Source organism: Sciurus carolinensis, chromosome 3 (genome assembly GCF_902686445.1).
Source record: "Sciurus carolinensis chromosome 3, mSciCar1.2, whole genome shotgun sequence".
Lineage (NCBI taxonomy): Eukaryota > Metazoa > Chordata > Mammalia > Rodentia > Sciuridae > Sciurus > Sciurus carolinensis.
The window spans coordinates 43542138-43750951 of NC_062215.1; the positions used below are offsets into that span (position 1 = coordinate 43542138).

The 208814-nt window shown below is 36.0% G+C and overlaps 3 protein-coding genes, 1 long non-coding RNA gene and 1 other non-coding gene across 24 annotated transcripts; 2 read left to right on the forward strand and 3 right to left on the reverse strand.

Moving 5' to 3' along the window:
• Positions 1–205: 205 nt before the first annotated feature.
• On the reverse strand, positions 206–14052 carry Zswim7 (zinc finger SWIM-type containing 7). Its single transcript, XM_047546889.1, has 5 exons — positions 13785–14052; positions 10210–10231; positions 8031–8133; positions 2057–2161; positions 206–627 (listed from the first exon to the last, which is right to left on the reverse strand). Exons 1-5 carry the CDS (start codon positions 13858–13860, stop codon positions 511–513), a joined length of 423 nt encoding a protein of 140 aa, XP_047402845.1. The 5' UTR covers positions 13861–14052; the 3' UTR covers positions 206–510.
• A 4-nt stretch (positions 14053–14056) lies between these two features.
• Positions 14057–37731, forward strand: Ttc19 (tetratricopeptide repeat domain 19). 2 transcript variants are annotated; one of them, XM_047546886.1, is made up of 10 exons: positions 14058–14297; positions 14383–14510; positions 16316–16426; positions 16890–16928; positions 17630–17686; positions 17995–18056; positions 20841–20935; positions 34322–34476; positions 35525–35687; positions 36403–37731. In XM_047546886.1, exons 1-10 carry the CDS (start codon positions 14114–14116, stop codon positions 36534–36536), a joined length of 1128 nt encoding a protein of 375 aa, XP_047402842.1. In that variant the 5' UTR covers positions 14058–14113; the 3' UTR covers positions 36537–37731. The 2 variants fall into 2 exon arrangements, with proteins under 2 accessions (XP_047402843.1, XP_047402842.1); XM_047546887.1 differs by lacking the exon at positions 16316–16426 and having other exon boundaries at positions 14057–14297.
• Positions 37732–38882: 1151 nt separating this feature from the next.
• Positions 38883–207516, reverse strand: Ncor1 (nuclear receptor corepressor 1). 18 transcript variants are annotated; one of them, XM_047546868.1, is made up of 49 exons: positions 207320–207516; positions 187192–187369; positions 178189–178322; positions 169943–170135; positions 160211–160393; positions 152682–152795; positions 140957–141013; positions 140321–140373; positions 139963–139989; positions 137850–137916; positions 135179–135351; positions 134159–134249; positions 131242–131420; positions 130675–130729; positions 129929–130030; positions 120712–120836; positions 117467–117684; positions 115648–115710; positions 113599–113738; positions 107634–107760; positions 101061–101613; positions 98127–98256; positions 94710–94905; positions 89771–89944; positions 88847–89007; positions 84390–84510; positions 84188–84289; positions 83559–83659; positions 80940–81108; positions 78618–78758; positions 77109–77192; positions 76456–76712; positions 75601–75961; positions 73429–73656; positions 70435–70644; positions 69834–69983; positions 69376–69501; positions 67664–67829; positions 66926–67419; positions 64130–64258; positions 63531–63688; positions 55533–55756; positions 52795–52938; positions 49961–50103; positions 48976–49029; positions 45771–45824; positions 45081–45302; positions 42728–42904; positions 38883–40930 (listed from the first exon to the last, which is right to left on the reverse strand). In XM_047546868.1, the coding sequence occupies exons 2-49, from the start codon at positions 187297–187299 to the stop codon at positions 40743–40745; spliced, it is 7626 nt and encodes a 2541-aa protein (XP_047402824.1). In that variant the 5' UTR covers positions 187300–187369; positions 207320–207516; the 3' UTR covers positions 38883–40742. The 18 variants fall into 18 exon arrangements, with proteins under 18 accessions (XP_047402824.1, XP_047402829.1, XP_047402825.1 ...); XM_047546873.1 differs by having other exon boundaries at positions 101061–101565; positions 120712–120839; XM_047546869.1 differs by having other exon boundaries at positions 70435–70641; positions 120712–120839.
• Positions 44001–54632, forward strand: LOC124980875 (uncharacterized). Of its 2 annotated transcripts, none has more exons than XR_007107887.1 (3): positions 44001–44174; positions 48181–48350; positions 53117–54632. It is a non-coding gene; the product is annotated as an uncharacterized LOC124980875 (long non-coding RNA). The 2 variants fall into 2 exon arrangements; XR_007107886.1 differs by lacking the exon at positions 44001–44174 and adding an exon at positions 44740–45689.
• Positions 86560–86633, reverse strand: Trnam-cau (transfer RNA methionine (anticodon CAU)). The gene has a single exon. It is a non-coding gene; the product is annotated as a tRNA-Met (tRNA).
• Positions 207517–208814: the final 1298 nt, after the last annotated feature.

Genomic DNA, 208814 nt, shown 5'->3' on the forward strand with positions numbered 1-208814 from the left:
AGAAGCTTAATGAAACTAGAACCTGAGAGTCTTTTCACACTTACTGTTGTTTAGCCATCTCTCTGCTGTTGCTGAGTGATTTTCTGGACCTCAAGAAAAGAACCAATACCTGTTCATCTAAACTTGTTCTTACTCAATTTAACCAGCCATCCCAACCTTTTAAGAATTACTACTATTTCAGTCACTTAAGAAGCTAATTGTGGACACAGCATGGTATTAGACTTTATTTCAGGCTACAGTGCTTGATTCCATCCAAGGACATTTTTTGCCCAAGTGGTTCAGAGGCTGGTCCAGGTTTTTCATGAGAAGACATCACAGGGCTCCAAACCATATGCATACCCTCCCTCGCCCTTGGCTCCAACCCAGAGTTCCTCCCATAATCCAGGAGGAAAAGGAAGGGTAACAAGTTTCTGGAAGATGCATTTCATCTCTTTTCCTTGAGAATCATGACACGATGAAAGTATTTCTCAATGGGACTTTTGAAAGATGATGATATTCCATCTGTACTTGTTATGCTTCTTGTTTCTTCTCTATCAATAACAAGTCCGTCAATTGCTTGTCAGAGACACTTAACTGCTGACAGGTCCTCATAATCTGACTAAGATAAATTGCCAAGAGATGCTTACACTGGAACACAAAACATACAGACATATTAGGATAAGTAGGGCCACCACTGGCCAGTCTACCTGTGATTTGCTATGATTTCAGTTAGGTCCTTCCTTGCTTTAGAGAGCTGTCAAGGCAATGGCTAACATTCTTTGAGCTACTCAGTGAGTACTTAGAAATACTGTTCCTCAGTGCTTCTCACACATTATCTCACTTATCTGACAGCCACCCATGAGGACAGGTATTAACTCCATTTTAACCATATACTCAGAACGTATAGTCTATTCACTTAATCACTGTTATACTTCAGGGGCAGGGCTGAGCATCAGAGAGGAGCAAAACTCTGGCATATACTAGCCTATCTGCTACTCTGGGGAGATGATGCAATTGGACCTTATGTCACAGAACACAGCTTCAGATCTTGAAGAGGCCCTCATTCAATCTTGTTGTTTTATAAGTGACAAATACTTACGGCACATGAGCTATGAATGTGGCCTCTTGCACAACGGGATACCCAACTTGGCATCCAGTTCCCAAGATGTTTAAGAAATTATCAGTGTAAAAGAAAGGCAAGAATGGGGTGGACTCCATTATCTTCTTCTTTGGCAAGACTTGAGAAATAGTGACCTCCTCTCAGGAGGGCATGAGTATGTGGATATGTCCTGTTCTTGCTTGATGCTCCGGCTGCCGATGAAATCAGCAAAGACAGGAGGGACAGACTAAAGCATTCCTGCCCCATGTGAAGGTTGAGTGTAGCACCACGCTTTTTTTTTTTTAAATATTGTTTAGTTGTAGGTGGACACAATACCTTTATTTTTACATGGTGCTGAGGATCGAACCCAGGGCCTCATGCGTGCTAAGCAAGCACTCTACCACTGAGCCACAACCCCAGCCCACCAGGCTGTCTTAGGTAGGAGGAAGATATATACCTCATGGCTAGAGCTGGGTATATACAAGTTGCCAATATCCAATTTATCTTCAATTTTTATTGGACCTTCTACTTCCTGAGTGCCAACTTCCAGGGTTACCTTTCTATCCGCCCCAAAGCCGCATCCATGCCCTTTCAAATAAAAAAGAAGGAAACCAATGTAGTTCTATAAAGGACATTCGGAGAGGCTAAATCCAAAAGAATCACTGAAATCAAGGCAATAAATTATTTGTTTCGATACAATAAAATGGGCATTTTGTAGCTGGGCATGGTGGCACATACCAGTAATCCCAGCTACTTGTGAGACTAAGGTAGTAGGATTGCAAATTCATGGTCTGGGCAACTTAGCAAGACCCTATCTCAAAATAAAAAGGGCTTGGACTGTAGCTCAGTGGTAAAGCACCTTTGGGTTCAATTCCCAGAAAAAAATTCCCATTTTGTGCAGCTCTTAGAACATGAAATAAGGGCTAGCAATTTCTCCCCTAACATAAATACGGTGGCAAGAGCCTTCCCCAGCCTTACCAGTAGGCTATCACCCTTCCGTAGCACCGAGAATGCAAACGCAGGACACGAACAGTAATGACAAGAAGCCAAACACGTGTACGTTTTACCAGAACTTCCAAGTACCTAGGAAGAAAAGGACAAATGGATCAGCTCTCAGAAGGTATGCTTCTGGGTACCACCTCTTTCCCTTTATCCATTTAATGACTCAAAGTCTCCGCAAACTGCACTGGAAAGAAATGCAGTAATGCTTTACGTAGAAGGGGAAACTCAATTTCTCTTCCTGGAGCAATGCAAACTCTTCCTTGCCTCTCGGTGCTTACCCTTTAGGACAATGGGAACTGAAGAGTTTCAGGCTAGTTCAACCATCCACACAGACCATTTTGTTCCTATGCTTAGTGAATCAGAGAACTTACTCCATGTGCTGACTATCAAGATGTGGAGGGAAAATCTTCCCTCATCTACATTTTATTGTGTTTTTTTCTTAACCTTTGGTATTTCACAGCATGTGCATGTTTCTGAAGCTTTTACCACACACCTAAAAAGAGTGTGAAAACAGGTATAGGGTGAGTGGTCAGGCAGGAGTAAGACAGGTCTCAGAAGAAAGTAGAGAAGGGCTTTTGAAAAGCATTTGAGGGTGGGGAGAATAAATAAAGAATCCTGCAAAAGGGATGACTCAGCTGCTCAGGATGGAGGTCTCCGGAAAAGAGGCAAGCCCAGATCTGCCCACTCATTTAGCAGGATGGAAGGAGGATGTAGATATATGTGGGGTTATTAAGAGGCTCAGTCTAAGAACAAAAAACTTCGTGGCAGTCAAAAGAACACAAAGGACAGGTAAACGGACGGTAAGATCTAATAAGATCTGTTGGTTATATGACTGGACAAATTTGGTGTCATGTCCCCTCCCACCCTCTGTTATTGGGGATTGAACCAGAGCTAAGATGAGCTACAGCCTCGCTCCTTATTGGACAAATCTGTTGGAGGTATCTTTTCCACCAAGTAGTCAAAACCTTTTGGTTGGAAGCTTACTATAGTTTGGATCTTGAATGTGCCAGAAAGGCCCATGTGTTAAAGGCTTTGTTGCCAGTCTGTGGCACTACTGGGAGGTGGCAGAACCTTTAGGACACAGGCCTAGTGGGAGTAAGTTAGGTCCCTAGGACTGTGCCCTTGAAGGGGATGTTGGGACCCTGTGCCTCTCTTCTCTCTGCTCTGTTTGCTATGAGGTTAATAGGCCTCATTCACCACATATTCTTGCCATGTACATAATTTGCTGCCATAGGCCCAAAAGAATAGGACCAAGGATTGAAACCTCTGAAACAAACAAAATAAACCTTCTTTTCAAGTTGATTTATCTCAGATATTTGTTACAGGGTGGGAAGCTGACTAACACAGTGTTTCATTTCTTGAGTTAATTTCCAAACTAGAAGATTATTTGTCACAGGGCCTTCAGGTTATATTTAGGCTTGAAGGTAATCTAAATGAAAAAGCACAGGACCGTTAAAAATTTTTTTTCTTAAAATTTTTTTGGTACCAGGGACTGAACCTGGGGGCACTCAACTAATGAGTCACTTCCCCAGCCCTTTTCATTTTGTATTTTGTGAAAGGGTCTCACTTAATTTATACTGTCATATAATGTCAGCACTCCAAGGATCTTTTCTTTCTCCCTCACAGAGAATAAAGCAACAGGTAAGACTAACCTGAAATAGCAGATTCAAGTGTGTGCTTCTGTGTCATATGTTCCCTGGACATGATGTAGCCATCTCTTTTAGGGGGTGGTGGTACTGGGGACTGAACCCAGGGGGGCTCTACCACTGAGATACATCTCCAGCCCTTTTTTTAAATTTGATTTTGACATAGGATCTCACTATATTGCCCAAGTTGGCATCAAACTTGCAATTCTCTTGCTTTAGCCTCCTGAGCAGCTGGGATTACAGGCTTGTGCCACCTCCATAGCCATTCTGGTAAAGTTTTATGACAAAACCAGCAGAATTCCTTGGGGGTTCCTAGATTTCCAGGAATGACCAATGACTGGGTAAGATGCCTGCTGTAACCATTAAAGATTTTAGTCCCAGTTTAAATTAGGTATTAAAACCACATCTTATGTATTTCCTATATGAACATATCACCTACACCACTAAGTATGAATAGAGAAACTGACCTAGTACATCTGGAAGACTTAACTGAAGGGAGAACATTAAAGCAGATTATTTCCCACTTCATCCTAAAGAAAACTCACCAACATCTAACAGAGAAATTAATAATTCTTGGGTTTCCAAACTACCAATGAATAAACCTTTAGAATTTTTCTTTCTTTAGTTATCTCCTTTATCTTTTCTCTCTAGAAATAAACTTAGGCATAAGCCTCTGGGATTCTGCACCAACTTGAATGATTCAGTGTTTCCTTCTCTTTGCAGGGCCCTTTATCTATCAGAATGCTTCCTGAACTACGCTGAACAAATGCCCGGTGACTTAAGGATGGGGATAAATTCTACGGAGGTTCCCTTGCCTGATCCTTTTACAGGCTGGCTAAGACTCAAAGTAAAATGTTCAACTGCTAAAGGCAGTATGTACCATCAAAAGAGTAAATTCTGCATTTGCTTCCTCCTTATCTAGCAGTGGACAACTAGTGAACCCAATAATCAGGCAAAAATCTGAGTTACAAATGTTTAGAACTGGAAATTGACCTTAGGGAAAATTTAATTCAGTTTCTTCACCCTTCAATGGAAAAATGATATCCTCTTACGGGAATTGCTCCTAGTTCATCCACTCATAGTTTGGAATGCTTACTCTCAGAAGTATGATTTTAAAAATGTACATGCAAAGAAGAGGACACTCAGATTGGATTTGTAGGAACTTCACTTAGAGGAAGTTCACAGTTAACTTTGACTTCAGTTAGGTTCTAAGGAAGTGACCCATCTAGATGGTCATACATTCATGGGTAACAGCTTTATTTTATGACTACTACAAGCCTCTTATGACACTTTGCAGCAGTAAGTTGTATTATTTCTTTCTGGAAAAAGGATTATACATTCCTATTCCAAATGAATATAGGCTGGCTATGTGACTTGCTTTTTAGCCAGCAAAATATGAATAGGTAGGCAGAAATGTTAAAAGTTGTAGCACACCAGGCCTTCTTAACTTTGAGTTCCACATAGGGGTGGCTTTACTAACTAGGATCCCTAAACTGAAGGTGCTTGGGAGCAGAGCTGCAGTTGAGTCCTGATGGATGTGTGGCATGAAGGAGATGGAGAACTTTATTTCTGTAAGCCTTTCAGATTTGGAGATCATGGTTACCACAGCATAATTTAGCCACTCCTTCTCAAATTGAGCCAAAGTTTCTAAAAAGCAGCTCAGGTGTAACAACAAAATGGTGACTTTAGAATAAGTACACATTACATCTGGTGACAGTAAGACTATTAGGGTTGACTTATGGAATAAAGGTGTCTTGTGGAAAGACAAGGCAGTGTTTGATTTATCTTTTATCTTTCTTTGAATATATTTTTTAGTTGTTGATGTACCTTATTTTATTAATTTATTTATATGTGGTGCTGAGGATTGAACCCAGTGCCTCACACATGTGAGGCAAGCACTCTACCACTGAGCCCCAGCCCCAGCCCTCAGCTTCTATCTTTTTACACAACTCCTGACTTAAACCAAAGTCTTACTGTATTACCATACAATGCGACCATTAATGTTAACTTGAGTGTGTATAAAGATTTCTTCAGTCTCATTTAAATCAAAGTCCAAGCTGACAGTCACAATTGTAGAAAGTCAGAGTTTTTATGGCTAACAAAACAATGGAATATAATACAGGATGTGAATGACAAAAACTAAACAAGTCACACTGAACACTGGGAGGAATAAGAAGTCAACAATAATTAAAATATGTTAAACAAGAACTTTAAGATTTGAATTAATGATGAGATCCAGAACTAGAGGTCAACCAGACACCTGCTTGTGCAGGTCAAGAGTTATGCTGATAATGGAACTGAGACCAAAATTCCAAAACTAAAAGACATGGGGAAAATGTGATGGGCTCCTCTAGCTTTAGGTGTTTAGGTGACATAAAAAACAAACACAGGGGCTGGGGTTGTGACTCTGGGGTAGAGAGCTTCCCTCACATGTGTGGAGTCACTGGGTTTCATCCTCACACCACATAAAAATAAATAAATAAAATAAAGATTAAAAAAACCCAAAAACTCCAAACATGAAATACCAGAAAAGATTATAGAAGTACCTACTCATGTGTAAACAATAAATTCAGTGACTGATTATTCATCTGTAAGTTCATCTGTAAGTAGGAAAATACTGTTCAAAGTTTTAACTGTAGCATCCAACATTATTCTCCTTAATGAGGAAACAGGATGACTCTGCCAGGTCTATGCTGTAATGTGGAATGGCAAGTGAATTCACTGAGCAAAGGCACTTGTTTGTCCAGGCAGGCTTTGCTCAAGTCATTTATTTCCTAAGAATTAACTGATGTGATCTCTCAATGAGTTCACTGACTGGTCTCGGCTCTGAGAAGTTCACTGTAAAAAAAAACCAAATTCAAACAATGAAAAAATTCCCATGTCCTGGTCTTCAGCAAAGCCTGGACAGTAGACAAAGGCTGATGGCTTCTAAGCCAGAACACCACTGCCAATATTTTCATTTCATAAGACTGTCTTCCAGCTGCACTTACCTTTGTCTCATATAGCCTGGGGGAGTAGCAGTTAGTTTGGCTGGCTGTTTAAATAGTCTTTATTCTAGCCTCAGATTTTAGAACAGGCAGTGTGAGGTAACCAGATGCAACTGTTACTTTATTTTTCTTCATTTAAGTATCCTGCAAAATATACTTTGCAGACTTTTGGTGGGAATAATCAATAACACATAAAAGTAATTCAGAGTCTGATAAGAGTCTGTTACTTCACAAATCTATCTAACCCTATCATAAGATTGAAGAGGGCAAAACTCAGGTCCAAGTAGACTGCATTCAGCAGTTTGATCCTTAGTTATTTATTGACAACAGTTTTGAAAGATCATTTTTGATAGAGCATTCTGATATGTGGAAGGGTCTCAAAATACATTTTGGCTTTTGCCTATAAGCAAGATTATCAACAAGATGTAAATGTCAATAAACTTATTGGGGGTGGGTGCCTCTATTATCGACAATAAGAAAGCAAAAGTTGACTGTACTCCATTAGACCTGACAAACAGCCTTTTTACATTATTGCTGGTTCTATACAATCCTACCAAAAATATTTCTTGAAAATATTTCTCTTAATTACTAAAATGCCTGGGTAGTATATTACATGAAACAAGACAGGCACAAAAAGAAGGAATACTGCATGATCTCATTATATGTGAAATCGAAAACAGTCAAAACTCCAGGCTCAAAAAGGAAAACGGTGGTTATCAAGAGATTGGGGATTATAGGAGACGGCGGTCCAAGGGTATAAGATTTCAATTAGGCAGAATAAGTTCAGGAGACCTACTGTACAATATCATAGTAATAGTTAACAACGATGTATTATATACTTGAAATTTTCTAAGAGTAGATTTTAATTTGGTCTTACTACAAAAAAATAAGTATGTGAGGTAACGGACATGTTAATGGCCTGAATTAGCCATCCCACAAGGTATACATATATGAAAACACCATTTTGTATACCATAAATATGCAGTTTTTGTCAATTTTGAATAAATACATACAAATGTAAAAATTTTTAGTTGCAGATGGACACAATACCTTTATTTTATTTATTTATGTGGTGCTGAGGATCAAACGCAGTGCCTCATGCATGCTAGACAAGTGCTCTACCACTAAGCTATAACCCCAGACCCAACACATAAAAATTTAAAACATTACAAATATGTTAACTTTACTAAGTTGGGTCAAAACCTTTTCAACAGTTAGGAAATACTTCAAGCTGGTCATCAGTTTCCATAGAGATACAAGAAAACATTTTGTCCTAAGGGTTTGTGTTGAGATTATCCCCACTTCTAGACTTATTACCTGGTAAACATGCCTTCCACTGGGTGATGAGATTAAAGTGATGGACTGTCGATCAACTAGGTCCAAGGCCTGAATGGCTGATGAGCCAAAGATAAACTTCAGTCTGGGAAATAAAAAGGTTTCAGATTAGAAGGGCTGATTGCCACTCACCTTAGTTACTTGACCCAAAGGTTTACCATCCTCAGAACTCTTTTCTTTTTGACAGTTTTGGGGATGGAACCCACTTATGCATGCTAGGCAAGCATTCTACCACTGAGCTACCCCACCCCACGCCATTCCATCCTTAGCATTTAAAAAAAATTCACTTTAATTTGGAAAAAAAGAAAATATAGCAAAATCCATGGACTTATTCACTTCCCAGAATTAATGTGCATTAATATTCTTGTTCATTTATTTCAGATGTTCTTGGTTTTTTAAATAAAAGGAGTAACTTATACTGATAAAGAAACCCTCTTTTATTCTTTTGTGTAGTGCTACCTTGTATTTCTTCCAATATTTCTTTCATCCTTTTGGAGTCACATTCCTTTCTTTCTTTCTCTCTCTGGCTTTTTTTTTTTTTTTTTTTTTTTTTTTTTTTTTTTTTTGGTGTGTATGTGTTGGGAATTGAATCAAGGGCCTCAAACATGCTAAGCACATTCTATACCACTGAGCATTATCTAGCTCTAGCTCCAAACATTTGTTTCCTTCCTACTATTGTTTTTGTAATTATTATACACAGAATGTATGTGCACATGTATATATATATACACACGTGTACATGTAGATATGTATAGACAGACATATATATGATAGTGTTTTAGAAATTAAAAATTACTTCATTTTCCTATACTCTAATGTGCAAAACTACTGAAGGGGCGGGAAAGAGGTCTTTAGAATTTTTATATTAAACATGTTGAAGATTTAGTTAATAAAAAAGTAAAAAAAAAACATGGTGAAAATCTTATGAATTAAAGATAATCACAGTTGACTTTAGAAATTTTTTAAACCTGCTTTGTCTTCTTTAGGACCTATTGTGAGCATCTCTTGAACAAAGAATGGCTACAAAGAGTTTTATTCTCCCCAACTATTTTGGATAGATTGCTTCCAGCATTTTTGTTTTACTACCATAAACAATACTGGATGAATATGCTCATTGCAAAAGCTTTATGAATATCTATGATTACTCCCTTGGAATATACTTATAAGTAGAATATCTAGGTCAAAAACTGTGTTTTAAAGGCTATTATTTCCTGTTGCCAGGTTACTTTTCAATTTACATTCCTCCCAGCAAGGTATCAGTTATGCCCCTCTCTAAATTTCTGCCAAAATTTTTCTGTGGTTGCCAGTTTTACAGATGAACAGTTATCTAATTATTTTGTATTTTTCTGCAGTTTTTGGCTAGATGCATTTTTTAATGATTTGCCTATTTTCTTTGTTTTTAAAGTACTAATTAATTTTTGTTATAATGTGCAATTCTTATAAAAAAATCAAGAATTTGAGAAAAAGTTAAAGCATTTTCCTAAATTCTACTTCCTTACCATTAAGCTAATTACTGGGCATGACTATAATCTTAGCTGAGAGGCTGAGGCAGGAGGATCTCAAGTTTGAGACCAGCATGGGCAACTTTTGAGATCCTTTCTCAAAAAAAAAAAAAAAAAAAAGCAGGGGGCAGGGCTGGGGATATAGCTCAGTGGTAGAGTGCTCCTGGGTTCAATCCCCAGTACCACCAAAAACCAAAACAAAAACAACTGAGTATCACTTATTCCTAGGTAGCTTTTACTTTTTTGTTGCTATTGAGATTGTAATTGTATTCTTGGATTTTGTGACATGAAGGAAAATTATTTTTGATTTTGTAAAATAATTGGCCATATTTTATTCTCTTTTCTTTAAATAGTGATATCATTTGCAAATAATATTTGTCTTTTTTTGAAGACAGGTATACTTCTAATTTTTTTATGTGTAAGTGTAACAGATATAATTTCTAGAACAATGTTAAAGAAGAGTTGTAAATAGGGCAATACAGGAATGCCTTGTATTATGGTGTTGGCTATTCATTTGAGATTTTTTAAAATTATGTAAAAAATATGTAGTAGCTAACTAGTTTAGTAAGACTAGTTTTAAAAGCTAAGAATCAATATTGAAAGATTTGGCCCTTAATGTTTAAAAAAAGAAATCAAAACACAACAGTGTATGTACTTACGATAATAGATGCTCATCAGGAACTGTAAAATTGGAATGGAAAAAAAGTTTATCATGTTAAACTAGTGACCACAGACACAAAAATGTCTTAAAAAGATTATCACCAAAAAGACTTACAAATTACAAACTGAACCTATGCATATAATTTTGTTCCTTCCCTAAATCTGCCTGAAACAGTAAAAAAATCATAAGCTCTCAAGAATGAGAAAGACAGGGAGAAACAACAGCTAAGACAAACTGAAAGCTGATAGAAAAGTGAAAAATAATTTACAAGATCTGAAAAAATTAAATCCTAGGCTAGCAGTGGGACAGTTAAGCACCAACCTGATTTAATTACAGAATCCAATACTTCTCCCCTATTTTCCTCCCCTCAACACTGCCCTCCCCCCCCCAAAAAAAAGAAACACTCAAAAATTGGTGGTACCAGATTGTTCTGGAGGTGGGTATCAAGCAGGGACACTAAGATAAGAAAGATTCTAAGTTTAAGAAGTAACAGGACTCTAGTTCCCCTGCCTAGCTGTAGATGACTCCTGATCCCACACTTTGGCAAAAGACTAGGCTTATTTTCTGGAGAGACTCAAACACAGGATATCTGGACTAGAGGAAAATTCTAGGCATGGTGGAGCTAAGGTGTCACATGAAAAACAGGGAGACCTCCTGCTCTCTTCCCCAGTATGGCTCTTGTAATACAATCAGGCCTTCACCCTCTTGGTAGAAGACTGGAAGTCTTTCCTGGGGAATCTGACCAAGCCAAGAGGAATGACACTGGAATGGATTCCCCAACTAGCCTAGTAAAAACAATTATAAGGATATTAACCATCCCTAAGCTCTTCTACTTCCAGAATCTTCACTCTTAAACATACTTGACAACTAAGGATTACTGGCCAACAAAGGAAAGATGACAAAAAACAAAACAGAGGCAAGCTAATTAGAGAAAACTGCAGAGAGAAAATATTTCAAACACCTATTAATCTTATCAGAGAAAAAACAAGCTAAGCAACTGTAAAACAGGCACAAGATATAATAAAGGGATCTTCAGGGGAAATGTAAATTAAATATAACAGCAGAAATTAAAAAACAAAACAAAACAAAAAACAAACCAACCATGAATCTGGAAGATGCAGTTGAAGGAAGTTCCCAGGAAGTGGAGAAAATTTAAAAAATGAAATATAGGAGAAATTATGTTACTCAAGAGGAACAATAAAGTGCATTCAGTAACTGAATAATGGAAATACTAGAAAGAACAGAGGAAAACAGATGTAGGGAACTCATCAATCCAGTAAGTCAAGAAAATTTCCCAGAATTAAGGATATGAATTTCTAGTTTGAAAGAGGTTACTGACTGCCCACATGGGAGAGTGAAAAAACAAAAATAATCCTCATCAGAAGATTCTAAAATACTGGTTAGGAAGAGAAGATACAGTTCGCCCTTCAAATCCATGGGTTTTACATCTGTGATTCAACCAGCCTTGGAGTAAAAACAAAAACAAAACAAACAAATTTGGGAAAGTATTCTTTGTGCCTGTACCTGAACAGGTACAGATTTTTTTCTTACCATTATTCCCTAAGCAATACAGCATAACAGCTACTTATGTAGTATTTACATTGTATCAAATATTATGAGTAGTTGAGAGACGATTTTAAAGTTTTTGGGAGGAAGTGTATAGATTATAGGCCATTTTAAATAAAGAACTTGAGCATCGTGGTATCCATGGGAGGTCCTACTTGTAAGGATACTGAGGGACAAGTGTGATTCAAATTTCCAGAAAAATAAGTCACATAAAAAATCAGGAGGAACACCAGAAGATAGAAGGTAGCGTAATAATGCTTTCAGATGTCTCAAGAAATATTATTTCCAACATATAATTTAATACTTAGCCAACCTATCAATTAAGTGTGAGGATAGAAAAACTTTTTCAGACATGCTAAGCCTTAAAAAGTACATCTCACACCCTTTTCATTCCCTTCTTCACGAAACTACAAGAGCTTATGCTTCATAAAATAAAGTAGGAAACCAAGAAAAGAAAATTGTAGGATATACTAAACATAAGGCCCAACACAGGTAAAGAGAATTCCCAGGATAATAATGGTGAAGGGAGATCTCAGGAGACAGATGAGATCAGCCAGTTCATATTAGGCAAGTCAGAACGCTCTAGGAGAGATTTCTTCAGAAAAATGAAATTGATGAACACCTTGTTCATCTGAACATGTTGAGTAGAGATTTAGAACACTGGTAGAATGTGAGGTTGAATGGATAAATACAAAAAACTAAACAAACCAAGACAACTTTAACTCCAGGGAAACCTAAAAGTAACACAGGAAATGTAACCTTAATTTCCTATATGGCTCGGTTACAACTAGTTAACATATCATTACACAAGTGTAAACTTGGAATCTTGATTTAAAAAGAATACCACTATGGGGTTAGGAAGGTTCTATGACTAAAAAACAGTTCCGCTAAAAATAAACATGATTAAATGGCAGGGATCCTTGTGTTGGAGCCACGGGTATCAACAGCACTTACTGTGCCCCTTCAAGATTGTCAGGCTAAGGTTTAATCCATTCTGAAGGACTTCAGTTAAAGTTAGCATTCTGAACTCTCAGGTTACCCAAGCTTAGACAAGAAACACTGAACTGAAAACACACTGGCTTTCCACCCATCCTTTCTGGAATCAGAACATGTTTAAATACCTGGTTGGCCTAATCTTTTAAGCACATATACTTAACCCCCAGTAAATTCTGATTGAAATGAGAGAACAAAAGTTGCTTTTCTCAGTCCTTTAAAAACAGTAATGCAAAATAACCCATTTCAAAGGAGTCATTCAAGAGAATAAGCAATGGCAGTTTTGAGACCTAATTTGGCTTTTATTTATAGAGTGGTCATCTTTACACTGCAAGAGTAGTTCGAATTAGTCCACACATTCTGATTTCAAACATCCTTTTTCATTGATATACTGAGATCGTTCTGGCTCCGTGATTTTAGTGACATGGGCACAAAGCACCCTCTGCTGGTCCCTGGAAAAAAGGTACTTTTAAAACATCCAGATTTACTTCAGCAATTGCGTATGCATTTGGCTTTGTGACCCTGAAATATTTACTTTCTGAACAAAGTGTATGCAGAATACTTAATGTTATCAGGACTTGAGAAAAACTGTTTAAAAATTCAAGTTTTGAATAAAATAATTTAAAAGCTAGCTTTTCCATAACTCACTGGTTTCAGTCCTTTTCAACCTCCACAGGCCCTTGGATCCCCTCTCACGTGTACCCAACGCTTGTCCCAGCGCCTCGGTTCCCATTGGCCTGTCCGCCTCCCGAGGGAGTGGTGCCAGCAACTGCACAGTTCCTCATTTGTTAAATGGATTTGACTTTTATGACCCAAAGGTCTCTTTTTAATTTTATTTTTTTCACGAGCCTGGGGTTTAGGGATAGGGCCATAAAGGAATACAGCTCCGACAGGCCACAGCGCCGAGCGGGATGGGGCCTGGAACCCCGCGCCCGCCCTTCCCAGCGAACCCGACTCCAGCCTGGACGTGGTCTGCGGCTCAAGACGCGGCCACGCACGGCCAACGACCCGTACTTCGCGCGCTTTCCTTCACTGCCGTGGCCATCTCGCTCAAGAGCTCCTCTACGACCGCCGGTAACGCGACGGCCATGATGCCACAGGTTGCACGCTCCTTTACAAGATCCTTGGCCGCCAAGCTCCGATCAGCCACGATCACCTGCGGAGGATTCCCGCCGCCGGTGGGACGAGACAGTGACGTAGTTGTGCGTCATCGCGCATGCGGATAGCAACGATGACGCCTTCTTGGACGTAATGACCCGACCAATCCGGCCAACCCTCTGCGCAGGGGGCGGGACGATCCGGGATCCGACCGGCCTGCAGTGCGTAGAGGACGCTGTGGCAGCATGTATCGGCTCCTGAGCTGGAGCCTGGGTCGAGGCCTTCTGCGGGCCGCGGAGCGGAGGTACCGGGGCTACTCGGCGCGCCTGCTCCCGGGGCCGGCAGGAGGCCCAGGACCCGAGATGGAGGTGCCGCCACCCCGAGTCGCGCCTCACGGCCGCGGCCCGGGCCTGCTGCCGCTGCTGGCAGGTGAGGGGCGCGGGCCGGGCGGGGCCGGCCGGGCGGGGACCGGGGCGCAGGCCGGGCCCGGTGACCTCAGAGCCCCTTCCCGCAGCGCTCGCCTGGTTCTCGAGGCCTGCTGCAGCAGATGAGGAGGAGCAGCAGGGAGCGGGCGGGGCCGCCGCCGAGGATGCGGCGGATGAGGTAGAGGCCGAGATCATCCAGCTGCTGAAGCGAGCCAAGGTGAGGCTTTGTGAGTCCTTGTGAGCGAGTCCCTCCCTATAGTTTGCCGGAGCGTGGATGGATGCTCCGAGGATAAAATTGCCCCGAATTAGATGGATCATTAGAGGGGGGTTGGGATCCATTCGGTCTGATCCGTCTCTAAAACCTGCAGTAAAATTGCTGCAGTCTCAAGTGCAAGTGAAGATGGCAATCCTGTCATATTTCTTTTGTTGACACAGGATGTTTTATGGTTGTTTTTAATCAATTAACCAGCCAAGCTGAAGTAGGCATCATTTGCAATGCTACATACAGCGTCCTTAAAATGCAGTTCTTCCTTTTTTCCACATTTTTTTTTTTTTTTTTTTTAATAGTCTCTTCTCTCCACCCCGGGCTCTTTCATCTCTTCCTTTGGTCCAAATACCGATTTGATACCAACAACATCCAAATTTGTATTTGCAGAGTGCAGTGTGCTATTGACATTTCATCTCTACTATGAGAACCCATCTACCTCTCAGACTTAAAAATGCCCCAAACTAAACTCTTCATCTTGAATGCCTTCCGAACACATTTCTTTATCTTCTCTTTAGGACGATCAGGTTCTCAGCATCATTCCTAAAACTCTTGGTACCTTTCCATTACCTCCCAAATACACAGCCATAATTCCTGTTGCCACCAAATGTAAAATATTTCTCAAATATGCCCCCATTTCACTATTTCCCTTGCTGTTGTCATCCTAGTGCAGTCACAAACACCACCTACAATTAATAGTCTGTCCTCTTCTGACTTCCTACAATCCATTTTCCATACATCAGTCTTAGTGATACCTACAATGCATTTTTCATACAGTAGCCTTAGTGATATTTTTAAAAATGCAAATCAGATCACATCACCTCTTGCTTGAAAACTTTTGAGTAACTCCCCACTGTACTTAAGTTAAAATTCAAATTCTTTGCCATGGTCTGCTAGACCATAAAATCTAAACCAGCCTACCTCACCCATCTATTTGCAATAATCCTCTGGCTCACCATTCTTCACATTTCTTTCCTGCAGTTCTGCAGAATCATTCTCTTCAAGCTGTATGGGCTTCACTTGTTCTCTGTGGGTAATTCTTCTTCCCAGTTCCATATTTAGTTGACTTACTGTCATTCTTCCCGCCTCAGTTTAATTCTCACTTCTTTGGAAGACTTTGCTGATTTCCACTGGAGGAGATACCTTGTCACTTCTTTCCATTGTCTTTCTTCATAGCTCTTAATTAATGAATTGTAATTAAACCTATTTCTCCTGAATGGTCCACCCAAGACTAAGGGAAGGAAGAGAAAAAGAGGATGAGGTGGGCATGCTGGTGCTTGGCTATAATCCCAGTGGCTTGGGAGGCTGAGGCAAGAGTATCACAATTTGGAGACCAGCCTTGGCAAATTAGTGAGACCCTGTCTCAATATAAAACAAAAATGGATAGGGAAGTGGCTCAGTGGTTAAGTGCCTCTGGGTTCAATCCTTGGTATTAAAAAAAAAAGAGGGGGGGAGAAAAAGATAAAGACAGATTCGTTATAAAATATGATGTTAAGATTGCTCACATTCCTTCTGCCTGCACCTATTGGCCAAAACGTCATTATATATAGTCACACCTAGCTGCAAGGGAGGATGACTTCCCTGTCATCTGTAGACATAATGCTTGTTACATAATAGGATTCAGTAGATATCTGATGAATAAATAATTTCTTTCTATGCATTGGGATGTGTAGCCATAAGTACTTCTGTCTGATAGCACATGCATCTGCTTTCCTTATACTTCATTTAATGTTATTTTCTTTCTCTTCTCTTTTTAGTTGAGCATCATGAAAGATGAACCAGAAGAGGCTGAGCTAATTTTGCATGATGCTCTTCGCCTTGCCTATCAAAGCGATAATCGGAAAGCTATCACTTATACTTACGATTTGGTAACTTTTCTAATCAGAGCTCCTGATGAGGAAGGGTGGATGCTGGGAAAGGATTGTTCTTCCTGATTTCTATTCCTGACCTTTGGGATGTTTGGAAGCTCTATTTTTGTTGTCATTTTCTTTCTTTCTTTCTTTCTTTTTTTTTTTATTTTAAACCATTGGAAGAGTCACTTATGAGACAATTCCAGACCAAAAAGAAACAAATAGCTTTTGTTTCTTCAATGATGAGTAAATCTAGATTTCCTTTGTTACTAACAGTATATGCAACAAAGTATTTGCTTCTCACACCATTGCTGTACTGTGCTTCTAACAGATTAACTGGTGACATACTTTATCCACTTCATACTTTTTTTTTTTTTTTTTAATTCAGAGGGTGACTGCCAAAGGGATTCTTTAGCTTAAAGTTTTTTGGATAAGTAGGAACACAGTGCTCTAAACTGAACAATTTGTAATTTGCTTTCAGATGGCCAATTTAGCATTTATACGAGGTCAACTAGAAAATGTAAGTAAATCATTTTGTAATATTTTGAATTTGTGAAGTACTAGCCTCTAGGAACTACAATAGTAAGGATATAGACTAAGCTACTGTGACCCAGAATATAGTGACTTAGAGAGGATGAAGTGTATTTCTCTAATGAGTGAGTCTGCATGTATGTTAAAAACTAAGGGCAAGATAGACATTTCTGCTGTCTGGTTCTTTCTAAGATATGTTCTCATCTGCATGGGTGAGCTGACTCATTTCCAACCTACAGGAAGGGAGAAAGAGAAGATGAAGGGCAAGCAGCATCCTTATAAATTATGGTTAAAAAAAGTTCACATTCTTCCTGCATGCAGCTGCTGGCCACAACTTCATCATATGATTGTACCTAGCTTTAAGAAAGGCTGATTAAAGATTGAAGGGATATTTATAACTCTAATGATAGGAGAGTGAATATTGGGGACAATTTGCAAACTCTGCCACAGTGATTTGGATGAGAAGTTGATTTCTACTCATCACAGAGTAGATAAAGGTACATAGGATGTGGAGCCCTTATTTTGGTCTGTTTTTCTTTCAGAAAAGTACTTTTCTCTGTGTTTGTTTCATGGTGTGTGTGTGTGTGTGTGTACGTGTACACAGGAATGGTACATCAGACTGGTACTTAGAATCCAAGGGTCATATAGATAGTGAGGCCCAAGTAAAAAATCTTTTCTTTTTGCTTTTAGGCAGAACAACTTTTTAAAGCAACAATGAGTTACCTGCTTGGAGGGGGCATGAAGCAGGTAAGGATATTGCCTAATTGGCCCCTCATTGAAGCACTTTTTAAAACAGTCGTGCTTCCTGAAAACTTCTCCCTTAGTCCCCAGTGTGTGCTCTCACCAAAAAAGGTGGATTTTTTGCCCCCAGATCTGTATAAAAATGGTCAATCTTTCACTAATTTAAAAGTGTGGTTGCTGAGAACTTCACTAATTGCTGTAAAACAATAAAGACTATGGGTTTTGAGGCCAAAGTCAGTCAAGAAGTTGGTCTGAAATAATCTGTGAGGAAGTTTTAACAGTCATGAGTTTCCTTTATTTCTCTCTCCCCATAGGAAGACAATGCAATAATTGAAATCTCCCTAAAGCTCGCGAGTATCTATGCTGCTCAGAATAGGTAAGTGTGATTAGAATCTAAGTGTGGTAGCAGCCAGGGAATAGGCCTGTGGGCAGGAAACTCTGACCCTGGTGTGTTATATAATCCTTATTTACCTACAAGTCATCAGGTTCTATAAAAAATTGGGTGTCAACTTCCAAGTGTCCCATCCCTTGTCTTTGCAGTCTTCAGGCTTTTCTAGTTCTGCCCTGCTTTTTTTGTTAGCTTGCTGAGGGGAAACACACAGCCCTCACACCTGGCTGTGTGATAAATCTAATCAAGTTTTTTGTTCCTGTTTGAAGCAAGAAGGGAAGTTAAAATGGGAACTGTAATTAGCTCTCCCTAGAAGTAGAGGGAGCAACATATAAGCTGCTGGGATAATACACTTTGAAGAAGCCACTTTGTTGATACAGGTATCAGCAAAAGAAGTTGTTAGATATGAAAGTGCATGGTGAGAGTCACTTTGGGAGAATCTTTTTTTTTTTTAAGTTGTTGATGGACCTTTATTTATTTATATGTGGTACTGAGAATCGAACCCAGTGCCTCACACATGCCAGGCAAGCACTCTTACCCCTGAGCCACAACCCCAGCCCCACTGTGGGACTATCTTGTGGTTCATTTTCATTATCTATTCTGAGAAAACAAGTGGCTTTTTTTTCCTTTTCTTTCTTTCATTTTGGTACTGGGGATTGAACCTAGGGGTGCTTTACCACTGAGCTATGGTTCCCAGCCCTTTTTTAAATTTTTTATTTTGAGATGGACTTGCTAAGTTTTGCTGAGGCTAACCTCGAATTTGCCATCTTCCTGCCTTAACCTCCTGAGCCACTGGTATCACAGACATGTGCCACCATGCTTGACAATAATTGGCTATTTTTAAGGCTTTAGCAGAGGGTTTTGAATAAGATAAATGTTTAAAATAAGATAAAAGTTTAAATGATTGACCACTGTCTTTAGAGCATGTAGAGTTGATTATAGCTAGGTTTCTGGAAGGGGAACTAGCCGAGAATAGAGGGAAGACCTTTAGATAAGTAAGTCATTTCTTTTAAAGAGAAAAATCTGCCAGCTACATGGGATGGTTTAGAAAACATTTTAGATACACACTAAAGGCCAAGAGCACTGGTAAGTGAGGGCCTTTCATTTCCATCAGTTTCTAGGTGGAGTTCGAAGATGAAACATGTAGGATGTAAGCAGAGAACTTTAGAGAGTTTTATTTGGGGTGATTTTAGGGGGGGAACTAAAACTAGAATCCCTTAGGTTTTTAGTTACTGCAGAATTTGGTGCTAGAGGTTTGCAGTGACATCAAGCCAGATACTGTACAAAGAATTCTCATTGAGGCCTTGGTACTGGTTCCTGCTGCCCTAGTCACAGCTCGTTCATTCTCATCAGGTCCTGCTTAGTCACTTTGCATTTTGATTGCACAGTAGGTAGGCTAGGACTTCTGAGGACCTTTGACTTCAAGTCATCTGAGGAGCTTTAAGTTTGGTGCCAGGGAATGTTGTGTTCCTCTTCCTAGGAAGAATATGAAACAAGAGTAGATGTTGGTGGGAAGAAGAGGCCAATAAAAGCCAACAAAACACTGGAAAGTAAGACAAATTTATAATCTTATAGATGTGACAGCTTTTATAGTATCTGTTAATAATTAACCTCTAAGTTACTCTGCACTTTTCATTCTGTTTTATTGAGAGAACCATGAGATAGAAGACATGGCCAGATCCTGAGGCTTAGAAAACATGTTATAGTTGGGAGAGGAGTTTTTTTTAGACCTCTTGCCATTTTGTGGCAGCCTCTTCCTGCCCCATGTCTTGACTGGAGGGCATCCCTGCTCCTAAGGTTTGGGTCTAGAGAAGGAAGGGAGAGGATACTTCTAAGAACAGAGTAGACAGCAGGGTCATGAGCTCTTCCCTGAGAAGGCACTAGAGGAAGAGTTGAGCTTTGTAATGCCACTTCTGGTAAGAAAAGTAGAGGCAACGTGAAAGATCAAAAACCAAAACTGAGCTCCTAAATGGAGGAGGAATTTCTTTTTTTTTTGAAATCCAGCACTTAACCACTGAGCCACATAACCAGCCCTTTTTTATTTTTTATTTTGAGATGGTGTTCCACAGAGTTGCTTAGGGCCTTGCTAAGTTGCTGAGGCTGGCTTTGAACTTGAATTTTCCTCCCTCAGCCTCATGAGCCGCTGGGATTACAGGTGTGTGCCACCTTGCTCAACCTGGAGGAGAAATTTCTGTCATGTTTCTCTGCATCTCTTTATGGAAAACAGTCTGCATGCTTGAGTACCATCTTTAGTTGACTGAGGGTCCAGAGCTAGAGTAGTTTAAATGTTGCCATGGCTAAAAGTTTTATTACTTTGAAAAACTTTTATCAAAGACTTATAGCTTGAGAGAAGTTTTACACAACCAAAACTTCCCAGAAGCTGCATGAATATAGCAGTTTGAATCCCCAGTGCAAGGGGAGCTGAGCTTCCCTTTGTTAGGTCACATTTCATATTACTTTGGCCAGGTATGAGGCTTTCCCATGGGCAGAAAGTTACACTTGAGACTCCGATAGTGGGAGTTGCTAAAAAAACCACTGGTTATGTTGGTTGTGAAAGTGCTGACAGCATCCCTTGCTTTAATGTTTTAATTTACCTTATGTAGATTACTTTAGAAAATATTCTGAGAAATGGCAGATTGATAACCTAGAGATCCTTCAGTCATAATTCTCCCTTCCCTTTATTGATAATGCTGAAACCTGAGCTGGAAACATGGAGGTAAAAGAAGAATTTGAGAAAAGGGAAATGGTTGATTATTGTTCTTTGCTTCACAGACAAGAATTTGCTCTCGCTGGCTATGAATTCTGCATTTCAACTCTAGAGGAAAAAATTGAACGAGAAAAGGAATTAGCAGAAGACGTTATGTCAGGTAGGAAACCTGACTCTTCTGGATGTTGTTTTTTCTCCTCAAAGGGCTTCATGCCTTGCTATACTTTGATGAAGGGAAAGTCACCTATATTGGGGGAGGGAAAGATATTCATTGTTTACAGTAAGTGACTATTATAAAGTCTGAATGGAATAAGATGGGATATTTTGTTTAAATGACTTGATGGCTTGTTTGTTTTGAACTGTTCCTTGGTGATGTGTTCATAATTTATCAGTCAATTTTTTATCTATATGTAACCTCTAGGAAATTGGGGAGCAGAAAGGGAAGGCCTTTCTCTTATCTCTTAGTTCAACTGGTAAGTCAGAATGCAAAAATTACCTATTTTAATGACAGCAGGTTAAGGAACAACAGACATAAGCTCACATTGTGGTTCTCCTGCACTCTGTAGAAGCTAGAAATGGAATACGGTTGGCTGGAAGCCCTCGAGTGTGTGACCATTTTGGGTTTCTTAATTTGGTTTGAAGTGTTGGGAGTTTTCAGATTTGACATTTGTTCAGTAATTTGTTTCATACTTGCTCTATGCCAAGAGCTAATGTGATATTAGGGATCTTGTGGTCAAGTCTGTAATCCATGAAGTAAGACACCTTAAAAGAGTTGTCTTCCAATTCTCTCTTTAACATGCATCAGTTTTTCTTCTCCATCACTCCACTGAAGCCACCTTTCTCAAAGTCACCAAATCCAGTAGTCATTGCTCAATCCTTAACTTCCTTATTCATTAGCAGTTTTGACTTGGAATCACTGTCTTCTGGAAATATTTTCCTTTAGATTCTGGGGCACCTCACTGGTGTCATCCCTTTCCCTTACTGACCTGAAGTGGTGGTGGGCCTCAGAGCTGTCTACAACTCTCCACTTTCCCTCTGCCCTCATGCCCTAGGAGAGGCCATGTACTCACATACCTTCTGAGCAGCAGATTTATGGGTGTGATTGCTTACCCGATAGCTTGACTTGAATGATGAATGGTCATCTCACACTTAACATGTCTAGAATGGATCTCTTTAATTCTGCCACTCACAAATTTGTTTCTCTGCAAGTCAGGTTAGTAAATGGCACTAAAAGTCACCCAGCTGCTTGGTTATAAGACTTTGGCCCAATAAGGTCCTATTTGCTTTGGACCTATAAAGCCCTCTGTGATCTGGCCCCCACAAACCTCTCCTACATCATCCACTGCACTCCCCTTACTCATTCCATTCTTACTTACCCCTGTTGTTCTTGCACATCCGAAGCTCATGCCATCTTAAGGGCTTTTTGCTTAATATTTTTATTTTCTCTGCCTAGATTGTTCTCCCATATGGCTTCCATGGCTGGCTGCCTCACTTTATTCAGGTCTTTGCTCAAATATCTCTTCTTCAGAGGCTTATCCTGACTTAAATAATCATCTCTTCCGACCTAGCATTACTTTACCTCTTTAACTTTTCTTCATTGTGCTTGAAAGTAGAGATCTGTGTTTTGTGCTTGTCTGAATTATCAATAAAAGTGTATTTTTGTTCAAGTGTTTTTAGTATTTGTCTTCCCTATCAAAGAGGAATGAAGACATCATCTGTTTGCTCATTACTAAATCCTCAGAACCTAGAGCAGTGCCTGGCGTGTAATAGAGACTCAGAAGACTCAAGAAAAATGAACAAGTAAATACAGTTTTAGTGTAGTGTGGAAGTACTATAAGGAAACTAACAAAAGGTGTGAAAACTAAGTTATGTCAAGTGTGTGAACTACTATTCATATGCTTGACCCTAGTGTAGGAGTGTAAATCTATCTTTTCCAATTCCAAAAGCCCAGTTATTATTTTTAAAAATGAAGAAAAGCCTTAAGAAAAAAGTGAAGATCATCCTAAATCCTGCTACTAAGAAGGTACAGCTATTTTTTAGAGTATGTCTGTTTTGGCTTTCCCTCTCATGCTATTTACATTTAAAAAAAATAAATTAGGGATTATATGTAAACTGATTTTTAATAGCTACTAAATATAATATGGAAATGCTTTTTTTCCTAGACAAAGGAATTCTTGTTGGATAGAGCAGGCTAATTTCTATTATAAATATTAATCTAATTTCTAGGGAAATAAATTCTTAGTTTATTTTGAACAAAGTAAATCATTTATTAAAGAAAATGTTAAACGTTAATAACATGGTCTGGCTGGGTGCAAGCCTGTAATTCCTGCGCCTTGGGAGGCTGAGGCGGAGGATCGCAAGTTCAAAGCCAGCCTCAGTGAAAAAGTGAGGTGCTAAGCAACTCAGTGAGTCCCTGCCTCTAAATAAAATTTAAAAAAGGGCTGGGGATGTGGCTCAGTGGTTGATTGTCCTTGAGGTCAATTCCCAGTATGGGGGTGGGGGGATGGGGGAAGGTCTGGAGTATTTGCTTCCCTGTGTTATGGATACATATGTGATTACTGAGGAAATGCTACTTTTATTAGCCTTGTATAGTTATATCTTTTTCATCCCTTACAGAATGGCATATCTACATTGTAGTATAGTCCTTATTGGACAACAGTGTATTTCTTCTGAATACATTCTTAGCACTGAACTTCTGAGTCAAAAGTAATACATTTTAAGGTTGTTGATGAATATTGCCAAAATTTGAAAAGAACTGCTAATTTACATGTCCAGTTTTACTCTTTGTTTACTTTGTGAGTTGGTCAAATTAATTTCTCTGTGCTTTGATCTTTAGTGTGAGATTAAGAAAGTGGACCTTTAGGATGATTGAATAGGTCAGTGTATATAAAGCATTATAATGATGCCTAATAATAGTTGCTCAAAAGTGTTAACTATTACTGGTTTTTATTATTGTGATAAAGCTGTGTGCTCCTTTTCCCCCAAATTCATTAATTTTTTATAAACTTTGTAAGCCTCATGATATGACATTGTTGTATAACCTAGCTTTTTTTTCTTCTCTTTCTCTCTCCATAAGCAGTGAGGTGTATATCATTTGTTGGTTTTTAAAAAAAAGACTATTAACCCTTGGTTTTTGAGTTCCCGCTCCTTATTTGTACTTTTAAAGTGTTTGATTTTTTTCTCCCAGCTAGGAAATGTGAAACTAACTTTTGATAGTTTAAAGAATTACAAGAAAAAGAAACAAAGCTGTATCACCAGTATCTTGGATCGTGAGCGCTCTCCCTCCTGGCAAGCTTCAGTCCCATTCTCCTTGTTACCAAAAGCTCAGTTTCCTTGTCCGATGCCAATTTGATAAGGAGGACATGGTTTTGAGAAAAAGGGAAAAAAAGATTTATTGCTTTGCTAGCAAAGGAGAAATACAGGGGACTCCAGTCCCAGAGGCTGTGGTTCTGCTCATTAGGGAGAACAGAGGACTTTTAAAGCTCTCCAAAGACTGTGGTCCAGGTGTTTCCTGACAGGGGGTCCCAGGTGCACCCTGATGATGTGTTGAAATTCACTTGTTAATTTGGGAGATAGTCACTTCCTAGTTCTTCTGGTGACATCTCCTTCCTGTGGTGGGTATGTGCTCAAGGACGGGAAAAGGTAATTTCTTCTTCCCTGCCCCAGGTTAGGGAAGGGAAGAGGGAGAACCAGAAAAGGAAAAACGTGTCCCTTTTAAAATAAGCCTCAGAGCAGTGAGGGCTATATTCAAAAGGTGAAGTGGCCCACTGTTACACCCTTCCTGTTATTAGGCAGACTTAATTATTAATGGGAACAAGAGGCTAGTCTCCACTGCACCTTTTGCCCCAGAAATATTCAAGAGTCAAATTGATAGGAAAATAGGTTTTATTCAAAGGCAGCTTTGAAGGAAGACAGAAGAAATTTTCATCTCTAGAGGCTCTAGGGCAAGGAAATCTTTCAAAAAAGAGGCAAAGAGGCAAAAAAAAAAAAAAAAAAAAAAGGGACAAAAAGCAGGAAATACACATATGCAGATTTTAGTATCCTGTGCTAGACAGGCCACTCTTAGCTTCCTTGGTATTCCCCAGGGCCTTTACTCTTAATATGAGGAAATAATGGTTACAGAAAAATGATTATTTAGAAAGTTGTCCTTTATTTCAGTCTGTTTCATTCCTACCCAAGATACTGCTCTCTTTAGTCTTGCTATAACATTCATTTGCTTTTCTTTAGTTTTACTGCTGAATTCCTTTAGAAGATGCTTTGTTTTATGGTTCCTTATTAAAACTTACATAATGAATCACATAGTATATATTCAATTTAGGGATTTTTATGACTTACATGAGACTAATCTTTTGGAATTCAATCTAAATTTATGTTTATTTTCATTGCTTTTATTAATTGTTAATCACTATCAATTGAATAGCTATTCTGTACTGGGTATTGTTCTAGGATTCCAGTAGCAGCAAGTAAAGCAAATGTCCCTGGCTCTTCTGGAACTTAATGCTTAGAAAGGTGTTTTCCACCTTTAAAATAAGATGAATATTTCCCCCATCCTTCTTTTTCTTTTTAAACTTTTTAATTTATTTTAGTGTGAAATTGATAATTGCTTTTCTTTTTTGTTTCTCTTTCGGTATTGGAGATGGAACCCAGGGTCTCACCCATGCCAGGCAATCACTCTACCACTAACCTATGCCCCTAATCTTTTCTATTTTCATTTTGAAAGAGTCTTGCTAAGTTGCTCAGGCCCTCAAACTTGGGATCCTCCTGTCTTAACCTTTCAAGTAACTGGGATTACAGATGTATGTCTCCACTCCCAGTTGATAACAAGTATACTTTCTTCGAGAGAATAGTCACCTTTAAGAAATGTGGTGTTTTTTTTTCCCCCTCCCCTTAGGGCTTTCTATTCTGATTTATTCATCTGATGAGTTTTGTATCAGTAAAAATTGTTGAGTGTTATGAGTTATATATTTGAGATATATTATAAAAGAGCTCACACATGCTTCTCTTTTAAAATTTCTTCCCATTTTCACATTAATTTTAGATATAATGAATTTCAGAATTGTTTTGTCAAGTTCCTAAAGTACTTTGAGACCAAAGTATTAGATTTGTATTACATTGATATAAATTACTTGGGGAGATTGCCATCTGAATAGTTAGAAAACCTTTACTACAGATAGTAGCAGAAAATGTCAAATAAATTAAACTATACACACACTTATTTTCTCATGTAACTGGCAGTTCAGTGATGGGCCAGGCTGTTGAGTAAACCCTGAAGGATCACAATCCTCTATCATAATAACTTCTGGTTGATAACTTATTCATAGTAACATGTATTTGAGATCATCATATTTCTTTTCCAGTTCTTAATTTTATGGATTTCTTTTCTTTAAATTAGTAAGATTTTTTTGCTCATACCCTTGAGAGTTTTTTTCCCCATTTTCATGTTTTAAGTAATCAAAATATTTCTGAACAGTTGAATTGCTTTTGGTGGCATCATATTTGGTTTCAGGAGTGCTTGAAATCTGGAGCTTGAGTTTGAATCCTGGATTTACCAGTGATTAGCCTTGTAAGGATATTTCTCAGTTTCTTCATTGATAAAATAAGAGTAATAATAGAAGCTACTGCAGAGAATTGTCATAAGAATTAAATGCCCTAAGACTGGTAAACATTATTTAAAAGTTTTATTGAATGGGATATATTTATCAACCTAATTATTAAATGGCCCCTCACCTTCAACTGAGGTAGGATCTTTCTAGCTAGTATATTCATTGTTTCTTCTTGATTTTGTCATTTTTGTCCATATTTTCAAAGAGCCAATTTTTTGTTTCATTGTTTTTCTGTTTCACTTATTTCCACTCTAATCTTTATTACATCTTTACTGTTTTGGCTTTATTTTGCCCCACCCCCTCTTTTTTTCCTCCTAGTTTCCTAGGTGAAAAACTAGGCTAGTAATTTCTTTTTTCTAACATAGGCCTTTGTAACTATAAAATTTACCTGCATCTTACAAATTTTGGTAAGTTATAGTTCATTTTCATGTATCTCAAAGTACTTTCTAATTCTTAAAATTTACTTGAGCCTTTGGATATTTAGGAATGTGTCGATTAATTTACAAATATATGTGAATTTCCCACATCTCCTTCTGTTGTTGATTCTCATTTCATACCATTGTGATCAGACAGTACACTATGTGAGTCCAGTCCTTTTAAGTTTATTGAGACTTGTTTTATGGCTTCACAGTTTATTCTGAAGAATGTTGCATGTGCATTTGAGACAAATGTGTGCTATCTTGTTGGTTGGAGTGTTTTATATATGTCTGTTAGGTCTCGTTGGTTGATAGTGTTAAGTTTTCCATATCCTTACTCATTTTGTGTAGTTTTTCAAAAGGAAATTCTATTGTGCTCTTTTTTCTTTATACATATTTCTATGATCTCTCATATATGTATATACATATATGAATATATATACATTATCTTTATTGCAGATTATCCCTTCATCAGATAAATGATCTTTTCCCTACTTTTAAGATTTTTTGACAAATTTTAGTTTTATGATTTCTACTATATCATATTCTTACATTTTTCTGAGTCATTTTTTTTAGTCTTTTGTAGAAAGTGATGATTTTTTAAAAATCCTGAGTCTCAATTGTCTTATGCTAGAGAATCTTAATTAAAATTATTAAAATTAATTAAAATTATTAAATTAGTCTAATTTTTGCATTTAAAAAAACGATTTCCATTTTTGTTATTTCCTTCATTTTCAGTCCCTTCTTTAGGGTTTTTTCCCTCAACCACCTCCATTTATAGTTTGGAGGAAAGGTATACATATGATTTTCAGTTCTGTAAGGAGTGATCTAAATTTTTTTAATATTTATTTATATTTACTTAGACATATTCAGCTCATTTCCAGGAAAAAAAGTCTATTTTCTGTGTCTTTGAGCTGAATACACTTAGACTTAGTGGAACTTATCACAGAAGAGCATTTCAAGTTGGCTTACTGGCTGGATGCATTGTAGGAGTTGACATTCACATTTGCGTGAGGTTAGGGAGCTGTCTCCATGAGAATTGCCTGGTGCATGGCAAACATTTTCAACATGAGGTCTCTTGAGTCTTGTAGTTCATTTACCTTTCCCTTGACTTTGTCAAATTTTACCATATTTGTTGCTTATTTAGGTGAGTTTAAAATCCACACATAACACCCTCCCTGCCAACGTGTAACTACTATCCTGAATTTGGTCTTGTTTGCTTATTTATTATACTTGCATATGTCAGTAATCAGTATATAGTAGTGCTAATTAATGTTTTGAAACTTTGTATGAATGGCATCTGCAATTTGTTTTCTTCACTCAACTTTATGTTATTGAGATATATCTATGTTGATACTAAAAGCAGGGATTTTTTTAGCTTGGAGCTGTTTACTTGTGTAAGTGCATGTGTGCTGAATTGAATCTGTCCAGAAGGGGCAACGTCCTCTCATTAGTCCACTGTCGTGGGTGAGGGGGGAGCCTTTTTTCCATTCTGACAAGGAGTGATACATGCTAGAGGTGGCCCTCACTTGTTCATTCACTAAAACTGCAGTGTGGAAATCTGTGTTGTGAATATTTCACAGTTCTGCTGCTGGACACAGATGGTTGTTGTATGTTTTGCTGTGAAAAATAATTCTTCACTGAATTTCTTGGAACTGTATCTCTGTATATACATGTAAGATATCTCTCAGTGGATGCACCTCAGAGTGGAATTGCTGGGGTGTGTCTACTAGACATAATCACATCACTTATCAAAGTGGTTTTACCAGTTTACAGTTTTCATTAGCAGTGTGTTAGTGTTCATTCTTGTTGAAATGTATACTCATTACTCTTAGATTTAAATTTTTTGATGATCTGATGGGTATGAAAAATAATTTCATTGTGGCTTCAGTATGTTTCTTATCACTAGTAAAGCAGAACTTCTTTTCCTGTATTTATTGGCTGTTGAGATTTCCTGCGCTGGAAACTCTTTGTATCTTTTTAAAAAATTAGACTTCTATTTATAAATGATATTTGGGTTCCTTTTGACGTAATCATACATATAAGGAATTTGATTTCAATCCCCATTCCCTCTCTGCTTTCCTCCCCCCTCTACTGATCTTCTTTTCACTCCTTTATTTTTGATTGGTACTTTCTACATATACATAAAGGAGATATTCCCTTTGGTTCATTTATATATGTATATGACCTGATTCTGTTAGATTCAGTCCATATTTCTTTTCCTTTCCTCCTCTTTCCCTCCACCTCAGTCTCCTTATACTCCACTGATCTTCCCAGTATCTTTATGATACTTAATCCCCTTCCGCACTGCCCTCTTATTTTGCTTTAGCTTCCACATATGAAAGAAAACATTTGACCTTGATTTTCTGAGTCTGGTTTATTTCTCTTAGCATGATTTTCCCCATTTCCATCCATTTACTGGCAGATGCTATTATATCATTCTTTTTTATGGCTGAGTAAACTCCATTGTGTATATACACCACATTTTCTTAGTTCATTCATCCATTAATGGGCATCTGGGTTGATTCTATAATTTGACTATTGTGCTGCTATAAACACTGTAGTGGCTGTTTTCACTATATAGTATGCTGATTTTAGTTCTTTTGGATAAATAATGACGAGTGGGTTAGTTGGGTCATATGCTGATTTCATTCTTAGTTTTTTGAGGAATCTCCATACTACTTTCCAAAGTGGTTGTACTAATTTGCTGTACCACCGACAACTTATGAGTGTGCCTTTTTCTCTCCGCAACCTCTCCAGCATTTATTGTTAATTTATATTCTTGGTAATTGCTATTCTGACTGGAGTGAGATGAAATTTTAGTGTAGTTTTGATTTGCATTTCCCTGATTGCTGTAGTTGTTGAACATTTTTTCATGTATTTGTTGACCACTTGTGTTTCTTGAGAAATTTGTTTAATTCTTTTGCCTATTTACTGATTGGGTTATTTGGTGGATTTGCTTATTTATTTTTGGTGGTACTAGGGATTGAACCCCCCAGGTTAATTTTCCTTAGAGCTTATTTATTTGTTCATTTTTAGAATAATGAAAACTTTTACTAAAACATAAGATCTACGGAAGTTTTCACTTAAGCCATGCAAAATGGTCACAAGTTGTTTTTGAAGGGGGCAATCTATACAGCAAAGTCACATTAGTAAGGGATGATATTTGTTTAATGTTCCCATTTTGTTTTGGTCAAGCTTGCTGATCAACAGCATTCTGAATAAGTTTGACTTGGCTAAAGAGTACATTTTCAAGAACTAGTTTGGCTGCTTTTAACCAATGCATCAGATTACCATAAAAAGCAGGGCGGGGGGAAGCCCACAAAATTAAAACAAAACTACCTCCCCCTTAAAAGTAACATAAAAACACCAATACCCTTATAGCTTACTGACAGCTACCTTCATTCACAGTGCTTTATATTTAAACCATGGTGGGGAAAATAAATAAAAGCAGAGAGCCACTGCTTATGTTTTATAATAGGGAATCAGGACGAGACAGATTTGCTAATGTGTATTTAATAACCAAAGCATCTGGGGTTTTATTCTGTAATGTTTCTGAGACTGTGAACATTAAATGCCAACAAAAGGTAAGAAATCTTGGTAGAATGGAAGTGATGCACGCTTGATGTTTGGACCAATTTAAATATTATTGATGGACTACAACCTAGTTTGTGGTCTGGCTGTTTATAGGTCTTGGGCTTCATTGGTCTTCCACTACTCCACTACATTGTTAATGGACCCTCAGAATGAGGGACACTTAATGAAGCCTGAATCCCTAGCAGAACCGTTTGGATCTGCAGAGCTGGCGACTATTTATCTTTCAAAATATCCAAACATTGTCTTCCAAAATTATCTACATAAGGATGATAAATTTTGGTTGTGAAATATCATTTAGGTACTGTGATTGGGTATTTTCTGGAATGAATAGTTCAAGTTTTAAAGTCCTTCTCTTCAAAGGGAGAATCCTGGGGGATAGCAGTGACCCCATGAAAACAACAGGTGCTGCTCTTATCTGATTCCGCTGTAACATCAGGAACTAGTTCTGCCAGCAAAGGCTAGGTTTTCCTTGATGATCCTGCAGGGCAGATATCCTGAAGGCCATCTTGCAGGTTCCAAAGTTTGGCCTCTGGCCAGGTCTCCATCTCTGCTCCCCACATGCAGGAGTCTAGAGTTAATTTTTTAAAAATATGCCATGAGATAGGGATAAAATTTCTATCACCACCACAAGGATAGCTAGTTGCCCAGGTCTTTTATTAGTCCATCCTTTTCTTACTGATTTTAATGATTTCTATATTGTTTTTGTAGATTTATGAGATGCTAATGTTGTTTAATTCTGTAATTATAATTTTCACTTTCATTATATTTTTTTCCATATTTAGTTAAGTACTCATGTTTTTTAATTCATTTGTTCATTCATTGAACCATTCAATGAGGAGAAAACAAAGAGCCTATTACATGCTAGATACTCCACCAGGCACTGAGCTATAGCTATAAATGAAGTCATTGCCTCAGCAAGCTAAATTTCTAATAAAGGAAAGACATGTAATAAAGACTTTCCAGTAAGGTGATAGTTTGTCCAATGAGAGTGGCATGTAGGCATGCTAATGAGGGGATATGCATATAGGGAATATATTTTAAGCAAGGACTTCAGCTCTGTTTCTCCATCTTACACAGGTTAAAGGTCTTAATTCCTGGATTACAGAAACACCCAGGTAACCCTATAAAACCAGCAAAAAATGTGCTTTTGCTGTATCAGCTTATATGCTTTCTTCTCAGGGTTTTAACTTACTTCTACTTTAACATTTCTAGGTATCTGAAGCAGAAGGGTTTCTGACTGTCAGTCATTTTACTGGGACCAAAAACCTTAGGTTAGTTTCTATTTTCCTCCTCTATTAAAACCATTTGTGTCCTCAGGAAGTGCTGATGGTTGATTAACAAGCGGTATGGTTTAGCAGAAATTCCAGGATGTTCCTGGAAGTTGGGCAGCAGATATTTTTAGTTCTTAAAACCTTTATAGATTTTCCTTTATTGTTATTGGTGTTTGTGGGGAGATGTGACGGGGTGGATAGAGGTCTGTGCTTGATTTCCTAAAGATAAGGAGAAACTTTTTTTTTAATTAATGAAACATCAGTACTATTTTTATAAATGCAAATAATTATTCAAATACTTCATCAAATTTGTGGTATTTGTGTAGGCCTAATTTGATATGCTAATGCATTAAGTATATTGTCATTCTTGCATTCTTGGAATAAAGGCTGCTTGATCATCTCAGTATATTTGAGAATACTGTATTTTGAATCTAAGTTTCTATAATGAATCCTGGTTTCTTCATGCTTTAAGATGCATATCTTTTTCCATGATTAAAAATAATGAAAATATAAAGTTTGAATAAATAAATATGCCCTTTCCCTCAGGTTCAAATGATCCTCTGGGGGATTTATATAATCACCTCAATTTATGACTAAGTTGATTTTTTCTTATATAACCTGGTTCTGTATTAATTTTTGAAGAACCACATTTCAATAAGGTATTTCTTAGAAACTTTTAATGGGGTGTGTGTGATACTAGGGATTGAATCTCAGGGTGGGGTGCTCTACTACTGAGCTACATCCCCAACCTTTTTTTATTTTCTATTTCTTGACATGGTCTCCTGAGTTGCAGAGGCTGGCCTCTATCTTGCAGTCCTCCTGCCTTGCCTCCTGAGTAGTTGGGATTACAGGTGTGCACCACCCAGTACTCTTTTTTACCTTATCAAATCTATGAAATTTTCTGTTTCTAAAAGTTCTCTTTGAAGCCTTATTTTCTGAAAATTGTATTATATGCTTTTATTTTTCTCTTGGTCATACTTTTAGAACAGGTTTCTTAAAAGATATTTCCATTTTTATTCTGGTCTGAAAGTGCAATGAATTTAAGATGTACTTTTAAAATACTTCTTTGAAAATTAACTGGAGTTGAACCTCAGTAATTATGCTTTCTTCCTTTTTCTCTAGTTAATTGTCATTACTGATAAAAAGGAGTAGTAATTTTCCATTAGAATTTCTTGCCACTTTATTTTTGTGCTTTTGTGTTTTTTCGTTTTATTTCTTTGGTTTTTCTGAGATGCTGGGATGGAACCCAGGGCCCTGTGCATGCTATGCTGGGCACTATACTGCTGAGCTGCACCTCTAGCCCTTCATTCTTGTACTTTTGAAGTTATACTGTTGAATATATATTCTCATTATAAAATGTAAAAAGACCATATTGGTTGTATTCTAAATCATCTCAAATTTTTACAAATTGCTCCCCTTTATAATCTTACTTAAAGGGGCACAGAGATCTCATTCTTTTCATTTTAAACTGCCTTTCTTTGTTGTGTAATCATTTATTCACAATTTAATCATCTCTTCATATTGGCTACAGTTTAATGAATCTTTAAATTCTGTGTGACAGTTGTAAATTTTCTGAAAACTTTGAAGACGTGGAAGGAGAAGTGTATGCTATGAATGACTGCTTTGTTGGTTAAAAAAAGCAAATGCAACTGCTTCAGTTAAATGTCTGCTAATTTTGCTGAGGTAACTTCCTTCTAGTCCTTTATGGGAATATTTACTTTCTAATGTGTTGTTTGCAGAATTTCCATTTAATCTTGCTTATTCCCTTTTCTACATTATTTGGATCATCTCTCAGAAGTCTTTACTTGTACATGTTACTGTATTGGTTACTGCTCTGTAGGTCTGCTTTCTCCAGTTCCTTTTTTATGGTATAAGGTGTTTAAGTTTCTTTTTCAGATAATACAATATGTTGAGAGGTGCTACATCATTCCAGCCTTTATTATTATCCCAAAATTGGATCAACTATTCTTTAACTTGAGACTCTCCATTCATTTCAGAATTCTTAGTGTTCTCTGAATTCTTAATGCATCATGGGTCTCCCCCGGCCCCTCATCTTAAAGATTTTTCACTGGACCTAGACTTTGCATTAATTCATTCTCCAATGGGTTTATTTTCATCTGTTTCTTCTAAATATTACTAGCTTCAAATTAAAAAATACTCCACATTTTAACCAATCTAGAGCTTTTAGTTTTTTAAAGGATTTAATCTTGTTTTTATTTTTTTTATGTGGTGCCAAGGATTGAACCCAGTGCCTCACCTGTGCTAGGCAAGCACTCTACCACTGAGCTACAAACCCAGCCCTTTAAAAGGGGAAAAGTCCCATAATTTCAGCTAGTCCCGGAAGTCATTTAAATGGACATTAATCCACCTAAATTGTCTCCTTTCAGCATAAGGTCAAGAGTGCTTCCAAGTGACCTGAGGTATTCATTGGGTCCTGTATTATTAACCCATATGTGTATCACCATCCCTGATACAAATATATTATTGTAACTATGAAATAGTGTTTTAATGTTTATTATGTTAGCAGAATTACACACTTGGGACTTGGTGAATTATAAGTCCTAGTATAACCCAAGATGCTGAGGCAAGTTGGTTAACTCAGTCTTGCCTTCCATAGCATACTTGTTATATCCCCACAATGCTCTTATTTCCTTCTTAGTGGAAGAAAAAGCTAATACCCACCTCCTTCTGGGCATGTGCTTAGACTCCTGTGCACGCTACCTTCTGTTCTCCAAGCAGCCATCACAGGCACAAAGGATGTATGAAAAAGCTCTGCAGATTTCTGAAGAAATACAAGGAGAAAGACACCCACAGGTAAAGAAGGAAAACACACAGTGTCTTCAGAAATGATGGGTGTGAAAGCCACACACTGGGAACAGAATCAGGGAGATATAAGCAGGCACTGTGTGCTTCTGTGGCTTCAGAGTACACAGTATGGTATTTTGAAATGGAGTCTGCAGACCCCTCTACTAGAATCTTGTGGAAGAATTCAGTTAATACATTTGTATCCTTGCCTCCCTTGCCCCACAGTGAAAGGGGAAAGTGAGGAAGGACAGTCTGCATTAAGAAAACTTTTAAACCACTGACATGTTAAAGAATTTTAAGCACAACCATGTTAGAATACTAAATAAATTCTTAAAGAGCTAATGAGTTGAGCTTTATTTGAAAGCTTATGGCTCCCACCCTAAGACCCACTGGACTGAACATGAAATATTTGGAAAGGGAATTTGAGGTACGAATTATCTCCAAGAAAGGGATTTTGGACTTACTAGAGTGCCTTCTGGGAATACCACTGAGGACTAATACAAGCATGGGATTCATATCACCAAATACTAGAATCAGAGGGTTTAGAGCATGGGTTCAGTGGGGAACAGGGGATGAAAAAGTCTTTCTTAGTGTCAACAGTTTAAATACTCTTAATGTGAATATTCCTAAAAACGATGATATATTTCTTCTTTGTGAGGAGTCTCAGCATCACCAGCAGGAATTGCATACAAAACAGTGAGGCTCCCAGAGGTAGTCAGATCATAGGAGGCTGCTTCTCAAAACTGCTGAACCTTCAGTGGGATCATATTATATCTTGCTGATGCTTTTCACTTGGTGCTTCTAATTTCAGTTAGATTAATAAGTACTATTCATCTTATTCCTAATTTTAAAAATTTGTGTCACTTGCCATAGGTTGAACTACAATTTGTTATACAATTTGAGTAACAAACACCCACAATGTTAAAGGCTGACATTCCTCACCTTTTGTGGAATGCTAGGAAAGATGAAATCTTGACTGTACTCATAATTTAACAAATTTGAAGTTAACATTATGGTGTATTTTTAAAGAAAAATCTGTTTTTTCTTTTACCTATAGACCATTGTGCTCATGAGTGACCTGGCTACTACTCTGGATGCACAGGGCCACTTTGATGAGGCGTATATTTATATGCAAAGGGCGTCAGATCTGGCAAGACAGATAAATCATCCTGAGCTGCACATGGTACTCAGTAATCTAGCTGCAATTTTGATACACAGAGGTAGGTAGCCTTGGAAACTTGACTTACTTGCTTTAGGAGGGGATGACCCGGGCTTACAAGTTTGTGAAATGATATTTAGAGGAAGGTAAAGGGAAATGAGGAAACTCCTGAAATTATAAGGCTGGTTGAATAAGGGCAAAACATGTCTGTTAGGTTGAAGAACTATTTTGTTTAATTCTGATAACTTCTATATTTCTGCATTAGCCTAATGAACTATTATCAAGCTAGGGAAAACTTTGCAATATTACTTTATTGTTGTAGTCCTTTAAAGATTGCTGTTCTCACAGCTATAGTTCATTTCTATATTGGCAAAACTAGTGTGATCAGGAGTATCAGTGTAACATACATCTCTCCCCACACTATGCCACATACTGCTTAGTGTTTCACCTGTAATTTTCAGAAATCTGAGATGACATGTCTCTGTTACACAGATCACCATTGTGAAGTCCTTGGCCAGTCCAGTGAGAGCCCCAGGTTATACCAGAAAGGGCGCAGTTAGGAATCCCACAACACTCAGTGGCTTGGAGTTTTACACATGGGCCATGTTTCAGGCAAAATCACCTTGTCATTTACAGAAGAAATGAGGCAGTACCAGCCTTGGCACTTACTAACAAACACACAGTAAATTAGACCTGTATCCTCATTAATGCTTTCTCTTCAGAGTCACTTTGAAAACATTTTCTTCTTCTTCTTCCTTTTCTCTGGGTTATTTTAGAACGATATACACAAGCAGAAGAGATCTACCAGGAAGCACTGAAGCAAGCAGAGCTGAAAAGAGATGAGGTTTCTGTACAGCACATCAGGGAAGAATTGGCTGAGCTGTCAAGAAAAAGTAGATCTTTGACTTAATATTATCAAGTACTAAACCCATTTTTGTTGTAGGGAGGGTAGTTTCTAGTAACCCAAAGGAATAACTATTATTCCAGTGTCTTTGGCACCCAAATCAATGGTGTAAATCCTCTGTTCATCATTCAGGTTTCCTCAACTTAGCCTTGGTGAAGGACAAGTTGTATATACTGCCACATGTGTTTTTAAAGAAAAAACAACTTTCACCTCTACTAATTATGACCTCTAAGGATTGATGTCAAGTGATGCTTTCCATTGTAACATATGGTTAGGTGCTGTCCATGTGGTCTAAGTGTAATTATAGATTAAGAAGGGCCACTTTTCCTCTGGGTTATGGGTGTGGGGTGTGGTAATTATGCCTACCATCTCTACCAGAAGATTTTGGTCCACTGATTTGCTGCCCTTTCTTTTCTTACTTCAATATCTGGCAGACCAGAGCTACTTGTCTCATGGCAAAGGGGAATCATGGTGAGTTGTTTCTCTTACCTATTTCATGAAGCACAGTGGGATTTAACACATAGAGGAGGAAAAGTGTTATCTTAGTTTGTTTGCACCCAACATGAAGTTTTAAAGTGGGAATTAGGCAGTTGAAAGTGTAGTAGCCTTTTGATTATAAATAAAAGTGAACCCTGTATCTGGTTATATGTAACTGTTAATGGTTGGGGGAAGAATAATGGAACCTCTTGCTTGTCAGTGCTAACCTGCAGCATTCAACTTCCTTTGCAACTGAGGTCACACAACCGAGTCATCTGAGATCCTCCTTAAAACAATGCCCGGGCTATACCCTGATGTGTGCCACTGGTGTAGTAACACTGACCTGGATTCTACTTAGTCCTGGCTTTTTGATTTTGGGATCTCAGTATCCTCCTCTGTAAAATGGGGAACAAATGAGATTCTTAGCCATGGGAGAAAGTATCTGGTTAGATGACTTTAAATGAATAGGCTGCTGTTTTGAAAGAGCTTTATTGCCCTGCCTCAAAGTATGTAAATATAAGATATGTGGATGGATTTTCTTACCTCAGTAGTCTTGCAAATAGCCATTTGTCTAGGGGGAAAGACAGTTTTTCTAGGTGCCATGAAGGAAAACTGACATTGATATGCCTTTGGGAGTGGGATGTGAGTGGGATTGGTAAACTGATATTTTTGGTTCATATGTATGCATTGGAAGAATCTTTTCATAATAAACTATACAACAATATTGTATGTATTCTAGTAATCTTTTAGTTTCTCAGAAAAATAACTTGAAGAATTAATAAAAATATATTCCTAGAAACCCTGAGGTCCAAATTCTTAGGGATTAGACTAAAACTAGAATTTTATATTCAGATATAACTTTCTTCCCACTTTGTACCTAGACTCATCTATGTATCACCCAGATAACTGCACTAATCAAGTGCTAACCCTGAGAGAAGATTATAGATTTTAAGTACAATGAAGCCTTTATTTATTGATGATTTAAAAAAAAATTTAGTATCAACCACTCACCACCTATATTGAGAATGTTTTTACCTTTTCACAATTGCAAGCATTACCAAAAGTTAGGTTTTTCACTCCAAGTTTTATTTAAGAATTTTTAATCTTCCACAATGATTTGGTTCTGGTCCCTCTGCTGGAGAAATTGAGTTTTCAAAAAGTCTGCATGCGGGTGTTCTCATAAAAGTTCATTTGCACTGTTGTAAAACAAGGTAGTGAGGCAAGAAAAGGACTGACCTCATTTACTGATCGGTTTGAATTTAAATGTAAATGTTTAAAATAGTGTAGTTTAAATTTTTGAACTGTACTGTGCCTTATGTCACTGGAGTTTTCACGGCATAACTATATTTAAAATATAATCAACATACCAAAATTAAAGCATTGTGAAATTTCCAGCTATAAACATGCAATGGAAAATTGTGAGAATACTTCTACCAACAGTATTGGAAGACCTTAATTATGTTCTGAGTGCTAAAAATTATGTGTAAGGATGATTTTGAATCTTAGTCTACAAAGATGTTCTCTGTCTTGGTTTGTAACTGATTTCAGCAAGTTAACAGTCATTCTCAAATGTCAAATTCACATGATGGTAAGGTGTACCTCTGCCCCTGTTAAATGATTTGCTTTGTAGGTAAGCTGTATGAGAATTCTGTCTTTTTGTTGTTTTTGAACTAAAAAATGATTTGGGGGATTTTTATCTCCCATTCTGAAATCTCTTCTCCAGGTGATGGTAGATGGAGCAGTACATAAACATTCTGCAGTAAGGATGGTGAGTGTTAATGGCAGCTCACCTTGGGTCCTCAAGTCGAACTGCAATAATAACAAGTTAGGCTCTGATATGTTCTCAGAAACTAACCTGACTTGGGATAGCTTTTAAGACCCTCAGGATCATAGAAAAATATGATCTCTTTGGGTCAGTTGGCAACAGAAATGATAAGTCTGAAAAAAATATTACCAGTACCTGAAAAAAAAGACTTTAAGCAGAAAACATTCATTACAACATTCAGTTATTGTTTTTCATTCATGTTAAAATTATGTTTATGAATATTATTGTAAAGGCATCAACTTGCCATGTAATTGGAACTCAGACCACTAAACCTGATCTAAAATTTATTTTGAGGATGAAGAAGAGTGGACTGACAGGCATAAAGGTTGATTCTAGACATATATGAGCTAGAGCCTGTTTGTTGCTTATTGAATTATATGGGCAAAATACTAAGTCTGTGTCTTTATCTGTAAAACAGGGATTAGCAGTGCTATGGTGATGGGAGGGTCTCAGCTGTTAATCATAGACCTGTTTACTTAAGAGGCTTGAAAACTTGGTTTTAAAAGTGTAGGTTTACTTGAAAGTCTATAAAATGCAAATTTACTCATCCTGAGACTTCCAGTTATCAGTAGCATTTTCCCCAAACCATTAATATTTATATGCTATGGAAGGGTGCTTAAATGCTGTGATTAAATTGTATGAAAAAAAAATCTAAAAATTCAGCAAGCAGTTCTTAATGAAGGATAAAACTGGCCCTTCAGTACAATTAGAATTCAATCTTTTTAAAATTACTTGCACCTTGAGAATCTGAAATGAAAAACAACAGTAAACTCTTTCCCAAGGAAATAGAGTGTAGGTGGTGACATGTAGAGATGGAAAAGGACTCTGTTCACCATGACACTTGTTCAGGATGCAGCACAAAGCAACTCTAAAAGAATGAGATAATACACAGATGATCGTACATAGATCATTATCTAATTTTAACTCAACCAATCATATATATCAAACTAAGAAAAATGTTTAAGTTTTTCCTTTGAAACCTGAGACGACAGAGCCTTAAATAACAAATAATCTACTGTAGCTATGGACAGGGTAGTCAAATTTATTTCAAAACAAAAGCTTTGTTGGGCTGCATCAAATGCAGAAGAAAGGGAATACTTAGGGGCATGGTTAAATTACCAGTGTGCATAACAGTGAGGTATGCCTCAAATAAGCCTTTAAAACTTTAAAAACTGAACTATAACATATCCATGCAGTAATTTTTTTTTCAGTGCTACTAGTGGAAAAAAATTTAAAGCCTGCATTGGAAATTTACAGTATGGCAGAATTCTGTTGCTCCTACCTTTTGACCCTAATGTACAGATTTTATGACAGGGTCTGTGTTAAAAATCTAAACATTTTCACAAGATTTTAAACATCACTGGGAAGCTGAATTTAGAGGAAACAAAATCAGATAAAAGTACAATGCCCGTGACAGCCAACATTATAACTGGGCTGTATGAGGTTGTTTAGAAGGCTAGGGTTAAAAAGATAGACAAAAAGATTTTTAAAAATTACCCCCAACGTTGATGCGCTGATTTGAACATAAGTACACCAGATACTACAGCAAGGGGATACACTGCAAAAAGGTCATCTATTTACATAAGAGTGATTTAAAGACATTATGATTTTCTTTATAAACAGATGTAAGAACAGAAATTGTCCACTTTTGAAACTACATTTCAACCCTCCACTATTATTATAATCCACTGAATAGCCTGTATCAAAGGCAGTTTTTTTCCCCCCATTTGACTTTCCAAATGAATTTCCATCATTTCTTCATCATTTGTGGCCCTGGCTCTCCTGAAGTCTCTGGGCACAAGTTAAGGGAGGGCAGGTTTTTGACCTGCAACTGAAAATAAAATCACCAAAAAACTAAAGCTCCCTCCCCTGTGCCCCTGTCTCTGCTTCCCATCCCTTCCCTGTGCAGTTCAGTCATCACTGTCGGACAGTGTCTCATACTGTGCAGAGAGCAGCGGGGCAGGCTCCCGCTCCCAGATCCGGTTCTGTTGGTGAGGAGCTGCTTGGTTCACAGCAGAGGGAGCACATGCAATGGGTGTCGGTGGTGTGCTACTGAGCATCCGCATGGTCAGAGGGTTATAAGGAAACTGAGTTGAGCCTGGCAAAAGAAAAATGAGGTTTCAATGTCATAAGCATACTTCCTGTTTCATCCAATCCAACCTTGGTTAGGAATGGCAGATTACTTTGCTAAAATGGTCTTGTGACACAACAATTAATACAACATGGAAAGGCCAGCTTTTCATCACTTGAGAGTCTAGTCAATGATATGCAATCAGTGCAAGTATAAAAAGGATGAATAATGTGAGTAAGCACAAGGTTTGCTGAGCCCAGAAAAGAAAGCCCAGGGCTAGACTTTTAGTTAAGTCTATTACTACTACTGTGTTTCCAGAGAGAATCGACGTGAAATCACTGAGTATTTACCCATTAAGTCCCAAATTTTCAATTCTCTGATTATTACAATGAAAGTGATGCAGGTACATTAAAACAGTTGGAAATTGCAACCCAGAGCTGATATATTCTCTCTCTATATTATACATATATATTTTTTCCCAAATGCTCTCTAATCATTCACCTATTTTTCTCAAAAGAACAGATCTCCAAAAACAATTATTTCAAAGTTACCGTAAGTAGTGTATTTGCTGCTCAATATAAGTTTTTATAGGTATTCCATGTGGAACAATGAGACAAAATGGATTGAGCTATAACTGAAAGAGCCTAGTTACACCAAAAACTTTGATTCTTCAAGAGAAATGCAGTACTATAATGCTCAGAAGATGAGGGGACAAGTATCCAGGAACTTGAGCAGGCTAAGGGGCAGAAAACTGTGTGTTATCTACAGAATCTCACTGGGCAGATTTAGAAGATAACTTTTGTCCCCAGAACACTTCCTACAGCTTAAGAAACTGAAATCATAAAACATACCATTTTATCAAGTAATCTCACATATGATCTAATAATAATTTCTTCTTAAAAGAGATAGGAGAAGCACCTATTTTGTCTAGGCTCTAAGTTTCAAACTAATACAAAACTATTCCACATGTGGCATGAGAATTTTATAAGACAAAAGCCTTAAACTGAACTGGTCTAAATATAAAAATTTTATATCTCAAGGGGAGGGCTCATTTAAAAATTAGGTGACATATAATATGTTTTTAACCCCTAAGTAAAGAACAGTGTATAATTCTTTGAAATCCACAGCAAGTATCCCAGATTTATGTAAAAAGAAAGCAAGTCAGGCTGGGGTTGTGGCTCAGTGGTAGAGTGCTTGCCTATCAAGTGTGAGGCACTGGGTTTGATCCTCAGTACCACATAAAAATAAATAAGCGAGCAAGTCTTCCTATCATAGTTATTACATTTAATAAATTTATGAAAAGGTATAAAATAACACTAAGATATTTCTTAATGTTTTATCAGCTTATGGAGATGTAATGAACCTACAGGTTGATTACTGAAAAACCACTATTCTTCCCATTTCTGCTTTTGATTTCTTTTATTTCCTTAAAAATTTATAAGAATTTCTGTATAAAGGGCTAACAAGGTGAAGTCACCTTTATGAGTAGCATTTTGCATTTAGGTACAGTTCATCAAAGAACTGAAACCATAGAGTTACTTGCTTTGCAAAGAGCAAATATTGGCTACCAACCAGGATAATACAGATGGAGAATGGATGAGGAGAATGGAGAATGGATAGCTCTTCTTTGTTTATAGTATCAGACCCTGCATTAAAACTTTTGAAGATTATATGCATTCATTTTTTATGCTGAAAAGTGGAACTTATTAGTGATACAGAAATGGGAATATAGTTTTCCAAACTACAAATGTTTCTGATTTTTGAAGAAGTAAGGACAAAGCATTGATATAAGTTGCTTTCTAGTAGTTAAACCAGGCTCCTCACCTGTTGACGAGGGCCTGTCTTCCCAGGCCCAGCCTGGTGTCTGTCTATGGTAATCACCTTCTGAATGTACAGAGGAGACTGATGAGGGCCGTTCAGTTCCTAAGTATCCTTGCCCAGGGATAGGAGATTTAGACTTCCTGCTGTTTGACTTGCTCATCAGCTTTGGTTTGCAAACTCCTAAAAGTGAAATTCAAGTTAAATTATTAAATTATAAATTAGTGATACAGATTTTTAAATTGAGGACTTAAATGTTGATTATTACATAATGCTAAGTGAAAAAATCAGAATGGTAGCTTGATAAATACAGATTCTAGTACCCAGTGAAATAGCACCATTTAAAAGAAAGCCAGAATTTCACTTGCAGCAAACAAAACAAAGGGGTACGTCTTTGTGCCATAAACTTAAAAATGTGGCAACTAAGGAAATGAAAATTTTTAAACATCAAAGCTGGCCTTACTAAATGAATAAAAAAGGTCCATCAGCATCTTAAAAAAAAATCTTGAAAGCTATGCAAAGAAACAGAAAAGGTTGGCAAAATCTTAAATTCTCACTACCTACCTACTCCCTCTGCCCCTCAATTTAAGAGAAGTAAGCAGGGGGTTTAATACACCACTGAAAGAAGTACATCAAGGGAAAACTGACTCTTCATGCCACATGGGACCTCAGCAGACGTATATTTTCTCAGACTCTGTTTAGTTCACAGGAGTGAGATAGCCTTGACTAGGCTCTAGAATAACACATGTATATGTAAGGAATTCATGTGTGTGTATGTGCATTAAACTAAAGTCCTCAATGTATGCTGTGCAAACATTTTACCACTAAACTATATCCCAAGCCCTAGGACAAAATATCAAAGATCTCAAGAGAGATCAGAGCCCAGGTCACCAGCACAATATCTCAGTCCTAGCAGAACAATTTCACCCTATCCTAAATCCTATACAACCAGAGTCCTTGTAATTCCATACCAGTCACCAAGATTATAACCTTCACATAGACTTTTTTTTGGGGGTGGGGGTGGCGAGGAGGGTACTGGGAATTGAACTCAGACACTCAACCATTGAGCCACATCCCCAGCCCTATTTTGTATTTTATTTAGAGACAGGGTCTCACTGAGTTGCTTAGTGCTTAGTGTTGCTGAGGCTGACTTTGAACTCTCCATCCTCCTGCCTCAGCCTCCCAAGCCGCTGGGATTACAGGCATGCGGATTACAGGCGTTCACCACCACACCTGGCCACATATCTTATTATCAGTACAAACTAAAAGGTAAGCAGAAAGGAAAAGACAAAATGCATTTTTTAAGAGCAATCAGTAACATTTTCACCTTAATTATGTGTAGGTTTAAAAAAATGTCTAATTTCTTTAATTTTTCCTGAAACATAGTGAGGGCTTTTGCTTGAAGATAACAGAAGAAAATAAACTAAAAAACTGAAATACTGCTGATCTTCAGGTAATTTTCTAAGTATAAAAGATATTCTGAAATGATTAAGAAAAAGGTTGTATATAAATATCAAAAGTAGAGTTAATGGGGCTGGGGAGATAGCTCAATCGGTAGAGTGAGCTTGCCTTACAATCACAAGGCCCTGGGTTCGATCCCCAGCACCGCAAAAAAAAAAAAAAAAAAAAAAAGTAGAGTTAATAAAGTTCTTGTTATAACAGGAGGTAAAAATGATCTCACTCTGATATCCATCGTTTTATGTGTCTACAATGAGATGTGTCTGGAATAATGCTTATCCAGCAGCAGCACTACTTTCTGGGTGATGTCATCTATATAGCTTATGCTTACACTGAGGCTGTTATTTTTGTTATAATTGGAAGTCACTTTTATTAAAAAACTATTATACTTTTGTCATTATAATGTCAGGTAAGTACTAGATAACAAATAGATATAAAAACTGTGATGTACTGGGTGTAGTGGCACATAACTATAATCTCAGCAACTTGGGAGGCTGAAGCAAGAGGACCACAAATTCAAAGCCAGCCTTAGCAACTAGGCCCTGTGTCTCCAAATAAATAAAAACTAGGGATGTTGCTCTGTGGTAAAGCGCCCCTGGGTTCAAATCCCAGTACCCCTTCCCCTACCTTGCAAAAACAAAAACAAAAAACACCACCACCACACACACACATATAAACACTGATGCCAGGAGGGTAACACTCAGGGTTTAAACAGCAACCACAAAAATTTGTTTTTGTTCATGTTGCTATATCACCTGGGCAGATGAAACATTTTTAGACTCTCGAAGAGGAGACTGAGCCCATAAAGACAAATGAAATTACTTGGTAATACATCAGAACTTGACAAATAAATTGGTTCCTTGGGAAAGGCAGTAGCAGGTCACTAAACTGAAAACTTTACCTGAATGAGGTGATGGGTCTCCTTCATCCCTCCGGGTCTCATTGGTGGTCACAACTGAGGTGCTGGCACTACCAGGCACTACTCCCACAGACTGGGGCATGACAACTCCATGATCCTCAACTTTGTCGTCAAAGCTTCCCATGAGAGCCTTCCTAATAATATCTTCTAGACCAAGATTACTAGCAGGATCAGCAAAAGAATGACTTCTAGAGCTGACGGAGCCTGGAAGAGACAAGCCATTTGTTTCTGAGAGGCAGATAAGGACACAGGGAAATGAACACATCACATACAGTCCTCCAGCTCATTCAACTTTCACAGCACTCAGGAAGGCGCTTAAGAACACCAATGAGGGTTCATCTTGTAACTGTCTCGATCTGCAAATACTTCAAGGAATCTTATTACCCAGGGAATCGGTCACCCAAACTTTTCTTAATCAATTAAAGGTTTTCTTTTTGTCAGTTCCCTGGTGTCTACACTGTTACTTAGTAGATTTGAATTTCTTTGCTCATTTATCTTTTCAGGAAGTATTGAATCCGTTCTCTTCTGTGCTTTTTGACTAACTAAATTCTTATTTCATTTTTGCACACTGGAGCAGTTCCCTGGCTTGCGGTCAGTACCCAATGTGTATTTGTTGGATTGCCTGCTATTGTACCAAATGCATACTGGTAAATAATGTATTCTGAATCTTACCTGATGTAGTAACTGCTGGCAGATTGAAGATCTCAGTTCCTGGCTGAGCAGCCGCTGTATTTAAAAAACAAGTTAATTGAGATGAGACAATCATGAATGCTGATTTAAAAAACAAACACAACTAAACTAAAAAGGCAAATCCTACAGTAAAATTAACCTTTTTATTTTTCCACGATCTCAACCTTTATTTTTCATCTGTTAACATGTAGATAAAATGAAATAGTTTATAAAAAAAGAAGAAAAACAAGGAAATCAGGACAAAACAGGTGAGGCAGGAAACTCAAAATAGAAGTAATAGAACTTACAAAGGGGAAAGAAACTTTGTACTGCTGGAGAAAAACAAATAGGGAAAAGTCATTCTCAGAACAGGAATCCAGGCTTCCTAGTGAAGAAGAAATCTTGGACTTTTAAGATGACTCCTGAAAATACCAATGGGTTTGAGGTAGCCTGAGATTAGATCAAGGAGAGGGTCACCTCAGTAGGTATGAAGTTGACTATTGTCAACTAACTGGAAACATTCTCAGGACATTCCCTGGATAAGACAAAAGATTCTGTCTATTGATTCTTTCATTCCTGCTAATTGCAATTTATAATTTGCAGTTTAAATGAAAATAGCAGATAACCTGGGAACTACCTGTAAATCATTTTGTGCCAGAAGGAGAAGGAGTTTGGGGACATAAATGGTGTCTCTGCTACTTCTTTCAATTTGATGCTGAGAACTTTAAAAGGAAAAAAGAATGCAGGGGTGGCTACACAAATGATAGAATGAAGAATTTTTACCTAGGGATGAAAGCCATCAGTGAAGATGGAAGACTGTGCCTAGAAAGTAATTTTCCTGATCAGAGAGGCTTGAAACTGTTAAGAGAAAGAGGAGAAAAATCTCCAGGAAGAACTAGAACAATGGCTATGGATAATGGTCTTACTTTTGGGCCAAGTAACACAGTAATTAAACTAAATCTCAATAACACAACTTTAGTTACCACAGGTCTGTGAAATAGAGCTCATTTCTTTTTTTTTTTTTTTTTTTTTCTTCGTGGTGCTGGGGATTTAAACCCAGGGCCTTGTGCTTGCGAGGCAAGCACTCTACCAACTGAGCTATAGCCCCAGCCCTGGAGCTCATTTCTTCATGTGACAAATATTTAATGAGTTATTGGCTGAATCACAATAAAATTACCTGCTTTTTGATCAAAAATGGTCAGCTAAAGATAATTTCATAAAGTTCAACCAATGATAACACTTATTTACTTAGAATGTGCCCCTTCCTTTACTTATAATTCAGTGTGGTACTTTCTGAGGCCATACAAATCAGAATCACCTGGGTAACTTGGTAAAACTGAAACATTTTCTACATTCCTGGAGCACCATAATTCATATATTTAATAACCACTCCAGTGACAGTGGTGCACATTAAAGTATGAGAACCCCTTGTTTAAGAGAGAATACAGTAACTGCTCAGGAGGGGAAAGACAGGTAGATATCTGAGCTTTGTGGAAAGCAAACTTGAAATGAGGTCTACAAAGATCAATAAGTAGAGTGATATAGGAAAACCCTCACAGTGGATGAGAGAGAGATTAGTGCATGAGGAGAAAAGCCCTGAACAATCTCAAGGGCCAACAAAGCAAAATTGAACTTCCACAAAGACAAGAAACTGCCTAAGAAGTAGAGAAGAATAAAAAAAAAACACCAAAAACAAACAAACAAACAAAAAACCCCAGAAGACTGTAGCATCTGAGAGATAGTGAACAGAAGGAAAGAGCAGAAAAAGGAAAAGGCCCACTGTCAGAAGCTGCAGAGACCTTTTGCAGTACTGGTAATTGAACCCAAGGTGCTCTATCACTGAATTCTATCTCCAGCCCTTATTATTTTGAGACAGAGTCTAAGTTACCCAGGCTGGCTCTGGACTTGGGATCCTCTGGACTCAACCTCCCAAGTTCCTGGGAGCAATAAATTTTAGTACAATAAGATTTTTAAAGAATGAAGTCATTGCTATCCTTGGTGGGAAAATGGAACTGAGATAGAGCTTAAGCAAAGCTCTGCTGGTTGCTGATGGCTTTGATGTTGCAGTTCTGTTTCCCAATAAGAAATGAATAGTGCTCTGGAGTCCAGAGCCCACTGTTTCTTTAGTATGAATTCCCCTTTCCACAGAGTTCTGTATTCAAAAATATTCCAGACTCTAGAGCAATTTTATTAGTCTTTGCCTGAAGACATTAATGCACTTTTATTTCCTGTTAAAGTTGGTACTTGTTTCATTACATATTTAAGAGAGTAGAGACCATCTGTTAACATGAACTCTGCTCAATAAACAATTGTACAAACAATGAGTGCTTCTGCCAAGGACAAAACAAAACACTAAGTAAGAGAAGAAAACAAAAGTAGGCTTCTTGAACTCCATGTGGCATTTCTCCATCAGGAATTTCTTTCCCACATGGGGCAAGACAAAGACTAAAGGGACAAGCACAGACTACACCAAGGTGGAACAGTTCCCAACTGGCTGCTCTGAGATCTACATCTCCATGGTTTGACATCTTTGAGTTCTGACAGGATTTCAACATGAAGGTTGTTGGTGACATTTGAGAAACTGTAAGTAATGAAACTATTGAAGCTTTGAGATAGAAAACTGTAATGATAATACTAAAAGGGGGATAGGATATCTATAAGGCTGACAGTAGTTGTGGTTGGCATTATCTTTAAGATGATTTGTTGCCACTTAAAAAAAGAATCTAGTAATTAAGAACTAGGATACATTCACATATAAGTGACATTGGGCTCATCCTTTTTTCTCTTTGACAGTTAATCACAAAGTGAGAGAGATCCAAACACACATACACCTGGCAGTTCACAGATCAGAGCCCACAATTTCCTTTCTTTTGGCAGTGTCAGGAGACTAGTAGATGGTAGATCACAGAAACAGCAGATGGAGGTCTAAACAGATTCTATATCATAGGATGTAACTGATGGATAAGTAAGACTGGGGTGATAATACAAGTGAGCGTGCTGCGTAACCAAGTGCAGGAGAGTTCTGACGAATGCATGCATATCAGCCCAAAGGAAAAGTTCTGCCATAGAGCTTCATTGGATATTTAACCAACAATCTGGCTAAGGATGCTGTGAGTACAGAACTGTTAGAAGCCTGTTAGTACATCACTGGAAGCATAGACTCTGGAGTTGGAATGCCTGGGTTTAAAACCACAGCCCCATTACTTACTAGTTATGTAACCTGCGCCCGTTATTAAACCTCTCTGAGTCTCAGTTTTCTCATCTACAAAATGGAGATAGTTATATGTAGCATGTGGGTTTGTGAGGATTAACTGAATTTATATATACATACATATGTAGAATAGTGCCTAGCACACATTGCTAGTGAACCTTTTGTTACCATTATTGATGATGTTATATTTTTAGACAGTAAGTCTATCAAAGTTGCATATAAATGCTGAATGACTTGAGGTCCAGACAGACTCTGGTAGGACAGAAAAAGTAGCTGGAATGGAATAAGCACAGATTGCCTTGAGCAGGGGAAAGGTGTGATTTAAAAGTAGCCCACTAAGAGAATTTGACATCTATATTCATACTTTGTGCACAAACAACTTAAGTGTTTAGGTTGCCAACAAAAATGGTAATAAAGTCTTAGGCTACCTTAATAATGATGAATTTATAATGGATCATATCACACTATTTTGTATTATTCAGAACCTACTTAAAAGCTAAACTAAATTTTTTTTTTTTTTTGGTGGAGAGCAAATGAAGATAGCAGGGTACTCAGAACAAGGATGTGAAGAACAATCAATGAAACCAGGAACATTTATAGAGCTAAAAAGACTCATGAAGTTCATGACTTCAGATAGTCTTCAACTATCTGAAGACATGTCATGTGGAGATGGCCCAAATAGAAAAACTAAAATCAATAACTTAAAAACAACAACAAAACCCCCAAACTGTGGAGAGTTAATCCAAACCCATGTAAAAGTGTCCTAGACATAGCATAAGTTCCCAAAGAAAATGGACAACTTCAGAAAGGAGCAGGTTCTGGCCAAGTAGGAACTCTTGTGAACTGGCAGATATTTGGGAAGGAACTTAGGATCAGCTGACCCATAAAAGCTTCAAACTTAAGGGTTACAGGAGAGGCAATGTTGGCAATACCATTACTAATGCATGTTTTATTTGGGGTTAATGAAAGAAATCCCACTTACCCATATCAGAGTCACCTCCACCAGAAGAGTTCAACTTACGAAAAATCTCCTGCTTCTTTGATTTAACCATGGGTGATGTATTTTCAAGCTTGGTGAAGAATGAAGGCAAGTAGCTTATACTCCCTGGTGAGCGGGAATCATTTCTGTTAGGAACACAGTTCAGTTTATTATAATCATGTACTCCTAACCCTGGGACCATTCCTATCAATAATGGTAATAGTCATAGAGTACTTGGAAAACCACAGCTTCCCATCCTGTTTTGTGGTTAAGAAACTTATGTGACTATAAGCCTGTCAGTACACCATTTAACCCATTAAGTGCCAAAATTTCAATTTTGAAACTATTTCCACAAAAATGACACAGGTTAGGTTGTAAATCATAATCTAGAGCTTGTACATGTCATATTAGTATATAATTATATTATTACATAATTATGCTACCTAATTATGTACTACTTAACTTTTCATATGTTCTTCATTTGGGATGATAAGATAAAATGGGCTAAGGGCATGGAATACTTTAGCTCTCAAAGATGAAACTGTAAAATTTGGATAAAAATCATAAATCTAGAGTAGGCACTCCTAAGAAGTCAACATGCAACAAATGAATATTAGTGGGAAAACTTGGAATAGTCTTTTTTTTTTTTTTTTTTTTTTTGTGGTGGTGGTGAGAGTACTGGGGATTGGAACCAGGGGTACTTAACTACTGCCACATCCCCAGCCTTTTTAAAATTTTTTATAATTTGAGACAGGGTCTCGCTAAATTGTTGAGGTTGGCTTTGAACTTGTGATCCACCTGCCTGAGCCTTCCAAGTTGCTGGGATTACAGGGGTATGCCACTGTGTCTGGCAGAAACAGCTTATTATGGTGCTTTCTGTCTAAGGCATGAGCTGTTTATGATTACCATATAAATTGGGGAGCTATTAACTAGTTTACAGAGTTACCTTTTGTGAGGGAGAGGGTTTGCAGTACTGGAGTGTGAACCCAGGGGTCCTGCTTCCTGCTAGGCAAGTGCTCTACCACTGAACTACATTCCCAGTTTTGTTTTTTTTTAAATTTTGACATAGGGTCTCATTAAATTGCCCAGGCTGGCCTTGAACTTGCAGTTCTCCTGTCTCAGCCTTTGTAGCTGGGATTATAGGTGTGCAGTACTGTGCCCAGCAGAATTACTTTTTTTTCTTTAAATTGTTACCTTCATTTTATTTATTTATTTATATGCGGTGCTGAGAACACCCATGGCCTCACACATGCCAGGCAAGCACTCCACCATTAAGCCACAACCCCAGCTCCCAGAATTATTTTTAATAACACTAAAATTCTATCAGCACACCTGCCTGTAAAGTAGCAAGAGTTCATACGTAAGCAATCATCAGTTGGATTTGAACGGACTAGTTATACAGTAAAAATTAAACTGCCTATTTTTTACAGTCATTTCAGTCCAACTAATGCATAAACTGAGTTTAATGGAAAGGGATTCATAGTTCATTGGTAACTTCCTATACTAATACACTTTAAAAACAAAATTTTTCTAACAGCTCTAGACCACCAAAGATCTAGCTGTGCCAGAGATGATAAGAGAGAATGTATAGAAGGAAAGCTGTTGGTAACCTCATCTGGTCATGCATCATACAAACACAAGAACCCTTATTATCTGTCAAGAAAGATAAGGTGATAGAAAAAAAGAGTTAAGACATGGTCCCTGTCCTTAAAACAATATACACTCAGGGAAAAACATGTATAATTATATTTAATATCATTCCCTCTTCAAAAATGAATTTTCTTCATTTCATTGAAAGATACCAATATCTATTCAGTTGCCTGCAAGTATATGCAAGAAACAAATTATAACACATTCTAAGAAATATACTTGGAGTTAAACAGACTTTGGTTTAAAACTAGACTTTCCCCTGCCTATAAGTCTAACAAGAGGTGAATCATGCATTTACCTTTCAGCATCAGGGAGGGTGGAAACCAAGGAAACAGCATGAGTATAGATGGAAAGGAATTCAGAAAACAGAACCCAGTGTAAGGGTGAAGGAGCAGGAAATAAAGCTGTGTAAACCAGGTCCTGAGGGAATTCAAATTCCATGCTAGCCATTTAGCACTTGACTGGATGGGAGTTTTGGACAGATTGCTCTGGTAAGGTATGAAGAGTGGCTGGATAGGGCCAAATCAAAGACATCTAATCATTCAGAGGGTTGGAGTTAGGTTTAGAAAAAAATAAAATACGTAAAGCAGTTTGGTCAGTGTATAGCCTGCAATGCTTGGTACACAGTAGTGTAATGGTCATATGGTCATATTGAATGAATTGTAATGTTGGTGAATCAGTCAGGGAGCCCCACCCAAAAAAAAAAAAATTATTTATTTATTTATTTTGTGGTGCTGGGGATTGAACCCAGGGCCTTATGCTTGCAAGGCAAGCATTCTATCAACTGAGCTATATCCCCAGCCCTAATTTTATTTTTTAAAAAAATACATGAGAATTTAATTTCAAGAGTAATAATGAGAGGCTGAGGTTGTGGCTCAGTGGTAGAGTGTTTGCCTAGCACGTGTAAGGCAATGAGTGATCCCCAGCACCACATAAAACTTAATATACCAAATAAAGGAAAAAAAAAAAAAAAAGTAATAATGAACACTTTTTTCCTATTCTATTTAAATATGATGATATTTTTGCTATAATCCACTATTCATTAGCTCACTGGGAAAGCAGACTAAGTGATCCTCTTAACAGTTCCATCCTGATATATAAGCCAAAGAGAAAAAAGGCACTGACTTATGTTTTAAGGCAATAAGTCTGTCCCCTGCAGAGGAGCTATGGTTAGGAAGTGCACTCACCTCTGCTCTGTAGGCTCCGTGCCCCTCTGAGGTAACAGCAACATGCTGTCCTGTTTGTCGTGCACAGCTGGAACCTGGGGTGGAGAGATGGGCTCGTAGGGCTCTGAAGGGACGTGACTCCTCTCTGGAGATTTCCCAGGTCTGCTGTTGTAACATGGAAAAGGTTAGACTACCCTCTAAAGGCTGAATGATCCTTCTAAACAGAAACTGTTAACTCATGTCTTCATTCTGGAGAAGTAAAGATTGCTGATTTCTATCAGAAAAAAATTGCTGTGGATATTTGTCATATACCTAATTATTGAAAATGCCTTTTCCTCCACAGACTCAGGAATCATATACCACATAGCACCACCAGGACAGCAACAGAGGAAGCAGCAGCAGTTCCATCCTGAGGCTCTGCATGTACTTCAACATCAGACTCCAACCTTCTCTTTGGCCAGTTAGTTCAATTGTGACCTCAATGGTTTTATTGTTTATTTCAGTCATAAGTTATCAAGTCTGTCCCCACTAAGGACTTCAATAATAAACTGAAACCTAAGAGTTTTGTCCAGTGAACCCACACTAGTTACACCATTTTAGGGCTGAGAGGTTCTCTGCAATTTAATGTTTTTCCTCTAGATACCACATGGGAAGGATGTGAGGTAAATACACTGTTTAGAGTCTTTTAAAAGCTTTTTACATAGAGATTATGCACACACCAAGCACCCCCTGTGACTTTCAATATCTGCATATTACTATTAAACTTTTCCTTTCACTATTAATCTCATCTAGTTCTGAATTTTTAGGAATATTTAGTTCCTTTGGTGTCTTCCTCCCAAACTCTCTTTATTTTTTTATTTTTATCAACTATTTTCCATGAGTTTGACTTACCTTCTCCATGTTTTTAACTATTGTAATCTTTGTCTTTAATGTGTATCTTTAACCATATATAGCATATGTCAACCTATGCTTTCTTTTTTAAAATGAATTAGCATGTATACCCATCTACCTCTTTTCTGTGTCTACCCTTCTCTTTCTAGTGTCTATCAGCCATATTTATGTGATTTACAGTACTGATATTCTATATTAGAACTACAGAGAATTTTTTCTTCATTTTGCTTACAAATTAAAAATCAGTTGTTAGTGTTGCACGACAACATGAATTTCGAGAACAGTTTAAAATGTAAAACCACGTAATTTTACTAAGATCAATGAAAGAAATGTAACATGCTTCACTCAGAGGCACAGGCACAGTGATGTAGAAATTACAAGTGAAAAAGCCAGATGGACTATCTTTACATAAATGCCTTTGTTCATAATCTGCTACATAGTGCTCTATGTCAGGAATGGATGGTGACTTTGCTATATAGGTTATCATTTTAATAACTGCACTTAATTTTCTTTTTTGGTTAAAATAATAAACATGCTTTATTCTTTAAGATCATCCAGCTTCTTAAATTATGTCCAAGACTTGATTCAAAATAATCCAGTAAATCCAGGTGCAGTTGCTCATGCCTGTAATTCCAGGAAGGGCTGAAGCAAGAGGATCCTGAGTTCAAATCCAGCCTTAGCAACTTAGCAAGGCCCTAAATATGTAAATTAGTGAGATTCTGTCTCTAAATAAAATATAAAAAGGGCCAGGGATGTGGCTCAGTGGTTAAGCACTCCTGGGTTCAATCCTTGGTACCAAAGGTGGGGTGGATTCAGTGTGGGGGTGAGGCAAGGAAGGAAAAAAATGAAACCAAACTGGCTAATCATTGAGGATTACAAAAGCTGGGTAATAGGAGCATGGAGATGTACAGTACTGTTTATGCTATTTTGTATATGTTTGAAAACTTCTGCAATAAAGTTTTTTTAAAAAGACCACCCAGCTTCTTAAATATATTATTCTTCCTTCTTTCTATTCTTTGCTAATTCTGAGGGACTGGTAGGCAGGCTGAAGAATCATCTCTGCTACAGATTTCTCTTCATTCTTCCAGCTATGGTTTCCCCTACTCTGGCTCATCAACCCTGTGTGTCTTCCAAGAATTTGCCAGAGTGTTTGCTCTGTTGATATCTCATTCTTATTCTCAGAATTCTTCTTGATTCCCTTTGTGCTATTTAGCTATAAACATGCTACTCTGTAGTATATCACTTTGAACAAAAAAACTGCCTCCTTTTTTTGTAAATCCAGACAGAACATCAGGTAAGAAAATATGCTCTTTACCAGATACAGTCCTCCACATTAAATGCTTCCTCCCATTACACCTCTACTGGCCTCACTTTCCTTTTTGTAATGTCACCTTTTGAAGTGTCTATTTCTGCTGTCCCAATAGAAAACAATAAGTGAGATAAACACTGATTTTTGTTTGTTTGTTTGTTTTCAGAGAGGGTCTTACTATTGCTCAGGCTATTTTCAAACTTGTGATCTTCCTGTCTCAGACTCCTTAGTATCTGGGATTACAGACCTGTGCCAACAAGCTAGGCTTGACAGATGTTTCGGAAGGAGCACTTAAGTGTCCCTAAATGACAACTAAACTTTACTTTTTCATAACCAACAAAAAAATATAACATATGGCTTTTGAATATACATTAAAAAGACACAGTATCAAATGCCCAGATAGTGGAGATTAAAAGAATAACATATGGAGGAAAAATCCCAATTTAAACTCCAGAAACAAAGGCAAATGAACTTTTGAAGTGAGAAATAAGTACCCTTTCTTTTAGATATATTCAAATTGGTTTACTGTTGGGAAATTTACATATGGTTTGCAATTTACCTTCCCCGGGATTTGTCCACAAGATTTTCTGGAGAGACTCTAGAACCTGGTCTTTGATGAAGGACAGACTGAGACTGGGATTCTGGGCTGTAGCGACTTGAGGTTTTAGTCCTCACAGGTGTAACCGCCAAAGCAGATGGTGAATTCTGGAATGTAGAAGTTGGAGGCTGCTGGGGAGGCTGTGAGGAAACTTGATTTCTAGCAAAATCTTGTGTGATAATTTGCTGTGAACAAGAAAAGGAGGAAGTGGTTAAACTCATTAAGCACTTACACCAAAAAAGAAAAGACAGCATAAAAGTCTTTAACAAGCCTGGCACAGTGACACATGCCTATAATCACAAATTTAACTCACTGAAAATAAGAGGTCTAGGTCTGATCTACAGAACTGGAAAAAAAAAAAGATGGTTGCTTTCTTTGAATTGGGAATACAGCTGAGTGGTAGAGCACTTGAGTGATCATGTTTTATTCATGAACTGGAGCAATTTTCCATGCAAAGATTCTGAGTTTGATCCCCAGGATTATATAGATAAATAAATAAATAAAACATTAAAATAAAATATATTAGAAAAAGAAATGTCAGGGCTGGGGTATAGCTTGGTGGTAGAGAGCTTGCCTAGGTTTACATGTTAACACTGAAACAGATCATCATTGAGGAAATTTGGGAGATTAGGAATGGGGATATAGGTAGAGTGCTTGGCTAGCACAGTCCTAGGTTTGATCTTAGGCACCACCAAAAAAGAAAAAAATAAAAATAAAAAAAAAGGGGGAAGAAGAAGAAGCCTGGAGAGTGGCAGACTTTTTTTTTTTTTTTTTTTTTGAGAGTGGCAGACTTTACAAAGTCAGCCTGCAAACCCATAAAGTGTAAAGGAAAACAGACATTTCACAGTGAAGTCTTGTTTTTTCTTTGTGGTGCTAGGAAGCATATCCATTTCCTTGCACAATCTACATTGTCTGCCACTGAGACAATGAATGTTTTTGCAATGTTGTAATGTGTATTATACCTGTGCTAATATTCTTAATCAACATCACCCCCCCAAAGTAGATTAAGGCTGGGTGAGGTGCTGTCTGTAACCCCAGCTACTGAGGGTGAGGCAGGCAGATCATAAGTTCAGGTCAGCTGGGGCAGTTTACTAAGACCTTGTCTTCAAATAAAAGATCGACCCTGGGGGTTAATCACCAGTACCATTAAAAAATAAAAATAAAAATAAAAGCTATAAAAAGAAAAACAAAAAAAGAATAATAATAAAGAGAGATCCAAGATGGAGGACTAGAGAGAGGCTGCATTCCTTGTCACTCTGTAACAGGGGATTCAAGCAGAGGAAATACTGTTTCTCTGTAAGGCAGTTGTTGCTGCCCACTGATCCTGTGCTGTAATCACCCACTGTCTGCCAGCATTTCACCTGCTTTTTGAGGGCAGATAATTGACTGTCACCTATCATCTGCCATTTGCCCATTTGCTTGCTCTTGTCTGCCCATCACCCACCTTTCCCCCACCCATTGCCCACTGCCCAACATCCAACAGCTGATTATCCTCCACTAGCCTGCAGACCGCCCACAGATTGCCAGTGGATCGCCTGTTACCCGCTGTTGCCTGGAAGTCCATTGTCACAGTACCCACAGGTTTGGTTACAAGCAGCTGCCACCATTTTGGGACAACAGCTGGAACCTGCAGGTTTGCCACTATGGCTGCAGTCATCTCAGGGCCTAGCCACCTCAGTCTGGGGACTCAGACCAGGGCCTGGAGGTATACTGTGGTATCTGCAGGTCTGGTTGCACCTGAGGTCTTTCTGCTCAGTATGGCAGTGGCTGCCACTTGGATGCCTCTTTGTAGGGTCGCTCTTTTGTGTGAGCACATGCCTGGTGGTCTCTCTGCAAATTGAAAGGGCATTGAAATCTTGGGACTACAGCAAGACAGGGTGTGGGAAAGCTAAAGGCCAGGTCCATCAGATTGCTGGCTTTGTTTGGGCCAGACTGGGTCTGGTAAGCCTGTGGAAAGCCAGAGACTAGGGGCAGTTCCTTCGGGGAGCGCACAGGTTGAAGAAAGTGGAGAAAACTGGGCTCTGTCCAGCTCAGTGAGTTCTGAAGTGTTCAGGGACAGAAGGGGCCAGATACAACGGGTGGGAATACTGTAAGAGGGTGTGAGGGCATCTTGCTATTGGTTCACCCACCCAACCAGGCCAGCACCCACTGGACTAGAGCTAACATCAGACTTCAGACAACTCCACCTAACAGTGGAGAAGGGAAGTTTAGTACGTTTTTGAAGTCAATGGAAGCAATCATTCAATTTTCAATTGAGACTTTTCTCCTTTCTTTTTTATATCTTTTTCCACCCTCTGTCCCATATCTCTTATCAACTCTGAATACAAATATTTTTCATGCATCAATTTATTGAGGAATGGGATGACTGAATAGTATATGCCAGTCTTGTTGGGTATTCCTATATTTTTACTTTTTAAATGAAATTGTACATATTTTTTTCTCTTACCTATTTGTCCCCCTAGATTCTTTCTCACGTCTCTCATACTAAAGTCAACCTCTACTAATTCCTCCCTCCCTCTTACTATAAAATTTTTACCTCTATCTTTTCTCCCTTTCCCTCATAAACATCACATCTTGCACTACTTTTCCCTCATTGTCCATCCTTTGAAATGGTAAACCTTTTTAGCAAACTTACTGTTTATACTGTAGACAATCATTGAACACTTCATTTCTGTCTATAGTGATAAAACTGTAAATGCCTTAATAAGAGGTATTTGGTTTAAGGTGGTATACTGTTTGCATTGGGTGCCTTTAATATTGGTCTCCCTCTTACAGGTGAGGTATTGGAAGCCTTCAGGGACACTAAAAAAGACTACAGGGTAGAAAATGTACTGCCTCCTACCACTAGATGAGAACACATACAAACAACATGAAACAACAAGGGAATAAAGTGCCTCAAACAAACCAAGATGTTCCAACAACAGAATCCATAGATAACACAGTAGAAGAAATGTCAGAGATGGAGTTCAGAAAATACATAGTTAGATTGATCTTCTAAATAAAGGATGGTGCTGGAGAGAAAATACAGGAAGTGAAAGATCACTTCAATAAAGGGGCAGAGATTATAAAAAGGAATCAAGCAGAAACCCTTGAAATGAAGGAAACAATAAATCAAATTAAAAATTCAATGGAAAGTATCACCAACACACTAGACCACTTGGAAGACAGAACCTCAGACAATAAAGACAAAATATATATTCTTGAAAATAAAGTTGACTGCACAGAGAATATGGTTAGAAACCACGGACAGAACTTCCAAGAAATATGGGATAACATGAGAGGACCAAATTTAAGATTTATTGAAATAGACCAAGGTGTGGAGATACAAACCAAAGGAACGCACAACCTTTTCAATGACATAGTATCAGAAAACTTCCCAAATCTTAAGAATGAAATTGAAAAACAAGTGTAAGAGGTTTACAGGACCCCAAATGTACAAAATTACAGCTGACCCACACCAAGGCACATTATAATGAGAATGACTAACATAAAGAATAAGGGTAGAATTTTAAAGACTGTGAGAGAGAAAAACCAAATTACATATAGGGGAAACCAATTTGGATCTCAGCTGATTTCTCAACCCAGACCCTCAATGCCAGGAGGTCCTGGAATAACATATATCAAGCTCTGAAAAAAATGGATGCCAACTAAGAATTTTATATCCAGCAAAATTAAGCTTCAGATCTGAAGATGAAATAAAAACCTTCCATGATAAACGAAAGCTAAAATAATTCACAACTATAAAGAAAGAACTACAGAACATTCTCAGCAAAATATTCCATGAGGAGGAAATAGAAAAAAGCAATGAAAACCAGCAAAGATAGGAACTACACTAAAGGAAAAGATCAATCAAAGGAGAACCTAAGTCAAGTTAAAAACCAAAAATAAACCAAAATGACTGGGAATACAAATCATATCTCAATAATAACCCTGAATATTAATGGCCTAAACTCATCAATCAAGACATAGACTGGCAGACTGGATTTAAAAAAAGACCCAACAATATGCTGTCTTCAAGAGACTCATCTCCTAGGAAAAGACATCCACAGGCTGAAGGTAAAAGGTTGGGAAAAAACATATCACTCACATGGACTGTGTAAACATGCAGGTGTTTCCATCCTCATATCACATGAAGTGGACTTCAAACCAAAGTTAGTCAGAAGGGATAAAGAAGGATATTTCATATGGCTTAAGGGAATCATACACCAATAAGACATAACAATCATAAATATGTATGCCCCAAACAAGGGATCATCTACATACATCAAACAAACCTTTCTCAATTTCAAGTATCAGACCACAACATCATAATACTGGGTAACTTTAACACACCCCTCTCACCACCGGATAGCTCTTCCAAACAAAAACTAAACAAAGAAACTGTAGAATTAAATGATACAATCAATGATTTAGACTTAACCGACATAGAGTATTTCATCCATTATTGAATGAATACATTTTCTTCTCAGCAGCACACAAATCCTTCTCTAACATGGACCATATGTTATGCCACAAAGCAACTCTCGGAAAATACAAAAAAATAGAAATACTACCTTGCATTCTATCAGATCATAATGGAATGAAACTAGAAATCAATGATAAAATAAAAAAATAGAAGCTACTCCAACACCTGGAGACTAAATAGCATGCTACTGAATGATGAAATCAAGAAGAAATCAAGGAGGAAATAAAAAAAATACTTAGAGGCAAATAAGAACACTGATACAACATATCAAAATCTCTGGGACACTATGAAGGCAGTGCTAAGAGGAAAGTTCATTGCACTGATCTCATACTTTCGTATGTGTTTGTGGTGCTGGGGATTAAATGCAGGGCCTTGTGCATGCAAGGCAAGAACTCTACCAGCTGAGTTATATCCCTAGCCCCGAGCTCATATATTAAAAGATAAAAAGTCAACAAATTAATGACCTAACATTACATCTCAAAGCCCTAGAAAAAGAAGACCAAGTCAACACCAAAAGCAGAAGAAGACAGGAAATAATTAAAATCAGAGCTGAAATCAATGAAATTGAAATGAAGGAAACAATTCAAAAAGTTGACAAAACAAAAAGTTATTTCTTTGGAAAAAAATCAATAAAATTGATAAATCCTTAGCCACCCTAACAGAGAAAAATCAAATTACTAAAATGCGTTATGAAAAAGGAAATATTACAACAGATACTACTGAAATACAGAAGATAATTAGAAACTATTTTGAAAAATTTATACTCAAAATAAAAAACTTGAAGACACTGATGAATTTTTAGAGACATAGAATCTACTCAAACTGACGCAAGAGGACATACACAATTCAAACAGATCAATTTCAAAAAATGAAACATAAGATGCCATTAAAAACCTACCAACCAAGAAAAGCCCAGGATCAGACAGATTCTCAGCAGTTCTACAAGACCTTCAAAGAAGAATTAACACCAATACTCCTCAAATTGTTCCATAAAATAGAAAAGGAGGGAACCCTTCCAAACTCATTCTATGAGACTAGTATCACCCTTATACCAAAACCAGACAAAGACACATCAAGGAAAGAAAACTTCAGACCAATATCCATTATGAACACAGATGCAAAAATTCTCAATAAAATTCTGGCAAATCACATACAAAAATATATTAAAAAGATAGTACACCATGATCAAGTGGAGTTCATCCCTGGAATGCAAGGCTGGTTCAGCATATGGAAATCAATAAATGTAATACATCATATCAACAAAGACAAGAATCATATGATCATCTCAATAGGCATCTGTCAGATTCTCTAAAGCATCTGACAAAATATAGCACCTCTTCATGTTCAAAGCACTAGAAAAACTAGGGATAGTAGGAACATACCTCTGCATTGTAAAAGCTATTTATGCTAAGCCCATGGCCAACAGTATTCTAAGTGGAGAAACTGAAAGCATTCCCCTTAAAACGTGGAACAAGACAGGGATGCCCTCTTTCACCACTTCTATTCAACTCCATCCTGGAAATTTAGCCAGAGCAATTAGACAGGAGAAGGAAATTAAAGGGATACAAATAAGAAAGGAAGAACTCAAACTATCCCTAATTTGCTGATATGATTCTATATTTAGAAGAACCAAAAACCTCTACCAGAAAACTTCTAGAACTCATAAATGAATTCAGCAAAGTAGCAGGATATAAAACAAATACCCATAAATCAAATGCATTTCTATACATAAGAGATGAATTTACTGTAAGAGAAATTAGGAATAACCTCAACAAAAATAAAATACTTGGGAATCAATCTAATAAAAGAGGTGAAAGACCTCTACAATCAAAACTATAGAACACTGAAGAAATTGAAGACCTTAGAAGATGGAAAAAATCTCCTATGCTCTTGGATAGGCAGAATTAATACTCAAAATGGCCACAGTAACAAAAGTGTTATACAGATTCAATGCAATTCCTATTAAAATCCCAAAGACATTCTTCATACAAATAGAAAAAACGATCATGAAATTTATTTGGAAAAATAAGAGACCCAGAATAGACAAAGCAATCCTTAGCAGGAAGAGTGAAGCAGGACATATTACAATACTAGACCTTAAACTGTACTACAGAACAACAGTAACAAAAATGGCTTGATATTGGCACCAACAGACAGGTAGACCAATGATACAAAATAGAAGACTCAGATACAAACCCACATAAATACAGTTATCTCATGCTAGACAAAGGTGCCAAAAACATAAATTGGAGAAAAAAATAGTTTATTCAAAAGATGTTGCTGGGAAAACTGGAAATCTATATGTAACAAAATGAAATTAAACCTCTATCTCGCACCTTGCACAAAAATCAACTCAAAGTGGATCAAAGATTTAGACACTAAAACAGAGATGCTGAGCCTAATAGAAGAAAAAGTAGGCCCAAATCTTCATCATGTCAGCTTAGGACCTGAATTCCTTAACAAGACTCCTAAAGCACAAAAAGCAAAATTAAGAATCAATAGATGGGATAGATTCAAACTAAAAAGCTTCTTCTTAGCAAAGGAAACAATAATTTGAAGAGAGAGCCTATAGAATGGGAAAAAAATCTTTGTCATACACACCTCAGATAGAGCAAGATATATAAAGAACTCAAAAAACTTAACACCAAAAAAACCCCAAATAACCCAATCAATAAATGAGCTAAGGAACTAAACAGACACTTCACAGAAGAAATACAATTGATCAACAAATATATGAAAAAATGGTCAACATCTCAACAGTAATTAAAGAAATGCAAATCAAAACTACCGCTAAGAGTTCATCTCATCCCAGTAAGAATGGCAATTATCCAAAATACAAGCATAATAAGTGTTGGTGAAGATGCAGGGGAAAAGGTACACTCATATATTGTTGGTGGGACTGCAGATTGGTGCAACCACTTTGGAAAGCAGTATGGAGATTCCTAAGAAAACTGAGAATGGAACCACCATTTGATTCACCTCCTCAGTTTATACCCAAAGGACTTAAAATCAGCCACATCAATGTTTATAGCAGCTCAATTCATGACAATGAAACTATGGAACAAACCTAGATGCCCTTCAACAGATGAATGGTTAAAGAAAATGTACTACATATGCACAGTGGAATATTACTCAGCCTTAAAGACAAATGCAATTATGACATTTGCAGGTAAATGGAGGGAACTGGAGAGTATCATGCTAAGTGAAATAAGCCAATCCCAAAAAACCAAAGGCCAACTGTTTCCCCTGATAAGCAGATGCTGAACCATAGCAGGGGGGTAGGTAGGGAAGAATGAAGGAACTTTGGATTTTATAGGTGTCTGGGAGAGAGGGGAGGGGTGGGGCAGGTGGGGATGAGAAGGACGATAGATTGAGACAGACATTATTACCTATATACATGTATAAAATTTTAAAAATACATTTATCACCACCCAAAAAAAGAGATAATGAAAAAAAATAAATAAAAGTTAAAAAAAAAATAATGAAAAACTTACACAGATGTGATCAGCAAGTGTGATCAGCCGATGGGTCCTAGGCACTTGGCCTATCCCATCTCCCTGTGAAGAAGGGGGCAGCTGCTGTTGTGGAGATGGTGATTCCTGCTGGGTTCGATAGTGATGCAGTGGTCCTTCATACTGTCTGGTAGGATCAGCTAATATAGAACACATACATGTCTTAATCCAGGGATGCCCCTGTCTTTTACTCATTATCAAAGATCAAACATAATTCCAAAGAACACATGAAAAAGGTGTGGTATAAATCTCTAACACAGAATTTACGTATCCTAATTCTGATGCAGAAAGTATTTATTTACCAATAGAAGTCTGAGGACTCAGAATAAAATGGGAATGTATAAGTGGGCAAACAAAATATTTTCTATACCATTAAACAATAAACAAAAGAGTAATTAGCAATAACTCAATAGGTGATTTTCCTTAGTGCAGTCCTAAACTTTTTAAAAGCAGACTCACATAAGATGACCCTGAAACAAACAAAACAAGTTATTTCTTAGCATGGCATAGACAGATAATTTTGAAGCAAACGATAAATGCAAATATGATAACATGTCAATGGTGGCTAAAAAAAGACTTACGTTCTGCTTGATTTGCCTTAACAATCTCTGGTTGATAGGCCTGCAGTTTTTCCTGGGGCGGTGCAGGTGAGCTGGCAGGACTTATGACTTCTATAGCATCACTAGGTGTTTCATACCTGTGAGAAGATACTTTAAGAAAACAATCTTATTTTAAAATGAATCCCTGAAAAGTTTCAAAAGTCCAAGTACTTCAAACCTATTTGCTTATTTTAGTTTTTTCACTCTGCTCAGAGATGTCCAATGACATTCTTAGTTAATGATGAAACTTATCCAACCCAATGGACTGTACCAAAGGTGCCTTGGTGTTCCTAATCTTTGTAAGGCATAGGGTTTTCTGAAATTGTGTGAGACTCTAAGATCTCTTTTAAAAGTCCACAACAAACAGTGAATTGGGACAAAATAGAAAACAGATTTGTGATAATCTCCTGGGAGCTGGCAAAGAAATCACCAGGGAAACACTCATCAGAGGAGATTAATAAAAATAGCGAGAGTACATCTTAGCAGTTAATGGATACCAACAATTCCACTTCATGGGACAATCTGTTCTTAGAAAAGGTTTGAGGCTATAAAGTTGATTCATTACCACGATGGTTTTAAAACTTTAGATGACATAACATTGTACAATGATTTTCTCAAATAAATGGAGTTGTTGACAAAAATTACTCCAAATAATTTTTCCAGCACCATGTTACATTATGAAAATAAACAGGATGGTGGGGAATATCTGGAGGGAATTAAATTCACAGAAAGGAAGGATGCCAACCAACTTTTGAGGATGCCCACGTGAGAGAAGAGCGCCCTCCAGGATGCAACTCCAAAGAAAACAGGCTATGTAAAGGGGATACAGGCAGCTTTTCACAGTCCTGCCATGGCCTCAGAGTTGAGAAATCAAACAGGCAGGTTTCTGCTTAGGAACCTTCTAACTTTAGAGGACTCTTTACACCTACAGGCAACATCAGAATTTTCTCAAGTCTGAAAAAAGAGTATCATAACCCTAGCTGGACATGGTGGTAATGAACTCTTAGACTTGACCACCTCCTGCTCCTCTGGTTCTCAGTTGAACTACCCTCAACCAGGATATGGAAATTACAATTATACAGGTTCGGGGAGAAGAGAAAGGCTGAAAATTAAATAGGCTGAAAATTATCATTAAGGAACTAAAATAAACCACTATATTCTAAGTTTATACTAATTTGTAATTTCCATATCCACCGTAACAAACCAACATCCTAAATCCACTGAATACTAACACTAATGCTAATACTAATACTATTCTGTCAATAGAAAGTCTAATCCGAACCTTGTTCATATTGCTCTTGAAAACTTAGGGGTAAAATGAGGGCATGTGCTTCACTCCAGGGTGAAGGAGGCTCTCAAAAGTCACTGAAAACTAGACCAAGTGACTGTCACTAGACTTGAACTTCAAGCAAACCAGGGCCCAGTGATAAAAAATATAAACTACTCAGAAACACGAACACTCAGAAAAGAACGAACCAGGATTTTCTATTTTCAGACCTGCTAAAAATCAAAACTCCTACAGCAAGGTATGTTTTGTGATACAAACTGAAAAGAAGTATTTAGTCCAGTGATTACACAACTCAGTGATGATACTACCCTGGTCCAGAAGCCTGGGGGAGGGGGGGGCAGGTATCACCATGTGTGTTGATGACTCCCCTCCAAAACACCCATTTATAAAACTACCTCTCTTCCTTAGCTAGCAATTTTCTGCATGTTGAAAACCTATGTTGTAGATTTTCCTAATCCCAGGTTAAAAGGATGTCTTTTTTCTACACAAATACACTACCAAGTTGTCCCCTTAAAACCTCAGCAATAGGGTAGATCTAGACACAAACAAGTTTTAAAGGAGGCAAGTGGATATTTGGAGATAAAAAGAACTGCACATTGCATTCTGCTACACAAGAAATCTTTTTTTTTTAAATTATCTCCAATACTACTCAGTTCCTTTAATGAAGATAACATATAGATGACTATATGATTAAGTTACTTCATTTATTAGCAGTTGCTTATTTAAATACTGCTTGTTTTTTCTGGAATTCTATACAGAATTTAGGCAACAGTTAAAAATAAAATTTTTAAAAGTAACTTTTCTAGCATTTTAGCATACATCTGTGAATTCTTACTTGCAGACATCGGTGTGACAAACCAGACTGGATCAAAATACAATTTTCAAGAAAGGTGCAAAAGAAGTATCAATCACCAACAATAAGGTAACCTCACTTTTCAAAAATTAAAATTAAAAATCAATGTTTTATTTTATTTCCTATTTTTTAGTACTGAGGATTGAACCCAGAGGTGCTTTACCACTGAGCAATATTCCACTCACTTTTATTTTTATTTTTTTGAGACAGAGTCTTACTAAGTTGCTGAGGGCCTTGTGAAGTTGCCGAGGCTGGTTTTGAACTTGTGATCCTCTTGCCTCTACCTCCCAAGTCACTGGGATTACGGGTGTGCACCACCACATCCAGCAAAAAAAAAATATTTTAGAACATGTTAATAAGCTCTGCCCTCTCTCTATCCATTTCCCAATTTTAGTTCTTTTGAAGGTATAGTTTTCTCCTGAAAAATACATTGATAGGCTTATACTTAGGAAAAAGGGATATTTAAATCATCATAACACTAGAAGACACATTTTGCTGTACTAATTCACAAAATCTTTTCTCTTACATTTATCATCAAGCATTAGGATTCTTTTATGTCATATAGTTCTGCTTTACCTAAAGAATAAAGTAATTCTTTACTCAGATATCATTGTGAAACTCATATTGAGATACATACAGCTACTAGAAGAGTCTGAACTTTGAGAGCCACGTTCCCTTGCATCCTTGTCCGAGGCAATTTGCCGGGTGATGATCACGTCTATGAAGTTAGCTGCAGTAATGGTAGTCTTCCCTCGGGTTCTTAGCTCTTCCTCATATCTGGATTTTGGAGGAGGCCCTTTATCTTTCCCAGCCTCAGAATACACTACTGAAGCATGAGGCTGGGGCTTGCCACTTGGAAAGGCTGAAGAAGTGTACAGACACTGAACAGATCTCTTCTCCACCTCCAGGGTTTTCTGCTCTAGCTGCTGCTGTTCACTAACTGCTGCTGACCTGCTTCTCAAATTTTCTTCTAACCTGGCAGCTTCATGCTTACTCTCTTTTGTTTTGGAAACATCCATCTGGGGTGCAGAAGCTGCAGCATCCACAAGAGCAGCCAGGGCATCCGCAGCAGTGTTGTAGCGGGAGGCTGGCAAGCCTTGGCTTATTGAAGGGCCCCCAGCAGGCAGTGGCCTGTAAATAAAACCAAATTACAGGTCTATGAAGAGAAGACCATTTACTGTGTGTGTGTGTGTGTGTGTGTGTGTGTGTGTGTGTGCATGCATGATAGGGAGATGAGCAAATTGCAAAAAGCAAACCAAAAAAAGGAATAAAAAATTTTAGTGGCTACAAAATCTTGACTATTAACTATTGCAGTCACAAATATATATGTAAGAGACTAGTATTCTTTTAGTCAAAATGTATACAAGAGACTGACATGATTCGTAGCTGAGCAGTTGGATCCAAAGGTGTGATTACACTGGTTCCATTGGTTCCCTGGAAAACACTGGGTCTTTGCTGCAACATGGGCTCCTGAGTTCTTACTGAAGGGGAAGGGGAGCGAACATATCCATGACTGCCAGGTCTGCCAGGCTGTTCTGAGCCTATAGGGGCAAAAAAGAAAAAGGAAGAAAGATAAGCTATTAGGAAGAAGCTAGTGATAAAAGGTAGTGATATTTATGGATTGTTAATTTCTTAATATTACTAAATAAAAGAGGAAAATGAGACAAGAAACTTGATATTCTACTTTTTGGCTTTCTCAATAAAAATGCAATAAAGCCCACAGGTAGCTTGAATCAAAACATTAGTTTATGATTTACTGTCTTCCATTTTTGTAACTAGTTTCAATCTTAACTCTAGAGAGAAACAAATAGCACCAATAATGAAGCACTAATATAAATCACACAGGTTCATCTCTCAAACTCTGGTGTGTTTTCGATTTCCAAAATCAAACTGGGTAAAACTTTCTAAGTATCATAATGAAAATAATATGCAACCAACTGCTACACTAGGGTTTGGGGCTTTTTCATTTGACAGTAATTTTTTTGACTTCACTTCTTCACTGCCCTTTGCAGGTAACCGTTTCTCTCAGCAAGCTTTCTCTTGCATTACCATCCACAATGTCCTCCTCAAAAGCTTGGCTCTAATAACTATACTTCTTCAAGGTTTGAGATAATTTATGGTGTTGGTATTTCCTATGGTTAGACTCCTAGTGACTTTGATTGGATACAGATAATGGATTACATCTAAATGTATTCAGGCTTTGCAACCACTGAAGTGTTTAAGATAATTTCTCAGGAATAATATGATAGCATCAAATATGACAACTAGCTTTGGGATTTCTTCCACATATGCCATCTACATTGATTTCAAAGGCTATGTCCCCCATGAAAACATGATTGTGACACCTTCCTGTCACTGTGCCTTCAGCTCTGCACTTACCTCTCTCTGCTTCCTGTTCTTTCCACCTATATTAGTACTTCCAGAAACATCTAAAAAAGATTGACCTACTTCTCTTTTCACACTATTGAATTTGGAAGTCTCATTCAAGTCACAGTTTCAACTCTTACAGATCTGTCCCCACCTCCAAGCTCTTTTTTCTCCTGAGTACTAGGTCATATATAATTTCAGACAACACAGATAGGGTAAATAATCTGATTTAAACAAGTATATTGTGGGTAAGAAAAGATGCCCAAAATATGTGTCAGATTTAGTATGTCTAAAATAAAAGTCATTCTCTCTTTGCTTTCACTAATTGTGTTTCATTTGTTTATTTTTTGTGGTGCTAGGGATTGAACCCAGGGCCTCATGCATGCTGGGGAGTAGTTACAGTTTCCTATCTAGAAACTTTGCTTGGGCTACTCTTTTGGCTTTAAGAGCTCTGGGTCTAGTATCTTCAGGCCTACCTGAGGCCAGCTGTTTGGGCCAATAAAAATGATCTTTGCCATGCAAAGTTTACTTTTCTGTGTCAAATTCATCTTTCCCCCATGTCAACTTCTATACTACTTTTATCTGCATTTCACTTGAGCTGTGTAATGACTTTTTACCTTCAAATTCTTATTTACCCCTCAGAGCCCTAAGCACAAGGCACCATAACACAAGATTACCAAGACCTGTCCCTAGGAGGGAGGAGCAAAGGCTTTCACCGACCTGGTCGCAGGTAGAGGTCTGAAGAAGCTACAGTGATCCGCTCCCGTTCACGCTCCCTTTCCTTCTCCCGCTCCCGCTCCCTCTCCCTCTCAGCACTTGCTGCTGCTGCAAGGTGTGTTGGATGTCCTGGAAAACATAAGAATCTGCAACTTAAAGACAAAAATGTCAATCCAATCAGGTGTAATTTTTAAAATTTATAAATGAAAGAAATTCATCAAAAAGTTCCAAAATTGGGATGTAGGAAGTTTGTTTTGTTAACAATCCTGGATAATGACTGGAGCATAACAGAAGTTTTCAGGGTATTTCTAGGATATCTAGTGACAGATGGCACCTAGGAACTATTATTACATGAAACAAACAAACCAAATGGGAAAAAACTGCCCAAATATTAAAAAGCTATGTTGTAAAAACTTAAGCACTTTGGTCTATTAGAGAAGTGTGTGAGTGCAGTATCTTACCTGGAGACATAGAAGCAGAATTGTATGGCCTGGGAGGGAAAGTAATCTGTGTACCAGGAATATAAGTGATTCTGTCCATGGGAGGAGTGCTTGTTCCCCCTGGATGAGGCACTAAAATTGTTGGAGGCATATTGGTCAGGTCAATGATTCCTATCAAAAAGACAAACACAATTTATGTAAGCATTTATTCTAAAGATATATAACTATACATGGCTTTTAGATTTTGTCTGTGTATATAATCCAATGATAATTTGTATACAGCATACATAAAAAGGTTTAGGATCATCATTACTTTTTAATCTTCTTTAAATCTAGAGGATATACTCTTACAACAATAATCTTAAGGTAAGTTCAAATTTAAAAGAGACAGCAAAGTGGTAAAACATGGATTTCAAACACCTAGCACAATGATCTTGGCTTAGTTATTTCAGTTTTCACCAAAACACCTCATCTTGATACACTGAAACATTACTATGTTCACTTGTAAGGGCTAGTCTATGGAGAAGATATAGTCTTCATTTCTTTCTTTCCATCATTCATTCAACATGTATCTATTAATTACTGATTAAAATAAATTATATGAAAACTAAAAAACACATGCCTCTTGTTGCTGGATATGGGAGACCCAGTGGTTGCTCTCTTGGGGAAAGTCCTCTGGCTACATCTGGGCGCAAGTTCACTTGCATCTGTTGTGAGGTAATGTAATCATTTAGGATTGTCTGTCTTGTGTTCTCCATTGCATAAAGCTGATACTGACTTGGGTAGCCTGGAGTTGGTGAAAGCTGTCTCTGAAACAGGTAAGCAGCAGCTGCTGAGTGAAGAACAAGAGAAAGGCATTAAGTTTTGTCCTGGGTGAAATTCATTTGCCAAACATCTCATAGAAAGAGTGAGAAAAAAAAAAAAAAATCATCTGCTGAAGCTCAATTCATAATAGCTAGATGCCCTTCAATTGACGAATGGATAAAGAAACTGGTATATATACACAATGGATTACTCAGTCAAAAAGAAGAATAAAATTATGGCATTTGCTGGTAAATGGATGAAGTTGGAAAATATCATGGTAAGTGAAACAGGCTAAGCCCAAAAAACCAAAGGTCAAATGTTTTCTCTGATAAGTGGATGACGATATATAACGAGGGGGGTGACGGGGGGGAAGAGAAGAATGAAGGAACTTTGGATGGTGTAGAGGAAAAATGGGTGCGAGGCAGTGGGGATAGAAAAACAGTAGAATGAAACAGACGGTATTAATGTATATGTATGATTATATGAATGGTGTGAATCTACATTGTGTACAACCAAAGAAATGAAAAATTGTACCCCATTTGTGTACAATGAATCAAAATGTATCTGTAAAAATAAAAAACATTTTAATTAAAAAAAATCATCTGCTGAGTTAGAGCACAGACAACTATCACTTGGCATAGGGATTAAGGTGAATTCATTTTAGACCCTGATGTATCAGCAATATAAATTTTAATGTATTCTAATGTCTGTGGTGTAATGGGAAAGGGAAGAACAGTAGCCAAAAATTTCTCAAATAGTTTCACTTTCAATGTTTGACACAAAACTCATGTTTTCACTTGAGGTCTCTAAGAGCTGTGTTTGAAAATAAAATTTTTGTTGATTCCTTTTCTTCTTTTTCAGGGCTGAGAATTAAACCAAGAGCCTCAAGCATGCTAGGGTCCAACATTAAGTCCCTAGTTTGAAAATAAAATTAGTTTTGTAGTACTGATTTTTCTATACAAACAAATGGAAATGTATATGAAAACACTTTGTGACACAGAAACTTTACTTTTTTTAGAAGTAAAAATAATTAAACTGGGGCTGGGGATGTAGCTCTGTTGATAGAGTGCTTGCCTCACATGCACAAGGCCCTGATATCCTCAAAACAATTATAATCCAGCTCAGGCTGAAAATGAAAAGCAAAGAAAACTGCTATAAAATAAAGGTCTATGATAGAAACTAAACAGAAATTATGTACAATTTTGTCTAAGAAAAAAATGTACATGTTCTCCCTCGAAAAACCACCGATACATTTTCTGCAATGTTTGCTTTTCCTTCATTTGGAACGCCAAGTCAGGTAAGTATGTCAACTGACTGTCCCACTTCAGTCTGGGAGACAGTTTTCCAAGCTCAGGTGTTCCTCAACTTACTATGAAGTTACATTCCTGATAAACCTACTGTGAAGTTGAAAATATCATAAATTGAAAATACATTTATACACCTAACCTCCTGAACATCATAGCAAGACAGTACATCAAACAGTCCTGGATGCTTCCCCTTACAATTGTGGGACTGACTGGGAGCTGCAGGTCATGAGAGAGATTCATACTAAATATTGCTAACCGGGAAAAGATTCACATTCCCACTTTGAAGGATGGTTTCAACTCACTACCTATCATTTTCTCACCACAGCAAAGTCAAAAAAATGGTAAGTGGCACAAACCATAGTGGGAGACTCTGTACCAGGCTTCAACTTCTCTGAAACTTAATGTTCTAAAGAGTCAGATAATTTGATAATATTGACACAGCTTTCAGCTAAAATATTTTCTACAAGTTCTTTGCTACTATAAAATGTAAGTAACTCTTAGAGATTCTGTCCCCAACTGCAGCGTGACAGCTCCTCTCTTTCAGCTGCATAAGGCATGCTGCCTTAGGCCCAGCACACACTGCTCTCTGGTAACATGCACACTTCTGCACCTACCAGAACAATATTTTGTACCTTACTGAATTATGTCTTCCAACATCAGTGATATATGCTCACAAGTTTCTTACAGCTACACATTACTAAAGTATGTAACTTAATGAAATAATCTGGAAATTGATGAAAGAAGAATGAAAAGACTTGTTTCTCTGAAAAGTAAGTTGGCTGCTATCGAAAGACTCAATAAAGAAGCTGAATCAAGTATGAACTATACAACTGTAAAGAACTGGGAAAAATATCTAGAATGATTCTGTATTTGGATTACTTGAAACTGTCTTTAAATTTTACCTTTGCTTAAAACAAAACAAAACAAAACAAAACAAAAACTTGGAACTATGTTAGAAAGGCAAGGTTTAATTGATATTCAAAGAAAAGGCCTTAGGCCTCAGATCAACACACCGGTAAATGAATGTCTATTTATGTTGAAATTAACATTTTTATGGTATTCCTCTGTCATTATAAAGTATTTCTTCACACTAACTCACTTTTCCAATCAGCTTCACCAATTGCCATCAAACAAGTTTTTTCAGATACCTATTATTTTTAGTTTCCTAAGGAGTGATGGCAATATTTTCTTTTTCTTTCTTTTAATATTTTTAGTTGTAGATGGACACAATAACTTTGTTTTTTAATATGGTGTTGAGGATCAAACCCAGTGCCTCATAAGTGTTAGGCAATCACTCCACCATGAGCCAGAACCCCAGTCCAGTATTTTATTTCTTGATTTGTGTATTGGTAACATGGGATGTTCAGCTGGCAAAAATTCACTGAGCTGTATGTACACTAGTGATATGTACAATTATCTGCCTTTTATACTATAATAGGAAGCTTAAAAAGTCACAAAGTTATTTCTTTGTCATTAACTGTCACTTCACTGTATGTCATGCTTACCAGGATCCAGAGCCCTGTGAAAGGGCATGGCCGGATCCAAGTGTGTGGGAAGATGGCTCCGATAAACTTCCCCTGCAGCACTGCCCCTGTGGTGGGGATCAAATGGGCTGTGGCTCACAACAGGATCTACCCCAGGCACTGGAGATTTAGCTGGTATACTTTCCCTTTGGGTAGGGGTCAGTGTTGACTTCCTTTCATGATTGGTAGACTTGCTAGAAGAGATCGTAACTGGAAAAAAAGAGCCAATGCCACAAAACCTTAAAAAAACTTGCAAAGTATGATCATATTTATCCATCTCTTAAGACTATATTCATATATTTTGAGCTCTTTCCCCTTAAACAGTTAATATTCCATCTTACAAAATATTCAAGCGTAAAGAACTAGTAGAAGCCTTGAGATTTGGAGAAGACTGCTACCTTTGAGTAGCAACAGCACCAATATTGTAACACCTTATGTTAAGATTATCAACATTCTATTATAAATGATTTTGTTTTCTGTATGACATTAATATTCTAAATTATTTTTTACCCACATGTAGCAAATCTCAAATTTTTTCTTTTTTTGGACCATGCTAGGGGTAGAACTCAGGGCCTCATGTTAAGCAAGCACTTTACTAATAAGCTAAACCCCCAGCTTTTTACATAAAGTTTTTTTTTTTTTTTTAAACTCTTTAGTTGTCAATGGACCTTTATTTTATTTATATGTGGTGCTGAGAATTGAATGCAGGGCCTTACACATGCTAGGCAAGCATTCCACCACTAAGCCACAACTCCAGCCTACATAAAGTTTATTTTGAAACAGGGTCTTGCTAAGCTGCCCTGGTTGGCCTTGCTTGTAGGTGTGACCCCTACACCTGGCTTCAATTTCCTCTCTTTGCCTATGTAACCCAACTTCCTGGCTACCTGTCAATTTTAAGTTACATTTTTTTCCTTGCTCTGCTCTTCAGTGACTTTTTCACTGCCTCACCAACATCCATTCTCCTTCCTATTCCAGCTTTTCCTTGTCTAAATGATATTATACAGAATGGTAAGATTGTCTTATCAATGCCTATGATATGCAAGCATTTTGGAGCCATCACCTCGTGGTAAAAAATATGTAACATAAAATATACAATTTTAGCCACTTTAAATGGTATAATTCAGTGGCATTAAGTACACACAATGTTTTGCAACATCATCACCTTCTAATTACTAAAATTATGATAGTAAAAATTCATCATGATCAAACAAATCTACATGTCAAAACCAAGGAATCATACTGGTTTATCACTCCCCCTTCCAAGTCCCAAACTGCTCAATTGTGGGGAGCCTTTTCCCTTTGCAGGGCAATTCACCTTCCAAACTAGAGCCAAAGGTTTGGTTTTGTTCCCCTATCCATAACTAGGCAGTTCCCTCCTGCTCCTACTTCCTTTGCCTTCTGCCCCACCTCTACCATTCATCTTTACATTTCATGTTCCAGGCCAGTACCATGCATGTGAGCCCCCAAAATCTGTATTACAATAAAATTTAAAATACGTGGATACATTTTTCAGGGTCTCAGGCTGTTTCAGACACCACCTAGTAATAAATCAACACTTCTTATCTAGTGATGTAGCTGCCAGCAGCATGGAGTTATGATAACATGAATACTTAAAATTTATTCAGTTGTTCACATACACTGGGTACTATTCTAAGTTCTTTAAATGTACTACCTCATTTTATCATCACAAAAATCCAGGTAGGCCTTAGTAGTACGTTACCACTTTAGAGATGAGGAAACTAAGGCACAGACAAGTTGAGTAATTTGTCTAAGTTTATAAGTAAGAACTTTACTTCAAGCCTAGCAGTCTTGTTCTGGAGACCGAACTTTTAACTATAATACCACACTACCACTGGAAAAACTACTGCTAAAATTGACTTTCAGAAAACCTTACCCAATGAACTAAAAATCTACTCAAAAACATACCTACTCTAGGTCATTTCTGGACTTCATTATACCCTGTATTTGAATAAGTATTAGGTGCTTCACCTAAAATTAAGCCTGTTTTCAAACTGGCAGCCTTCCATAGCCCTAGCATCAAGCATAACCTGTGGCTCTTGGGATAATCTGAAGCTAACAGTTTGATAGTTCCTATTTTCCAGAGGTGAAAAACTACAACAAAAATGATTAGATCAGGCAACAAAAGTAATATACCTTCAGAAGTTCTGTTCATCATTGGTGAGCCTCTGGACATGGTGTTCTGATAACTCACAGGGGTCCTCCGAGCACTGGAGTCATCATAAATTCCCGGGCTCAGCTGTGCTTTTGGAGCTTCATGAAGCGTGGACCTGAGAACAGAGGGGCCGGAGCTCACCACCGATGTGTGTCGGGAACGCACTGGCTCGCCTGCTTTCACATCCTCATATTTTCCCCGTTCCACCACTTTTATGTTCTCTGGTACGATTTCTAGTGGAGGTATTACACGGGGTAGTTTGCTAGGACCCGTGATTAAGGATTTGACATTGTGTTTGATGGCAGATTGACCTGAGTTGCTATCAAACTTTATTGGTGTGCCCTAAAGGGAAAGAAACAAACATTATAGGTAGCCAAGTTATCTGGATAATGTTCCATCTTAGGTCTAGGTCTGACCTATGACTTAAAATTTTCTATGGTAACACTGTCTGTGTAGATGCCTCAGTCATAACCCACTGACCCTGACTGCACACTTTCTCACATTACTCACTCCATCCTATGGATAAAACAAAAACTAATAATAAGGAGTACTTAAAATTTCCACATTTACTTCTTTGATATTTAAAATTTTTAATTGTAGATGGACATAATACTTTTATTTTATTTATTTATGTGGTGGTAAGGATCAAACTCAGTGCTCCACACATGAGAGGTAAGCACTCTACCACTGAGCCACAACCCCAATCCTCCACATTTACTTCTGAGATGCCTAACATGATAAGGACTGTTTATAGGTATTAAGTCACAGTTTTTTAAATATTTCATTAATGTCAGTCTGAAGTGAAACTGCTGACAAAAAGAGAATGACCTAATTACCTGGGAAATAGAACCCTCAATTATTGGCCTCGTGCTCTGGACCACTTCTGGAGTTTTTCGGCTTTCCTGAGTTAGAATATCTTGCCGTGGAATCTCATGAATGGAACGTCCCATTTCTTTGATGGTGGTGATGCCATCATATGGTTTTCCTTTGGTAATGGCACCCTCAAATGCTCGTATGGGAGGACTTTCCCTTTTAATCTGTTTGGGATATTTAAGGCCATCTTCGAAACTTTCAGTTGGTGCTCTTGGTGTGCCTTCAAAAAGAATTAAGAAACATTAGAATAAGGCCACTGGTGGCACCACAATGCCATTAATCATATACTTAAAAATGGTTAAAATGATAAATTCTAATATTTTTCCATAATTTTAATCAATTTTGTTTATAGGAGAGTCTCAAATAAGTATTTATTAATCATAATTTTTAAGGGTTCTTCAAGACATATTATTATATCATTCATCATAGTCACAGATTTGGCAACTATCATCTTCCAAAAGACTACAGAGTGCAGAGTCAGAAGACTGAAAAGTTAAAAACCAAAACAGTATTTCGAAAGGGAAAATATCTTGAAAAACAGGCTTCATGCTCTGCAAATTAATGTCAAACTACTTTGCCAGCAATAAATAAAAAGCAAAATAAGCAGAAAATTTACCTTGCATTATAGAGCCAGACAACACAGTTCTTTCTTTGAGGTCAGAATGAGGGCTCCCCCTGGGTAATGCCCGGCATATCAGTCCTTTCAAAACAAGTAAAACATCCACTTATGAAACATAATGTGTATGTCTATTTGCATATACTTAGTACTGTCCTTAGATTACATATTTTTGATAAAAGCTCTATGGAGGAAGAGACATCATTTTAAATTTGTGAACTATCCAGAAGAATATGGAAAAAGAACTCAGAAATACCCAATATGACACATACAGATCTTTGCACACATTTTCCAAAATTTACAAAATGGCCACAGATATCTCAGTATAAGTCAAAAAAGAATCAAAGACACTTCAAAGTGAAATCTAAAATCCCAAAGCTTCTTTATCAAGAGCAGAGACTTATGGGATTGGAAATCATTGTTAACTCTGAAATATACCTGAGAAAAAGGAAAAACATCAAATGACTGTCATAAAAAGAAAACATATCAAATATGCAAATCTAAATGAAAGAGTTGTGAAGCTGGTAGTATAATGTGAAACCTCCTAACAAATTTCACATTATACTATGAATAAATATGAATCAAAGATTGGAATAAATCTTACATATATACCTACAGTAAGGGTAACTTGAGTTGTTGTAGTTGTTTTAGAAAATTCTGCTTTTAGAAAATAATTTATCCTGCTTTTAGTACTTCACCTATATTAAAATTCATTGAGAGCAGGTTATGATTTAAAGAAGGTGAGTCATTAACAAAACAAAACCAAAGTAATAATTTACTGAACATCACATAATCAGCACCAGTTCAGACACTCATTAGGCAATGGTGGGTATAATCCCTTGAATTCCAGAAGAAATATTTCCAGAGGAATCCATTAGGAAAGGGTGAAGTTAGGATTTAAATTCATGTCTTTGCTGTATCTACCACTCATCACTTTATTTACTTCACTTTAAAAAAAAATTCTCATAATAAATTTTACATTCTTTTTATAAATATTTTTAGTTGTAGATGGACACAATACCTTTATATTGTTTATTTAGTTTTTCTTTCTTTTTTTTTTTTTTAATGAGATGCTGGGGAAGGAACCCAGTACCTCACATGTGCTAGCTTTTACTTATTTTTTGCGGTGCTGGGGATTGAACCCAGGGCCTTGTGCTTGCGAGGCAGGCACTCTACCAACGGAGCTATCTCCCCAGCCCTCACATGTGCTAGATAGGCCACAACCCCAGCCCCAAATTTTACATTCTTAAACTCAAATCGGAGGCAATCTACAAATGGTATGAATAATTCGAACATGAGCATTCTAATAGGTACCATTACAATTAATTATATTCATTTTTAATCTTCCTCCACTCTCACGTGCCATGGTTTATTCATTGATGTAATAATATAAAATTTAAGTTGTATTAATATAAATTTCAGGTAGAAATCAGAGATTGAACATGATTCAACAATGCAAACAATATACAAAATTAAATATATCTAAATAATGTTCTAAAAACATTTTACCCTCTAATGGTGCTGATACAGGAGACTCCCTCATTGACATTCCTTGCTTTATATTTCCTTCCACTGATTCATAGCTTCTTTTTAAACTGACTTCATGTGCTGTTCTGGGACTCCTAGTCCCTTCTCTGGCATTCTTAATATCTGCAGAATACACAAACAAGAATTACTCAGACAGCTCAAGGCCTACAATATACAGAAAATAATTCATCTTAATGTCACAGCCTTTTTGTTTTTCCACAGTCTATCTTACAAAAACTTGTCCTAGTCTACAATATACTTCTGTGTAGATAACATTCATAAAAATATTTTCATTCATTCTAATATGTTTATTGAATGCCTACTGTGTGCCAGGCATAAGTTAGGCTTGTAGATAAGGTTAAGAAATTAAGTTCTTTCCCTCATGAAACTTAATAGTGGTGGGTACAGATAAATTAATAGGCCCTTACCATCCAGTGATAAGTACTATGAAAGGAGAAGCACAATGCTGTAAGAATGCTGACATCCCCAGGTTCAGATAAGGATGCCTAGAAAAAATAATGTATGAACTGAAAACTGAAGGATCAGTAAGAGTTGCTTAATTCAAAGGCAAAAGGAGGAAAAAGTACAGGCAGAGGATGATGAGCACAAAGACCTCAAAACAAGAATTTCAGTTCAGTGTATAGCCAATGTGGACAGCAGAGATAGGATGAGTGTGGAGGAGTAAATACAGAAAGGCTAAGGGAAAATGTGGGAAGGAATCAATTGGCAGTGATAAGCCTGAAGCAGACCATGGAGGGGTGATGAAGTCAAGGAATGGTGCTTGCAGTTATCTTTGAGACAAGAAGGAAATAATATGATACATAACTCTGAATATGGATAAGACTGAAGGCAGGGAGATAAGTCAGGCAGCCATTGGACTACAGTAGCAGAGAGAAATATACAGTAATATTCCAGAGACAATAATGACTTAATGAATTACTGGATGTGGAAAAAAAAGAAGCAGACAAGAAAGATGCTCGGATTTCTGACTTTGGAAATGTATGTTAATTTCTTCCCCCTAAAAAATAAAATGTTAACCAAAACATATTGCACTTGTTAAAATGAGGAAGGAAATAAAAAAAGCTATAATACATTCTGCAGAATCAAGTACTATGTGCAAATTTCTATTTATTTGAAGAGAAAGATAATGACTACTGCAAGGTCTCAAAGATAGTTGGTTGCAAATAACTAAATCTCAGTCCTTTGGCTAATATTTATTCACATTTGAGTCACTCTCATAAAATACTATGGGGAAAATATAACTTAAGAATGCATCTTCAGGGCACAGTGGCACTCCTGTAATCGTAGTTACTTGGAAGGCAGAGGCAGGAGGATCACAAGTTCAATCTAGTTTGGGCAACTTAGTGAGACTCTATCTCAAAAAAAAATTTTTTTAAAGGGCTAGAAATGAATCGTTGCAGTAGAACACCTCAAGCTCAATTCCCAGCACACATACACACACACACACACACACACACACACACACACACACAGACTCGCACTAAGCCACGTGTGGTTGGTTGTGCACACCTGTAATCCCAGCTATCTGGGAGGTTAAAGCAGGAAGATCATGAATTTGAGCCCTGCCTGGGTAACATAGTGAGTAAGTTAAAATTAAATAAATAGATAGATACAGCTGGGCGTAGTGGCGCATGCCTATGATCTCAGCAGCTCAGGAGGCTGAGACAGGAGGATCCTGAGTTCAAAGCCAGCCTTGGCAAAAGTGAGGCTAAGCAACTCAGTGAGACCCTGTCTCTAAATAAAATACAAAACAGGGCTGGGGATGTGGCTCAGTGGTTGAGTGCCCCTAAATTCAATCCCTGCTATCCCCCCCAAAAAAATCTAAAATAAACAGAGAGATGCATCTGAAGAAAATGTTTACATAGAGAGACACAGACAGTAAAATGGTTTTGCTAAAGAGAATCTAAATTCAATATTCTTTCCAAGATTATCTGACTATCTACTTCCTAATTCTTAACTCACAAAATATGAATCCCAATGAAATAAAATTTATTCCATTTAATTTAAATGGAGATTCTTTTTATAACATGACCAGTCACAGATGATGTTAGCTATCACTTATAGGATACTTCATACAGACTCCCACTTTTCACTTACCATTCCAATTGATTTTTCAATAACCTTTCAAGAGACAGGAATTATTATCAACCCATTTCACCAAGAGAAAACATGGTTTCAGGAAGGGTAAACCAACTTCCTCATAACAAGAATGTGAAAAAACCAGAGTCTGTGTTTTCAGTCATACCTTATAAGACTGCTTTTAAGCACACACACCATACTTACTATCATATGATAAAATGTGTCCACTTTTGCCTTCATAAATAACATGGCCTTTGGATGAAGCTTCTTCTCTGCCTTTCTCAGGACTGCTCTCTTCAATGGGTAGCCTAGAAATGGACCCCTTCACCAAAGCTTCAGTTGGTATGCCAGCCTGGGACAGAGCTGGGGTCCCCTGTCATCAAATCAAACACAAGCATCAGGAGAGTCACTCAATCATAGAGGAAGTGTAAGATGCTCAGAAAATTTAAACCACCACATGATTGAAAGTCGAATCAATCCATATCATCAAAGAAAGTACATGCATATGAAAGGAAAACAGACATTAAATGTTTATAAACAAAGAAGTTCTGTTCCTTCAGTCTTAAATCCTGTCACAGAACTTCTTAAAATAATGACAGGTGTATTAGGTAAACCAGCTTTGTTCCCCAACTTGAAGTCAAACCTCCATTAAGGGACTTAATTCTTGGAAGTTTGTCTGAAGGCCTAAAATCATGCAATTGTAATAAAATTTTTATAAAATTTCATATTAAGAGGAAAAAAGAACTTTCAAGTATCAAACTGCCTGCTGGGTTAGGTTTTTGTCTTTAATAAGAGAAGAGGAAGAAAACTCACAGATGTCTAGATGCCTGTTTTGTAGTAATGACAGTTTAGATCACATAATCTCAATTTTCTGCATGATTAGTAGCATTTTTGTTGTTGTTGTTGTCTTTGTTTTTTTTTTGTTGTTGTTGTTGTTGCTGGGACTGGGGATTTAAACCAGGGGTGCTTTACCACTTAGCTATCTCCCCAGCCCTTTTTATTTTTTATTTTGAGACAAGGTCTCACTAAGTTGCTGAGGCTGGTCTTGAACTTGCAATCCTCCACCTCAGCCTCCTGAGTCACTGGGATTATAGACGTGTGCCACTGCGCCTGTTTTCTATATTGCCAGTGGCTGTGGTTCTTTTCACCATTCCTTTAAGCAGCAAGCCCTTCCCTAGAGGGAAATTTTTCAAGGAACCAAATATATAGAGAACTCTTTGTAAAAGCAAGCTGCTAGAGCTGAAATGGAAGTACAGGCCCAGACTTAGCCCATTCACACATGCACAGAGTTCCTAATATACTCTGAGGACCCCTAACACTTTAGTGAGAATGCTCTGAAACCACATGCATACATCAGGAAGAGGGGTGACTAAAATACACTGAACACATTTCATCAAGAAGTGAGTTCAAAAGTAAACATCTAGAAATCCTTAATTCCCACTTCAGAAGCACCTGTCAAATGGACAGGCAGATTTAAAAATAAACAGATAAAACTTAGTCTCAGCTGATCTAGTTCTTACTAACTAGATACTAAAGTGACAAGAAAAATGAAGAGAAATACATTTAGGCCCACTTATTTTCCTTCTGCCCATATACTTTGGCCAAATATGGAAAAAGATTTGAAGAATTATTATGCAACTTTATAGGTTAATATGTAACTTTTCAGGTCACTGTATTCCATACACTATATAAACCATGTCTCAGGGAGGAATCACTTAAGAATTCTATTAAAATGGAGATTCTGATTCACAGGTCTGGAGGTAAGGGCTACATTTCTGCATTATTCTAGCAAGTCCCAAGTAATATTGATGCTCTGGTGCACAGACCATGCTTAATTAGTAAGACCTGAGCAGAATCTAATAGAGGGCTCTGAACAACATTAATCGATGGGTCCCACCCTCAAAGGTTGATGTCAGTAAATGAGGGGTGAAGCCTGAGAATTCATGTCTAGCAACTTCCCAGGCAATACTGATACTACTGGTTTGGGAACCACACTTTGAGAATCATTATCCTAGGGAACAGCAAAACACAAAGAACAAAAAATATATGATAACATGCAAAAACTTATGTCAATGTACAAAAGCACAGTGTCTGCATATAATAATTTCCCCAAACAGAATTTTTCCTTTTTCATAACTACATAATGAAAGAAGAACAATTTTATATTTCAAGTTAAAATTAATCTGAGAAAAAGAAGTACCTTTTTATTCATCAAAATTGGCAATTTATTTAGCCCCAAATTGGGAGAAGATATTTAACATTTGATGTTTTTTCAATGCCATCCACATTTCCTTGTTTAGCATTTGATTCTAACAAAGCAGCTTACATACTGAAATTGTAGACCTACCTTTTCATAAGGGGCAAAATCAAGAAAATAATGTATAATAATTTTCTTCTCAATTTCTATCCAAGCCGAACACACCGTAAAAGCTTTGCCAAGAAAACAGTGAGAACTTCATCAATTACTGCATGTTTCTTCTGCCAATTTGCAAATAAGTAACCTTTTCAAATGAATCACAGGATAGATAATATAGTTTGTAATTAAAAAGATAAATGTCTTTCTTCAGACAGCTTATAGACCTGGGGTTTATTATCATTGAGATACTGTTCCTTGGCCCAGAACAAAGAATAACTGAACTGGGTTGGGGATATAGTTGGTAGAGTGTTTGCCTCGCAAGCACAAGGCCCTGGGTTCAATCCCCAGTAATGCAAAAAAAAAAAAAAAAAAAAAAGAATAACTGAACTACAGAACTGTATTGCAGGAATAGTCGAAATTCTTTTTTCTAAATTACTGTTTAGTATATTAGATATGATGATAATAACCTGAGTGATAGAGCCACGTAGAGAAGGGATACTCTCCACTGAAATTTTGCTGGTTGGAGTTCCTCGAGTTATACTTCCTTCTTGGATAGCTCCTGTGGTACCTGAATAAAACCCAAATCATTAGCTATTACATCCTTCATTTCTGTCCCAATAGATTAAGAATCAAACAAACACCACCCCACACAAAATAGCCCCTACCTAGTGAAAGAATAAGAACAGAATAAGAGAAGAAAAACAGCAAATAAAAAACTTTTATATTACTGAAATATTCTTCTAAATTAATACTATAGTTATTAAAAAAAGAACTGCTGAGACATGGAACTTCAAAGTTTTATTTTTGTGTATATGTGTGTGTGTGTGTGTGTGTGTGTGTATTTTTTTTTCTTTTCTGTGGTACTGGGGATTGAACCCAGGGCCTTCACATGCTCTATCACTGAGCTCAATCACTGAGCTATAATACCCTCAGCCAAACTTCAAAGTTTTAAAATCAATTTTACATGGAAAGAAAACCTAAGTTTAGATATAAAGGCTATAATTTGAAAATACATCATTAAACTATTAATGAATTACTTTAATTAATTTAATGGGGGAAAAGTTCAATAGCTCTGTCAAACTGTATACTATTTTACCTCTGACCACACCTTCATGTTGGGCCCTGACCAATAAACCCTCAGGCTGTGAATTTTGGCTCCGGGGAGAAAATTCTTCCTGCTTGATATAGGGCAAAGTTGCTGTGAACAGAAGCAAGAGAAACATAAAGAGATCAAGTGCTGAATTACTGACTGTGATACTGAAAATACAGATACATTATGACTGTATTAACTCACTGACCTGATTTGGTGGATTCCTGCTGCCTTGGCAATCCAAGAGAGATAGACCCCACAGAGGGCTTAGCTGTTTCTTGAGTATAGGAAGCCTGATTATGAGAAGTCATGTAAGTGCCAGGTGTGCCCTAAAAAATAATTTTAAAAGACTAAACAAACGTTGTCTTTTCATAAAAATGTATGCCCTGGAAACCTGAAATTAAGAACATTATTTGTAAAGCAAGAAAAATTTCAGCAGAGATTGCTTGAATTTAAAAAACTCTTGAAGCCCTACCATAAATTATATGTAGATAATATTTACTATTAATAAACTTCAAAAATAAAGCACTGAAACAGCGCACTCACAATATAAATGACGATTATTAACAACATCTGCAGCCTCTTAAAAATGCTTTGGAGAAGTATGGCACAGTGGCACAACACCTGTAATCCCAGCTATGCAGGAGGCTGAGGCAGGAGGATTGCAAGTTCAAGGTCAGCCTCAGCATCTTAGCAGTTGAAACCCTGTCTCAAAATGAAAAATTAAAAAGGCTGGGGATGTAGCTCAGTGGCAAAGTACCTCTGTGTTCAATCCCCAGTGCCTCCATCCCCCCAAAAAAGTAGATCTGTCCACTGGTTGGCTGAGTGCTAAAGGCCATACCCTTACACATAGCTCCTCAGAAAAGAATAAGAAAGTGATTTGTTCAATCAATAGTAGACTATTAAGCTAAACAATGAGTTTAGTGGCCTGTGACACTATTCAGTCTATGACAAATAACAGACTTCACAGAATAAAAGTCACTAAGCAAATCAACAACAGCAAAAAGAAACAAAAACAACAAGGAGTCCAAGGAGACAGAGGTATCTGATTTTAAGAGTTGCCATATTAAATAAAACATCCCATTTTTGACCCAAAATTACAAGACATGTAAACAACAACAAAGTGTAAGCTACACACATGAAATAAAGCAATGAATAGAAACTGCCTCTGAGCAAAGAAGTAAAGGGAACCATGTCTAAAGAATTCAAAGGAATAATGTCTAACCAAATACAGAATACAACAATTAGAGAAAGAAATCATTACAAAGAATAAAATCAAAGTTCTGGAATTGAAAAGTAGAACTGAGGGAGGGGGACTTTTAGGAAACTAAGAATGAAAGGAAACATAATCTGATGAACGATATCTATGAAATGCCTATAGTTAACATAATACCTAAATTTCAAATACTGAATATCTTCCTCCTAAAACCAGCAACAAGAAACTCATGTTTGCATTCACTACTTCCATTCAACACTGCACTAAAAGTTCTCTCCTAGCCAATGCAACAAGAAAAAGAAATACAAGGGGATAAAGATTGGAAAGAACTAAAACTGTATTTGCAGATGACATGCATACATAGAAAATCCTAAGAAATGTACCAAAATAAAACCCCATGAGAACCATTAAGTACAGACCACAGGAGGGCAAAGTCAAGATACAAAAAAATCCTCTGTATTTCTATACATAGGCATACCTCATTGTATTGTGCTTCTTTACTGTGCTTCACAGATAATATGTTTTTTACAAATTGAAGGTTTGGGGTTATCCCGAGTTGAGCCATTTTCCCCATAGCTCAGAATATTCTTTTCATTTTTAGTAATAAAGTACTTTTTAATTAAATATGCACATTGGTTTTTTTAAGAAATAATGCTATTACATATGTATATTATGAACTTACAATATTCAAGACTATGGTACTAAGATGGACAAATCAATGGAATGGCACTGAGAGTCTACAAAGAGTTCCAAACTTATAGTTTTAATGAAGGCACTAAATCAAACAAACGGGGAAAGAAAAGACTTTTAAATAAATGTTATTGGAACTGGAAAATCAAATGGAAAAATGAATGTAGACTTCTAAATCACAATGTACATAAAAATTAATTTGAGATGAATCCCAAGTCTGAATATAAAAGCCAAACTATAAAGCTTACATAAGAAAACAGAAAATTTCACAACTTTGGAGCAGGTAAAGTCTAATTAATCATAGGAGAAAAAAGTTTTATATTGACTACATCAAAAAGTAAAACTTGGCTAGGTGTAAGTGGTGCACACTGTAATCCCAGCGACTCAGGTGGCTGAGGCAGGAGGTTCACAAGCAACTCAGTGAAAACCCTTTCTAGCAAAGCAGAAATATTTTTTTTCTTTTTTTTTTTTTTTGCGGTGCTGGGGATTGAACCCAGGGCCTCGTGCTTATGAGGCAAGCACTCTACCATCTGAGCTATATCCCCAGCCCATGAAAACCCTTTCTAAAAATAAAAAATAAAAAGGGCTGACGGGGATGTAGCTCAGTGCTAAAGTGCCTCTGGGTTAAATCTCCAGTACCAAAAACAAAAGGCAAACAAACAAAACTTAAAATTTCTGTTCATCAAAACATTCCATAAGAAAATCAGCAGATCACAAATAGAAAAACATTTGTAACAGGCATAATATAACAAAGAATTTTAAATGTATAAAACACTTCTAAAGTTCAATACTAAAAAGATCCAATAAAAATGGATAATTGGGCTAGGGCTGCAGTTTGGTGGTAGAGTGCCTGCCTAGCATGTGTGAGGCACTGTGTTCGATCCTCAGCACCACATAAAAATAAATAAATAAAATAAAGGTATTATGAAAAAAAATTCTTTAAAAAAATGGATAATCAGACTTAAATACGGGTTGAGTATCCCTTTTCCAAAATGCTTGGGCCCAGAAGTGTTTCAGATAAGGAATTTTTACAGATTTTGGAATATTTGCATAGATCCAATAAAATACCTTGGAGATGGTACCTTATTATAAACATGAAATTCATTTATATCATATACATCTAATAATATAGCTTAAAGATAATTTTATACAGCATTTTTAGTGTACCTACATTTTGACTGTGCTCTATTGCATCTATTAGGTGTGAAATTTTCCACTTGTGGCATCATGTTGGTGCTCAAAGAATTTCAGATTCTGGAGCACTTGATTTTAGATATTCAGATTAGGAATACTCAACCAATAAGTCAGAGCCAGAAGTACAAATTTTCAATGAACACACAAAAAAGCATTCAATATTTGTTGTCAGGAAATGCAAAATACAACCACAATGAGACATAACACACACCAGTTAAATAGGTCTAAAAGGAAAAAGACTGACAACAAGAAATGGAATAACAGAAGTCTTGGTCTTACATATTGTTAGTGGGAGTATAAAATTGTAGGACCACTCTGAAAAATTATAAACCTAAAAATACACCCAGCAATTCCACTCTGAGGTGAAACAAAAACACATCCACAAAGAATCTAGTATAAGAAATGTTTACGGCAGCTTTATTCATAGAAGTCCTAAACTAGAAATGACTCAGGTTTGTGTCTGCTGACAGAAACATGCTTGTGCTGGTTAGTCCCTTCAGGTCCCACCCAGGGTCATTTTTGGTGTGCATGTGGCTGCAGAGCACTACAAGACAATATTATAAAGCACCCTGACAACTGCACTGTTGTAACAGAAATTCTATCTATTCTTTGTTCACTGTATTAGTCAGCAATAAGAAGGCTATGATAACACAAAAACCTGGATGAATCCCTAAAAGCATTATGCTGAGTTAGAAAAACAGACACAAGAGTATATACTATATATTCCATTAGTATGAAATCTTATAAAAGGTAAGATTCATCTACCACAACAGAAAGTAAAACAGAAAGTTGCTTCAGAAAGGAGGAGGAACGCCTAGGAAGGAACATGAGAAAATTTTTTAGTGATGGAAAAAATGTTCAATTTCTTGACAGTGATATGGATATTGGTTGTTCACATAAGTCAAATTTGATCTAACCATCAAGTTAAATTAAACCATATTTCAGTTAAAAAAAAAAAAAAAAAAAAAAAAAAAAAAAAAAAAAGGCAGTATACCAGAAAAAAATAGAGATTATTAGTGTTTGGGTATGAGATGTATCCTGAAAACTCATGTGTAAGATGATGTAGGAATGTTCAGAAGTTAAATGATCAGATTGTGAAAACTGTGACCTAATCAGTGGCTTAATCCACTCGATGACTTAATAATCAGAATGTATTAATGGGTAGTAACCAATTGTAGGCAGGTAGGGTATGGCTGAAGAAAGTAAGCCATTAAGGGCTTAACACACTGTCTCTCTTTAAAGTAACTAGTCAGTAAATATTCAACTTTATGAAAACAAATTCCATTTTAATTTACATTACAATGAACAATTATGTGCCTTTGGTAAATTTAGCCAGGTGGTATGCCATAGGCACTCAATCTGAGTACATAACTTAATCGAAATTCCTATTAATTTCTGCATTTTCTAGTCCCTGTCCCTGAAAGTTTCACATTCAGGACCACTCTGAAAAATTATAAACCTAAAAATACTTAAAAGTATGCTGACAATTTAGTGTAAGAAGGAGGAAAAAGTTTTACCACAGCAATAATCAAGAGAAAATTTGCTATACAGAAAAAGCATTTTACCTGTGAGATGGAGCCTCCCATTATAAAAGATGGTTTTTCTGAAGCCATTGTGGTTTTAGATGATGGGATAAGAGGTGGTGGTGGCCTGGTTGGTCGAGTTGTCGGAAGCCGAACGCCTTCAGGGAGATTAGTTATCACTTGATGTGGAGCAGGTTGAAGAACTTTTAAAAGGGGGAAAAAAAAGATTTAAAATAGTCAAATGTCTTAGTCTGCCATAGGCTAGCAATCTTAGTCATTCATGAATTTTTAAGTCACAAATTAAATTATAAACATGAGATGAGGCCAAGGATGAACATTTGCATTTTAAAAATTTCTGTCACTTAACCCTGTATACATATTCAATTCTCCAATGGTATTTGTGAGGATGAAATATTAAACTCCCTTTCAAACCAGAGCTTTCAAGCTGATGTTCAATGCAACTATTTCTGCTTAGCGGAGGCAAACCTCGATCTTCAATAACTTTTTCTCTCTCTCTGTCACTCTCTGGACCTCACAATAGAGGTGAGAAAAAGGGAGCTTCTGAGGAACAGGTGCTGTCACTGCTTTGTAGAGTGTGCAGACCGGCTGACAACCTGTTGCGTATCTTCCATGAATCTGACATAATTTGAGAAATATTTACTGATTCTGGCTCTCACAGCATACTTGAATCTCTGGGGTAAAAATGTCTCAAGATTTTTACAAATACATGTACTTTTAAAAGAAAAGCTATTCAATGTCACAGTATAAATGTGTGAACACAAATTTCCCAGTGGCCCAGTGAATCTTAACTGAATACAATTGATAATGGAATGTAGAGAAACAAAGTCATTTTGAGACAGCAAGGACACATTCTGGAAAATCAGTTCATTCAAGAGATTAAACCACCCACGTGGAGCATTTGTGGGTAGATGGCCAGCAGCCACTGTGTAGAGGGGCGATATTTACCTGGCGGGACACTATAGCGGGCTGTACTCATATCGGGCCGTGGAGCGGCTTTACTGACTTCCTTTGGAGATAGCCTACACGGTGAGGCTGACCTTGCTGCGGTACTGTGCATCTGTGCTTCCTGTTCTAGAGCACGTTTGACCTCAGCATAAGGCATATAGGCGACTGATTTTCCTATGAAAGTTAAAGTTATCAAAATAAGGGAAGAACCCCAAATTAAAATAGTGAGTTAAAAGGACCAAGCCCACACCATCCAGGGGCAGATCCATCTATATGATAATAACAAGGTCTAAAACTCCTGAGGGGAAGATCCACCCACAGAAATGATTAAGAAATTCTATAAATCTACATCTGCTATGTATACAACATAACTACTACCTAACAAAATCCTCAAAAATACAATTACAACTTCTCCTTTTCAAGGATAAAGAATTTCTCTTTCCTTTTAAGAATTCAGTGTTTTGACATACGATAAAATCACAATAGGCAAATATCACATTATCAAGTGATTCTGTGATTTCAAGACTGGCCTGATTGAGAGATCAGCTCTCTGAGGATTTCAACTCATAATTAGCCTACTGATGCCACTGGTTAATACTCAGAGAAACATATTTAAGAAATGGAAACAATCTTTTTCAAAAGATACAGATCAAGCTAATCCAAAAGTCCTTCACAAGCTTAAAACAACTATGAACATAACTGCAATAATACTAATGAAAACAAGTAAGCTATCTCCACCAAAAGTATTAAAAACTTTAAACATTAAAAGAGCAAGCCAAAAGTGCAGTCATATTAAGACTTTAAAATGTATATACTATAAATATTTCATTTTAAAAAATGAAATTGACATACTATAATAATTTTTTAAAATCAGGAAAACACAAAGTAAAAATTATCTGTAACCCTGATCACTTAGATTTGTGGCATTTCAATGTTTGCCAGACCAAATTCCCATTAATTTTATTACTCTTTTCATTTCTTAGTCTTATCTATTTATCCTTCCAGATAACTTCAGATTTAAATTCATTTCAAGTACTTCCTTCTCAAATGAATTATCAATGGAAATCTCATTCCACTTGTATTTAATTTATGAATAAATATGGGTAAGAATAATAATCAATTTTCTAATTGAGGAACTCAGTTTTTGTTATATAGGTTTGTTTATTTGTTAAAAATCATCCTGTGTATTTCATATTCTGTTACCGGGGAAATCACCTGTTTCATATATATATATGGGTATATAAATACATATAACTAAATGATGCAGATAGGAAAGATGTAGATTTCTGTTTAACTTTTTTTCTTTCCTTTTTTCTCCCACTTTTTTTTATTGGTGCACTATAGTTTGTATAACAACTTTATTATTATTTTTGGTGATCAGGGTGAAGTATTTTTATTGTTATTCTTGTATTGCAACTTTTCAAAATAAACTTAATGAACTTTCCTTTTAGTTCTAAAAACTTTTCAATGAATTCTTTTACATTTTTGAGTTAGACCATCTAATGCTGTAAATAACAATTTGTCTTCTCCCACCAAATACCCTAAAACTTGTGTTTTCCTTACTATCCTATGTTAAGTGAATAGTGAGTATAATGGTAGTTCCCAGCCAATGGAAAAGTCTCTAGCATTTTGCTATTAAGTGTTAAGCTCTGTACCTGATTTCAAATAAGGATTTATTATCATAAGGCATAAAATGTTCCTTTGTATACTAAAATTTTTAAAAATCAGAAACAATTATAATAATATCAACTAACAACAAATCTTGGATACACTACTTTCCATGAATTATCTCATTTAGCCCTCCAGACCAATGAGATTATTAACACAATCTTGCAGACGAGAAAACTAAGGCTTAGAAGAATCATATCTAGTTGCCCAATCAAGGTTGCACTACCAGAGATCTTTTAAAAGCAATATAATTCCAGACTCTGAGCTCTACACCATATGCAGTAATGTTTCATGGAAGGACTTAATTTCAGGTTCCTGAGGAACAACCACCAAGATAATGGTACTCTTTCCAAATCTTTGATATATTAATGTAATGAATTACTAAATGCTCTAATACCAAGTGGATTTATGAAATCAATTTCAAAAGAAAATTGCCTCTTTCTTCCTAGAGAATTTAGCAAGAAGCATATTAAAAATTTAATGCCTGTTCTACCATTTCCAGTAAGTTTATAATTACATAGCTCCCCTGGCCATATTAATATTATTATTTTCATGGTAAAGATTTAGATGATTCTCTTTTATAACTCTACTGTACATGCATGAGTTTGAGTTTCTCCATTGTAAAAGAAAAGTTTCCAATTTATTGGTAATACAGAGGGTAAATTTCTACAAATGGTACTGGAAAAAATTTTTTAAAAACTTTTCCAAAGAGGAGGAAAGCTTTATACAATTTACAAAGGGCATATCTATAATCATTGCTTGTATTATTCACATTAAGATACCATGAATACAATAAAAAAGGTGGACAAATGCTGCCTGATTCTTTCTAAATGAGACCATAAAAGGAAAAGTTAAAAAAAAGCACTGTCTTAATTCAGGCAATTTATATCAGTATTTGATGACATTTTATACATAGATCCACATTCTTGCTATTTTTTAACATTCTATAAACTATTCTATGTTGCTGTATTTAAATTATTTGTGTCAAGCATCCTACACACCAGCAACTTAAAAACAAACATGTAAATGTTACTTGGAAGATTATCCCATACACTGACCCACAACTTAGTTGTAACTTCAAGGAGAGACAGCAAATGTTTATTACTCAATGACTAGGTGGATTTGTCAAAACAAAATCCTACTATGGATATAATGTAACTGATTGTTCTACTTTGTAGAGTGTCATCTTGAACAATAATGAAAAATTCTTTTTTATTTTACTTTACTTTTTATTATCTTTTTTTTGACAGTGATAAATACTTTTTAAAAAATTTTTTCATACATGTATATAGGGTAATAATGTCTGTCTTAAAAAATTCTTAATGTCATATAAATCTAAAGCATAATTACAGTTTGGTTTTTTAATATCACTATGTTATGACTAAAAATTAGCAAAGCACTCAAATCTAAACAATATAGGTGATTAATGTGTCTTGACCACAAAGAAATATAATTCACAGTTTGGAATCTCAAAATTGTGGGCTCTAGCCTAGTTCAGTCACTCCTGCTCCTCAACACAATTCATTCTATAAAGCAGAGCAAGAAAAGATGTTGAGGTTCTAAAATAACTATATGGTACCCATAAACAGAATTACCCAGATATTATTAATTACTTTGGCATGAGTTCAACAGGGGATAATATTTAAGTGCTATTTTTTCTTCTTTTACTTTTTCCTCACAAAAATCTATCCTGAAAAATTAAAAATAATTGATCAACAGACTTTTAAATTACTCCATAATTTATCATTCTCTACAGCTTTCCTAATAATTGGGATGCTCAAAAGACAAAAACAGGGCTGGAGTGACTCAGTGGTAGAGCGCTTACTTAGCATGTGTGAAGCACTGTGTTTGATTCTCAGCACCACATATAAATAAATAAAATTAATTAATTAAAGGTCCATCAATGACTTAAAAATTTTTAAAAAAGACAAAACACCTCTGCTAAGTCCATTAATACCCTATAGGGTAACATCACAAACATATCTCCATTATGTCATTCATTTAATTTATTCTTTCAACATGTATTTACTGGGTACCTGTAGTGTCAGTTACAGAACAGGAATTAAGGATTTTCTAAATACAACATATAAACACCTAAAATTTATCAATGTTTCTATATCCATTCAAAAAATATTCACTTGGTATCATGTTATATTACTTGGTGGGTATTATTACACTAGTTGACATTTTTTACTAATACAAGATTTACATTTAAAATTCTACCCTAACAGGTTATAAAACTATTCACTGGTGTAGGATCTAGGTAAGGAGCAGGGAGTCAACAGGATGGTTCAAGTTCCACAGTCCCTATTTTATGTTAAGTTGCCCTTGAAAAGCATGTGTGGCATTCCAAATCTGTTTGCTCTTACTTATCTGTATAATGTATTATAAAGAGTCTTCTGAATCATTCACAGATGATTTTAGTATTCATACATCCAAGCATATTGTAAACAAATTCACTATCAACCAGATACCTGTGCCAATTCTAACCACATCAGAATAATTTACTGAAATTTAGAAACTACCCCTACTTTTTTTATTAAGCAAAAATATATTATTCTCCAAATAAAACAACACGTATCAACTCAAATCTGACACTAGAAATAACAGTGACATAACAATAACAGGTATACCCATAGTAGCTATTATACTGTATATGAACTAATATGCCAGTTAGTATATACCATATCACACATAAAATAATGCAGAACCATATATCACATAACAATACTAAATGCTCATTCTTTCTTAACTTTATAGCCCCAATAAGGTTGATATACCTTATTATTTTCACTCTGAAAATGAGAAAGCTAAAGCTAAGAATGATTAAGTGACTTGTCTAAGATCACCCAGTGGGCTAATGTGGAGTGAAGACTGATCCAAGGTCTGATTGGCACTATCCACTATACAAAGTTGAATCCATCACATCAAGATAATTAGAATATCATACTGTGGTAGGTACTCTGCTTCAAGGACAGGACAAGAGTTTTAGTTTACTCTGAAAATTCAGATGAACAAAACATAAAATATGGCATTTATAAAGTACTCCAGCACAATGAAATCAGAAAATTCACATTAACTGGAATGCTACTAAAAGTATTACTGCCATCTGTTAGTAACATTTAGTTGAATTGTGGTCAGTTTAAGGAATTATATCTTCAGGACAGACAGACTGAAATGCTGGTAACTTAAAAAAAGCACGGGATATGCTTGGGTTTAGCTTTGTTTCCCTTCAGAAAAGTTCTTTCTGGTGATAGCTCTATCTACCTACCTTCCCATTCTCTGTTTGGACTCTTGGAAGTGCCACATGGACTTGTAGAACTTCTACATTCCAAATCTATTTGTTCTTGCCTCTGCCGCTGTTCCTCTAGGAGTGCTGACTCATGCATTGCCTTGATGTGTCGCTGGTAGAGAGCATAGCCACTCACAGGGGTTCCAAGTGGTATATTACAAGGGGTGCAGGAAACCTATAAGAAGAAAAACAAATTTAAATGTGACAATGACCAATGTAGTAACAATAACTGAACATCTGTTACAAGTAATGCTTATTTCTGTCACATAACTGGTTGAAGTAATCATCAAAAATTAATGTTTAAAATGGTAATTACTTTTGGAACCAAACACAATATAAATTATAAAAGCTGTGATAAATATTGTAAATTAAAGCACATCTCTCTGATTCTAACTTGTGATGGCCAAGTCGCCATGGTCTTGCTCTGGGGCCCATTCCTTGTCTATGTCTCTCACCAGGCAACACATTCACACCTGTGGATTTAAATGTCATCCATATGGTAATGACTCATAAGTTTTCTACTTCTGAGTGAGTATAGTGGCCCACACCTGTAATCCCTTTGACCTGGGAGGCTAAGGCAGGAGGATCAAAATTTTGAGGCCAGCCTCAACAATTTAACAAGACCCTCAGCAACTTAGCAAGATTCTGTCTCAAAATAAAAAATAGAAAGGACTGGGGATGTAGCTCAGTGCTAAAGTGCCCTTGAGTTCAAACCCCAGTGTGAATAGAAAATAGAAATTTTCTATTCCTAAGACACTTCCTCCAAGTTCCACATGCATATATATAAAACCTCCCAACTCTGAGTTTATTCAGTCTTTTGAGTCCACTTGAATATCTCAAAGTAGCTCAGAACTTATATTCAAAATGAACTTTCCATTTCCCAAGCCCAGCAGTGTTTCTCCTTTAGCATTCTCCATCTCAGAAATGGAGCCTCAGTCAGAAATCTAGAAGTTACCCTTGACTAATCAATCCCCTTCTCTTCCACAACCAATTTATTAACATATATCAATTCTTTCCAGGATAAAAATGGACTATTCTTTCTTCAGATAGACATCCAGCAAAATGGTGAGTCCTCCCCATTTTGCTTCTCATTATACACAGCACTTATCACAATTTGCAATTACATTTTTCTTATTTTTCTTTCTCCCACTTCATGAAGGAAAGAGCACAAGCTGTTCTAATACTAAGCAGCTCCAACACAATCTGTGTTAAAAACTTTATGAATAATAGCCATAGGAAGCCTACGAGATCTAACTATTTTAGAACCTGTTATCTAGAGACTGCCATAGCTCTTCCCCTACCATAAGTGTGACCCCAATACATACACATAACTTTCATGGCTTTGTGCTTACACGTAAACATGGCTTTTCCTCCTTCTGCGACAAAGTCAAATGAAATGTTTTGGTATCATCAAAACATGATTTCCTGTATGGAGTTTTAAGTTTATAAGAAGCTACTAATCTGATCCACTGATACACCCATAATCCTTGAGGACATTACACTAAGTAAAATAAACCAGTCACAAAAGGACAAATACTGTAGGAGTCCATTTATATGGCTTGTTACCAAGTCAAGATTAAAGGGCTGGAGCTTTCAGTTCCATCCAGCCTACCTGATTCTACCTCTAACCTCTTGGGAGGGGTGATGGGATGGAGATTCATATAATCGTCAACAATGGCTAATGATGTAATCATTCATGCCTACATAATGAAAACTCCATAAAAACCCCTAAAAGACAAGATTTGGAGTGTCCAGGATAGTGAACACAAGGAGGAGATGGGAGGGTGGTTTACCCAGGGCATGGAAGTTCCACATCCCTTCCCACATGCCTCATCCCATGCATCTCTTCCATGTTTTGAGTTATATATATATTTTTTTCTTTTTTAAGGTGCTGGGGATTAAACCCAGGGCCTTGTGCTTGACAGGCAAGCATTCTACTAACTGAGCTATCTCCCCAGCCTGAGTTATATTTTTTAAAAAATAATTTTATTAGTTGTTGATGAACCTTTATTTATTTATTTATTTGTAAGTGGTGCTGAGAATAGAACCCAGTGCCTCATACATGCTAGGTTAAGTGTTCTACCACTGAGCCACAATCCCAGCCTGAGTTGTATTTTTCATAATTAATCAGTAAAGGTAAATGAAGTGTTTTCCAAAATTCTATGAGACAGCCTAGCAAATAGTGGACATACACAGAGGGTGGAAGGAATTCCCAAAATATAGCCTAGTTGGACAAAAGTGTGGGTAACTGGGGACCCAATACTGGTATGATCCTAATACCCATGGTGTCCCACACTAATTCAGGATAGAATCAGAAGTGAATTGAATTATAGAGATACCTAGTTGGTATACAAGTTGAAAACTTGGTATGATAAAAAAAAAACCTACACATTTGGTCTCAGAAGTGTGAAAACAGTGATATATAAAGTAGTCAAATTCATAAAAACAGAAAATAGAATGGTGGTTAGGAGGGGCAAGGCCAAGTTAGAGCTGGCTAGGCAAAGGGGAATTGTTTAATTGGTAGTTTCAGATTTGGAAAATGAAAAAGTTTTGGAGATCTGTTTCCCAACAATGTGAAAATACTTAACACTACTGAACTGTACACTTATTGGTTTAAGCAGGCACAGTGGTGCATGCCTATAAACCCAGCGGCTCAGAAGGCTGAAGGAGGAGAACTGTGAGTTCGAAGCCAGTCTCAGCAAAAGTAAGGTGCTAAAGCAACTCAATGAGACCCTGTCTTTAAATAAAATACAAAATAGGGCTCAGATGTAGCTCAGTGGTAGAGCACACCTGGGTTCAATTCCCCAGTACCTCCCCCCAAAAAACCCACTATTAGTTTAGATGGCTGGGCACAGTGGCACACACCTGTAATCGCAGTGACTTGAGAGGTTGAAGCAGGAGGAGAGCAAATTTAGTAAGCCTGGGCAATTTATTAAGACCCTATCTCAAAGTGGGGGAAAAAAAAAAATCAAAGGATGGGGATGTAGTTCAGTGGTATAGTGCCCCTGGGTTCAATCCCTAAATAAATAAATAAATTGGTTATGATGATTAATTTCACATTACATGTTTTTTACCACAGTTTTTTTTTTTTTTTTTTTTTTAAGGAAATCAAGAAACAGTCCAGTATGGTGGTACACATCTGTAATACCAGCAAGTGGTGAGGGTGAGGCAGGAGAATCGCTAAAGTTTGAGGCCAGTCTCAGGAATTTAGCAAGATCCTGTCTCAAAATAGAAAATACAAGGGACTGGGGATGTAGCTCAGTTGTAAAGCTCCTCTGGGTTCAAGCTCCAGTGTGTTTGTTGGGGAGCCAGGGGGAAATCCAATTAAAGGAGAGAAGAGCTATGTCTATAAAGAACTCTGTATTTCAACTTCACTTTCTTACACTGAAAACTTACCATTGGTGGTATAACAGCAGCTCGATGCTGAAGCTGTGGCAGATCCAACGGATTTGGTTTTATTGGGGATGAAACTAGTATAGATCCAGTAGGGTTTAACAATGAAGGCTTTGTGTCCATAGGAAACATTCTACAATTGGCAATAAATTAAAAAAAAAAAGATAAATGAATATATTTTTATTTAAGATTTCAAACATACAATCACCATAATTCCTTCTATGTTAATATGTCCACATTTATGCATATACCTATCACACTAACCCTTATAAGATATAAACAGGGCTGGGGATATAGAATGCTTGCTTGCCATATACAAGACCCTGGGTTTAATCCCTAGCACCAGAAAAAACTTTAACAACAAGTTTTAAAAATAAGACATTTGAACAATAAGGAAAAAAAAACCAATAATGTTAATTTCCAGAGAAACCATTAAGAAATCTAATAATGACTTACAAATTGAAATATACCTTAATTTAATCATCTATTATCTAACTCACATAATAGTCTAAACAAAAAAAAAAAAAAAAAAACATTCTTGAGGCTCAGGCAAAACAATCACAAGTTCAAAGCCAGGTTGGGCAACTTAGTGAGACTGTCTCAAAATCAATAATGAAAGAGTCTGAGGATGTAGCTCAGTAGTATAGTGCCCCTAGGTTCAACTGCTGAAAACACAAAAGAAAAAAATTTGGTTCTACTTTATAGCTAACATACTAAACAGATTAAATAGATAGCATTACAGGATGATTTATTGAAATCACAAGGTATAAGTCAAGCTATTTTAAAACAAAATTACAGCCCAAATTCAAGACTTCTGACTTCTCAAGAAAAACGGAAAGAAGAGACAATGAGAACTGGAATTCCCACACGGCAGTTTCAAACAGGCTTATGTTACTGTACTGACAGTCCCTCATCTCACACTCTACATGCTTTACTCAGATAGCATACTTACACTTGAGTTTAGGCTGACCAACCTCTAAAGTTAGGGAAATTATACACTAGGGTCATATATTGTAGGCTTAGTCATATTTCTCAATGTTTTCACAATCATTGAGGGAAGGTAAAAAACTTTAAATGTATATAGTGATAAGAAAATTAGAATGTGTAAAAGAAAACAATCTGCATACTGTATTAAAAACAGAGGTGATACTAAAAATGTAAAACACAGTTATTTTGACTATTTGGAAACAATGTAGACTTTAGGATGTCACTCGGAAACCACCATGTTTTCAAGTTTATTTTGCAGTGCTAAGGATCAAACTCAGTAGTCTTGCACAGCAGCAAGCACTCTACTACCGAGTTACATTCCCAGCCCTGTAAGGAATTTGACTTTCAAACTACTGTCATGTTTATTTCTTAGGATGCTCACTGTAAGATTGCTGCCATCCTGATTTTTCATTCTTATATAAATATAGTTATTAAAACCAGCAGTGGGCTGGGGGAATAGCTCAGTTTTGATAGAGTGCTTGTCTCACAAGCACAAGGCCCTGGGTTCAACCCCCAGCACCGCAAAAACAAACAAACAAACAAACAAACAACAAAAAACCCCAGCAGTGCAAAACACAAACAATTCTTATTTCAGATGGAATATTTAATTAAAGAATGCATTTAAAAAGATGACATAGCTTAAATTCATGTTTAATTACTCTAGTTAAACATTAGAATCTTTAAAATAAAATCTAGAATACTGTAAAATGAAGGAAAATGACTGATCTAGATGGTTGAATTTCCTGACAAACCAATGGTTAGGCAGGATTCCTATCTTATTTAAATTCTTATTGATGAAAATTTTAACATCTGCTATATAAAAATATCCTTTGAGGAATCATCACTGTAATGCTGAATATTACCATAGTATCAAATCTCATGCTAGAGTATGAAGACATAAAATATCTTGGGGACAAGGACTGAAAATACAGTGACAATAGGACACACCATGAAAACTGAACTTTGAACAGAATCTGGTTTCCGTTGAGTGACCTATTCATCTTTCTTACTAAAAAGGAAAAAAGGTAAAAAACAGCAGAATTTCAATGAGTTTCTGATTAAATAATGTTTTACTCTAATTCACTTCCAGTATTTGCCCCAATCCAACATTCTAACACATTTATAGGTGATTCCACTTATCTCAAGGAAAAGGAAACACCAGGATGTTAAAAATATCAAATAGGGTTGGGATCCTGGCTCAGTGGTAGAGGGCTTGCCTTATACATGTGAGGCACTGGGTTCAATCCTCAGCACCACATAAGATGAATAAATAAAATACAGGTATTGTGTTCACCTAAAACTAAAAAGTTTAAAAGTATATATATATTAAGTAAAGTAGCATATACTCCTGTAAAATACATCTTTTACTATAACTTACAGAAATGCTAATGATATAAATTTTTATATTAATTTACCTTTAATGACTAAAAGTACTTAAATATTAATCTGTACTACAGATACAAAAAAGTAGTCATTATAATTATCATTAACTTGTATTTAAAATTATTTTCACAACACTTGACATGTTCCTCCTTGCAGCATTTTCTTACATCTACAATGCTGGGTCAAGTAGGCCTTGCTCTGAGGCCAAGCCAGTATATAGCAAAGCACAGCTGGAACCAAAACCCCCTCCCTTCACCTTCTTACCATATCCCATAGTTGCCAACTCACAACTATGTTAGCTGTGATCAATTTTTTTCTGCTATCACAGAATACATGTGAAAAGACAGATCTAGAAGAAATGTATTATCTGTTTCATTTAAATATAATATTCACATAACTGTTCTTGTTTTTTTCTAAAACAGATGAACAGCATTATCATAGCCCAATATTAAAATCATACAGACTACCTGTAATTCGTCAATATCTGTATAGGGGTCATCTCTGTAGCAAGCACCATCCTGTGACTCAGTTGACAACCAGCAGAGAAAGAAAAGGATCAAGCCTTACCTCTGCCTCTCGAGCTCTCCATCCACATCTTCATCAGCACTGCACGTGGCACTGGAATCATTATCTGACTGGGGCTCTGGTCTTTGGACATTTATCTGCTGAGTCACCACCAAATCTTCATCCCTAGGCTCTGTCTTCTCGTTGCCTCTCTCTAAGTCTCTTTCTTTGGTATCTCCATCACCTTTAGATGCACTGTTTTCAGGCACCCTCATTTCAACATCCACAGAGTCTGCTTTGGTAGTGGGTGGTGGATCAAGAGCCGAACCCGCTTCAGCACTGTGCTCCTGATGGTCTACATCCATTGGCTCTGCTGTGTCAACACTGATGCTGTCATTCACCTGGGTCTCCACACTTTCACTTTCAGCTGGTTTTGTACTTGGAACTGCTGAAGAGGGAGATGCACTCGGTGCCGTTTCCGTAGTGGAGTCCACCTCAGCCACGGGTTCAGGATTTCCTCGAGAAGCAGCATTTTCACTGCTGTCTTCGCTGGGCTTGACAGCTTCAACTGGTGAAGGAGAAGGAGCACTTTCTGTATCAGAACTATTTTCAGCACCTTAAAGATAATGATACAGCATAAAAATCTGATAATGAACATGTTTCAGGTGGTGACAGAAACCATGCTTGAAAGTAGTTGTTTAGAATGAATTATACTCCTTTGATGACCTCCCTTGAAGTATTTACAGCCATTGGGAAAGCTAGAGTTTTCTGTGAAAGTGAAAGATCGAAATGTCTTGACCTTCTAAAGTTTAAAGTGAAAGAGTATTTTACATAAAAAAAAATTATTTTGAATATGAAGAACAAAGAAAGATGGAGCAATGAAATGAAACAAAAACCATTCCCATAAACACCGATATTCTGGTATATTTCTATAAGCCTCTCTCTGTGCATTTCCATTTATCCAATAGAGCTGACACTCCAGAACAGTGTTATAGGAATACAGTACAAATCACATCTGTAAATTTAAACCAAATGAATGGCTGTTGAGAGACCTTAACTTTTACCAAATCTTTTTCTGGTAGCTATATTTAAAAAAAAAATGTAAAATGAAATGGATAAAATTAATTGTAACAACTTATTTCTTTAACCAAATGTGTCTAAAGTATTACCAACATGTAACCAATACAGAAAATATTAGAATATTTTACCTCTTTTGGTAATAAGTCTTTGAGATCTGATATATATTCACATTTTCAGTATATCCCAATTCAGACTATCTACATACCAAGTACTCAACAGCCCACATGTGTCGAAGTTCTAGAATAATATTTCACAGATTTTAAATCATGTGGTATTTCCCCACACTATCTGTGTCATTTTACAAATATACTTCTAATACACTGGCACCTTCACCTACATAAAATATACCAAAGGAATCACAAATTCAGTATGTCCTCAACGGGAGTTGTAATTAACATTCTAAAATTAGACTCTTTTTATTAGTGTTTATTATCCAATTAACCAAACTAAAACCTAGGAGTCATCTTTTAAGCCTTTCTCTCATTAATCTACATATCCTGTTTTGACAAGTCTGATTTTCTAAAAAATATCCCTTGAATGTATCCAATTCTGTTTAACTTTCCAGTTGCCACTCTAAGTTCAAAACTGACTCTTCTTTTTCACCTTGCACCTCAGACTACTATCTATGCCAAAGAGTAATTTAAAGCCAAATCTCATCATTACTCACTCTCTCTCCTTCTCTGTCTCAACTTTGCAATAGAAACCCCAAAACTCGGGTGGGGGAGACAGCTCAGCTGGTAGAGTGCTTGCCTTGCAAGCACAAGGCCCTGAGTTCGATCCCCGGTACCGCCAAAAAAAAAAAAAAAAAGGAAACCCCAAAACTCTTAGGATAAAGTTCCAAAACTGTCAGCATGGCCTATAAAGCCCTGCCTGGTGGGCCTCTGACAACCTCTCAAGCTTTACCTTGCACCCAGCTCTCTGTATTCCAGCCTCACTGGTCTGTAAGTTTTCTGAATGTCCCATGCATCTTCTACCACAGTCTTACTGAAAGATTTTGCCTATTTTTTTTCTTTGGTTAGCAGCTCAAGCATCATTTTCTTACAAAGCATTCTAGGAGTTCTTTAACAAAGTTAAATTATGTTACTAGAACTCTTATAATATATATTCACAATTATTTGATTCCTAGCTGTTTCTTGTACGAGGCTATAAATGCTGTAAGGCCAGAGATCATACATCCTGATTAGCATTTAAATCCTAGAGATAAGCACTGTCACATCAGACTCAAATATGAGATGAAATTTAAACCAAATGAATGGCTCTGAGTCACCTTAATTTTTATCAAATCTTTTTGTCCTCTATTACTGGATCCTTAGGCTACTTCCAATATCCTGCGGTTATTAATAGTATAGAGATGTTCACTGAAGCATTAACTTTTTATTTTCTCAATATAGACAATGTAAGTTTTTAAATCTCCCTAAATCTTAAGTATGTTTTTTAAAAAATATAGTTCCAATGAGAATCCAAAAGGTAAGAAAAATTTCTTAAACTTAGTTTATATGGAAGAATAAGTCCATAAAATTATGAAAAGTAAAAAGGGAAAATTTACCTCTCCAGATATCCACACTGAACATAAAACCAGCATATTAAAGTATGTTTAAAACTGCCACAGTGGCAAAGTACATCAGTGGAATAAAAGGTCCAGGAATAGATCCTAATGTGTATGGGAAGTTAAACTATATTAAAGGTGATATTTTAAATCACTGGCTAAACAATGATTTATTTAAATAAACAGTTCTATCAGAATTGGTTCTTTATCTGGAAGAAAAAAATGGGCCCTATCATTATTTTTTCTTTGTATAGAAAAATAATTCTGGATGAAAGAAAGAATTTTAAAATGTTTAGAAATTAAACTAGGATAAGATATGTGCAATTTTTGAAAAAATGTAGAAATATCTTAAGCAAAACAGGAAACTCTGACGCTGTTTATAGTGAAAAATATGAGCTGTGAAAAAACATTTTTTTTTTTTCGGTGCTGGGGATTGAACTCAGAACATCCCTGGGTTTTTATTCTTAATGAGAGGGGAAAGTATCACAGGAGTAGAGAAGCATTGTCGGATTTACATTTTATAAGGAGCAAGCTGGCTGCTGTGGGGAAGAAGAAAAAAAAAAAAAAAAAAAAGAATGGAACCAAAAGAATCAAGGAGACTAATCAAAAACCAATAGAGAGGACAGAAGCACAAAACAAAAGCAGAAGCAATGGCTATAAGAAGGAATCTAATTCTGAAGATATGTTCAAGGAAAAGTGGACATGAGTTGTTGATGGACCATGTGTGGAATATGAGAGTAAGTGTTACCAAAGTAACATTTACTGACATAAAGAAGACTGAAGAGAAGAGTAGCTTGTGATGAGGGAGAAACAAGGCCTTGCTACAGATGTTAACTTTGAGTTGGCTCCTAGGCATTCAAGTATAAATACTGAGTAGGTAAATTAGATGCATGAGCCTAATGTTCGAGAGTTCAAATCCCCAAAATAAAAACGAATAAAAGACAGACAGGGGCTGGGGAGATAGCTCAATCGGTAGAGTGCTTGCCTTGCAAGCACAAGGCCCTGGATTCAATCCCCAGCAGCAAATGCAAAAAAAAAAAAAAAAAAAAAAGAAGACAGACAAATAAAAACTCTAAAGAACCTCACATGAAGTAAGGCCTTAACAAAATGTAGTAATTACCATTAGTGAAAGATGCTATCAAAATGAAGAAAAACTGAACAGCTTCCTCAATGTGTTTCCATGGCATACATCTTTAACCCCAGTGATTCAGGAGGCTGAGGCAGGAGGATCCCAAGTTGCAAATTTCAGCAATTTAGCAAGAGACCATCTCATGATAAAAAAATTAAAAAGTGCTGGGAGTGCAGCTCAGTTGTAAAGTGCCTCTGGGTTTAATACCCAGAACTGTAACAAAAGTAAATAAATAAAATCAAATAAAAAATAAATACTAAAAAAAAAAAAATGATGACAAGCTAACAAAAAGCCTGACTAAAACTTTGTTTACATAGTGATGGGAAGCCCCAAATCCAGGAACAAAATGACAAGTTGTTTATCCTCAAAATACTAGAAGATATGTCAGTGATTGTGCAAAAGATGATGTCATTTGATATAAACACTTTTTCAATTCTTTTCTTTCAAACCACAAGAGTAGGTATATTTCCAAGGCATAATGCTTTACCAAGCACCAGCCAAAAGTATCTTTCTTTCCTAAAAACAAACAGTAAAAAATAGAAGAGCAACTTCAAATTTTGGTAATGTTTAAATCTAGATTTAACTCTAATTGTGGAAAATACTCAGTCAGAAGTATTTGAGGAAAACAGACAGACACAGCAATTCTCCCTTCAGCAGCTGCTTTCCTTCTTCCATTGGCAAGAGCCTTGCCATACAATAAATGGCAAATCTACACTCTTCTCTTTGAGATTAGCAATCATATGTCATGTAAACTGCACTTTATATTCTTTTTTCTACAACACTTTCCAAATGAAGCTAAGACAAAAAGAAATGCGGAAGAGATCCCACAATTCTACTGGCAAGTTCACTTCCTATTAACAGGACACAATTCCAGATGTCATAGGACAACCACATGTGTGATTACAAAGGATGTGATCATGCCATCCTACACTGGATCAGATAGATATATTACCTTAATACCATACTTGGCAATTTGAAAAACAAACAAAAAAAAGTTCATAGTAAGACAAAATAACAGAAAGAAAACAGATGGGAAAAAGTTACTTTCTGGTATCATGTATTTGAGACAGGCTAACCCATACATATATACACCTTTCTGTTCTAAAATTAACAAATTTATGATAATAGGCTTGGGCTTTATTATAGACTGAATTGTGTCCTGTTTTCCCAATTACTATACTGAAGCCCAAACCCAATGTGACTGTATTTGTAGAAAGGGCCCCTGATTGACGTAACTGAGACTAATTGAGATCCCAACAGGGCTGTGTTAGAAGAGACACCAGGAGTGTGCGAACACATAGAAGAGGCCATGTGAAGACAAAGTGAGGAAGTAGCTATCTGTAAGCCAGGAAGGAAATCCTCATCAAAAAGCAATTCTGTCAGCACCTTAATCTAAATTTGAAAATAAATTTTTGTCTTTTAAGACACCCAGACTACAGCATTCTATTATAGCTGCCCAAGGAGATTAGTACAGTTGTCCCCTCTTATCCATGGGGAATACATTCTAAGACTCCCCAGTGGATGCTCAAATCCGAAAATAGTACTGAAATCTACATTTGCAATGTTTTCCCTATACATTTATACCTGTTATACTTTAATTTGTAAATGAGGCACAGTAAGAGATTAATAACCATAACTGGTTACAAAGTAGAACAATGACAATAATATATTATAATAAAATTATGTCAATGTGATCTTGGTTTCTTTCTCTCTCAGAATATTTTATTTTTCCATTTAGTATTTTCAGACTCGGTTGTCTGTGGATAAGGGGGACAGGTTTCATTTACATTTGTAAGCCCAGGGAATACAAGCTACCAGATATTAAAAGGAACAAACCCTCATGGCCTCTGGAAGCACCAGGAATACACCTATCTTCCATTGTTTGCAGAACTCTTATATTACCCAGGGTGAGTTTGTTTCAGTATTCTCTTTACAATTGTATCAATCACCTCACTTTCCACAAAAATTTGACAGAAAAGTGTCCTTATCGTCCAAAGCCAAAACCCATTTCAAGACAGATTTTACATTTAAAAGACAAAAACAATAACCTGTAGAAAATAAATAAATCCAGTATTTCTAGAATTGGGGAATGTAAGGTTTTCTAAGTTTAGAAAATATAAGGGCCTACAAAGGAAAAGATAAAACAGGTCTAATTAAACAAAGTTTAAACTCTGGTAATTCAAACATTAAAAGAAAATTTCAAACACTTTAGATAGGCATATACAAAACTTAAACATGTTTAATATGTAATTTATAAAGAAGTAACAGAAGCATTATGAAAATCCCCACATCGAAGCAATCAATTTACAAAAGAAATAAATCAGATAAATTAATTAGGAAATAAATCAGATAAATTAATTAGATACCTTTTCTTTAAAGAAAATACTTTTGTAGGAAGTTGTCATTTTTTGAAGGACAAAATGGGATTTTTATTTCTTAAGTATTTTACTGGGACTTCCAGGGTCATTAATTCTTGATACCCAAAAACATACATATGATGTATGTAAATAATTTTTAAAATATGAAATAAGTCAACCTCAAGACAGTAAAATAAGGAGTGAAATGTAACTAATGATACCAGTTGAACAAGCAAATTTGGAAATGATACAAATGTATAGACATTTTATTGATGTTGAAACTTGAAGTTTGAAGCAGGACTTGTAAAGATCTTCTGGCTATAGCACCCGGACCACCTTAAATGCTACATAAATAAAAAATTTGTGGATCAAATGAATAAATACATTATATTCAAGTTTAAAGACTATGCCACAACAACAAAGATATGCCATTTCTTCAATGAAGCGATTCCTACACAAACAGTTAAGCTAAAAATAACTTATTTGAAGATAAAAGTCACACCGAATTTAAGATTTTAAGATACCTTCACTATCTTCGGGATTTTCTTCTTCATTGGAGGCTTCAATATCTTCATCTTCCTGAGCAGAAACAGTGGAAGCAACACTTTCACATTGAGATACATCACGTTCTTCACGAGGTTTTCGTGAAGCCTAAAGGAATAAACAATATTATTACTTATGATTTAAATAACTAAGAGGAAAAAAAAATCAAGCCTTCTCCCTTCTGAAAAAATACCGAACACTGACAGACACACATACTCAATGGTTATGTATGTGACAATCCTTCTGGTTAATGTGCAGGCGAAATATCTCTAGGCAACCTCTGACAGGCCTTTTGTGCAAATATGTCACTTTCGCAAAACTGATGAAAAGTTTATATCTGTACCATTCTTGGAACCACAAATTTCCATGTTCCTCTCCTACTCCAGGAAAAGTATCTTTCTAATTAAAATAACATTTATTTTCTAATAAACATAACATACACATTAAAACGTGGAAGACACAGAAAATCGTATTTAAAAAATTCTCATAATTCCAACAGCTAGAGATTCTAAGTATACTAGTACAGCTCCTTTTGGTCCTTTAGATGCATGTAAATATATAGAAATCTTTATGTATACATATAAACACAGCCTAGACAGCCCCATGTAGTTATACATCCTAATTTTTTTAACCTAAAATAGCTATGAACGGAACATATCTCTATGTTACAAACTCTTCAAAACTGTTTTTATCAAAAATTCCACAAAAATACTGTTATCAATGTTTATTTCTCCTATTTTAAGGCATTTAAGTAATTTTTGGTTTTGTGTATTATTAGTAATACTAGCTTTAAGAATTATTCAACTTTATAAGAAATAACAAATCACTGGTGTTACTACTGAATTCATTTTACTATAAATGAAGACAAATTCCTTTTTTGTTGTTCTTTAACTAGTGTGTTCTACTTTGCAAATTAAGTGTTTTTATGTAAAATCACTCATTCTTCACATAACTTATTATGTGTGTACTTATTTAAATGCAAGATACTTGCTACTTACACTTTATTTATAGCCTTATGTTGCTAAATACAAGACTTAAGGTCTCCTGTGTTTGTAGGTCTTGGCACTGGAAGTTCTGATCTATGCCCCTCATATATTTCACCTGTCAGCCTCTCCCAGCAAGACTCCTCATAGAGAGGGAAATATATTATTACTGCCCCATGTGCTAAAAATTACCAACATACCTAGTCATTATTCTTAGTTAACATATGGCAATCCTATTTAGGTTTCAACCTACAGCATTAATTAAATCAAGAGAAACAATTATTTTCCAATATCAACCAGAGTATAGAACTAGGTGCAATTCTGAAGGCTAAAAAGCTATGTCTATGTCCCTGGAAACAATGAAAGGAAACAATCCCAGAAAGACACTCCATGCTTCTTAAAAACCTATCAGAAGAGGCTGGGGTTGTGGTTCAGAGGTGGAGCACTTGCCTAATATATGCGAAGCACTGGGTTCGATCCTCAGCAACACATAAAAAATAAATAAATAAAAGTTATTATGTCCATCTACCAAAAAAAAAACCAAAAACAAAAACAAAACAGAACAACAACAAAAAAACCTGTCAGACAATTCCATGAATGCTATCATAATATCGTCAGGCATTAGATAATAGCTAGTGTATGGATTTTTGTCCCTCCTTTGCTATTCTGCTTAGTCCTTTTACTAATAATTATAGAAGAAATATAGCTTTTTACTACCACTGGGCAAAATCCCTCTCTTCACATCATTCAATAACCTGGTACATCTCCAAGCATTTTCTTCACTAAGATTGTCAAATTCCAAAACCTATGACATCTATGCATTCACCAATTTGATGAGTAAATTTGGCAAGATGCACAGGCAATTTATTTAACATCTACAGATATACTACTGAGGGTTGACATTAACTTGTGGACTGTGTTTTAGAGACCTTTTTTCTCTTTTTCTTTTTTCAGTGGGGCTAGGGATTGAACCCAGGGCCTTACACACCCTAGAAAAATGCCCCATCAGTGAGCTACATTCCCAGTCCTTGAGATCTTTTTGAAAAAGATAAAACACTCTAGATAAACAACTGGAGCCTGCTGTCTCTATCATTTTAATTGTAATTATAAATATAACGATTAGAACTGGACAGATGTTTTAAGATGTTTGTAATTTTATGTGTTTTAAAGGTGTTTGTAATTTTATGTGTTTTAAAGGTGTTTATGATTTTGTGTGTCAGCTTGGCTAGGCCACTTTGCCCAGAGAGTTGACCAAACATTACTCTGTAGAAGTGTAATGAGATTAACATTTAAATGAGTGGCCTAAAGTAAAGCAGATTAACCTCCATGGGGAAAGGTGGGGAGGAGGGTTCATCCAATCCATTGAAGGTCTCAGCAGAACAAAGACTAACCTCTCTGGGGTCAGGAGGAATTCTGAAGCAGAATGGACTCCAACTATACTTCTTTTCTGAGTCTAGCTGGCCAGCCTACCCCACAGAAGTTAAACCTCCACCATCACCTGGGCCAATTCCTCCTGTCTTACTCTTTCTTCCTCATTTCTCACTTTTTTCTTTCCTTACACTCTCTCTATATATACATATATTCACATCCTGCTGGTTCTTTCTCCTTGTAGAACCCCAACTAATAAGATTATCTTTTTGTTGTGGTTTCCTTTCATACTGGGGATTAAGCCCAGGGGTGTTCTACCACTAAGGAACATCCCCAGCCCTTTTTTGAGATAGGGTCTCACTAAGTTGTCTAGCTAGTCTCAAACTTGAGACCTTCATGCCTCAGCCTTGTGAGTTGCTGGTATTAAAACATTTATCTTTTAAAAACAACAGTTGGCTGCACATGGTACACATGCCTATAATTCCAGTGATTCAAGAGGCTGAGGCAGGAGGATCACAGTTCTAGGCCAGTCACAACAAGTTAATGAGATCCTGTCTCAAATAGATAATAAAATGGGTTAGGGGAGTAGTTCAGCGTAGAAGAAACCTCAGTTCAATCTCTAATACTAAAAAACAATACAAAACAAACAACAGTGTCTGATTCATTCTTGACTTGACTTTCTCCCAAAACATTTCAGGTGGTGTCTCCTAAAGTCAAGACTTCCTCTTGTCACTATTTTTTGTTGTGTTGTTTTCTGTTCTTTATGCTTTGGATCTTATAGGACATTTTAAACTACTACATTCTTATTTTCAACCTCAAAGTTCCTTTGTATATACTCCTTTGAATCAATATTACATATCAAGAGAATATACTTTTCTTTGTAGGGTCACAGCTTAGTAAGCTTAAATATTTGTATTTTCATTACTCATTCTTCTCTCCTTAATGATACTCAAAACTTTTGGGTCTAAGGACCCCTATACAGCCTTTCCTTCAGGAGAGTGATAGGAATCGATATTTACTAATTCATTAAAAATTACAACAAACCCATTACTGTCTACATAAATAAATTTTTTTAAAAGCAAAAGTAACTATTTCCCAATATTCAGAAATAACTTAGTAAAAAGTGTCATTGTTTTATATTTTTGGAAGCCTCCAGTGCCTGGCTTAATTTAAAAAACACACAATTCTCAAATGTGTGTCTACTGAAATCTAATCTTGGATACAATGTTATTTTGATTGGAGCATATGAAAAAATTCTAGCCTCACACAGATACATGGTTGGAAGAGAAAATGATACTTTAGTAAAAAAACTTTTCAAATAAATGTGGATATTATCCTTCGATGCTGTACGAAATCTGTCAGTCATTTCTTAAAGTTTAGTTGTGGATATTATTTTTTGATAATGTACCAAAATTCAGTAAGTAGTTGCTTAACAGTTTGGTGAAATCTGAAAACACATTAAGAAACTTTTTGTACTCTGTTAAAAATGTATTAATTTGTCTTGCACTTTGGTATATTAAAAACATTTTTATGAATCGTTTAGCAGTAAATAATATCCATTGTAACACCACAAACCCGTCATTTGAAAACTACTGAGGAGTTGGAGATATAGCTCAGTAAAAGAGCACTAGCCTAGCATGCATAAGACCCTGAGTTCTACCCCTAGCACCAAAAAAGAAAAGGAAAAAAAAAAAAAAATGAGAGAGAAAGAGAGAAAATACTGAGTTAACGTAAACTTTTTGGATTTAGATATACTTCATTATATAACAAATCACCAAATTTTCTATTACCATTGATCTCATCATTGATTTCATCAATGGTAATGAGACGGTGGTGCACACCTCTAATTTCAGTGGCTTGAGAGGCAGAGGCAGGAGGATCTCAAGTTCAAAGTCAGACTAGGCAACTTAGCAAGACCCTGTTTCAAAATAAAAGGGGGAAAAAAAAAAAGGGGAAAAAAAAAAAAAAAGCTTGGGATGTGGTTCAATAGTAGAACATCCCTGGTACAACAAAAGTGTACCCAGAACATATTAAATTCATGGTATCATAGTTTGGATATGGAATGTCCCCCAAATCTCCATGTGTTAAAAGGCTTTGCCCCAGCTCATGGTACTAGTTGGAGATGGTAGAACCTTTAAGCGGTGTGCCCTAGTAAAAGAGCTCAGGTCACTAAGTATGTGCCCTCAAAGGAGATATCAGGACTAGGGACCCTTCCTTCCCATCTCTTATCTCATTTAGGCCATCAGGTAAACAGGTGAATGGGCTTCCCCAACCGCTGCTCATGCCATGATGTGCTAACTTACCACAGGACCCAAAATAACAAGGTCAAGCAACCATAAACTGAAATCTCAAAAACTGTGAGCCAAAATAAATCTTTTTGTTTTGATCACGTCAGGTATTTTTCTATACTTAAGGAAAACCCATACACATGGTAAGGAATACACATTTTCCAAAATTCTCCTTTTTACTTGCAAGCATGAAATTTAAAATTAGCAACAAATACTACTTATTGTTTTCTCTGAAAGACAGGATTATTTATTGTCCAAAAAAAAAAAAACTGCCAAATATAAAAATTTGAAAAATTATAGTTTGTCATGCTTTCAAGTAAAAACAATATTCTATGAAAACAGGAGTGTGGTTCAGCCTGTAATTCAAACAGCTGCAAAAGTACTTTTCCGTGATAGAACAATCACGGAAAAAAAGAGCTACGTGTGTACTTCCCATTTGATTACACAGAGTTGTAAAATACGTGTACTTAAGTTTAAGATTCAAATTAATTTTTATTCTTCATCAAGGACATTCTTCAGTGAAACTGGTTATTTCATTTTATTTTATCTTATTATCTATGGTGCTGCAGATCAAACCCAAAGCCCTGCAAATGCTAGGTCAAGTGCTCTACCACTGAGTTAAACCTCCACTTCTGAACCAGGTACTCTTTTTAAAAAGCTGCAAATGCCTGAAGATGAAGAACACATTGAGTACTAGCACGTTAGGTACCCTGCTACAATTGGTCCTAAGCCACCAGCAGTTTTACCCATCAATCCAAATATCAATACAGCAGAAAAAAGCAAATAACATCTTAATATTTTTATGAAAATAGTTTTCACTTCGAAGAACTTGCCAAAACTCTAAGAACTTTAAGAACAACTATACTAAAACTTCCTTGTAAGAAAAATTTCAATAATTTAAAAATAATTAATTTTATTTAAAATAAATTTTTAATAATTTGAATATAATTCCTGTTTGTTTATTCCATGTAATCGTCCTCTCTGAAAAAAATTTTTAAATATACCAAACTGACTCATTCCATAAGATCAAACTCCACCAAAGTTTTCAATTAAACCTCCAGTCTATAGTATATTCAAAAGTACTGAAGTACTGAATTCCCATTACTACAAATAGAAAATTTTGGGGGTAGTAAAAAGGAAAATACCAAGAAATTAAAATACCTCTTATAGGTAAATGCATAAACACAAATAAATACAAGATACAAAAAAGTTTCTCCAAAATCAATCTCTGAAGCTTGAAAACATTTGAAGGAAAAAAAAAAAAAAAAAAGGGTAAGTAAAAACTTCTCCACCTCTGATATACTCACTTTCTGTTTATGCTGTTGCAAGAGGTTGTCAAGATTGTGTCGCCTTTTATAGTTAAAATAGAAGTTTTTACACTGAGCTTCACTCTTAGTTCCCACCATTTTGGCAATTGCTGCCCAGTTACGACCATGTTCTACTAGGCCTGTATTTTAAAAGCAGATGAATTGAACAGTGACTGGATTAAGAAAGCAAAAGAAATAATGAATTAACTAAATCAATATATTTACAATAATTAACGCTATAGATATGTTTTCAATTACTTATTGATACAATTCAATATTTATTGACTGAAAACTCATTTATAGCTCTGTATTTTTTCCCAAAATTTAAAATATGCTCATTAATGGAGGGCTAAAACTTATCCATGCTATATATCTTCTACAGGGGTAGGGCAATGTTAGACCTACAGTTATAATTCAAATACTTACAAACTGAGCAATTAGGTACTTCTAGATCCTGGAGACAGTATATCAATAATAAGGTAATCAAATATAAAAGATTAACACAGTCTCATTTATACCAAACTGATAATCAGCATTTATGTCAGTCAATTCACAATCAAGCAATGCTCTCAAAAAATTAACCAGTTTTGATAAGTCCTGCTTTAATATAATGCATCACAGAACTTATGCAATTTAATATTTCTCTAATCAAACAACATATACATACAAACACATATATGCATGGAAAAATATAAGTATATAAATGCATACATACATATGAAGAGAACAATATAAAGATATACTTTAGATACAGGTATACACTAACAGGAATTCTCAGTACAAATTTAACAATTTATAGACAAACATCAGTTTTTCGAGGTTAACACAAATAGTTCCTTTAATAGTAAAACTGAAAAACCACTACCAAATCTTCCCTGATACATGAATAGTCTTTAAGAGAGTAGAGACTAGAGAGTCAAACAGATATATCTGCCTGAAAAAGATCATTCCATGATACAGCTAATACCTACTTATTCAAATATGACATTTGATGATGACATGAGAATAAATGTGAATCTTTCCAAAAATGCAATACAAATTTAACGTTTGCCAATTATGGCAAATAAAGTTCAAATAAAAATACTTTGAAAATAAAACACTGTAAACTATTTGATTTATGTTTAATATTACTTATGTTTGGTTCTAAGATACATTATTCACTATTTGATAAACAGTAAATAAATCTGAAATTTGTCACCAAAAGGTCAAGTTACATATAACAATTTCGCTTTGGAACTACAAGGTACATATTTAAAAAACAAAAGAATTACTCTTTCTTAAAACTACCAATATTTACCCTAATAGAATTTAGTTCCACTTTAAATTATACTACATTAAGAAGCAACAAGAGAAAACCACAAGGTCCATAAAGTTCCAGAGTTAGATGAAGATGACACAGCGATGAAAGTAACAGAGAAGAACTCAGAATTTTAGTCTTCCTGGCTATAAACATAAACTTCATGTTCTCTCCTCTGAATCACAGTACAATTTCTTTACTAGTTTATTTATTTTATTTCTGTGGTACTGGGGATTGAATCCACGGGCATTCTATCACTGAGCTACATCCCAGTCTGTTTTATTTTGAGTCAGTGTCTCCCTAATTGTTTCAGGATGGCCTTGAACTTTCAATCCTCCTGACTCAATCTCCCAAGTAGTTGGGATTACAAGTGTAGGCCACTGTTCCCAGCTCTTAGTGGTTTATAATCAAAAGACTTAAACCAAATGCAAACTGAAAAAGTAGGTGCCATTCTACTGAATGCAACTCTTAACAAAAATATGGACTTTATGTAAAAATTTGTTCCAAAATAATTCCAACAGCAATTATTTGGGAAAAGCTACTTAATATATGAATATATTCAAAGTAACACTATAGTATCTTAATGGTACTACAATATCAAAAAGTACTCTTGAATTTGCTTAGAAACCTTCTTGGAAGAACCTTTTCATTTTCTAAATTACAAAAATGTTTCTATCATACTCATTATTAGTCACCCTTTAAAACAAAAATAAACAAAAAACCCTGAGAGGACTAAACTACTATTAATTTACCTTTTTTAGCAACTTCCATTTCTTCTTCTGTCCATCGAGAGGTCTCCACAGGCTCTGTGGAAACTAAAATAAAAGGAGAAAACCCAGTTAAGCAGAGAAAAAAAAAAAGAAAGAAAAAAAATCCTCCATTCAAACAATGTAATCTGTAAACTATCTGATGTAAAGTCTGTTTAAAGCATTTGGTAAAAAAAAAAAAAAAAAAAAAAAAAAAAAAAAAAAACTATGGAAATTAGATGGTATCAGCCTCTTCTCTACCAACTAGATGGAAAAATTTTACTTTTCTCAGTGTCATGCTCTTTCTCAATGTTCTCAAGAACTCATCCATATTTGAATACCTTTAGCTTAGTTTTAAGGAAGTCCCACCTTGCCCAGTGCTTTCCAACTTAAAAGACCACTCCTCTTTTCTTGCATTGTCAAAGGACGAAAAGATCCTGTTTCTTTTTGTCTGGGTAGAGTCCCTCTCCAATGTGAACCCTCATCTTGACTCAACTCGCCTTGTTCATTTCCATTTCTGGTATCCAGTAGGCACAAATGGATCATGCACTAAACACTTGCTCTTTTACTTCAGAAAGAAAACTGAAAATATCAAGCCTGAAATAAACTCTTGCTACATTCTCTTTTTAATTAACAGTAACACAATCATCTGAATTATTAATAAGCTTCTCAGGCTGACTTTTGAATCCTCCTCGCCACTTTCTACTCACATTCAATGACTTGTGTCAACTATAATCTCCTGGATCCATCCCTTCACATATACAACATCTGACCTCCACCTACCACCACCTCTAGATCTATCTTGCTGAAGAACAAATCTAACCAGAGCACTCCTCTAAGTAAAAACCTTTGTAAGAAAAACAAGATATAGAGTTTACACAAAGCCCATAATGATCTGCCCCACTGCCTATCTTCGTTTTTGTTTGCTGTTGTTTTTGATATTGGGGATTGAACTCAAGGGCAGGAGCTTTACCAATAAGCTACACTCCTAGCCCTTTTTAAACATTTTTAACTTTGTGAGGGTATCACTAAGTTGCTTAGAACCTCAAACTTGCAATCCTCCTGCCTCAGCCTCCTGAATTGCAGGGATTACAGGTGTACATCACTGTGCCTGGCCCTGCCTGTCTTTTATTCTCCTGTATACTTAGTCCCCTGCTCCCATCATTTTTGTCTTTCCTAGATCTTGCACTATCTTTCATGCTTCATGTTATGGTAAAACTGGTACCATGAACCACTAATGGTGGTACTTATCATTAAAATGTAACCCTTTTATAAAATAATAAGAGAGTACTTTGTAAGAGAGAGAGAAATATGCTTGGATTCTTAGGTCCAATATACATTTGCCTAAGAATTTATTCCTATGGAAAACAGTTTAACAGAAAGATAATGCTATATGAACAAAGATTTTTTTTCATCATAGTGCTGTCATGTAGACAGGTGAAAATTGAGTAATAAGGAAATGATTAAATAAGTCATGCCTCAAGAAAAAAATGCCAATACTGTACGAATGCCAACATTTCACGAATTAAAAATAGAGATTAATAAGAAATTAGAAAATATTTATGATATATACCAAGTAAAAACATCAGAAAAAAAATGGTATGCACACTAGGCTTATAACTAAGTAAAAAAGAGAAACAGCTATATTTGGGTAGCAAGACTGGGGTTCATGTTCATTTTCAAAAATACTGACATTAAAGTTCAAAAAATTTAAAGATCAGACTTCAGAGCATTTCTAGATTATCAACATTTGATAACCCTAATACTGAAAGAGAATTCCAAACAAATCATGGCCTGCCTATTCATGCCAATCCCTCCCACTCACTGGGTTCTGGTGGTGGTGGCAGAGGTGGTGGGGGCTCTTCAGTGGCTGCTGCAGCTGCAGCACTGGCAGCTGCAGCTTCATTTGTCATGGATCTGGTGATTCGGCCCTTCCTGCGGCCTTGACTGTTGGCAGTCTTTCGCCCCCTGGGTGTGGCCTGTTCTCTCTCCTCAGTTTCTTCTGTTGTAGCTTCCATCTTATCCTTTTCCTTGGTATTTTCTCTGGAAACAATAGCAATGCAAACTTGTAAGTATCAAAGAAAGCTGTAGTTTGAACATCCTTTACACAGAAATTGAATAGATCTACCCAATCTCTTATTTACTTTATAAAAATTTATGAAAAACTCTTTCATTTCCTAATTTTGAAGAGTTTTGACTGGTTAAAATAAAAATATTTCACAAGGCTTTTTTTTTTAACATATTAATGGACTTAAAATTTAAACATATTTCAAATTAACTGATTCAAAACCAGAATATTCCATGAGGAAGTTAACAAATGGCAGTACAAGATCCCCTACACTTGCAACCTAGAGGCAGCAGGCTACACCAAAAGGCAGGAGTCCTGGGTGTTTTGCATTTGCTCTAAGTTGTCTTATTTGTGAAATGAAGAAGCTGAAACAGATAGTAAGTACCTTCATGATTGATGTTTATTCTATAGTAATAATCCATAATATTGTTTCATTAAACCAGACTTAGTGTTCTGAACCACCATCAAAACTGATTACGTGCACCAGGGCAAGGTGCCTCAGATTCATACCAGAACTACATTGCATTGACTTCAAAAACACTACCTCATCTCCATGAGCCTCAGTTTCCTCATCTTTAAAATGAGGATAATGATAATATATTTCATAGAGCTGTTGCAAAGATTAAAGAATCATGACGGAGAGGAGGGGTGGCAATCTAAGCTGGAAGGCACTGAGTAAGGGGGGACTTTCTAGGTGTTGAAGCATGCAGACACAGCATGAAACTTTTGAGAACACTAAGAAAGACCAAGACACTGAGAAGTGCAGTATTTCAACTGTCCACACAGAGCCAAACTTGACCACTTCTCAACTTCCCAACATGCTTTACTGATTCTTACTTCCAAGATTTTTCCTCTTTCTAAATAGTACTTGTATCTTGCCTTGCTTTCCCATACTAGAGCATAAACTATTTGGAACTAAGTACATATCTTAGGTATTTTTTGCATTCTCCCTAAGACTTAGCTCACATAGATAATAAAAGAACGCTTGTTAAAATAACTTAGAAGTGAGGTGTGGTAATGCATACATGTAATCCCAGTTACTTGGGAGGCAGAAGGATTGCAAATTTGAGGATGGCCTCGACAACTTAGCAAGACCCTGTCTAAAAAATAAAAAGGGCTGGGGGTGTAGTTCAGTGGTAGAGTACCCTGGGTTCAACCCCGAGTACTGCCAAAAATAAGCATGTACATACATATATGTGTATATGTGTATATGTATGTACGTATTTATGTACACACACACATATACAAACAAACAATAACAACAACAGAGATAAGGAAAAAGTAAAACCAAGGTATGGCAGTCCCAAGGAAAGAAAGATAAAAGAAAAACCAGGTAAGGTACTTCCACTTGAGCAGAACCACTGATTATGTGGTAGGATAAATGTTTAACCTAAACTAAAACGAATTATTTTTTTTCCTTTATAGGTATCTTCCTAAGGTATACAATTAGAAAGGCAAAAATGTCTGACACTTTTCAAACTATGCCATGTGACTTAGGCAGCTTTACTCACCATAGAAGTAGGTAAAACTTTAAGTACTTCCAAGAGGACTACAGAAATAAAACAGATACTAAAAAAGAACAAACCATTTATACATCCAACAACCTGGATAAAGCTCAAAGAAATTTATGTTAAGTAACAGAAGTCACACAACACATTATATACTTGCTATAGTCTAGATTTTAAATGTTCTCCAAAGGTCCATGTGTTTAAAGGCTTGGTCTCTAGGGCAGTACTAAAGAGAGATAGGGGAGCCTTTAGAAGGCAGGGCCTAATGGGAGGTTTTTAAGTCATTGGGGGCTTGCCCTTGAAGGGAATTCTGGGACCCTGGCCTCTTCCTCTCTTTCTCTCTACTTCCTGATCATGAGATTAATAGTTTTGCTTCTTCGTGTGCTCCCATGAAGATATGCTGTCTTTCCACAGGCCCAACCAACTATGAACTAAAACCTCCAAAGATATATAAGTTGATTATCTCAGGAATTTGTTACAGTGACAGAAACTTGATTAACACAATACTATATGACTCCATTTCTGCATAATTCTAGAATAGGCAGAAGTGGTTGCCAGAGGCTAGGAATGGGGGCAGAGAAACCTATTACAAAGAAGCATACAGGAATAGGATGATTGGAAATGCTCTGCATCACAATTGTGGTAATACTTAAATAAGTATATACACTTTACTGAACACATCAATATAAACATCTAAAATTGCTGAATTTTCATCTACATTATTGCTAAACCTAATAGTTCAGGGGAAAACAATCAAACCAGTGGCTGAGGTCCTTATGCCACTCTGTGTCTAAATATACACAAAAGTCTCAGTGGTTGTCTCTGACTGGCAGATTAAAGATTAATTTTCATTAAATTTTGCTTTCTTTTCCTGATTTTTTATAATGAACATGAATTACCTTTTATTGCCAGGAAAATGGCAATAGCAAATAAATCAGGAACTGTATTTTACATGATACAGTCAATGAACCTAGAATATACTATATTAATGAAAGGTATTCCTTTCTCAGCATTTTTACACTACCTAAGGTACACTCTCTGAGGCTCATAAAAAACGTTGAGGAATCTTCCAAATCCAAGATATTAAATTATATCCAAAATATCTTTATAAGAAGTATATATTATTGTAGCTCATCCTGTGTGAAAAGAAATGTCATGCCTAGCAAATAAGTCCAGTAAACCAAAAAGATATTTACTGGAACATTTCATTACTTAGTCAGGTTAAATAACTATTACATGGTCAAAACACATATCTCACTAATTTTTTTTTTTATTTATTTTTTAGTTGTTGATGGACCTCTATTTCATTCATTTATATGCAGTGCTGAGAATCGAACAGAGTACCTCACACATGCCAGGCAAGCATTCTACCACTGAGCCACAACCCCAGCCCACCACAAATTCTTTTATCCAATATTTCACACCTTCAAAAGACTCAGTTTCATTATTTAAAAGTAACTATAACACTTATTTAACTCTAATTATTTAACTCACTTAGAGTCCTCCTTCTCATCTTTTTCCTCTTCATCTTTCTTTTCTTCTTCCTTTTTTTCTGTTTTTTCTGCCTTATCCTCTTCTTTTTCTTCTACTTTTTCTTCTTGTGAGGGTCGGGCAATTTGCTGCTAGAATAAATCATCATTTGTGAAATACAAAGGTTTTAGAAATAGGTTCTCAAATTGTGCTGACAAAGTATAATAGCTATCTAAACATTTTAAATGATTAACAACTAATCATTTATGATATAACTGGTGGTTATGAATTAAAAATCAAGCAATGCTTTTTATTTTTATATGTATCATTTAAAAGGTATTACACACACAGAAATGCTCAGAGCATTTAGACATCAGAGAGGTAAAAATGTTAAAATTCCACTTGGAAATCTGAGACTGGTGCTCTTTTTTGCAACCCCTATGTAATCTGTCACTTGAGCATTCCATTCAAAATTCAATAACACATAATTTTTTCCAACCATCCCCCTCTCATTATATACTTAATATATTCCTATTGTTTCCATTATTATAAATGAAACTGTAAGAAACATCTTTATGCTTTTACACTTTGGGAGGAACATCCATTTAACTGAATAGTTGACATTTAATGGAATAGTTAACTGAAGTCATTTGGAAAAATATTGAAGATATAGTAAAGTGAGAAGAAGTAAAACATTCAAATATTCCTAAGCTGAATCTACAACCATATGAATGGGCATATAGACAACACCTAAGAGAGTAAACTGAAGAAAGGAATTAGGCAGTCAAGACCCTTTTATCTTTGATGTCACATTTGTTAAAACTGCAACTCTAAAAGAAAAAAAGTGAAATTAAGATTGCTGTATTATTTTTATTTAATTCAGAAATCAAGACTGCATAATCTAATGAGAACAGAACTCTAGGGCATCTTTATTGCAAAGCCTGTTGGTCTGTGCATACCTCCCTCCAACTCCCATCCTTCCCACATTCTTCTTAGTGCTCTGGCCTCATCTACATATGCCTAGCACTTTCATACCTTTGCCTAGAATATCTTTCTGCTCTTCCTTGCCTGGTAAAGTTCTACATATGCTCTGAGACTCAATTTGAAATGGTACATTTCCTGTTAAGTAAAATCACAAAAACCTTATCATCAGTAGGTACTGGTTGACCTGCCAGAACTAAAATCAGAAGCTCTTCTCTCTAGCTGCAACTACTCATGCCCCACCAATCCCAGGCCTTCATTGTTGCTGATCCTACTTGGTCCTTAACATGACCTTTGAATCTTTATTCTACAGAATTTTCACAGTCCATCAAGAAGAACTGCATTTCCTAGTATACTTGCTAAATCATTTCAAGACCCAAATTCCCTCATTACTTTATCTGATCTTCTTATTTCTCACCCTGGCTAACTGCCAGTTTCACTTCCTCATTTATTACTTAAAAAAAAAAAAAAAAAATTAACATATTGGGGGAATTTTCAAATGCATCTTTTGCAACCATAAGTAGTTCTGCTTTGCAGTTGGGAATGTTTATTCAGCTCTGTCTGATTTCCAGGCGTACCACAGTGGGCAAAAGACTGATTTCAAACGCTAAGAACCTAAGCCAGACATAAATGTACCATTAATTTGTCACTCTAAACCAGTAAGATACCAACTTTCTGTCTAGTCAGTGTTATGATATGGATATTAAACATTCCCCAAAAGTTCATGTGCTAGAAATATGTTATTCAATGTAGCTATATTCAAAGATGAAATGGTTAGATTATGACAGCAATAGCCTATTCAGTAGATTAATCAATTTGATGGAATAATAAATTGAAAGTATTACTATATGGGTTGGAAACTATAGGTAGGTGGGGCATGATTAGAGGAAGTAGATCGCTGGGGCCATGCCCTTAGAGAATATGTCTTATCCTCCCTGACTCCTTGCTCCCTCTCTCTGCTTCACAGCCACCATAATCTGAGTAGCTTTCCTCTGCCATGCCCTTCCACCATGATGTTCTGCTGCACCTCAGCCCCAAAGCAATGGATTCAGCTGATCATGGGCAGAGACCTCTGAAACTGTGAGCTCAAAATAAACTTTTCATCCTCTAAGCTGTCTTTGTGAAGTATTTGGGCCACCACGATAAAAGGTGACTAACACAGCTTTGTAACCCAGAAACTGGTGTATAGTGTAAAGATATGAAGGGAGATGTCAATACAGCAGAAGGTAAAGAGATTAAATTTTCCCTTAGTCTTGGATGATACATATAATCTTTGTCTTTTTTAAAAAAAATTTGTTCCAATTAGTTATACATGACAATAGAATGCATTTTGACAAATCATACATAAATGGAGTAAAACTTCTCATTCTACTGGTTGTACATGATGTAAAATTACACTGGTTGTGTAATCACATATGCACATAGGGTAATAATGTATGATTCATTCTACTATCATTCATATTCCCATGCCCCCTCCCCTCTCTTCATCCCCTCTGTACCACTATCCCTCGGTCACCACTGTGAATTAGCATCCGCATATCAAAGAAAACATTTGCCTTCGGTTCTTTGGGATTGGTTTATTTTGTTTAGTATGATAGTCTCCAGTTCCATCCATTTACTGGCAAATGCCATAATTTTATTCTTCTTTAAAGCTAAGTAATATTCCCTTGTGTATATACACCACACTTTCTTTATCCATTCATCTGTTGAAGGACATCTATGTTGGTTCCATAGTTTAGCTGCTGTGAATTGATCTGCTATAAGCATTCATATGGCTGTGTCACTGTAGTATGCTGATTTTAAGTCCTTTGGGTATAAACCTAGGAGTGGGATAACTGGGTCAAATGGTGATTCCATTCCAAGTTTTCTGAGGACTCTCCATACTGTTTTCCATAGTGGCTGCACCAATTTGCAGTCCCACCAGCAATGGATGAGTGTACCTTTTTCTCCACATTCTCACCAACCTTTATTATTGTTTGTATTCTTGATAACTGCCATTCTGATTGGAGTGAGATGGATTCTCAGTGTAGTTTTAATTTGCATTTCTCTAATTACTACAAATATTGAACATTTTTTCATATATTTGTTGATCGACTGTATTTCTTCTTCTGTGAAGCGTCTGTTCAGTTCCTTAGCCATTTGTTGATTGGAATATTTATTAATTTATTTATTTGGTGTTAAGTTTTTTGAGTTCTTTATATATCCTGGAGATTAATGCTCTATCTGAGGTATGTGTGGTAAAGATTTCCTCCCATTCTGTAGGCTCTCTCTTCACGTTCTTGATTGTTTCCTTTGCTGTGAAGAAGCTTTTTAGTTTGATTCCATCCTGATACACATAATCTTATTCCCTTTATGTTTTACTACTTCTAAAGTGAATCAGGGTTTTGAAGAAAGTAAGCAATTCTACATATTCCCTTCTGAAATCCAGTCAATAGCTGACTTCATTACCGTTCCTTGGTGATAGGGACTGAGATGCAAATGTAGCACCTGTGCAACCAGTCATGGGAAGAAGGCTGCAGCTCCCAGCTCTACAGAAAGTGTGGAAATGATTCAAAGAAACTGACAGAGTTGCTAGATTAGAGTGTGGTCAAATACATGGCACCTCTCCAGTGGAACCTCTCATCACTGTACACTGAAGAGGCAACAATGAGTAAGCACAGCCAGCAGAGAACTGAACCTTACCTATGGACAATCTGTACAAACATTTATCACAACATATGTCACTGACATTAAAGAAAATAAGGAACATCTCTGATTTAAACAAGAGGTGGTTAGGATTACTTTTGTTTCAGGCAAATCTACACAGAAGTGCCAGTCTGGGTGGTCTAGGATGAAGGCTGCATGTTAAAACTCTCGACCATTTCTATAGGCTGGCTACAGTCAAAGAGGCCCAATCTTTTTAAAAGTTCTCTAGTCAGAGAGAGGAATCCCAATGGTTCCTTGTCCTGGTTTTCCTTCCCTTTTTTAAGCCCAATACTTATAAAGTCAATAAAACAACTGTCACTCTGTTAGGAAGGTTCTCACAACATTAAACACTTCCATTAACAAGTTATTCACTACAAATATAAATGCACATCATAGAACAAAATGAAAATTCAGATGAAAAAAATGAAACATGCAACATAATCAGAGAAGAACAGGATCCAGCAAGATCCTTAGAACAAGATCATATAACAGTTGACACTGAGACTTACCACTACTGTATCTAACTGAATTCTTAACACACTGACACATACACACACACAAACACACTCTATATATTTGTAAAATGCCCAAGTCTACAAAATAGAAAAATAGATGAATTCCCACTTAGCACACACTAAGTTGCCGAGAAACAAAATGACTAAATTTAAGAACAATAAGTAATAGGTAACTGAAAGTGTACAAAAGGCAGAAAGAACACAGTGTTGTCTTAACTACTGGGCAATATTTCCTTTCAAAATATACTCCAAGCAAAAAATAGAGAATATCTTATCAAATACATTAATGACTAATGCCTTGAAGACCAAATGAATTTCAGACTAATTTCTGAAGAGTAAAAACTGTCAACTGACCAAAAAATACACCATGATGATGGCAATAAAGAAAACCTTGGCTACCAAGTACTAGATACTCCCTATATGCTTTACACTATACTCTTAGAACTTTATACATACATGCAGTTCTCACATTGACCCAGAAAATATTAGTTCTCCTACTCTCACAGATATGGAAACCAAGTCTCGGTACAAAGTGACAAAGCACTTTGGGGTCTAAAGCTATACCCGATTTCTTAATGCATCCAAAACATTCTTCCTAACCACTGCCTACTTAACAGTTTAGTCAGAAATTTTTTCTGACTTCAAAATAATTACATTTATATAGGTGTTTGTTTCTGAATACCTGTGGAAAATTTTAAAAATGCTGACATAAAGAGGGAAATAGTGTTAGCATAAAAGAAGAACACAAATTCCTATGAAAAGAAACTAAGTATTTGGAAATGAAGCATGTGGTTTCTAATAGTAACTGGTTTTACACTGTTGGTCAATAGTAGGTACCACAGAAATTCTATCTGCACAGTATTTAGGTAAAAAGTACAGCATTTCCTAATGGAAGAAATTTTAACTTCCAATGTAAAGAAATACATAAATACATACATACATGTTATTCATAATTATAGATTCCAACTACTTAAATCAGTAGTTTTTGCTTCTAATCTCCAATTATGTATTTATTACTTTTATTAAATATGTTGAGGACTGCCCTCATTCTTCACAGGATGCTACCAAGTTGAACTATCAAAATAGTTTTGGGCAAATAAAATAGGACTATGAGAAAAGAGTTAAAACTTCTGCCAATATTATGTCTGAAGACAATTTTTAAAAAAATATGAATATCTCATTTCCCTATAATTCTTTTTTTTTTTTGGTACTGGGGATTTGAACCCAGGGCCTTGTGCTTGCAAGGCAAGCACTCAACCAACTGAGCTATATCCCCAGCCCTGGTTCATTTCCCTATAATTCTAACATTTAAAATCCATTTTCAGAATAAATAATATAAAAAATTCCCCGCAGCAACAGCTGGTTAAAAAAAAAAAAAAAATCAAACCTGATAAATTTGGAATAATTCAGTCAACAGCATACAATAATTCATCTGCTGAATAAAAATTACTCTTATGGGTTTGAGATTGGGAATAGGGGGCAGGGAAGTAATTATACATACTGAAAGGCTCAGGCATAAACTTCAGTATAATTCTAAAGATGCTTGAAGCAAATTTGCCATGGTCACTCTGGGATTACGTGAGATAATTCCTCCTGATTTGAGCTTGACTGAACAATATATTAGTAAAGTGACTCTTAAATCAATTGTGTGTATATATCACTGTGGTAATCAAGAGGGTGATGTGCTCATTTAAAAAAATTTTAACCTCATAATTAGATTCTTTTTGAAAAAAGAGGTAGATCTGAATTTTTTTCTATATAGCAAACTCTACATCTCCAATTCAGATCTTTTTCTTATGCTCCAAATTTACATATTTAACGATTCACTGTACTTGGGCATTAACTTGGATTGCTACCTGGACACCTAATTGGTCTTTGAAACTCAGTCATATCTATTGCAAAAGGCAATTCACAAGTCAAAATTTGATGTTTTCCTTGATTATTGCCCTCTCATCCTTAAGAGTCAATCCAGTAAAACCTATCGGTTTTACTTTCAAAAATACATATCCAGGAGTTAGAAGGTGTATAGCTCAGTGGTAAAGCACTTGCCTACCATGCAAAAGGCTGTGGCTTTCATCCCCAACATTGTGAAAGAAAAAATAAATATACACACTCAGACATATTCAGAAACTAATCAATCCTCTTCGTTTTACTTTAAAAAAAAAAAATATATATATACCAAGTAACTGACCATTTACCCCCATCTCCCCACTAGAATCTTATCCAAGCCAAGGGAATTATTACTATAACCTAACTGGTCTCATTCTTCTCTTACCTCCTTACAATCTATTTTTAACAAAGTAGCCAGTGTGACCTGTCACAATAGAAAGGTCAAATTATCTTCTGCTAAAAAGCCCAAGGCCTCAAACTAAACCTTTCAATTTCTGAAAATTTGCTCATTTTGACACAAATAAATGGAATGACGCACAAAAGAATTCCTAAATGCTGAAATGAAGATCCTTTTTTAAATTTTTTAAAATGAATATTCTTAAATGGATAAAATCTTTTGATCTGAGACAGTGGTTTAAGTCCACCATTAACTCCCTCCTCCCCCAAATTCCCAGTGAAACAGTCAGAGAAACAAAACTAAAGAAAAATGCTTCAAGCCTTGCATGGTCCTGAGTAATCCCAGTGGCTTGGGGGGAGGGGGAGGAAGGAAAAGGGGAGGGAGGAGGAGGAGGGAGGAGGAAGGAAGGAAGGAAGAAGGAAGGAAGGAAGGAAGGAAGGAAGGAAGGAAGGAAGGAAGGAAGGAAGGAAGGAAGGACTTCTTCAAACTAATAATTTAAATGCAAATAGGGGCCAGACACAGGGGCAGACATCTGTAATCCCAGTGGCTCCAAGGCTAAGGCAGTAGGATCACAAGTTCAAAGCTAGGCCCTGGAGCTGGGGATATAGCTCAGTTGGTAAAGTGCTCACCTAGCATGCACAAGTCCCTGGGTTCAATCCCCAGTGTGCATGTGCACAGCACACAAAAAAACCAAGGTCCTCTCTAAAACTAAAAAGGGTTGGGATGTGACTCAGTGATTAAGTGCCTTTGGGTGCAACTCTGGTTTTTGAGAAAACAAAAACAAAAACAAAAACAAAAAAAAAAAACCAAAAACCTAACAGGGCAGGACTAGATTGCTGAAAGGGCTGACCACACAAACCTGAGCCTATCTTGGGGGAAGCATCAGAAGGCACAGCTAAAATAAGGGTGAATGTGGCAAATCACAGTCCTGCAAATGTATTCTGAGGCAGCCTTGAAGCACTAGCACAACCCACCATAGGACAAGAATGTGAGAGACAAACAAGGATATGTCTGGAACTTAGTAAGACAAGTGTACCACAGAGAGAAGTCAAAATAGTCAGTGTCCCAGACAATTTCAAACTGGAAAATGAATATTTCAGAATAAGAGACTCCCTCCCACCAACTTCCTAGGAGCTTTCTCCTCATCACAGGCAACAGGCTACTACATCACTAGTAAAAGTAGGGTATAATAAGTATCACTTTAGTCCAGTATATAGGACTGAAAAAATTTCAACAAAGTAACCTAATTTCTGAAACTAAACAAAAACAAACAACAAAATTAAAAGATAAAACAAAGTAGTTTTGTCCTTAAGAATAAAGCTACTGTTTAAACTATATAGTTGAACCTTGTTTAAAATGCAGATGGTCCCTAAGATGTCTAGTTAAAAGAATATAGAAAATTTTGACTCCACTTTCTCTGGGGGAAGCAGGAACAAAATCCTGGCAATACTTCCATCTTTGGTGAAACAGTATTTTTTAAATCTCACTGTGACAGTCAATGTGCTCCTCTTCATTTAGTACCTCTTTATGGAGCTCTATAATCACCTATATCTCTACCTCTACAGTATTATTACTACCAGAATAAAAGCATATCCTTTTTTCTGTCTTCTGATCCTTACCAGTCCTCCCAAGCAATTTAACTACTACTCTTTACAACTTCTACATATAAGAGTGCACCTGTGCTATTTCCATTTCCTCACTTTCTAAGTATCTTTTTTAACTCAGTGTAATGGTTCACCAATCCACTGAAAATACATGTCTTAGAAGCCATACTTTCTCCCCCACCCAACCCCAAACAGTGTTGTAGGAGAAACTCAGGGCCTTGCACATGTAGGCAAAAGTTCTGCCACTGAGCTGTATCTCCAGCTCTTCCCAACTATTTTTTGACCAAGAAATACTGCTTTTGAAGAACATGCACTCACATCTTGTAAAGTGGCAGTGTTCTCTGGGAAACAAAGCAGAAAACATAAAAAAGGTATGGCTCTGAATAATTAGAGAACCAAGTAAAAAAACCTGAATCTCGTGACCAGAGCTCCCAAGGGAAGAGAGGGACTAAGACCCTATCACACTGAAAGGGTAACTGCTTAGGGAAACCAGAAGAGTCTTGAAATGCTAACAGTGGGCAGCTGTCAGAGCTCCTGCACCCAAGTATGCACTGTGACATTCATCTGAATGAGGACAGCAATGGGTAATGACATTAGCATAGCAGTCCTACTGGTAATGCAGTGACAGCTGCTAACTGGTTATTTTTGGAAAAAACCATTTTCAAACAACTGAACTGCCACTTGTGAAAATATATATTTGTGAAAAACTGCCTGATAAAGAGTTTTAATGGTTAAACTATCTAAATTTCACAAATGAAGTTCATCTGAAACAAGATCAGTTCCCATGCATAACAGCAGATAATCCTCTACTCTACTTAATACGCTATCCTTCTTTCCCTTATGCTACCTGTTCCCTTTTCACACAAAAGGCTGGTTAAAAATGGCATATTAGGTAAGGCACTAAGGATCTCATATTTAATTACAAGGATATCATTGATATTGAAATGCATGATTCAGATGACAGAGACATACAAAACTTTTATAATTATCACACTAGAAACTTAAAATACATTCAAAATAGTTCAAAATAATTCTAACATTTTTAACATTCTGAGTAACAGAAACATCAATCTCTAAAGTATAAATGAAGTGCAAGACTTCTGCTATACACTTTTTGTCTCCATATTTCCATCAATACTGAAATATCTTCCCATAGTAATGAGACACACCTGATTTCTGCCTCTGCGTTTTCCATAATTCCTTCTTACCAGGGCTTTGTAATTCTCATTTTTCTTGGTTAAATAGTAATATAAAACACAATCAGGAACACTCTGTAAGGGAAAAAGTTCATTTCTGAGAATTCAATAAAATGTTTTAAATAAATACTTTCAAGGAAAATTTCTAGTTTTCTTAATATAAATTAAAGAGAAATATACATGGCTAATATTTTAAGGCATATCTAATGGCTCTAAAAATACATTCATTTATTATTTTAACAGATAGTTGACTTAATCCAAATTATGTTAAAACTATGAAGAGCTATCAGAAGCATTCAAATGTTTTCTTATTAACTAATAAGTAAATTTTCATTCTTACTTAATACATGTAAGTATTCAAAATGTCCCTTTAAATAGTTTGTTCAAAAACACTAGTCAATTCACTTCGAAAAAAAAAAAATTCAGAGGAAATCAGAACTCAAGCACTGTAATTTATGTATTTTTAGGGAAATATAAGATCAGGTAAATTTTCATTATCCATGAAAATTAGTTCCATGTTCTGTGCTTAGGACATCTAATGTAATTTAAATTATTACTTTGTATATATTTTATATAATTATAATTATGACATAAGAATCTTTTCTGTATAAAGCTCTTTACACAAATAAATTCTACATAATTACTACTGCTTGTTAGAGCACAAAAATTCCAAAATAACATCCACAAACCTATTAACATTCATGCAAACCATTTCTTACCTTCCTTTCCAAGTAGGATGCAATTAGTCCAAAGTTTTTTGGATGCTGGATAAACCTGAGTAAAAAATAAAATAAAAAAACAAAAAACAAAAACACACGCACACACAAACATTTTAACAACTTATAAAGAAAAAAACCTTGGAAAAAGAAATATTATGTACAGACTAATTCCTGGTGATTTCTCGCTGCCAATTAGATTAACAATTGCAGAATAACTGGAGATTTAAAGGGCAAAGTTCTGGGAACCATCCATTAGGAACTGATTAGCTTGGTCTATGGAAGGGCATAGAAATCTGTAATTTCAAAAAGCCATATCCAAAGTGATTTAAATAGCACCTAAGTTTGGGAATCTCTCATAAAATGACTTCCCATTCCCAACTCATCTGTTACCTATTTTCCTATCTATGAACCTATGGGAAGATCAATATTCTCTACTTCTCATAGAATCCATTCCAATGTCAAAATGGGTTCAAGATTTTGTGGAAAGAGTTCAATTTAAAAGTAAATGCTAAATACCATTACTAACATATAAATTTCTACTAAAAAATAATTTAAAATTTCAATTACTTGTCCTTAAAGATCTCCTTCTCGTGGTCAGTCCAAACATTCATAAACTGCCTATCTTTATAAACCTTCATAGGGTCCTCCATAAGTCCATTCATGTTAATGAACTTGACCCGTCTTTGTTCTGCATCAAACATCATAGGTGGGATCACAGAGAGCTGCCGCATTTGTTTCTCATTATTCTGCAAAAAAGAAATGCAGCTTACTTAGAATAAGACTTAAACTAGAAATTTTTAAAGGGCCACAAATCAACTCTCCTAATAGTCTGGTAAAAAAAAAAAAAAAAATCACATGTAATTTAATGACAATAGCAGTATATATCACAGCATCTAACATGGTAATTAGTTATAAATTTAATAATATTCACTGAACTAATTATAAAAGCAAAGAATACATTTTTTTTTCTGGGTCATTTTTGGGATTTTTTGTTGTTGTTGTTGTTAATGTTGGGGATCAAGCCCAGAATTAGCAAGCTAAGCAAGCGCTGTATCACTGAACTACACCTTCAGCCCCACGTATTTTTTATGACCTACTTCTTTGATAAAAATTCTTTTCTTAAATGAAACTGATACTTGGAAGACAATGAAATTTTAGATCTAGATGCAAAATAATGTTAAGTTCATGAAAGTAATGATATTACACATTATTAGACTATATATTATATCCTAGAGCACTACAGGAAAATAAGAAACCAGCAACAAAATCTTAAAAGTCATTGATCTTAAATCATCTGAACCAGTATAAAGTTCCTAAATCATGGGGTACTCTCAATCAGTTCAAACACCAGCATGCCAGACAGAAACATTAGCTTGAAATCACCTAAACTAATAAATTAGTTTGTAATCGTTATAGATGCTCCCTAATAGAGTCCCTAAATAAAAAACAAAGAAACTTAATAGATTTAGTTTTCATTGTAGAAATTACAGTTACAAATTCCATGGGACTGTTGTCATTTCAATCATGCATTTCAGAGGTGAATTTAAAAGCATTAAGTGGTTACATTTTAAAGCTCCTGAGTATACTGTTGCAAGAGAAATTAAAAATTCACTTGCCATGATATTATGCAATATTACATACAGTATGTATTTATTGTATGAGGTAAAATTGTCCAAGGACAAGAAACATGAATGCATTTCAAAAGAAGTATACTACTTCACTGAGCCTACACAGAGGTAAAGTAGAACACTGTGTTAGGTGAATCAAAAAGTGGCTAAAGGAATGGCTAGGACCTCAACATTACATAACAATGCACAGAAATGCTTGAGCAAAATTGTCCCACAAAGTGTCTTTATAACTGAATATTATAATTGTCCCTAAAAGTTACAAAGAACTAAAAACTATTTTTGATCTCTTCCTTGTGAAAGCAGAATATCAGAAGTAAGAAAGGAGGGAAAAAACACCTGCAAAGTCTACTTAGGTACAACAATCTGATATCTAAGGTGGTTCACAGAACTCTTAGAGATATATAGTTTACATAGTCTTCAATCTCCTTCAGGGTCAGTGTGACAAGAACTCCTTGAAAAAATAAAAACTTGTAAGAACATATGATATACTTTTATTTGATCATGAATGCATAACAGTGTACCACACGAATACTGATGGACTCCTTCCACAAACATCAATACAAAAACAAACTGTACAATAGCTATTTTCTCATCCTGGAGGAAATTTCACAGAAACTGTGTCTATAGAACAGAATAAATGAGCACTATGCTAACAATGCAAAGATAGAATCTGAAAAAAATTTAACTTCAGGAGACTCAGTAATTTAACTTCAGGAGATCCAGTAATTGACGGTTTAACAAAAGCTATATTATAAAATCAAAGCCAGCAAAACTCAATTGCAGATGGTTTTTGGACCAATCTTAACAGAGATTTGAACCTAGCTATGGACAACTCAATGTTTGGAGCTGAAATTTATTCTTATTCTGCATTTATGAATTAATATACTACTAAATGTGAAGCACTGGGAATTCAAAGATAGCCTCAAAGGGATAAAAACTACATTCGTGAATATGATGCTCAAGATGATCATAAATATTAAATGGAAAGATAAATACTTAATAAAAATAAAGTGAGATTAACTAGATGTTGATTAGTTCTGTTTGGGGAAGTGAGGAAGCTTAATAATGGTAGAAATATTGCTGTTCAGCCTAGATGATATACACTTAGTATACCCTTCCCTCTAATAATTGTTTTCATAATTTTATTAATTCTGTTCTTGACACAGGCAAGAAAATGCCTAAGAAAGTAATCCCAATCACTACAAAAGGATACCTTTTTGTTGAAAAATTAGTAAAATGACATTCTTGTTCATAAATAAATCTGTGTTTAATTTCAACCCCCATATGCTCACTTATCTGCCATTTCACTTCATGTTACCATTCTTGCCTCGAGCTATTTTGCCTGCACATAGATGATTCTGATATCTAGCTTTCTCCAGTTCAACTCTCTCCTAGGATCACCTGGCTGGAGTATATAACATCATCTGCAAATCACATTCTCTTTTGTTACTCTAAAAAACAGTACCACTAGCTCAAAGGTCTAACCTGGAAATTCAGAGTTCCTTCCATTCTTCTTCTTTATCCCACACTCAATCCATTCATCTTGTCCATTCTACCTTCTATGACTCTCACCCTATCAGTTCCCTCATACATAGACCTACCACTGCTGTCTCTCTCTCTCCAGATTTTCCTGCTGTCAAAGTCATCTCTGTAAAATACCAGTACAATCATGTTTAAAACACTTGTTGAAAACCTGTCGATGTTTGGTCATATACTTTGGAATAGTCCTAGCATCTAAAGTTCCCTCACTTATATACTTATTTTATATAATAAGTTCCCTTAGTTCCTTGGCTACAGGGCTGAAATACTTCAATAATTAAAGAATTAACTTGAATTAAATCAATTAGCTTTCTTACCTCCTGCTCGGAGAGACCATCAATAATTTCAGAAATCTCATGTTCACTCCTAGCAATGGTGGCTGAAAGACCAGCTCCCCTCTGCCCAACTCTGAATATGAGGAAGAAATTATATTTAAAAGCCTTTCATAAAGAAGACATATAATTTAAATTAGTACAGATTACTTTCATAAATGAGATTTTTTAAACCAATTAAAAGTTGATTTGCTAAAATGTTATTGAATATATACATTAAAATAATATGCTTCGGTCACCTATTAAATTAATAACAAATTTAAATGCTAAGATTGAAATTTCAAGGTTACATATTCACATTAAAATGATAGGACAAGTTATGGGAAATTTGTGAAAAACCAGTATTAATGATACCATGTTCATTTCAAAGAGCAGTTTGTCTGGGTTCGTAAGAACAGGAGTAGACTTAGAAAAATACATTAAACATTTTAACAAGGGAAAACAACATAACCAACATCCCTCACAAAAGTTGATCATAACTAAAGGGGCTAACAAGACTCACATAAAATAATGAAGAAGAAAACAAACTTTTTAAGACCTCTGTAAAACACCTTTCTCTAAAAGCAAAAATAAATCCGGAACTATTTACCAAAATGAAAGCATTTCTAATTAGTTATCAATTTAATGCCATGTGATTATACTGGTAATTACTAAGGAACATTCAAGTCCATTTTTACTAACTGTCATTTCCAAAGGAATTCATATTTTCAAGAACTAAAAAATTCCAAAACAGTCACTCATATTTAGATTCAAAACAGTGATTAAACACTGGGGCTGGAGATGTGGTAGAGCCTGCCCTGGATTCAATTCCCAGCACTGGAAAAAAAAAATTAAATTCACTAAGAATGACAATCTCTATTGGTTGGTTGGTAATTAAGTTTTATATTAAAAATAAAATTTTTTGTGAACTTTCTTATTGATCAGATTAAGGAATAATAAATACTGTCAAAGAGCAAAAGTGATCTGAAGGAAAACATCACCAACATTAAATATCAAACTACTTACCGCTGAAATCTTTCTTGCTGTTCTCTTTGTTTTCGAATTTCTGGAAACTGCTTTTCATAGTACTCCCTTGTTTTGCTTTCTTTAGCTTTCCTCCGGGGATTATTTTCTATTCTGTCCACTTTTTTCTCCCATGCTTCCATTAGCTGATCATAACGTTGGCAGATTTTTTGTTCCTAATAAACACCCGCAGCAAATTAATAATAATTAAACTAAATTCTGTGACTCTGACAAGCCTAATATTTTTAAATAAATTCTATTTCTTAAGGTTAAGTACAAATTACAGTGACCTATGGCTCAATTGTGAATGAAATCTGAAAGTAGAGAAAGGGAGTCCTGTTTCCTACCCAAAATCAATATATACAGCATACTTTGCCTGGAGTTTTGAGTAAACACTTAGACTACACAAATCAATTAACTAACTGATGACCTACTACTAGCAGGTGACCAGCTATTTTATTTTCTGATAACACATCTTCATTGTCAACACAATAAGGAAGTAAAAATCAGAAACATGTAAATAGGTCTAACCTGTTTATAACCTGACCAATCACTCAAAGGCAACCATATTAACATTTTGTTGTTTTTCTTCCGATCTGTCAGAGAAAACACGCACATTTAACTGTTCTTCTAGTGTTAGAAATGTGGTTGTTTGTACTTTTTTCCTATTATAAATACATGCTACATAAACATTTTAAAAATAATGGGAAAGGCAGAAAATGGTCATACTTTATCATAAAAAGAAATCCAGTGAAATACATAAAGTCAAAAAGTAAATAAATGAATTATGATTCCATTTTCTAGAAAAGAGACAACGGAAGAGCCTCCCATTATGGACACAGAACTACATACACATCTAACAACACATCTCAAGAAAGAGGCACTGGAGAAGAGAATATTTCTTTCTCATATCCCATACAAAACCACAACCCCCACCTCAGAATCATTCTTTTAAATTACTATATGATTTTTTAATACTTCAGCTTTGCTTCATCTCTATTGCTACCTCCTTAATCCAGGTCACCCAGATTAACACTGCCTCTAACCATCTTCTATTCGCTTTTTTTTTTTTTGGTGCTGGGGATCGAACCCAGGGCCTCGTGCTTGCAAGGCAAGCACTCTACCGACTGAGCTATCTCCCCAGCTCGTTTTTTTTTTTTTTTAAACCCAATACTAGGAATTGAACCCAGGACCTTGTACATAATAGGCAAGCCCTCCACTACTGAACTACATCTCCAGTCTTCCATGCTCTCTTAATGTGACCAGATATAAATTCTTAAAATACAACCTGAATGCTATACCTCTTCAGTGTGGAACTCATTGGGATCTGATGTAGTTTTTAGGTGACCAAAATTCAGTATATGACCCAGCCCTGGCTTCCCTCAGCAGTCCCATTTCTCACCACACCCACCAGCTCAGTCTTCACTCCAGGTAGCTCTGAGCCTACCACATGAGGTTCTATTTCACTTAATCTGGTCCCTCTGCTTATATAAGATGGCAGACTATTGGTTTTCCTATGTAATGTTATTTCTTGATTCATATTCACATTAGGTATCCCCTCTTACATGCTCTCATAGCTATCTGCATGTGCAGGATCACAGTATGATCACAGTATGATCACAGTACTAAACCTGCCTGATAACGTATCTGCTCCCTAAGGGCCAAACCATATGACTATCTTGCTCACAACTGTAGAATAATGTGAAACAATGCATACAGCCATCAAATATTTATTAAGCAAATCGGTGAACACATAAACTTTATAATTAGTCTGTTAAGTGTTAAAAAGTCTATGCTCCTGTGTTTTTATCACCGTAGATCTGATTTAGCAAGTACCACAATAACAACAAAATGACTAGGCAGAAAAAAAAATATGAACTAATTTCTTACTCAGTATTTGTATGCTCTTGGCAAAACAAAAAATTCAAGACCAGTAATTTAAGACAGTATTTGAAGGCCTAGACTGGCAAATTAGAACACTGAAAAAACATTTTACATAAAATAAAAGCTTCTGTGTCTTGAGTATTACAACTCATTAAGCTGTCAGGTGATTAAGTGTAAGGTACAAAGTTCATTTCTGATGTGAATTCAAAGAGTTTATTAAAAACCTGCATTTAAATATATCAACAGTTTATCTGTAAATTAGTATAATATATATGAAAATAAGAATACAAGCACTGCATTTTCTATAACTTAACTTTTATGATTACAACCACGAAACTTTCAGACAGCAAGTTATGTAATTAAATATGAGAAACCATTTGAATTTGAAAAAGCTGAACCCTTGCTGACCCAGTTTGAAGAAAGAATAATAACGTCTAATTGACATGACTAAAACTTACCCACATTTGAATGAGGCTTAAGGGACTAAATGTAGATCACCCTATTTATCTTATTTTTTAAAGTTTTTTTAACTACTCACCATTTTCTTTATTTTGGCTAGATAAAAATGTTACACATAGATGACCAATGAAGTTAATTTGATAATGATATTAAGTGGGTATTAAAAACTACAATTAGATTTATATTTAATTTACATGTTCAATTACTTTTCAAAATCAGCATTTGTTCTCAATATAATCAAGAACCATTCTCATTAATAATGGAAAACTGCCTAAATGAGCATGAATGGGAAAGCTGCACAAATTTCAGTTAACAAGGATTAGGACCTCACCCTTTGTTTTCTTGCATGATTTCTTCTTTTAAAAAATAAAATGAGTTTTTTCCTCATCACCTGGTTTCTAGAAGAGAAAAATATGGTTGCATGACATTATGAAAAAGCAAAAATTAATGATGATTTCACTTTTTTTTCCAGAGACACACTGGAAAACAGGTAAAGATCACTTAAGAATTTATGATGCAATTAAAGGTAATGCTAATGTTTTCACCCTGCAAAATAAGACTTTATAATTTTTGCAATAATTAGAACTGGCTAAAGTTCTTCCCATTCTACAGCAAGATAACAGTTAATTTTCAATTATTACATCCAATAATAAGGCATACAACTTATTTTTAAATTATAATTACATTTACTGGTTCTTCTTGAGAACTCCGGTGATATAAACATTTTGGTATACTCTTAGAGAAAAGGAGGTAAAATGGAAGCTTTTACAGGTACCTCTCTACCTCAGATATGGGACTGGCCTCCTTCCAGTGAGAATTTATACCAATATATTTACAGAGAGGTGGTTTCTGCTTTAAACAGAAGATTTTCTTCTGTCAAAGAAATGACACAAGCCACTCTAAGAAGTTATGGAGGGTGATTTGACGAGACAGAAAGATTTCTCCTATATCATAATGTAACAATTTCACTTTTTAAATTGGAAGCATTGTGACCTTCAAAAACAATGACATGCAGGTTCAAATATAAATATTTATACCCCACCTACTTCCAGAAAGGATTTCAAGCTGATTATTCAAATATAAATACAAAGCCAAGGCAAGTAGAAGTAATTTTTTGGATTATCTGCCACTCGGGACTAACAGTGACACTGGCTCCACTCAAATAAGCATGGACAATCAGGAGCTGGTTATATGAAAAAGTAGCCAAGAGATGAAAAGAATTATTAAAAGGTACATTTGCTATTTCATACAAAGCAAATGACGGTAATGTAAGAACAGCTACTGAACGATTCATATGGATGCATGCAGCTGAGTAAATATTTCTAAAAGTGACATACAGTGGCAGCATTACCATATATTCAATTTGCTCTAATTGTAATTATGTGCTACTTAAAAGTAAATGACAATCAATAAATACAATTTTTAAATGTTCCCTAAGAATTTAAATGAAGTCAGTCAGTCAGTAACCCATTTCAGGAACAGTGTGATAAGCATTAAATAGGCAATAAATCAAAGACAGAGCTGCTCCCCAGCTCATATTAAGGGGAAAAGACAGAACACAAATATAACTAAAGCTTTGTGAGGAAAAAAGTTATTAAAAGTAGCCAACTAGATTTTACCTCCTGTCTTCTTTTAAAGATGTTAAAACAGCCAAACAGTTCCAAATGACATAATACATAAGTTTTGCCTAATCTACTCCTATGGGTTCTCAAAACCATAGCAGCATCTCACAGAAAAATTCATAAGTATATGACTTTCATTATGAACACTTATTTAACAAAAGTTAAAATTATTCAAGTTTAAATGGTTTTCATGCATACTACCATGCAAATTATATTTGCCACCAGTTCTGCAAAGTAGTCAACTACTGCACACACTCTCAGAAATTAAAAAAAAGAAAAAATATATAAATAGCAATGTGCTTATTAGTAACTATACTAGTAAATATATTATTCTGATTATACTTAATAAAACATATAAAGTAGAAATATCACATTTTTGTCACAAACTAAGAATAAGTCACCTAAAATGCTCTTCAACTATGATAATTAAAAAAAATAAATAAATAAAGATACCTATCTAGCTTCCTATCTTACTTCAATCAGATCAAGAAATTAAGATTTTCTTTTCACTTATTTTCTTATTCCAAGATCTGCATCCATAAAGGCCTGGTACTCGGATGAGCAAGGCTAAGCAAACTACATTCTGGAGCAGACTCCTCACCCACATGAGGTGATTGAGCGCTTCCAAGGCACCAGGACATTAAATGGCAGAAGGGTCTACAAATACCGTCATTAGCAAGAGTCATGGAAGGGATTTCCCTAGAATAGGATTTTGAATAATGATAAAATGATCCGTGGCACTTCTACTTTGCAATGGCAGATGTGGCTTGGTGGGGGACGGTGTCATCACTAGTCTTAAATGAAAAAGCTTCATTATCTTACTTCATCATGCGCCTTGCAGGTACTCCACTGAAAAAAAGACAAAACAGGAGGCAAAAAATTCAAGCCTCAAGGTAAGCCATTTCAATGTTAAGTATCCACCTTTTTTACTAGCAGATTATAAAACCAGCTAGTTTTATGCAATAATTTATTTCATTTTTTGGCCTCGGAAACTCAAAGTTGTTACCCCAACCCCCAAGAAGCCAGAGGAAGATAACATATAGTAAATGACAGCAAATTACACAAATCTAAAACATACCTACTCTATATAATAATAATGTCAGAGGATAACATAAAAATGATTTTTTTAATAGAATATATGGTTTTTAACTGAAGAACTCCAAAGATGATAAATACTTACGTCTTGATGTTCTCATGGTACACCTTTGTATCTGATGGCTGGTTATAGAGTGGCTATAAAATAAATCAAATATTTACGTATAAAATGGTGTACATATGTCTAGGAAGAGACAAAGAAACAATATTTTAATATAAGTCTAGGTTAAGTACTAATGGGTATATATCATTATATGTCCTACCAAAACCTTCAGACAACTGGATTCCCTGAATAACCCCAACTCCTAAAAATGGCACTCCTATAACAAAGCCTGTAAATCCTACTGTATTCTATAAAAAATATGTCTATTCATAGATATTTTTTATTTCAAAGGCAAAGGAAGATTAAGTACTGCCTTAACCCTAACAATAAAATTCAAAGAGTTTTCTATATCTTTTCTTACTTTTTCCTCCTTCTACCTAAAATGATTAAATGATTTTGCTCAGGCAGAAACATGCTCAGGAATATGGTTCTGCAAAGGGAACCAAGTTCATTCACCATTACTTAAAAATTTTATCACTACCTTCCTGCCCAGTTACATCCCTTTCGTCCCAAAAAAAGGGCTCATATCCTATTATATCACAAGAAAAGTTACTAAAAACAACAACAACAACAACAAAAACAAAGTTCTAGAAGTGAAAAAGTAAATTTCTTACTTACCAGTTCAACTTTGGGGCCAAGACCTTCAAAAATTTTATGAGCTTCTTCTGCTTTTTTCTAGAGATAAAGACATTATTATATGATACAATTGAAAATTATATTAGCCAACAGCAAAACCACTACCTATTTAAAAAAAAAAAATCTAAGGCCAGACATGTTGGCACATGCATATAATGCCAGTAACTGTGGAAGGTTGAAGCAGGAGGATTGCAAGTTTGCTGCCATCCTCAACAACTTAGCCAGACCCTGTCTCAAAATAAAAAATAAAAAGGACTGGGGACATGGTTCAGTGGTAAAGTGGATGCAATCCCAATACTCCAAAACCAAAAAAAACCCCAAAATCTAAGACTCATCTATAGCTCAACTTATCTTTATTTCCAAATATTCTTCTGGGCCGAAATTTTCACTAATTTTATTTTCATAGCTCTCCTTACTAAATTCAAAGTCTAACATCTCTAGTGAAAGCAATGTCTAATGTGTAAGCAAGTTCTTAAAAGCAAACAAATATTAAGAATCTACAGAGAGGGAATAAAGATTCATTACTGTAAATAAATCCCTCCAACATGCTAAATACTTTAACACATATTATCTGTAAAAAAAACTTAAAAACACAAAATACCATGAAGAGGCCAATATTTGCTGTGGTAAACCCAAGTGATCTCTGAAGAAAAGCATTAAATGAAATAATTTTCTAGTAACAAGGAAACCTTAAAAATAGTTAAACAACAAAGGAAACTAGTTTGATACTAGTAGTAAGTAAATATTGAATTATGTATTTAATACACCATTTTTAAAAGTAAAATAATCTAAAGTGCTACCTATCAATAGTTTGGCAAAAAACTTTTTAACTTAAAAACACTTGCATTTCCATATTGCATTTTTCATTCTAAGTCTACAGATCTAAGTTATTAATTCTTCAAACATCTTGAGTATGTTCTATGTGCCAGGCACTTGCTAGACATTAAGAAAACAAAGACTAAGATAACCATTCCCAGTGCAAGAGGGTAAGGGGTCCTGAAAATTTTCATTGAAATATGTCTTGGGGTCTGAGTGGGTTCCACTGACATGAAAGACAAAACTGGACTGTCTGAAGGTACATAGTGGGGGTAAAAGTACTAACAATTTCAAGGGAACATTCAAAACCTGTTCTGGTAGGATATCACAAAGGAAGGAGTGTCAGAGCAAGGGTCAGACAAGTAAACATTTAGTACTAATAAATAAAATTTGGGCTATTCTACAGAAAGTGGGAAATAATCTAAAGGTTTTGTTTCAGCTAAGCACAATCTTGTAATCCCAACAACTTGGGAGGTTCAGCCAGAAGGATCACGAGTTTGATACCAACCTGAGCAACTTAGCAAGACCAAGTCTCAAGGAAAAAAAAGAAAAGAAAAGCACTGGGGATGTAGCTTGCGTGCCCTGGGTACTTTGTGAAAACCCCAAAAGAGCAAAATAAATTTTGTTTAGACAATCATGTCAAAGGCCACAGTTATGAAAGGTGGGTTAGAAAGAAAAAAGACTGAAGGAAGGAGACTCAGTAACTATGTGAGATGAAAGTTCAAGTTAAGCTAATAGCAAAGTAGATGCAGAGAAGCAACTGACCAGATTCATATTTAGAAGGTATGATTGATATTCTTAAGTGACTGATTATACAAACATATGTGACAAAGGGGAGAGAAAAAGCCAATTCCTAGGAAGCTGGTCTCAGCAGTTTGCTTCCCTAAGCATACTATCAACCCTTCCTTTCTTCTGTATCATATACTCTTATAAATTATGCAATCAAAATATAAACAAAATATTTCTGAAAACTTCTCAAATACATTCTAACAAGTTTTCAATATGTGTTATTATTCTGAAATCGGAGCACTTACAAATATTTTTGAAACCTACACCTGAGTAGGAAAATAGTAAATCAAAGTGTTAAAAAGTAGTTCAAGAGATTAGTCTGTTTAGAAACTAAACAAACAGTTGGAAATTTAAGTCAGATGGAGTCAACTTCTCTCACAAGCCAACTTTAAAATTAACAATCTCTCTTGGGCAGTTTTCTTCTTCCCTCTAAGTTTTAAATGAAAGAATAACTTCCTACACATGATAATGGGTGCTGTCTCTTAAGCCACATTCAGCTTAATTTTCAACCAGCAAAGACTGCTGCTACACAAGAAGTGAGAGATGTGCTTTTGTCATTATTCCATCTACCCTTGCCTATGGTGTCAAAACAGGTAAGGTTATTAAAATAAAACAAAACAAAACAAAACAAAACAAAAAAAGGTTGCACAGGTAATGGAGAATTTACAAAAGGCAGACTTAGCAGAAAGCACCAGAAAGTGAGCAGGGAAAAATTCTGTTTTCCATGCTCAGCTGAATGAACTATCTTCCCCTTCCCTCCAGGAGCCCCACTAGGATTCTAGAACTAGAGAGGTACAACTACAACCAATGACTAGTAGCAGCAAGGGATATTTAGGAAAGCATATGAGGGTTGGAGATGTAGTTCAGGGATAGAGCACTTGCCTAGCATGTAAGAGGCCCTGGGTTCAGCCCCCAGGAGGAGGGGAGGAGAGGGAAGGAGGTGGAGAGGAGGGGAGAAAAAAAAAAAATTATTAAAATTTTTTAAAATGATGACTTCTACAATTTCTGTGAGTTAAAAATATGAGATTTTGGTGGATCCAAGATGGCAGACAAGAGGGAGGCTGCGGTCCTTGTCGCTCCGTAACTCCGGTTTCAAGCAGAGGATATCTATTTCTTGGTGAGGCAGTTTTTGCTGCACATCGATTCTCTGGTGTTTACCCCATTTGTCTGCTGTGATGACCTGCAGTCTGCCACCATATGGACGCCTTTTTTGAGTGCAGATTGCTCACTGTCAGGCGCCTATCATCTGCCATTTGCCTGCCTCTGGCCGGTCCATCGCCTGCCTTACACCTACCCATCACCCAACGCACCAAGTTCACCTCCTGATCGTCCGACGACAGTCAGCAAAAGACCGCCAGTGGAGCAACAGCTGCCTGCTGTTGCCTGGAAGTTCTCTGTCACAGTTCCTGCAGGTTTGCTTACACGTGGCTGCCGCCATTTTGAGACAACAGCCAGGCCCCACAGGACCCCTGGCCCGACTGACTGAGCCCCATCTCCAGGATCCCTCAGCCCGACTAATCACTCCCTGCCTCTGGGGTTCTCACATCGACTGACGGCTCCCTGCCGCCAGGACCCCCAGACCAACTGACTGCACCCTATCACCGGGACCCCATACCGACTGATTGCACCCGGCCTCCAGGATCCCACAACCACACCAAACACACTGGACCTCCAGGACCCCTGCTGGACCAACCGCATCCCGACGCCAGGACCTCCGGCTGACCACGTCCTCACCCTGAGCTGCAGCTCCCCATTTGCAAACACATTTCGAAGCCAGAGCGGCCATCTTGGATAATCCTGGAAGCCATAGCTCCGATCTTTAGATGGGGCAAATCCCATCCTGAGTCGCCTGCTGGAGGCTTAAAGCTCGCTGTCAGGTACCTCTCATGCATCAGGCTACTGAATGAACACTGGGAGGTTTCATTACTATATGACTGTTATACTGTAGATTTTCTTTTTTCTTCTTATAGAAAAAATTTAAGTTTTTATTTACTTTTCTTGCTCTCTTTTCCTTTTGTTTCCCTGTTCCCTCAGAGTCTCTTTCTCCCTTTTTTGCATGCTAACATCCAATTTCTTTTGATTACACTCTCACCCTTTCTATTATCTAGAACTTCTGTATATTCTTTTCTTATCCCATTAACAGCCACATTCTACATCCCTCTGCATCCTCTTTGTCCTCCATTAGAAACTGCAGACCTTATTGCAAATCTGTTTGTTTTATTGAAGATAATATTTTTAACTCATTAAGTTTATTATGACAATTTTGTGATTGTCCCCATAGGGGTATTTGGTCTAGGATTGCATAGTGTCTGAATTGGGCACTGCTAATATTGATCTTCCCTTAAAGAAAGGGTTTTGGAAACCTATAGGGCCACTATAAGCCTATAGGGGGAAATCTGCAATACCCCAGATCTGCACTGCTAGAGGGGAAGATACATGAACAACAAGAAAAAACAAGGGAAGAAAAGGATCCAAACAAATCTAGATTCTATATTAATAGAATCCAATGACAGTATGTTAGAAGAAATGTCAGAAAAGGACTTCAGATTATACATGATTAAGATGATTCGCGAAGCAAAGGATGAGATAAGAGAGCAAATGAGGGCAATGAATGATAATACCAATAAGCTGAAAGAGCACCTGCAGGAAGCAAAAGATCATTTCAACAAAGAGATAGAGATTCTCAAAAAAAAAAAAAAAAAAAAAAAAAACGGAAATCCTTGAAATGAAGGAAACAATAAACCAAATAAAAAACTCAATAGAAAACATCACCAAAAGACTAGACCACTTGGAAGACAGAACCTCAGACAATGAAGAAAAAATGTTTAATCTTGAAAATAAAGTTGCCCCAACAGAGAAGATAGTAAGAAATCATGAACAGAATCTCCAAGAACTATGGGACATCATGAAAAGACCAAATTTAAGAATTATTGGGATTGAGGAAGGCACAGAGATACAAACCAAAGGAATGAACAACCTATTCAATGAAATAATATCAGAAAATTTCCCAAGCCTGAAGAATGAAATGGAAAATCAAATACAAGAGGCTTAAAGAACACCAAATGCACAAAATCACAACAGAGCCACACCAAGGAACATTATAATGAAAATGCCTAACATTCAAAATAAACATAGGATTTTGAAGGCTGTGAGAGAAAAGCATCAGATTACATATACGGGGAGACCAATACGGATAGCAGCCGACTTCTCAAACCAGACTCTAAAACCTAGAAGGACCTGGAACAACCTATTTCAAGTTCTGAAAGAACATGGTTGCCAAACAAGAATCCTACACCCAGCAAAACTAACCTATAGATTTGAAGATGAAATAAAATCCTTCCATGATAAATAAGTTAAAAGAATTTACAAATAGAAAGCCTGAGCTACAGAATGTTCTCAACAAAATATTCCATGAGGAGGAAATGAAAAACAACAATGTAGGTCAGGAAAGGGAGGAACTACCTTAGAGAAAAACCACTCAAAGGAGAAACCAAGCCACTTAAAAACCAAAAATAAGCCAAATGACTGGGAATACAAATTGTATCTCAATAATAACCCTGAACTAAACTCATCAATCAAAAGACATAGACTGGCAGAATGAATTAAAAAGAAAGAACCAACAATATGCTGCCTGCAAGAGAATCATCTCATAGAAAAAGACACCCACAGACTAAAGGTGAAAGGATGGGACAAAACCTACCACGCACATGGACTCAGTAAAAAGCAGGGGTTTCCATCCTTATATCAAATAAAGTGGACTTCAAGCCAAAGCTAGTCAGAAGGGATAAAGACAGACATTTCATACTGCTTAAGGGAACCATAAATCAGGAAGACATAACAATAGTAAATATTTATGCCCCAAACAATGGTACATCCCTGTACACCAAACAAATCCTTCTCAATTTCAGGAATCACATAGACCACAACACAATAATTCTGGGTGACTTTAATGCACCGCTGTCACCACTAGATAGATCTTGCAAACAAAAACCGAACAAAGAAACCATAGAACTCAATAACACAATCAATAACCTAGACTTAATAGACATATATAGAATATTCCATCCATCAACGAGCGGATTCACTTTCTTCTCAGCAGCACATGGAACCTTCTAAAAAATAGACCATATGTTATGCCACAAAGCAGCCCTTAGGAAATGCAAAAAAAATAGAGATACTGCCTTGTGTTCTATCAGATCATAATGGACTGAGAGTAGAAATCAATGACAAAAATAAAAAAGAGAAATTACTCCAACACCTGGAGACTAAATAATATGCTACTGAATGAAACATGGATAACAAAAAACAGCAGGGAGAAGATAAAAAAATTCTTAGAAGTCAATGAGAATGATGATACAACATATCAAAATCTCTGGGACACTATGTAAGCGGTACTAAGAGGAAAATTCATTGCATGGAGCGCATTCCAGAAAAGAATGAAAAGTCAACAACTAAATGACCTAACATTACAGCTCAAAGCCCTAGAAAAAGAAGAACAGAATAACAGCAAAAGTAGTAGAAGATAAGAAATAATTAAAATCAGAGCTGAAATCAAGGAAATTGAAACAAAAGAAACAATTCAAAAATTGACAAAACAAAAAGTTGGTTCTTTGAGAAAGTAAACAAAATAGAAAAACCCTTAGCCACACTAACAAAGAGAAGGAGAGAGAAAACTCAAATTACTAAAATTCGTGATGAAAAAGGAAATATTACGACAGACACCACTGAGATACAAAACATAACGAGAAGCTACTTTGAAAATCTGTATTCCAAAAAAATAGAATCTACCAAAGACATTGACAAATTTCTAGAGACATATGCTTCTCCTAAACTGAACCAGGAGGTCATACACAATTTAAACAGATCAATATCAAGCAACGAAATAGAAGAAGCCATTAAAAACCTACCATCCAAGAAAAGCCCAGGACGAGACGGATTCTAAGCTGAGTTCTACAAGACCTTCAAAGAAGAGCTCATTCCAATACTTCTCAAAGTATTCCAGGAAACAGAAAAGGAGGGTACCATACCAAACTCATTCTATGAAGCTAATATCACCCTCATACCCAAACCAGGAAAAGACACACCAAGGAAAGAAAATTTTAGACCAATATCCTTGATGAATATAGATGCAAAGATCCTTAACAAAATATTGGAAACCATATCCAAAAGCATATTAAGAAAATCATGCACCATGATCAAGTGGGGTTCATCCCTGGAATGCAAAGATGGTTTAACATCCATAAATCAATAAACGTAATCCATCATGTCAATCAACTTAAGGATAAGAATCATATGGTTATTTCAATTGATGCAGAAAAAGCGTTCGAAAAAATACAACACCCCTTCATGCTCAAAACACTAGAAAAAATAGGGATAGTAGGAACATACCTGAACATTGTAAAGGCTATTTATGCTAAGCCCATGGCCAACATCATTCTTAATGGAGAAAAACTGAAACCATTCCCTTTAAAAACAGGAACAAGACAGGGATGTCCTCTTTCACCACTTCTATTCAACATTGTCCTCAAAACTCTAGCCAGAGCAATTAGGCAGACTAAAGAAATTAAAGGGATACGAATAGGAAAAGAGGAACTTAAGCTGTCACTATTTGCGGATGACATGATTCTACATTCAGAGGATCAAAAAACCTCCTCCAGAAAACTTCTAGACATCATCAATGAATTCAGCAAAATAGCATGCTATAAAATCAACACGCATAAATCTAAAGCATTTTTATACGCAAGCGATGAAACAGCTGAAAGGGAAAAGAGGAAAACAACTCCATTTGCCATAGCCTCAAAAAAAATTAAATACTTGGGCATCAATCTAACCAAAGAGGTAAAAGATCTCTACAATGAAAACTATAAAACACTGAAGGAAGAAATTGAGGAAGACCTTAGAAGATGGAAAGATCTCCCATGTTCTTGGATAGAGAGAATTAATATTGTCAAAATGGCCATACTACCAAAAGTGCTATACAGATTCAATGCAATTCCAATTAAAATCCTAATGAGGTACCTTACAGAAATAGAGCAAGCAATCATGAAATTCATCAGGAAGAATAAGAAACCCAGAATAGCTAAAACAATCCTTGGCAGGAAGAATGAAGCAGCGGGTATCGCAACACCAGAACTTCAACTATACTACAAAGCAATAGTAACAAAAACAGCATGGTATTGACACCAAAATAGACAGGTAGATCAATGGTACAGAATAGAGGACATGAACACAAACCCAAATAAATACAATTATCTCATACTAGACAAAGGTGCCAAAAATATGCAATGGAGAAAAGATAGCCTCTTCAACAAATGGTGCTGGGAAACTGGAAATCCATATGCAACAGAATGAAACTAAACCCTCACCCTGCACAAAAATCAACTCACAATGGATCAAGGACCTTGAAATCAGACCAGACACCCTGCATCTTATAGAAGAAAAAGTAGGTCCAAATCTTCACCTTGTTGGCTTAGGATCAGATTTCCTTAACATGACTCCCATAGCACAGGAAATAAAAGCAAGAATCAACAACTGGGATAGATTCAAACTACATAGCTTTCTCTCAGCAAAGGAAACTATCAGCAATGCAAAGAGAGAGCCTATAGAATGGGAGAATATCTTTGCCACTCATACTTCAGATAGAGCCCTAATTTCCAGAATATATAAAGAACTCAAAAAACTACACGAAGAAAACAAATAACCCAATCAACAAATGGGCTAAGGATATGAACAGACGCTTCACAGAAGAAGATCTGCAAGCAATCAACAAACATATGAAAAAATGTTCACCATCTTTAGTAATAAGAGAAATGCAAATCAAAACTATACTAAGATTCCTTCTCACCCCAATTAGAATGGCGATTATTAAGAATACAAGCAACAATAGGTGTTGGAGAGGATGTGGGGAAAAAGGTACACTCATACATTGCTGGTGGGGCTACAAATTAGTGCAGCCACTCTGGAAAGCAGTGTGGAGATTCCTTAGAAAACTTGGAATGGAACCACCATTTGACCCAGCTATCCCACTCCTTGGCCTATACCCAAAGGACTTAAAATCAGCATACTACAGAGATACAGCCATAACAATGTTCATAGCTGCTCAATTCACAGTAGCCAGACTGTGGAACCAACCTAGATGTCCTTCAATTGATGAATGGATAAAGAAACTGTGGTATATATATACAATGGAATATTACTCAGATATAAAGAATAATAAAATGATGGCATTTGCAGGCAAATGGATGAAATTGGAGAATATCATGCTAAGTGAGATAAGCCAATCTCAAAAATCCAAAAGGCGAATGATCTCACTGATTAGCAGATGATGACACATAATGGGGGGTGGGAGGGGGTCAAGAATGGAGGAAGGAGGGACTGTATAGAGGGAAAAGAGGGGTGGGAGGGGTGGGGGGGAAATAACAGAATGAATCAAACATCATTACCCTATGTAAATGTATGATTACGCAAATGGTATGCTGTTACTCCATGTACAAACAGAAACAACATGTATCCCATTTGTTTACAATGAAAATAAATTTAAAAAAAAACATGAGATTTCAAATTTATGTGTTCTTTTCTTTATAGTACAAACAAATCAAAATGTAAATGCTAAAAGTGAAAGAAGAGGTCTGAAAGGAGATTTCAAGTTTTGCTGATGGTCATTAAGAAATATTTACTATGCTACATAATGAAGGCATCTATATAATTAAAGTATCAGATCTTTTTCAGATAGTTTTTAGTTCACATCCCAAAGAAGCAAACACAGAATTCACTAATCATGAAATTGATAAGACAAGGCCCATTTAAAGAACTCAACCAATAAACATACTGAGTTGAATTTATTTGAAAATTAACTTGTTTTAAGAAAGGTCAACATTTGCCTGGCATGGTAGTGCACACCTGTAATCCCAGCAGCTCAGGAGGCTGAGGCAGGAGGATAAAGAGTTCAAAGACAGTCTTAGCAACTCAGTGAGACCCTGTCTCTAAATAAAATATAAAAAAAAGTTGGCTCAGTGTTAAGCACTCCCAGGTTCAATCCCTTGTGTGTGTGTGTATGTGTGTGTGTGAGAGAGAGAGAGAGAGAGAGAGAGAGAGAGAGAGAGAGAGAGGAAAAAGAGAAGAGAAGAGAGAAGAAATGAAAAGAGAAAGGAGGGAGGGGTAAGTCAACATTTTATAAAAAAATTTTTTAATTACAAATTTCACTGTTTATTAGCTCTAATTCTTATTTACTTTATCCCTGAGGTCACAAACTGACCATGAAGCCCATTGGCCCATCAGTGTTTTGTAGTTCTACACAGTATTTCTAAAACATCAGGAGATATCACATAAGACCCCTTATTTCTGATTTCTCTTAAATAAGAAGGCTACTGTCTATACTGGACCCTGAAACATGGCACACTCATCACTCCCTTCCCTTACTACCTACTACCTTCTACCTTCACTGGATTATCTTCATGTATTGTTCTGGCTATTCAATAAACTAGACCAATTTTGAGCCAAGAAACTAATATTACTTACCTATATTTTACCTGCCCATAACACTAACCACATAAAAGTATTTATATCTGATGACTCAATTTTTTACCTGTGCATATACATAAATATTTGAGTCCAAGGTCATTCCTATAAATATTTATTGAATTACTAATTCACAGTTGCTTTCCTTCCTTCATTTACTTAGGTGGGCTGTGGATGGAAACCATGACCTTGCACATGCTAAGTAGTCTACCAATAAGCTAAATGCACAGCCAATGGGTGTTTTCCCTCTTTCCCTCTTTCCCTCTTTCCCTCCCTCCCTTCCTTCCTTCCTTCCTTTCTTCCCTCCCTCTCCTCTCCTCCCCCTCCCTTTCTCACTTCTTTCTCTATCTCTTCCCCTTGTGGTATTGAGGATTGAACCCAGGGCTTCACACAGTGCTTACCTAGCACTCTATCACTGAGGTACATCCACAGCTCTTTTTCTTTAAATTGTGAGACAGGGTCTCACTAAATTGCCCATACTGTCCTTGAACTTGTGATCCTCCTGCCTCCCGACTCACTGGGATTATAGGTCTGCACCATGGTGCTCAGTTCTAACAGTCACTGTTCTTAAAATCAAATTTCCTTTAAGGTCTGGCTATTATGTTATAGACTCTCTGTATACAATAGATTGACTCTGATCATATTCAACAGATAGAATGATCAATCAACTCATGACAAAGTAAATAAACTGAAACAAGTATCTCAACTTTTATTGTAGGATCACTTCAGCTAAGAAGCCTGTTCTCTTCCACGGTACTTAAAGCCTACATTTTTTGGATTGCAGACTTCTGGAAGTCACAATTTATCAGCTTTGATTGAATGTTTTCTTTATATTGAGGTGAAAACACTTTCCCTTTAACTGGTAGTTTCTGGGCCAAGTTCTGGTCAAAAATTAATTTTGTCATTACAAAAATGATTCATAGAATTGAGGCCTGGCCTTCTGAAATCCATGAACATTTTAAATTAAGAATACAAAAGAGGGCTGGGGTTGTAGCTTAGTGGTAAAGCACTTGCCTAGCATGTGTGAGGCACTGGGTTCAATTCTTAGCACCACATATAAATAAATAAAATAAAATAATAAAATAAACTTTTTTTAAGTTCATTGATAACTTAAAAAAATATTTAAAAAATATACAAAAGAACTGTTTAAATAAAATTTTTAAAATAAAGCCCACCTAAAGGTCAAAGTCAACCTTGAATTTTAAAACTAAATTTCAACAAAGTCCAGTTATGAATCCTGAAGGTGATAATGAAGTTCATTTCCACATCCGATGTCCTATCTGTACTGAAATATTATCAGGATTTGGTAATAGGTGTCACTGAAGTAGTTAAAAAAAAAAAAAAAAAAAATACTATAGAATGGTTGTCTGTATTAGGTGAAACCAAACTTGCGAGTTAGTATTTACAGAAGAGGAAAGACTCAGCGATAAAATTTTACTCATTAATATTATTTCCACAATATATAATGTAAAATAGAAATAGGAATTTAATATAATTAAAATTATAATGGAACACATTCAAAAACAGAAAGGGCACAATCAAGGGTGTTTAAAGGTCTATGCTATCAAACACAGCATACGCTTACCCGATTTTCATCATAAATAATTTGAACAATACTGCGGTGTTTCTGCTCCACAGGAGGAGGGGACACAGGCTTCTCTGGCTCAGGAGGTTTAGCTGCTTCTTCTTCGAGCTGTTGCTAAGAGACCCAGAAAGGAAGAGTCAGACATCTGCTACATGTCACCCCAACCAGTAATTAAACACCCGAGATTATACATGTTACTGAGCACTGCTTACTGATTCTGTAGGATAATCTACAAAGGTCTCATGGACCAAAGGTTAAAAGACAATCAGATTCATTTGAATAAATAAATAACACATATCACCCTAAGATAGACAGATATGAAACTGAGGAAAAACATAATTTTGATAAATTTAAAGCAAACCATTAAAAGAAATGAATATTAATGAAGGCAACCTAGGTACCTCTATCTCAAGATCTTTGATGAAATTGGAAAAACACTGCTGTGTATTATAGATAGATACACAGTATATATAAGATCTTGTGAGAGGATACGGTAGAAAAAATTTCGAGAATTAATCCTTAACTTAGTATAACTGTTGCATCCCTGAACCCCAATCTTTATATTTTATAGTGCGCCAGTCAAGAGGCACTGCTGATGTGTGTAGTTATAAAGCAGAAATCTATCTTTATTACTGTCTCAGTGTGGGCCTTACAGTCTCCCTATATGTGGTATAATTCCAGGAACCTTTCTGGATTCTTGTCCCAATCTTAAGTCAATACCTAGACAACTCAAATGTAAATTAGAATACGGATACAAGCTATCATATAGCTTTCTGAAGGGATTAAATGACTCATACATAAAGCATAAAACAATTATAAATGTTCAGTTAATATTATATATTATTATTAGTGAAGAAGAAACTTGTCTGCTTTACCCACTGTTTTGTTTTTGTTTTTGTTTTTTACAGCACCCAAACCAATGCCTGGAAACTAGTAAATGCTCAACAAACATTCACATGGATAGAAGCATAATTTCCTTGTCTAAGATAATAAAAAAGATTTAAGTTAAGTTCATTAAAGATTAACTGAAAAGATTTAAGATCTAAAGGAAAAAATTATCTGTACTACTAAGTAAGATTAGTTAGTCAAAGCTCCCAGTTCTGTAAGTTAGACCACCCCCAAATCAAAGGATTAAAAATCTGTCAAGAGAGAAGCCTGAAGGAACATTTCCACTTCAGAGTTCCTAGTAACCCTGCAATCTGTTATTTTATAAGCAAAAGAAAGATATTTGAAATCCTGAGATAATTTTGTGTGGGTATAGCCTCTTCAACAATGCCCCTTCTTTCCTGCTTAGAGAACCTTCTTTTAGAATCCCTGTTAAGTAATAAATAATCTTAGAGAAATTACACTTCGTTCTTACTCAATAGCCCTGAGATAAAATCACTATAACTAAAAGGCTAAATATAAATTAACAACACACACACACACAAATAAAAACTTTCATCACCTAGTTTTTATTCTATATTAATTTTACATTAATTCTGCTGAATTTAAAAGGCAACTTTATTTTGAATTTTTACTGAAATTGGATGGAACATACAATTTTTAAAAAATTTGTCCTTTTTAGTTATATGACAGAGTACTTCACATAAGAAAACAGCATTATTAACCTATGTTTCTAATCAGTCATGGTTTGTTTATTTATTTACTCTAGCTGTCTTTTATATCTATCCCTCAAAACTGTCTTCTCTACATTTCATAATGGTCATATAATGTATTTCATTATTAGCAAATATTATAATAAGTTACAAATTATTATTTACTATGAACCACATGTATTCTAAGAAAGATTCAGTAGAACAGAACCCACAAAGATTTAATAGCAATCATTAGACAATATTATTAAAATTCAATATGCTTAATAATATCAAGAGGGTATTTAAAAAATGACTGATCAAATTTGAAAAGGAACCAGATAGAAATTCCAGAAATAAAAACAATATAATTCTTGCAATTAAAGGCAGATTTGACAAAAGATTAAATATAATTGAAAAGAGAAATGTAAGTTAGATGACAGACTGAAGAAACTGCCCAGAATGAAACTCAAAACAAGTAAAGCATAGGAAGTAGATGCAAGTAAGAGACACAGAAGACAGGAATGATTTGATAAGACACCTAACTAGAATTTCAGAAGAAAAAGAAACTGTTACAAAGGATTTTGTAAAAAAGATAATGAAGCGAGGGATATAGTTCAGTGGTAGAACACTTGCCCAACATATATGAGGTCCTGGCTTTGATATCCAGCAACATAAAATAATAACGACCATGATGATGAAGGCTAGGAATTTTCCAGACCTGATTAAAAAAAAAAAAACTTCTAACCCTTATAAATAAATCTCATGCAGCATTTATTAAAAACAAAAAACCCACACCTAAATGTATCAGAATCAAAATAAGAGAATTCCCCGAAAAAGAAGATATTGAAAGAAAGCAGAGAGAAAATTCAGATAATCCACAAAGGATTAAAAATTAGACTAAGGGCTAATGTTTTAAAATGAAAGCCAGAAGACAGGGTACTTAGAGAAAATGACCACATTATCATATAGAACTATCTTTCAATTACCAGGTTTAAGAAAAAGATAATATGTAAGTCACTGACTTTGCCAACTATTAAAATATTCTTCAAGCAGAAAGGTGTTCCCCCAGATGGAAGATCTGAGTTAAAAAAGAAAGATGTACAAATAAGGATGACAAATATGTGGTTAAACCTAAAGGATCACTGGATACAAATGAGAAATAATGTCTTCAGCAGTTTAGAAAAACCGAGAACTAAAATACATGATAATGGTTGCATAAAAGATCAGAAGAGAAAAAGACTTTATAGTGGCTATAAACATTCTATCTCTAGATGCACACACACATAAAAAATCTCAATATAATGAGCCACCTCACTTGTCCTAATTTTAAATCACCACAGTTACATCCCCAGCCTGTACTGTACCATTTCTAAGCTCTGAAACAGTTTGAGATTTTAATCATTTGAGCATTTGGCAGAATTTAAAACAATGGTAAAATCAGTTGCATTTAGTGCAGATTTATTTTTGCATGTGAAAAATTTTACTAATGATTCAATTATATTTTAAAATCTGGTTTTATTTCTTCTGGGAATAATTTTTTTTTTTGGCCCACATTTTTGGGAATGTAATCGTATTCTCTACACAATGTTTCTGCTTCTTATTTCCTTTCTTTGGTTTTATTCTATTCTTTTATAATGTCTTAACTTGGATACTTAACACATTCATCTTTTAGCTTTCTTTCTTTCCTTTCTATTTACTCCATTTAGTTGCATTCCACAGTTTTAATTTGCAAAACATTTTTCATCCATTATAATTTTTGACTAGTGTTTTAATTATTGTTTTATAAATATTCTAGGTACATGATTTCTTCTGGGTTATTTTTGGTTGATTTCAAACTTTATTTTGGTAGAGAATGTGATCTTTAGTCCGGTCTTGAGATTTTTGGCTAATTTTTGCCTACTATGATATTCAAAGATATTCAAAGATATGATATTCAAAGTTTTCAAAGATATTCTGGTTATGCTTAAAAATAATTTGTATTTTTTAGTTTTCAAAATCTTACACATCATTTCTTAGTTTTGTTGGCAACATATCAATTACCACTAGGATTTTAGATTTTTCCATTTTACCAAGGAGTTGTCAGTTTTTATATTGTCTATTTTTAAGTCCTTATTTTTAGGTGTATAAATTTTTAAAGATTATTAGTTTCCTAGTCAGTCAAACCTTTTAAAAAAAAAACTTTTATTAGCAGCAGGGCGCGGTGGCATACACCTGTCAGTGGCTTGGGAGGCTGAGGCAGGAGGATGGAGAGGTCAAAGCCAGCCTCAGCAACTCAGTGAGAACCTAAGCAACTCAGTTAGACCCTGACTAAAACACAAAAAAGGGCTGGGGATGTGGTTCAGTGGTTAAGTGTCTCTCAGTTCAATCCCTGATACCAAAAAAAATTATTAGCTACTGCCATTCAACCTCCAGCAATCTACTAGATTACTAAATGCTGGGCAATTTAGCAAGACCCTATCTCAAAAATAACATTTAAAAAGGGCTGAGGATAGAGCACTTGCCTAGCACATGTGAGGCCCAGGGTTTAATCATCAATATTGCAAAACACAACAAAACTCAAAATACACATTTCTAAATTAAATTCAGCAATTAATTTTAAGAAAGAGATAAAGTATCATGACTAAGGATGGACAAAGAAATGCACAGGTGATTTTAAACTAGAATGAATTCATTATATAAATACATTAAAGGAGAAAGATTTTCAGCAAACATGTAAAAAGATGGTATAACTCAACATTCCATCATGATTAAAAAATCTGCACATTGGTATAGAAGAAAATTTTCCAACCCGATTAAGAGTACCTACAAAAAACTTAACATAATCAATGATAAAATGTGAAAGACATGTCTTTAAAAGTAACAAAGAACAATTACCACTTTAAATATCTGAACTAGAGCAATAAGACAATAGAAAAATAAAAGGGATAAAACTGGAAAGGTAGAAACAAAAATGTTATTTTTTTTAAAATGTCGATATGACTATTACTCATATAGAAAGCCCAAAAGAATCTATAAATCATTAGCATAAAAGCAATAATTTTGAGAAGTTGCTAGTCAATATAAAAGAAGTCAAATGCAATGCTAAGAAAAATAAAAATTTTACAAAGATATTAATAACATAAAAATATAAAGTACTAAGCTGACTCTAACACAAGGTATATATATAAAGTATTTTTGGACGAAATTAAAACATGAACTGGGTACAATGGCAGGCACCTGCAATCCCAGTGACTCAGCAGGCTGAAGGAGAAGGATCGCAAGTTCAAGGTCAGCCTAGGCAACTTAATAAGATCTTTTCTCAAACTTTAAAAAGGGCTGGAGTGTAACTCAGTGGTACAGCACTTGACTGGCATATGTAAGGCCCTAAGAGTTCAATATCCAGAATCATAAAAAAAAAAGATAAAATAAAAATAATAAAACATGAAAAACTAAAAAAAAAAAGGAAAAGTATACTATATTCATGGATTATAATGATTCAATATCATAAAGCTATCTTTTCTGAGCTGGACATATAGCTCATTGTTAGAGCACTTATCTACTATGAGTAAGGTCCTGGGTTCAATACCCAGTATGCAAAAAATAAATACATCATCCCCCCAAACTGATTTCTACATTCTATATGATGCCAACTAAAATTTCAGGAAGAATTTTTGAGGAAATGAACACGTGATCCTAAAAGTTATATGAGATACAAAAAATATTTAGTAGCTAAAATGTTTATAGAAGTGGGGCTTACCTTACTGAATAGGAATTACTATAAATCTCTAATAGCTAGGAGAAACTAAGAGGACAATACCAGTAGAAAGGAACACAAAGCCCAGCAAGCAATCTATTTATAGATGTAAACATTAATTATAATAGAGTCAATACAATTGGGGAAGGGAATGGACTTTTAAATTAATCATTCACACATGAAAAAAAATGACCCTTACCTTACAGCTGACAAAAAGATAACTGCCAGTAGATTAAAGAATAATGTGGGAAGCAAAACTGTAAAACTTATAAGAATATAATAAACTACCTCATTCATAAGAACTAAAAAAAATTCTGTTCATCAAAAAAACACCACTGACAAGGAGACAGAAAAAATGGAACACTTCTAAACTTCTGGAGGGAATGTAAAATGGTTCAGTCACTTTGGAAGATAGTTTAGAAGTTCCTCAAACATTTAAATGGATTTACCACATGGTCCAGCAGTTCCACTCCTAGGTATATCCAAAGGAGGAAAAAAAGGTCAAGGCAAAAATATAAATATCATATTAGCATTATTCATAATATTCAAAAAGGAGACACAACCTAATGTTTACCAACTAATGAATGAATAAATAAAACATACCAAAGCAATGGGACTATTACTCAGTCACAGAAACTAATACAAGATACACCATGGATGAATCTTGAAAACATGCTAAATAAATATTTTAGATTCCTATATGCTAAAATGTCCAGAACAGGCAAGTCGTAGAGATAAACAGTTGAGGGGCAGCTATAGGATGAAAATGAGGAAAATGGGGAGTAACTGACATGAGTCTTTGTTTTAAAGTGATAAAAATTAATTAGACATCTGGAATTAGTAATGATGGCAAACCTTTATAAATATATCACAAGTACTTAATTGTATACTTTGAAAGGTTAAATACTGTGGTATATGAAATATAATTTTAATCCTTAAAAAGTTCTCACTGAGCCAGGTATAGTAGCTTGTACCTGGAGTCATAGCTACTTAGGAGCTGAGGCAGGAGGAACACTTGAGTTCTGGAATTAGGGATCAGTCTAGATAACATATCAAGGCACACCACTGTCCCCATTTAAAAAAACAAAACAAAACAAAAACCTTCCTCAAAAAAACTACTGAAAAAGAATAAAATGACAAAACCACAATTTAAATGATATCTGTGATGTACATAACAGACAAAAGAGTCTTAAAGAAATCTTTTTTTTTTCTTTCTTTCCATTTTTTGCTGTACTGGGGATTAAACCCAGGGGTTCACACATGCTAGGCAAGTGCTTTACCATTAAACTACACCCCCAACTCTTTTTCTTGTGAGATAGGGTCTCAATAACTTGCTGAGGCTGGCCTCAAAACTGTGATCCATGTTGCAGTTGCTTGGCCCTGCCACACAGGCCCAGTACTCATTTTAAGCATAACTGTACTAAATTTTTTTCCAGATCAGTATAATAAAGGAGTGATGTGCAATTAAAAAAAAAAAACAAAAAAACAAAAAACTGTGATCCTCCTGCCTTGGCCTACCAAGTAGCTGGGATTACAGGCTTGGAACACCATAGCTGGCAGGAAATAAAGACAAGAAAATAATGAACAACTTAAGATAATATAAGACTTGAATGATACACATTAAGAACACAAGCCACAAACAAGTGAAAATTAATTCAGCCTCATTCCTAATCAAGGAAATGTAAATTAAAACCACAGAGAATGGCTGGGATTGTGGCTGTGGTAGAGGCTGTGGTAGAGCACTTGCCTAGCACGTGTGAGGCACCAGGTTCGATCCCCAGCACCACATTAACAAAAAAAAAAACCCTAAATAAACAAAGCAAAGGTATTTTGTCCATCAACAACTAAAAATGTTATTAAAAAAAAAAAAAACACAGTGAGAACTATTTCACACCTAAATGAAATATATATATATCAAGTAAAGACAAGGATGTGCATAAACTAATATACATACATGCTATCAATGGGAATGTAAAATTGTACTCTTATTTTAACAAATTTGGCATCATATATTACACTCAAAGACCATATAATCAGATAGTACAGCAGGGGAAATGAATGGATGAAACTAAGAAAACTAATAGCCAAAAAAGCAAGTCACAGACTATTTAAGGAATGATTCCTTTTATAAAAAGTTCTAAAATATGGAAAATCAACATTACCTTCTTCAGGGAAAAAAAAACACACATTAGAATATGTTAAGAAGTAAAAACACTTACTTGTTTCTTTTTCAGTTTAAGGATCTGCTGTTCTACTTTTGCAATTTCTCTATCTACACGATCCATACTCTGTATTAACTCTTCTTTTGAAAGTTTTGAAGGGGAAGCATTTTGATCATCTCCACATGGTTGTCCAGAGATTGGAGAGGATGGAGCTTCATGTTTGCCTCCAAATGCTGGATCCTTTAAAGAAGAAAATCGAGACCAACAATTTATTTCTCCTAACAGCACACTGGCCATTTAAGAATCAAGATGGCTTAATTGAAAAGTAAATTTTAAAATACAGAAGAGCCATATGTACTACTTCCCTAATGGCAGTGTCTTACTACCAATTTTCATATCTACACACAAATGCAAATATATACACAAATCCCACAGATGTTTATAGAACTTTTATAGCTTAGATGAATCATTAACTATTTTGAAGGCCCTAAAAGTTATACATAGTGAGGTAGCCAGGTGGTTGATCAGTCTTCAGTTGAATAATATTGATACTACTGAGAATTTCTAGGGAAAGAAAAGGAAAGAAAGAGATCAATATTCAGTCATTTCTTTGCAACAGCTCTTCAAAATAAGAATAAGGCAGAAACAGGGTTCCTCCAGGTAAAAACTGTGTGTCCACCAAACTTAATAGCTATGATATGGCCATGAATTTCTATCAAAAAATTTTTCAGATCCTGGGGATGTAGCTCAGTGGTAGAGTATATATATATGTTTAGCATGTATAAGGTCCTGGGTTCAATCCCCAATAACACACATGTGCATACACAGTTTTCAGGCTTTCTAAGGACCAAAACTGAGGCGGGGAAGTCAGACATAGAAACTTTCGTTCTTACTATTTCATTTCTAGGTGTACCTTCATAAAGGGCAACTAAGCCTGCCCATACTACAATACATGTAATATCTCTCTTTTTAGCAAAAAATCCCCCCAAAACAGCATCTTACTTCCCACCAAAAAAAAGAAAGAAAAACTTCATCCACTCCACTGACAAATCTGCAAAAGAATGAAGGCCCCTCCACCCAAAATCTACTATCACAATACACACACAAAATCACAAATTAATTTCTAGACTGAGGTAAAGATATAAGCAAAGTCATAAAACAAATTTTAGATTGAGGTTCTAGTTTTCTTTAGGCTATGAGAAGCCCCGAATGAGAATGATATGTGAAACTGTAAAAACCTAACAGGCATCAAATAACGAGCTAGGTATGGAGAGGAACAACCAGCGGCTCAGAAGGCTGAGGCAGGAGAATCTTGAGTTCAAAGACAGCACATCAGCAACTCAGCAAGGCCCTAAGCAACTGAGCTAGACCCTGTCTCCAAATAAAATATAAAAAAGGGCTGTGGATGTGGCTCAGTGGTTAAGCACCTCTGAGTTCAATCCCTGGTACCAAAAACCAAACAAAACCAAACAGGTATTAAGTAATTAACTGAAAAATTACTAACTCTGAACCAAGAATGTACAGAGGAGATACCTGAATAATTGTTCGAACCACTTTCCTACAGAGATTGCAACTAAAACATAACATGTACATTGCTAAAAAGCCTAAAAAGCCTCATACCCTGATGTAGCATGAACTTAATATAAAGGGACTTTTGGAGAAAAGAAGGTTGCTATAAAACTCTATAAGGAAAGCCTTAATAAAAACAATAGGCCAAGATTATACTCCAGTAGTAAAACGCCTGCCTAATATGCACAATGCACTAGATTCTATGTCGAGAACCCCTCCAAAGAAAGCATATGCAAAAAAAAAAAAAAAAAAAGAAAGCATATGCATATACATACACACACACACACACACACAAATCTGAAAAAAATTTTTAAATAACAATAGACCTCAATAATACAGTTAAATTCCTGTATAATTTGGGTTTAGTATGTACTTTATTTCTTGCAGTCTTAAATCCTGAACATCATGCTTTCTCTGTTAAGATATAAATTCTTTTTTTTTTTTGCAGTGCTGGGGATTGAACCCAGGGCCCCTTGTGCTTGCAAAGCAAGCACTCTACTAACTAAGCTACATCTCCAGTCCAAGATATAAATTCTTAAAGTTACTAGCTTTCAAAAGAAAACAGTGACTTCAAATTAAGAAATCAGAGGAGGATCCAAGATGGCAGACTAGAGGGTGGCTGCATTCCTTGTTGCTTTGTAACCTGGGTTTCAAGCAGAGGATATTTGTTTCTTGGTGAGGCAGTCTTTGCTGCTTATCAATCCCCTGCTGTTTATCCCATTTGACCACTGGGATGACCTGCAGTCTGCCAGCATATCGACTACTTTTTGAGTGCAGACTTCTCACCGACTGGCACCTATCATGTGCCATTTCCCTGCCTCTTGCCTGCCCTTTCACCTACCCATCACCTACCGCCCAAGGTCCACCTGCTGATCATCCACCAGTAGCCAGTAAACCGACTGCACACTGCCAAGTGGATCACCAGCTGCCTGCTGTTGGCTGGAAGTCCACTGTCATAGTAACCTACAGGTTTGGTTACATGTGGTTGCCGCCATTTTGAGACAACAGCCAGGACCTGCAGGACCCCTGTCTGGACTGATCAAGCCCTGTCTCTGGGACCCCTCAGCCCAACGAACCACACCCTGCCTCCAAGACCCCTCAACCAGACCCACAACACCCACCCTGCCAGACCAAGCATACCCCATCTCTAGGACCCATGGCTGACCACACCCACACCCCGAGCTGCAGCTTCCCATTTGCCAACACATTTGGAAGCCAGAGCAGTCATCTTGCATTATCCTGGAAGTGGTAGCTCCCATCTTTAGGTGGGGCAAATCCCATCTTGAGACACATGCTACAGACTGGAAGCTCATTATCAGGTACCTCTCATGCATCAGGCTACTAAAGACATGGAGGTTTTGAGACTATAGGATTGTTAGAGTGTAGATTTTTTTTTCTTTTTTCTCTACTTTTTGAAAACTTTTAAGGTTTTTTTCTTTGTTTTTCTTGCTCTATTTTCCTTTTGTTTACCTGTTTTTTCAGAGTCTCTTTCTCTCTATTCTCATGCTAACAACCAACTTCTTTTGATTAGTTTCATTCTTTCTGTGATATAGAATTTCTATGTACTCTTTTCTTATCCCATTAACAGTTACATCCTACACCCCCCCATCCTCTTCATCTTCCATTGAAAACTGCAGACCTTTGATATACTGTAGATAATAATTTAACTCATTCTGTTTATTATGACAATATTATTAATGTCTTCATAGGGGCTATTTGGTTTATGGCTGCATATTGTCTTTACTGGGCACTACTAATATTGATCTCCCCCTTAAAGAAGAGGTTTTGGAAACCTATAGGGGGAAACTGCAATACCCCAGATCTGCACTGCTATAGGGGAAGATAGGTGAACAACATGATAAAACAAGGGAAGAAAATGATCCAAACAAACCTAAATTCTATATTAATAAAATCCAGTGACAACATGGTAGAAGAAATGTCAGAAAAGGAGTTCAGAATATACATAATTAAAATGATTTGTGAAGCAAAGGATGACATATGAGAGCAAATGCAGGCAATGAATGATCACTCTAATAAGCTATTGAAACAGCAACTGCAGGAATCTCAACAAAGAGATTGAGAGTCTCAAAAAAAAAAAAAAAAAAAAAAACAGGAATCCTTGCAATGAAGTAAACAATAAACCGAATAAAAAACTCAATGGAAAGCATCACCAACAGACTAGATCACTTGGAAGACAGAACCTCAGACAATGAAGACAAAATATTTAATCTTGAAAATAAAGTTGTCCAAACAGAGAAAATGCTAAGAATTTGTAAATGAAACCTCCAAGAACTATGGGACATCATGAAAAGACCAAATTTAAGAATTATCGGGATTAAGGAAGACACAGAGATACAAACCAAAGGAATGAACAATCTATTTAATAAAATAATATCAAAAAATTTCCCAAACCTGAAGAATGAAATGGAAAATCAAATACAAGAGGCTTACACAACACCAAATGTACAAAATAACAACAGATCCACACAAGGCACATTATAATTAAAATGCCTAACATACAAAAAAAAAAAAAAAAAAAATAGGATTTTGAAGGTTGTGAGAGAAAAGCATCAGATTACATATAGGGGGAAACCAATACGGATATCAGCAGATTTATCAGCCCAGATCCTAAATGCTAGAAGGACCTAGAACAACATATTTCAAGCTCTGAAAGAACATGGTTCCCAACCAAGAATCCCCGCAAAACTAACCTTCAGATTTGAAGACGAAATAAAATCCTTCCATGATAAACAAAGGTAAAAGAATTTACAAATAGAAAGTCTGTGCTACAGAATATTCTCAGCAAAATATTCCATAAGGAGGAAATGAAAAAGAGCAATGTAAGTCAGCAAAGGGAGGAACTACCTTAAAGGAAAAACCAATAAAAGGAGAAATCAAGTCAAGTTAAAAACCAAAAATCAGTCCAAATGACTAGGAATACAAATCATATATATCTCAATAATAACCCTTAATGCTAATGACCTAAGAAATTCATTAATCAAAAGACACAGACCTGCAGAGTGAATTAAAAAGAAAGACCCAACAATATGCTGCCTTCAAGAGACTTCTCTCATAGAAAAAGATACCCACAGAGTAAAGGTGAAAGGATGGGAAAAAACCTACCATGCACATGGACTCAGTAAAAAAGTGGGGGTTTCTATCCTTATTTCAGATAAAGTGGACATCAAGCCAAAGTTAGTCAAAAGGGATAAAGAAAGACATTTCATACTGTTCAAAGGAACCATAAATGAGGAAGACAAAATGATTGTAAATATTTATGATCCAAACAATGGTGCATCCATGTACATCAAACAAATCCTTCTCAAGTCCAGGAATCAAATACACCACAACACAATAATTCTGGGTGACTTTAACACACCACTGTCATCACTGGATAGATCTTCCAAACAAAAACTAAACAAAGAAACTATAGAACTCAATGACACAATCAATAACTTAGACCTAATAGACATATACAGAATATTCCATCCATCAATGAGCAAATAACACTTTCTTCTCAGCAGCACATGGATCCTTCTCTAAAACAGACCATATGTTATGTCACAAAGCAGCCCTTAGGAAATGCAAAAAATAGAGATACAACCTTGTATTCTATCAGATCATAAAGGAATGAAATCAGAAATCAATGATAAAATAAAAACCAGAAATAACTACAACACCTGGAGACTAAATAATATGCTATTGAATGAAGCATGGATAACAGAAAACAGCAGGGAGGAGATAAAAAAATTCTTAGAGGTAAATGAGAACAACGATAAAACATATCAAAATCTCTGGGACACAATGAAAGCAGTACTAAGAGGAAAATTCACTGCATGGAGCGCATTTAAGAAAAGCATAAAAAGTCAACAACTAAATGACCTAACATTACATCTCAAAGCCCTAGGAAAAAAAGAATGAAACAACAAAGTAGCAGAATACAGGAAATAATTAAAATCAGAGGTGAAATTAATGAAACTGAAACAAAAGAAACTGAAAAAATTGATAAAACAAAAAGTTGGTTCTTTGACAAAGTAAATAAAATAGATAAATCCTTAACCACACTAACAAACAGAAGAGAGAAAACTCAAATTACTAAAATTCATGATGAAAAAGGAAATATCACAACAGACACCACTGAAATACATTAACATAATGAGAAGCTACGTTGAAACTCTACACTCCAACAAAATAGAAAATATGGAAGACATCGATGAAGACATATGAACCTCCCAAACTGAACCAAGATGACATACACAATTTAAACAGATCAATTTCAAGCAATGAAACAGAAGAAGTCATCAAAAGCCTACCAACCAAGAAAAGTCCAGGACCAGACAGATTCTCAGCTGAGTTCTACAAGACCTTCAAAGAAGAACTCATTCCAATACTCCTAAAAGTATTCCAGGAAACAGAAAAGGAGGGAACCCTTCACCATTCCAAACTCATTCTATGAAGCTACTATCACCCTCATACCCAAACCAGATAAAGACACATCAAGGAAAGAAAATTTTAGACCAATATTCTTGATGAATATAGACATAAAAATCCTTAACAAAATTCTGGCAAATCACATACAAAAATATATTAAGAAGAGAGTGCACCATGATCAAGTGGGGTTCACCCTAGGGTTGAAAGGTTGGTTCAACATCCAAAAATCAATAAAGGTAATACGTCACATCAATAGACTTAAGGTTAAGAATCATATGATTATTTCAAATTGACACAGAGGAAGTGTTCGACAAAATACAATACCCCTTCATGCTCAAAACGCTAGAAAAAATAAGTATAGTAGGAACACACCTCAACGCTGTAAAGGCTATTTATGCTAAGCCCACGACCAAAATCATTCTTAACGGAGAAAAACTGAAAGCATTCCCTTTAAAAATGGGAACAAGACAGGGGATGCTCTCTTTCACCACTTGTATTCAACACTGTCCTTGAAATACTACCCAGAGCAGCTAGCAGACCAAAAAAATTAAAGGGATATGAATAGGAAAAGAAGAACTCAAGCTGTCACTATTTGTTGATGACATGATTGTATATTTACAGGATCCAAAAAACTCCACCAGAAAACTTCTAGACCTCATAAAAGAATTCAGAGAAATAGTAGGATATAAAATCAACAGACAAATCTAATGCACTTTTATTCATAAGCGATGAAACATATGAAAGGAAAATAAATAACAACTCTGTTCACAATAGCCTCAAAAAAATAAAATACTTGGGAATCAATCTAACCAAAGAGGTGAAAGATCTCTACAATGAAAACTACAGAACATTAAAGAAAGAAATTGAAGAAGACCTTAGAAGATGGAAAGATCTCCTGTGTTCCTGGATAGGCAGATTTAATATTATCAAAATGGCCATATTTCCAAAGGTGCTATAGAGATTTAATGCAATTCCAATTAAAATTCCAATGACATTTCCCATAAAAATAGAGAAAGCAATCATGAAATTCATCAGAAAGAGCAAAAGACCCAGAATAGCCAAAGCAATCCTGGGCAGGAAGAGTGATGCAGGAGGTACCACAATACCAGACCTTACACTCTATTATAGAGCAATAGTAACAAAAACGGCATGGTATTGGCACAGTAGACAGGTAGATCAATGGTACAGGATAGAAGACATGAAGACATACCCACATAAGTACAGTTATCTCATACTAGATAAAAGAGCCAAAAACTTACAATGGAAAAAAGATAGTCTCTTCAACAAATGGTGCTGGAGAAACTGGAAATCCATATGTAATAAAATGAAGTTAAACACCTATCTCTCACCCGGTACAAAACTCAACCCAAAATGGATCAAGGATCTAGGAATTAGGCCTGAGACCCTTCACCAAACAGAAGAAAAAGTAGGCCCAAATCTCCATCACATTGCCTTAGGACCATACTTCCTTACCAAGACAGAACCCCAGAGTGCAAGAAATAAATACAAGAATCAATAAATGGGATAGTTTATAACTATATAGTTTTAGTTTAGTTTTCAAACTAAAAAGCTTTTTCTCGGCAAAGGAAAGAGAAGAAATAGGTCTTACTTTGACCCAACATGCTACATTTTAATGAGTAAGATCCCTTTCAGCTAAAAAAATGTATGCCTACAAATTACATTTATGGTAAATTATTCAGCCTTGGAAGAACTTTATTTGCTATATGTTTAAGCTTTTTTATTTTAATAAAGTAAAACGTTTCTTATAAGCCACAAAGACTATAATACAGTGTTTTACATGGTGAGGTGTGTCTCAAACTTCCCAGAAGCTACCTTACCACAAAGAGCTTTTCTACATTCAACTTATTATTTTGAAAACTTACATAAAAGTTGAATGAATAAAACTGACACATTTATCCTTCATCTAGATTCACCAGTTGTATGCTGTATTTGCTTCCTCTTTATATACACAATTTTTTCTTGAACTATTTGAAGATAAAGCATAGACATACCATCTTTTAAATTACTTTTCATTGTATAAAATCTCAAAGAAAATGTGTGAGTATCTATTCATATGATATCAGGGAAGAAAAGGCAATTAGCCATAGATATAAATAAACTTTGTGGGAAAGAGATTTTTTTCTTTTCTTTTTTTTTTAGCGGCAGAGGAGTGGGGCTATGCTCGGGGCACTCTACCACTGAGCCACATCCCCAGCCCTATTTAGTATTTTATTTAGAGACTGGGTCTCACTGAGTTGCTGGATGCCTCACTTTTGCTGAGGCTGGCTTTGAACTCTCAATCCTCCTGCCTCAGCCTCCGGAGCAGGGATTACAGGCATGCGTCACCACACCTGGTTTCATGAAAAACATTTTAAACTTCAGTATGTTGTAAATAAAAAACAAATTTAAAGCCAGGCATGGTAGCACATGCCTGTAATCCCAGTGGCTGGGGAGGCTGAGGCAGGAGAATCAGAGTTCAAAGCCAGCCTCAACAACTTAATGAAGCACTAAGCAACTCAGCAAGACTCTGTCTCTAAATAAAATACAAAAAAGGACTGGGAATGTTGCTCGGTGGTTAAGTGCCTCTGGATTCAATCCCTGGTACTAAAAACAAAAAACAAAACAAACAAACAAAAAAAATACCACACAATTTAAGACAAAAGACAGTGGGGGAAACATTAACAGATGTTAGTAAAAAGAGGTTAATATGCTGCTGTTAAGAGTTTTGGAGTTTATTCTAAAACAAGTATTTACTCAATACCTACTGTTAGATACTTCAAACTATGCAGATTTAAAAAGCAAAACAGATCACTGAAAAAGATAAACATAGCAACAATGCAAAAGTATAATACAGAGACATTTCACAAAAGAAAGGTAACAACAAACATGAAGAAAAATAGTTTGATCTTAAAAGAACTGTCATAAACTCGCTCTATGCATTATTTGAAATGTCACAAAACATAGTTCATATTAAAAGTATTTGGTACATCTGATTGTACAGAATGACTCCAGTTAATCATAATGTATTATATACTTGAAAACTACTAAGATATTTTAAATGTTCTCACCACAAAAAAGGCAACTACATGAGGTAACAGATATGTTAATTAGTTTGATTTACTCATTCCAAAATATACATATCAAAAAGAACAGTAAATGTATACAATTTTATTTAAAAATTAATGAAATAAGGGGGTCATTATTTTCATAAAAATTATAAAATTATATCACTTTTCTCTATAATTTCCAATCTTTCTGTAAATATGTAATATTTATATAAATTAGAAGCAAATTTTTTTTCTACATTAAAAACTACGGTTAAACCTTACCTAAGAAGCAAATTTTTTTCTGTTAAAAACTGAAGTTAAACCTGACCTAAAATGTGTTTTCTGCTATGTAGTAAGTTAATAAATTGCTACTAAATTATAGGAGCTTATTTAATATTTAATTTAAATTTGACAAAACTGGTAGTCTGGAGTGCCTCTGACCACATTTTATAGCACAATAAGCCAGTACAAAATTTTTGAGAATTAGCCAATAGATATTTTTCTTATCACTGTTCTCAGATTGTTTTCATTTCCCGAAAAGTCAAAAGTACTGACTTTAATCTAAAGTCTGGAGCACTAAGTCTATGTTCTATAGTTCTGTTTAACACGATTTTTACTTTCCCATAAGCACTAACCTTTATAGACTTGTGTAAATGAACTTTCTTTTATGCACTGTGCCTGAATATGGTTAAATAAACATTACAGACCTACAGCTCCACAGGGCAAAAGAACAAATATTTACCTTCTTAGCATCTGCAGAAGACCTCAATCCTTCTGGCAGTGTGTGCACTAAAGGTAAAACCGCAGCACTGACACGCTGAAAATGGGAATCAGAAACCTGCTCCAGACGTGGTCTCTTGGATTCCAGTGAATCATGATCCACTGTGGATGGGCCTGGGTGAAACTGTTCATATCCAGTTCTCCTTTCTTGAGGCCTAATACATACAACAACAACAACAAACACTTGAAAATTTTTAAGTGATAATATAATATCCTTCTAATATCCTGGTAAGACTTTAAAATAATGAAAAATTTGTGTTTATTTTCAAAGTGAACTCCTGTCTCCCTCCCGCACAACCCAGAGTAATATATACTTTACTGGAGTACTATTAAACTTCTAATTCTAATTTTCATAACAGATTCTTTGGGGGAAAGGGGAGGATGGTTTAAAAAAAAATCCAGAAGTAAATGACAAAAGACTTAGATTTGCACAAGAAATTATAAGTTCCTAAAGGATAACCACAAGATAGTTTAAAATTTTTTCTTAGTTGTAGATGGACACAGTACATTTATTTATTTTTATTTGATGCTGAGGATCAAACCCAGTACCTCACACCTACCAGTTGAGCACTCTACCACTGCACCACAACCCCAACCCCCCAAAAATAGTTTTAAACCTTATGCCATAAGAAATGAATTCAGATGTGAGGATTTTTCAACCAATAATAAAAATAAGCAGAAAAAAAAAATCTCCTAGCTACTGCTACATGGAAAGATAAGTGACTTGAAGTAAGGTATCATCAAATCTCAAAGACTTGTCTATTATAAGCCAGGCACAGTGGCATACAATTTTTATCCCAGCTACTCAGGAGGCTAAAGCAGAGGAGTCAAGGTCCAGGACAGCCTGGACCCTGTTTCAAAACAAATAAGGGGATGGGGTGGGGGGAGAGGGCCCTGCAAGATGTAGCTCAGCTTGCTTAACATGTGGGAGGCCCTGAGTTCAATCCCTAATACCACTAAAGAGAAAAGAAAAAGAAGACCAAGTTTCTTCCAAAGATATTTCTTAACACATCATCCTGACCTCCAAAATTCTGTTTCGCAAAACAGAAGAGCATTGGGAAAAGTCAGGATACATCTTTTATTTGTCTACATGATAACAGAGTCCTTGTTATGGGTATTCATTAACTTGTCTTAATTTTCTACCAAGGTATTTACAGAGGTGATATTTTACTTTATGGCCAAGCTTTAATCTAACGTCTCAAAAAACAACTCTTCATTGAAAATATAATCATTGGATTTCATGTTTAGGAGAGATGATGAAATAAGTGCTAAGGCCTATAAAATTATTATACTTCAAAAATTATAAACCTCATTCAAAACACAGAATTCCATTATCCTCTTAAAATATAGAATGTTATCACAAAAAAACAGTGGAGCAAGAAGTTTAGGAATAAAATAAGGATGACCGCTTTCACCAATGGACATTCTCCTCAGACCATTAGGCAAGAAAAAGAAATTAAAGGTATCCAAATTGGAAAAGCATTCCTGTTCACAGAAGACAAGATCTCTTCTGTAGAAAACACTAAAAAAAGTCACATAAAATGTTTAGAATAAATAAACAAATGCAACAAAGTTGTAGGACACAAAAATAACACACAAAATCCAGTTGTATTCCATATACTAATATATTCCATATACTATACATTGAACAACCTGAAAATTAAATTAAAAACAAATTTCATTTATAATAGTACCCGAAAGAATGAAATAGGAATCAAACTGAACCAAGGAGGACCAAGACATAAACACTGAAACCCACAAAACACTGCTGGAAAGAAATAAAAGATTTTAAATAAAAAGTTAGAAATTTCACATTCTTGTATTAGAAGGCTTAACACTGTTGAGAAGACAATACAAAGTAACTGACAGATTCATTCAATGTAATCTCTATCAAATTCCCACTGGCTTTTTTACAGAAGTAGAAAATCTATCTTAAAATTTATGTGGAATGTCAAGGGACCCCCAAAGAGTCAAAACAATCTTGGGAAAAGAGTTCACACTTCACAATTTCAATTACAATAGCTACAGTAATCAAGAGATTCATCCTCTATTCATTAGCCAGAGGTAATCTATCAAACACATTTCACTCCAGTCAGAGTGGCAGCTATCAAGAACACAAACAATAATAAGGGCTGGCAAGGATGTGGAAAGAAAGGAACACTTTTACATAGTTGATAGGATTGTAAATTAATACAACCACTATGGAAATGAGTATGGAGGTTTCTCAAAACACTAGAAATGAAATCACTATATGACCCATCTATACCTCTCCTCAGTATTTATAATAAAGAATTAAAGTCATCATACTATAGCAAAACAAGTGTATTCATGTTTATAATAGTGCAATTCCCAAGAGACAAACTATGGAACCAATCTAAGAGTCCATTAACAGGTGAAAGGATAAAGAAAATGTGATACACACACATAACATACAAATACCAGTTTTACTCAGGCATAAATAAAAATGAAATTAGTTCATTTGCAGGAAAATGGAGGGAGCTTAAGAATAGTATGTTAAGCAAAATAAGTCAATTCAGAAAGTCAAGGGTGATGTTTTCTCTCATATGTGGAAACCAGACAGGAAAAAGGAAAAGCAAGTTGGGGAGGGGGTGTCATGAAAACTGAAGGGAGATCAGTAGAGTAAGGACACCAGTGGGAGGAGGGAGTGAAGGGAAAGGGGATAAATGGGGGCACGATATTGGTCAAGTTATATTGTTTTACCGTATGCACATATGAATATGTAATAACAGATTTCACCATTATGTAGAACTATAATGCAACAATAAAAAAAATGGGGGAAAAACTCTAGCATCTGTCATGAGGTTAAAGGCCAATCCAGTCAACACAGCACATAGAATCAAAGCTACTGCTAGCCCACAAGAAGATTTTGTGTGCAATTTCAGAATTTTCCCTTTCTATGAGCAAATGTCAACCTATAGAGCTCCTCCCAAACTTTAAGGGAAAAACGTTGGGGTGTTTTCTTGTTTGTTCTTTGTTTAATTATAATTTCTATATTTTACAAGGTTCTCCAGTCCAGAAATATATGTTATCATGTTAGAAGATCTTCATGTTTTTCTACTTCTTTATAATTGCCTTATCTTTGTCCGTCTGCATTCATTCTGATTTTCTCAAGACTTCCTCCAAGACAAAAGTGTGACTTTTAACCATACCTAACTTTATTTCTTGTTCCTTTTCATTTTATATAGTGAATTTATAATGGTGGGTTGGGTGGCACCTGAATGTTCAATCGATCATTTTATCTCTTTGATTGTCTTATCATTTTGTTTTTTAATATCTCATTGATTTAATTTCCTCCATAGTACACTGCACTAATAGGGCATGTTCCTAGTTTGTGTTTCTTATACTACGGGCTTTGGGGTGGGGCAGAGCACACTGTGTTTTCTTTAATTTTTCTTTCCCATTATGTATTTGTCTTGTTCATGCCATTCCTTATCCCTTTGCGCAAGGAAACTGTAGCAGCACCATTTTCTTGGGTAGAATAGCCCACATGAGTTTTCTTTGATCACTTTCACTTTGCCTGGCATATGCTTATCTTCTCTGAGCTACGAGTGATGAACTGGACATGACTTTCTATAGACTTTTCCACAGTGTGAGGAAGCAGGAAAGTAAGGAAAAGAAGGGGAAAAACTTGGCTGGGGCTGGGACAGTCTCTATTGACCTACTCTTCCAGTCAGATATGTAAATCATTCCTGAGGGCTTGCTCATCACCCTGGAAAATGGTACACCACAGGTCCTCTATCTGCAGCCACCCAGAAACCAAGACAGCAGAATGGGAATGTCTAAGCATATCATTTGCTCCCCCATTGAAATTTTCTCAAATTAGCAAACACACAAAGAAGTCCTAGGATTTTACTGACCCTCTTTTTTTCAACACTGCTTCTTTGAGAGTAAAAGAAGGAAACAGAAGGCCAGGTCATTCAAATTTCCTTCTAATTCCTCCTCCTAAATCTCATTTTTCCTAGTTTAAGACAGTAGTACTATACTTTGCCTTTTTTATACAAGTTAATTTTTTTAAACCTTCTTAAAAACTTATTTTCAGATATTTGTAAGATATTGGGGAGGGTTGATATGCATTATCTCCACAAATTTCACCAAAAAAGACATAGTAATTTTTGATATAGCCACATAATGCCAAATCTTACTATCTTAATATATGAACAAGTAAACACATTTTAAAAATAGGAAATCAGGCTGGGTATGGTAGTGCATGCCTGTAATCCCAGCAGCTTGGGAGACTGAGGAAGGAGGATCCTTATTCAAAGCCAATCTCAGCAAAAGCAAGGTACTAAGTAACTCAGTGAGACCCTGCTTCTAAATAAAATACAAAAAAGGGTTGGGGGAGTTTGGTTCAGTGGTAGAGCACTTGCCTAGCATGTGTGAGGACCCTGGGTTTGATCCTCATTACCACTTAAAAAAAAATAAAGCTATTATGTCCACCTACAACTAAAAATATAAACATATATAACAAAAAAAAAAAGGGCTGGGAATGCAGCTCAGTGGATGAGTGCCCCTGAGTTCAACCGCCAGTACCAAAAAAAAAAAAAAGAAAGAAAGAAAGAAAGAAAGAAATCAGACTCCTTATACAATTGAAAACTAGAAAGGAAATTTACTAAAGGTAGTTATTATATTTTAAAATACTTTAGAATGCAAACAAATAAAAAGTGAAGAATTAAGACAGATACCTCAGAAATAAAACAGATAAGGGCCTGTTATGAATAATTATTTATCACTAATACATAAATTCCTAGAAAAATATAACCCACTAAAATTGAGTCAGAAAGAAAATGAACATCTGACCAGACCAGTAACAAACACAAATTGAAGAAGTAATCAGAATCTCCCAAAAATGAGAAGTCCAGGATGAGAAGACTTCATGGCTGAATTCTATCAAAGAAGAATTAATACTAACAAATCTTAAACTATTCAAAAAATGAGGGCTGGGGATATAGTTCAGGGGGAGATTGCTTGCCTAGCACATGTGAGGCACTTGGTTCAATCCTCAGAACCACATTTTTAAAAAAATAAATAAAATAAAGGCATTGTGTCCATCTACAACAAAAGTATTAAAATGAAAAAAAGAGAGAGCTTGAGTGAATACTTCCAAACACATTTTATGAGGCCAACAACACCTTGATTCCTAAGCCAGAAAAAGCCATCACAAGAAAACTATAGGCTGGTCTCTCTGATAGATCACTGATGCAAAAATCCTCAATAAAATATTAGCAAAACAAATCCAAAAGCAGATCAACCAGATGACACGCCTGTAATCCCAGCAACTTGAGAGGCTGAGACAGAAGGATCTCGAGTTCAAAGCCAGCCTCAGCAACAGCAGGGCACTAAGCTACTCAGTGAGACTCAGTCTCTAAATAAAATATAAAATAGGGCTGGAGATGTGGCTCAATGGTCAACTGCCCCTGAGTTCAATCCCCAATAATACCCCCCTCAAAAAAAAGATACATTTATAACCAAGTAGGATTTATCCCTAGTGTGAAAGACTGGTTTAGCATGTACAAATCCATCAATGTGATTTATCACATTAAGAAGAGTAAAGGCATATAACTTCAACTGATGTGAAAAGGCATCAAACAAAGTCCAACATCTTTTTCCCTGCCCCTAACCCCAGTGCTGGGTTTCAAACTCAGGGCTCTCATACATACTAGGCAAGCTATCTACCATTGAGATATATCCTTAGCCTCCAACATCCTTTCCTGATAAAAACTAACAGTTTGCATATAGAAGTAAAGTTCTTCAACATAATAAGGCCATTTATGAAAAACCCACAGCTAACATTATAAGCAATGGGGGAAATGAAAATTTTTCTACTACAATCCAGTACAATAATTTTTTTTCCAGTACTGGGGATCAAATCCAGGGACTTATTACCACTCAGCTACTTTCCAAACTATTTTTTGTTTTTTATTTTGAGAAAGGGTCTAAGTTTGTCCAGGCTAGCCTCAAACCTGAGATTCTTCAGCCTAAGTCTCCCAAGTCTTTGGGTTACAGTCATGCAGAACTGCATGCAGCTCCTCAATATAAAATTTAAAAAGGAGCTGAGTGATAAGAGTAGTTAGTTGTCTAGCATGAAAAACACCCTGGATTCAATCCCCAGTATTGAAAAAGAAAAGTAAAACCCCCAAAACCCTGAACAGACATTTCTCCAAAGAAAACATAAAAATTGTTAAATTACATGAAAAGGTGCTCAACATCAATATCAAAACCACTATACAGGGGCTGCAGTTGTGGTTCAGTGGTAGAGTGCTTGCCTAGCATGTGTGAGGCACTGGGTTTGATACTCAGCACAACATAAAAATAAATAAAATAAATGTATAAAAAATTGAATTCTAGTTTAAAAAGTAATTTGTTTAAAAAAGAACACTATATAAAATACCACCTCATACTACTAAAAAAATTTTAAAAAAAGAATGGCTATTATCAAAGTGTCAAACAATAACAAATTGCTAGGAATGTAGATAATATAGTCATTGTAGAAAAGAGTACACAGATTTCTAAAGAAATTAAAAATAGAACTACTGAATCAATCAGCAATCCCTCTTATGAGCATATACCAAAAAGAAATGAAGACGTCTGCACTCCAATGTTCAGTGCAGCATCATTCACAGTAGCCAAAATATGAAAAGAGAAAAAAAATCTAAGTGTCTGTTGATGGATAAAGGGATAAAGAAACTGATGTGTATACATGTGTATACACATATACTGGAATACTATTCAGCTCTAGAAAAAAAAAATGAATGAGATCTAGACATTCTTTACAACATGGATGGGCCTGGAGTACATCATGCTAAGTGAAATAAACCAGACACAAAGAAAATTATTGCATGATCCCATTTAAATATGGAATTTTTAAAAAAAATAAATTATATGGAGCTGGGACTACAGCTCAGTAGTAGAGTGTTTGCCTAGCACATGTGAGGCAATGGGTTCAATCCTCAGCACCAAATAAAAATAAATAAAGGTATTGTGTCCATCTAAAAACTATATATTAAAAAAACTGTTAAAAAAATTAAAATATACCCTGGGCATGGTGGATACACCTATAATCCCAACCCAGGAGGATGAGGCAAGAAAACCCAAAGTCTGAGGCCAGCCTCAGTAACTTAGTGAGGCCCTAAGAATCTTAGCAAGACCCTGACTCAAATAAAAAATAAAAGGGGCCAGGGATATGGCTCTGTGGTAAAGCACCCCTCGGTTAAATCCCCAGTTCTCTCTCTCTCTCTCTCTCTCTCTCACACACACACACACACTCACACACACACACACACACACACACACAGGCTAGAGATAGAAAACAAAACAGTGGTTACCAAAGGCAGGGGAAAGATGGAAATAGGAAGATGTAGTCAGATGGTAGCAAAATAGTAGGATGACCAAGTTCTAAGATCTAATATATACCACTAGGACTACAGGCAATAAAATTGTATTTGGAATGCATGCCAAGTGGGTCAATTTTAGTTGATCTTGTCACAAAAAAAGGGGGGGAGCAACTATGAAAATTATGAATATGTTAATTTGCTTCAGTTTAGTAACCTTTTAATTATATGTATACCATAACATGTTATGCACATACCTTAAATATTTGCAATGATTTTATTTTTAAAAAACTTTATGATTAAAAATAAGGTAAAACAGATGATAAAGACACTGGAGGAAAAACTGATGGAATATTTACTACCCTTTGAACACCATGGCATTAATATCCCTATGGTTACACGTTAGAAAATTAAAGCTGAAATAGTCTAAATCAGAAATTTACAACCCTAACTGCAAATGACACTCACCTAGAAAACTATGGACACTAAACTAATGCCTGGGTACAATCCCAGAGAATGATTTAATTGTTCTGTGATGGGACTTGGTTATCCCAGGTGGTTCTAATATGTAGTATAAATTGAGAAAGAACATTACTAGTTTATATAAGACAATCAAGATCACAATGATTCAAACCTAAGTATCCATTATTTTCCCCAACATTAACATTAAACTGTGGAAACAAGTTTTAAAAGTTTATTAACTTTTGTGATAATTACTACAGAAGATCAGATAATATAAAAGGGCTCAAAATATAAACTATAAATTACCACTCACATCTTGGTGAATTAAAAAAAAAAACAAAAGAAATGACAAAATTATATATAATCCTAGATGAAAACATAAAAGAAATTCCATTACCTGTCAGAACCTGGGTGAAATTCTGAAAGCAAGGAAGGTCGTCTTCGAAGTTGCTGCTGTTGCTGTTGCTGCAAGAGCTGTGATGCCTGACTAACTTCAAGATGAGAAGAGCGATAGTCAGGGACTGCAAACTCCTGGTATTAAAATAATCAAAATTTAACTATTAACCAATAAGTGAAAAGCACAATGAATCAAAACAAGTAGTTATGGAAACGGCAATGAAGATTTCAATCCTTAACTAAAACAATCAACATTTTAATTGCTTATCATGAAAAATAACTCAAAATGAAATCTGAAGTTCAACTACATTTCACACATCCCTCTAATAACATATTACAGTAATTCCCAACCTGTATTATTCACATAAGTAAAATCTCAAACTTGTATTCAATATGAAATCCTAGAAAGCAATCCAAATTCAAAATGAATTGTTAGGAGGGCCACAGATATCATCTAGATAGATCCATGCATTTTTACAAATGAATAAACTGAAGTCTGAGAATCAACCTGGTAGTTAATTTTTTTCTATCATAGCTAGGTAAATGTCTTTATACTTATTTTCCTTTTTGTTTAATTTTATTTTTTTCTTTTTTTTCCCCTTCCTGACAAGAATTGCCAGGCCCCAGACCCTGGATCCAATACTTGGCCAAATGAGGCCAGTCTCAGTGTGCTTTCAGTCCATGGTCTACTGGCTCCATTGGGGCTTAGGTGAGGCAAAAGAACATCATGGTGGAAGAATATAGCAGAGGAACAGCTGCTTACCTCATGACAGCTGGGAAGGGGTAGGGGGAAAACAGAAGAAACAGGGAAGAAGAGAGAAGAGAGAAGGGGATGAAGGAGGGGGATGTGGGGGAAAAGGAGGAAGAGTAAGAGAAAGAGGAAGAAAGGAGAATCCTTTTTTTTTTTTTTTTTTTTTTTTAAAGACAGGGTCTTGTCATGGTGCCCAGACTAGCTTTGAAATCCTGGACTCAAGCAATCCTCCTGCCTCAGTCTCTCAAACAGTTGAAATTACAAGTGTGCACCATTATACTTAGCTTTATGCTAATTTGTCTACTCTGGATCTTTATAGCAAAAGCTTCTTTTCACAACAAATCTATTGTGGTAACTCAATCATAACAGATATTAAACATAAAATTACTAAATAAGCCAGGAATCTGGTATCTAGCCAAGGTCTATACCCAAACACACACAACCACATACAAAGCCCTGAAAACAAATTTTCATAGGAGTACTACTCACAATTGTCAAAAATGAAGCAACCCAAATGCCAAAAGACTAATGAATGGATAAGCAAAACATAGCCATTCAACAGAAAATTATTCAGCATAACAGTTATGAACCTAAAACATTATAAGTTTAAAAAGAAGTCAGATAAAAAAGCCATGTTATTCCATTTATATTAAATTTGTACAAGATGCAAATTCAAAAAGACAGAAGTAGATTAGAGGTTGCCAGAGGATGGAATGGGGCAAGATTGAGACTGCTACTAGATATGGGGTTTTGTTTCAGGTGATGGAGATGTTCTAGACTTATACAATAGTGATGTTTATATAACATAGAAAATACACTAAAATTCACAAAAGCAGACACTTTAAAATAGTGGCTTTTCTGTTAATGTGAATGCTATGCCAACAAAAGTTTTTAAAATCATGAACAAATACAACTGAGGTGTTCAGAGTCCCTCAAACACAAAGTTGAAAACAATAAAGAAAAACGACACTGAACAAAAAAATCATTTTAATTTTTTTTTTTTTTTTTTTTTGTACCAGGGATTGAACTTGGGGGCACTTAACCACTGATCTACATCCCCAGCCCTTTTTTGTATTTTATTTAGAGACAGGGTCTCACTGAGTTGCCTAGTGCCTCGCTAAGTTACTGAGGTTGGCTTTGAAACTCACAATTCTCCTGCCTCAGCCTCCCGAGCTGCTGGGATTACAGGCATGTGCCACCACATCCAAGAGAATAGGTAAAAGTAGAAAAAGACATGAGAAAACAATATCCTCAAAAAGAATCAAATAGTGATCAGAGAAATTAAAAATTTGATCACTGAAATTAAATAGCAATTAAACACAAAGGTCAAGGGAGAAGGAAAACAAAGAATAAGAAGTTCACTTAGAACAGAGTAAAGCACAAAATATATAATGTAAAGATGTTAAAAATGGGAGTTTAGCATAATAAGTTCAAATATCGAACTCCACAGGTGAAAGCAAATATTCTAAGAAATAACAGAATAGCATTTCTCAGAAGTTAGAAAAGATACAGTCTTTGGATTTAAAAAGGCCCAGGGAAAAATCCTTAGATTTAAAAAGGCCAGGGAAAAAGCATGATTATATTTAAACATTTAATCCACACTGGACACATGAAAAGTTTAGAAAAATCAATGAAAAAAAATGAAAAAAATTTTTACAAGTTCCAAGACATATAAAACAGGTTTCCTATTTAAAAAAGAAAAAAGAGAGAAAGAAAAAAAAAAAAAATAGCAGATATACTACAGTATATTTTAAGTCCAGAGGAAAACAACTTTGAACCTACAAATTTGACAACAAGATCATTCAAATTTTAGGAATACAAAATTTTCAAAATTCAACATCTCAGAAAAATATATCAACCACATACTCTCTCTGAAATTTTGTTTTTGGTTTTATTTTGTGGTGCAAGGGATTGAATACAGGCCCTCACTGGGCTGTACCCCCAGGTCTGGAAGAATTTCTGAAGGATGAATTCAACAAGACAAATTAATCCAAGAGTAAGGAGTGAAAAAAAGGAACAACAGGGTCTGCAGCTTCCAGTTTTGAGGAAATAATACAACTCAGAATTAACTTCTCACAAAATGTAGAAATTATTTTCATATACTGGATGATAGGCAACACAGGACATAATCTCTATGAGAAACTAAATAAATGAGGTGAGTCCTACCTGCCATACTCCAGACTTTCTACCCAAAAGCAATTTCCAAACCGCAGCCCTGAGTAGAGAACACAAACATTGCTCCACAGTTGTAAAGAAAGAATGACACAGGTGTGGAGAAGTCAGATGAACAGAATATTTGGAGAAGACTTCCAGAGAGAAGGCGTTTTTGTTTGTTTAGGGTAGTTGGTATTGAACCAGAAGTGCTTTACCACTGAGCTACACCCCCTGTTCCTTTTATTTTTTATTTTGAGACAAGATCTCTCTAAGTTGCTGAAGATCTCATTAAATTGCAGAGGCTGGTCCTGAACCTCAGATCGTCCTGTCTCAATCTCCTGAATTGCTTGGATTATAGGCATGCACCACCATGTCTGGCAGAGAAGTGAGTTATATAAAGATTTTTTTAAAAATATAATTTCAGTCCCTTTAGGTCTTTTTAGAGAGAGAAAGCACAAGGCTGGACTAAAATAACTTTAAAGAAAATAATTAGAAAACAACTTATGATGAAAGAACAATTAGGAAGAACCATAATAGTAAACAACTCCCAGAGCTCACCAGAAATCAATATTCATTCAAATTTCCTCTTGTAAGAAAACTAAAATATATACATACATACGTGTGTGTGTGTGTGTGTGTGTGTGTATAAAAAGACGGGCATGGTTCCACATGCCTGTGATTCCAGCATCTTAGAAGGCTAAGGCAGGGCCTAAGCAATTTAGGGAAACCCTGTCTCAAAATTTAAAAAAAAAAAGTGGGGCTAGGAATGTTGCTCAATGGTTAAGTGTCCCTGGATTCAATCCATGATACAAAAAAAAAAAAAAAAGTGAAGAAATCTCAATGAATATGAATATACAGACCCTTCAGAGGAGACAAGCTTATTATTAATCAGGGATTAAATTAGACCACAAATAAAATCTATTCTAGACCTGCCCTGAGATTAAAAACATGCCTAAACGGTAATTTAATTGCCTATGGAAAGGAATCCAGCTCTCTTTAAAGAAATACAACAAAGGCCAACACCAAAAGTGTATAAAATTCACAATATTTGAATTTTAATAAAAAATGTAAAATCTAGTATCTGCAATGAAAATATCAGTGGATGAAATTAATAGTAGGTTAGAAATTATATAAGAAAAAGATCATTGATAGTGAAAGTCATAGCAAAATCAAATTAACGAACAAAAAAATTTTAAAAATAAAAAAATAAAATAAAAATGAACAAAGGCCCAGTGACCTGTGGGATAATACAAAATATGAGCAATTACGGAGACAGAAAATATATATATATATGAAGAAGGAATGGCCCCAAATTGAAATCTTATGGAAACTATAAATCCACAGAAGAAGTTTGGTGACTGCCAAGAACAATAACATACTCATTCAAAAAAAAAAAAAAAAAAAAGGAAAAGAAAAGAAAACAAGAAGGTACATCATAACCAAATTGATGAAAAGCAATCATAAAGAGAAAAATCTTAAAAGTAACCAGAGGTGGGGGGGGGACACTTTACATATAAATAAATAATGATAAAAATGACCTAAGGCCTTAGCTAGTGTGGTGGTGGGCGCATGTCTGTAATCCTAGCAGCTTGGGAGGCTGAGGCAGGAGGATCACAAATTTAAAGACAGCCTCAGCAACTTAGTGAGGCCCTAAGCAACTGAGAGAGGTCTAGTCTCAAGATAAAAAGGACTGGGGATGTGCTTCAATTGTTAAGAACTCCTGAGCTCAATCCCTGTTCCTAAAAAAAAAAAAAAAAAGAAAAAGAAAACCACAGGCTTAAAAATCAGAAACCCATTAAGCCAGAATACAAAAAAAAAAAAAAAAATCATTTGAAGTACTAGGGAAAAAACTGTCAATTTAGAATTCAATATCTAGTGAAAATATTATTCAAAAATTAGGTTGAAATAAAAACGTGTTCAGGTAAATAAAAAAATAATTTATTGCTAGACATGTACTAAAAGAAATGAAGTTCTTTAGGCAAGAAGAAAACAGTATCAGCAGGAAACTTGAATATAAACAAAAGAATGAAGAGTATTAGCAATAGTTACATATGCAGATAATTATAGAAGGAAGAAAATAATAAAAGAGCAGAAATCAATGAAAAAGAAACCAAGTAAAAATAAATGAAACCAAAGTCTGTTTTTCAAAGAAAGAACCTATCAAACTGATAAACCCCTAAGCAGACTGATTAAAGAAATCAATATAAGTAATAACATCTAACATATGTCAAAGACTGCAATCATAATGGAAAAGTATAACTTACGTCAATAAATTTAAGGTGGTTTTTAGGGTGTGCTGAAACTGCTTCAAGAAATAAATTAAAACTCTGAATTATAACTATTAAAGAAACTGAGCATAATTTAAACTGTTTCCACAGAGAAAATTCTAGGTCCAATGGATTCATGATACATTCTACCAAACATCTAATAAAGTAAAAACAACAATCCTACACAAATTCTTTTAAGAAAATACAGGAAAATGAACATTTTCCAAGCTAACATCATTTTTTTTCTTTTGTTCTTTTTAGTTATACATAACAGTAGAATGTATTTTGACCTATCATACAGATATGAAGTATAACTTCCCATTTTTGTGGTTGTACATGATGTGAAATTACACTGGTCCTGTATTCATAAAAGAACATAGGAAAATAATGCCCGATTCTACTGTCTTTCTTATTCCCAACCTCTCCCTTCCCTTCATTCGCCTTTGTCTAATCCAGTGAACTTCTATTCTTCGCTCCCCACCAATTATTATGAGTTAGAAACCAAATATCAGAGAGACATTTGGTCTTTGGTTATTTGGGTTTGGCTTATTTCACTTAGCAAGATAGTCTCCAGTTCCATCCATTTACTGGCAAATGCCACTATTTCATTCTTCCTTATGGCTAAGTAATATTCCATTGTGCATATGTAGCACATTTTCTTTATCCATTCATCTGTTGAAGGGCACCTAGGTTTGTTCCATAGCTTGGCTACTGTGCACTGAGCTGCCATAAACACTGATGTGGCTCTATCACTGTAGTATGCTGATTTTAAGTCCTTTGGGTATATGCCAAGGAGTAGGATAACTGGGTCAAATGGTGGTTCCATTCTAAGTTTTCTGAGGAATCGTCACACACTTTCCAGAGTGGTTGTACCAATTTACAGTTCCACCAACAATATATGAATGTATCTTTTTCCCCACATTCTCACCAAAATTTATCATTCCTTATATTCTTGGTAATTGCCATTTTGACTGGAATGAGATAAAATTTCAGTGTTGTTTGAATCTGCATTTCTCTAATTGCTAGTGATGTTGAACCTTTTTTCACGTACTCGTTGACTGATCATTTCTTCTGTGAAGTGTCTATTCAGTTCCTTTGTCCATTTATTGATTGGGTTATTTGTTTTCCTAGTATTAAGTTTTTTGAGTTCTTTATATGTCCTGGAGACATATCTGAGGTGCAGATAGTAAAGATTTTCTCCCATTCTGTAGGCTCTCTCTTCACATTCTTGATGGTTTGCTGTGAAGAAGTTTTTTTTAGTTTGATACCATCCCATTTCTTGATTCTTGATTTTACATCTTATACTTTCAGAATCTTGTTGAGGAATTTGGTTCCTAAGCTGACATGATGGAGATATGGGTCTACTTTTTCTTCTAGTAGGCACAGGATCTCTGGTCTAACACCTAGGTCCTTGATGCACTTTGAGTTAACATCATTCTTTTTTTTTTAAGAAAGGTGTTTCTTTTATATATATACACTTTAGTTGTCAATGGACCTTTTATTTTATTTATTTACATATGGTGCTGAGTATCGAATCCAGGGCCTCACACATACCAGGCAAGCACTCTACCACTGCGTCACAACTCCAGCCCCCTAACATCATTCTTAATGATGAAAAACTGAAACTTAACCTTTATCTCACTTCATATACAAAATTTAATTCAAAACAGAAATATAAAGCCTAAAATTTTAACACTTAGAGAAGAAAACAGAGAAAGTCTTAATAATGCTGAGTTTGGCAAAAACTTCTTATAAGATATAACACAAAAAGCAAAAAATATAAAAGGATTAGACCTAATTAAAATTTTTAAATGTATGCTCACCAAAGGACACTGTTAAAAAAAAAAAAAAAAAAACAAGGCAGGGGTTGGGGTTGTGGCTCAGTGGTAGAACACTTGCCTGGCTTGTGTGAGGCAATGGGTTTAATTCTCAGCACCACATATAAATAAATAAATAAAATAAAGCTCCATTGACAACTAAAAAAATTTTAAAAAGAAAAGAAAAAAGAAGGCAATACTTCTTTATGTAATCTACATATAACAACATGGATATGTTTTCTAAATTATTTTATTTATAATTACCAAAAACTAGAATAGGTGACTAACGAATTGTGGTACATCCATATCTAGCAATAAAAAGTTAACAAACTACTGAGAAAGGCCAGACATGACCAAATCTCAAAAATATTATGGGAAGCAAAAGAAGTCATAAGGAAAGAGTCCATATGAAATTCAAAACAAATATAATCTATTATGATAGAAAGCAGATCGGTAGTTTCATGGGAGCCAAGACTGGTGGAAGTTGAGGAGGAAGACTGACCTGGGTGAGGTACATGAGAATTTTCTGGCATGATAAAAATGTTCTTTACCTTCACCTTGGTGGTGATTTTTTAGGCATGAGTCTGACAAAATGTATACATATCATAATATGGCTGCATCACATACAAATACGCGTGCACATGCACACACACCATGAAGTTACTTTTTTAAAATAACCATGAAGTTACTTTTTAAAAAAATAACCTAGCTGGGCACAGTGGTACACGCCTATAATCCTGTAATCAGCTCTGGAGGCTGAGGCAGTAGGATTGCAAACTCAGTCAGTCTCAGCAATTTAGCAAGGTCCTAGGCAATTTACCAAGACTCTGTCTCCAAAAAAAAAAAAAAAAAGGTTGGAAATACGGTTCAGTAGTTAAGTGCCCCTGAGTTTAATCTCTGGTATCAAAAATAAATACAACCTTTTTTAAAATTAAAATAACCTAAAAAATTAGTAGTCAGATGAACAGTAAAGGAGGAACATGCAACCAAACCTGAACACCTAATCATGATAAAATTCTCAAACTAGGAATAAAAAGCAACTTCTTTAACCAAAAAAGAAAAACAGCAAAATATGCAACTAACATACTTAGTGATAAAAGACTAAATATTTCTATACTCAGAATTACCTATGTAGTTCCAATTTTTTTTTTTTTTTTTTTTTTTTTTTAGTTTTTAGTAGTCAATGGATCCTTTTTTTTTTTTTTTTTTTTTAATTTGTGGTGCTGAGGGTCAAACAGGGCCTCACACATGCCAGGCAAGTGCTCTAACACTGAGCCACAACTCCAGCCCTTTATTTATTTTCATGTGATAAGGATCAACCCAGGGCCTCACACATGCTAGGCAAGTGCTCTACCACTGAGCCACAACCCCAATCCCCTATGTCCATTCTTACTGGGTAATCATACACACTTCAAAGGAATATTCAGAGGTACATAGCAGTACTCAACTATATTTTTGCTGATAAATCTGTCTTTTCATTCTGTTATGACCATTTTATTTCTTTCCCTTCTCTGTTACTTCAAACCTCTTACACCACTATCCCTAGACTACTCTAAACCTATAATTTCATCTCATATTTTATTTTTCATAAAGTAAGTCAATAATACAAACTCTTTTATCTTCCTACCATCAAATCCATCAAGAAGGTAGAAGCCTTTATCCTGGCCATCACTCAAGATAGACCAAGTTACCTATATAATTTAAAAGTTCACCAGAATATGGAACATAACATAGGTCTTGACCTAGAAACTCAAGGCAACTGATTGTTTTCCACAATTCCTACAATCAAAAAAGATACATTCAACCTCTGATATATGGCAGAAAATGATAGCAAAAAGACAGAAGTAATTCCTAAACTTTGGTTACCCAGTTTTGGGAATGATTTTTGCCACTAAAAAAAAAAAAAACATTAAAAAACAACAATAATAAGCACATTTGGTTTACGGCCAACAAATGTATTATATAGGTAAAGTAAAACACAACATACAGATGCAATTTGCACATCTGTTCCTTACCTGCTGGTGGCGGGTGCTGGGAAAGGTGTACTGAACAGAGTGGGCAGGATAACGACTTTGTTCTGTGCTGAATGCTCCTTGGTTGGGAGGATAACCTGAACTTGACATTATCAGTAAAGGAGTCCTCACTGGGCTGTGAGATCAAGTCCAACAAATGATCATGTTTCTAGGAAATCACCTGAACAGGATGGGAAAAAGAGAATTCATTAAGAACTAAAATACTAAGTGTATTTCTAGTAAATTGTAATTATAATTAAATAAATAAAACTACAATTACTAGTAAAGTTTTCTCTCATGTATTCAATTCACAGACGTTGTTGAGGTATGATAAACATTAATGGGTCTTTTCATTTACACTCTAAAATGTTCTTTCTTTTAATTTATGATGAATGATATAATTAGGTATATAAAGTAAAAAAAAAATACATAAAATTTTAGCATGAGGTGATGGGGATGTAGCTCAGTAATGAGAGATAGCACTTGCTTAGCAGACAGTAGGCCCTAGGATCCCCCCACCAAAAAAAAAAAAAAAAACACCATGAGACATGGCACACAGTGGCCAGTAAATGACTTTCCATAAATAGGTAACAAATATATTATAAAAACAAAAATACAAGGTTCTAAATTTGGGAATGGTTAAAAAGAAAAAAAAAGTCGACTATAAAGAGAATCCAAAAGTATTTGTAAATATTTGTGCAGAAATGATATTGGCTTTATTAAATAATTACTGGTATGTCCCCCCAAAATAGCATAAGAAGACACTGAGGATGGGCAAGTTTTCAAAAAAGAATAAAGTGTATCAATTCAAGGAAAGCAACTACCAATACTTGTGAAAATCAGAATTTTGGAACACCTTGTATTGCCACCATGAGCTTGACAGCATCCAGACATTTAAAGACTTTTCTTGTGAGACTGGTGGTGAAATTAAAAAGTGTGTTTTGTATAATGAAATGTGTCAATATTTGAAACATCTGCATAAGTCTCCAAGTGATTAATACAGATTGTTACAACATTTTGCATGAATGATTTATCTAAAATACAAAACTAACCAATAAAATTTTATATAGTATATTTTAAAAATATAAACCATTCTGCTGTATTTGTAGCTCAGTGGTAGAGTATTTGCCTAGCATGTGTCAGGCACTGGGTTCCATCCTCAGCACCTCACAAAAATAACTAAATAAAATATTAGGGCTGGGGATATAGCTCAGTTGGTAGAGTGCTTGCCTTGCAAGCACAAGGCCCTGGGTTCAATCCCCAGCACTGCCCCCCTCCCCCAAAAAAACCAGACCAAATAATATTGTGTCCACTTACAACTAAATATATGTGTGTGTGTGTGTGTGTGTGTGTGTGTGTGATAAACCATATCAATGGTTTCAGATTCTATACTAACCTTTAAAAAATTATCACTTGATTGGTTTTAATGGATAATCAAAGAACATACAAATCACTAAGAAAAATAACAAAGCAAGTAGGAACATTGGATTAGCAAAGGAAATAAAGAAATGATGTCAAGTCACCTTCATCAAAAAAAATCACAAAAAAGCAAAAAAATCACTTTTCCCAAAAAATTTGCAAAATATTAAAAAGTGTATAATAATGTACATTAATAGTGCAAATTAATGTATGTGTATAATGTTTATTAAAGTGTATAATAATGCCAAGTTTGAAGAAAGTTTTAGAGAAATAGGCATTCTTTTACATATTCCTGGTTCATATATAAAATTAGTACAAACTGCTCTCTGAACAATGGCAATTTAAACCATATTACTTGAAAATATGCACATCTTCTACCACAGCTATCCACTTCTACAAATGTATCTTATTGTTCAATTTAGATGCCTAAAGATAAATGACAGAGAATGCTTTTCCAGGAATTGTCTTAAATACACAAAACATGATTAAGTACATTATGCTTTTAAAAAAAATTTTAACCAGGGTATGGTGGCTCACGTCTGTAGCCTCAACTACTCAAAAGACTGAAGCAGAAGGAACACCACTTGCACCCAGGAGCTGGAGGCCACCCTGGGTATCATAGTGAAACCCTATCTCTTAAAAAAAAAAAAAAAAAATTAGCCAACAGGCAAAGCCCATATAAATTAGAACCTTTTGTTTTTGTAAAAAAAAAAAAAAAGGCACGCTGGGGTTGGGGTTGTAGCTCAATGATAGAGCGCTTGCCTATGTATGAGGCACTGGGTTCGATCCTCACAGCACCACACAAAAACAAATAAATAAAACAAAGGTATCGTGTTCATCTACAACTAAAAATGTTTTTTAAAAACATGCTGTGTATACTATTATCATTTAGTTTTTCACATCTGTCATATCTTCACAGGATTATATGACTAAACACAAAAATGCCATATATTAACAAACATTTATTAAGCCATACACTACTATGTACCATTGTTCTAAACTGGCATAAATGGATCAAGATAAGCTATCTTATTGTGAGGAGACATAGGCAATAAGCAAATAATCACAAAATAATATGATAAAGTATTATATATAATTAAGGCAATAAGTGGACAGAATGGCAGATGAAGGGATGACGAGCAGGGTGATAACAGAAAGCCGATCTCAGCTGTGATGTGCCCTGGTTTCCTGAAACAGTCCTAATCTACACCTCTTGTCCCAGTGCAATTATTCTCCATTCCATTCTCAAAATGGTCCCAGGTTGATTATTAAACTATGTTCTAAGGTAACCTTTGCGCTTAAGTTTAAAAGATGAGAAGGAAATTCTATCCTAGAAATGATGGGGTTTTGCAGATTTTCTAGAAACTGGCATTTCTCATTCTCTCTCTCTGAACATTAATCCTTTTTCCATCTTATGCTATAAATATTTGTTCTGGAATTCTTGTTTCTTCTTTTTGAAGATCTTTTCCCAAATTATTAAAATATAATGTATTTTCTCTTATACGTCTTAAAAGTTTCTATATTTTAAATATTTATCTTTTAAATCACCTAAATATTTTTTTCTAAAAGGGGGGGTCTACTGAATATGTCTATCTACACTCATTGGAAATGCCATCTTCATTACAACTCAGTATTTCACTGGTAGACATATACTGTAAGGAAACTCACATACTTACATACAAAAGGGTAGTTATTGCAGCACAGAAATACAAAAACTTGAAGAAAATCTAAATTCCAGTCCATAAACTAAACTGTGGTATAATAATATGATAAAATACTATACAGCAGTTACAATGAATAAACTAGAGTTACAAGCTTCAAAATAGATAAATTTTTTTTAAAAAGTTGAGAATTTACCAGTTAACATGTTAGAAACACAGGAAAAATATTACTATGACTTATAATGTACATACAATAAAAGCATAAAGAAGTGTATAATATACATCCACTTCAGGATAATAGTTACATCTAAAGAAGGAAGGAGAATGATGGAGGGAAGGGGTACAATCTATAACACTATCTTAAAACAAAAACTGAAGGGACTATGATAAAAAATTAAGTTTTCTTGAATATAGTTAGTAAGTGCACGAACATTTGTTATATAGCTCTCTGCACATTTTTATGGGACTGAAATAGTAAATAAACAAAAAGTCATCTTTATTTTGAAGAAGTATATTCCCACTCATCCACAATTCTAGACTCATGAATTTAATTTGCCTTTCCCTATGCTACTCCAAACTTTTTAAATTACAATAGCATTATGAGGTTTTTATAGCTAGAATGGCAAGTTTCCCCTTACTATCCTTTGTTGTTGCTTCTACTTTCAAAGCCTGATTCACCTTTCACATCTAGCACATTTATTCTTTCACACAAATATCAGGGTCACCTTGTCAGGTCCCATAAAAACTGGAACATGAAAATACTGAATTCACAGTTGAACTACAAGGAGAACAAATATCTTTATACTACTAAGTACTTCCACCCTAAAATATGATTATGTTCTATAATGGCAAATACAATGTGTGTACATAATTAAAATAGAAATACTTTACCTGTAAGATGGTGAATAGAAAAATGTGTGGAATATATGTATAAATACTATCAATTACATGTTAAAATATCATGACAGATTTTATATGCATATACATGTATTCATATATTAGGATAAGAATTATCTACATATAATTAGAATGAAAATTATATATGTAACATCTACCCACTTAATATTTTGTGATCCTTAATAAACCTTTTTTTAAATTTTTTTAAGTTGTCAATGGATCTTTTTATTTTATTTATTTATATGTGGTGCTAAGTTTTGAACCCAGAGCCTCATACATGCCAGGCAAGTTCTCTACCACTGATCACAACTCCAGTCCCCTTAATAAACTTTTAATTTGTTTCCACCATTTCAAAGGATTTGGAAATTCAGGGGAAAAAAAAATTCAGTGAGCCAACCTGATCAAACTGCCTCATTTTAATCAAATTATTTACCCAGTTAGGTTTTTAAAATAAAATGCATTAAAAATAAAATTTGCAGTGGTGGCATATGCCTGTCACCCCAGCGACCCAGGAAGTTAAGGTAGAAGGATCACAAGTCAAGGTCAGCCTGGCCAATTTAGCAAGACCACATCTCAAAATAAATAGAAAAAATAAAAATAAAAAAAGAACTGGGGGTGTAGTTCAGTGATTAGAATGCTTTCCTAGCATGCAGAAGACCCTGGATTCAGTCCCTAGTACCATAAAAAGGTTTTATAGATAAATGACATTCAATCTAAGCTGAAAACAAAACTTAAAGAACTTCTAAAATTTTATCTTGTACAATGTAACAATGAATATGATAATTAAATATATCATCCTTACTACTTATTTCATTTTCCTGTTAGAGAAAGATGAGAAGACTGACTAGCAGTTCTCTGGGCCTATCTCCCACATGCTTCCTTCAAGGTCCAAGGCATGGAAGTCAGCAAATGTGAAGTTTAGGAGGTTTTGCAATTACCCACACAACACTGATTTTAAAGATTAGATATCTAAAGAACAGGAAGATTCTGTATTTCCTCCAATATCAGTAGTCGGTGACAAAAAATGGGAGAAGCTAGTGTTTTGTGCAATACTTTGCAGTTTTCTCAGAAGTAGTGAATTTCACTGAGGAATTGAGATGTACGGTAGGACCACACATTAAAACCACCTGTGTATTTCCCCTCATCTATATACCTGCACCTCCTCCAGGTGAATGGGGGAAAGACAACATTTGTTTGGCTTTGTTTTGGGGTTTTGTTGATGTGTTGGGGAAAGAGGGTATTTGCGTTTTTTTTTGGTTTTTTGTTTTTTTATTTTTTTGGAAATAAGTATTACATGTATGACTTAAGACTTCTTAAATGAAAAAAAAAAAAAAAGACTTCTTAAATGTATCAGGAAAAAAAAAAAAAAAAAGTAAAACTATGCCTCACCCCTTGTCCCTTCAACTGATACCCAACTATCTTCCCAGGAAGTAACCAAAATTAGTTTCTAGAGTATCCTTTAGAAACATTCTACATATTCAGGAGCATGTGCATACACATTTTTCTCTTACACAAATGTAGCATAGTAGATGTATACTGTTCTATAATCTTGACTTTATTATTTAACAATATATCTTAGCAATTATGAGTTCACCAACACTCGGTTCTTCTGTTGCTACAGATTATTTCATTATATGAAGGCTCATGCATATTTTGTAAAAGTTTTCTAAGTAATTCTGAGAAATACAATTCAGATACCCCAAGTACATAAAGTTATAAATGGAAGAAAGAGGCAAAAAGGAAAGATCTTAGTCCGGGGTCATCTAATTTTTTTTCTAACAGTGGCCTATATTTTGGGAATCCATGTGGTATAAGTTTGGGGAGTTTTTTGTTTTGTTTTGTTTTGTTTTAATTTTCAGCAATGGTGAGTCCACACTCAACACCTTCCCTCAATGACACTCAAAAACGAGCTAAGTGATTTGTCCATTTTTCACTGTCATCAATAATCTTTGTTCATGTCCTAGGTTTTGTGGGATTTTAGTCAAGCTTAATTTTAATATCTCAAAATAAAGTCAAGCTTACTTAAAAGTACTATCAGTCCAACACAAGAGGCAATTATACAATAACAAAATCAGATTTGCCCTTAGTGGCATAAAAATTTATGGGTCACAGCAGGTCCTTTCTGTCCTCACATGAACTACAGTCAGGAGACCACTATGACCTGCTTCCTCAAAAACTATCCCTGAGACACAGTAAATGTTCAGATCCTTTTGTTTTCTAAGTAGCACTCATCTCAGAAATCTTACATAGAAGTCAAAAGTATAAAAAATACAAAGGAGAAATATTCTGATTCATTGAGAATGGGGGAAACTAGCTAGAATCTATCTTTTCAGGTTCGCCTTCCCCTAGCTCCCTTTCTTCCACCCTTCATTCCAGTTCTGGGTCACCAAGATACTTCTACAGAACACTTTACAGTCTGAAACCAACTGAAATAAACTAACCCAATTCAAACTAAAGGGAAAGGGAAAGGAAAAGGGACTGTCAAATTATAAATTCAGTTCTTAGCACCCAAACTCATTAACTCAGGATTACATGCTTGACTCATGAAATGAAAATCTGTGACTTATCTAAGAAACCAGATTAAGATTTTATGAGCAACTGCCTCATATCATAAACACCAACATACATAATCATGTTTGAGGATGGGAATAATATGCTAAAACGAGGAGTCATTGTTACAAGGGACAAGAGTACATTGTATCTGAATTCTACAGAGAAACCCAGAACTAACCTCCTCTATCTTGCAAACAGGCAATAAAATATGGCAAAATGAAATTGGTCTATTTAAGTTACTGTTTGAATCTTCCCATATTAAACAAACACACACACTTACTTAGGAGGAAACTTAGCTTGCAATAACAAAATTTCAAACATAATCTTCCAAAAATAAAAAGCTAATCCTCCTCTCACCAGGAACTCCTGGCTTTTGGCCTACGATCTTTGCATAACCAAAATGTACTTGGATAGACTTTCAAGGTGGCCTAAGCTATCTTGGAAAAAAAGCTAAAAATATACTTCACTGTGGCAAAGACTGCGGATGAGCAAAGATGAATCCAGCAAGGGTCACAAAAGAGGTGAAGCCCACATGTCACCAAAGGAGAAAGAGGAGCCTAAAAAATATGCAATTCAATTTAACTGAGCAAGTAACAATACCTCATGACACAAAAGTACAGGAAAAGGGGAATGATACTGTGGATGGTAAAAATCTTACTAAACTGAAGCAAATTAAGTTTCACTAATTCCCACAAAGCAGCCTAGATCTAGCAGTCCAACTCCACAAGCATGTTATACAGGAAAAGGCTAAGAACCAATCCTCTAGGTATCCCAACCAGTTGAAACCCTTCAGTCTGGGGATAAATTTAAGAAAGTCAACCTTTATTTTTTATTGTAAATGGACACAATACCTTTATTTATTTACTTTTTTATGGTACTGAGGATCAAACCCAGTGCCTCACACATGCTAGGTAAGTGCTCTACCACTGAGCTACAATCCCGCCCTGAAAGTCAACTTCATGAGTCTCAGTTCAGTCTCCAGAAGAGGAGAGACTAGAAATCATTAACTGAATTCTGTAATTTGTATAAGAGAACAGTGGTGCTATCTGGGGGAAAAAATTATCCTATAAAATAAAGCAAAAGCATTCTTCTCATTGGGTGATAAAATAAAGCAAAAGCATTCTTCTCATTGGCTGGCTGTCCTGAGGGAATGCCAAGGTATTTTATTTGTAGCCTCTTATGACATCTTTCTTAGAAGACAGGCAGATGAATAGGAGCTAAAGAAAAAAGCTTTTGGGGAATGATGGGGGTGGTTTATTGGGGACTGAACCCAGGGGTGCTTTACCACTGAGCTCTATCCCCAGCTCTCTCTATTTTTATTTTGATACAGGGCCTTGCAACATTGCTGAGGCTGACTTCAAACATACAATCCTCTAGCTTCAGTCTCCTGAGTCACTGGGATTACGGGCATGAGCCACTGTACCCAGTAAAAAAAAAAGAAAAATCTTTTTAACCCTAATAAAGTATGATACTGAAATAAAAACTTTAATAAGAACATAATTATTTGATGAATCTGTGGGTATGTGCCTTACCCAATAATTATCATACGTCTTGAACAAAAAAAGATGCTGCTTTACCCCCACACAAAATGAGAAAGGAAAACTTTTTCAAGGTAGTAGTGCTACTATACTGAGAACTGTCGTATAGCCGCACTTTATTGAACCAGCTGACTTGAAACAGTAGAAATGGAAAACACTCCTTCCTTCAACTATAAAAACAAATGTCTTTCAAAGCCAAATGGATGACCACTTGCCAAATCTCTCCTTAATTAACACAAAAAAGAACTGTGTATTGAGATCAGAAAAAAATTAACTTTAGATGCTGGGCCTGAATCAACAGATATGGTATCTAAGGAGAATCATGGTTACCTCATATTGAACCTTTGTTCTATACAAAGCAATTACACTAAGATTGTGTGCATAAACTCACCTAAAAGTCTTATTCCATTATTATTTCTAAGCCTACAGAGAGAGGCTAAGTAACTTCCCCAAGTTATTTTTGTATAAAGTTCAGAAACGGATACCCTTTTGATAACTCTTTCTCCCCCTCCGTTTTTTTTGGGGGGGGGGAGATGGTGCTAGAATTATCTCATATGTTAAGCAAGTGTTCTACCACTGAGCTACATTCCTAACCCTTCTTCTTTAAAATTTTTTTTGTTGTTGTAAATGGACATAATACCTTTATATTGTTTGTTTATTTTTTATGAGGATCAAACTCAGGGTCTCACACTAGGTCTCACACTTGCTAGGCAAGTGCGCTACCACCAAACCATAACCCCAACCCCTAACCCTTTAAGTTTTTAAATATTGAGATAAAGTCTTGCTAAGCTGCCTAGGTTAGCCTCAACCTTGCAATACTCCTGTCTCAGCATGAGTTACTGGGATTACAGGCCTACACCACAGCACCCTGCTAGAGACAGGATCTTAAAAGATTATGTTCTGTTGCCTAGCCTTTTACCCACTAACAGAGACTTCTATGGGTTACTGAACAAAAGAAGACTAATGAACAAACTTCACCTCTAAGGTATAAAGATAAAGAAGGAAAAACACATTTGACTTTGTAAGATTTGATTCTATGGGGAGCAGAGAAAACATGTCATAGACACCTGTGAGGAGAGAGAATACATCATTGTTCTCTCATGGCCTCAGCAGCAGTTAACAATGCTTGGCTCTCAATAACACTCACTCCAACAGCAAGTCCTATTCCCTCTTCTTTACACACAGACCCTAAGCCTCCTAGACTTCACCACCACAACTTCTGCCATCCTCATATCCAGCTGCAAAAACAGAAACAAAAGCAACAAAATCTAACTAGACTTCCTACTTCAATACTTTCTCCACTCAAGAAGCCTAGGATTCTTTATAAACCATAAATCAGAACATGTCACTCTTCCGCATAAGACTCCTCAAGGGTTTCTTATGCACTACAAATAAACTCCAAGCAACTTCCAATGACCTGCAAGGCCCTACTTAATTTGGTCAGTTTACTCTCCCAATTGCTCACTAAACCAGGCAACTTGTGGTTCCTTTCAGTTTCTCCACCAGGCAGCCAAGCCCTTCCTAGCCTGAGGCCTTTGTTGTTCTTTATAGTCCCCTGGAAGTATGAAGAAGCTCATTCGTGTAGTTGGCTCCTTTTTAAGATTGTGGTTCAAAGGTCATCTCCTAAAAGAACCTTTCTCAACAACCTACCAGGGTAAACTCCCATCAGTTACTCTCTATCACATCACACTTTGGGTCCTATAGAGATAACGTCATAATCTAAAATGGATAACTATATTTGATTATATTCTATCTTCCCCCACTAGAATATAAATTCCCTTGATTCCCTACTGTATTTGTTGAATAAGAGAAATAAACAAGAAATGTATAGGACTTATTTGAAGCAAAGTTTGAAATTCTACTGAGAGACAAAAATTTACTTGAACACAAGGTAGAAAGTACATGGAGATATATTTTCAGTAAAAACCTCAACAAGATTTCTTTTTGAACTTCACAGAAAGACTGTAAAGTTCATCCAAGAATACTTAGCCCAGAACTGTCAAAGTCTGAAAAAAGCAGAGTAATGAACCAGTGACTAACATTACCAGAACTGGAATTATAAAACAAAAGTAACTTAAAGGGTATAATAATACAGATGAGATAAAGAAAAAATAAAAAGACAAATCAGCAACAGTTCCAGGTGGGGTGGGCATGGTGGTGCATGCCTGTAATCCCAGCAACTCAGGAGGCTGAGACAGGAGGATTGCAAGTTTGTAGTCCAGCCTCAGCAATTTACAGAGGCCCAAACAACTTAGCAAGATCTTGTTTCAAAATAAAAAATAAAAAGGGCTGGGAATGTGACTCGGTGAGTAAAGCGCCCCCAGATTCAATCCCCAGTACCCAAAAGAAAAAAGTCTTCCTCTTTCTCAGTTCTCCTTATAGCAACCAACGTTAATGGGTATTCTTTCAGTACGTCTGATGATTACAAAAATTACATATATACATTATTTTTCCTCTTTAAAACAACAAAACAATAGTATACTATAAATAACATTGCTCACTTTGCTTTTCTAGTTTGATAGATGAGTAAATATCTTAAATTTCATAGGAAGGAAATAGACAATGAAACCCAGAAGTCATATACAGGCTAATAATGAAGACTGCTAACAATTTTCTAAACTGTATTTATTTTTTATGTGGTGCTGAGGATATAATCCAGTGCCTCAGACATGCTAGGCAAGTGCTCTTCCACTGAGGCACAACCCCCGCCCTGCTAACAATTTTTTGAGTATATATGTAACATTTTTTAAATTTTTTTGTTCTAATTAGTTATACATAACAGTAGAATGCATTTATACATTTTGATAGATTATACATAAATGAAGTGTAATCTCTCATTTTTCTGATTATACAAATTATAGGATCACATCAGTCATGCAGAATATGTAACATTTTTTAGTTACTATACTTCATGCTAATTACATTAGCTCCATTTTTCAAAACAGGAAATTAAAGTATAGAGAGGTAAATAATGTACCCAAGGACACAGCAGCACTGGTGACCTAGTTGGTGTTGGTTATCTAACTATATAACACCACAAAACAATAGCTGGGGGAGGGGGGAGAGATGCAGACAAAAAGTGAATATCTTAATATGTAAAGAACGCTTCAAATCAATCTGGAAAAAAAAAGCCAATAACCAAAATCAAAAAATGACCACAGAATAAAAGCCAGAAATTTATGAAAGAAAATATAACTCCCCATAATAAAAATGTTCAATCTCAACAGTATTGATAAAAGGTCATTTAGATTCACAGTTTTTTGTTTCTTTTTTTTTGGGGGGAAAGGGGGTACCAGGGGGCACTCACTCGATCACTGACCCACATCTCCAGCCCTATTTTGTATTTTATTTAGAGACAGGGTCTCCCTGAGTTGCTTAGCGCCTCACATTTGCTGAGGCTGACTTTGAACTCTTGATCCTCCTGTCTCAGCCTCCCAAGCCACTGGGATTACAGGCATGTGCCACCATGCCTGATTTTCATTTCTTAAATTGTCAAAAAGTTTTATTTACAATAGCCAGTGCTTGACAGAGTATGTGTAATATAGGCATATTCATATTCTGTTGGTGACTTTTATAAATTGGTACAACCAACTGGGGAGGAAAATGTGTATTTATCTAAATCTACATTATGCCTTTTTGGATTCAACAACTCCACTTCTAAGAATCTAACCTACAAAACTACTTGTATAGGTATACTCGTATAGGTACACAAAACTACTTGTATAGGTACACAAAATAAATGTACATATGTATGTGCATGTAAATACACATATAAACAAAAAGTAATCATTGTTTACCCAAATTTTTTTCTAACCGAAGAAATTTAATGGCCAGATCTTGATTAAACAAATTATGGTATTTTCACATAGTGGAAGTGGGACACTAAAATTAATCAGAGGTAGCTCTGAACAAACTTGAAACAGTGGTAGACAAAACACCAATATATTATGACTCATAATACTGAATAATATACACACACAAAAAAATGTGGAAGAACATCCAACAGATAGTAGATTACATCTAGGAAGTGGTACTTTCAATTTCTTTATATAAGCCTGTATTGTACTTCCATAATATATTATTTAAAACAAAAAAGACAAGATTTAAAATAACATTTGCTCATGCAAAACGGCTTATGAATATAAAAAGTCACTTTTTCTCCTCCTCCTCCAGTGTGTATACTCCTTTGTCTGTTCTATTTGCACTGTACCTCTTTTAGGTCATAACTCCTAGAAAGTACAAGTTTTGGTTTCATTCCTAATATTTCCAAATATATAAAAGTTACTGTGATTCAAAAATGAATTAAAAGAACAAAATAAAAAGCAGTGCAAGATTAAGCCCAGCACAGTGGAGCATGCCCGTGCTCTGGAGGCTGAGGAAGGAGGATCGCGAGTTCAAAGTCAGTCTCAGCAAAAGCAAGGTGCTAAGCATCTCAGTGTGACCCAGTCTCCAAATAAAATACAAAATAAGTCTGGGGATGTAGCTCAGTGGTCCACTGACTCGGAGTTCAACTCCCTGATACCCCCCCAAAAGTAGTACAAATTTAAATGTCTTTGAAAAGGAACTCAAACATGCATTTTCAAAATTATATAATCTACGTGCTATTGCCAAGGGAAACAAACTGCCTTAAACAGACTATTCTGAATCTGAACTATGTACAACAACAAAAATGTCAACAAAAGAGTGACAACTAAACAAAAGTCAGGGAGAATTGGATCAGACAAAGGGGAACAAGGAAAGGGAGGGGCGGGGAATAGGAAGGACAGGTAGAATTAATTGGACATAACTTTCCTAGCCTTGTATTTGAATACAAGACCAGGGTTACTCGCACCAGGTACAACCACAAGAATAGGATCCTAATAAGTTATACTCCATGTATGTACAATATGCCAAAATACATTCTACTGTCATGTGAATCTAAAAAGAACAAATTAAATGTCAAACCAGAGGCTGTGGAGTATGCCTGTAGTCTATAAGTTGAGGCAGGACTGCTTGAGACCAGAAAAATCAAGGCCAGCCTGGGCAACAGAGTGAAATCTTACCTCTTAAAAAAAGAAAACCATCACCATCACTGCCATCATCATCATCAAAGAGTCAAAATTTCCCAGAAAAAAATGTAACCTCAATATATCCTGTTTTCATACAGTGTGTACATGATAAAGCAAAAGAACAAAAAAACAAAACACAAAAGGTCAAACTTTTATTCCTCAAACAGACATCGTGAGTTAATAATTTTGTTAATCTTGACTTTTTCTTCTTCTATTGCTCCTTACTAATCTAAAGGATTTAGGGGTTTGGGGTTTTTTTTTTTGTTTTTTGTTTTTTTTGTATTTTTTGTGGTGCTGGGGGATTGAACCCATGGGCATACTAGGCAAGCACTCTACCAACTAAGCTACATCCCCAACCCAAGGATTTAGATTTTCTTTTTTTAGTTATAGATGAACGCAATACCTTTATTTTTATTTAGTTTTTAAGTGGTGCTGAAGATTGAACCCAGTGCCTCGCGCATGGTAAGCAAGAGCTCCACCACTGAGCTTCAGCCCCAGCCCAAGGATTTAGTTTTTGCTGTAAAACTACTAGGCTATACTATTCTTCCAAAAGAATCCCCAAATTCTATCATAATCCTATCAACGAACCATTCCAGATTTCAAATTCACAATTTTTTCCTAGCGCTGAAACTACTCCAAAATTTCCTGCATATGTAAAGCTAAAACATTCTGACATTCTTTTTTTTAATATATATTTTAGTTGTAGGTGACACAATACCTTCGAACCCAGGACCTCACGCATGCTACCACCGAGTCACAACCCCAGTCCCCATTCTTGCATTCTAATATAGTTATCTATAAGTATTCTCTGTATGATCCAATCCCATGTTTACTTTCTCTTCCTCCACAAAATTCCAATGAAGTGACAAATATTTTTGAAAGAAATGCTTTGATAATTAGCTAATTACGAACATGTTATTTCACTGACATTGGTGAAATTTCTACCTGTATTTCAATTTCCAAAAATTACTCAACATCAAATTGCCATACACATATCAGACATCTACTACAACCACTACACTAACCCTAGCTACTAGACTCTCTTCTGTGCACTCAACAAATAATTACTACTCCTGAGTGCGGGTATTACTCTATAGGAATTTTAAAACCAAGTCAGATACACACATGCCTACAAAAAACTTACGGTCTGGTGGAGACTAATCGGACATGTACCCAAGTAATTATGACACTACAATAGACCAAAAGTAAACCTTCAAGAATTTCAATAACACCAGGCCCAATGAGGCATGCTTTTAACAACCAGCAACTAGGGAGGCCGAGGCAGCAGGATTACCAAGTTAGAGGCCAGCCTCAGCAACTTAGCAAGATACTGTCTCAAAATATAAAATAAGGGGGCTGGGGTTGTAGCTCAGTGGTAGAGGGCTTTCCTAGCTCAAGGAGGCAGGTACTGGGTTTGATTCTCAGCACCATATAAATAAAAATAAATAAAATAAAGGCATTGTGTTCATCTAGAACTAAAAATAAATGTTATAAAGGGCTGGGTGTAGCTCAGAGGTTAAGCCCCTAGGTTTAATCCCCATACCAAAAAAAAATTCCCATTATATAAGTCATATAGACTTTAGAGGGAATAGGAAGGAGACTTCCTGATTGAAGTGATGCATGATTAAATCCTTGAAAAATAGTAGTGGGGTTTGGAAGAGTGTGATAGAAAAGAGCACTCCATAAAAGAGCACAGTACAGGAAAAACCAAACTTTTTTTTTTTTTGGCGGGGGCTGAGGAGATTAAAACCAAAGGCACTTTACCACTCAGCTACATTCCCAGCCCCTTTTATTTTTTTTTTAATTTTGAGACAGGGTCTCACTAAGTTGCTTAGGGCCTCACTAACTTGCTGAGGCTGATACTGAACTTATGATCCTCCTGCCTCAGCCTCCCAAGTCACTGGGATTACAGGCGTGCGCCACAGCACTGGGCAAAAACCAAACTCTTAATACAACATGAAATAGGTGTATTGTTTAATAGCCCAAACAGAATAAACAAATATGTCATGCCTCAGTGTTTACAAAAAGATTATCACCTTAAAGAAAATATATTCCTTTTCCTTTAATTTTATGACACGAATATCTTTATAAAACTAATATTACAGAGTTGAGGTAGATAGCATGTACAAGGCCTGGGGTTTGAACCCCAGCACTATAAAAAAAAAAAAAAAGAGAGAGAGAGAGAAAGAAAAAAAAACTGATATTACAAATGAACTTTTCAACATAGCATTAAGAATACAGTTCGTAGCTGGGCACAGTGGTACGCACCTGTAAGCCAGCAGCACAGAGGCTGAGGCAGGAGGAATATAAGTTCAAAGTCAGCCTCATCAACTTAATGAGGCCCTAAGCAACTTAGTGAGAACTTGTCTCAAAATAAAAAATTAAAAGAACTGAGGTTGTGGCCCAGCAGTAAGCATCCCTGGGTTCAATCCCTAATACCAAAAATAGAACATAGTTCATGGTCTGGAGATGTACCTCAGTGGCTGAGCTCTAGCTAAGCTTTTAGATGCCTAGCACTAAAAAAAAAAAAAAAAAAAAAAAAAAAAAAAAGAAGAAGAAGAAAAGAAAGAAAAAAAAAGTCATAAATGTCTTATTTAGTCAAGTTTTTATATAACAATTGAAATCCCTTATATTTAAAAAATATCCAAAAGTCAAATTAAGTGAAATAAGCAATAGCTGATTTATAAAATAATTTAACCTACTTCTTTAGGTTTCAGAGTTTCCTAATCACTGGCATAAGAAAATTTCCATCACTGTAATACTTGAATGCAATGAAGCATAGCTAAATCCAGGTAATCTCAAAGACAGCCTGGGCAATTTAGCAAGACTTTGTCTCAGAATACAATAAAAAGGACTGGGGATATGGCTGGTGGTAGAGGAGTTGCCTAGCATGTTCCTGGGTTCAATTCTCAATACTTAATATTTTTTGATGAAAAGATATTCATCAAAATAGATTAAAAATTAGTCAGAGGCACACACCTGCAATCCCAGCAGCTTGGGAGGCTGAGGCTGAGGCAGGAGAATCACAAGTTCAAAGCCAGCCTCAGCAACTTAGTGAGGCCCTGAACAACTCAGCAAGACCCTGTCTCTAAACAAAATATAAAATATGGCTCAGGAAGTGGGTCAGTGCCTCTGGGCTCAATCCCCAGTACAAAAAAAAAAAAACTAAATAATTTTCTAGTTATCACCATGCCACTGACATAGATCAATACCATTTTTTTTCAAATTATATTTTCATTGCAGAAATGTAATATTATAAAGAATTTTTGATACTTAAGCTGAATATCCAAAGTGATATCTCATTCTCCATTCACTCCAATTTTTAAGTACCAGTCATCACACTGAATCATTCCCTTGATGATATGGTAAAATGGAATGAGCACTATACTAGATGTCAGAAACTTGGCTTCTGACACTGCCCATTTGCAACAACTTAGGCAAATCATTTCATTCTCAGCTTATTCAGACTTTGAGTTTATTCAAAAGTAAAACTAAATCTAAGACTCTACTCTCTATAATTCTATAAATCATTAGCATTTTGTTTTAATCAATTTAGTTTGATTTTGAGATCACTTAAATAAAAGTAACAGCAGCACACATGAAAGAATTAAACTGCCTAAAGAACTCCACAGGAACACTGTTTTGTAAGGTATCAGACTTTCAAATGCAAAGGGTGGGGGGAGTAGATTATATCAAAAGACTATCCAAGTAATATTTTTGATCACACAAGTTCCTGGGGCAGCAGAAATGGTAGAACAGTATAAACGTTCAAGGAAAAACACTACCACAAAAATACCAAAATAAAAAACAGATGCTCAACACATTATTACTGCTACATTACAGAAGCTTTTCAGTTTTTCAATACTCTTAAGAAGTCGTGATAGAAAAAGAAATACTTTCTTAACCATCAAAATTACCTTTCATGCTGGGCAGAGTGGTGCATGCCTGTAATCCCAGCAATTTGGGAGGCTGAAGCAGGAGCATCCCAAGTTCAAAGACAGCCTCAGCAACTTGGTGAGGCCCTACGAAATTCAGCAAGACCCTATCTCTAAACAAAATATTAAAAAGGGTTGGAGATGTGGCTCAGCGGTTAAGTGCTCCCGAGTTCAATCCCTGGTACCAAACACAAATAAATAAATAATCTTTCACATCGTCAATTCTGAAATATACGATGTAGCAGGCAATCTGAAGACTGAGTTATTTGTGGATATAACTGATCTATCCAACTATGCTTTATGCCTTTATAGCATTTAGTAATCTGCCCTGAACCTAAAAGCCACCTCACATTTATTGTACAAGTGAATAATCTAAAATTCACGAACCTGTCATATACAAATCTGTATATAATAAATTCTGATGACACTTTACTACTTGCTTTATACTATATTCTAAGAAAATTCAATATGTGAAGGAAAAAAAAAAAAAGGAGTCTGGTGCTATAACACATGCCTATAGTCCCAACTACTCGGGAGGCAAGGCTTAAACCCAGGATATAAGGCCAGTCTGGACAAGACACCAGAATCCCACCTCAAAATAAATAACAACAGATGAAGTAACTACAGAGTTTTATCATTTCTAGGCACAAATAAGAATCTGAAATTACAACTAAGATAGATCACAAAATATAAATAAATTGCATAACAAAAACCTAAAAAACTAACAAGCCAGAGTGGCACATACCTGTAAATCAGGGGACTTGGGAGGCTGAGGGTAGAGAATGGCAAGTTCCAGGCCAGTCCTAGAAACTTAGCTGGTGATGTAGTTCAGTGGTAAGGCACCCTTGGGTTCAATCCCCAATACCAAAAATAAAAAATAAAATAAAACTGAGTATCAAATAGTCTGATATTCACCTACATCAATCCCTAGTCAATCCAAAGTCCTTTGCTTCCTTAAAGCAAAAAACAGTGGCAAGAAACTCTCAATTCAAAAATTGTTTAATGCTTTAAAAACTTGAGTAATTTAAACTTGCCTAGGCTTGGGACAAATTTTCACTCAAACTGTCAGAATTTCATAGTTTGTATTTTAAACCAATAGAACAGTCCAAACACTTAAGTTTTACTATATTTTTTAAATCCACAAAAGCATCAAGTTAAAAATATATATTTCTCTAGAGGCAGTGAAAAGAATTACAGCTTCCATCAATATGTCACAGCAGATAACAGGTGCATTCTGATAAGTTGTAATGGGAATACATTTGTCTAACTAGATTCCTATGTTTATTCATTCAACAAAAAAATTTGCAGTGTCAAACCCCCCCCCAACAGATGCTTAAACAGAGATAAAATCAGAGAAGGGCCTATCCTGCTCTCAAGAGATAAACAGAACATAAATACTGACAGTACAAGGTAGAAAGTGTAAGCACAGAGAGAGATAAGCAGATAAAGCAATACAGGATCTCAGAGGGAGTTGTTACTACCTCACAGAAACACAACCCTTTCGATCTGTTTAAAGCAATTTCATAAATGTTAACTCCCTTTAGGCTCACAATAGCCGACCCTAGGTGGGTAGATGTTTTCCTAATAATATAGATGAGGAAACTAAAGCACAGAAAGGTTGATAAGGTTTCAAAATGTCACAGTTACAAGAAGAATCAGAACTCTTAGTATTACATTTTCTCTAGGGGAGTAGTTCAACATATGGCACATCTTTTGTAAAAGGAAAGAGTATTTTGGTATTTAAGTAATCATTTCCTAGTGTGTGTGTATTATACACACACACACACACACCTTGATTCTCATTAACAGGTGTGCTTAAGGCAAGACAAGCAACTGGAAACTGTAAGTATTAAAATGAACTTCCAGTGGATTTTAACAGCAATTTGTGGTTATTTCTTCTGTAATTTTTACCTATGTCTAAATAAGATTCTAAAATAAATCTGATCCTGAGTCCAGGCAAGTGCAAGTTGGTTTATTCAATAAGTATCTTTATGAAAGTACACATCGAAGTATTTCCCTGAAACTACTAAAACTTAAATACTGTCATGCCACCAAATTTTCAGTGACCCAGAATCATCAGCAGTTATTAATCAGAATATACTGAAGGAAGGAATGAATATGTATAGGCATTTTTAAAATCCCAGACCTGTTGCTCTCTGAACGTTCAGCCAGCCTCACATCACTGGCGCACGAGGGGGTACACAAGAAATGTAAATTTCAATATAATTAGGACGTAATTAGTGAAGCAAATCCGAGGACGGTGAATATACTAATCCCAAAGATTAGAATGACCCATACCCCTACTCTCCAAGGTTAACTCTGTTGAAGAGGCATTGTGGCATGAAACTCTTGACATTTCCTAGGCAAATACTTCTCATAAATACCATTTATTCCCATCTATTCTTTTAATACATGACTACTCCTGATCCAGGTAATTCGAAGAATTCAATCACCTCTCCGTTAAGGCTGATTTCTCAATTATATTTTTTCAAATCCCTCACTTGGCAGACGAAAACACCAACAATAAACGGCGGAAGGTATAGGGTTCGGATCTTTGCCAGCTACCCACCCTTCGCCATTACACACTGAAGTGGTCAGGTCAGAAGGTGAACTACTCGGCTCTTCACGCACTTGTCTATCGCTGTCACCCTCACAAACCCTCCACACTCCCAAGACCGCCACTAACTCCGCCTCGGAGTGAGTCCAGGCCCGCCACCTGCGCCGGCCCCGCCCGGGGACCCTTGGCCCTCGCGTTCCCCTCGGCCAACCCTGCAGACTCCCCTCGCCCTTTCCCCACAGGACACGTCGGGGTCGGCCCCGGCCTGGCCGCAGCCCATTCTTCTTCCAAACTCCAGAAGCCTCCACTCTCCCAGCCCGAGCTCTCCGCCGCGCCCGACTCGCCCCTGGGCTGCCGAAGGGAAGGAGCTGGCAGCTGGGACCGGTCCCGACCTGGCGGGGCCTAAGAAGCCCCTCTCTGGGCCGAAAAGCTGCCCCCACAGCTGGTGCCCTGGGAGTCCTCGGAAGCCCCCGGGCAAGCAGGGGCCCGGAGGCCGGCGCTGCGGGTGCCGGGGCCTACTCACCGGGAGCTGGCAGAGCGTGGGAACCGGCGCGCCCCCCGGCCTGAGCAGGAGAACGGGGCCCCGGCGCGCGGCCCTACGCCGGGACCTCGCTCGGCGCGGCGAGCAGACACTCACTCTAGCCGCCGCCGCCGCCGCCGCTGCGGCTGCTTCGCCACCTTGGCCGCCATCTTGACTCAACCCCTCTCCCTCCCCCTAGCCCGGCGGCCGCGGCTAAGGCGGCTCCGACGCCGGCTCCTCCTCCTTCCGGAGGGCTAGGAGACCGACTCCCTCCGCTGGCCGAGCGCCGCTCCTACTTCAGCGGAGCTTCCTGGGTCGCGCAGCTTCTGGTTCCTTCTGGTTTCGCCTCAGTCTGCAGGCAGCAGTCTCCCCAAACACAAATGGGCCCGGCAGGGTCGGCCCCAGCTGGACTCAGTGCGGCTGCCATTGCGCACCCGGTATGGGAAGCCTGTCGCGAGCCGCCCCACTCCGGAGTGCTCCGGGCCTTCCTCCCGGCGTGGGAAAGGGGAGGGTGCCAGGCTGTGCCTCTGGTCCTGCTACCCAAAGACGGCGCGACAGGATGGCAACGGCCTCCGCTGACCAGGGCTGCCAAAAAAAGAATCTGGGCTCAAGTGGCACACCGACTTACCCGACACTTTAGCACCAAGTCCTCACCGAAAATGCCGGGCGAGGCCTCTTTGTCCAGGATATCGCTCCTGAAAATAAACTCCTGAAAATAAGAGGAGTTACGGCCCTCGAGACTAAGGAAGTGCACACTCCCACACTGACTCTTCTGGTGAAATTACTGGCCAAATACCTCACAACCACATACTTTTCCTTTAGTAAAATCACCATTCACATTCCAAAATTGAAAAGGAAAAAGCAAAGTTGATGTATTTTGCTGTTTTGGAAACATTCATTCGGAAAACGGGCTAACCGTATAATTAGAAAAGCCCCTGATTTTAAAAGATGAGTTAGAAGTCAGACGTAGTGGCCTATGTCTGTACTCTCAGCAACTCCCGAGGTTGAGGCAGGAGGACCCCAGGTTCCAGGCCAGCCTCCTTAGCGAGCCTCTCAACAACTTCGTGAGACCCTATTTCAAAACAGGGATGTAACTCAGTTGTAAATTTCCTCTGTTTTCATCCTATATTATACTCCTCCAATCTCCCCTCCCCCACAAAAGAAATTAGTTAGAAAATGATGAAAAAAATGATAAAAAGAGGACGGAACTCTGCCTGCAAAACGTGGGAGTTTGTGGTGGGCCTGGTGGCACATGACTGTAATCTCAGCCATTTGGGAGTTCAATTGAAGCAAAAGAATCACAAGTCCAAGGCCGGCCTCCACATTTTAGCAAGACCCTGTTTCAAAGTAAAAAATTAAAAGGGATGGGGATGTAGCTCAGTAGTAAAGCGCCCCTGGGTTCAGTCCTCCGTATCAAAAAGCAAACAAAAAAAGACGTGGCAGTTTATTTTTAAATGGTTTTCCTAAAACACATTATACTGTGAGATAGGACAAGGGT

What these genes read in the sequence shown, in the direction of transcription:
- Zswim7 (XM_047546889.1), bottom strand. Translation starts at nt 13,860, where the DNA reads ATGGCCGTCGCGTTACCGGCGGTCGTAGAGGAGCTCTTGAGCGAGATG. An exon ending in CCTGATGAGCATCTATTATC is followed by an intron (nt 8,134 to 10,209) that starts GTAAGTACATAC and finishes TTTATTTCCCAG; the next exon opens with ACTGAAGTTTATCTTTGGCT. An exon ending in GTGGAAGGCATGTTTACCAG is followed by an intron (nt 2,162 to 8,030) that starts GTAATAAGTCTA and finishes TTTTCTTCCTAG; the next exon opens with GTACTTGGAAGTTCTGGTAA.
- Ttc19 (XM_047546886.1), top strand. Translation starts at nt 14,114, where the DNA reads ATGTATCGGCTCCTGAGCTGGAGCCTGGGTCGAGGCCTTCTGCGGGCC. An exon ending in AGCTGCTGAAGCGAGCCAAG is followed by an intron (nt 14,511 to 16,315) that starts GTGAGGCTTTGT and finishes TTCTCTTTTTAG; the next exon opens with TTGAGCATCATGAAAGATGA. An exon ending in TCACTTATACTTACGATTTG is followed by an intron (nt 16,427 to 16,889) that starts GTAACTTTTCTA and finishes ATTTGCTTTCAG; the next exon opens with ATGGCCAATTTAGCATTTAT.
- Ncor1 (XM_047546867.1), bottom strand. Translation starts at nt 187,299, where the DNA reads ATGTCAAGTTCAGGTTATCCTCCCAACCAAGGAGCATTCAGCACAGAA. An exon ending in TCCAAACAGAGAATGGGAAG is followed by an intron (nt 89,945 to 94,709) that starts GTAGGTAGATAG and finishes TAACTTTCATAG; the next exon opens with GAAAATCAGTCGCCTATATG. An exon ending in ACTGCTCAGCTACGAATCAT is followed by an intron (nt 67,420 to 67,663) that starts GTCAGTCTCTTG and finishes TTTTATTTACAG; the next exon opens with GCCACTGCCTGCTGGGGGCC.